The 252,986-nt window shown below is 46.7% G+C and overlaps 5 protein-coding genes and 1 long non-coding RNA gene across 13 annotated transcripts; 2 read left to right on the forward strand and 4 right to left on the reverse strand.

The window, feature by feature from the left end:
- Nucleotides 1-37,186: 37,186 nt before the first annotated feature.
- UTP14A (UTP14A small subunit processome component) lies at nucleotides 37,187-56,160 on the reverse strand. 2 transcript variants are annotated; one of them, XM_033849162.2, is made up of 15 exons: nucleotides 56,036-56,160; nucleotides 54,903-54,981; nucleotides 53,671-53,741; nucleotides 53,115-53,179; nucleotides 50,877-51,019; nucleotides 50,416-50,571; nucleotides 45,118-45,237; nucleotides 44,925-45,019; nucleotides 44,191-44,314; nucleotides 44,031-44,108; nucleotides 43,001-43,391; nucleotides 40,819-41,225; nucleotides 39,858-40,048; nucleotides 39,629-39,728; nucleotides 37,187-37,622 (listed from the first exon to the last, which is right to left on the reverse strand). In XM_033849162.2, exons 1-15 carry the CDS (start codon nucleotides 56,059-56,061, stop codon nucleotides 37,350-37,352), a joined length of 2,319 nt encoding a protein of 772 aa, XP_033705053.1. In that variant the 5' UTR covers nucleotides 56,062-56,160; the 3' UTR covers nucleotides 37,187-37,349. The 2 variants fall into 2 exon arrangements, with proteins under 2 accessions (XP_033705053.1, XP_033705054.1); XM_033849163.2 differs by having other exon boundaries at nucleotides 54,903-54,978; nucleotides 56,036-56,076.
- Nucleotides 56,161-77,826: 21,666 nt separating this feature from the next.
- Nucleotides 77,827-78,472, reverse strand: LOC101318338 (coiled-coil domain-containing protein 169). Its single transcript, XM_019949357.2, is given in 2 exon segments — nucleotides 77,827-78,213; nucleotides 78,215-78,472. Coding segments are annotated over 2 exon segments (645 nt in total).
- A 30,687-nt stretch (nucleotides 78,473-109,159) lies between these two features.
- On the forward strand, nucleotides 109,160-142,711 carry ZDHHC9 (zDHHC palmitoyltransferase 9). Of its 3 annotated transcripts, XM_073799125.1 has the most exons (12): nucleotides 109,160-109,348; nucleotides 109,690-109,757; nucleotides 110,951-111,252; nucleotides 120,958-121,026; nucleotides 122,365-122,525; nucleotides 128,107-128,265; nucleotides 133,088-133,225; nucleotides 134,179-134,225; nucleotides 134,998-135,102; nucleotides 136,549-136,652; nucleotides 137,057-137,153; nucleotides 139,442-142,711. In XM_073799125.1, the coding sequence occupies exons 3-12, from the start codon at nucleotides 111,086-111,088 to the stop codon at nucleotides 139,556-139,558; spliced, it is 1,164 nt and encodes a 387-aa protein (XP_073655226.1). In that variant the 5' UTR covers nucleotides 109,160-109,348; nucleotides 109,690-109,757; nucleotides 110,951-111,085; the 3' UTR covers nucleotides 139,559-142,711. The 3 variants fall into 3 exon arrangements, with proteins under 3 accessions (XP_073655226.1, XP_073655227.1, XP_073655228.1); XM_073799126.1 differs by lacking the exon at nucleotides 109,690-109,757; XM_073799127.1 differs by lacking the exon at nucleotides 120,958-121,026 and having other exon boundaries at nucleotides 109,162-109,348.
- A 7,189-nt stretch (nucleotides 142,712-149,900) lies between these two features.
- Nucleotides 149,901-165,586, reverse strand: SASH3 (SAM and SH3 domain containing 3). 2 transcript variants are annotated; one of them, XM_073799128.1, is made up of 9 exons: nucleotides 165,020-165,586; nucleotides 163,010-163,304; nucleotides 155,532-155,627; nucleotides 154,987-155,133; nucleotides 153,449-153,590; nucleotides 152,076-152,224; nucleotides 151,745-151,954; nucleotides 151,459-151,609; nucleotides 149,901-150,927 (listed from the first exon to the last, which is right to left on the reverse strand). In XM_073799128.1, the coding sequence occupies exons 2-9, from the start codon at nucleotides 163,064-163,066 to the stop codon at nucleotides 150,737-150,739; spliced, it is 1,143 nt and encodes a 380-aa protein (XP_073655229.1). In that variant the 5' UTR covers nucleotides 163,067-163,304; nucleotides 165,020-165,586; the 3' UTR covers nucleotides 149,901-150,736. The 2 variants fall into 2 exon arrangements, with proteins under 2 accessions (XP_073655229.1, XP_019804924.1); XM_019949365.3 differs by lacking the exon at nucleotides 165,020-165,586 and having other exon boundaries at nucleotides 163,010-164,510.
- On the forward strand, nucleotides 160,989-164,876 carry LOC117310253 (uncharacterized). Its single transcript, XR_004524427.2, has 2 exons — nucleotides 160,989-161,743; nucleotides 161,853-164,876. It is a non-coding gene; the product is annotated as an uncharacterized lncRNA (long non-coding RNA).
- Nucleotides 165,587-171,026: 5,440 nt separating the features above from the next.
- On the reverse strand, nucleotides 171,027-197,167 carry XPNPEP2 (X-prolyl aminopeptidase 2). 4 transcript variants are annotated; one of them, XM_033849396.2, is made up of 21 exons: nucleotides 196,862-197,083; nucleotides 194,526-194,596; nucleotides 192,894-193,004; nucleotides 191,875-191,938; nucleotides 190,767-190,871; nucleotides 190,437-190,523; nucleotides 189,278-189,424; nucleotides 185,864-185,965; nucleotides 185,126-185,207; nucleotides 184,647-184,842; nucleotides 183,798-183,887; nucleotides 182,545-182,654; nucleotides 181,779-181,856; nucleotides 180,602-180,673; nucleotides 178,560-178,620; nucleotides 177,232-177,301; nucleotides 176,633-176,737; nucleotides 176,154-176,213; nucleotides 175,590-175,666; nucleotides 173,463-173,552; nucleotides 171,027-173,164 (listed from the first exon to the last, which is right to left on the reverse strand). In XM_033849396.2, the coding sequence occupies exons 1-21, from the start codon at nucleotides 196,908-196,910 to the stop codon at nucleotides 172,970-172,972; spliced, it is 2,022 nt and encodes a 673-aa protein (XP_033705287.1). In that variant the 5' UTR covers nucleotides 196,911-197,083; the 3' UTR covers nucleotides 171,027-172,969. The 4 variants fall into 4 exon arrangements, 3 of the variants coding, with proteins under 3 accessions (XP_033705287.1, XP_073655575.1, XP_073655576.1); XM_073799474.1 differs by lacking the exon at nucleotides 191,875-191,938 and having other exon boundaries at nucleotides 196,862-197,079; XM_073799475.1 differs by lacking the exon at nucleotides 190,437-190,523 and having other exon boundaries at nucleotides 196,862-197,079.
- Nucleotides 197,168-252,986: the final 55,819 nt, after the last annotated feature.

Below are 252,986 nucleotides of genomic sequence, written 5' to 3' on the forward strand. Positions count from 1 at the left end.
GTGTATGCGGGGGGGTGGGGTCTTGCCTGCGGGGGGGGTGCCCCCACCGGACGCCCCGCCCCTCCCCTCCCCCGGCCCCCCACTTCCCTAACCCGGGCGACCTCGGTGCGTGGCTCCGGCACGGGCACCGAGGCCGCCCGCGGGTGCAGCCCCAGCCCCGGCGCCGAAGTGGGACAGGTGCTGGGGAAGGGAAAATGCCGGGGCTCGCTGTCTCGCCTCGCGTCTCCGGGGCGGCCCACCCTTCGTGGCAACGGCCGGGTCTGCAGCCCCCGTGGGCAGAACTCAAAGGGCAGCCCCCGGCCTGGGCGTGGAGGCATCTGGGGGGGGGGCGGGTAGGAGTGAGAGGCCCGAGGGAGGAAGGAGGAGGGGGACGAAAGGTCTGCAAAGGGGGGAGCCTGCACGACTCGGGCCGAAAACCTGGCTCTCTTTCCAAGGCTCCTCAGTCACCAAACTGAACCCCTTGACCCTTACCCTTTACCCTAACGACTCCTCTTCTGGCCAAAGGAATAAATCCTCGTATGTGTTTACATCCCAGGCTATCCCCGGCACTGAAGGGCTGAGAAGCCTGCGGTCCACATTGGAACTCTGATGACTTTACATTAACTCTGAGGAGAGCAGCTTGCGATGGAGCTGAAGCTGCCGGGCGGACTTACTTTCAGTCTTAGGGTGTTTCTTAGCAGCTCCAACCCTGACTTGGTGGTGGGGACTTCAAAGGCATCGCCTCAACCTACAGGGTATTAGGGGAGGTGCCCTGCAGTTCCTGGAGGGTTCAGGGCTTTGTAAACGGAATGTGAAATGAATAGCAGGAATTTGAAAAAAAATCTTTAATGTGCAGATATATTGATATTATTTATTATATATTTATCTATACTAAGGAAGCCAGAGGGTGATGTGGACTGGAAGGAAGCCCTGCAGGATTAATGTCTTCCTCCTCCCCCTCCTCCCCGCCCCCCTCCTTTGTCCTAGGCCCAGAGGTTCCATCTCTAAGCTGTGGGGTGTCTTCTCTCCTCTCCTTTGGAAGGACTTTAGAGATGGCAGTTGAGACTTGCCTGTTATGTCTCCCTCACCTGGTTTGAAGGATGTGTGTGAGTATTGCGGAGGAGGGCAAGCCTCTAAGGCTGCAGTGGCTTTGCTGCTGGATGAGGCCTGGTGTTCTATGACCCCTCTTGCTTGTCCTCACCAGCGTCAAAATCTATTGCCAGCAGTGTGGACATACCGCTTGCCATTTTACTTTGCTTTGGGAACCTCTTCACTAGCTGTTTTACTTGACCACTCCTGCCCTGCCATGCACCCCACACACACCTTAAAAAGTGTTTGGCCTAAGTTGCACCAAGGGAAAGTGGAGATTGGGAAATGATTTGTTTAAGCTAATCAACATATGAACTCGAAATGCATTATTAAGGGGGGAAATTGCCTCTATTGGGCCTGATAATGTAGGCCCCACCACTTCTGCTTTGATTTAAATTGGCTGTCTTCACTGATTTTAATTAATCTGGTAATTACTAAATCTCCACGTCTCTTAAGGCCCTTAGGGCCTTAGGGCTACTTTGCTCCTTGGTTTGAGGCTGAAACAGATTCTGGACACCTCCGTTCCCACTCGTCTGTGTCTCACCATTTGGCTGCATCATTTATCTGGCGAAATAAAGGTTGGGGCAAGATGGCTATTTCCTGGCTGAAGCCCTAGCATTTCTGAGCCTTTTCCTGTTGGGGGGCCACACTTCCTGCCCTACAGGAGATGATGGGAAACCAAGGAGCAGGGTGGGGAGAGCTGTGGGAAACCTTGTAAAGAATGTAGAGTTTAATGATTCTTTTATTTGAGGCTAGAACCACAACATCATCATAATAATACCTTACCTTTGTACAACATCAGAGTGTTTACAAAGCCCTTTCGCTTGTGTTATTTCATTTGTTTCTCACTACAACTCTTGATGTTGTAATTGAGGAAACTGAGTCCATGAGCAGCTATGAGTGGCTTGCTCAAGGTCATATGGCTAGTGAGTGCCTGAGCCAGGATTCAACCCCAGTAGTCCTGTTTCCACATCCGGAGCTCTTTTTAATATGGAATAGCACCTCCATTTCATGTCAAAATATTCATTTTCAGGCAGGGTTGTTTTTCTAATTGTTTCTCCCATCGATAACAGCTGGACTCAGAGAGGCAGCTTGGTGTAATGGAAAGAGGATTGTTTGGAGAGTTCTAAGAATCAGATCCCAGTCCTGTCTTGTCGATAGCTAGCAGTGTGACCTCAAGCAAGCCCTAACATTTAAGTAGTGCCAGCCTGATGCCCGGTACTGTATTTTGGGTCTTCCCCCTGCTCTAAAATATGGAAATCAATGCACCTGTCATACCTCCCTTACAGGGACACCCCTGAGCATCAGATGAGATAATGGATGGGAAAGAATTTTGTACACTGTAAACCACTGGGCTCATGCAAGACTTATTATTATCAGCGTTGGCACCACCAGCCTCCCTAGGTGTAGCTCAGAGACCTAGGGGTGACACTGGCCTGGGGCCTACCTTCCTGAAGCTTACCAGACAAAACAGGGCATTTGGGGGGGGGGGTCCCAGGATAATTTAAGCTCCAAACCAACCTCTGGCTAAATTCATAGGATAATTGCTTTAATTCTCTGCTTTGTTCTGCAATCACAGGCCTTGTCTCTCTGGTAAAGCAGCCCAGCCCTATGACAACAATAACAACAGTAAAATCCTGGTGGTTTAGATCTTTAGAGTGTCAGAATGAAGCACGTTTGAAGCTTCTGGTCATCCCTTCATCCCCTGCACCCCAGTCAGTTGAAGGTGAAGTCACGTTTGGAGCCCAGGGTCTCAAGACTGCTGAAGGGCTCATTCTAAGTCACCCCAGTTGAAAGCAGACCACGGGAGATCGGGGTACAGAAAGAACCTTGCAAACGTGGGAAAAGAGTGGGGCTGGTACTAGGTCAGCAAGACTGACCACAAGTTACAAACACTATGTGCTCTCAAGTGTTTCACTTTAGGCTCTAGGAGGGGCCACAGGGGAAAATTCATTGCCCCCTATTCACGTAAATCTCAAATGCACAAACCCTATTGCAGCAGGTTGTTGCTGGAGAAGCATGCCAGCGGCTCACTGCAGCTAAGGAAGGCCTGGTCTCTGCCCTCTCAGAGCCCGGGGTCTAGATGGGGAGACAGTATGTCTGGTTAAACTTAACTCTGTAAACAACCAACAACGTTTCTGGATTTTATAGCCAAAGGGGGGGAAATGAGGAAGGGGACTAAAATCACCCCAGAGGTCTCTCCGGGTCAAGCCTCCCCCCTTCCCTAAGACTCCTAGGCACTTAACAAGGTTCTTAATCAAACAGACAGTGTTAGAGGTGGAAGGAACTCTAAGAAATCATCTGCCCTCCTGAAAAACTGGCTGTGGCTGCACGCTGCCAACAAAATCAAGTCCATGAGCCTTCACCTAGCTTTCAGGGCCTTCCCCGATCCGATTCCAGCCTCCTTTCCTCCCATGTCGCTCACAGGGCCTCTGTTCTCACCAAACTGGCCCTCTTGCCATTCCTTGGACAAGAGGAGCGCTTCCTTGACTGCTCCCTCAGCTTTGTCTTATGCCCTTCTCAGCAATGTTGAAATGCCACTCAACCATTACTTAAGCCAGCTCTTTCCTGCCACCTTCCCTGATTCCCCACTCCCTGACCCCCACTACCTCCCTACTCCCTCCTTAGTGGTACCCCACAGTACTGAGCTTGTCCCTTTAGTTAGCACTTCTATGCTCTGCCTATTTAGCTCTCCAACCAGATTTTCCCTTTCTTGGATGAAGGAACCCAGAATTTCTCATCGGTGTGTCACAGCTCCGTCCTCTCCTCCAAACATCCCCCACCCTGGCACGGAGTAGGCGCTCTATGAGTGTTTGTTAAGTGAATGAATGAATGGATCATCTAATCCAACCCTCTTATTTTATAGTGGGGAAACTGAGGCCCAGACCTGGCTTCCCTTCTAGCCAGTTATTAAAGACTCAGGGTTTTTTTAAAATTTATTATTATTATTATTTTAAATTTATTTTTGGTTGCGTTGGGCCTTTGTTGCTGCACGCACACTTTCTCTAGTTGTGGCTTGCGGCAAGCAGGGGCTACTCTTCTTTGCGGTGCGCGGGCTTCTCATTGCGGTGGCTTCTCTTGTTACGGAGCACTGGGTCTAGGCGCACAGGCTTCAGTAGTTGTGGCTCGTGGGCTCTAGAGCGCAGGCTCAGTAGTTGTGGCGCATGGGCTTAGTTGCTCCGTGGCATGTGGGATCTTCCTGGACCAGGGCTTGAACCTGTGTCCCCTGCATTGGCAGGCAGATTCTTAACTGCTGTGCCACCAGGGAATTCCCAAAGACTCAGTTTTAAATCTTGGTCCTTTTTAGTCTTTCTCTTCCCATTTAATTCATGCAGTCTCTGAAGTTAGACAGATATGATTTGAATCCTGGCTCCGCCACTTCGTAGCAACATTACCTTGGACACTCGACTTCCTTCTGAGCTTCAGTTTCCTCATTTATAAAATGAGACCTAATAAATACCTCCTGAAAATGTTCTAAGGATCAGATGAGTTCTTGTATGTTAAGTGCTTAGAAAAGGGCCTGGCCCCTAGTAGACACCCCATAGTAGTTTGTTTTTTTTTAAACGTGAGGAGTTTTTAAAGAGTTCAGAACTTCAGAGCACCTGCTTAATTCAAGCCTGGGAATAAAAGCTACAACCTGAACATAAAGAAAAAGAGAGGTGTATTTTTGAAGAGGAGAATGGAATAAAATTTAGAAAGACCTTTGAGTCAGTCGAACTATTACCTCTTCCTCCAAAGAGGCTAAAGAAGATTGAGAATAGCACTCAGTCCAGTGGCCCACATTCAGTGGGAGCTCACCAAATTCCAGTTCCTGGAGCGGTGCATTCCTCTGGCTGTGGTGGTGATTCAGGATGCTGGCACAGGATTGACGTGCCCTGCTGAAGCTACACGTACTATTCTCACCCCTATCTGTGTGCCTATACTTGAGCGCCCCTTCACCTGGCCAAATCCTTCAAGCCCCGCTACCATGAAGCTTTCTCTGAATGCTTCTGCCTCTGAACTCTTGGCCCCATGGCAAGTACTACTTAGCACTTAGTTCTTTTCTGTGCTCTGTGCCTTAGTTCTACCTCCCCATCTGAGGGACTTGTCATAGTCATAGAAGGTGTATCGCCCACAGTTTCTGGGAGCATTCAAGGAGGCAGAACTCCAGGAATACTTTGGGATTGTTTGACAGTAGGTGTTCAGTGGGGGCATGGGACCCTTCAAGTCCGGGCCACACTATTGTCTCCCAACCCCCCGACCCCCCCCCCGCCACTCCTCAAATCAACCACTCCCAGGACACCCCACCCAGCCTTTTCAGTAGCCATCTTCTCTCTTAGAATTTGCAAGTATCTGGAGGGCAAGGGCCATGTTTTACTGTGTCCTCCACACAGCCCAGCATAGTACTTCCAACATTAACAGCCTAGAGTGAGCACATGGTTTTGCTGCTGTAGATAACTTGGTAAAGATACCGTGCTTATTCTGGGCCTGTGTGTTTATATGTGTTCTTGTGTGTCTGTTCTTGCTCATTAAACTTCAAGGGGCTCCAGAGGAAGAACTGTCCATTTTGGGAAGACAGTCGTCACAAGATGATTAAAAAAACAAGTTGAGACCTGGGATTTAGACTTTTTTTTAAAATCCAGGAAGCCAGCATTCTGCCGTCAGTACATACTCACTTTAAATGCTCACACCAGGGCTTCCCTGGTGGCGCAGTGGTTGAGAGTCCGCCTGCCGATGCAGGGGACACGGGTTCGTGCCCCGGTCCGGGAAGATCCCACATGCCGTGGAGCGGCTGCACCCGTGAGCCATGGCCGCTGAGCCTGTGCTTCTGGAGCCTGTGCTCCGCAGCGGGAGAGGCCACAACAGTGAGAGGCCCGCGTACCGTGAAAAAAAAAAATTGCTCACACCAAAATTTCTCAAATTTAATATACACAATAATCACTTGGGGGGAGTGAGGAGCTTGTCAGAATTCAGATTCCAAGACACCCTCCCAACCCAGGGTCTTATTGAATAGGTCTGGGGTGGTGCCTCATACTCTGAATTTCTAACAAGCGCTACCGGGAAGTTGGAACCAGAGGATTTTTAGATGACCCTTTGAAAGACATTGAGCACTTTTTCTATTTTTATCTTCACCAGAGACCCCCAAACTTTTCACTACCAAAGGTTTCATTATTTTCCCCCTCATAGACCCCATTTTAAACACACAGTTATATGTCACTTAGTGTGTGCTAAACACTGTTTTAGGATTTTACAGGGACTTCCCTGGTGGTCCAGTGGTTAAGAATCCGCCTTCCAATGCAGGGGATGCGGGTTTGATCCCTGGTCGGGGAACTAAGATCCCACATGCTGTGGGACAGCTAAGCCTGCGTGCCACAACTACTGAGCTGTGCGCCACAGCTAGAAAGAAGCCCACGCGCTGCAATGGAAGATCCCGCGTGCCACAACCAAGACCAAATGCAGCCAAATAAATAAAAATAAATAAATAAATATTTTTAAAAAGGATTTTACAAATAGTTACTCTTTAAATACTCCTAACAACTCCATAAGGTAAATACTATTCTTTTCCCCTTTTACAGATGAAGAAATTGAAGCCCACAAAGGTTCGGTGACTTGCCCAAAGTCGCCCAGCTAGTAGGTTTTTTTAACTGAGGTCAAATTCACATAAAATAAAGTAATAATTTTATTTTATTTCACTTTTTGGCCGCACCACACAGCATGCGGGATCTTAGTTCCCCAACCAGGGATGGAACCCACACCCTCTGCAGTGGGAGCACGGAGTCTTAACCACTGGACCACCAGGGAAGTCCCTAAATTAACAATTTTAAAGTGTGCAATTTGGGGTGGGGGGAGAGATAAGAGTTTGGGATTAACACATACACACTACTATATGTAAAATAGGTAAACAGCAAGGACCTACTGTATAGCACAGGGAACTATATACTCAATATCTTGTAATAACCTATAATGGAAAAGAATCTGAAAAAGAATATATATATGTGTGTGTATAGAAGATACACTTGCTGTACACTTGAAACTGTCAAAACATTGTAAATTAACTATACTTCAGTAAAAAGAATAAGCAAGTGCTCTATAAAACTATTATGTACAAACTATTATGTATAAAATAAGCTACAAGGATATATTATACAATACAGAGAATATAGCCAATATTTTATTATAACTATAAATGTAGTATAACCTTTAAAAGTTGTGAATCACTATATTGCACACCTGTAACTTATATAATATTCTACATCAACTATACTTCAATTAAAAAATTTTTAAAGTGTTTTGAACTAACAAAATATTCTATAAAAACATTCCATTTCAAAAATTAGAAATCTAGAAAATATTTATCAATGTTTTCATTAAAAATAAATTCAACACTGAAAAAAAATAAAGTGTGCAATTCACTGGCATTTAGTACATTCACAACATTGTGCAACCACCACCTCTAACTAGTTCCAAAATGTTTTCATCACCCCAAAATGAAACTCTGCACCTGTTAAACAGTTGCTCCCCTTTCACTCTCCAGACTCTGGCAACCTCCTATCTGCTTTCTGTTTCTACAGATTTAACTATTCTGAATATTTCATTTAAGTGAAACCATATAATATGTGGCTTTTAGTTTCTGGTCAGTATCAAGTTTTCAAGGTTCCTCTGCATTGTAGCACGTATCTTCATTCCTTTTTATGGCCGAATAATACTCCGTTGTATGGATGTGCCGTAATTTGTTTATCCATTCCCAGCTACTAAGTTTTGTTTTTGTTTTGGTTTTTTTGGGAGGGGTCTGCATTGGGTCTTCATTGCTGCGCGCGAGCTTTCTCTAGTTGTGGCGAGCAGGGGCTACTCTTCTTTGCGGTGCGTGGGCTTCTCATTGCAGTGGCTTCTCTTGTTGCAGAGCACAGGCTCTAGGCGCATGGGCTTCAGTAGTTGCAGCACGTGGGCTCTAGAACGCAGGCTCAGTAGTTGTGGCTCAGGGACTTAGTTGCTCCGCGGCATGTGGGATCTTCCCGGACCAGGGCTCGAGCCCATGTCCCCTGCATTGGCAGGCGGATTCCCAACCACTCCACCACCAAGGAAGTCCCCCAGCTACTAAGTTTTGAAGTCGGTATCTGAATCCAGGCAGTCTGGTTCCAGAGTCTGTGTTCTTAACCCTCTGTACTCAAAATATTTATCTACTTAAACAGGATATATTTTAAAGTAATAATTTTCCATTGAATAATGTATCAGATACATACAAAATTGGGCCAGAACTTCAGATCAGCCCAAGATAGTCACACTGAGGTCATTTAATTCCAGCCAAAGCCAAAAACACTTGCCCTTGTAGTTAACCTCTGCAACCTCATGCTGGTACGTTTCACTAGACTTTATGAAATACCAGCGCAATTCGTTGTTATCTCCCAGGCTTTTATGGGTTCAGGGACCCCAGTTTGGGATCCACTGGTTGCAAATCCCTGCAAGACACCCAGTCAACAGAGAGGTTCTATTGAGTTGCTCATTAAAGTCTACTGACAATCTAGAAAGTGGTCTCATGCACGTGAGAAAGGTTTTCCACACCAAGAAGCTAAACAAGAAAGGAGGTGGAAGTTAACCGTTACTAAATTGGAAAATTCCAAAATCCAGGAAGGCATTCTGTTTGAATGTTCTAGTTAACTAATTAGAGTTTCCCCACCAAGGATGCACATGGCCATGTACTGAGGACCAATAAGACAGCCCTTTAACTACCCCCACCAAAAGGCGACAGCCTAAGCTGTACTTACCAGAGAGGATTTCCAGACCCAGAGCAGAGCATCTGCTCTGACAAAACCCAAGGTGAGAATGCTATTCCAACACAATGCTAATCGCATGATTTTTCTCCTGGTTCTTCAAGGGTGTGGACAAAAAAAAGAAAAAAGAGTCAGGCTTGCATCTCCTCTGGAGGTTTGTGATACTTGCGCCCCATGTCTGAGAGCCCCATTTGATGTTCTGAGCACCGCCCTCTCCAAAGGGGCCCCTTGTTGCCCAATCAGAGACTGAACAACCAGGGCTGGATTCAAAACCATTAGCCCTGGCTTCACTCAGCAGAATAAAATGAACATCAAGGAGAGCCTTGAAGGGGAAAAGATGCTACAAAACATGTCGCTTGAGAGGCGAGAGGTGAATGGTGAGCAATGAAGGCTTCTTCATTTTTGTAGCCCCAGGGTCTAGCAGAAGGCCTGGAACTGATGGGAAAGCACTCAAAACATGTTTGTTGATTGAATGACTGACTGAAAGAGAGCCTTCTTCTTGGTGTGGAGGTCGTTATGGAGGCATTGTAGAGCTGCTCTGTGGGGACAGAGAATGGAGGGAAGTTGGCATGGGTCTGGAGCGCCCTGCCAGGACCTACACAGACCATGTTTTTCTCTGCCTGAAAATTTCTCCCAGGCAAAGTTCTCAGAGCCTGCAAGTCTCAAAAGTAGATTGCTCGGAGCTCACTGTGTGCTTTATTCTACTGAACTCAAGTCACAGAGACTTAACAGTGGCATAGTGTTGTGGGGAGAATCTGATGAGAGCACCTATATAGAAGCATATTGAAAAAGATAGAAGGCCAGGGAATTCGAATTCTTGTTAACTTACCAGTATGGCTCTGCATGGTCTAAATGACTCTTTGTGTTACTTGGCCAAGTAGGTTTCTATCTGTGGGTCTTATCACTGAACATGCACTTGTGCAGACGCCCCCCCAACACACACACACACACACACACACACACACACACACATTTTATAATGTGGTAAACTCCTGTTTGCCAAAATCCAAATAACTACAACCCTCAAAGAGTCGGAATGCTCTTTTTGAGCTGCAATGCAATAATCCCTTACATTTGTATGGGGCTTTGCTGGTCACAAAGTGCTTCCCCATCCATGACCCCATTTGTTTTTTGATTGATGTTCAGAATGGTCCCGAGGCTTTGCAAGAGACTGGAGGGTCTTGTGAAGCTTCAAAGAGCAATGACGTGTGGTGCAAGTGGCCTTGGCTGTGTGCAGGGCCTCCGAACACCAGGCACTTAGTTGTGGCAGAGACATCAGGGGTACAGTGACTGTCACAGACTTGCAGGGACATATCAGCTCTCGGGGGACTGGGCTGGTGCACATGGCTCCTACAGCTGAAGGGAGGAGCTGAGACTCATCTGCACACAGTCAGCACTAGGGCAGCAGAGGAGACAGAAGCGTGGGCACACCCATCGCTCTTTCCTTCCAGCAGCCTTTCCATCAGTCATTCAACGGGCAGACATTGAGCACTTGAGCTCAGAAGGAGCTTGTTCTGGGTGTTGAGGGTGCAGAGACGAACAAGACTTGTCTCCTAGTTCTCCCTGGCCATGTAATCTGTGAGGTCTTCTCCCCTTCAAATGGCTCCTTGTTCATTATAACCCTATCTTTCCAGGGGCAAATGTTGAGGGAAGGGGTTCCACCCAGTCGCTCCCTCCCATTTCCCTCCCTCTGTGTCTCTGGATCTCTTTCTCTCTCACACACTCACATACACACACAGACACACACAGACACACACACACACACACACACACACACACACACACAGACACACTGCTTCACTCAGGGCCTCAAAAGCCTCAAGGCTAACCTGGCTGTGTCATGCTCCTCTATTAAGGAGAGTATTGAATAAACCAGACCCATGGGAGCAAAATGAAAATTCATAATGCATAGCAATAATAATAGTAATCCCTCACATCTGTATAGAACTTACTAGTTTACAAAACACCTCCATCCTTATTTCTTTATTTGATCCTGTGTCCTGTCATCATCTTTCATATTCAGAGGCAATCTTCTGATTGTGATCTCCACGTATGAGTGAAGCAAGACTAAGCCAGGGCTAAGAGTCCGCTCCCCAGGTAATGAACCTGCCCCCCCGTTTGTCTTTTTGCACCTTTTTCTTTTTTGTCTTCCCTCTTTCTCTTGCTGTGCTGTCTGTGGAGCCTGGAGTTGCCTATGACTCAGCTTCCCAGTCTCTTGGGAGCCTGGAAGCCCATGGGAAAAGGCTGTTGATCAGTAGCCCCTCAAACGGGGCCACAAAGCCTTTGGCTCCTGCCAGGATGGATGGCTGGGGTGAGCAGGGGAGACCCTCTTCTTTGGGTAGCCCCCAAATGAGCCCTCAACCACCTCAGCGGATTGGGCAGGCCTGGCCTGGGAGAAGAGGAGCACTTTCAGTTGAACAAGGAAAGGAGGGTGTGATGAAGCTTTTAGTAGGATGTGAAATGGGGCTTTGAAGCTGGGAAGGCAACGGCTGAGTGCGGGCTTTGCAGGGTGCAGACATACTGAAGGAGCCTGGGTCTTGCAGGAAAAGATGTTAGTGAAGGGCAAAGAGGAGCCCCCATTGCATCCACCGGGTTTTTAGGCCGTTTTTTTAAAACCCTAACTAGTTCACTCATCCCCATTCCCTCCCGTACTCCCATATCCCCTTCATTTCTCCAGTCTCTTCACTGAGCCCTCTTCTCCCGCCGTTCCTCTAATGCAGCCCCAATTTGCCGAGCTAAAAATGCTCTCAGTGAAAGTCCACCGCAGATTGTTCTGAAGCCATCACAGCCAAACGTTCTCAAACTCCCCCATCCCTCTCTCTACGTGGTATTTAGCACATGGCTTGGGCCATACCAGCCACACCCTCCACCTGGCCCAGAGCTGGCCCCAGATGGGAATGCCCAAGCAACTAAAGAGGAGTAGGGGGTATAAAGCCACTGTGCTCTGGTGATTTGCAGCAGTAGAGGATCAAAGCTTGTCCTCCCCTGGTAGGAGGGGTCAGGGCCGTCAGTCCTGGCAGTCGCAAGCAGGGGGCCCAAACAGCAGGGAAAAGCTGCTTTTAGCTAGTGGCCAGGTTTAAAAGGGACGATTGTGCCTAGTGGCTGCCATGCTGGGATGGGGACGGAGACCCACGATCTCCTCCCTTCATCCTTGGATGTGACCAGCAGCCAACTGAGGCTTCCAGCGTTGCCCAGCCTTGGAAGCTCCCTTCCTTCAGGAAACGAGCTTCGCTCCAGCGCAGGAGCCCCCGGCCGAGCCCTCTTCCAGCTCCTACCCTGACGTTTGGGGCCGGCCGAGTTAGCACTGTCGCTCCAGCAGTGGCAGCCAGTGCGGGGCGGGAGAGTGTAATTGCAACCACTTCCTGCCCCAGCTTGCCCTAGGGCTGGCCCCGCCCCTGAGGACAGTCGGGGCGGGGCCCAGGTACAGTGAGGGAGTCCGATTGGTGAGGGGCGGGGCTGCCGAGGAGGGCGGCCCTCAAGGGAAATCAGCTGAGACTCATAAAAAGGCGGTGTGGAGCGGCGGGGGGGGGGGGGGGGCACGCCCTCGGTTTGAGCCAGCCGCAAGAAAGAGCTGGGGCCTGGGGCATTCTATTGGCACAATCTGTCCCTGCAAAGAACGATCCAGACAACAGTCCCTCTCGAACTAGTAGACGACTAGTTCCAATATTAGCTTTATTCATGAGCTCTGAGCACTCCGAAGCCCCAGTAGAGAGGGGGAGGGGAGACCCTAGAGATGCTCCCCTCTCTGGCCTTGGCACTGCTCTCCCTGAGCAAGTTAGGACTGAGACAAGCGGGGGGGGGGGGTGCTGCTGAAAAGACTCTGGTGGTACACAACACCCTTGGTCTGCAAGTGCCTCTCCCTTCCTGGAGCTTCCAGGATTCTCTGGCTGGTGGCATCATCGGTCTGTTGTCTACCCAGGCCTCGGAATGCCCATTGTGTGCAGAGCCCGTGCTACATCAGGTACCCTGGAGGTACAAAAGAAGCAGAAAGGCGTCTCCCTCGCTTTGGGGAGCTGGACATCAACTGGGCATTAGGGTGGCAGAGTGGGCAAAACATGCCCTTGATAGTCAAAAATGGAGGTTGTGGCCCTGCCCCATCCTCACGTATTAGCTGTGTGACTTTGGGCAGCTTGCTTATCTTCTCAGCTTCAGTCTCCTGGTGTGTAGGATGAAGCTGCTAATACTTGCCTTATAGGGTTGTGGTAAAGGTAAAATAAAACACGCTTTGAAAGCTATAGAGCACCCTACAAAGGCAAGGAAGGGATGCTCACGTTAAGTGGGGTAGAGGTGGGAGAGAGGACCCTGATGGCGGGAAATGAATGGGCACCAATGATTAGAGTGCGAGCTATCCACGGGAGTGTTAAAGGAGCATGCTGTAAGAGGGCTAGCGGGGCTGGCGGGGGTCGGGGCGTTTAAGTCTGCCTGGACTTCCACTTGGAGGTGGGTCTGAGAGAGGAGATTCCCCTAGGAAAAGGTGGGCAGGCGAGGTGGAGAAAAAGCCGTAATTTCTCTCCTTTTGAGAAGGGCTTGCAATGGTCCTGGTTGCCTTAATCATGCCCATGTGAAGAGAGGCCAGCGGTGGGTAAGGAGTTTTGTCTGGGGGGAGGGGGTTGCCTGTCAGCCCTCGAAGGCAGCAGCTGGAAGCCCGCCGCTTGCTCACATACCACGCCTGCAGCGTGCACACGGCTCGCTGGAATGAGCCCGGAATGTCTCCTCTCCTCGCCCTCTGCAGACCGAGGAGAGCCGAGGGGAGCTGGGCGAGCCAAGCACGTTAATGGCAGCTGCAAACCTGTAGGCTTCTCGGTCCCCTTCGAACTCTGGCAAGGGCTGCCTAGGCCCGGCTGACCCCTGCCTTCCCTTCCTTGCTCAGCAGCCACACGGGGGTGGGGGCGTCCTTGTTTGCTAGGTGGGTGTTGGGGGGAGGGTGTACCCAGGTGTAGTGGTGGCACATGTTTCAGGGATGCACCCACGTCTGTGCATGTCAGCAGCTGTGTCTGCATACTAGCGTGTCATACATGTTCACGCTCCAAGTGGCACGAATGCGGGATTGACATTTCTGCTCCTGTCTGACTTTGGACCTTCTCCTCTGTAAAATGAAGAGACTTGTACCAGAGCATCTCAGAGGGCCCTTTCAGCTCAAATGTTCACTGTTTCCACATGTAGGGCTATGGCTACTTAAAAAGTCAGAGCAGTGGAAAAAAAAATCAGCCAGGGCTTCCCTGGTGGTGCGGTGGTTAAGAATCCGCCTGCCAATGCAGGGGACACGGGTTCGAGTCCTGGTCCAGGAAGATCCCACATACCGCGGAGCAACTAAGCCCATGCGCCACAACCACTGAGCCTGCGCTCTAGAGCCCGTGAGCCACAACTACTGAAGCCTGCACGCCTAGAGCCCGTGCTCTGCAACAAGAGAAGCCACCGCAATGAGAAGCCTGCACGCTGCAACGAAGAGTAGCCCCCGCTCACCGCAACTAGAGAAAGCCCACGTGCAGCAATGAAGACCCAACGCAGCCAAAAATGAATAAATCAAATAAATAAATTTATTTTTTTTAAAAATGAGCCAAACCAGTTGTGACGTTGGTTGTCGACACTTCAGATGTTTAGGTTTGAAGATTCAACTTTCAAAAGGCCAGTTACTTGGCATCATGTAACATCTGTTCGCTTTCCACCCGGACTGTGGCATGATGGTGTTTGTCTATTTGCTGTGTGTTTACATGTATGTAAGTGCAACTATGGGTGCGTGTTTAAATTGCATCACAGAATATTAGAGCTGAACGAGATCCTGGAGGTCATCTAACTGAATCCCTTCCATTTCTGATTCATTTATTCAACAGCCCTTTTGTGAGCCCGGATCTGTGCGGGGGAGCTGCAGAGATAAATAAGACATAGTTTCTGCCCTCCAGGAACTCACCTCTAGCAGGGGGGAGAAACATGTAAACAAACAATTACAATACAATGTGATAATAGAGGTATAAATCCTATGCTATGGGAGCCCAGAGGAAAGGCCAATTAATTCCGCCTGGAGGTGTCTGGGACAGAAACTACAGTGACAGTCTCACAATCATTCTACAGCCAATGAGCTTTCACCTTCACTTTCCTACTTCCAAAATATTCATCCTTGTTCTCCTAACCAGCCTTCTTCTCAGGAAATCTAGGAAGATGCACACTAGGTCTAGGTAACCAGGAGAACCTAGAAACTCCTAGTGAGCTGGGAGTGAGAAGTTCCCGGCTGGGAGTATAAGGCTATGAGAAGAGAACCAGCACCTCTACACAAAGGGCCTGTCTGCACAACCGTAAAAGGATTGGCCAAGTGGCATGCTAGGATCAGCACCACCCACTGGGATCCACCGTGACCCCCACCCCTCTCAGCTCTAGGCCAGGGAGAGCCATAGTTGCAGATAGTTGAGTGAGGTTGCCTGGTGTTGGAGGGATGGAGACTGAGAGGGAGGCCAAGGGAACTGAGACTCCAGTCCTTCTTGCCTGGCCAAAGGGGTGTGTGGATGGAGAGCGCCTTCAACAGGGCGTGCCCTTTGAGTTTTCTGCCCGAGGAACGTGGTTGCGTTAGGCATCCTGTCTCCCTTGCCCCGGCGGCCCTGGTTAACAGCAGTGCACGTTACTGCGATGGTTGCTGATGGGGTAGCCGTAGTCGGTGCGGAGGGCAGATTAGAGCGAAGCTAACTGGCGGAGGGGAGGGGACACAGTAACTCTGGACTCGACACCAGAGGTTCCAACCTCTGTCCTACCTGCCCAAGAGATAGCTGTGGGAGGCTAACTTCCAGCCCTCAACCTCCACCCCACCTAGCGTCCTTCTCCCTCTCCGCGGGCAGAAGACAAACCACCCTCGGGGCCTACCACCACCCACCCACCCGCAGGGCGGGAGCACTCCCTCCCCCTCCCACCCCTCGATCCCTAAAGCCAGGAGATGCTACGGCGAAGGGAACCCTGGGAGTGCGCCTTGAATGACCCCCCAAACACATCTGGATTTTTGGAGTTCGGGCCAGCCCCCGAAACGGACCCCAGGGAAGTCCGCCAGAGGGAGGGGGCGGGGGAAGGGAGCGGCAGAGCCGAGCGAAGGGCCTGCCGTTTAGGACTCCCGGCCCCACGACTAGGACCGTCCCAAACTTCCTGTTTCTTCCGGCCGCTCTGACCCTGGGGCTGCAGCTCCGAGATAGCTCGGGGCCTGGAAGTGCATGCTGGGTAAGCGCAGACGGACAGAGTAGGCGAGCTGCTCGCTGTCGCTGTCGCCGCGGCGCAGGGCCGGTGTGGGCGCGCGCTCGCCTTCCTTCCCCGGCGGTCACGCTTTGCATGTGGGATGGGCAGCGGGCAGGTGGCAGGGAGGCCCCCGCGCCCAGGGCTCTGGGAGGAGCTTAAGCCGGGGCGGGGGCGGAGGGGGAAGGGGAGGAGGTGGCCGAAGGGGCGGGGGTGTGGGCCGGGAGTTTCTGCATTTTAAAGGGAAGCCGAGTCGTCTGCTTCGGAGGCCGAAGTTCGAGCCGACCTCGCCGCGCCGAGTGCAGGAAATCCTGGAGGGGCAGCGCAGCCGGATCGGCCCCGGCCCGGCCCCCGGCTCTCGCGCCGCCCTGAAGCCCTAGGGGGGTCGTTTAGGGCGAGTAAAAGGAAGCCCTTCTTTACTCAGCGAGGAGGAAACTTAACGGAACGGGTGACCCCCTCCCTCCCCAAAGGTGGGCCAGATTTAGGATTAAAAAAAAAAGTGTGGGCAAATACCCGACTCCAGAGAAAAACTAAGGTGATCCCAATCGCGGAGGGGGTGAAGGTAGGAAAGGACAGCCCTTCCCTCAGTGCTTCCGTCCTCAAGATAGACGGCATGGAGTGGGGGGCCTGAAGCAGACGACGCTCGACTGCTATCCTGAGGTGCCTTCTCCCCAGCAGCCCCACTCTCCTCCCCGATGCTGCTACTTAGTTCCCGCTTCAAGACGCCGGGGGAGAGAAGTCGCCGGGGAAAGATAGTTAACTGCGTAACGAGGAGGTTAACCACCCCCCGACCCGCACCTTCCTTTGGGGCCACACCCCCTGAACGCCACCGCATCTCCCACTCCCATCACCTCTCAGTAGTCCCCACTCTCTGGCTTCGCCACGTGTTTGCGTGGCATCTCGATGAAACTGGTAGTTATGCTCTCGACCTGGGGTCGAGGTTGGATATAGGACCAAGCAGGGTGGGAGGTACGGCACACAGGGGCCCACTTCACAGATTATTGCTCCTATTTTGAAGATGAAGAAACTGAGGCAGCCCAGAGAGCTTGGACGTTTGCTGAGCTCACACAGGGAATTAGTAATAGAGGTTAAAACACACCTTGGAGATGGGGTAGGGGTTGATGTTTAAGACTCAGATTAAGCAATCACATCCCCCCACCAAGTCTCTCCAGACTCCATGCCTCCCACTAGCTGGGTGCTACCTTAGCAATCCTCTCTTATCCTCTCTCTGATGGCACAACGCACTTAGGGTTTGTTTTGTTTTTTTTTAAATCACGTTTCTGTCACCCATGCGCTGCTGGACTGTGAGTGCCTCAATGATGGAGACAGGGTCTTGATATTTATTATGTGATCTCAGTACCTAATAAAATGCCTGGCACATAGAAGTCATTCAATAAATGTTTCTTTTTTGAACAATGGAAATCAGGAGTCCAGACTCCCAGCCCTTTTCAAGTCAAAATGCTCTCTTATCCCATAACTAAGACCCGGCACAACCAAATAAATAAATAAATATTTTTCTTTTAAATGCTCTCTTATCTACCCATCCACCTACACACCCGGCTTAGAAGTACCCCTTTAGGCGCAAGATCTTTCTATTGCCACATATCCCTGGTGCTGGACTCTGCAGTTAGAGGGGCTTTCAAAAGTAGACACGGGGGGGGGAGGGGCCGTCTTGGGCTGGCTGGCTAGCTCACCTAGCCAGGGGCAGGCTCAAGCTGCCCAGTTACAAATCTGTTATGTATGTTCTGTACTCTGGTGCCCTTCTCCCGAACCAAAATATAGCAGGCAGTGCAAACATTTATGCAAATGAGCCAAGAGCCCTGCTGCTTTCAAAAATAAATGATGGAGCCCGTATCAGTAGTTGCAGTGTGTCTTGGCAGGGTTTGGAAGGGGCCCTGCCCGCCCCTTGCTAGTTCTCTCGGGAAGCCAGGCACAGTGAGAAGCAGTGTCCCCTACCCCCGTAGTTTCCCCCTCCCTTCCAAAACTACAAACAGCCACAAACCACATGGCCCACAAGCAACCAAGATTTGTGGCCTTTGGAACCTCCCAGGGCAGGGGTCAGTAGGGAGGTCAAAGGGGGTGTAGGCATCACACAGTCCAGAGTCATTACTCTAATGCCCTCTGGGAGAGTTTCAAATCAATGGGCCTATTTGTCCTCCCTCCAGGGAGGACTGGGGGTAGGGCAGTGGGGGTCCATTATCATGCCCACCCCCACCCCCCATAACACTGCCTCCAAAAAGCTCACTGAAGGCCTGGTAGCCTGCAAATCTCCCCACTACCAGAAAAGCAGAAACCGGAAGTGGGATGATTTCTGTGGGGATGGGCAGACAGGACGCGTTCTTTGGATTCTAGGTTCGGAATCTAGGAGTCTGGACTTTCATTTGGGAGTCTGTGGCATTTACAATGCCAGTGGGGTAAGCCAGGGCCACTGTTGACCCCCCACATTTTGGTAGCCAGCCAATTTCCAGCAAGATTGTGCCCTGGCCCATGATTGTCCCTATTCCTTCTGGGAGAGTTTTAGAATCACTCGCTGTGGGAAAGAGGCGAGATAGTATAGTGAGTGGTTGAGGGCCTGGACTTGGGTGTTGGCCAGACCTGGATTCCAAACCCAGCTCTGCCACTAACCAGCTGTGTGACCTCTTCAAGTTACCTTCTCTGAGCCATAGTTTCCTTATCTGTTAAACCGGGATAATAATAGTACCTACCACATGAGACTGTTATTGGATTAAATATGATGTGTACTATGCACTTGGCACTTGCTTACGTGCTCAATAAGTTATAGCTGTGGTGACCATTCTTAATAAGTTTTATTTTTATACATCTTTATTGGAGTATAATTGCTTCACAACTGCAAGTTAAGTATTGTGTTACCTGTTACCTATCAAACCTGGGGCATTTCTCAGCTCAAGTCCCTCCCTAAGATCCTGGAGAGATGGAATTCCTTCCGGCACCCCTCCCCTCCCAGCATTTGGGTAATTGTTATCAGGATTGGCTCGGGATATGCCTAAGGTGCGGCAAGGGTGGCTTTGGCCACAGGCAGTATCCCTTGAGGGAATTTAGCTTTATTGACTAAAATGGTTTTAAGTTGTGGTCAGCGCGGGGGGGGGGGGGGGGGGGGGGGGGGGGCGGGGGCGGGGCTCAGGGAAACTGTCCCTCCGTAAGCTCTAAAACACATGCCCATGGTATCTGGGGCCAGGCTAGTGCCATGGCTCTAGGCACCAGCTAAGCGTGCATTTACAGTGAGGCAGCTTTGAAAATGGTTTGCCTGATTTACTTGATAACTTCCATCTCTAAATGGCCTTTGTTTAAAAATTTACCCTGGTATGGAATGAGAGAGAGTTCACTTTTAATTCCAAATTTTGGAGGCGGGGGTTGGTAGGCCAGGGAGTGGCAGTTCGCTAAGTGCTGGCCAAGATGGGCAGGGAAACACAATCTGGTTCTGCCAGAAGTTCACGAATATGTAGGTCCAGCTCTGCTTTTGCAGGGCACTTTCGGATTCATCCTTTTTTTCATTGAGTTTGTACTGCAAAAGAGAGGGAGACTGAGTGTCTCTCATCAGACTCTGGCTCCCTGAGGTTGGAGTCCTTGTCATCCACCCTCACAGGACCAGGAGTCTTCCGACGGCGGGGTCCTAGTCTCCCCAGTTAGGCTGGCGGTTCCCCAGCCTGGGAACCGAGAGCGTTGCCTCGGTCCTCGGAGCATCTCCCCCCACCGGCGCCCCGTGCATTCCTTGATGTTCGAGGCGCCCGGAGGCTCAGCACCCGCGGCAGAGCGATTGGCGCGAACGGGGAAAGGATGATGCCTCGGGGGCCCTAACTCCCCAGACCTCTGGCTGGGGAGGGGACGGGGGAGCTGCAAGCCGCCCGCGGAGGGAGGGGCCACGTGGTGGGGAGCTGCAGAGGGGTGCCCCCGGAGTCCGTCCGAGCCCTTTTGTCTGTCCCCCGCGCAGAAGCCCCCTCCCCAAAGAGGGCTGGCATCGGGGAAGGAGGGAGGTCCGGGCAAGGGGTGGGGGGGAGAGGGGAGGGAGGGAGAGGAGAGGGAGCGAGCACTATGGGGGCTGGGAGAGGCTGGAGGGGTGGAGGGGCCGGAGGCCGAGCCGAGAGGAGCGGCCGGAGCTGCCCGAGAAGGCGAGGAGGAAAAAACGGAGGAAGGAAACCCATCCTGCCCCCAACACCCGAGTGTCTCCTGTTACCAACCGAAAGGTGCTGCCTCAGGAAGAGGTGATCGGAGCCGTTGAGAGCAGTCGGTCACGTGAACCGAGGGGGGGCGGAGAGAGAGCGAGAGAGAGCGAGAGCAAGAGAGCCAGTGCGAGAGAGAGCCGACAGACAGACCGACCGACAGACAAAGAGCCCAAGAGGGAGGCCGGCGGGGCCCGCGAGAGAAGGAGGAGCCGGAGGGAGGGCAGCGCGGCCCCGGGCCTCCCCCTCCCTTTCCCTCTCCTCCCCAGCCTCAACTCTCAGGTCTCCCACTTGGGGAGACCAGTGATCCAATGAGGGCCGGAGACCCGGTCCTCCCGCAGAAGGAGCCCTTTATTCCCCTCGCTGTCTCACTCTGCCCATGCAGCTAGGCTTGACGCTTCCCCATTCCTGGAACGACAAAATCAGCTGTAATTGGGCCTGGTAAATACTCCTTTCTAGCTTGCAGAATAAGGGCAACTCCCTGTTATCCGCAGGGGGGCTTCCCCAGGGCCCTGGGAATCCGGAATCTTCCAGACCTTAGAGCTACCCCCGTCCCTGCAAGTCCACTGGGAATTGGGACCCCGCGGGGTAGACACTGTTGTCCATTGGGCAACAAGAAATGAGGTTTGGGTGAGGAGTCCACTGTGCCAGGCACTGTGCTGAGTCCGGGGGCTGCTGAGATGGACAGCACAGCTGAAAGGCTGTGACCTCCCTTCTGGGAGCTTCCGCCCTAGGAGAGGCGGTCACAGTCGGACAGTCAGAGTTGACTGTGAAAGGGCTCTACCCAGCACTCGGAAAGAGCTAGAGGGAGTATGGAAGAAGGAGAAATGACCGAGGAACTAACTGCAAGGCTTCTTGGAGGAGCATTGGCCTTGAAGGCTGAGGAGAGCTCTGGAGTCTGGGGGATGTAGGTGCAGGTGGAGAGATTAATCTGAGCAGAAGGTCTGGAGCACAGGCTAGCTCCTTCTAGCAGGAACCTGCACTGGTTCATAATTATAAAGATAAATTTGCTGTTTTAAAACAAATTGGATTGTAAACATTGATATTTTTCTTGATCTAATTGCAGGCCCTACTGCTGGCCCCTCGTTCATGCTGATTACTGGGAATTGGCTATAATTTTACAAAGTGCTACCAGTTCAATGAAAACTTTCCTCAGCCCACTTTTTCCATTGGGGAAGCACGGGCTAGAAGGAAATGAAGTCAGTATCCTGTCCCCTGTCCCCCCTGCCCCACAGGGCTAGGAGGTGACCACCCACTGGTGAGTCTGGGCCAGGGGCACAGAGAGGTTTGCCTTGGTCCTGCCCTCCCCTCTCACTGCCTGCTTGGCCTCACCATTGGGGTCACTGGGCAGGGATTCCGAATCCAGATTCCAGGTCCCTGTGAGCAGGTCAGGTGTTCCTTGGCTATCCCAGGCCTTTCATATTGGCATATTAATCGTGTGAATTCCTTTATCTTTCATCTTTTTTAGTTTGCAAGATACCCGTCAACTCCCTGTTATCCTCAGGGCCTTCCAGGATGCTCTGAAATTCCAGCGTCTCCCTGACCTTAGTTAGACCCCCTCCCAGCTCCAGCCCGCGAGGAGCTGGGGCCTGACAAACACAGGGGTATTTTAGTGGAAGGAAGGACATGGTAGCTACAAGCCTTGGGTGGCAGGCCCAGTACATGGAGTCCCCAAGATTAGGGATATCACTTGAGATATGACTAGCTGGGTTGCTCAGGGCAAGGGGACCCAAGTCTCATAGGAAGGTGTATAGCCCTAAAGGTACCCTTCTCAACATTCTGGTGAAAGAGCCGTCTCTTCCCCAAACACCTTGTAGACACACGGTATCAACATCACCACACTGAACTTTTTACGACCGTTACTCATTTATTCCTTCATTCTTTCCGTTATTCCACAAACATTTATTCAGCATCACTGTGTGCCCGTCTGTGTTCAGGACTGGGGACTGAGTCCCTCCCCACCAGGAACTACTGCTCTACTGAGAAAGAGATCACAAATTCTGAGGAATGGGAGAGAATGCTTCCCTTTGTTCCTAATCCAAGAAGGATTAATTAGTTGAAGAAAGGGACAGTTGGGAAAAGGTAGAAAGCACATGTTCATTGTCAAAAATTTGGAAAATAGAAAAAAGTAGAAACATAATTTTTAATCAATAATTTTTAATTATGTCACTTCTGAGCTGTGTGGATTTTAGCTAGTTAGCCTCTGGGACACTCAATTTTCTCACCTGTAAAGTGGGAGTAATTGCCTCACAGGGTTGTTGTGCAAAGACATGTGATAATCTATCTAAGTAAAATGCCAAGCACAGACCTGATACTTAATAGGTCTTTGATAGTTTGCCTGTACCTAGTATTGTTAAATAACTACCATCCAAAGACAATCAACTGCGGTCAATATTTTGGTGCATTTCCTTCCAGTCTTTTCAGAAATGCATAGTTTTTCCATACAATTTGTGATATACCATCAATGTACCATTTTATAGCTTGCCTTTTTTATTTTTACTTAAAATTATAATAAGAATTTCCTCATGTTATTAAAAAGATCCTTGTAAACATCATTTTAGTGACCATGTAATAGCCCCTTGTGTCGATTCCTGTTGCTTTTTAAAAGCTCCCAGGTTATATGTCAATTATTTCTCAATAAAGCTGGGAAATAGAAAATAAACAAATAAAATAAATGAAAGCTCCCAGTCCTACTGTCTCCTTTATCCTTTACCCATGACCAGCCCGGCAATACCATGTCTTTGCTGAAGACAATTATGGAAGCACCTGTTTCCCACCCGCCACGTTCAGATCTAGTTCTTTTCTGTGACATGGATTGGTCCTTTCACCTGGGCGTTTCCACAAGTGTCTGCCCTTCCATACACTCATTGGCAGCCAGACATTCTCAGGCCGTGTGGTACCATGTTGTAACTCAACACAGTGCCTGCCTCAGAGGACCCTCTCCTCCTCCCCCTCACCACCTTTGCCTCTCCCCACTCCCTAGCCTGCCCCTTAAGCTTGGGCTGCGAGTTCCTTAAGGACTCTCTGGATGCCAACTCCACTTCCACCCTTCCAGCCAGAGATGGCACCTCCACTGCTCTACAACCTCAGTTTCAGTTTTTTTGTTTTCGTTTATGTTTTTTGTGGCCACACCTCACGGCTTGCAGGACCTCAGTTCCCTGACCAGGGATCGAACCCGGGCCACAGCAGTGAAAGCCCAGAATCCCAACCACTAGGCCACCAGGGAACTCCCAACAACCTGTTCTGATGTCACCAAGAAAATAGACCAGGAGGCAAGCACTGTAGCCTCTGGCAGGTCTCAGGAGGGCTATAGATCAAGCTCCTGTGTCTGGGGGAAGCTTAGTAGGTCCTCCTCTCTCCTGGGCGTTGCCACAGATGACAGTGAGAATTACACAGAATAAGGAACCAGTGAGGTGGGTGGAGTGGGAGTGGGTGCTTGTCTTGGGGCATTTCTTTTTTCATTAGGTAAGCACTTCTAACCCCTCTGAGTTTCTCCAAATGGGGGCTGGAATCGTCAAATAGATGTCTTGCTATGGGGAGACCTAAAGTCAGCAGACATGTTTCTTAATGCAGTCCTCCAGCTTAAAGAGAGAGAAGTCCTTAGATATCCAGAGTGTTCAGTGTGAAGCAGGTAGTCTGGGGTTCTAGAACAGGAGACTTCCCTTGGGGAGAGGAGAATGAAAAACCCTCTGGTGTTCTAGGAGAGACAAGGAATTCTAGTCAATGGGACAGTCCCAAGAGCAAAAGCTCATTCGGTGGACAATGTCACGCATTTCAAGTCGGTGGGAAGAGAATGGATTATTTAACAAATGGTTTGTGGATATCTGATTATTTTGGGAAAAAAGTTAGCACCTCATGCCATCTGCCAATGTAAATTCCATAGTTAAATCCTAGTAGCCTGATGAGTCAGGTTCTTGGTTGCAAACCACAGAATCTAATTCGAACTAACTGAAGCAGGAAAGGAGTTTGTTGGGAGGCTATTGGGGATCTCACTGTGACCGTGACTATGTTAAAGAACCAGCCTCAGGAAAAGGGTAGGAAGCAGGGGAGGCAGGCACAGTCAGGATCATGCCAAGGATGGGCTTGCCCGGGATGCTGTGACTGCATGGTCCCCTCCAGAGACTTAACTGCTGCTCTTCTGCATGTCTGGCTGCTGAGATCTCCAGGAATAATTGCTTTTCTCCCCTGCAGTGCTGTACCACTCAAGTTCCAAAGTCCAGAGGGAGAGAGGGCATCTGACTGGCACACCCTGGGCCATATCCCTGCTACCAAGCTGCTGGTGGATAGAGAAAGGGAATATCTGCCTTCGTGTGTGTTGGGATTTGCTTTAAATCATCAGAGTGCTTGAATACTGAGCAACTCAAAATAAAAAATGTCCAAATACAGTTGCTGATGCTTCCTGAGCACTATCAATTTGCTATACATATTCCCCTTGCCCCACTCCCTACCCTGTCCCCTAAGCCTGGGATGGGGGTTCCTTAAGGACTCTCTGGATGCCAGTCCCGTTTCTACCCTTCCAGCCAGAGATGGCACCCTCATTGCTCTACAAATTCTTTACATATATTATTTCATTTAATCCTGAAAACCACCCTGTAAGTTGGAAACTATTATTATCCCCACTTTATAGTGGAGAAAGATGAATATGCCCTTGGTCACAGGGCTAGTAAGTAAGGGGTGGAGCTGATTTTGGTCCCAGCTCCATCTGACTCCAGAGCTAATGCTTGCACTTATACACTCTGCTCCAGAGTGGAAAAGAACAGCGAGCAATAAGACCATAAGCAACCTAGAAGAAAATAGGGGAATATTCCTCTGGTCCTGAGAATAGGGGAAGTCTTTCTAGACATAAAGGTAAACAAAGAAACAATAAAGGACATGAAAATACAGATTTGGCTATGTAAAACTTCTGTATTTAAAAAATAATAGCACCACAAGCAAAATAAGACGGCAAGGAGTATTTACAATATTTGACAAAGTTTAAGTATCTTTGATATATAAAGAAGTCTTACAAATCCACATGAAAAAGACAAACATCTCATTAGAAAACTAGGCAAAGGACATGAATTGGCAATTTGCAAAACAAGAAACACTAACGGCCATTAAAGTAGGAAAATATTCAATATTGCTAAAGAAGTGCAAATACTGAGATATTGACATACAATTTTTTACCCATCAAGTTCACAAACATATATGTATACATTTTAATTTATTTTAATAATAGTTATTTAAATAATACTCTGTTGGTAAGAGTTTAGGGAAGCATGTTTAAAAAATCAGCTTGATTGATGGATACTTTAGCTACAATTAATGTCCATTTAAATGGTGCAATTTAATGAGTTTTGGTATATATATCTACCCGTAAAACCACGGCCACAATCAAGATACAGAACATATCCATCATCCCCAAAACTTTGCTTTTAATAGTCCATATCTTCCCCCATGTCTCTCCCCAGGTAACCATGGACCTGCTTTCTGTCACTATAGTTTTGTTTGTATTTTCTAGAATTTCATATAATGAGATTATACAGTATATAGTATTTTGGTCTAGTTTCTCTCACTCAGCATAAATGTTTTTGAGGTTCATCCACGTTGTTACCTGTATCGGAGTTTATTCCTTTGTATTTCTGAGTGGTATTTCATTGTAATAAATATACTATTAAAAAATTATTTAACCGGTGATAGTTATTTGGGTTGTTTCCAGGTTGCACTGACTGGGTTATTGTGAATAAAGCTGGTATGAACATTCTGGTAGGAGTGTAAACTAGTAAAATATTTGAATAGGTCAATTTGGTTCTGTGTGTCAAAATATTAAAAATACACCTATCAAAATTACATGATGTACACCTATCAAAATTACATGATGTACAAGGTTTGCTTCAAAATAATCCATTGGCAGGAAGAAACAGGTGAAGGTGTAGGTGAAAAAAGATCAGCCATCAGTTGATAATTATTGAAACTAGGAGATGGGTACATGGGGGTCTGTTAAACTATTTTACCTTTGCGTATGTTCCAATCATAACATTTTAATACTCATACCTCTTGATCCAGTTTTTCGTAAAATCACGTATGCACAAAAGACGTCCATAAGAAATTATATTTATAATAATGGAAAAAGCTAAACGATCTAAATACCCAACAAAAGAGTGGGTAAATAAATTACAGCACATTCATTGAACAGAATACTATGAAGTCTTTAAAAATCATGTTTTCAAAAAATATTTAATGACCTTGAAAATTACAATATACATTTTATATAAGAAATGTAGGTTACAGACCAGTTATATACAGCATGATTCCACTTTATTTAAAATATATAGTAAAATACAAAGACTGGAATGTTAATGATGGTAAGCTATGTGGTAGGATTACAAATGTTTTTTATGATCTTCACAGTTTCCTGTATTTTCAAAATTTCTACAAGGAGCATGTGATACTTTTATAATGTTTTTAATGAAAGAAAAATAGTATTTCTTTTTCCTCTGGTCTTTTGCATTCTTTTGAACTCTCTTCCCTTACAGTGTCTTATTTTTAACTCTACAAGATCAGTAGAACAGCTTTTTTTACATTCCCACAGACCCAAAGTAATACATTCTCAAAACTAGATGGAACCTTAGAGACTAAGACTGATCCCATTTTTCAGATGAAGAAACTGAAGATCAAAGAAGGGAAGTGACTTATTTAAGGCCAGCCACACAGAAAATGGGTGTCAGAGTCAAGACTAGAAGTCAAGCCCCCTGAGGCCAACTCTAGGGATGTTTCACTGCCTTCTGGAAGGGATCCCAGGTAACCCAGCTCCTGACAGGGAGCGTGACTGGACATTCTTGAATAGGAGGCCCCAAAGATAAGACACCTGCCCTGACTTCTAATTCTGGTCCTAACCCTGGCTGCAGACTGAACCCAACCCCATTAATCCAGGCCTCAATGGACCCCTCAACTCCACACGCAGACCAATCTCCCCAGCCCTGGCCAGAGGCTGAATTCAGATCTGTGTTGCACAGGGAGCCTTTTCTCCACCCTCACCCTCCATCATACAAATCTGTATGATGGAAAGGCTGACAGGGGCAGAATATAGGTGAATCGATACAACCTCCTCCCTTCAAGGGTCAAGGGCAGCACTTTCCCATAGGCAGGCAGGCAGGCAGGCAGGCACCTCTTAACTAGAAAGACAAAGGCAGGTCCAGGGCTCCAACGGAGGATACTAAGAGCCAGCGTTCTAACTTGGGGAGAGTCTGGCTCCTCTTGAGAACATCTCTCCTATCCGTCCATGTGGCTCTCTGGGGCCCTCAGCCTGCTGGATCAGAAAGATCAGGCCCGGAGGCCTTTCCTGGGGTCCCCGAGTTAGCTGAGGGAAGGGAGCGGCCCAGCGTAGGGCGGTTCTTGAAAGGCCTTTGGGAAACAGGGGCGGGGCGCAGGGGTGGGGAGTGTTGAGAGCTGCTGGAGGGGCGCCAGAAAAGATCGAGGGAAAAGATGCGACACGTGACGCCTGGTTAAAGGAATTGGAGCTACAGGAAGGAATGGACCATCCTCTCTTCACCTTCATTCCCGGAAACTCTGTCAGAACTCCGTCGTGTTGGGAACCCCAGCGGAGGGGACTGGGACTCCCTCAGGGATAAGGAGTTCGCCAAAGTTGAAAAGGAATTTCTCTTCCTGCGAGATAATTGGACCAGTGCCTCAGTTCCCCCTATCTGTACAATGGGGCAGCAATAGCCTTCCTGGCCCTTCTTCCTTGGGGAGATAAGTGAAAATGCATAAGTATCGGGTACAACGTTGTTGAAGCATCTCTGGTTTCAGGCTCAGCTGGAAGGGAGGTACACGTCACACTAAGAGAGTTATAATCCATTTTGGTGCCTTTATTGACAGGCACTGGAAGGCTGGGCATTTAGCTTAGGCCTTTTTAAGGGCTACGCCACAGCTCCTCGCCCCCCCCTCCTTAAATTTCCAGGGGTGGTATTGGGAGGAAGGGAGGGGGCTCAACCCTTGCCTCTCCATCCTCCCTGGCCCAGCAGGGGAAACCTATTCCAACATCACTGCTCAAAGATTAAGGCGACCCCTCAACGTTCAGCATCTTGCCAAGTGGAAAGAATTCCTTTGGGGGCATAAGGTGGCCCCATCTCTGAGTCTGTGGAACACTGTCGTCCAAAACTTCGCTGTTTGGAGTTCCTGAAATCTGGAAAATGAGCTGTCTCTTTCTAGCTGTAATTGTGTGTGTGTGTGTGTGTGTGTGTGTGTGTGTGTGTGTGTGTGTTGGGGCGGTTTGTGGGGGAGAGGGAGGTGAAGTAGGTAAAGGGGAGGGAAATGACAGGTAGTATTGCAGGTATTAACCTGCCCAATAGATTTTGTTTCCCCTCCCACAAATGCTTAGAAAAAAAAAAAAAAAGATCCGCAAAGCCAGAGAGGAGCTTCAGGGTGAATCTTCTGTGGTTTAAGGCTTTTCAGACCCCAGTTAGCCCTCTGCCCACCTGAGCAAATTAAAGATAAGGATGAAAAAGTAAAAAGAAGAGACCAAGGTAAACATGTGACTCTCCTTTTTACCTACATCATGATCTTCATAGAAAAGATGCCAGTGGCAGCAAAGCTACAAACCCAGGTGACAACATGGAGGAAGCAAGGACCATGGGAAGAAAAAGGAAGCTGACCACGTGTCTTTCTTGAAAAACTTTCCTTTATTTCTCTATAGCCCAAACTGTGAGCTCAAGGGGCTTACAGTGTGGGCAAGGAAACAGATTATAAGAAACTAGAGAACAAGGCAAGAGAGCAGAGCATCAAGATTCAGGTTAAAAAAAAATCAGACAGGATGAAAAAGTTGAGAGGTGGTCAGAATCAGGGAAGGTTTCTGGGAGGAGGTGAATCTTGAACCTTGACTTGGAAAATTCAGGTATGGAAAGAGATAGGGAGGGTATCAGACTAGAGGGACACCACGAATCTGAATCCATGTGCGGTGGGGGGTGGTGCCAAAGAACAAAGGCTGCAGAGAGCAAGGTTTGTTCAGGGAGGCAGCATGGCTGAAGAGGAGGGTGCTGTGTTGCAAGGTCATTGTGCAGATCTGAAGAGAATGTACTGTACTGCGGGGGGTCAAGGAAAGACATGTTGTTTCCTTTTGAGAACACTGGGAGCAGGGAGAGACTTTGTCTCCCTTTTGGGAACACTGGTCCCAGGCGATGTGGGAGAGGCTTCCACAATTTCCCCAGCCCTTGGGACACACACAGCGCTCAGCCCTCTGACCCCTTGCACCCCATCTTCCTTCCATGCTTACAGGGCTAAGGGGTGATTTATAAAATAAGAATACTGACCCCACAAAGATCAGTGTAATTATTTTACAATCCTACTGTGAACATGCAGGTTGCTGCATGGGTGTGCATGCGTGTGTGCGTGCACGTGTGTATGCACGCTACAGTGCAAGGACACACACAAAGCATGTCTTGCATTTTGTCAAACTGAAGCAGAGCAGGTGGCAACCTGCTTGGCACTCTTTGAGGCAGGCTGCACAGCATAGCAGAAGAGCACAGGACTTAGATTTGAATCTCAGCTCTGCCACTGTCCATCTGGGGGACCTAGGTAAGTCCCTTCACCTCTCTGAGTCTCGTTTTCTCATCTGCAAAATCAGGATAACAGTACCTCCCCCAATAAGGTGAAGGTGAAATGAGATCAACAGGAAACCACCTGGCTCATAATAGATACTCAAGCATGGACAACTTTTTATATTAATTACCCAACTCCCCCAGGCCCACATCACCCCCCCACCCCGGGAACCTGCTGTGCAAGCCTGAATTCCCACCGTTTCCCACCAAGCCTCAGCTCCTTTGTTGAAAGAGCTGTTCCAGGCAGTGCTAGGCACTGTTTGTGTGGGATGCAGGACACAAACATGAAGCAGAAACAAATGTGGCAAAATCTTGATATTTGTGGAATCTAGGTGATGGGTGTGCGTTGTGTTATCTAGTCCTTTGTGTGGGTTTGAAACCCAAAGTATAAAGTGAAGCAGAAGCCCTCCTCAGCTGCAAAAAAGGTTACATCTATCCCACAGGAGAGCAGCAAGCCAGCAACTAATTTTTATGCCAGGCAGAATGTGCAAGGAGGCCCTCAAAGAGGGACTACTGAGTGCTGCAAACCCAGGCGGGTGGGCGGGAAGATGACTTCACCTGGGGCACTGTGGGCAGCTTCCCAGAGGCAGGGGCAGTTCAGCTGGTCCTTTGAACAAGAGACTTTGATTTGCAGAGAACAGGGTTGGGGGCCTGGTTACAGTGGTCCAGGCTCAGAGAACAGTTGCCAACTGCATAGACTCTGGCACAGACCTGACTGGTGTGCTTTGAGAACTGCAGTCCAGTTGGGTGTGGCCGGAGGGAGAACACATTAACCCCTGAGTGCTCAATAAACAGTTGTGGAGAAGGCTGAATTGATCAGGTTAATCTGTTCTTTGCTAGTGAATGGCAGAGCCAGGAGGGGGCCTATTTCAGAGCTCAGCTGGGAGATGTGGATGAAGGAGCATGGAGCTTGAGGACTGAACTGGTTGCTGGGGTGTGGGGTTACTCCGGGTGTAGAACTGGAGGGGAGAGGGTGAGTGCCTGGGGGCGGGGTGTTGGCTGGGCCTGCTCAGGGCCCAGAGTACAAGGCAGAATTTTCAAGGAGGCAAAACAGAGCAGCATCACGGACAACGAAGGGTGAAAGTTCTCTCCTGCCCATGCCACCTCAGCCTGTTGAAGGCCCAGAAGTCCCCTGCCATCTGTTTGCATTCTTTCCTAGGCACCTTGAGGATTTTTTTTCCAAGTTAAAGAGGCTCCTATGCAACCACAAGACCTGGGGAGGGGGTGGCATGTTAAGCCAGTACTAGCTTAACTCCTTATCTGTGCAGAGAGAATTTTCTAAACCAGTACTTACCAACCTTCCAGACTGAGAGCAACACTCTCTTGAAACAGGAAGGGACAAAGGGAGAGGGGGCATCAGTGGAGCTGGCGAGTGAAGAGGGACACTCCATTTGGCTGAGGACAGACCTCCTTGGCAGGTGACAGGGAGGAGAGCGGGCTTCAAAAGGAGAGGAAGGGTCAAGAAGCAAAGGCCAACAACGTTGTCTAGGTCACAGTTATTTCTCCTGAGCGTCCTGTGGGCCCCTCCCTGCCCCCTTCCTCCTCACTTTGGCCCCTCTCAGTACTGTGGTCCCCACCCGTCTTCACACACAACAGGAAGAAGGCAACTGAGAACAACCCAGAATACTCTCTATAGGATGGGTCTGGTTAGCTGGGGAAGGATGCCCAGGCCACTACCAGGCTGGTCTCCACCTGGGAGAGCCAGCTTAACTCAAGCTTCTTAGGCAGGTGCCAGGACAGAAGGCCCTAGAATCCAGCAACCCTGGAACAGGACAGTGATCCTCATGGGCTAGAGCTAATCCCGGGTTAAAGGGATGGCCTTGAGAAGTTGGAATTAACCAACCAACAGCATCCCTTTGCCAGCTATATTTGGGAGGTTCTGGGGACACCAGGGGTCCATGTTCACCTTTTATGGCTAATATCTAGCAACCAAAAGTCATTTATTTTTCATCTTCATTGCTGCCATTTTTGGAGTGTATACCATGTGCTAGGTACTTTATTATCATCCATAATTGCTAAAAGGCGTGGAACACTTACAGCGTGGCAGGCTCAGAACTTGACTTGTATTATCTCAGTTCATCCCCACAACAGCCCCGTGATGGAGGTACTGTGCTGGTCCCCATGTTACAGAATGAAAACAGAAGTTCAGAGAAATGAAACAACTTGACTCATTGAAGGCCACATAGCGAACAACTGGTAGAGGCAGGATTCAAACTCAGTATGTGGGTCTCCAAAATCCACATACTATGTGCTTCAGCAGCCCGCTCCACAGTCTCCAGCGTGCTTTGCTGCCCTGCTCCTAACTAGCGATGCCTTCTCCCAATTAGTAGATTAGTCATGTGTTGACACTTCTAGTCTCAGTCTAATGGCTTGTTTATTTAACTGATGGATGCTGCTCCCCATTTGAGGCCATTAGCATTTAAACAAAACAAAACTGTTGAGGCTGGCATAGTGACACTGTGTTTACTGTTTTTCTCCCAGTGTTAATTGTATTTTCCAAATATGTATTTTGATGTGCTAACGGTCCCTAAAGAGAACATCGGAACAGTTTAGTAATCTCCTCATGTAGCTCCAGCCCCACTCCCCTTAATCTCCTTAGTGAGGGGGACAAATGGCTTGGGGACCAGCCTTGGCTAGGATGGGGAAGAGGGATGGTGACTGTCCCATTCTGAATAATTAGGGGGCAGAGAGACTGGGGCTGGGCTAGCAACTCTGTCCTTGGAGGCTAAGCCCTGGAGCATCCCCCCTCCACACTTGGGGAGGGAATTTCGTATTTCTTTCCAGGACAATAAGAACATCTGTGCCAAGGCAGAGGAGGAGGCCGGGCGCTCCGAGGCATCTCTGCCCGAGTCTCTTGACACTGTCCGATTGTTACTGTTTCAGTTTCTGCTTGGATCACTGACCGTGTCCATTTAGAGCAGGCTGGCTTGGGTAAAGACAGTGTAGGGCTGAGGAAGGACAGAGAGGACCTGTCCGACTGGGGGTGGGGGTGTGAGTTGGGCAGGGAGCTGGACTGACCCTAAAGTGACCAGGTTACAAATAAACCGCTGCAAAGTACGGGATCAATCTTGCATCCATAAATGGGAGGAAGGAGCACTTCCACTGTCCCTCTTTCCCTGGGGTTGATTGCTGTTGATCGGGTCCAGTTTGTTTGTAGCCTCCTTACTCTGACACAGTGGGGTTCAGCTTGACCTTGGGGTAAATGGATGAGGAGCTTCAGGTTTGATCCTTATATGGGACAGTTTGCTTTACAGGGAGAAAAAAACTGGCTACTTCCTTCCTCCCAGCTCCAGTTGCAAACTGATGGGCGTTAAAGTGGGGAGTTTACGGCTCCCTGCAAACCCATTCCCAGTACTGGAAAGTCACACCACCCAGTGTGTTCTGATGAGTGCAGCCGGTTCTGGCCCTATGAAGTCGGCCTGGGACTGGGAATGAACTAAGGCAGCTCCTTATTTTCTTCCTTACTCAGGACATCCAGCTCTGGAACTGGGAGTTCTGAGGACCAGGAGGAGGTAGGCATCTGCCTCCTGCATAATTAGCTACATCAGACTCAAAAAACATTGACGGCCCATCCCTTTGGGCATCATGCTGTGCCTGGCACGAGCTAGTAATCCCGACCCGGTCCTGGCCCTCCCGAGTTTACAACCTTAAGTCACACGATAATGACACAGATCCCAAAGGCGGGCAGTTAACAAATAAATCCACTTGTCCGCCAATCACAAGGGATCCATTGAGGGAGCCACAGAGACAAACAGGGCCCCCTTCAAAGAGCTTCCAATCTGGTGGGTAAATAGGTAAGACTGAGTGAGGGCTTGGGGGAAGAGGTTCAGGCGAGGAAACGCGGTCAATTTGGGCATCACCGAACAGACTGTTTTAGAAAAAAGTGCCCATTGACCTGTGGCTGGGTTTTCTGTTCACTTGAGCCGCGCCTGCCACCCCGGACTGAGGTTTAATTCCAGTCCTCCACGCGCGTGGGGTGGATACAAAGGGCTAGAGGCAACGTAGCTCTGCGCCCGGGAGGTGGGCAGCCCGGGACTGGGAGGCGGGGGCCGAGGCGATCCGCGTGGGATCGCCCCTTCTCCTTGGGTGGTCGGGGCGTGTCAGTGGCCCTCACCTCTCCGGGCCTCACGGTCCGCATCTAAGTTTCCTCAGGGTATTTTCGGGACAGTCCCCCTCCCACCCCATCCCGCTAGTCGCTAGTCCCTGCTGTGCACTGAGCGCTGGTGGCACAGGTTTGGGGCGGGAGCCGGGAGGAAGCTCTGGGTACAGTCATCCCATGCGGTAGGGTCGCAGCGTGTCCCCAGGGCGCGCCGGCCAGGCCCGGGTTGCGGGAGGCGCCGTGGCCCGCCCGTCCCCCAAACACTTCCGACGGGCGCCTGCGTCCCGGGCGGCCGTCGAGGGCCAGGCGGGGGAGGGGGCGACCCGGCCCAGGTTCGCGCTCCCGGGCCGTGCGCCCGCCCACGAGGTGCTGGTGGCCGGGGGACGCCGGGGCTCCCCCGAGGGCAGGCTGCGCGCCTCGCGGGGCCGGGCCGCCGCAGGGCCTGAGCGGGCGAGCGGGCGAGGCATGTGTGTGTGCGTTTGTGTCTGTGCGGCGGGACTGCGCGGGAGAGCGAGCCGCCGACCCGGGAAGGGGTGGGTCGGGGAGCGGCGGCGGCGGCGGCGGCGGCGGCGGCGGCGGGAGGAGCGAGCCGGGAACCAGGGAGGTCGGCCGGGCTGGCGGGCCCGGAGCCGCGGGGAGGGAGGGCGGAGCGCCGAGGGCGGAGATGGGGCCGCGGGAGGGAGGGGGCCGGCGGGGCGCGGCCAGGGGGCGGGGCGCCGGGACCTGGGGAAGATAAGAGCGTGCTCGCGGGGAGCGAGGGCGGGAGTGAGGGAGGGGCGGGGGACTTAGAGACCAAAGAGGAGACAAAAGGACGGGGTGGGTGGGAGGGGCGTAGACAAGCGGGGGTAGGGGAGGGGCGCCGGGGGACGCCTCGGAGGGAGGGTATGTGTGTACGGTGTGGGGGGGCTGGTGTGGGAGGGACTTAGAGAGGGACGTGAAGGGACAACATAAGAAGGGAGCGCGGGGGTACGGAGAAAGGGGGGTGGGCCGGGAGTGCTCCACCACGCTGGCCACGAAGGGGAGGGGAAGCCGCGAAGGGGAGGCCGCTGGGAGGAAGGGCCACACACAGGGAGGGGGATCCTGGGGATGGACAGTCCGCGAGGAAGGCGGGCCGGGGCTTCGGCGGGCTCGGGAGGGGAAGGGTGAGCAGACGCGGGGAGAGGGAGTGCTGCAAGAACCCGAGGGTGGAGGCGGATGGGCGTGTGTGGAGCGCTGAGGGCAGGGATTTAACGCTGCCGATCGGGATGACCGAAAGACCACGGTGGGGGCCGCACAGACGGGACGGGGCTACCAAGGCAGGACGAAAACTGCCCAGGGGAAAGTGGGACCTACGAGGGCTGCAGAAGGGTGGCGGGGGCGGCCTCGGGCTCGGCAGGAAGGCGCCACCACCGCCCTCTGCCCGTCCCCAGCGTGCCCCGCCCCGTCCGGGGGCCCTAAGGGCAGGGGCCTGGGCCGAGGGGGAGCCGAGCCAGGGCGGTACCATTCGGAACAGAGAGGGGGGCTGGGGGGGAAGGGAGGAGCCAGGGGTCAGAACCCTGTTGGGGGCGGGGGGGGCCACACCCTGGGAAAAAGGCTTGGGCACATCCAGAATGGACCAATCAGCGAGCAAGGCCAGGGTGGCGTCAAGGGGCAGCTCCGGCCAATGGGAAGGGAGAACACTTCGGAGGTTCGGAGGAAGAAAAGAAAAAAAAAAAAGCCCCACGAAACAACAATCGAATCCGTTTGGGGGCTTGGAAGGCTGGGAGTGGGCGTCGTTTATAGCACGTTCCAGCGCCTGCCCTCCCCTTTGAAGGATGGGGTCGTTTGCATCACTCCTGGGCCGCGGGGAGCACACGGAGCTGAAGAGGGTCCCGAGAAAGTAGACGGGGATTGGCCGTTTACAGGGGGCACTTGATTGGGTGCTTCGATTTGGGGGGGTGGTGTGGGTGGGACGGAGGTGGCAGCTTTGTGCTCAAAAGAGTGAAATAGAAGGTTATGGTCTCTTCGAGGGAGGCAGGAGTGGGCAGAGGTCCACCATTCCCCCTCACTGGCTACTGACTTAAAGTGACAACCAGCAAGTGGATCGCGGATAATCTCAAACCAATGGATAACTTAAAAATACCTCTTGAGCTCTGAACACTATCAACATATTCAGTTCCCTTCCCAGCACCGGGCAGGTTCTTGAGAGGATGAGCAGTGGTAGTCCGGGCCCACAGCTGCCACTGGGAATTTTATAGACATTTATGGCGTGGCTTTTGGCTTCGGAGTTAGTCTAGGGTCCCACTGCTTAGTCACTAACTGAAATCTTAAGCCTCTAAAATAAAGGCATTGGGACTAGTTACCTTTGAGGTGGAAGCACTTGGGAACTGATCTGGAGAGTGATGGGCTCAGAAAAGAGGGCCATATTGGTGGGGGCCATTGCAAAAGAATATTCGTGGAGTGGCAGAACTTTTGGCCCAGGGATTCCAAATGTCTGCAAAGCTCCTGAAACTGTATGTAAAATGGTGTAGGTGTTTGTGCATTTTTCTGGGGAGGGTTCATAACTTCAAATTCTCAGAGGGTTCTGTGACACACAATAATTAACCCCCATCTTGGTCTAAAAAGAGTAGGGGGACCCATCTCCAAGGCAGGAGGTGAAGTGCAGTAGTGGCTATGTCCTTTCGGAATCAATGGAGGGGTTTCTCCAATTCCTTGTGAGGACTCTTGGCTGCAGGGGCCCTCTCGATACGTATTGTCATCCAGAGAAAGGCAGGTTCCTCAGAGCCGAGAAGCTGACGTAAACTGCCATGCAGCAAAGTAATGCTTGAATAAACTATAAACAATGGTGAGGAGTTGGCCCTGCTTAGGAAGTAAAGGGAATAGAGCTTTACTTCTGAAAGCTCATCTACCTCATCTGTAAAGTAAGGGTAAAAGTGCTAACTACTCTAGATAGCAACCTGTGTAAGCCGGGAGGCTCACACATGAAAAGAAAACCATAGTGGTTAGACTTAAAGCTGAACCCAGCTTCAGCACCATCCTAGGACCAGCCTCGAGCAGAATCCAATTGAATGATTTGTGCATAATGCTGCTAGGTTCAGAGGTTAAGAATATACAGTATTTAATTACTATCCCTGACTCTTTAAACTGGTTGTTTATGGTTATATCCGACGTGATGGATTTAAGGTTGTAGGCTAGGGTAACTTCCCTCCAGTCCAATTTAGGACAACATAGTCCTTGGTAAGAAAATAAGGTCCCCTGACAAGTGCGACTGGAGAAATGCAATGAGGAGCATCCAAAGGTGTCTTGTCTAACTTGAAGGAAATGGGAAACAACACAGAACACACTCCAGTTAAATAGATTAAAAGGACGCCTTTATTTCTAAAATGTGGCTTAACTACACCCACGGTGTGCTAAGCCAGTTTTGGAACTGATCCTGCAGCTCGGAGTAAAACCGGACCAATGGAGGAGCAGTCAGGGCTCCCAGTTACAGGCACCAAGGTGTCACTACTCCAGCAACTCAATCTACAGAGTTTTTCTTCAGCTGTTTTTTGTGACGTATGGAGAGTCGTTTTGGATTTCTCTGTACGACAGAGAGGTCCGACCTTGAGGAAGACCGGTAGCCCACATCCTCTGCTTTTATAGGCTTAATGATATGGCCTGGCTTGGTGACAACCTTGGGCATAGTCAGCTTTTGGAAGGACCTCTGGGTGTTCCATGTAGATCCTATAGGGGTCTGAATGGTCCTTTCAAATTGCTGATGGTGTGTGAATGGATATGGAAGCATCCGCACCTAGAAAGGAAGGCAGAGTGATGTGGCATGAGCCAGGCCTGTAAACTCTGATGGCACCTGGTCAGGTAGTTTTAGCACATAGGCCATAGTTCTACACAATGGTTGCAGTGAGTGAAGCTTCTGAGAGGCTAAGGTATCCCCATGCCCCCATCCAACCTTAGGAGTGCCAATCTGCTTGATGGCATATGGGAGTAGAGGGGCCTAATTTGGATTAGAACCTCCCTTACCCCAGGCTTACACAACAATCTAGGGATTGAAAAACCATCCCAACAAGGCCCCTGCAGCTATAGGAACACTACAGGAGCTGCAGGTTGCTGGCCCCTAGTGGGTCTCCCTATACAACATTGTGACTGCAAGACACATCTGAGTATTGGTGTATCTCTGTGACTCTCCTACCCTCTTCATGCTCTTAATCCCTTCCTTTCCTCCCCTTGATTCACAGGATTGATGTTTTATGGAACCCAAAGATTTACTCCTGAATCCTGAACTCTACCAGGCTATTACACTTAGCTTCATGCTCTTCCCAAGTCTCATTTCCTTGCCCAGGATTCTTCTTCACTCCACCAAAGCGCTACCTTCAGACATATAAATAATCTTTAAACACCTCCCCAATGGCCAAAGAGGAGCAAAAAGATGTAAGCAGAAAAACGGGTAAGTTACAATCAGTAGTCTCTAGAGATACTCAATGGAAGACTCAAGAGAAGCTGAGTACTGCCGGGCAGTCCTGGTGGTGGTGAAGGACACAGATTCTTTAGGTTAAGGGAGGGTCTTAGTGGGGTTGACAGCTAGATCTGTGCATGTCACCCAGAGCAAAAGAATAGAAAAAAACACCTGCACAAAATATGCAGTCTTGGGAGGTTTTTCCCCCTTTGGCTCAAAGTGCTTTATTCTATTGCATGCTGGGACCTGAAGTATATATAGCTTATTAAAAAGATGAAGAAAATCAAGGGAGATTCTTGGAAAGTTATTTGTCAATTTACTGTGACTGTATTAAAAAACAAATAGTTAAGATTCCTGGAAGGGAAAGGTGATCTTTATTGAGGTCTGTACTCTGCCCTTCGCCTAGAATCCGGGCCCGGTGAAGCACCCCTTTTCTCTCCCTCTTATCCCATAACTGCTTGTTCATTGCCTATTTTCTGGTTATATATCCTCAATTGGGATTACAATTCAATTTATGCAGCAAAATAAGATCAACAGAGTATTACTGAAATGATATTTTCTCCTCTCTTCTGTACCTATTAGATAGCCCTCCCCCACTTCAGAAGGAAAAATACAACTCATTTCAATATTAAACCGGTTGGGGACAGATCACAGGGCCACAGACTTTCAGAACTGAAGGGAACATAAAGGTCACCGAGTCCAGTCTCATTCCCAAGTCCCTTTTACACATGCTTACAACCCCAGAGCAACCCCTTCTCTCTTCTGACCGGCAGAAAGTTTTTCCTTGAACTCTGCCTTTCCTCTAACTTCTGCTTTATGTGACTTCCACACGACAGCCTTCATTATACTGGAAGACCATGATCATGCTCAAATCTGCTCCTCTCTTGGGTAAACATCCCTAGCTCATTATCACATGACACAATTTTAAATCTTTTCATTGTCCTGAACAAGTACTGGTTGATCTTCATTTTTCTTAAGATGCAGCTTAAACCTATAGCCTCTGAACATTACCTGGACTATAAACAAAAGCCTGCAGAATGGCAATTCTTAGTTTGCTGAGACCCATTTGCATCAGCATTATCTGGGGGTACTAGCTGAAAATGCAGATTTGGGGGCCTCACCATTGCTGCAAAGATTATCCTTTAAGTTTTAACTTTCCCAGCCAGTAATTAAAACAGCAGAGTCAGTTTGGAATTATTCATCTCAGAGCCAGTGAAAAGAAAAATAGATCCGATTCTGTGGCCAAGATCACACATCCCTCTTGACCACAGAGCACCAGAACGCTCCTCCCAAGCAGGAGAGCCAGGCAGCAAAGAGGAGGTTGCTAAAGGCTCTCTATCCCTCACCTGATGAGCCACTGCATGGATGTTCCGCTTCTCATTGAGAATCACATTTGGCAAATTCTTGTCTTTCCTTGGAGGACCCTCAGGGGCTTTAACGAGAAACCTGGAAAGCAGAACGGCAGGACGTCTGACTAAGAGCATTAAGGACTTAGTCAAAAGGGCAGAGAGGACACATGAGGGTCCAGTGGGAGAACCTGGTGCCCTTCTAACAGGCTTTCTTCCCTGTTCTTACCGGCGTCTCTTCTTGGCACTGGGCTTCAGGCCCACACCACCCCACTCGCCCCAGCCAGGCAGAGTCAGGTCCACATCCTTCGGCTTACTCGCCTCCACGGCTTCCCTCTTCTCTTTCAAGAAGTCTCTGATGACATCATCCCCAGCAAAAGCTTCCTTTATCATCTGCCTTTGATCTCTCTCTTCATCTTCCTGGGAAGAAATGAACAACAGCTACAGCTTGCCTCCTGAGCCGAGGTTCGTGGCAAGACCGCTCAACTGCTGGGTCGTGACATTTTAGCGCCCCCTAGGGGGAAGTGCGGAACAATGATGGTCTTGCACTACAAACCCATCGGCAGCCAATCAAGCTCCAATCTTCTCTCTAGGGTAAATATCCCTAGCTCATTATCATATGACACAATTTTCAACTTTCAATAAGGACACTGCAGGGTAGAGGAAGGAACGGCCTGTGTTAGGAGGGGGAGCTCCAAGTGGGCCTGGCCAGAATGTGGGGGTCCTCCAGCTTATATCTCTGAAAAGACAGGCACCAGGGCTCCTCACTTGAGCAGTTTCAGTGACTTAATCCGGGAGCCGCTCCCCCGCCCCCCCCCCCCCCATCATTCAAGATCCCACCGAGTAGAGCAAAATATTGTCAACAGCTCACTGACTCACCTTTGAGTTGTCCTGCCTGGCATCTGGTCAGAGCTCTGAGTGACTCCCTCTTTCCTCTGAGGGCTTTAGAGTCACCCCAGGGAGGATTCGGTGGCTCAGAATTTAAGGCGAGGGAGTCTCAGCGGCACTCACAAATTTGCATCTACGAAACTGTCACTGGGACAAGCCGGGCCCATACTACTCCAGACCTCTTAACTGCCGCCATGTGCCCCCAGCACAGAACTTCACTGATTCTATTCCTCGCGGAGGAAGGACACTTTCCACACCAGCTCTGATACCCCCCAATGGCCCACGACCCTGGCTCTGCTCACCAACTCCTCTACTGTCGTGGGAACTGCCAAGGACTTCATGGAAGGAGATTTTGTGGTCAGGAGGTTCTGGAGATCAATCATTTGCTCCTTCCTTTTCTTCTCCTTGGGGACACCAAGATGATTACTTGGGTTCCTCTCCAACTGCTGCCCTTCTACCACAACTCTGGGAAGCTCCTTGTTTTGAAAACATCCTTCTTTGCCCAGCTCCTCCAGTTCATCCAGAGTTCGTGCTCTCTCCGGCCTCTGCAGCAACAGAGGCTCCTCTTCCTCCCCGGCAGGTTCCTCTCTCTGGACCGCCAGAACTGTCCTCGTTGAACTCAGTTCTTGCTTCCTGGACTGATGGCTCTCCCTGTTGAGTTTCTGAGACAGTGCCCTCAATTCAGACAGCACCTCCTGGCTGCTAAGATCTGGGGGAAGAAATGAAAGCTGTTGGAAAAGTAGGGTGGGAGCTGCCTTGTCAACAAGCGTCTACTGACCTCTCGCTGGGCGCTGGGCACCATGGGAGACATGCTAACGGGGACAAACGGGTAAGAGAAGATGCCATTCGCTGGATCTCCTGGCAAGTTCACTAATCATTACCTGTCAAGTCGTGGACAATGGAGTTTAGGAGTTAAAAGCAGCATGTTGGGAAGCAGATGTCCGGGTCCTATTCCCAGCTTTGCCAATGACTCACTGTATAACTGGAGCTGTGGCTTATTTCCCCGTAAACTCTGCTTGGGAAGATCACCCCAAATTCCAAATTTGTATTAAAAGAGCTGTTTTAGCCAGTGGCCTCTAAATTCAACTTCATTGTCATTTATTATTTGTAATTGCTAAAAAACTGTGATTTCTAATTTGTAATTTACACTGTAATTTCCTACTTGTAAAAACTGTATCCAGCATTGTTTTACCTTAAAGCAGCATTTCACAATCTGCTGTGGCAGAGTCAAGTAGCTCACACTTTCCAGCCACGAGCATCATCTGAGCAAATACTGCTAGTCTCTGAGAGCCCCGAGGGAAACACAGCCGTGACATGCTTTTAAACTGTCCCTTGCGTTGACTCAAGTTGCCTCCATTCCCAAGTTCATCCTGCTCTCTAGCTCTGGCTTGAAGCCACTGGAAGAAGCTACTTAGATCTGGCCTGAGGACATGCGTGTTTATTTTCAAGGACTAACTTTCCTTGCTCATTCTGTTTGGGGTCCATGCCTTCCCACTATTTTAGGATACTATTTCCCCAAAGGTTTGGGATCATTCTATTTACCATCCAAGGAAGTCCAAATCCACCTTTCATTCCGCAACCAACTGTTCTACACATTTCACTAGATGGGCAGCTTTTGAGGGGGCTTGGGAGGAACCATCTCGGCCTGCGGTGCTGCTTTCTACAATCCTCTCGGAAGCGACTGCTTGCCAATTATTAATCCCAGAAGTCTTTAGCTGAAAACCCTAAGTAAAGGTCCTCCAATACATTCTAAATGACAGCTCGAAAAACAAACTTTTTTTTTTTTGCCACTTGCTGTCGTGTAAATGCATTCATTATTCCTCTAGGAAATATAATCGGACCCAAGAATCTGTCCAGATTCAGGTGATTTCTGAAGGCAGTTAGTTTCCTAAGCAGGCTTATAAGGCTTTGTCCCCAGAATGGGAACTCTGACCTGCCTCAAGGGTGCTAAGGCTGCTAATTAATATATAACATGCAAATCGAGTCTGAGCATGGCGTAACAATTCTAATTTACCCTGTACCTTGTGAAGTCATTCATTCCTATCAAGAAAATCACACCCCATATCAACATATCGACAGACAACTGCAGCGATGATTTGAAGACACTTCATAATGTCTCAAAATACACCTCTGTGTCTGTGGGTGTGAACAACTTTCAGATTTGCCAGTCCACCACATGTACTTCTCACTGGCTTGTGGGTACCAGTGATGTTAACTCCTGCCCTTCCTTCAAGGATGGTGTACTTCTGTCTTTCTGAAGACTGGACACACACTCTAGAGCCATGCAGATGCCTGCTTATTAAATGCCTTTGAAGGAGAATGGTCATGACAAATCTGTTTTCTCTTCAGGGACCCAGGGCACTCTCTTGAAAGTACCTAGAGCCTAATCACTCTGTGACACAGGTGGGTGGACCCGGCTTCCCTCTCAGTCTGCCAAGAGCACCAGCACTAGGCACTCCTCCCCTCTGGTCCACCACTGCTCACCTTTTGCTTCTTGACTGCCCACGGGCTTGGCGATCTGGTTGAGCCCAGACTTTTGTCTAAGTGATCGCCTTTCCTCAAATTCTTTCAACAGAATTTCTTCCGCCACCACTGGTCCTTCTTCCTCACTTTCAGGAGCCTCCTGGGCTGCAGGCTCTGCAAGTTCTTCAGGGTCCCCCTGGACCTCAGCCTCTTTTGTGTCACCTGAGTGATTCCTGAACATCCAGGGGTTCGGTCTGTCTGCCTTCACCTGCACCTCATTCACCACGTCAGGGACAAAGGGTTCACCCTCTTCCTCCACACCTCCCTCCTCTTCCGCACTCTCGGAGGCCACCTGGATCTTCTGCATCAGCTCTTTGTTCCTGGCCAATTGTTCCTGCATAGCCTGGCGAGCCTGGAGGAAAGGGTCACGGCACGAGCACCTTGTCATTAGTGACCACAGTAACACCTTTCTTGGTCCATTTCTTAGAGCTGCCTCCTCTCAATCTGACTTAAGTATTTCTTACTGGTACCTACTGTTCAAACTGCACATACACCACTGTGTTAACAGCTATGGAATAAAACAGAAGACAAATTCTTTGTCCTCAAGGAATCAACATGTGAAACAAGGTTTTAAAAAAAAAACCACACAACTCCTCTCCCCTTTAACTGGACTTGCCTTCAATGCTGCTTCCCTTTCATCTCTCCCTTTCCACCTTGTTCCCGGTCATTTTCCTCTCTGCCTTAGAGATTTTCTGATGCCTTTTTAGAGTCCTGGTTTTCCAAGCATCCTCATGGCTCTTTCCCAACTCTGCTTCTGCTAGCATCCTTATGGATTTTCCTTTCTTTCCTCCAATTCCATCTCTGATTCTTAAGAGAATGGTATTGTTTTACATATATCAGTAATGTGAACAGAGTGATCCCCCCGGTTATATTAGAGAGTAGCCTCAGAGTCCCCTTGCTGAAGTTGTCTTAAATCAGAATAAAAGTTAAGGCTTTACCTACACAGCTGAACAGCGAGCCTGGATGGTCTCTCACCCTGATGGTCTCTTACCTCCAGGTCGTATTTGGCCATAACTGCCTTTGACTTTGCCCATTTCCCACTGTTCTGGTGCTTAAGGCTCATTCGCTCCTGGAAAGAAAGGGCAGAGTGAGATCCTTATTGCTTTCCGGGGAAAGCTGGTTCAAGGGTTGGAGGCCAGAGGCAGCCTCACCATCATTCTGGCCTTTTCGAGTTTTTCCAGTTCTTCCAATGCTGCAGCAGGATTGACCTTCCGCAGCTTCTCGAACTCTTTTAGGGCTTGCTTGGCCTTTCCTTTCTTCAGAAGTTTGTGATACCTATAGGATGAGAGAGGGGTATGGGGGAAGAGATTTAGCTGAACCACTGGCGCCACACACGAGTGCCCCGCCACACAAGGGGTTTCCCTATGTGGGGGAATGGAAAGGACATCACAGAGCTAGCTGGCTGCAGGGAGCCGGCTCGAGACATGCCACGCCCCGCGGGACTCTCAGTCCCTGCAGCCCCCAAGGGCAGACCTCTGCAGAGCAAAGAGTCCCCTCTGCTTCTAGAACGCAAGGGAAGAGCAGAATAGGATCCAAAGAGGCAAAAAGGCAGGAAGGAAGCCCTACTGGCCTCCACAGCTGTAGAACTCAAGAGCTCATTCGGCAGAACCACTCTGTGATGCCCTGGAAGGGAGAGAAAGTAATTGAACAGTCCTCTTTTTAGCAAAACCAAGACGGAAAGCCAAAGCCACAGGAGCAGGTACTACTGAAGGAGGCAAAACTCTCTGAGGTTGGTTTGAAAAAGAAAGAGGCTAGTCACTACTCTTTGGGACCTCTCCTACATGACCCCAGCCGCCATGGGCAAGGTTCTCTCCTAAGGACTCGTGATTCTTCCTCGTCACTTTCTTCCATGGAACCCAAGGCCGGTACACAGGGGCCTCCTTACTTTTTGCTTTTGATTTTCTTCTCTCTTCGAGCCCTGGCCTCATAGTAGGACTGCAGGGCCCGGGCCCTTTGAAGCTCTGCTCGGCGCATCTTCACCTATAATGAATGACATTTACAGTGACCCCTGGGTTTGATGGCAAATGCTGGGAGAAAGAGAGCATGTCTGGGTGGATCAAAGGGCCTAGCACACTTACCTCTTCCAGGCTCATGGCTTTGAGAGAGGCCTTTTCCATGGGAGTCAGTAAAGGGTCCGTCACTGGCTGCTTGTTCTTATGGAGGAGATTAAAAATCTCCTGCTCCAGGGGAGTTCTTGCCTTAAGGAGGTAACAGAACACTCTAAGTCTTAAATCATGCTCCTAGAGTCTCCCTCTTTACAATCCTATGGCCATATACTCTATGACATTATAATTGGAATCACGAACTGGATAGGACTGACTGTTACAGCAAGAGAAGGGGGTTCCAGGCTCGCTGTTCAGCTGTGTAGATAAAGCCTTAACTTTTATTCTGATTTAAGACAACTTCAGCAAGGGGACTCCGAGGCTACTCTCTAATATTACGGGAGGGGGGGGGGATCACTCTGTGTTCAGATTACCAATGTATGTAAAACAATACCATCCTCTTAAGAATCAAAGCAGGATGCCCTTAAGGTCAATGCTGGCAGGAGAGAGGAACAGCAGTACCAAATTGTCAGTCTTAAGAGTTGCAAAACAAAACGGTCCCTGTATTGTTATGTATATTTGAAGCACAATACTCTTAACATAAAGTTAGGGACCTCAGATCCATATCAGCCTCCTTTTAAGAATACTTCTAGAGAAAAGGGGAGGTTAGGTCTTAAGATGAGCACAAAAAGACACTGCCTTTAACAATAAGACCTTCAGGTAATTAGCCTGCTTCCTGACAGTTCAAATTTAACTCTCATCAGTTTCTAACTTTGGCTCCAACTCCTCAGTTGCCAGTTAACTTTGCATACTAGGTGGTGTCTACGCTGATGAAATGAATGGACTGTGAACCAGTGACTTTACATGTCAACAAAAGACCCCATCTGCTGCTTGACTGATATTGTGAGGATGGCTAAAATAATCAGGCTGATCGTGTCATGGTCCACTTTGGCAAGGCACAAAGACAGCCTGGGGCAAGAGCCAGTTTCAAACCTCATGCACGTATTTTATGTGGTTTTCTTCAACGACCATATACATCACGGTCAGTGTTAAAACTTACAAGTATCTGGACAAATGCATAAACACACATCATCACACGTTACACGGCACTATTGATCTAACCATAAACCTACTGAATAGTAAAGGTGCATGTTCTTCCATTTTTAGTATTTGCAGTAGTAATCAATCACAGGCTACAAAGTGATTTATATTACAATGTTGTAATCTCCCTCCAATTCAATTCAATTTACAAACATTTATTGATTGCAGCTACATTCCAGGCACTTGTGCAGGGTGCTACGAATACACAATTAAGATAGTTCCTGTCCTCATAGAGCTCATAGCCTTTCAGAGGAAAGAGACATATGCACCACTAACAACATAATGGGTTAAATATTAGACCACAGGAGTAATCACAGAGGAAGGAACAATTAATTCTGATTAGGAGGTGGGGCAGCTCGGGGAATGAAGAGACTTTTTTTTTTGCGGTAGGCGGGCCTCTCACTGTTGCGGCCTCTCCGGTTGCGGAGAACAGGCTCCGGACGCGCAGGCTCAGCGGCCATGGCTCACGGGCCCAGCCGCTTTGCGGCATGTGGGATCTTCCCGGACTGGGGCACGAACCCGTGTCCCCTGCATCGGCAGGTGGACTCTCAACCACTGCGCCACCAGGGAAGCCCCAGGAAGAGACTTTTTGAATTAGGCTTTGAGGCATAAGCACAATTCTACAAGGAGGTGGAAAAAGCCAAATGGAGAGATGAGTATAAGCAAAAACACAGACCTAGGGAAAGCAAAGGTATGTCAGGGAACAATGCACTGTCCAGTGTAGCTAAGATGCCGGCACTTCTGTCTCATTCGGTAAGTGTAGAGCCTTTTGAAGGATTTTAAGCAGGAAAGTGATAATCGGTTTTGTGTTTTGGAGACAAAATCCTGGTGATTGTGTAAGGGGTTCTATGGAAGGTGTCAAATGAAAATGAGGAGGAACCAGGGATGTGAGAGTTATTACAGAGACAGAACTACAGGACTAGACCCCCTGCATGGGCTGGGGGTGCTGGCAGTTGAGGGGAGAAGGAGTTATGCCATTGACTGAGTTATAGCATGAAGGTCGTGGTATAGAGCTTCAGGGTCTGGGGAAGGAAAATGCCAGGCTTTCTTTGTTGTTGAGAAGTTTAGGTGCACAGGGGAGAGCCAGGTGAGGCCTGCTAGTCATATGGAACATGGGTCTGGAACTCAGAAGGAGTTGAGAGTGATCTGTACCATGTTTACAGAGCAAGAATAAAAAGGACTAAGGAGAGTCAGATAAAAAGCAAAACAAACAGACAAGAAAACAACAGCAGGACTACGTCACAGAAGCCAAGGGAGAAGTTTTAACCACATGATGTGTTAATAGCGTCAAATAGGCTGAAGACGCAGAGGACTTGGGATCTGGCTACTGGGAGGCCCCTTGCTAACACCTTCTGAGAGAAGTTGCAGGAAGGCAGTAGGGGAAGAAGGTGAGAGAATGGAGACCAGCTCTTCCCAAAGCATGTTCCTCAGCAGCTGACAAGATTTACTTCATTTTTTAAAAGTTTAAAATTCAATGTGTTCGATTTTTAATAAAATCAGCCTGTCCTACCTGGGTTAGAGTAAATCATAGGGGTTTCTTTACTATCTTTTCATAGCCTTTAAAAGGCTAGCGTAGGGGCTTCCCTGGTGGCGCAGTGGTTATGAATCTACCAGCCAGTGCAGGGGACATGGGTTCGAGCCCTGGCCCAGGAAGATCCCACATGCCACGGAGCAACTAAGCCCGTGTGCCACAACTACTGAGCATGTGCTCTAGAGTCCGTGAGCCACAACTACTGAGCCCGCATGACACAACTACTGAAGCCTGCGCGCCTAGAGCCCGTGCTCCACAACGAGAGGCCACCACAATGAGAAGCCCGTGCACTGCAACGAAGAGTAGCCCCTGCTTGCCACAACTAGAGAAAGCTCGTGCGCAGCAACGAAGACACACAACAGCCAAAAATAAAAATAAATAAATAAATTTATTTAAAAAAAAAGTCTAGCATACACCGTGGACCGCCAATCTCCAGTAGGGGCATGTGGCATTTTCTAGCAACGGAACCCTACCAAACACCCCACCCAGTCCCACTCCCAGGGCATACTGAGAAAAGAAGGTTTTGAGGAGAACACTTTGGGAAATGCTAGTGTCGGTTGCCAGTGGAGGGAAGGAGGGAGTGGTGGGAAGTTACCTCACATCATTTCTAGCACTTTACAGTTTACAAATGCTTTCTCACACGTTATCCCCTTTAATTCGTCTCAGCTAGAGTCAAACGGAATTTTAGGAAACTGGACCAAAACTACAAGTGCAGACATTTTGGATTCTTAATTTCCAGAAATACTAGTATATTGCTAGTCCTTGGGCTTTGCCCTCTAAGGCACTGCCAGCCACAAAGGACCCCCTGACTTCTCTGTGCCATGTTGGTGTAATTTCTCAAAGATGAACCTTAGGGCTTCCCTGGTGGTGCAGTGGTTGAGAGCCCGCCTGCCGATGCAGGGGACACGGGTTCGTGCCCCGGTCTGGGAAGACCCCACATGCCGTGGAGCGGCTGGGCCCGTGAGCCATGGCCACTGAGCCATGGCCGCTGAGCCTGCGCGTCCGGAGACGTTGCTCCGCAACGGGAGAGGCCACAACAGTGAGAGGCCCGCGTACCGCAAAAAAAAAAAAAAAAAAAAAAAAAAAAGATGAACCTTAGAATGAATGGTACAGCAGGTTTGTGTACAGCATCTGGGCCCCACTCTGTCTCGCACAGGGAGTTCCTGGAGATCAGAGGCTACGCCATTCTCAGTGCAACCCGCCCCCCCCGCTTCTCATCTTTAATGACCAACTCGGCTTTGACCTGCCATCTCTAAGGTCATACCAGCATCTGGAAAAAGCAAGGTGCAGAACAGCGTGTAGTAGTACTACTACTTTTCTGATTAAAAAAATGAGGTAAACATAAATATATCCATAAAACTCTTAAGTTAACAACAACAAAAAACGTATAAAAAAGTGGTGATCTCTGGGTGAGTATGGAGGTAAAAATGAACAGATGGGGGGACAAGGGTGGGGTCAGACTTTTCTCTATGTATTTTCTATACTTATTTTTGAATCCTGCAAATTGTATTACCTCAATTTTTTCCCCCTAAAGTCTCCCTTCCATCCTGCAGCCACACTTTAAACCTGGTCTCTTTTTCATGTGGAAAAGGAAGAATCCTAGAAAGCGAATGGTGGTGACTTCAACAACAGTATCCGAAACAGAGCTTATCCCCGTAATGAGCAATGACTTGCTCAATTTCTAGCTATGGCGGCAAGCCATGTTTACTTTGATGATCTTTAATTACCTCAACTTCCTGACACATAGGACACCATTTTCGGATTTATAGAAAGCAGAGAAGCCATCTATCCATGGTTTGGGCACTGATGTTTTGGACTATTTTTCTACTAAAGACAGAACACCACATTATAGACTGCATAACCCATGGTGTATTGGAAAAGAAAGGCTAGCTGTTCTGAAGTTGTTCAGACTAAAAATTGAAACTTTAGGGACTGACACAGGATTACTAACTTTTAATTTTGCCAATGGCATAACTACCGTTCCACCCCCAACCCCATCATTTACTACCACCATCATTTTGTAAAGGAAAAGCTATTTCAACACCATTAAAGTGGAAAGAATAACCTCATAATAAAAAAGAGCTGGCAACCTTACACCAGCATACTCACAGTTGTCCTTTTACTTCAGACGGATGAAGCATCTGCCAGAGATCATTGTTTGGGAAACCCAGTGCTAAAATACCTTTTTTATTTTCTGCAGCTCAGTCATAATGAGTTACTTGCTAGACTTCTAGTCATTATCAGCAATCTGCTATATTTTAATATGGTATTCCTTTTCAAGCAAACTTTGGTTCTGCTGCTCATATATTCCTCCTAAGGCATCATTAATGCTGCCAGGTTCCTGATCGTCCCAAGGTCAGAATGTTGGCTTTAAAAGCTTTTTTAAAAAAATCCAGTGTGTGAAAAAGAAAACATCATTATGTTCCTTCTCTATTGGCAATCAGATGTGGTCACACAAACACATGCAAATAACCATGCAGTGGACAATCCAAGCTGAGGAAGCTGAGGAAGGGCGATGACAGAGCTATGGCAACTGGCTACGAATCTTGCTCCCCCGCCCCCTCCCATTTTGACCGCTCAACTAAAATGACTGCAGCTACCATTTCGGCTTAAGGTGTCCAACAAGACCAACTGCAGGCTCTGCAATGTCCACGCGGTGCAATCTCACCTTCCAAGGTGTGCTATCCTCGTGTTGCACTTACCTTCCAGCCACTGACCACATGTTCGATGGGAGCAAAGATGGACTGCTGCTTGCTCAGGGGAAAAACCAGCTGCTCTGCTTGCCGGTTCTTCTGCACGACGGGATCCCATTTGGAGAGGACTTGTGAGGTTTTATTGAATGCCACTTCTCTGTGGATCTGAAACAGGCAAAGCACACAGAAAGAAAGAGCCATGAAATTAAGCATCAAACTCAAAGGACCAGCAGGAAACTAAGAGGCCATGTTTCTTAGTTTAAGAAAGAAATCAGGATGCTAGAGATTAGCTCTTGCTTACTTCTCAGGACTAAGCTTCCCCTGAGATCAGTTTTAATCTTTTCCAGGGTGAGGCAACCACAACTTTCCTTCCTCCCATTTTTCAGGCCATCCCCCCTTCTCTTCTTACGCTATTTTTCCTTGTCAGTTCAATTTCTCCCCCTTAATGGACCACATTTTCTTTGACTCACCCGCTCAATCTCTTCTCTGTGAAGGGGTAACTCCACAGTCTTCTTCGATTTGACTCTATTCAGCTGCTTTTTCACAGCAGCCAATGAGGATGAAGTTTTAACAGGCTCAAGCAGATCTGAAAGGACCAGCTTTTCTCCTGATCCTGCAGAAAGGACAAACTTTCTGGTCAGACTGAGAAGTGAGGCAAAACCTCAACATCACATAGGGAGAGACCTCAGTAGAAAATGCTGGCGGACAGGCAGGTGTGCAGGGAAGCAGGAATAGTCCTCTTACTTCAGTCACTAGCCAGAGTGACGCCACTGCCTTCCTACATTCCCAAACGTGTTGGAAGGTGGAAGACAGAAAACTATTTAAAACAGTCATTTGCTTTTCTCCTGGTCTTTCTGCTTCCAGTCTTGCCCCACTTCAATTCATTCTTCACACAGCAGCCAGAGTGTTTTGAAAATGTAAATCGTAGCACGTCATGATCCTGCTGAAAATCCTCCAATGGCTCCCCATTATACTTTGGTCCCTGTCTGTCTCTCCAACCTCATGTCATCCACAGATGGAGAATGCTCCAGCCGCACTGGCCTTCTTCCTCTTCTTCAAACATGCTGAACGTATATCTTCCTTAGCGCATTTGCGCTAGCTGCCCCCTCGCCTGGAATACTGCTCCCTATCTTTGCATGGTGACTTTTCTTGTTATTCAGATCTCAGCTTAAATTTTGCCTCTTCAGAGGCTTTTCATGCCCAGCCAACCGAAAGCAGCCACTTACATCACTTGACTGCATCATCCTGTTGTAATTCGCTTATTGTCTCCCTGCACTAGAATGTAAGCTCCACGAAGTTGCGACTTATTCCTAACTGTAGTCCCAGAAACTGATATATGGTAGAGGCACGGTAAGTATTTGCTGAATGGATAAGCTTGGAAGAATATATTGTTACCAGTTCTGGGAGGTTATGTTAATGGTTACTAGAAGCACATAAGTCATTCAAGCTGCATAAGCTGTGAATATGGTGGAAAAGATTTGGCATCTAGACTTGTTATCAAGATAAAATCAAGTTAAAACACTGCCACTTACTAGATCATATATTCTCAATCGGGGTGATATCATTCCCCCACCCAGGGGTAAAAACTGGTTCTTCGGTGGGCAGGGGTAAAAAAAAAAAAAAAACACTTAGATACAGCCATCCCTTGGCATCCATGTACAGGGGACTGGTTCCAGGACCCACCAAGAATACAGAAATCCAAGGATGCTCAAGTCCTTTGTATAAAATGGCACAGCACTGATATTTGCACGTAACCCATACACATCTTCCCGTATATTTTAAATCATCTCTAGATTACTTATAATACCTAATACAAAGTAAATTCGATATAAATAGTTGCTGGTATGCGGGATAAACTCAAGTTTTGCTTTTTGGAATATTTTGAATTTTAAAGTTTCAATCCACATTGGTTGAACCCACAGATGTAGAACCCACAGTTACAGAGGGCTGACTGTATTAGTTTTGTGTCCCTCCAAAGCTCAGCCTTACCTAAGAAAATCTTATTCTTGGTGGCAGAGTAGGCGAGGAGGGAGGGAGGAAGTGAGGAAAAGAAATGCCTAAAAAGGCTCCTCAGGGGAGCAATAAAGAAAAAAGTTTGAGAAACACTGTACTGGGTGAAGGTCCTTGAGTAGGTAACTTGACTTCTCTGAGCTCCAGCAGTAGAGGAGAGATTATCTGCCTGTCCGAACTCAATGCACTGTGAGAACTCAAATAAAAATGAAATCAGGGACATGACTAAGCTCGTGAGAGGCAGCTGTCTTCATTCACATCCCTCTATCCTAGAAGTAGCTCATCAAGCTCAGTGGGAGATCCTGACTGTGGCCTTTTGGCTTTCTTCTAGAAATGGAAGAAATTCAAGAGCATCTGACTACCCTTCTTCACCCCCTCGCACGGTAGTGTTTATGGTATGATTCATTAACCACATCAAAAACAGCTGGGGGCTTCCCTGGTGGCGCAGTGGTTGAGAGTCCACCTGCCGATGCAGGGGACACGGGTTCGTGCCCCCGGTCTGGGAGGGTCCCACATGCCGTGGAGCGGCTGGGCCCATGAGCCATGGCCGCTGAGCCTGTGCTCCGCAACGGGAGAGTCCACAACAGTGAGAGGCCTGCATACCACACACACACAAAAAAAACAAACGCTGGAAAGTGACCATTATGCTTTTGGAACTCCACAAATTCCATGCAGATAGTTTCCTTTGGTTAACTTACCTTCAGAACTGACACTGAACTCTGACACCTTCAGACTAGCCTCAGATCTCTCAGCCAATTTCCGCCTGAAATTAAGCAAAACAGAATACAGAAAGAATGGATACATTTTTCTGGGGAACAAACACTTCTCTCTTCAAACAATGCTTTGGTTTCATTTCTATTCTAGAATCAGGTTTTGTCATAAAGCAACCAGGAAATCTGTTCCTAAGCTGGACATGGTAGTCTAACCATCTCTTAATGTAGGCTCAGCCCCTCAAAAACACAAGGCAATGCAAGGTAGGCATAATGAAAAAGGTATTGGACTTGAATTCAAACATATCTGGATTTGAATACTAGATCTGTCACTTATGAGCTGAGTGACTTTGGGACGTGTCAATCTTATTTTCTAGTTGAAGAAACTGACATGCAGAGAGGATAAAAAACTTGCCTACAGTCTCCAAAGTACATGCTCTGACAATTGTATCTTCATTGTCTTAGGCACTCAATAAATGTTAGCTGCAGATAAGTCTCATGGAATCAGCTAGTTATAACCTGTCCAAATCGAAGGGAATGTTACCTATTCTTTCCATCAAGTGAACTGATTGCTTCCAGAAGCTTTTGATGCTTTCTTTCTCCATCACTGTCCCCCTGGAAACAGAAAAGGAAAAACCATCAGAATGATGAGGGGAGGGAAAAGACAGTATGGCAATTGAGGCCCATGTAAAATCTCTCATTCTTTTGGTCAGTGGAGAACTGGTGAATCAGATGAGGTCTGGCGTGCAGGCATTCCAGCTCAAATGGAAAGAAATGCTTCAATAAGCCAAACTCCCTCACTGTAAGGAACATAGAGCCTTAGTAACCAGGAGCTAATGCCATGCCTCTGTCTTAACTTGTTTTGAGAAGAAAAGTGCCATGAGAAAAATGTTTCTGTATAGAATATATAGTGTGATCTGACACAGAAACTGACATAATAAAACCAATTTAAGTAGTTTTGTCAAGAGAATAAAGAGCTGGAATTCCTATAGCAGCTGTTGGAGACCCAGCTTAATTATGCATATGTATATTTCAGTCGGATAATCAAATAACCCTCTATGGAAATCCAAACTTGGGAAATAGGGAAATCATATAATACCATGTGTTTTGGTCTTATATACTCAACTTAAGCAACCTGAGGACAGTGTATCTTATATACGATCTTGGAATTCCCATAGCACTTAATACAATATCATATACATGAAACACTAAATACAGGTATTCTCTGCCTTTTGAAAGTTTGCTTTGCTTTACACCGCTTCACTTTCACAAAAGACCTACATTAGTACCTGCTTTTGCTAACTGAACAAAATCTGAAGAGGATTTTTGCTTTTACAAAAACAAACAAAAAGCCTTAAAATGAAAATAGCGTCTAGCATTTGTTTTGCAGTGAGTTGTTATAGAGGCAGCACATACTCAGAGTGGCACCACCAAGCCCCTTCCCTGGAAACTACACTTAGCATCTCAGCATCAAGCTGCCATAGCTTTGAACTGTCTATGAGCATCTATGCTTTATCTTGATTTATTTTGTGTTTCCATTAGCAAGATGTGTCCTAAGGTAATAGCTTCTTTGCTTTATGCCATTTTAGCTCATGAAAAGTTTCGTAGGAACACTCTAATTTGGGTAGTGGTGGAAACCTGTAACTAATTTATTTGTGAGACCTGAGCAAGTATAAACAATGTTGTCACCCCTTTTCTTTCCAGGAAATGTGGCATCTACCCTAATTTTGAGGCAGAAGGGAAATTGGAGAAGGCGGTTTAGTGGGTGTCACCCACCTCATCTTCACTGGTGCTCAAGGGGTACTCTCTTGGCAAATCCTCTAGTTCCTCCTGTTGGTTTAAAGCCAGAAGGCTGCTAAAGGAGATAAAAGAGAAATATTATCACTTGAAACAATTTTTCTTATGTTGAAATGATCTCTAAAACATAACTGCAGTTCTTAGTACAGAACAGTCCTATCCCCTGGAAGAGGTGCAAACCAAGCAGTGTGAGCATCTTTGGAAATTTGTCAAGACGTAAAATTTAGACTGCATAAGGCAGGCATCACCTGCAAGAGGTGAGCACTGGTTAGTAATACCCATACAGAACTGCATGAAAATGAAAAAGATCTAACACTCTTCAGTGACTGATTGGCACTCCATTTCCCACTGACCTCTGGTAGGCTGTAAAAATGTCAGACCCTAGGTAAGGTGGCAGAAGACGCTGTTGCTAGCCCTTGAGGCAAGGCAATATCACAATCAACATTTCTAAATCCTCCACGTGGAAGATACCTGTAAAGGTGCAAGCTTACTTAAAAGTGACATCTTGATCATTTGTTCTCAGGAATAGGGAAACGGGGAATTGGAAGAAAGCAGCTGGAGCTTGCTTGGCAAAGTAGGTGCTTAACTTAGGAGACTGGTACCCAGAAACAAATTATAGAGTCTACCATTATCTAATGGTATATGTCAAACTCTGCTAGGTACCCATTACTAAACAGATTATATTTAGTTCCCCCGGCGGCAGGCATGAAACGCCACAGAAAATGTTGTGGATGACTCCAATGAGCAAAGGTTTCCAAGATAAGAGGACTTTATAACGCAGTCACTGTCTGCGCAGAGGGTTGAAATGCTCCCCAGCAGCTGCAGAAAAAGGAGTCACGTGATGAGGAAAGTGCAACACGTTAACTTAGCTGGAGAGGGACAGGCCGCATCAGGACCAACAGGGATGAGACTAAAAAGCCGGGAAGTGGAGGGAGCGAATTAAATTAAATTAAAAGGGCTTTAAAGGATGGATCATGGAAATAGTAACGAATGGCGAAGTCTTGGGAGGGGAACAACCGACGCCAGCTAAAAGGCGGACTCCATTTCTCAAAAGCCCGGGAACCCGACCCACAACGAAACCCAGACCCCTCTTCCCCTCCGCTACGCCTCACCTCTCCGCAGCCCGACTCGAGCTCATCTCACCAGCCTGGATCTCACATGGGCCCGGAGCGGAAGCCGAAAGGAAAGCAGTTTCCGTGCCGGCCGCAAAGCAATTTCTGCTTCCGCCAATCACGCGCGACAAGGTGCGTCACTTCCGGCCCGCCCCGAGGCGTGCGAGAAACTGGAGCCGCTTCGGGAGGGTTCCGCTGGGAAGCGGGAGACTGGAGATAAAAGCTTGTCAGCGGACGACGCTTTGCTTACCCCACCCGCCCCTCAGCCCTCTGGCGCGCCAGCGTCCGTCCTCCCGGCCCTCCGGGTTCCCTCGCGGCGCAGGTGGGTGAGCTTAGCGGGAGGGTGCTGCGCTGTTGGCAACCGGGCAGAGCTTCCTGCGTCTGTCCGTGATCGACAGCGTCCTGCGAGCCTGCTGCCAGCCAGCTCGAGGCTTTATTGACCGCCCGGGAAGTGGCCAGCATCGTGCTAGGTCCTTGCGATCCGCCCATGGAGAAAATCCCCTTTCACCCCGCGCCCTTTTGTAATTGCAGCTCTGGGTTCCTACTTCCCTACGTAACAGAGTTTCATCCAAGAATGGGCTGTGTCAGTGGCTGCAACTTCCTCATCTCCCATCAACTTTTAAGAATTTTTTACACAAATGCCCTTTAACTGTTGAGGTAAGAAAATGATTTGCCAGCCTCCATTTAAACATTTGGTGGTAATAGCAAAACTATTTTATAGCTATATTTGAAAAATTACTAGTTGCAAAGGAAATTACTGGACAATCTAAAAGTCATAGCATTGATTTTTCAAATTCTGCAACAATAAACCATGTTTTATTTTCCTGCTTAAAAAGATGAATTTTCCTTTAATTAAAAAAATGTAGAAAAGTAACACACGAAAACATTCTTGGCATTTATTCTTCGAAGCCACTCCCATTTTGCTTTCACCCCACCATTCCACTGAAACTACTCTGGACAAGATCATCAGTGACACCCAAGGTTGCTAAATAAAACGGACACTTCTCAGTCTTTTTCTTCTAAGAACTCTGTGGTATTCGATACTGTTGGTTTGTCTTCTTAGTCATATTCAGGGAATGTCTTTGACCATCTACTATGTGCCAGGCCTCTCGGCAGTGGGGATACATTGGTGAATGAAACAGACATGTTCCATGGCCTTATATAGTCTACTTTCTAGTGCGATTAAAGACAATTTTGTCGTGGTTGAAACTCCATCCTGGGCTTCCATGACACCACTCTCCTGGTATCTTAGCTTTATGACCATCTTCCGACGTCTTCACTGCTGGAGACTTTTGTGCTTACTCCCTAAATGATGATGTTCTTTAGGTTCTGTACTCAGTGCTCTTTGTTTATCCCATGTGCTCTTCCTAAGCCTTTAACACTTGTATCAGAATTCCAAAAATCTATATCTCTAGCCCAGATCTCTTCCTTGAACTCCAGACTAGTATCTCGGATTGCCTTCCGGTGTTCCTTTTTATCCCACTGGCACATCAACTGTGAAGTGGTCAGTGATTCCTATCTTTTCTATCAGAATTCTGTATTTCCCATTTCTGGGACTGGCACCATCAACTACCCAGTTAGTCAAGTCAGAAGTCTGAGTCATCTTAGATTCCTCTCTCCTTTATGCTTTACAGTGATTCCCTCACATTGTCGGTTCTACTTCCTAAATCTCTCTCACGTGTCTCCCTACCTTTCTGTCATTATTGCTGTGGTATCAGACCCTTACAATTTCAAGCCCATGGCATTGCTGTAATCTATTATAGAAAAGGGGAGCATTAAAGCATATTGATGGGGCTTCCCTGGTGGTGCAGTGGTTAAGAATCTGCCTGCCAATGCAGGGGACATGGGTTCGAGCCCTGGTCCAGGAAGATCCCACATGCCGCAGAGCAACAAAGCCCGTGTGCCACAACTACTGAGCCTGCGCTCTAGAGCCCACGAGCCACAACTACTGAGCCCTCGTGCCACAACTACTGAAGCCCAGGCGCCTAGTGCCCGTGCTCTGCAACAAAGAGAAGCCACCTCAATGAGAAGCCCACGCACTGCAATGAAGAGTAGCAACTAGAGAAAGCCCGCGTGCAGCAATGAAGACCCAATGCAACCATAAATAAAATAAATAATTTTTTTAAAAAGCATATTGATGAAGAGCATGGGTTTTGAACTAGACTCTCTGGGTTTGAATCTTACCTCTGCTGCTTACTAGCTTTGTAATTCTTTTTTAAAAAAATTTATTTATTTTTATTTTTGGCTGTCTTGGGTGTTTATTGCTGCCTGCAGGCTTTTCTCTAGTTGTGGTGAGCAGGGGCTACTCTTCGTTGTGGTTCCAGAGCTTCTCATCGGGTGGCTTCTCTTGCTGCAGAGCACGGGCTCTAGGTGCGCGGACTTCAGTAGTTGTGGCACTCAGGCTCAGTAGTTGTGGTTTACGGCCTCTAGAGCGTAGGCTCAGTAGTTGTGGTGCATACGCTTAGTTCCTCCGTGGCATGTGGGATCTGCCTGTACCAGGGCTCGAACCCGTGTCCCCTGCACTGGCAGGTGGATTCTTAACCACTGCGCCACCAGGGAAGTTCCTAGCTTTGTAATTCTTTACTTAACCTCTCTATGCCTTTGTTTCCTCATCTTTAAAATGGGAATTATAATAATACATTGGATAGTTGTGAGGGCTAAATGAATTACTATACATAAAGCACTAGAATAAAGGACAAGCCCTTAGTATAATACCTGTCACATTAAAATGCTCACTCAATAGATATTAGCTCTACTAATTATTTTTTAGGGTTTTCAGTCTTTAGTCTTTCTTCATCCAATCACATAAGTTGGACCATGTCATTCCCCTACTTAATGAAGCAAATAGACCCTAATGACTTTCAAGAAAAAATGAAAAAACTCTTTTGTCCTGTCTACTTCTTCAACCTGTTGGAATTGCTTGCCCCTTCCCCCATGGCAATTCTAATTATATTTTAATGGGCAGATGATGCTCTCTTAATCTTATATAAAGTATGAATAAAAGCATTTTAAGAAAACATTGACGTGTTTTATTGATTTATACTTAATCTAAGTAAAGACAGTGTGTATGCTATGAAAATGCAGCTTTAAGACAAGTCCCCTAGGTACTCCCCCTTCCTAGCTCTAACCAGATTGCTGCCCCATTTCCCTCTTATGCAGAATTATGGAACAGCTGAGACCTAAAGGAGGAGAAGGAGCCAGCACTGGGGGGAACTGGGGATGAATGTTCTGGGCAAAGGACCACCATGCAGCTTGCGGGATCTCAGTTCCCCAACAGGGATTGAACCCGGGCCATGGCAGTGAAAACACTGAACCCCAACCACCAGACCACCAGGGAACTCCCATAAGAATTCTTGATCTTGATTAGAGCTATTAGTGATTATCAGTAAAATAAAAATATATCCCCCCCCACACACAAGTATGTTTATATTTCAACTGGCTTACATTTCACAAAAAGGACCTAGGCTCAAGCCAAAACTTGCAACATGGCAACAATTGTGATTTTATGATAAATTCATGATGTATGCCCTGCAGCATCTAACCTACTCCTTGAATATAGTAGGGGCCCAATAAGTGTTTTTTGAATTAGTGAATGAAGTCATGATAGTCCATGCTATTCATAATCATAAAACTGCATAATTATAATTATTTTACATAACTTATAGAATTTACAGAGTGCTTGCTATGGTCTGAATGCTTGTGTCCCCCCCCAAATTCATATGTTGAAATCCTAATCCCCGATATTATGGTATTTGGAGATGGGACCTTTGGGAGGTGATTAGGTCATGAGGGTGGAGCCCTCATGAATGGGATTAATGCCCTTATAAAAGACACCCCAGAGAGCTCCCTTGCCCCCTTCCACAATGTGAAGACATAGCAATAAGGTGCTGGCCATGAACCAGGAAGAGGGCTCTCACCTAACCATGATGGTACCTTGACCTTGGACTACCAGCTTTCAGAACCACCAGAAATAGATTTCAGTTTTTAATAAGCCACCTAGTCTGTGATCTTTTGTTATAGCAGCCTGAGCAAATTAAGACGGTGCTTTTATATCCATTATGCCATTTTGTTCTTTTTTTTAATTAAACTTTTAATTTTGAGATAACTATAGATTCACATACAATTGTAAGAAATAATACAGAGATCCCGTGTATCCTTTACCCAGTTTACCCTAATGGTAACATCTTGCAAAACTCTAATACAATATTACAGCCAGGATATTGATATTGATATAGTCAAGGTACAGAAAAATTTCATCACCACAAGGACCAGTCATGTTGACCTTTTACAGCGTACCCACCTTCCTCCCACCCCTGCCTCCTCCTTAATGCCTGTCAATCACTAATCTCCCCATTGGTATAATTTTGTCATTTCAAGGATGTTATATAAATAGAATCATACAGGATGCAACTTCTTGGGTTTATATTTTTTCGCTGCCTATTCACTCAGATTATTCTGTATATCAGTAATTCATTTCTTTTTGTTGTTGTTGTTTTTTAAGTGTATAATTCAATGGTTTTTAGTATATTTACACAGTTGTGCAGCCACCATGGCAATACATTTTAGAACATGTTCATCACCCCCAAAACAAACCTTGTACCCTTTAGCCACCATCCCATGGTTGTATAATAGGAACTATATTTGATCTTTGTCCCTGGATCCTGGCACAAAGCTCCCAAAGTCCTTGGAATTTTCTGAGTGATAGGAGTGCCTTTTGCCAATGATTTAATCAATTATACCTATGTAATGAAGTCTCCGTAAAACCCCAAAAGGTCGGGTTTCAGAGAGCTTCTGGGCTGGTGAACACATGGAGATGTGGGCAGAGAGGCACACCCAGAGAGCATGGAAGCTCTGTGCACCTTCTCACGTACCTGGCCCTTTGCATCTCTTCCAATCTGGCTCTTCCTGAGTTACATCCTTTTATAATAAACCAGTAATCTAGTAAGTAAGCCGGTTTTCTTAGTTCTGTGAGTCACTCTAGCAAATGAATCGAACCTGAGGAGGGGGTTGTGGGAACCTTCGCTTTATAGTCAGTGGTCAGAAGCACAGGTAACAATCTGGACTTGGGATTGGCATCTGAAGTGGGGTGGGAACAGTCCTGTGGGACTGAGCCCTTAACCTGCGGGATCTGACGCCCTCTCCATGTAGATAGTGTCAGAATGGAGTTAAATTTGCGGGACACCCTGTCAGAATCCACTGAGAAGTGGAAACTTGCTTGGTGGTGTGGAAAAGAACACACATTTTGGAGCCCCATCCCAATCCCTCTCAGCTGTAGGCATCCACTTAATCTATTTTCTGTCTCTATAGATTTGTCTATTCTGGACATTTCATATGGATGGAACCATACAACATGTGGTATTTTGTGACTGGCTTCTTAGAATAATTTTTCAATGCTCATCCCTGTTACGGCATGTCTCAGTACCTCTTTCCTTTTTAATTTTAGAATAATGTTCCATTGTATAGATATACCACATTTTACTTATCTATTATTTTTTTCTTTTACTTTCTTCTTTTTTTGTTTCTTTTTATTTGTTTCTTTTTTCACTTATCTATTATTAATCAGTTGATGGATATTTGGATTGTTTCCACTTTTGACTATCATGATGTATCATGATGGTATTATTTTTTATATTATATACATGGTGAATATTTGTGTACAGGTTTTTGTGTGGTATTTTCGTTTCTCTTGGATATATACCTAGGAATAAGATTCCTAGGTCATACAGTAATGAACTGCCAACTTGTATTACAATGTGACTGCACAATTCTACATTCCCACCAGCAATGTATGAGTCTTCCAGATTTTCCACATCCTTGTCAAAACTTTGTTGTTGTTTGTCTTTTTTTTTTTTTTTTGCGCTACGCGGGCTCCGGACGCGCAGGCCCAGCGGCCATGGCTCACGGGCCCAACCGCTCCATGGCATGTGGGATCCTCCCAGACAGGGGCACGAACCCGTGTCCCCTGCATCAGCAGGCAGACTCTCAACCACTGCACCACCAGGGAAGCCCTGTTGTTTGTCTTTTTGATTATAGCTATTCTGGTGAGTGTGGAGTAGTAGTATCTCAATGTAGTTTTGATTTGCATTTCCCTAATGAATAATGATGTTGAGCATCTTTTCACATGCTTATTGGTCGCTTGCCTACCTTCTTTGGAGAAATGTCTATTCAGATCCTTTGTCTAATTTTCAGTTGGGTTAATTGTCTTTTTATTATTAAGTTGTAAATTTCTTTATATATTCTGGATACAAATTCCTTATCAGATACATGATTTGCAAATATTTTCTCCCATTCTGTGGGTTCTCTTTTCATTTTATTTGGTGGTGTCCTTTGAAGCACAAAAGTTTTAAATTTTAATGTAATCTAATTTATCTTTTTTTTGGCACTTGTGTTTTTGGTGTTGTATTTAAGAAACCTTGCTGAACCAAGGCCACAAATTACCCCTCTGTTTTATTCTAGGAGTTTTACAGTGCTTGCATTTAGTTCTATGATCCATTCTGAGTTAAATTTGCGTAAGGCATGAGAAGGGGTCCAAATACATTCTGCATGTGAATATCCAGTTGTCTCAGCACCATCTGTCGATTGTTTATCTTTTTTCATCTACTCATGAGGGATATTGGTCTGTGGTTTTCTTATCTTGTAATTTCTTTGTCTGGTTTTGATATCAGGATAATGCCTCATAGAATAAGTTGGGAAGTATTCCTTCCTCTTCAGTTTTTCTGGAAGAGATTGTGCAGAATTGGAATTAGTTCTTCATTAAATATTTAGTAGAATTTATCAGTGAAGCCATCTGAGTTTTCTTTGTGGGATGATTTTTAACTACAAATTCAATTTTCTTTAATAGATAGAGGGCTATTCAGGTTATTTTGTTTTTCTTGAGTGAGCTTTGGTAGTTTGTGTCTTTTAAGGGATTTGTCCATTTAATATAAAATTTCATTTTTATTGGCATGATGTTATTCATAAAAGTTACTTATTATTCTTTTAATATCTGTAAAATCTGAAATGATGTAAACTATCTCATTGGTAATATTGTTATTTGTGTCTTCTCTCCTTTTTTTCCTAATAAGACTGGCTAGAGTTTTATCAATTTTGTTGATTTCTGATTTATTTCATTTCTTGTGCTTATTTTGGGTTTAATTTTCTCTTACTTTTCTAGTTTCTTTAAGTTGAAGCTAAGGTCATTGATTGGAAAATTTTCTTCTTTTCTAATATAGGCATTTAGTACTATATATCCCCCTTCAAGTATTGCTTTCTCAACCTTTCACAAATTTTCATATACTGCTTAAAATTTTTTCAGTTCAAAATTCTTTGTAATTTTCCATTTGACGACTTTTTTTTTTGCGGTACGCGGGCCTCTCACTGTTGTGGCCTCTCCCGTTGCGGAGCACAGGCTCTGGATGCGCAGGCATGGGGCCTAGCTGCTCCGCGGCATGTGGGATCTTCCCGGACCGGGGCACGAACCTGTGTCCCCTGCATCGGCAGGTGGACTCTCAACCACTGCGCCACTAGGGAAGCCTTCATTTGACTTTTTATATTAATGATTCTCATCTGCCAAAAAAGCCACTTTTACTTCCTCCTTCCCAATCTAAATGCTTTTTATTTCTTTTTCCTTTATTGATTGTACTGGCTTAGAATCTCCAGTACAGTGTTTAATACAAGTGACAAGAGTGGATTCCTTGACTTGTTTCTAATCTTAGGGGGAGAGCATTCACTCTTTCACCATTGATGCTGTGATGATGTCATGATGTGAGCTATAGACTTTTCTTACGCCTTTTATCAGTTTGAGAAATTTACCTTCTATTCTGACTTTTTGAGAATTTTAAAGAATTGTGGTAAAATATACATAAGATAGAATTTACCATTTTAACCATTTTTAAGTGTATAGTTCACTGGCATTAAGTACCTTCACATTGTTGTACAATCATCACCACCACCTAACTCTAGGACTTTTTCCTCTTCCCAAACTGAAACTCTGTACCCCTTAAACAATAACTCCCCACTTCCCCTCCCCCAGCCCCTGACAACCACTATTCTAGTTTCTGTCTCTATGACTTTGACTATTCTAGGTCCCTCATGTAAGTGGAATCATATATTTGTCCTTTTGTGACTGGCTTAGCTCACTTAGCATAACGTCTTCAAGGTTACTCCGTATTGTAGCATGTGTCAGGATTTCCTTCCTTTATGAGATTGAATCATATTCCATTGTGTGTATATACCACATTTTGTTTATCCATTCATCTGTTGATGTACACTTGGTTGTTTGCCCCCTGCCAGTCCATTCAGGCTGCTATAAGAACATACCACAGACTAGGTAGCTTATAAACGACAGAAATTTATTTCTCATAAATTCTCTAAAATTATTTCTGGCCTCTTGGAGGCTAGAGGGCCAAGATCAAGGGGCCAGTATGTTCAGGTGAAGGCCCTCTTCCTGGTTGATAGCTGACACCTTTTCTCTGGGTCCTCACATGGTGGAAGGGGCTAAGGGGCACTGTTGGATCTCTTTTATAAAAGCACTGATGCCATTCATGAGGGCTCCACCCTCATGAACTAATCAGCTCCCAAAGACCCACCTACTAATAAATTGGTGGGACCCATCACCTTTGGGAATTAGGATTTCAACATATGGATGTGATTGGTGGGGGCTGGGGGGGAACGGCACAGACATTCAGACCATAGCACCACCTTTTGGCTATTGTGAATAATGCTGCTATGAACATGGGTGTACAAATATCTGCTGGAGTCCCTGCTTTCATTTCATTTGGGTATATACACAGAGGTGGAATTGCTGGACTTTATGGTAATTCTATGTCTAATTTTTTGAGGAACTGCCATCATTTTCCACAGCAGCTGCACCAGTTTACATTCCCAGCAGCAATGCACACAGGTTCCAATTTCTCCACATCCTTGCCAACACTCTATTTTCTTTTCCTCCCTCCCTCCCTCCCTTCCTTCCTTCCCTTCTTCTCCCTCCCCTTCTCCTCCTTCTCCTTCTCCCTCCTCTTCCTCTTCCTCTCCTTCTCCTTCTTCTTCTTCCTCTTCTCCCTCTCCTCCTTCTCCTTCTTCTTTTCTTCTTCTTCTTCCTCTTCTTCCTCCTCCTCCTCTTCTTCTTCTTCTTCCTCTTCTTCCTCCTCCTCCTCTTCTTCTTCTTCTTCTTCTTCTTCTTCTTCTTCTCCTCCTCCTCCTCCTCCTTCTTCTCTCCTTCCTTCCTTCCTTTCTTTCTTTTTTTTCTTTCTCTTTCTTCCTTTCTTTTTTCTTCCTTTCTTCCTTCCTTTCTTTCTTTCTTTTTCTTTTTTCTTCCTTCCTTCCTTCCTTTCTTTCTCTTTCTTCCTTCCTCTTTCTTTCTTTCTTTCTTTCTTTCTTTCTTTCTTTCTTTCTTTCTTTCTTTCTTTCTTTCTTTCCTTCTTTCCTTTCTTTCCTTTCTTTCCTTCCCATCCCAATCAGTATCACATTGTTCTGTGCCTGGGTCTTAATTTATAAAGGTGACTGAATGGCAACATGGAGAGAAAAATGCCATTGAAGGAAAAGTTTAATATTACTTACAGTTCCCCTAGAAACAAGAGGCAATATTCCTCGGCCTTAATCATGCCAGGGCCAGGTACCAGGCAACTAGAGACCACCCCTATAGTTTAGAACCTGCCGAAATTATTCAAACTAGCCAATCCGAAACTGTTTACCCTGCCCTGTCTTGCCTTTCCATTGGCAATCCCACTAAAGTCTCTGGCCTGAGTCTATCCCTCACTCATCACTCAGTCACCTTTATAAATTAAGACCTGGGCATAGAACAATAGGCGCAGTATGCAAGGTGACTCAGCTTTTGATGGAGGGAGCTTGCCTCTAGACTGCTCTTGGCCTACTAACTGGACTTACCAAACAGCGAGTAGTGCCCAGGAAGACATGGCTGACCATTGGCACACTGGCACTCTGGCTGCACTGCTTCATGCTGTATCTGCTATACACTGCCATGGTCCTCCAATTAAATCTAAGAGGACCTCAAAGGCACTTGCGTCTATGGTACTCCTCATTTAGTTTCAGGTGCTAAAGTCTCCATTCATGGTTGCTGTAATTCCATAGTTGGCATCTTACCTTGGACAGCTGGGTCAACTGGGCCAAACCTGATTTTCCTGGTTCGATGCACCTAGGTTCCGGGCAGTGACCTCTAGATCCTGGGCAGTGACACTGGAGGTGATTAGGATCACTGGCTAATTTACAAGATAAAGCTCCCTGCCCAAGGGATTGAAGAGAGGCTTCCTCTGATGAGAGCATGTTGGATGTGAGTCTGATCCATCGACCCAACAGGGCTGAAGTTAGCAGTGGACACTCAGGCTCCTGCGGGAGTTTCCCCTCCCAATAAGCAATTAAGACATGGCCTGCTCTTCTAGAGGGAGTCCCTGGGGAAGAGTCTTGGCGTTGGTCCCTGGTGAGCTCTACAGATCTGCTGGTGATGCAACTCAGGGTGCCTTTTCACAGCAAACCCAAACACTAAAGTTTGTTTCAAAGGCAAATCCTTTTGTTGCTTGCTTTACTGCGGTCACATTTTTCCTTTGATCAAGTGGGATGTAAGGGATCCATCCTTGGAGACCCGTGGCTCAATGTTTAAATAAAAAAGAGGATGTGGAGAAGAAGGGGAACTTTAATCCCACTCCCCCTAAAACACCTGAGTAGGTCTCTCAGCTCACTTGAGATTATAAATCTCCAGGTCCCTGTGCTTGGGCACTCTCAAATGCTGCTGCCTATGCATATGCTAAAGTCTCATGTTTAAAACAAAATTATCACAAAACAAAAAATGTAAAAGATAAAGCTGAGGCCACCATTGCTCTCCTAGATGTCACCCCTCTGAGGTTGATTGGGGTACCCTAGAAATAGAGGCCACTGCTCAGAGCAGAGGCTACTGGGGATCACCAGGAGCTTATCAGGTAAACACCCAAAAGAAAAAAAATGAGGGGGAGAAGTTTAGCCGCCTATAAATATTACAGACCATTCTAGAAACGTGTTTAATAGGGACAGCGTTGGTCCCAGGGAGAGGTTGCTTAGAGGCAAGAGGTCCCTTTTTTCTCCCCTCTTTCCCTCTTCTCATCTGGACACAAAAACTAGACTGTGGCTTTAGTTAGGTAGCTACAAGCCAAAAACAGAAGAAAAAGGAAAAAAAAGATAAAGATAAAAGACTGCCACTTTTGGTGGCTACAAGCCCAAGGGAAAATAAAGAGGAACTTTAAACCATATGTACTGAGCAAATGCCAGTTCTAACAAGCATAATGCTAGCCCTAGATTACTTATTGATTTTGAAACAAACCCTAGCTAGATACAGGAGGAGAAAATAGAAGGTAATTAAATTATGTAAACATGTATAATATTTTCATATAAATATATAATAGGTGAATTGTGAGTATATATAAAATATATAGCTAAATTAAAACAAAATCCCCCAATTTGATCCAATTGGAAATTTGGAATTTATATATTAAAGAATTTATATAACAAAATGATTAAAAAAAATGCTGATTGGCTTTTGTGCCTCTACAGGCTTGGTTCTAAATTAACTTTAATACTTGCTAAAATACATCACTTGACAAGAACTTTATGGACTTAATCAAGATGGGGCTTAAATTGCAGTTGTGTCTGGGGATCCCAGTAAATTTAAACATCATGTCCCCTAAAATCTAAAGAAGGTAACTAAATATAAAATGAAGAAAAAATGGGTATACCTCACTCTAATTGTAGCCTTGCCTAAATATCCAAAGACATAATACCTATTGCCCTAAACTATTCTATATTGGGCATAGATGCTCTGACACAATATAATAAATTAAGACTAAAGTAAGTCTTTGAGACTTACAAATTGGCTTAATAAAATGGGACCCCATGGACCTGCAGTTAAAATAACCTGGTTCAGTATAAGTTAAAACATGGAGCTCAAGGATTAAAACTTATTACAGAAAACCTAATTAATAAAGGAGTGATTATCTGCATTTCTTCTCCATTTGATAGCCCAATGTTGCCTGTTCTTAAGTCTAAAAAAAAAAAAAGGATGAAAAGAAAAATGGTGTGTGTGAGGGTACTCCTCATGATGGATTATTACTACCTTTATGCTGTGGTCCCATTCACCAAGGCCCCCATACCAGATATCCAATATTATCAAAATCAATGATTCTATTCAGTCAACAACTGGGAAATATTTTTCTTTTATAGATCTGGCTACTGTTTTCTGTCCAGTGCCCATTTCAACAGCCTCTCAGCTGCAATTTGCCTTTACCCCTGAAGGGCCACAATACATCTTCTCCAGCCTACCCATGGGGCACCTCAGCAGCTTTGCCATCGCACTCAGTCCTTACAGACAAGATCTTAACTACATCCACCTTCCTCCAGGAGCACACGTATGACATTCCATTGATAACATCCTCCTCCAAGGAAATTCATTAGACACACTCATTAAGGACATACAAATCCAAACACAAATTTAGCTCTTCTTGGGTTCTAATGACAACATATTTCTCATTTACCAATTTTACTCCCAAATGAAAATCAACAGGCACTCTTGTTAATACCTGCTCCAAACTCCTTCACTAAAGAGACTTTGGCAACCTCTTCTCATACCTCCCAGCGTCTCTGGACCACTCCTGATGGCCGTAGGTTGCCCAAGGGTTTCTGGTGCAATAAACTGCCCTTACAAAAAATGCCTGGCTACCTACTTGACCTTCCTAAAGATAGAGGTTCTCACAGATCTTGAGCCTGTGACCCTTCATAGCCAGCTGCCCATTATGCTTTGAGTCATAGAAACAGCACCCCACCAACTTGGCACAGCTACTGAGGCCTTCTTTTTTTTTTTTTTTTTTTTTTGCGGTACGCAGGCCTCTCCCTGTTGTGGCCTCTCCCATTGCGGAGCACAGGCTCCGGACGCGCAGGCTCAGCGGCCATGGCTCACAGGCCCAGCCGCTCCGCGCGCATGTGGGATCCTCCCGGACCGGGGCACGAATCTGCATCCCCTTCATCGGCAGGCAGACTCTCAACCAGTGCGCCACCAGGGAAGCCCAACTGAGGCCTTCTTAATCAGCACGCAACCAAACCTGGGCCTTCTGACATGTTCTACTTGCAGGAGGGGATGGCTTCCCCTGTCCTTAGTCCCTTGCCAGATTCCAGGGTGCTGGAGGAAGTTACCGCTCCCCCAGACCCTTGGCTACCTGGGAAACCCCCTGGGATTAACTGTGCTAACAGCAGTAGATTATGCAAATGGCCCTGCTAAACATCATACATGATGGAGCTCAGTGGAATGTTGCTGTTTTGCATCCCTTAGCTAGGATGTCCCTAATATAAACGACAGGACACCAAAAACCACACACTTGGCCAAACTTCAGGCAGTTATCTTAACACTGGATGCCCTGACCAACAAATGGTCACATCTTCACGTTTATTATAAACTGGTGGGCATTGCCTAAAAATCATCTCTGCCAGGTTAAAGAACTCTGGAAACTCTTGCCTCACAGATACCCAAAATATAAAATTACACATGTCTTTCTATACATTAGGGTCACAATATAAGGCCTTGCCAAGGGTTCATTACTCATTATAAACACTATTAATAGTAACCAAGGCACACATTTCATTACTCAAAATACACAATGCTGGGCTCTTGGAAAAAACACTCAATAGAACTTTCATGTCACTAATAGGTCTCAAATAGCCCTTTTAACTAAGAGACACAATGGTCTCCTTAAACAATTCCTTTTCAAGTTCCAGTCTAAACAAATCCCTAAATGACTCTCTATCTTGCCCCAGGTGTTAACCTATCTTTATACATTTTCGATCTTGTCCTATTCCATAAGGGCTGGAGGCCAGATCGATGGTGCATATTCTCCTGGGACCTCTTAACCGTAGATTGTCCCATAGGCCAGGCAGCTGCTCATCTGATACAGGACCCATTTGAAACTAAACTTCCACCAAAAACCTGTCAAGTGCAACTGCACACTATTCTGGTGACCATGGTCTTACTACCACTGGTCTGGATGCTTTCATTGTTTACAATCTGGAGGCCCAACCCTTCAAGTAAGCCACTGTTTCAACCAAACATGGCAAATGCTAAGACCCACAGCAACTCGAGTGGGTATCCCCTTAGAAATGATACTCCTAGTCCCACATCCTAGATTACATCATCTTGACTCAGAAGCTTACCGCTGGAGATGGCATCGCCTCTGATGACATCACCCCAGCCCAAGACCTCACCATTGGAGATGACTTCATTCCCCGTGCTGGAAACAACTTTCTCCCAGATGCTAAGACCTTTCATAGTCTCATAATAAAAGGTTTCTATGCTGTTTGGATTAACTTAAGCCCTAATACTGAAGGTCTTTATTATCACCACCCCAAAGTTTCCTAATATGATGTCAAAAAATCAAAGGAGTAATTGTATTAATCATGCTTTCAATTTGTTTTTGTATATTATGATGCTTTGACATTCTAAAAAAAATCTTCCTGGCTGGGGAGAGACTACCCCTCCCAGAGCTAACCAATTCTTAGAGTAGCAAAGGACTCAGCCTTTGATATGCAAACTAACCAATCCAGAGCCATACCTCCTCCATCTGGCCAGTGTACCCCAAGAGGCAATATTCCTATGCCTTAGTCATCCCTGGGCCACGTACCAGGCAACTAAAGACCACCCTTAAGATATTTGAATGTTAAACCAACTGGGCATTCCTGGGAAAAATCCCATTTAGTCATGGTGTAAAATAGTCCTTATATGTTGCTAGATTTGATTTGATTAATTTTAAAAGGAGTTTTCATCTCTATTCACGAGGGATATTGATGTGTAGTTTTCTTTTCTGATGATGTCTTTGTCTGGCTTTGGTGTCACATAATATTGGCCTTGTAGAGAGAGTTGGGAAGTGTTCTTTCCTTCTTTACTTTCTGGAACATTGTTATCATTTATTCTTTAAATGTTTGATAGAATTCACTAGTGAACTCATCTGGGTCTGGGTTTTTTTGTGTGTGGAAAGAATTTAAATTATGAATTGAATTCCTTTACCTCTTATAATCTTTCAGATTTTCTATTTCTTCTAGAGTCAGTTTTGGTCAATTATGTCTTTCTAGAAATTTGTCCATTTCATCTAAGTTATCTAATTTGCTGGTATAAAGTAGTTAATAACATTCTCTTATAAACAGTTTAATTACTGTAGAGTCAGTTGTGTTGTCCCCTTTTTGGTAAATTAATTAATTAATTAATTAATTTTTGGCTGTGTTGGGTCTTCGTTGCTGCACACGGGCTTTCTCTAGTTGCGGCGAGTGGGGGCTACTCTTCATTGCGGTGCATGGGCTTCTCATCGCGGTGGCTTCTCTTGTTGCGGAGCACGGGCTCTAGGCGTGCGGGCTCAGTAGTTGTGGCCCACGGGCTCTAGAGTGCAGACTCAGTAGCTGTGGCACACGGGCTTAGTTGCTCCGTGGCATGTGGGAATCTTCCTGGGCCAGGGATGGAACCCATGTCCCCTGCATTGGCAGGCGGATTCTTAACCACTGCACCACCAGGGAAGCCTCCCTTTTCCACTCTTGATTTTAGTAATTTAAGTCTTTTTTTTTCATTGTCGGTCTAGATAAAGGTTTGTCAATTTTGTTGATCTTTTCAAAGAACTAACTTTTGTTTTCATTAATTTTTCTCTATTGTTTTTCTGTTTTCTATTTTATTAATTTCTGCTGTAATTTTATTATTTCTATCTTATGCTTGCCTTGTATTTAGTTTGCTCTACTTTCTCTAGATTCTTAAGGTGAAAAATTAGATTATTTATTTGTGATCTTTCTTCTCTTCTCACATAGTCATTACAAGCTATAATTTTTTCCTTTAAGCACTGCTTTAGCTGAATCCTATACATTTTAACATGTTGTGTTTTAGTTTTCATCCAGTTCAAATTTCTTTCCAACTCCCCTTGTGATTTCTTTTACCTATAGGTTATTAGAAATAGATTGTTTAATTTGCAAATATTTCTGGATTTTCTAAATTTCTTCCTGTTGCTGATTTCTAATTCAATACCATTGTGGTCAGATATATACATTGTATAATTTCTATCTTTTAAAATTTACTGTGGCTTGTTTTATGACCTAGCATAAACCATAACCATGAACAATATAGAATGTTCCATGTGCACTTGAAAAGACTGTGTATTCTGCTGTTATTGGATGGAATGTCCTATAGAAATAATTTAGGTCAAATTGTATGATAGTGTTGTCCAGGTCTTCTTTATCCTTACTGATTTTCTTCTCTAGTTGTTCGATTAATTGTTGAGAGTAAGATATTGGAGACTATTTTCCCTTCACTTCTGTCAGTTTTTGTATCACTTTTTTGGGGCCCCTTTGTTAGGTGTGTTTTTACAGTTGTTATGTCTTCCTGATGAATTGAAACTTTATCACTATAAAATGTCTTTTTTCCCTCTAATAACACTTTTTTTGTGTTAAAGTGTGTTTTAGCTGATATTAGTTGTGGTAGGCAGAATTCTAAAGATGGCTCTACAAGATTCCTGTTTCCTTCTTATTCAATCAAATACTATGTGATTAACACAAAGTGATTAATTTTCCAGATATGAAGTCCCAAGACAGTTAACCTTACTATACAAAGATTATCTGGTAGGCCTGACCCAATCAGGTGACCCCTTTAAATACAGAGAGTTTTCATCAGCTGGTGCTAGAAGAGGTGATCAGAAATTCAAAGCACAAGAAGGATTTGATGCTCTATTGTTTGCTTGAAGGTAGTTGGGACCATGTATCAAGGAAATGGGGACCTCAGTTTCACAGCTACAAGGAATAGCTGTTGAATTGCTGCCAACAACCCAAACTTGGAAGTAGATTCTTTGAATGTGGAAGCAGATGCTTTTTTTGTTGGAAGCAGACTTTTTCCTAGAGCTTCCATATAAGAGGCCAGCCTGTCCACACCTTGATTTTGGCTTCTTGAGACAAAGCAGAGAACGTGCCTTGTCTTATGACCTACTGAACTGTGGGCTAATAAATTGGTATTGTTTTTTTGTCTGTTTTTTATTTGTTAAAGAAAAATAACAAATAATCTACATTTTTATTAGATAGTATAAATTTCCTTAATAACAAGTAGATAAAATAATCCACAACGGGTTACATATTCCCAGATGTTAACATCTCTCTGTATACTTCATGTGTTTAATGAAAGGTTGTAAAATTTGAGGAAGACAAAAATAAAAGTTTTTAAAACTCAAGATACATAATAAATAAATTGGAACAACTAGAGATGACTAAAAACAAAATGTATTATATTGATCCACCCACAACATAACCTGATATCAGGGACTTTAAGATATTTATACAGTAAACTTCAAAAGTATTTGCATTTAAATTTTTAATGTAATTTTACTTATTTATTTATTTTTTCCTTTTTTTAACATCTTTATTGGAGTATAATTGCTTTACAGTGGTGTGTTAGTTTCTGCTTTATAACAAAGTGAATCAGCTATACATATACATATAGCCCCATATCTCTTCCCTCTTGCATGGTATTGTTTTAAGGTGCTAAATTTGTGGTCATTTGCTACAAAGCAGTAGAAAACTAATGCATTGGTACAGCCACTCCAGCTCTCTTATGGTTGCTGATTGCATAGTATATCATTTTTTATCCTTTCAACTTATTTGCGTTGTAAATCTAAAGTGTGTCTCTTCTAGACAGCATGCAGTTGGATCCTGTTCTTTAATCTAGTCTGATAATGTATTTTTATTGTAGTGCTTATTTCATTTACATTTAATATAATTATTGATTATGATATAAATATAATTATTTATAACTGCCATTTTCCTATTTTCTATATGTCTCATGTATTTTTTCCCTCTATTTCTCCTTTACTGTCTTCTTTTTCATTAGATATTTTCTAGTGTGCCAGTTTAGTTCCCATTATTTACTCTATTTGTTGAATTATTCTTTTAGTCATTGCTCTGAGGATTAAAATATATATCTTAACTTAAAACAATATACTTCACATTAATGCTAATTTATTTATGGTAGTGTATTGAAACTTTGCTCTCATATTGCTCCCTTTCCTCCTCCCTCCTTTGTGCTATTATTATCATATATACTACATCTTATATATTCTAAACTTAACAATATTTTAATAATATTGTTTTATGCAGATGTCCTTTAAATCAGTTGTGAGGATAGAAAAATATATTTATATTGTATTTTATGTTTTCCTATGTAATTAACATTATTGGTGCTCCCTTCCTTCCTTCCTCCCTCCCTCCCTCCATACCTACCTACTTTTTCTTTTTCTTTCTTTCTTTCTTTCTTTCTTTCTTTCTTTCTTTCTTTCTTTCTTTCCTTCTTTCTCTCTCTCTCCCTCTCTCTCTCTTCCTTCCTTCCTTCCTTTCTTTCTTTTCACCAGATCTTAGTTGTGGCTCGCAGGCTCCTTAGTTAAGGCTTGCCAGCTCCTTAGTTGTGGCTTGTGCGTTCCTTAGTTGCGACTCGCCAGCTCCTTAGTTGCAGCACACAGACTCCTTAGTTGTGGCATGTGAACTCTTAGTTGTGACATGTATGTGGGATCTAGTTCCCTGACCAGGGTTCAAACCCAGGCCCCCTGCATTGGGAGCATGGAGTCTTATCCACTGCACCACCAGGGAAGTCCCACTGGTGCTCTATTTCTTTGTGCGGATCTGAGTTACAATTTCTCTTCAGCCTGATGAACTTCCTTTTTAAAATTTCGTATAAAGCAAGTCTGATAGCAATTTGTTTTCTTAGGCTATTTTTTCTGAGACTGTCTTTGTTTGTGGGGCTTTCATTTTTTAAGGGTTATTTTTCTATATATAGAATTATTATTTTTTTTAGAATTAGTTTTTTAATAACAGAATTAGAGATATAAATCATATAACATGATTAACCCATTTAAAGTATATAGTTCAATGGTTTTTAGTAGTATATACACAGAGTTGTGCAATCATCACTACAATCAATTTTAGAAATTTTCATCATCCAAATAAAAGCGCTGTACCCTTTGCAGTCACTCCCCATCCTCTACCTTTTTCCATCATCCCTAGGCCTCTACTAATCTCCTTTGTGTCTGTATAGATTTGCCTCTTCTGGACATTTTATATAAATGGAATTATGCAACGTGTGGTATTTTGTGACTGGCTTCTTTCACTTAGGGTATTACTGTCAAGGTTTGTCCATGTCATAGCATATACCAGTGCTTCATTTCCTTTTGTTGCTGAATAATATTCCATTGTTTGACTATACTACATTCTGTTTATCCATTCATTAGTTGGTAGACATTTGGTTGTTTCCACTTTTTGGCTATTACGCTGCTATAAACATTTGTGGACAAGTTTTTATGTGGTCACAGGTTTTCTCCTGGCTACATATATAGTAGTGGAATTTCTGGGCCATATGATGTTTCTCTGTCAGTTTTGAAGAACTGACAGACTGTTTTCCAAAAAGGCTGTACCATTTTCCATCCCCACCAGCAATGTATGAGGGCTCCCATTTCTCCACATCCTCACCAACACTCGCTATTATCTGTCTTTCTGATTATAGCAGCATTTGTTTTATAAATGGTATTTCTTTATATTTTGTAATACATTTAGACATTTTAAAATTTGAAATATGTTAAATATTGTTTACTGCTGTTTTGCTTTATGAATTCTCAACTTAAATACTAATGTTAATACATATTTCAGTATTAAACAAAAAAAGGACCCCAAATCTTCATTTTTTCCTCTGATTATTATTATTTATTTATATTTTTGGCTGTGCTGGGTCTTCATTGCTGTGCGCGGGCTTTTCTCTAGTTGTGGTGGGCAGGGGTTACTTTTTGTTGTGGTGTGTGGGCTTCTCATTGCAGTGGCTTCTCTTGTTGCGGAGCACAGTTTCTAGGCGTGCAGGCTTCAGTAGTTGTGGCTCGTGGGCTCTAGATCGCAAGCTCAGCAGTTGTGGCGCACGGGCTTAGTTGCTCTGTGGCATGTGGGATCTTCCTGGACCAGGGACTGAACCGTGTCCCTTGCATTGGCAGGAGGATTCTTAACCATGTGCCACCAGGGAAGTCCCTCACTGCATTACATTTTAAAGTCCTATAAAAGAATTATTTGGCTATATGAAATTTATGCATTCTTCCTTAAAGAAAGGAACGTCTATAGAGATACAGAAGTGCATTTGGTATTCATTACTGGTGATTCTGAATAAAAAGAATTTAGGTTTTGGGATATAAGGTGAGAACAACATTACCTAGAAACTATACTAACCAATGGATGGTTTCTGGAAATTTAAAGGCTAACAGTTTCACTTATTAAGTTGGGGAAATAAATCATATGTATATTGTACACCAATGTGACAGTTGCAAAAACAGTCTAAACATGAATAAGAGAATTTGATACATTTTCTAAATGCCTTAAAAGAACCTTTCTCCTACCCTCATTCAATGTCCATTTCTAGACTTGACTTGAGTATTGTGAACACTTACAAAGTTTGCTCCAAAAAACTAGGCCATCACTGTGAATTAATAAACATCACAAAATGACTTAAATCACCATGTACTAAGTGGCAGGTCCTTGTAGTAGTTGAATGAGTATTGGTTTTCTAGAATGGTAAGAAGGCTGAGAAGTTGCATAGTTTGCCTCATTTATCTTACAGGTGTGGAAAATAAAGATGAGGTGAAGAGACTTTCTCAAGTTCTCATAAATTTACAGCAGAGAGGGACTATAACCAAGCTGATTCCTGATTGGAGGCTATTTCTGCAATACCATGATGCTTTAAGTCAAAGTTTAAAATGCATTTGATTTGCCCCTTTGTTTAAACCTTTAAAAAAATGAGCATGATATAGCCTAAAATAGCAAGCAGTTTTGATGAACTCACATTTTTAGCTATCAGCCAACTAGAAACCAAATATAATAGCAATGTTAATATCAGAGTAGATAATGGATATATTATTAAAAGCAAGTGTAATGATGACAGCCTTCCTGTTTCCTAGGCTATTTTAAGAATCATAAGTTCTCTAAGTGCCCATCATCGGATGAATGGATAAAGAAGATGTGGCACATATATACAATGGAATATTACTCAGCCATAAAAAGAAACGAAATTGAGCTATTTGTAATGAGGTGGATAGACCTAGAGTCTGTCATACAGAGTGAAGTAAGTCAGAAAGAGAAAGACAAATACCGTATGCTAACACATATATATGGAATTTAAGAAAAAAAATGTCATGAAGAACCTAGGGGTAAGACAGGATTAAAGACGCAGACCTACTAGAGAACGGACTTGAGGATATGGGGAGGGGGAAGGGTGAGCTGTGACAAAGCGAGAGAGAGGCATGGACATATATACACTACCAAACATAAGGTAGATAGCTAGTGGGAAGAAGCCGCATAGCACAGGGAGATCAGCTCGGTGCTTTGTGACCGCCTGGAGGGGTGGGATAGGGAGGGTGGGAGGGAGGGAGACGCAAGAGGGAAGAGATATGGGAACATATGTATATGTATAACTGATTCACTTTGTTATAAAGCAGAAACTAACACACCATTGTAAAGCAATTATACCCCAATAAAGATGTTAAAAAAAAAGAATCATTAAGTTCTGCTAGTACATATTTTAGGGTCACTAAAATTACTTTCTAAAATAATTTTTGAAACTAGACTAAATTACTAAGAAAATTACTTTCAGGTGACAAAGGAACACACTTCTGGAAGAGGAGCTAAAGAGGTTTAATAGCTCTTTCTTATCTATCTCATCACCTGAAAAATGTGTCGAGCAGTAACTTCACAATTTGAATATTACAAATGAAAAAGGGGAAGAAATAGAAATCCACCCAGTTCTGGAATTATGGATTGAGTTTTGGAAGATGATTTGATCTTGTAATCTTTTTTGCTGGTCCTCTCTTGGCATTTACCATTTTCTGATTAGCTGGATTATATCTTTCTGTTTTCACTGGATTCTCTTTCATTGTATGCAGTTGATTCATTGGTTGTCTTTTAGAAACTTGGTGTGAGCCAGAGACCTGAGACATTTTAGCTAGGTATATACGACGTTCATCATTGATCTTGTGGTAAGCCTTTGATTCTCGTTCCAGTCTAAGTACATAGTCTTTCACTTGATTTTCAAGGCTCCTTTTTTCTTTTGCTGGCTGTTTAAGTAATGTACTTAAGGATTCCACTGGCATCCGCTCATAGACACGAATAGAAGATAGTCTATGTGAAGGATTTCCACGGAATTTTTTCCATTTTCTCTCTGAGACTAACAACTTACTTTTCTAGTTGATCATTCTGTTCAAGTTGTGTCTCATAACAGGTTTTCCACTCACTGCCTTTGTTGTCAGTACTGAGTTTGGCTTCCAGTTCCACTACCTTTTGTCTTATTTCAAGTATTGAGATTTGTACTAAGTCTTTCATATGGATTTCTTCCAATAACTCCAGTTTAAGGAGGTCAGTGCTCATGCCTTAGAAGGTGTCACTTCTTTCATCCCCCATAGTGTCAGGTCAGAGATCTCCCACACCCTTCCCCTCAGCACAGCTTGGAGCAGAAGACCTGAAGGGACATCCAGAAGCTGGGGATGAGAAAGTGCTGTCATGAGCTGTTGGTATGGTGAACTGACTCAGAATTCCTGGTTGAGCTTCTTTCCCCCAGCACTTTGAATATGTCATAATACTGACTTCTTGTCTCCACTGTTTCTGATGAGAAGTCAGATGTTAATTTTATTGTGGTTCCTTTGTATATGACGCATAATTTTCTTCTCACTATTTTCAAGTTTCTCTCTTTGGCTTTGGCTTTCAACAGTTTGACTATGATCTCTCTAGCTGTGAATATCTTTGAGTTTGTGCTATTTAGAATTCATTGAGCTTCTTGGATGTGTAGATTAATCTTTTTTAAATGAAATTTGAGAAGTTTTCACCCACTATTTCTTCAAATACTTTTTATGTCCCTTTTTTCTCCACTTCTCTTCTGGAACTCCCATTATGCATACGTGGTGTGTTTGATGGTGTCTCACTGGCCTGTGAGGTTCTTCAGTTTTCTTCGTTCTTTTTACGGTCTGTTCCTTAGACTAGATAATCTCTATTGATCTACCTTTTTTTTAATTTTAATTTTTAATTGAAGTATAGTTGATTTACAATGTTTCAGATGATCTACTTTCTATTATCAACTCAAATCTGCTGTTGAGCCCCTTGAGTGAATTGTTCATTTCGGTTGTTGTACCTTTTAATTCCAGAATTTTCATTCATTTCTTTTTTATAATTTGTATGTCTTTATTTATATTCTCTATATGAAGAGGCATTGTCATCATATATTCCTTTAATTCTTCAAACGTGGCTTCTTTTAGTTCTTTGAACATATTTATAATAGCTTATTTGAAGTCTTCATGTATTAAATCTATCACCTAGACCCTCCCAGAGACAATTTATATAAGCTGCTTTTTTTTCTGTGTATGGGCTGCACCTTCTTTCTTTGTTTCTTAATTTTAATTTTTTATTTTTGTCTAGTGATGTGCTTGGACTAATTATGTAGTGTCTATTTCCCCTGTAGAGTGTGAGAACTGGAATCTCTTCTCAGTTGTTTTTTTAAAATTCTTTTAAAAAAACTTTTTATTTTATATTGGAGTATAGCTGATTAACAATGTTGTGATAGTTTTAGGAACACAGCAAAGGGACTCAGCCATACATATACATGTATCCATTCTCTCCCAAACTCCCCTCCCATCCAGGCTGCCACATAACATTGAGCAGAGTTCCCTGTAGGAAAAGGAACAGTAGGTCCTTGTTGGTTATCCATTTTATTTATTTTTGACAAAATAATACATTTATTACCTATGATCAGCAGATATATTGCTCATTTATTCTCTCCATGTTTAAAAAGAATTTCAAAATAACAAAATAATTATATACACCGTACAATTCAGGGTAAGGTTGGGCTCAGGGGACCACTTCATTGTTCACAGGGTGGACAGAAACCTCTGTCTCCAAACATTTTTTGAGCTAGTTTAACTTTCAGCTCTGAGTCTGGTCCCAGTCTTGAAATCACAGAAGGTTAGGGCCTGGAATTTTCTCAGCCATAGGGATGAGGTTCTAGTTCAGACAGGAGGAAAGGGCTTCCTGGAAGGGACCAATAAAGCCTCTGAGGCAGAAACATGAGGAGGCAAGAGCAGAGGGCACTGGGGCTGAACCAGAGGGGCCTGGCATGGGGGGAGGGGAGGAGCCCACTCCCGATCCAGCATTTCCTTGTGCTCACTCCTGCGTCTCCACTCAGTAGAACAGGGGCTGCCTTAGAGCACCAGCAACTGGTAAATCTGATGGAGGAACTTTCTCCTTGTAGCTTCCAGAACCTGAAGACAGGACCCAGTAGGAACTTTGACTGGATTCATGAGATCCCAGGATGCCGGGGAGTTACATACCCTTGATTATTGAGATGGCCCTGCCAATGCGCCCAGTTCCTGGAAGGCACGGTCAGGTAGTTTTGAGAAATATTGTATGATATCCCTTATATGCGGAATCTAAAAAGAAATGATACATATGAACTTATTTGCAAAACAGAAACAGACTCACAGACTTAGAGAACGAACTTTCTCTTTCTCTGATTTACTTCACTCAGTATGACAATCTCTAGGTCCATCCATGTTGCTGCAAATGGCATTTTTTCATTCTTTTTTATGGCTGAGTAATATTCCATTGTATATAGGTACCACATCTTCTTTATCCATTCCTCTGTCAATGGACATTTAGGTTGCTTCTATGTCTTGGCTATTGTAAACAGTGCTGCAATGAACATTGGGGTGCATATATCTTTTCAAATTATGTTTTTCTCCAGATATATGCCCAGGAGTGGGATTGCAGGGTCATATAGTAGCTCTATCTTTAGTTTTTTAAGGAACCTCCATACTGTTCTCCATAGTTACTGTACCAATTTACATTCCCACCAACAGTGTAGAAGGGTTCCCTTCTTTCCACACCCTCTCCAGCATTTATCGTTTGTGGATTTTTTGATTATGGCCATTCTGACTGGTGTGAGGTGATACCTCATTGTAGTTTTGATTTGCATTTCTCTAATAATTAGCACTGTTGAACATCTTTTCATGTGTCTCTTGGCCATCTGTATGTCTTCTTTGGAGAAATGTCTATTTAGGTCTTCTTCCCATTCTTTGATTGGGTTGTTTGTTTTGATGATATTAAGCCTCATGAGCTGTTTGTAAGTTTTGGAGACTAACCCCTTGTCAGTCACATCATTTGCAAATATTTTCTCCCAATTTGTGGGTTGTCTTTTTGTTTTATTTATGGTTTCCTTTGCTGTGCAAAAGCTTTTGAGTTTAATTAGGTCCCATTTGTTTAATTTTGGTTTTATTTTCATTATTCTGGGAGACGGATCAAAAAAGATATTGCTGTGATTTATGTCAGAGAGTGTTCTGCCTATGTTTTCCTCTAGGAGTTTTATAGTGTCGGGTCTCACATTTAGGTCTTTAATCCATTTTGATCTTATTTTTGTGTATGGTGTTAAAGAATGATCTTGCCCTTATTTTTTCTTTCTTTTTTCCCTCATTCTCATTTTTAAGCCTAGCTACCTAGAGTTAACCCTTGGGTCATCATAGTTTAGTGGTCAGCCAGTTATTGGTCCAAGATTTTGCTTAAACACTTTAGCCTGTAAGGCTTTCCATCCTTTTTCCTAGGGAATCTATTTATGTGTTGGTACACTCATTCTAAGTTCAGGCAGTTAAAAAATCTCTGATTTTCACTTTCTGCTTATACACGGCCTCAAAGTCAGCCATGAGTGAATAGATAACTGGGGCCATCTCTGGTCTCCCCTGAGCATGTGTGCAGCCCTGTGTGTGTATTGATACATAACCTTCCAGATCCCCTGGAATAAATGAGGGCTTATCAAAGCACCTTATGGTTGGTCTCATTTTCCAGATCTCCTTTTAAAATTTCGGACTGGTCTGTTGCTTGCTCTAACCAGTATCATAGCCTTAGGCAGCTGTGACACTGACCTTCCCTGATTATTTTCCCCTAAGATCATTATTGGGCATGAGACTTTCTGTAGAGCTTCAGATTGGGTCAGCCCTTTCAGCTACCATGAGACTGCCAGTTCTCTGGTCCTCAAGGTCACTGCACCTTGGAAGTAGGGACATGGGAGCAGCCCCAAGTCAAAATACTACAGATTCTGCTGTTCTTGCTGCCGTTCAGCAGCTTTTCTTGTACAAACACTTTTCAATGTGTTGTATGCTTTTCGTTAATTTCCAGGGTTCTGAAATGGTTGATTTTGACAATTTGTCCAGTTTTATCATTATTTTGGGGTGACAGGTTTGGAAAGGTCCTCACTGGGCCATTCTGGAAGTCCCACGATGTCTATTCATTTTTTAAAACAACTTTTGGAGGTGTAATTCATAAACCATACATTCCACTCATTTAAACTGTACAATTCAATATTTTTAGTATATTCATAAGATTGTTCAATCATCACCACAATCTAATTTTAGAACACACCTAGTAATTTTTGATTGGATACCAAACATTGTGCATTTTACCTTGTTGAGTGCTATATATTTTTGTATTCTTATAAATATTCTTAAATTATGTTTTGGGATGCAGTTAAATTACTTGGACACAGGTTGATCCTTTTGGGTCTTGCATTTAGGATTTGTTATGTGGGACCAGAGTAGTGCTTAGTCTAGTGCTAATTATTCCCCACTGTGAGGCAAGACCCTTCTGTGTACTCTACCCAATGATCCATGAATCTCGAGCTCTTCAATCTAGCTGGTGAGAACAGGCAACTTTCCTGGTCTTGTTAAGAGTACCAGCCACTGTTACCTCTAATCCTTTTGGATGGTTCTTTCCCCAGCCTTGGGTAGTTTCCTCATACACATGTGCTGGTCCATCTGGTCAGTACTCAGATGGATCCTTGAGGAGGACCCTCTGAAGATTTCTGAAATTCTCTTTCTATGCAGCTTTCTTCTCTCTGGTCCTCTATTCTGACAACTTTAGCCACCATATTGTCTCTAGACTCTCAGCTCCATCTCAACTTTGGGAATCTGCTGCCATCAACCTGGCTTCCTCCTTCGTGTGCCACAGCCTAGAATCTCTCTCCAGGCAGTAAGATGGACAAATTGTAAGGCTACCCTCATTTGTTCCCCACCTATCAGAGATCATTGTACTTTGTTATCTGATGTCCAGTGTCTTGACAACCATTTCATATATATTGTCTAGTTTCTTTGGTTGTTTCAGATGGGAGGGTAAATCCGGTATCTGTTAATCTTTCCTGTCTAGAAGCAGAAACAATCATTTGGGGGATTTTCTAGGTATCTTATTACTGATTTCTAATTTAATTACTTTGTTGTTAGAGAATATACACTCTAAGATTTTAAGTCTTTTAACTTTATTGACATATTTTATGGCCCAGCATATAGTCTATCTTGGTTAATGTTCCATGTGTTCTAGAGAAGAGTATGCATTCTGCAGGTGCTGGGTATAGCATTCTAGAAATATAAATCAGTTAGGTCAAATTAGTTGATAATGTTCAAATCTTCCATAGCTTTACTGATTTTTTTGTATACTTGTATCAATACCCATGGAGGGATATTAAAATCTTTGCCTGTGATTATGGATTTGTCTATCTTCATAATTCTGTCCATTTTTGCTCATGTATTTTAAAGCTCTGTTATTAACTTCATTCATATTTTGGATTGTTATGTCTTCTTGATGAATTGACTCTTCTGTCATTATGAAATGATACTCATTATTTCTGATCTCTGGTAATACTCATTGTCTCGAAGTGCATTGCGCCTTGCCTTATATTAATGGAGGTGTACCATCTTTGTTTTTTTGTTTTTAATAAATTTATTTATTTATTTATTTTTGGCTGCGTTGGGTCTTCGTTGCTGCATTCCAGCTTTCTCTAGTTGCGGTGAGTGAGGGCTACTCTTCGTTGCGGTGCGCAAGCTTCTCATTGCAGTGGCTTCTCTTGTTGCAGAGCATGGGCTCTAGGCGCATGGGCTTCAGTAGTTGTGGTGTGTGGGCTCACTAGCTGTGGCACGCGGGATCTAGAGCTCAGGCTCAGTAGATGTGGCCCACGGGCTTAGTTGCCCCATGGCATGTGGGATCTTCCCGGACCAGTACTCGAACCCGTGTCCCCTGCATTGGCAGGTGGATTCTTAACCACTGTACCACCAGGGAAGTACCCCATCTTTGTTATACATAGTGTTTGCATGGGGTATTTTTTTCCATCATTTTACTTTCAACCTATCTTCCTTTCTATTTAAAGTATATTTCTTGTAAGCGTCATATAGTTGAGTCATACTTTTTTCAGATACAGCCTGACAATCTTTGCCTTTTAATTGGTATTTATAGTTAATATAATTATTGATACAGTTGACTTTTAGACTAGCATCTTGTTCTTTGTTTTCTATTTATCCCCTCTGTTTTTATTTCTTTTTTCCTCCTTTCTTATCTTCTTTTGGATTGATTAATATATTTTAGTATTCCATTATACTTGGCTTTAGCTGTAACTAGTAATATAATATAATACATATAATATAAATATTTGGCTCTAGCTATAACTCTTTGTATAATTTTTTTAGTGGTTCCTGTAGGGATTATAATAGGTATCCTTAATTTATCACAGATTACCTGAATTAAACTTGTACAATTGCACATATTATATAACAATGTTACAACTACATAAGTCTATTTTCACTTCTTCTTGTCCTTTGTGTTACTGTTGTCATATATCTGACTTCTTCCTGTATTATAAACCTCACAATTCATGGTTTTTTTTTGCTTTAAACAATTAGTTGGCTTTTAAAGAATTAAGGAAAGAAAAATAGATTTTTAAAATATTTACTTTATGTATTTTCATTTTCAGTAGTCTTTCTTTCTGAATATCTAAATTTCTATCTGGTATTATTTCTTTTCCACCTGAAGAACTCACTTTAGCATTTCTCACAGTATGGGTCTCTTTCTGATGAATTCTCTCACCTATCTTTAATCTGAAAATGTCTTTAACCTTTCTTTTCCTTCTATTGGACATATCTTGCACCTCTCTTCATATATGTCTGCCCACTTTTTTATTCCAGTTGTTGCTGAGGCATCCAGCTGTGTACAGGTGTAAAATGACAGTAGTTCACCTCATCTGGAGTACTTATTTTTTGCTTTTGGTTCTAGGGTTACTCTGGGGCCACATTTTGGGATGCTTGCTAGAATTCACTTAGCTGTTATGATGCATATGTAATTTGGAAGTGGAAGGGTATTAACTCCCCATAGGACAACTCTCTCCCTTGGAGGTGAGTCTGTGGATAAATTCTTCTCTCTTCTGTTCCTTCCATGGACAATTCTGTTATGTTCCACATGTTTCCTCACAGGTTCCCTGGTGAGATCGAACCCCACTTGGCCATGGTGGTGATCAGATTGGTAACCTCGTACCCTTGGGTTAGCTTTCCCTTCTTCCCTTTTCCACCCATCCAAGTCCCCCACTCCTATTCCTTGATATCACTTTCCAAAATAAACTATCTGCATTCAAAGTCTTAAGTGAGGTTCTTTCATGGGGAACTGTGGCTAAAACACTGCTTTTCTAGTATTTGCCTTTCATGTTTTAAATTTCCTCACTGTTTTAAGAGGATCCCATAAATTTTTGTATGACTTACCTTTTCATTATTGTTTATTTCTCCTTTGATCCCTGAGTTATTTGGAAATGTATTATATAATCTTCAAATAAAGATTTTCCTATATTTTTGTTATTGATTCCTAGCTTAATTCTACTGTGGTCAGACAAAATACTCTATATGATTTCAGTCCTTTGAAATTAAAAAAAATATATTTATTTTCTCTATTATTTTTTGGCTGCATCGGGTCTTAGTTGTGGCACGTGGGGTCTTCATCGAGGCGTGTGGGATCTTCCGTTGTGGTGCAGGCTCTTCATTGTGGCACGCAGGCTCTTCGTTTTGGCGCACAGGCTTCTCTCTAGCTGTGGCGTGCGGGTTTTCTCTCTTTAGTTGTGGTGCGCGGGCTCCAGAGCGCGTGGGCTCTGTAGTTTGCTGCATGCGCGCTCTCTCGTTGAGGCGCTCAAGCTTAGTTGCCCCATGGCATGTGGGATCTTAGTTCCCTGACCAGGGATTGAACCCACGTCCCCTAAATTGGAAGGCGAATTCTTTACCACTGGACCACCAGGGAAGTCCCTGAAATTTGTTAAGACTTGCTTTATGGCCCATAGTATGGTCAATTTTGATGAATGTTTCATTTACACTTGAATAGAATACGTATTCTTTAGTTGTTGGGTATAGTGTTTTGTATTTGTCAGGTCAAGTTGGTTGATCATGTTGTTCAACTCTTCTATATGCTTAATGGTTTTTTATCTGCATTTTTTGCCAATTACTGGGGGAGATGTGTATGAATCTCCTAATTTGATTGTGAATTTAAAAAATTTCTTCTCTTAGTTCTGTCACTTCTTATATATTTTCTGACTGTGTTATTAGGTATATACAAGTTTAAGATTGTTATCATTTCCTGTTGAATCAAATCTTTTGTCATTATGAAAAGACCCTCTGTATCTCTATAATGCCAGTTCCTTTAAAGTCTATTCTGTCTGATTTTCATATAGTTATCCTGATTCACTGCTTGCATGATATGTTGTTTTGCTATTTGTTTATTTTTGACCATTTTGTATCCTGACATTTAAAATGTGTTTCCTGGGACTTCCCTGGTGGTCCAGTGGTTAGACTCCGTGCTTCCAGGGAGATCAGCTCGGTGCTTTGTGACCACCTAGAGGAGTGGGATAGGGAGGGTGGGAGGGAGACGCAAGAGGGAGGGGATATGGGGATATATGTATATGTATTGCTGATTCACTTTGTTATACAGCAGCAACTAACACAACAATGTAAAGCAATTATACTCCAGTAAAGATGTTAAAAAAAAAAAAAAACCTGATGCAGCCAAATAAATAAATATTAAAAAAAAAGAAAAAGACTCCGTGCTTCCACTGCAGGGGACATGGATTCGATCCCTGGTAGAGGAACTAATATCCTGCATGCCACGTGGCCAAAAATACTTATATAACTAAAAAATAAAAAGTGTAAACTGTGAACATCCAAACATTAAAAAATGTGTTTCTTGCAAATAAAATAAAAATAAAATAAAATGTGTTTCTTGCAAGCAGCATGTAGTTGATTTTTTCATAGAATTGGACCGTATCTTTAATTGGAATATTAATCCAATTACTATATTTAATGTAATTTTTGACACATTTAAGTTTATGTCTGCCATCCTCTGTTTGTTTCCTATCTGTCATATCTGTTGTTTCCTCTTTTCCCTTTCTTGTCTACTTTTGGATTTATGAAGTTTGTTTTAAATAAACTTTAAATTTTGGAATAATTTTAGATTTACAGAAAAGTGGCAAAGATAATACAGAAAGTTCCTATATACTCCTCACTCAGTTTCAGATTCCCCTAATGTTATCATTTGTTGAAATAAAAAAATATAGATTATTAACTAAACTTCAGATTTTGTTTGAATTTCACTAGTTTTTCTTTTGATGTTCTTCAGGATCCTGCTTCAGGATCCAATCATCACTACCACATTGCATCTACTTGTCATGTCTTCTTTTTTTTTTTTTTTTTTTTGCGGTATGCGGGCCTCTCACTGCTATGGCCTCTCCCGTTGCGGAGCACAGGCTCCGGACGCGCAGGCTCAGCGGCCATGGCTCACGGGCCCAGCCGCTCCACGGCATGTGGGATCTTCCCGGACCAGGGCACGAACCCGTGTCCCCTGCATCGGCAGCCAGACTCTCAACCACTGTGCCACCAGGGGAGCCCCCCCATTGTATATTCTTGCCTCCTATGTTGTAGATTAGTTGCCCATATAAGTGTGGGTTCTTTTCTGGGTGCTCTATTCTGTTCCATTGATCTATGTGTCTGTTTTTGTGCCAGTACCAACCACACTGTTGTTTTTTTTGCCCTACATGTAGGCCTTTTATTTCTTTTTTTTAAATTTAATTTAATTAATTTTTTTATACAGCAGGTTCTTATTAGTCATCCATTTTATACACATCAGTGTATACACATCAATCCCAATCTTCCAATTCATCACACACACCCCACCCACCGCTTTCCCCACTTGGTGTCCATACGTTTTTTCTCTACTTCTGTATCTCTGTTTCTGCCTTGCACACTGGTTCATCTGTACCGTTTTCTAGGTTCCACATATATGCATTAATATACAATATTTGTTTTTCTCTTTCTGACTTACTTGACTCTGTATGACAGTCTCTAGATGCATCCACGTCTCTACAAATGACCCAATTTCATTCCTTTTTATGGCTGAGTAATATTCCATTGTATATATATGTACCACATCTTCTTTATCCATTCGTCTCTCGATAGGCATTCAGGTTGCTTCCATGACCTGGCTATTGTAAATAGAGCTGCAATAAACATTGGGGTGCATGTGTCTTTTTGAATTATGGTTTTCTCTGGGTATATGCCCAGGAGTGGGATTGCTGGGTCATATGGTAATTCTATTTTTAGTTTTTTAAGGAACCTCCATACTGTTCTCCATAATGGCTGTATCAATTTACATTCCCACCAACAGTGCAAGAAGGTACCCTTTTCTCCACACTCTTTCTAGCATTTGTTGTTGTTAGATTTTCTGATGATGCCCATTCAAACTGGTGTGAGGTGATACCTCATTGTAGTCTTGATTTGCATTTCTCTAATAATTAGTGATGTTGAGCAGATTTTCATGTGCTTCTTCGTCATCTGTATTTCTTTGGAGAAATGTCTATTTAGGTCTTCAGCCCATTTTTGGATTGGGTTGTTTGTTTCTTTAATATTGAGCTGCATGAGCTGTTTATATATTTTGAAGATTAATCCTTTGTCCGATGCTTCGTTTGCAAATATTTCTCCCATTCTGAGGGTTGTATTTTCGTCTTGTTTATGGTTTCCTTTTCTGTGCAAAAGCTTTTAAGTTTCATTAGGTCCCATTTGTTTATTTTTGTTTTTATTTCCATTACTCTAGGAGGTGGATCAAAAAATATCTTGCTGTGATTTATGTCAAGAGTGTTCTTCCTATGTTTTCCTCTAAGAGTTTTATAGTGCCTGGTCTTACATTTAGGTTTTTAATCCATTTTGAGTTTATTTTTGTGTATGGTGTTAGGGAGTGTTCTAATTTCATTCTTTTACATGTAGCTGTCCAGTTTTCCCAGCACCACTTATAGAAGAGACTGTCTTTTCTCCATTGTATATCCTTGCCTCCTTTGTCATAGATTAGTTGACCATAGGTGCGTGGGTTTATCTCTGGGCTTTCTATCCTGTTCCATTGATCTATATTTCTGTTTTTGTGCCAGTACCATATTGTCTTGATTACTGTAGCTTTGTAGTATAGCCTGAAGTCAGGGAGTCTGATTCCTCCAGCTCCGTTTTTTTCCCTCAAGACTGCTTTGGCTATTCAGGGTCTTTTGTGTCTCCATACAAATTTTAAGATTTTTTGTTCTAGTTCTGTAAAAAATGTCATTGGTAATTTGATAGGGACTGCATTGAATCTGTAGATTGCTTTGGGTAGTATAGTCATTTTCACAGTATTGATTCTTCCAATCCAAGAACATGGTATATCTCTCCATCTGTTGGTGTCATCTTTAATTTCTTTCATCAGTGTCTTATAGTTTTCTGCATACAGGTCTTTTGTCTCCCTAGGTAGGTTTATTCCTGGGTATTTTATTCTTTTTGTTGCAGTGGTAAATGGGAGTGTTTCCTTAATTTCTCTTTCAGATTTTTCATCATTAGTGTATAGGAATGCAAGTTAGTGTATTAGTGTATAGGAATGTGCATTAATTTTGTATCCTGCAACTTTACCAAATTCATTGATTAGCTCTAGTAGTTTTCTGGTGGCATCTTTAGGATTCTCTATGTATAGTATCATGTCATCTGCAAACAGTGACAGTTTTACTTCTTCTTTTCCAATTTGTATTCCTTTTATTTCTTTTTCTTCTCTGATTCCCATAGCTAGGACTTCCAAAACTATGTTGAATAATAGTGGTGAGAGTGGACATCCTTGTCTTGTTCCTGATCTTAGAGGAAATGCTTTCAGTTTTTCACCATTGAGAATAATGTTTGCTGTGGGTTTGTCATATAAGGCTTTTATTATGTTGAAGTAGTTTCCCTCTATGCCCTCTATATGACTATTGAGATGATCATATAGTTTTTATCCTTCAGTTGTTAATATGGTGTATCATATTGATTGATTTGTGTATATTGAAGAATCCTGGCATCTCTGGGATAAATCCCACTTGATCATGGTATATGATCCTTTTAGTGTGTTGTTGGATTCTGTTTGCTAGTATTTTGTTGAGGATTTTTGCATCTATATTCATCAGTGATATTGGTCTGTAATTTTCTTTTTTTGTAGGATCTTTGTCTGGTTTTGGTATCACGGTGATGGTGGCCTCATAGAATGAGTTTGGGAGTGTTCCTTCCTCTGCAATTTTTTGTAAGAGTTTGAGAAGGATGGGTGTTAGCTCTTCTCTAAATGTTTGATAGAATTCACCTGTGAAGCCATCTGGTCCTGGACTTTTGTTTGCTGGAAGATTTTTAATCACAGTTTCAATTTCGTTACTTGTGATTGGCCTGTTCATATTTTCTATTTCTTCCTGGATCAGTCTTGGAAGGTGATACCTTTCTAAGAATTTGTCCATTTCTTCCAGGTTGTCCATTTTATTGGCATAGAGTTGCTTGTAGTAGTCTCTTAGGATGCTTTGTATTTCTGCGGTGTCTGTTGTAACTTCTCCTTTTTCATTTCTAATTTTATTGATTTGAGTCCTCTCCCTCTTTTTCTTGATGAGTCTGGCTAATGGTTTATCAATTTTGTTTATCTTCTCAGAGAACCAGCTTTTAGTTTTATTGATCTTTGCTATTGTTTTCTTTGTTTCTATTTCATTTATTTCTGCTCTGATCTTGATGATTTCTTTCCTTCTACTAACTTTGTTCTTCTTTCTCTAGTTCCTTTAGGTGTAACGTTAGATTGCTTATTTGAGATTTTTCTTGTTTCTTGATGTAGGCTTGTATAGCTATAAACTTCCTTCTTAGAACTGTTTTGCTGCATCCCATAGGTTTTGGATCATCGTGTTTTCATTGTCATTTGTCTCTAGGTATTTTTTGATTTCCTCTGTGATTTCTTCAATGATCTCTTTGTTATTTAGTAACATGTTGTTTAGCCTCCATGTGTTTGTGTTTTTTACGTTTTTTTCCCCTGAAATTGATTTCTAGTCTCATAGCATTGTCATCAGAAAAGATGTTTGATATTATTTCAATTTTCTTAATTTACCGAGGCTTGATTTGTGACCCAAGATATGATCTGTCCTGGAGAATGTTCCGTGCACACTTGAGAAGAAAGTATTATCTGCTGTTTTTGGATGGAATGTCCTATAAATATCAATTAAATCTCTCGGGTCTATTGTGTCATTTAAAGCTTGTGTTTCCTTATTAATTTTCTGTCTGGATGATCTGTCCATTGGTGTAAGTGAGGTATTAAAGTCCCCCGCTATTATTGTGTTACTGTCGATTTCCTCTTTTGGAGCTGTTAGCAGTTGTCTTATGTATTGAGGGGCTCCTATCTTGGGTGTATATGTATTTATAATTGTTATATCTTCTTCTTGGATTGATCCCTTGATCATTATGTAGTGTCCTTCCTTGTGTCTTGTAACATTTTTTATTTTAAAGTCTATTTTATCTGATATGAGTATTGCTACTCCAGCTTTCTTTTGATTTCCATTTGCATGGGATATCTTTTTCCATCCCCTCACTTGCAGTCTGTATGTGTCCCTAGGTCTGAAGTGGGTCTCTTGTAGACAGCATATATATGGGTCTTGTTTTTGTATCCATCCAGAAAGCCTGTGTCTTTTGGTTGGAGCATTTCATCCATTCACGTTTAAGACAATTATCGATATGTATGTTCCTATTACCATTTTCTTAATTGTTTTGGGTTTGTTTTTGTAGGTCCTTTTCTTCTCTTGTGTTTCCCACTTAGAGAAGTTCCTTTAGCATTTGTTGTAGAGCTGGTTTGGTGGTGCTGAATTCTCTTAGCTTTTGCTTGTCTGTAAAGCTTTTGATTTCTCCATCGAATTTGAATGAGATCCTTCTGCATTCTTGACTAAAACCTACCTGCAATTAGTACTTGTATTACTGCTTAATGTAAGGACCTTTCAACACTTTAACTCACTTTATTCCCTTTTGAGTTGTTGTCATGTGCTGTTAACGTCATGAATTTTAATTCATCGTGGTTTTTTTTAACCCACAAGACATTTTTTTTTAAAAAACTTTGAAACAATCTCAAACCTACAGAAAATTTTAAGTACACTACAAAAAAGGTTTTTCTCCGAACCTTTTATGTGTAAGTCACTGACATGATGTTCTATCACTTCAAAATATTTCCACGTGGGGCTTCCCTGGTGGCGCAGTGGTTGAGAGTCTGGCTGCCGATTCAGGGGACACGGGTTCGTGCCCTGGTCCGGGAAGATCCCACATGCCGCGGAGTGGCTGGGCCCGTGAGCCATGGCCGCTGAGCCTGTGCATCCGGAGCCTGTGCTCCACAACGGGAGAGGCCACAACAGTGAGAGGCCTGCGTACAGAAAAAAAAAAAAAAAAAAAAAAATTTCCATGTGTATTTCCTAGAAAGCAAAGACCATTCTCTTTCAAAACTAAATATAACCATCAAATAAGAAAATTAACACTGATACATCACTATTATCCAGTACTCAAATCCCATTCAAGTTTTGCCAATTTTGCCAATAATATCCTTTATAGCCAAAGAATCCAATTCAGACCCAAGCATTGCATTTGGTTGGCATGTCTATTTAGTGTTCTTCAATCTGCAACGGTTCCTCTCTCTTTCCTTGACTTCCATGACCTTGACACTTGAGGATTATTATTTTGTAAATGTCCCAGTTATTTCATAAAATGTCCCACAACTTGGGTTTATCTCATGTTTCCTCATGATCATATTCAGTTTATAATTTTTTGGCAGGAATATCACTGAAGTGATGCTTTGATCTTTTATTACATTAAGGTGGTATCTTCCAGGCTATATACATATATATCTCCCCAGTTCCTAATCAAACTACTTATTCATTCATTCATTCATATCAGTATGGACTCATGACTTCTTACTTTATTCAATGGGTTTTAATCTAATACTATCATTATTTACTGTGATTTTCAGATTAGCCAGTGGGAGCCCTTTTAGGCTGCCTCCTGTGTCCTTTTGACATTTCCCCATCATTCTCTGAGCACTTCTTTACTTTTAGGGACAAAAATAAGTTTCAAGCTGCTCATTCTTTCTGTGCCCCAGTTATAGAATTAGCTTTTTCTCCAAGAAGCCTGGTTCTTTTTTAACGGAGAATGGTATTTAGAAACCAAGATCTAGGAGCTAGGCCTTTTCATTCTTGTTAGGGTTGTTATGGACTGAATGTGTCCCTACAAAATTCATATGTTAAAGCCCTAATCCCCAATGTGATAGTATTTGGAGATGAGGCCTTTGAGAGATAATTAGGTTTAGATGAGGTCATGAGGATGGGGCCCCCATGGTGAGATTGGTCCCCTTACAAGAAGAGGAAGATACCAGAGCTCTCTCCACCATGTGAGGATACAGTGAGAAGGTGGGAATTAGGAAGAGGTCTGCAAACCAGGAAGAGGCCCATCACTAGAACCCAACCCTGCTGGCCCCCTGATCTCAGATTCACAGCCTCCAGACCTATAAGAAATTAATTTCTGTTGCTTAAGCCACTCAGTCTATGGCATTTTGTTATAGCAACCTGACTAAGATAAGGGTGTTGTTGCTCCCAGGCCCTCTCAGTGGATTAATAGTGAGAAATATGGTACCTATTTTCTTATTATAATCCTCCTATATGTAATCAATCTTCTGCAGCTATAATTCTCCATATGTCATTTAATTTCATGAGTGTATTAATTATAATTATTTTCAAGCCTGTGTCTGAGAACTCTAATATCTGGATCTTCTGTGGGTCTGTATCTATTGCCTATTTTCTCTTGATTTTTCAGTCTCTTGATTTTTTAACATGCTTCATTATTAGTGATTAAATGTTGGACACAACATAAAAAGTTGAAGAGATAATTTGAGGTGATGGATGGCTGATGCTATCTTACTCCAGAGGGGATTTATTTAGTTTTATTAAAAAAATTTTGTTGTTGGTAAGACTCTATTTTTTAAGGGGACTTTTAGGTTCATAGCGATATTGAGGGGAACATACAGAGATTTCCCATATACTCCTGCTCCCACACATGCACTGCCTCCTGCATTATTAACCTCTCACACCAGAGTGGTCCATTTGTCACAGTTGATGAACCTACATTGACACATCATAATCACTGTTAGTCCATAGTTTACCCTGGGCTTCACTCTTGATGTTGTACACAGGGGATTTATTTTTTCACTCTGGCAAGCACTCAAGGTAGGGATAGATCATCTTAATCTGATCAGAGATTAAGACTGGGCTTCAGTCTTTATGAGTGCTGATCTGTTTCCCATTCCCTTTTACCCTAGGTAATGGCTGTTTGGTGGATTCAGCTGAAATTCTGTGGTGTTTATCAGGGCTCCTCCTCCTTCATGGGCACTCAACTCCATTTTACCACTTTCAGCTCCATGAGACTTCTGAAATCTCTGCTCAGCTTCTCAGATTCCCAGCCACTATTTTCTGCACTGTTTTCTCCTTGGGTTCTTAGCTTCTCAATTCACAGCTTTCAGACTGGCAAATGCCTTAAAAGCAAAAATTCAGCCAGATGTCTGGCTCATTTCTCTCTCTCTCTTTCTAGATTCTCTAGAATCTTGGCCTCTCAAGTCCTTGCTGCCTTGAGGACCCTTCAACGTGACCAAAATATGTCTTTTCATGTGTTGATCAGCGATTATAGTTGTTCTCAGTGGGATGGTTAGTCTGAAACAAGTTAGTCCACCACTGACAGAAGCAGAAATTGCTTTAGACTCACGAAAGATAACTCTGGCTATTGTGTGGAGAGTTAAGAGGGGGCAAGAATGGAAATAAGGATACCAGGTAGGAGGCTTGATAAGATGATGGCTTGGACAAGTGTGAAAATAGAGGCGTATGGAAATGGACATAGGTTGAGAGATAGGGGCGAGAAGTAGAGAGAAATATAGGAGACTTATCTCTTCATCTTACAAAGAGGGGGGAAATACCTCTGGTTGGGTTGAACAGGAAACATAAGTTTAAGCATACTATTTAAAGTAAAAAAGATAACCATTAGAGGAAATAATGCTAATGTGAAAATTATATTGGAAGGGATGGATGGGAGGTGCGAGTGCTCGAAGTGAGCTTAATCCTCGTCTCTCATCACATTATTTAATAGGTAATGTCAAAGAAGAAAGAGGAGGGGACAAATTTGAAGAATTTTTAGGAGGTAAAATTTTCAGGGCTTGGTGACTGATTTAATTTAGTGAGTAAGGGAGAGGGGGAAGGCAAAGGTAATTTACAGATTTCTAGCTTGAGTGGTTGGATGCATGTGGCATTACAATGGAGATAAAGAAAATAGAGGAGTATCTAGTTCAAGAGAGAAAATGATAAACTCAGTTTTAGTCGTATGTGGTGCATTGTGGTTGAGAATGTATAGTAGGTAAACATACACACGTGGGCAAAAGTTCTTACCACAATAAAATTAAAAAAGATAAATTAACAATAAAACCATAGCAAAAAAATATCTGGCCACTTAGAAATTTTAAATGACTTTGTCTAAAAACTCTTGGGTTAAAGTGGAAAAGAAACAAATTACAAATTGTTTATAAATACATGATAAAGCAAAAAAGAGAAGAAGCCATGCTACTATTGTTATAGATAAATATCTTTGCTTTGTAGACCTCTGCTGTAGACTGAATGTTCGTGTCTGCCAAAAATGCATATGTTGAAACCGAACCCCCAAGGTGATGATATTAGGAGATGGGACCTTTGGGAGGTGCTTAGGTCATCAGGGTGGAGCCCTCATGAATAAGATTAGTGCCCTAGGGAATTCCCTGGCGGTCCAGTGGTTAGGACTTTGTGCTTTCACTGTCATGGCCTGGGTTCCATCCCTGTTTGACTGCTGGTCAGGGAGCTAAGATCCCGCAAGCCGCACGGTGAGACCAAAAAAAACCACAGAAGTATTAGTGCCCTTATGAAAGACACCCCAGAAAGCTCCCTTGCCCCTTCCACCATGTGAGAACACAGTGAAAAGACGTCAGCTGTCTAGGAAGCAGTTTCTCACCAGACACCGGATATGCTGCCTCCCTATCTTGAACTTCCCAGCCTCCAGAACTATGAGAAATAAGTGTTTGTTGTTTATAAGCCCCTCAGTTTATGGTATTTTGTTATAGCAATACCAATGGACCAACACGACCTCACTGTTAACTACAGTCGGAATTCTGTACACAGAGTGGGCAGATGAGATGAGCCTCATCCCTTCTGTGATGCTAAGTGAAGCCCGTGTTTGCCTGGCAGTGCCATACATTTCATCTTGTCTTGCATTCATTTATAACCCTCAGCAGCAACTCCTCTCCTGAGGATAACCTTGATATAAATTGGCTTCATACTCTAATAGAACTTGGGAATGTTGATATGCTCAAACTATGGTATCCCAATGTTTCCATAGTAACTAATGCACACCCGGGGGAAAAGATGGAAAATAAATGAGAATAGCGTTTTAACAAAATAAGTGAGGGGCGAAGAGGCTTTAGACATGTGATTACTTCTTATTTAGGAATATGAAGATATTCATCTCCTTGATAATGGGGTTATAAAAGTTGTTACAATGAAACATGTCAGTAGCCATTTATATTCCATTTTTCTTATAATCATCACCATTGAAAACATTTAAATGTGTTTTTTTGCCCAATAATACTGTAGAAACTGAGTTAAAAGGACATAGTTGCTGTTCTCCTGTGAGCCTGCAATCAGGATGGGACAGGTTAGGCCAATGTTCATAGTCCAGCCTGCCAGACAGAGCTTTGCCCCAGTGAATATTGGGAGGAGTAAGGAATCAAAGCAGCTTATTCAATCCTGTGGAATTTGTTTGCTTTGATGCAAGACTTTGCTAGCAACTCAACACTCTCCTGGTTAAAGACTGCCAGTATAGGTTGCTGCTGCTCCTCCTTTCTTATTCCACCAGCTGATTTTTCCCATTCCTCCCTAACATCCTTATTCTTCCTTCCCCAAATGCATTCTATGCACCATCTCTACCAATTTCAAAACAATTTGTTCACTTTGCCTCTTGCCTGGTTCTAATGTTCTCTGTTTGTATATAGGTAGGTAGCTACATACTCCCTATATATATCTCTGATAAACTGATAATTTACTAAAATATAAAACAATCTGTTTTAGTGTTAAACCAGTTGTTAAGGACTGAATTGTGTCCCTCCCCCTCAATTCACATATTGAAGCCTTAACCCCCAACGTGACTGTATTTGGAGATAGAGCTTATAAGGAAGCAATAAAGGTTAAGTGAGGTCATAAGGGTGGGGCCCTAATCTAATAAGACTGGTGTCCTTATAAGAAGAGGAAGAAAGACCAGATCTCTCTCCCTCACCCCCACCTCCATTTTTTTCTCTTTCTGCATGCCAGAGAGGAAAAGGCCACGTAAGGACACAGCAAGAAGACAGCCGTCTGCAAGTCAGGAAGAGAGCTCTCACCAGGAACCTAATCAAGCTGGTACCTTGATCTGGGACTTCTAGACTCTAGAATTGTGAGAAAATAAATTTCTGTGTTTAAACGACCCAGTCTATGTATTTTGTTATGGCAGAGCGAGCAGACGAACATATCAGAGTTACATGCACAACCAATTAAGCTGTTATCAGATAGGAGCAGACTTTGTAAGAGCGAAGAGATACCTTTTTTATTTTAGAATAACAGAGATCAAATTTCTACAGAGAAATATAATAACTAATGGGATATTATTTAACCCGGAACAGAAACACAGAGAGTAGAAGGGCAAAGATATACTGAATAGCTCCAGGTAGTTAGATAGCCCGGTTTAGCTGATTCAGCTTAGCCAGCTTCCTTCCGCATTTAGAAGAGAAGTTAAGAAGCACATTCTTTTTGTTTTAACATATTCATATCACCTTTTGAAAATTAGTCTTCAGCTTACCTTCTATGCAAATGAATTCAGAGATTAGAAGCAAGATGTGATGAGAGGTGCCAGTAGGGTGAGGTTCCTTAATGGGAATTAAAGTCAATTTCGTGGAGTTTCCAGGGAAAGATACATCAGACTAGTGACCGTTTACCTTGGATGGCCAGAGACCTGGTAGACATTCTCAAGTTCATATAAAAAAGGAGTATATCTTCATAAGAGAGGCTCAGTTTGGACAAGGGACATTTCTATGTTGTTTTGTTTGTTTTTAACTTGCGACATTCGGTTTTACAGTCACTGGGTAACGTGGAAATTTTCAGGAAATGAAGGTCTCAATAAAGCATTCTCTCATGCCAAGGGATTTGGTCTCTATCATCATTACATCCAAATTAAAACAAGGCAGAGACTATTTATTCCTGGATAGAATGGTCTTCTTTTGTCACCTATAACACAGAGTGCTAAAAGCTCCTGGTCAATCAATTATATATCATATTAAAATGTAATTAAAATTTTGTCCCTGCGTTTTCTCAGACCTCTAAATGTCCTTAAAATTAGTGCTTTAGTGAGGTAGATGGACATTATAGTTTACTATAGACAATTTTCTTCTGTCTATTTCAGCACAATTCAAAGAAAATCACATCAACAAGGAACATATCTTCACAAACATTAATTTCTCTTTAGTTTTTTCTCGGTGTGGGATTCAGTCTAACAGATTGTCTGAATATATATTTAATACTTTAGTTCTGAATATAAGAAATGGGATAATTTTGTATCCATTTGTAGCTGGGTAGAGGTTTGGCTTGAGATCCAAATACTGTAGTTTTGTACAGTACATTGATATAGAAATTAATTAAAATTTCTGTATAGCTAATATATGCACATGGAGCAAAATTCCAAAGCTATAAAAGAGTGTACACTGAAAATTAGCTTTCTCTCCCACCCTTATATCCAAGTTCTCCAGTTTCCACCTCTGAAGGCAAGCACTACTACCAGTCTCTTGTGTTTCCTTCTACAGATCTTCCACAGTGCGTTGATGGTGGAACTAGATCTTTCCCTTCCCTTGTTGGCACTCAGTACCTGGCAGCATGAAAATGCTGCTCTTTGAGGTGAAAACTAATGCTATAAGCAGTAGCAAGGAACAGTGACTGCCCTTGCTCGTTCTCACATCCCTCCTTGGAAACCATATACCCAAAGCAGATCACAAGACATTTGTCTAAACCACTTCTAACTGGACATAACACTAACACAGATTCATTTATCAGGAATACACAGCAACAGAAACACCTAACAGATCCATACATTAAATATTTACTTAGTTGTGTATGTGAAAAAGTAGATTCTTTTTCTAGTTGTTGAGCAGGAAGGGGTTCTGTTTTTACGCAGTATGGACTCAGTGAGCAATTGTTCACTCTTTTCCAAGGAGTTGGAGAAGGTTTCATCAGAAAGGTGTTGTGTAAATAACAGAAGGGAGAAACCTTGGCCTCGAAGGTGCGGAAGAGGCATTCCAGCATGCGTTGTGGTCTGGGGGAAATCTTCAATTTGGAGTTTGGGATAAAAGAAAGAAGGGAGTGTCGAATGTTGATTTGTGAAGAGCCAAGGGGATGAATTGGACTGGCAGGAAGAGGCAGTGCAGTGAAAGTGAGGTAATATGGGATGAATGGCCATTTGCGTTTGTGTGTAGTGAAGTTTTGTATAAGGATCTATAGACAGAGGTCAGTCAGTCCCTCTATGCCTTCCATGTTCCTAGTACTTCCATCAGTCCAGAATTTTTCTCTAACAGAGGCACCAAAGAATGGATTGTAGGATAGTATGGTACTTCTCCTCCATGATGTTCTTCTCAGAGGTTAATTCTATTTACTCAACAGCCATAACTTTCCTTAGTAACTTGTTATGGAGCTATCATCCACACATTTATGTAAAACAGTTTCTCAGTCTGACCACTCTTGACATTCTGGGTCGAATAATTCTTTTGTGAGGCACTGTCTTGTGCATTGTAAGGTATTTAGCAACGTCCCAGGCCTCGGCCCACTTGATGTCAGTAGCACTCCACCCCCAGTTGTGACAACCAAAAAACGTCCAGACGTTGCCAATGTCCTCTGGTGCAAAATCGTCCCCAGGTGAACTTACGTAGTTTTTTGTTGTTGTTCTGTAAAACCCCCTTTTAAAAATGAACACTTATAAATGTTTATCAAAGTGATACATTCATGTGATTAAAAATGAAATAGTGCCAAAGGGCTTCCTTACAATAAAAAGCAACTATCTCCTGCCCCACTCCTCCCCACCTGTGGTCCCATTCCCTGAGGGTTACCACTTTTAACTATTTCTGGTTTGGGTTTTTCTAATGTTCCTGTAGTATCTATCAACCTGTTTATCCATTCACTCAAACCACATATTTATTGAGCACTGTGTTAGTTTGCTAGGGCTGGCATAACAAAATACCACAGGTTGGGAGGCTTAAACAGCAGAAATTTATTCTCTCACAGTTGTGGAGCCTGGAGGTCCAGGATCAAGGTTCCAGAAAGCTTGGTTTCCTCTGAGGGCCATTTGGGAAGGATCCGTTCCAGGCCTCTCTCCTTGGCTTAAAAATGGCCACCCTCTTGCTGCGTCTTCGCGTGATTGTTCCTCTGTGCATGTGCACCCCTGGTGTCTCTTCCTCTTCTTATAAGGATACCAGTCATCCTGGATTATGACCCCTTCCCAACGGCCTCATTTTAATTTAATCACGTCTTTAAAGACCTTATTTCCAAATACCGTTACATTCTGAAGTACTGGAGGTTGAGACTTCAACATATAAATTTTGGGAGCATGCAATTCAGCCCATAACAAGCACCTACTGTGTGCTAGTCACTGTTCTCAGCACTGGGGATAGAGCAGTGAACAAAACACAAAAATCCGTGCTCTTATTGAGTTTACATCCCGGTAGGGGAGAGCAACAATAAGTAAGATAAATAATTAAAATATATAGTATGTTAAAAGACAGTAAGTGCTATGGAGAAAAAGCAGAAGAAGGAGATAGGGAGTTCTTGGGGGCGGGGGCCTGCAATTTCAAATAGTGTAGCCAAGGAAAATCTCTCTGAGAAGGGGAGATTCTGAGTAAGGACCTGAAGGAGGTGATAGAGCAATCCATGCAAATACCTGGGGGAAAGAGAATTCTAGGCAGACAGAACAGCTGGTGCAAAATGGTCCTGTGATAGAACATGTCCAGTTTGCTCAAGGAACAGCAAGGAGGCCACTGGGGCTGACGCAGAGTGAGCAAGGGGGAGTAGCAGGAGATGCAGGGCTTGGGAGATGCTGAGGCAGATGACTGGCTGAGGTCTAGTAAGCCATTGTAATGACTTTGGCTTTTGTTCCGAATGAGATGGTGAATTAGAAACATCTTGTTTTTCCTTCCTGTGTTTCTCCTTTACTCTCACACAACTGCCATACTCACAGCACTTCTGACGCCAGTTGTGTATGTGGGTTTCCCTAAAACAGACAATACTCGGTGCCACCAGCTGGGAGTCCTACACTTTAACTCAATTCTGATACTTTCTACCTGGAGAGAGCATCAGATTGCACAGGTTAAGGGCTCAGTCCCACAAGACTACTGCCTCCCCCGCAACTTCAGATGCCAATGGTGAGTTCAGGTTGCCACCTCTACTTCCGACTGATGGGCTGTAAATCTGAGGTTCCCATGACCCCCTCCTCGGGTTCAATTAATTTGCTGGAGCAGCTCACAGAACTCAGGGAAACACTTACTTATGTTTACCAGTTTATTATAAAAGGATACAGATGAACAGCCAGATGAAGAGATACATAGGACGAGGTCTGGGAGGGTCCTGAGCACAGGAGCTTCTGCCCCCTTGGAGTTGGGGTGCATCACCCTCCCAGTATATGGATGTGTTCACCAACCTGGAAGCTCTGAACCCAGACTTTTGGGAGCTTTATGGAGGCCTCATCACGTAGGCATGATTGATTATTAACTCCATTTCCAGCCCTTCTCCTTTCTCAAGAGAATGGGGGGTGGGACCGAAAGCTCCAAGCTACTAATCATGGTTCTGTCTTTCTGGTGACCAGCCTTCATCCAGGAGCCAGCCAGGAGCCCACCCAGCACTGCCTCATTAGAACAAAAGACACTCCTATCACCCAGGAAATGACAAGGGTTTTAGGAGCTCTTTGCCAGGAACTGGGGGGCAGAGACCAATAAAAATTTTTTCTATAATTTCACAGATGGGAAGCCATTGGGTGGCAAGGTCTGAGTTAACTTTTAAAAGAATCTCTCTAGTTGCTGTGTTTATAATAGATCAAAAGGGGGCAAGCGTGGAAGCAGAGAGACCAGTGAGGGGAGTGTTGTAATAATCCATTTTCTCTAAATGATACGTCCTTCCTTGGTTGACCAGGTCTAGACATCGTCCATCTAGTGACTTCCTGCTCTAATAAATGGAGATTTAGCTCACTTACACTGCAGCAACCACTTCTCTCTTCCTCCTAATACATCACTCCTTTTAGTTCCTCTATTTAATTCCCTTCCCAACAGACAACCATTTTAATGTGTATCCTTTTGTTTGCATGTCTTTTTTGGTTATCTTCGTGCCTTTATATAAGACACATAAATCTCTATTTCTTGTTCCATCATCTATAGATCGAATCTCTTGAGTCTATACTTTCTAAAATTAGAATATTAGTGCCTCTACACATCCTTCCACCCCCCCTAACTTCATCTACCTTTCAATTTCTGTACCCTATGTTGCTTCATTGTTTGTTAACATTTACTTTATACTTTGTAATCATAATTAAGTTTCCGGTGATTGTCTCTAGGTTGGATTCCAAAGGTTAAAAACCAAAAAAGATAGTGTTTGTCTTATTACAGTTGTAGAGTTTTCAGTGTAAAGCCAAGAAATGGGCCTTGATTACATTTTCATGTTACAACTTCCATCAATTATTCTATATCACTCCATGTTCTAGTTGTCTTCATTATTGGAAAGTGGTATTTTTGAACAGTTTTGTATTTTCCTTGAATTTTTTTTTAGCCTAGAACAAAACTTTATTTAAAATTTGACTTCCTATGTAGGTCCTTCCTTAACAATTATGATTCGTGATAAGTAGAATTTAATGAGTAAAATTATGGTTTTTAACATGTCAGACTTCAGATTTTTCAAATGCTGAGTAGAACTTCCCAAATAAATAGAAGCTGTTTGTTTTCAGTCCCATCGAAAACTACCTTAATGATGAATTGTGTATGAATGTCTTTTTTGAGCTAAAAATGGAAAATAAACTACCTCCAAATCATTAGGTAAAACTATAGAAGAAAAATGTTGTTGATTTGGGGTAGGAAAGGCCTTCTTAAATAAAAATTGCAAATATAAAGTAAGAAATTGCAAATATAAAAAAAATTTAGCAAACTTGACTAAAACAAAATTTAAAAATTTTACACAAGATATCTTAAAGATAAGTGATAAAATAGAAAAAAATGCAATATGTGTCAAAGAACTGATTCAAAATTTACAGCAAACTCCAATAAGTCAGCAAAAATGACACCAAAAGGTAAAAAAAATTTTAAATGAGAAACAGATATATATAAGAAATTTTTAAAACAGGAAATAAAAATGGTCAAAAGACACATGAAAAGATGCTCTACCTCACCAATACCTGGAGCAATTAAAATGAGATACAATTTCTTAACCATCAGACTAACAAACAGCAAGTGTAGCTGCAGGGAGGAAATGCCTCTTGTATCAGTTGCTGGCAGGTGAATATTCAGCAGGCTTTGTATTTTCCTTGAGTTTTTGATTGCCTTTTTTTTTTTTTTTTTTTGCTGTGGGTCGATTAAACATATGCTGTCTTTACCATATCTCTGCTATTTCCCAGCTTTCTCATTTTGTCTAGTGCTCAGAATAAATTCTATTTGTCTAGAAGCCCACTTCCTGTGTTAATTCTATCCAATTCTTTGCATTTTCACATTTGATCCATGGACTTCTTGTACAGATTTTGTTTTTCTTGATGTTTCTTCATTGCCTCTTTTTGGATTATTTCTTGCATTCTGTGCCTTTATTGTATCCTCAGTTTTCCTAGCTCTTAAGCATACCATCTCTTTTGCCAACTTCCCTTTTTCCTGGATGACTCTTTTTATGTTCTGTACAGTGTTTTTCTGGGCTGGTTGTTTCCAGAATCAGCCTTAGTTTTTGTGTGTTCAGTCAATACCGTTTCCTCCAATTTCTGTCTTCCAGACATTTGTGAAATATACTGTCATCTAATGCCCCTCTTCTCTTCTTTGTTATGAGCTTATGCCTTTTTAATCCCTTTACTATAATTCTAATGATGTCTTAGGAGAGAGTGGATATAAATGCATGTGGTCATTCTGCCATATTGAAAGAGAGGTATACAGCCTTATAATAATTTTTTAAATCTTTCTAAGTCCTAAAATTAATAATACTCCTTACAACTAATTCAGACATGAAAGAAGTGTATAAAGTAAAACTTAAAAGTTTGTTCATCACTCTCACTCCTCAGAGGTAACCACTGTTCAGTAAATATCCTTCCAGACTTTTAAAATAAAATATATGTACATAAAATCATACACTTACACACACAAAATGGTTTTTAAATTTTATAAAGTTTGGATTTTATAAAAGTTTAGTTACTTGGTTTTTAAACTTAGTATATATTGGGCATACTTACATGTCAGCAGATAGATACTTAATTTTTTAATGTAAAATCTTTATTGAAATATATATACATACATACAGGAAGGTGATAGTCTACCCTTTCCTGTGTATACAGTTAAAGAACTTTTTGTTTGCTAACTTTTGCAATGACAAACAATGTTATAGTGAACATCTTTGTACATATGTTTTTGAACATATGTGCTAGTGTTTCTCAATAGAAGTAGGATTGTTGGGTCAACGGTTATATAATGTAAAAATATTAAGAGATACTACTGAATAGCCTTACTGAAAGATTTTTCCAATTTCCTCTTCTATCAACAGTATTTGAGAGGGTACACCCTTCTGAGGCAAGCTCTCCTTAAAAGGTTGGAGACTCTGCTGTGCGTGGTTGAGAATTGGACTCAATTGCCCTGTTTCATGTTTATCTTTAATGACTTCACATGAGCTGGTCTTTTTTTGCTTAGAATATTTGAAGTTCCTTAGAGCCTGGGATCATGTTATTTACTTCTTTGGTATTTCCCATAGTGCCTAGTACAGGCTGGGCAAACTGTGGGTGCTTGACACATACTTAACTGACCGATAAACCAGCTTATAGTTTTGGGCTACACAATCCCTTGAGGTCAGCTCCTGGAATGAGAAGGCTGGGCAGAGTGGGAGGCTAGGGCTGTGCTGGGTCAGTATCAGATGCTCTCACTTAGACATTGAGTTTAGACCATAATCTAGGAACCTAAGCTGTGAGGACCTAGCACAATCCCTGGCTCGGAGGAGGTCCTTAATAAATGGTCTCTCTTGATGTTATTATGACTCCTGTTTAGTGAGAGGGTAGTCTTAGGACTAGTGTTGAGGGGTCTGACACAGCATCTAAAATCATTCCTGGTGGAGTCAGAAATCCACAATCTAGAGATGAAATAAAATTCAGAACCAGCGAGAGCAGACAGGCATCAGAGGCAGAAGCAGAGGCTGGGTTTGAGCAATTTAGTTGCATTGTGATAGCACCTTCCCTGTCACCCCAGGCAGTTTTTATTGGACTTCTTGTATGTTTGGCTTTCACACGGTGGCGTCTTTAAGGTGCTTCTCAGTCTCTGACAGGAGCCAACAATCCCAGCACAGTGATGTGAACACAGAAGTTGTGTAATGAAAGAGATGCCGTTGATCTCTCACCTGTTGAAACAAATAATGTGGAGGCCGTATTGAGGATTCACTTGAGGTGATGGTGCTACGTAACAGCCATTCTACTAGACCAAGATTACAGCCCAAGCTTTTCCCAAGCAGCAGTAGGGTTCCCCGGGGATTGAGAAACTAAGTGGCCAGTCAGATAAGGATTAATTTCAGTGACGGATTTAGAGGGTCTGTAAACATGCGGCACATGGATGACAAGGGTTCGACAGAGTGAAGAATGGGTCTCCTTCTTCTTACCTTTCTCCCCCAAGTCAGCAGTGCAGGTCAAGGAGGGAGGTGGGAAACGACAGTTACCACAGACGTCATTAGAACATACAACATTGATTGTGTTTCTCCTATATGCCAGACATTTAGCACACACACATTACCTTCAATCCCCTTTATCACTCTATGAAGTGGGCATTAGCTGTATTTTACAGATGAGGAAATTGGCTCAGAAAGGAGAAATTACTTGCTGTAGTTTACATAAACTACTAAGTAGCAGAGCCAGGATTTGAACCTGGGTCCTTCTGGCTGTAAAGCTTTGGAGCTTTCGACTATGCACACCATCCTGTCTCTTCTGCGTCAGTGATAGCAGCCCAGGCCTCAGGAAAACAGCTGTTGCTTAAGAACACTAGTTGGTCATGTGTGGACAGGGTGTCCGTGGTTCTCTCCTTTGTTCATCAATTCATTCTACAAATATATGTTTATTTATAGCCAGAAAGTAAAGAGAGGAGAGCAGGCCAGGTAGGTGAGGTGGGAAGGGACACTTGTGTGGGTAGGAGAGCAAGGGGGCATGGAAGGGTTGAGGCTAAAGTAAACAGAGAGGAAGAAAAGGGCCAACAAGAGTTGACCGCAGGATGCGGACTAAGTTTTGGGGTCTGTTCTTGGATACAGTACTGAAGGGGTCTCTGGGTGTTTACAGAAGAGATGTCTGAAGCAACACTAACAGGCAAGCTGCAACCCAGTGGCGGCACTCAGGATCTGAGGTTGTTCAGACAGCACTTTACACCTACACACCATGAACACACACTCACACAGGAACCATCAATATGGAGACAGGTGCTTTTAAACAAGCACACCAGAATATATGTGACCACACAGTGGAAACCTGGACCTTTATTCCATGCTGTTTCGAGCGCTCACCATGTGACTGTAACTCCCCTTCAAAGAGGCCAAAACCGATTTGGACGCATGAAGTCTAGAGATTTGTGGAAGAGCAAACAGAAAAAAGAAAGAGAAAAGAAAAGAAAAGAAAAAAACGATCTTAGTTTATAGTCACAGTGTAGTTGGGTGTGTGTATTAAGACTTTCGGGATTATATAAAACGATGTAATGACATAGAAGGAATCGGTATGGAATGTTTGTCCATATACATTTTCCTTATTTTTCTTTTAGAGGTGAGTACAAATAATAATAGATTGTAATAAAGCAAACCTGACCTACACAGCCACTTAATCCCAGAGGGAATGTGACCCAGAGGAGGGAGGGGCAGAGCTCAGGAATGCGTTGCCGTGACACATTGATTCCAGGACGCCCCGGGCTTCATCTGCACCTGAGATATGGACAAAGTATGTTTGGATGCTGTGGAGGTTTCTTTTTGTCCGCTCCCCAGTTAGGAGGATGGCAGCTGGGGTGACTGTGCCACTCCCAAGGGCACCTGGTGTACACAGGCTTGGGAATCCAGGGGCCTGATGGGGCTGAGGGACGTTCCTCTCCCTTCCATACCAAGTGTGTGCAATACCAGCAGCCTCCAGGATTTAAAGGGGAGAACTGGAGGCAATGATACTGATCATAAGGTTCATAAAGACTAAACCGATGATTATAATCAGCATGAGTGCTGGGGAACAATAGAACCTTTATAAAGACATACTTTCCCCTACATATTAATTATAACACATCTCTCTCATAAGAGAATTACCTAGTGATTTTTTAATCCTTTAAAATTTTTGATTGAAGGGTGCCATGAAAGTGTCAAATGTAACTATCATTAGGTAGCATTTTGCTTCATATCATGTGGGACCCAAATCCTGTAAAAGGAGAAATAGTTCTTGACCATGCACGTGGTCCTTCAACTAACACAAAAAACTGCTTTGGGAAGAGCGTTGGCAGTCTCTTTTGTATTCATTGCAAATACCTTCACCCTAGAGAAACTTTATTCAAGCTCAGGAAAATAGCTGACAATCTGGGCACTCTCCCTAACCGCGTGACAGGTAAGGAAAGGCCACCTTTAGCCCTCTCTCTTATTTCCCTTTATATTTGGAAGCCAAGAGCCATCCTAGTGGAAACAGACCTAGTGTCTTTTAAAGTCTACTGTATAATATTGATACTCTGGTTCTCAACTGTTTTCCCCACTCCAATCTTACTCTAAAGGATGCCACTTGCTCAGATCAGTAGCAGTGGCTCATCATGGTAATAACTGCCCTGCTGAGGAAGGCGACAGAAGGAAAGAATCAATGTGGTTGGTGGGTGGAAATTCTGCCTTGGATTCCCGCTCCCCGCTCTCCCCGCCCCGCCCGCCGCCTCATTTTCACAAGCTCTTCAAATCTAATACGAATTTACAAGCATTTTGGAGCAATCTTTACTTCATTATCTACCTGAAAGAATTTACGTCCTGTAAGTAGAGTTTCTCTAAACTCATCACTGTCAATTTTTTTGTTTACGATACTGCAAAATTATTCTATTCTTGGGGACAGTTATTCCTTTCAAGTTCCTTTTTACGTTTGTTTGTTTTGTTCTGAAAGCCTTAGAGCTGCAGGCCAGGGTGACTGGGACAGAGGTGGGGTCCCTACCTAGTGAATAGGACTTGGGAGGCAGAGGACTTGTTTTTACGCCGGTAAAGAGTAAAATCCCGAGTCGCAGTTGATTTCATGCAAGCAGGGCTGGAGAGGCCCAGGGAGGACCTAGTTTGGGGTGAGCACCGGGATCTGTGAGCCAGTGTTGCTTCAGCGTCTCACAGTACGTGTGGGGGGAGGCAGGTCCCCTGTCCCTCCTGGTCCCATTGGCACTACCCTTCACCCCAGTCTCTTTGGAACTATATTAATAGAAGGCGACACTTCACATTGGCGCTCAGACCCCAAAGGGAGTCTGGCAATGGCTTGGCAGGTGGGCAAGAAGCCGGGAGATGGGTGGGAGAGTGGGGCGGAGGCATCGTCGAGCGGCGTTTGGCTCAGCCAATGGTAGTTCGGGGCAGGGGTGGCAGAGGCGGAGGCACAGAGGAGGATCAGCCAATGGAGGGCGAGCAACTACTGGAACGACCTGGTGACGTGAGGAGCGTTCCATTCGCCCAGTGGTGGGCGGCTGCCACAGCTGGTTTAGGGCCCCGACCATTGGGGCCCCTTGTCAGGAGGAGGCAGCCTCCGGGCTGGGGAGAAGCCGCTGCCACCTCGGGCGGCCGACGCGGTCCCCTGGGACAGTGCACTTCCTGGCCTCGGTTCCCGGCCGAGTTCTGTCTCCGGGGTTCAGGTAACAAGGGGTGGGGGTGGGGGTCTCCGGGGTTCGGCCGCGTGGTCTACCGCTCCCGCGGCTGCTCCGGGACGCGCGGACCCTGGCTCTCCCCTTCTCGGCTAGGCAACTTCCGAGCCCCTGGCCGGGGGTGACTACACGTGGCGGGGCGTGTGTGAGTGTGTACGAGCGTGCGGAGGTGGCGCACGTCCCAACCTGCCCGGGGCGGTGGTCGGCGGCGTGGCCGAGGCAGGGCGGGCCTCCCGAGGCCGCGCCCGCCGCCCGCCTGGGACTCCGGCCTCGGCCCCGTGCCGTTGGGCCGGTCGCTGGTTCTTGACGGATTTTGATCTTTGTTCTCCCAGGCCCGGCTCCCCTTCCTGGTCTCTCTTCTCTCGCTGGGCCGGTTTATCAGGAGAAGATTGTTTTCCAGGTTAGTTTTACACAAAGGAAGTGTTCTCTGTACCTCTGGTGCCCCCTCCCCTTTCCCAAGCCTTCCACCTTCTCCTTTTCCTGCTCAGTTCCTCGTCTCTCTTGGGACCCTTACCCTCTCCAGCCCAGGAATGATTTCGAGTTGGTTGTTTCTCATCAGTCAGTTGGGCTGCAGGCTTCCGCCTCATTCTTGCCAGCGCGGGGCATGTGGTATCAGTAAATAGAGGCCACAGCACCCGACCTGAGAGGAGGAGAAGGGTGGCAGTGGCAGAGAAAGGCTGGGCCTGGGGATTCAGGATGCTAAGTGGAGATGGTACTTCTGAAATGTCCCAGAAAGCACCTTTATGACTTTTCTTGACTGCTGCCGTCCCCCCCCCCCCGCCCCTCCTCCCCCCAGCCATATCAGAACCTCTCCTGCTTAAGTCAGCCTTTCACCTACAGGTCTGTGATGTGGTTTCATTAAGATTCCCACCAATGTTAGGCTAGACCAGCAAGGTTGGTTCATTTCCCGGACTCAGGAAGTTAGGAGGGTTTGATTAGGGGAAATCTGTTTTGAGTAAATACAACCTGGGTTTGTGTACAGAGTGTCCACAACCTCCTAGCTCTGCCAGAGGATGACTTGTTCCCTGGTGTGATTCACATTTGAGTGGCTAATTGAAGAAAGAAGGCGAAGAACTGGAGGAGGGGTGGGAATGGCTCCTTAAGGGCAGAAACTCTACTATTATTTTTAGAGTCCTCTTTGTGATGATTATAGAAAAATATGGTATAGTGGAAAGTTCCCTGGACTGAAAGTCAGCAGACCTGTTTTCTTGGCTTCGCTTCATGGCTTTGTGACCCTGGAGAAGTTATCTCCCCTCTTCGGTCTTCACTTTACTCATTTCCAAAACAAAGTAATTGGGCCTATCAACTACAAAATCCCTTCTAGTTCCAAGGTTCTATGATAATCACATCATCAGTATTATATTGGAAGTAAAGGGGTATATTTAAGAAGATATGCTAGCCCCCTTCTCTTTTTGAGAACCTTTAACCTTTTCTTCTTTTAGGGGACAAAAACAGATTGGAAATAAACTCTCCCATTTCCTCACCCCCATCCCTTCAAGCAGTGCTCATCTTTCTGCCTCTGGGAAAGGAAGATTGAACTGCATTTTCTTGTTCCTGTCTCATTTGTGTGTGTGTGTGTGTGCTTTTTCTTAGGGCTAGAAATTGGACTTCTGATGATGTTTGACCCAGCGGCAGCAATAGCAGGCAACGTGATTTCAAAGCTGGGCTCAGCTTTTGTTTCTTCCCTCTTGTAATCACAAAACCCATTTTGGACCAGGAATTCCAATCATGTCTGTGATGGTGGTGAGAAAGAAGGTGACACGGAAATGGGAGAAACTCCCAGGCAGGAACACCTTCTGTTGTGATGGCCGCGTGATGATGGCCCGGCAAAAGGGCATCTTCTATTTGACCCTCTTCCTCATCCTGGGGACGTGTACACTCTTCTTCGCCTTCGAGTGAGTTTCCATTGAGTACAGTTGCCTGATTATGGTTACCTTGGGTCCAGGGGAAGAACCTTCTTTCTGGGGAGTTTGTGGCTAGTCCTTGGATGGCTGTCATTGTCCTCTTGGGCAATGTCTATAGATCATGCCAACTGAATTCATTGCTTTGAGCTTATAGCAGAGTATGTGCCTCCTAGAAACACCAAGACCCTTGATACCAATTTTATAGCACTGATTTGGGGCCACCCTTGGAACACTTGGGAAATAAAAGAGTTTGTCTTTATTACTCACCTCCCCTTTTCAGTGGTCTCCTTAGGTGCTTAGTGACAGACTGCCTCTTCCCTACCCCTCCCGAGCCTAGGGGCACGCCCCGTGGTCATAACTCCACCCCATAATACTCACTTATTCTGTTATTCTGGGTCCTATTTCCTTAGGGCTCCGCTCTCAGTTAGCTGTTAAATTGAAAAGCCAACTGAATTGGGAACCTGCAGATTGGTTCCAGCCTCAGCTGTGCCACAATCTAGCTGTGTGTGTGGCACATATGTGCTTATTAAATGTGAGTTGCTCTTTCTTTCACTCAGAATCGCTCAACATAAACAACTCTCTATTCTGTGTGTGCCTGATACCAGCCTTGGAGTTATTTTTTCTGTGATGTAATAGCTAGTACTAGAGCCACTGTTTGAAGTCCGTGTAGGTCACTGCTCAAGGGAAGTGGCCAGTTGGATTCTAGGGTACTGTGGCATGACTCCTGGGTATGCTGAGAATGCTGTACACTCTAGGGCTGGGAGTAATGCTGATCGGTTTGGGATTACAGTATTATGAGGAAGGCCTTGAGGAGCCAAGAGGTGTGTTTGTGGACTGTGAACCACACCTAATAGGAGCCTGCTACAGTTCCTGTGCCCCGTGACCTGGAAATGGAGCTCCCATGAGGGGGTGTGGCCATGGGACGGAGGACAGGGCTTCTTGGCCAGACTTCGTGGGTAATTAAAATGAGCTCTGGTCTCTTGGGGCTCATTTTTGTCTTTCTTCTATAAGGGCTTCAGGCTTACCCAGTGCATCAAGAGTGATTTTTTTTTGGGCTGCTTTACCGGACTTTTTTTTTTTTTTTTTTTTTTGCGGTACGCGGGCCTCTCACTGCTGTGGCCTCTCCCGTTGCGGAGCACAGGCTCCAGACGCGCAGGCTCAGTGGCCATGGCTCACGGGCCCAGCTGCTCCGCGGCACGTGGATCTTCCCGGACCAGGGCACGAACCCGTGTCCCCTGCGTCGGCAGGCGGACTCTCAACCACTGCGCCACCAGGGAAGCCCTTTACCGGACTTTTTGATGTTTGCAGCTGGCTTGAGTAACAGCAGAGGAAGGAGGGGGACGTAGTTTATAACAGGGCTAGGAAAGTAAGGTCAGAGGACCTCTTTGTCAAAGGCACTTCTGTTGCTGCTATTGCTGCTGACTTTGTAAAGTATTTGGCAAAGTCAGACAGTTTGATGTTGGCTTCTTAGCTGCTTTCCAGTCTGAGTTTCATGGCTGAGTGTGTGTGTGTGTGTGTGTGTGTGTACTTGTGTGTGTGTGTACCTATGTGTGGTACAAGTGAGTGTGTGCAGGTGGGCAGGCATATGCATAACATTAAAAAAAATGTTTCCCCACTCGTCACCCTTCTCCAAGTTTTCTTTGTTTTATTCCTGCCTTGCTTCTTTTTGGAAGTGCAGAGATGAACTCTGCTTTCTATCATTCTCACTCCTTCCTCTGCTGAATCACTAGCTCTTTTGCCACCCTCCCTGCCCCGCCCAGGGTTAAAGTTTTGTGGTTGGAACCATTCAAAACAGAGATGAGATTTGTTCCTAGACCCTGAGTGAGCTGGTAATTCTGGGCCCAGGAAACCTCTGGTTTGACTGGCCAAGGGAACTTGAAATTTGGAGCTACTGGCATTTGACCCTTTTTGTATCTGGGAGCCAGACAGAGTCTGATACGGATCTGTTCCACTTCGGCCCTGAAGGCCTCTGAAGAAAACTGCCTGTGGGATGAAGCTTGTAATTAGCCAAGTTACTGTTTGACAGAGGCAGGTTGGGTTTTCTACCAAGATGACTTTTTCCCCCAAGTTATTTCTTGCGCTTTGCCCTCAGATATGAAGGGCGAGGTTGTTTGTAAACTGCCCTGGGTTCCAGCTGTCTGTGGGGTAAATATTTTTGAGGGTAGGGCTTGGGGGAGGGAGTAAGGAGGCCGGAGGGGAGAAGGAAGTAAACGTGTTAGCTGAGCAGTGGAGTGGGGAAGGCTACATCTGACCAAAGGGGAGAGGACCCTGGCAATGAATGCTTTTTTTACTGAGAATGGTAGAATCTGTGTTTGTGAGTGTGCATGCATCTGTCTGTCATATGCAGACACACAGGCACTCTAGGTGGCAGCTGCCTTGAGCCTAACCAATGACAGGCTGTACAGAGGATACCAGCATGCCTCTGAGGAATGACATTTCTTTCTGGTTGACCTTTTTCTTTGGGGTCTGTAATTTACTACCCACCACGTGGTGGTGGATAGGGTTTGGGGGCAGAATATGGGCTCCTTCACTAGTATGAGAACTTAGGGAGACCTCAAGAAATCAGCTGGGGGCTTCCCTGGTGGCGCAGTGGTTGAGAGTCCGCCTGCTGATGCAGGGGACACGGGTTCGTGCCCCGGTCCGGGGAAGATCCCACATGCCGCGGAGCGGCTGGGCGCATGAGCCATGACTGCTGAGCCTGCGCGTCCGGAGCCTGTGCTCCGCAACGGGAGAGGCCACAACAGTGAGAGGCCCCCATACCGCGCATAAAAAAAAAATCAGCTGATCTAGCCCCCTGCCTTCAGGCAGTTGAGGGTGTCTGAACCACCAGTGACAAAGGGCTGTCTCTTTTCATCTTTAAACTGTCTAGGAGCGTAGACTATATGTCCCCTGGCTGCTGCATTTTGGCCTTGAGGAAGAAAGTTCAGATCTTGAGGCACATCTGGACCTGCATTTAGTAACAGCGTCCTGCTTGCAGCAGGTGCATAGGAACGAGTGCGAGGTGATTTATAACCACCCGTGGCACAGCCCTGGGTCAGCCAGATGGCTTGAGAAATCTGGTCAGGCATGTGGGCGCCCCTTGATGAAAAACATGCAGTGTTAGTAGTGCCAGTGGACATCTTTTTATTTTTGGATTTTGCCTTTACACGTTTAGATTTCTCAAAGGAGGGACCTGTAATTTTCAGTGGACAGACAGTAGGTTGAATACGTAAAATGAGCAAAGGTGGTCCATCCAGGAGCGAGTTAGCTCTGTATTGTTAGAAGTGTTTCCAAAGAAACTGGGTAGCCATCTCTCAGGGCTGCTGTCACAGAGTGGATTCCTGCCTAGGATGGGAAATTGGGCTAGATTATCACTAGGCCTCTTGCAACTCTGAGAGTCTGAAATTCTATATAACTCTTGTGTCTGTCTGGAAAATTCAAATACACACACAGAAAAGGAGGGGATAGAAGATTACCAGTAGGTAGCTGTATTTTAAATGTAATTGTATCTGTAGTAAAAATGTCTTTGAATTTTGAAGCAGAGTGTAAATTGTACAGTACTTAAAAAAAAAATTTCCTTGCAAGTAGAGATTATCATACTAAGTGAAGTAAGTCAGAAAGAGAAAGATGAATACCATATGATATCACTTATATATGGACTCTAAAATGTGACACAAATGAACCTATCTATGAAACAGAAACAGACTCAGGGACGTAGAGAACAGACTTGTGGTTGCCGGCGGGGGTGGGGTGGGGTGGGGAAGGGATGGAGTGGGAGGTTTGGGTGAGCAGATGTAAGCTTTTATATATAGAATGGATAAACAACAAGGTCCTACTGTACAGCACAGAGAACTATATTCAGTATCTTATGATAAACCATAATGGAAAAGAATATAAAAAAAAGAATGTATATATAACTGAACCAGTTTGCTATACACCAGAAATTAACACAACATTGTAAATCAACTATACTTCAAAAAAATACTTTAGTTAAAAAAAAAAAAACTTCCTAATGTATTCTTAGGATGAGGTATTTAGGAAGTGTGAGCTTTGAGCACATGAACCATTCTCAGTCCTTTTTGCCCAAACCCTGTCCAGCTTGTGTGATGAACACATAGCAAACAGCTTGGCCGGGAATGTTAGGACACTATAGCAGAATGACACTGACAACCTGTGAGCTGTCCAGCTACTGAAAGGCTATTGTGGTATTTAGTCAAATTCAACTTCCTCATAAAGCTTGGGGAAAGGACCAAGTGCACTGTGTTCTGGAAGTGGCTTCCTAGCTGTCTCTTTTAACATTGTGACCAGATCACTAGTGGGGTCAAGGTCCTGAGACTTCTGTTGTGGCAAGAATGATTGTGTGACTCTTGAGCCCTGAAGTAGAAGTAGTTTGCTGCTATGATCAGTGCTTATGCCTCACTGTGCTATATCTAGAGGAAACCGTATCAAGGCACTATCAAACCCTGTTGGACTGACCCTCCTGGGTGCTCCTGATGTACAGAGGAGTCGTTGAATTGGATGAACTGAAAGAAGTTTTGTAGCACTGCTTAGTAATTGTCCCACTTCTAGCCTATTCATATTCTACCTCTTTTTCAAGTCCCTTCTTGAGTCTTCCTTCCTTCATGAAATTTTTCTAGTAATTTCTGCATTCTCAGGACTAATTGTACATACCAGTCATTTAATATGTAATTGACATTTTTTATATTTCTGAATTCTGTGGTGATTACACTTCGAGCTCTTTCAATGTCAGGGACCATCTTCTGTGTCTATGTGGCCCCCACAGTGCCCTCTGCCAGGCCTTTCATAGAGTAGGTGATCAATAAATGTTACTGAATTGATACATTCTGGATGCACTTAAAATGTAACAGTCTTGACTCACAGAATCATAGAGTGATAGAGCCGGAGGGGGCCTTGGAGACTATCCCTATCCTTTTGCAGGTGACAAAACCAAGTCTACAGAAATGGGGTTATTTCATCAAGATCGATCGGCCAGCCAGTGCCTTTATATGACACTACTTTTTTTTTTTTTTTTTGCGGTACACGGGCCTCTCACTGTCGTGGCCTCTCCCGTCGCAGAGCACAGGCTCCAGACACGCAGGCTCAGCGGCCATGGCTCACGGGCCCAGCCGCTCTGCGGCATGTGGGATCCTCCCGGACCGGGGCACGAACCTGTGTCCCCTGCATCGGCAGGCGGACTCTCAACCACTGTGCCACCAGGGAAGCCCTATATGACACTACTTTTCATCTCATTGTTACCTTTTGAATACGGAATCGTGAAGACGTGCAGATTACTGAAGATGTGCATGGTGCTGAGTGCTGGACACGCATATTCTGGGGTCTTGCTAGCTAGTGTTTGTGTTACCTTAGTGGACTCCAGGTTATTTTGGCCTCCCTAGCCCATGCTCCTAGAAAACGAAGGCATCTTTGTGGAAAACTGACAGCGTTCCAGCATGGCATTCTGGTAGCCTTGCAGGGACAAGGGAGCCCATGTCTAAGTGTGAACTTAGCAAGTACGCTTTGTGTGTTACAAGAGGTTATCACTGCTGTCGCTGCCCCTAGTCCCTGCTGCCGGGATGAGGACAGCTCAGAGAAAAATTAAGCAGTGTGTGCTCCCTACCATGTTACCCTGTGGGTGATGGTGATGAAAGGGACACCGTGTCCCCATGGACAGGAGGAAGAGAAGAGGCAATCTGATAACAAACTTAGCAGGTTTGAGGAGACACAGGGCTGGGTAGACCAGAGCCAGACTCTGACATGGCAGAATATCTGTGCCTACAGTGACAAGGTCCAGGTTCCTGAATTCCTTAGGTGAGATTAGGAAGAGGAAAAAGTGACTTTATCATGATCTCTAACCAAGAGAGTATTCTCTGCAGAGCTGCTCTATGGAGGTTCAGTCTTGTGCTTATCCTGCCCAAGATTCTGTCTGTGACTTGGTCAACCAAAGACAGTTTTAGAAAGGCATAGTTGCCTCTTTGATATCAATCTGTTAACAGTACTTAGCTAAACTCAACTTCCTGATAAAGCATGTCCCCTGAAGAAGGATTGGGTCATGTCTCCTGAACAGTGTGCTTTCCGTTAACAATTCTTTACGGTTCTGTCATTCAGAATTCATCTGTATATTTTCAGCCTCTACTACCTTTTGTGGTAATGAGTTTCACACTGTCAGTCTCCACTGAATGAGTCTCCCATCTTTTGAGAATGAGTCTTAATTGAGTATAGTGATCGTCTATTTTAGGAAAAGTGAGCACAAAGAACAGGGATGTCCCTAGCATGCCTACATCAGTTGAGATGTTTATTGAGGGAGAGGAGTCCTAAATCTTCCTCCTCAGAGATGCCAGAGGTGGTATTGTGTTTAAGAACAAAAAAAGGCATCTTATGCCTCTTGCAATAACAAGAGGCTAGTGAATTCAGGGTAATGAGGGAGATGTGTCTGGAATGGAGCAAGGAGGAAGCAAGAACCTTATGATAATGATTAGATAAGGCCAGTTCAAGGAGGGCCTCGGAATACTGGCCTGAGGAGTGGGGGGCTTAATATAATAGGCAGCAGGGAACTATTCTAAGTTCTTGATCAGGAGGATATTATAATTGAAATTTTTTATATTATAATTGAAATGTGAAATTTATTATTATAACTGAAATTTGGCAACTACTTAGCAGGTTTGCCTGGATAGAGATTTTGGCCTTCCTCAGTGAGAGGATGGCTCATTGCCTCACAATTGAAAAGGTCCCTGTTTGGTTAATTTTCCCCACTGCTCCTGGAGCAAAACAGGGTTATGCATTTTCCTTTGACTTTCACATAGCAGTAAATCTGGAGGGTGATATTAAATTATGTTTTTAGTGTCCAAGGAAACTTTTTCCCTCGTAGCAGACTCTGAGTGTCATCAGAAGAATGTTGAACCAGTCTTATGGGTGGTTGTACGTGTTTACTGTGCTCTAGAGGTAGGTCATATGTAAAAGGACAGACAGCCATCCATATCAGGGAGGACTTATAGCAAAGGCTTATTTCTATTATCTGGGATCAAGGGCCATTATGGGGCTCCAATCCTTGGGTCATTCCTGCCGTTCCAAGCACAGCTCTTCCTTAAAGCCAACCTTAATGGCTGCTATGGGAGCAGTTTCAAGCAGCCATCAGCTTCCCAAGAGAGCTCTTCTCTGACCACTTACAGTCCTTAGAGTCTGACTCACCATGTGAACACTTGATTATTGGTCTTATCTTATTTAGCTGTTTCATATGTTAGTTATGTTTTCCTCAACAAAATTAACTCCCATTTCTCTTGCTGTTCATTTGTTAGACCCATAAATACTTGTTGGCTGATTGATTGCATTGATAAAAGGACAACAACAAAAAGCATAGCAAGAAAGCTATTAGGGAGACTTTGAAGCAGAGTATAGAACAGTAGTCCACACTGCCAGTCTGTGAGGCAGCCCTGCCATGGAATCTGTCTGGTTTCTTACCAGCTCCCCTCATGAATCTCTTTTGAGTTTTTTTGTGTGACTTGAAGTCTGTGTCATTATCATTGTCCCTCCAATGAACGCTAGTGTGCTAGGGATGGGGGATGGGACATGACACACCAGCTCAGCCTGGCACTGCTGGTTACTGCTGGTCAGTACCACCATGTGGGAGTCCTGTCGTCTAGTCCAGCTATGGAAGCCTGAGGCCAATCGAGAGGTTGGTAGAGGATGGCTTAAAATGATGATGTCTCTTCAGGTGGCAGAAATGAAGACTTAGTGGGCACATGGTTGCATTTATAAGATTCACAAGGGAGAAAAGCAACTTCTAACCCCGTGGTACTCTGAAGACAAAGGAGAGTTCTGTGTCAAGAAGTGTATGGATATCATTATTCGTATCGATATAGATGGAAACTACTACGGGGTTTCAAAAACAGCTTATATTTGTGGATGACAGATCCGTGTTTCACTAGGACAAATTAGTGATGTTTGAGGGTACTCCTGACTTTTGAGGTCGATACTGGGAATTACCCCCAAATCTTCACATAGCTTATTCCTATACAAGACAGATCTCTAGCTTACTGCAATTATGGGACTGACCTAGGTGGGTATTAAAGACAGACAGATGGGTTGTAGTTCACAGTGGTCTTAGCCGCTGGCTCTCTTATTTCTTCTTATTCGGGGTAGAAAGGCCTGCTGGTCCCACATCTGCCTTGCCAGCCACACCCACTCACTAGTGACAACTGGCTGCCAGTATCCTTGTCTCTGGAGAACAATACAATGGGCCTGTTGTGTACTTGTTGACATACAGAGTGGATTGTTTTAGCAGGTGCAGATGATAGTCTGTGTGGAGATTACAGAGACCTTTATCCTTAATGGCATAGTGTAATTGAAATCTAAGTTGTTCTTTGTCTGGTCAACAAGCAGGTGTTGAAATGGGACTTAGTTAAGCTTGGGTCTTCTGTGCATGGGGGCGACATTAGTATGTGTGTGTGTGGGGTGTGTGTGGGTGTGTGTGTGTTCTACCTTCTCTGTATCTTTTCCCTCTAATAAAACAGTTTAAACTCCCTTAGGTGGCCAATCAGATGGCTCTGATTTTTCTAAGGGTTTTCATTGGAGACTATACACCCAGGGCAGTTTGAATCCTGGAGACGTCACTTCTTTGTTTTCAAGAGTGATTTTAGAGATGGGCAGTGATGAGGAAGATGGCTGTTTTCTGTCAGCATGGTAATTTCATTTGGCTTGTTTGTGAAACGGAGCCTCGTGATTCTCCTGTGTCCTTTTGGGTCCCTGGTAAGTGGAGGTGACTTTTCTGAATTCACTTCTTTTTTTGTTTGTTTGTTTGTTTGTTTGTTTTGTGGTACGCGGGCGTCTCACTGCTGTGGCCCCTCCCGTTGCGGAGCACAGGCTCCGGACGCGCAGGCTCAGCGGCCATGGCTCACGGGCCCAGCCGCTCCGCGGCATGTGGGATCTTCCCAGACCAGGGCTCGAACCCGCGTCCCCTGCATCGTCAGGCGGACTCTCAACCACTGCGCCACCAGGGAAGCCCTTATAAATTTTGTTTTTATTTTTAATTTTTGTTTTATTTTTGCGGTACGTGGGCCTCTTACTGTTGTGGCCTCTCCCGTTGCGGAGCACAGGCTCCGGACGCGCAGGCTCAGCGGCCATGGCTCACGGGCCCAGCCACTCCGCGGCATGCGGGATCTTCCCGGACCTGGCACGAACTCGTGTCCCCTGCATCGGCAGGCGGACTCGCAACCACTGCGCCACCAGGGAAGCCCCACTTCTTAATTATCTGTACCAGTGAAGGGGAATAGTGGAAAAGAGGGTAATCCACAAGCGAGTGATATGGAAGGACCTTCATTACCCTGAACTCAGTTAGCCAGATCCTACCCTTGGCTTTTAGGAGAAGGAAAAAAATCTTACAAAAGCAAGCTAAGACCAAGGATTTTATTAAAAAACAAACGAGCAGGCAAGCAAACAAAAAGCCACAGAAATCATTTTGCAAGTTCACTCCGTATGTTCACCTTCATGGCAAACTGCTCAGTACAGTTGGTTTGAACTCCCCATGCAGTCGTGTGTGTGGCACGGAGGCAGGAGGAGGATCTCATGGGGATTGTTCCAAACCTGCAGCGAAGGTACAACCCAGGGTTAAACGTTTACTCTGAGTGGACAGCAGCTTGCTTAATCCCTGTGCAGATGAGATAAGCCTTTTTCCTTAGCTTACTTTCTTCACTCTGCCTCTGGTCCTTGCTCATCCACTTATAGTCTGCCTCCAAGAGAAGATGTCTATGTTGAAGGAGAAAATATGCCTCAGGAGGAGGAGAGTAAAAATAGGTCAGTGGTAACTCTAATTACGTATTCCCATTTATTTGGTTTGATACTCAGTTCAACTCGACAAGTATTTGTTGATAGCCTCTTTGTTCTCATACTTGTATTAGGCTCTGGGAGATAGAGAACCGTGATGATAATGTTAATAACTGACGTTTACTTAGCGTTTACTATGTGTCAAGGGCAGTTCTAAGCACTTTATTTCTATTCATGCATTTGAACCACGCAACCACCCTATGAAATACTGTCATTATCATCCTCATTTCACAGATAAGGAGACTGAAGTTAACTCAGTTACCCAACTAGGAGCTGGTAGAGCCAGAATTCAAACCCAGGCATTCCCACTCCTAAAAGACAAGGTTCTTGCTCTTATGAAGTTCAGTTGGGGGAGATGAGGTCAACATAGTGAAAAACAGTGCAGTTTAGGATAGGCCTTTGGAAGAGCCAAGACCTCGCTAAATCCCAGATTCTTCAGCTATTATAGATGTAGTGTGAGAAGTGGATGCTGTAATGTGCCTAAAGAGCTTAGTGCATCTGGTGTGTTCTCAATAAATTGTGGCTGTGTTGATGACAGTGACGGCATTGATGGCTTTGGATCTGAAAGAAGAGTAGAGCTGGGATATCCAGAGAGAAAGAGGAATGGCCTTCCAGGTGAATTATGGAAAGAGGGTAACAAACATGATGTTGAGAAGGGGTGCTAAGGAGATACAATTTTCTTATTCCCTTGCTTATGGTCACTAATCATCTATTGGCTCAGCTCTTTGAGGAAGGAAGAGGAGTGAGTGGATGTTGCAGAGTCAGTCAGCAGCCCTGAAGCTTTTCACTGGCCTTCAAGCATGCTGGACATACCGTCTGTCTGACACTGGGACTCTGCTTCATGACTGGTCCTCATCTTTTCTTCCCCCTCCTTGAGCTCAGGCCTAACGCCAGATGAGTGGATATGAAAAGCTCTAGACATTCCCAGAGTGAGAGCAACCTATGGTGCTTACAATCCAGGTTCAGTTGGGTCCCTGACCTGAACAGGTATGAGCCTTTGCTGAGGTACAGAGGAAATGTGACCCCCAGCAGGCTGATGGGAGGGACTGGGCTTGAGGGTAACGGAGGTTCCTTAGGCTATCTTCTGTATGTTATAGGTGGCATCGATCAGTTAAGTATTTGTTGAGCGCCTAGTATGTGCAGAACCAAATGTTAGGACTTTTCAGTAATTCGAGAGAAGTAAAAAATATGGTCCCTGCCCTTGAGGTACTGTAATTTTGTTGTGGAGATCAGATTGACATACTGGTAACAATTCCAGGTCAGTATAGGGTAGGAATAACTAGATGCTCAACTGCTTGCTTTCTTCAGATGCCGCTACCTGGCTGTCCAGCTGTCACCTGCCATCCCTGTGTTTGCTGCCATGCTCTTCCTTTTCTCCATGGCTACACTGTTGAGGACCAGCTTCAGTGATCCTGGAGTGATCCCTCGGGCCCTACCAGATGAAGCAGCTTTCATAGAAATGGAGATAGGTGAGTTTTCTAACCAGCTGGCAAGATATTGTACAGTGGGTGGCTTTGATTAGTAAGAGAATGGAATCATAATTGTAGTTGCAGACTAATAATCACTTCTAGCCTTTTCCCTCTGAGATCCTGAATCTGAGATCATTACTACCCTGTGAAGAATATGAACTTCATTCTTCCCTGTTCTGTGTTGCATTTGAGGAGGGATATCTTGCCAAGGTCGTGCTGCACTGTTCCCAAGAGGATTTTTTAAAAAACTTTTTGGGGGTCGTCAACTCATTTGATTTTTTTTTGTATTTATTTAATTTATTTATTAATTTGGCTGTGTTGGGTGTTCGTTGCTGCTCTCAGGCTTTTCTCTAGTTGTGGTGAGCGGGGGCTACACTTCGTTGTGGTGCATAGGCTTCTCATTGCGGTGGCTTCTCTTGTTGCGGAGCACAGGCTCTAGGCGTGTGGGCTTCAGTAGTGTGGCACGTGGGCTCAGTAGTTGTGGCTCACGGGCTCTAGAGTGCATGCTCAGTAGTTGTGGCACGCAGACTTAGTTGCTCTGCGCCATGTAGGATCTTCCCGGACCAGGGCTTGAACCCGTGTTCCCTGCATTGGCAGGCAGATTCTTAACCACTGTACCACCAGGGAAGCCCAATTCATTTGATTTTTTTCAAATTTATTTATTTATTTATTTATATTTTTGGCTGTGTCGGGTCTTAGTTGCAGCACGCGGGATCTTTCGTTGCAGTCTGTGGGCTTCTTTCTAGTTGTGGCTCGTAGGTTTCTCTCTGGTTGTGGCACGCGGGCTTCTCTCTAGTTGTGGCATGTGGGCTCCAGAGCGTGTGGGCTCTGTAGTGTGGCACACAGGCTCCAGAGTGCACGGGCTCAGTAGTTGCAGCACGCGGGCTTAGTTGCCCCGCAGATGTGGGATCTTAGTTCCCCGACCAGGGATCAAACTTGCGTCCCCTTCATTGGACGGTGGATTCTTGACCACTGGACCACCAGGGAAGTCCCTCATTTGATTTTCTTGATGAAAACTATAAACCTCTTCATAAAAATATTCTTATATGCATCACATACATACAATTTTGGATATAATTTCAGGGATTCATAGATCTTTTGAAGCACATGAGTGGGTTTCTAACCAAGGATTCCTGCTTTAGGGGAACACACAAGATGAGAGGGGACAGGAACCACTGGGAATTATAGGAATGGTAAAGGAAGTAGTTACAGGCTAATCACAGTACAGTCTGCAGCTCAGGGTAGGGCTCTTTGGGACAGAAATGAAGAGCTACACTAACCAGGAGCCAGGGTGCCTTCATGAATTGAAGCAGAACTTCCCAGGAAGCTCCTGGGAGACTCCTGGGAGCTCACACTCCTGGGAGACTCCTGGAGCTCACACTGGGAAAGAAGGCTCTGATGCCAGTACTAGGAGGGACTGGAGCCCACCAGATCCAACAGTGGTGCCTACCTAAATTGTTCTCAAATCTGGTACCCAAGTAGCTAGAGTCAGCATCCAAGCCACGTAGAGTAGAAGAAAGGGACCCAGGACTTGTAAGACTAAAAGCTGTACCATTGGTGTACCAATCTGTGGTTAGCCTTTAGTTCTTTCAGGTGCTTTGTTGTTGTTGTTTGTTTGTTGGGATTTTAATATTTTATTGAATTAAAAAGACAGACACATTGGGGTTCTAATAGGTATTATATTTATATATTATTTTTGAGAGAATTTACACTTATATAATTATTATGTATAATTATCCCCAAGAAGATAGTACATCTTTCTGTATTTTTAGACTGAATTTTGTGCCCTTTAATAGAATTTTTATAGTTTTTTTTAACATAGTTTCTATACTTCTCATATTGAGTTTATTCCTGTTTATATGCATGCTATTGTCAAGGAAATATTTTCTCCCAGTTCTAGTTGGTTTCTTTTTTTTCCCCACAGTTTTATTGAGATATAATTGGCATATGACTTTGTGTAAGTTTAAGGTGTACAACGTTTTGATTTGATACTTTTTTAGGTTGCTTTGAAGGCTTCCAGCTTTTGTATTTCTTTTGTTTATTTAGCTGTGTTTATTTAGCTTCTTAGTGGATTTCTTTTTGAAAAATTTCAGCCTATTTTAGTTGCGGTAAGGGGACATAGATTTGTGCACATCTGAGCTCAAACTACTTAGGGGTGGGGAGAAGGTGGGAATTGTGGGAAGGAAACAGAGGCGAGGTGTGTTGGCGCAGCTGGAGTTGGGGGAGACCTCGACTAGTTAGGAGCAAGATAGGAAGGGACAGTTGTGAGTGTAGTCTTTTCTCTCTCTGGGTTAGTCTTTTGTCCTCCTCTTTCCATCACGTATAGAGAAACTGAAGGTCAAGGCAGTGCCTTGGCTTGATCTTGCCTCTCACAGCAGGCTGTTAGCAAGGTTAGCTCTGTTTTGCCAGATTGCTGGGCCCGGGGCCCAGGCTTAAGCTGTCAGGTTGTTACCTCTGCATTTAGCATGTTTCTCTCAATAGTAGAGTGCGTTCTTGAGTTCATACATATGTTTATGTTAGCAAGTTTTTGTCAACTTACATTCAGCCCTGTACTGGGTATGCTGTGGGTAGGGTCTGGGTGGGGGAGAGAAGAAGACATGTGGTTGGTTCCCTTGCATCATAGCGCACCTCATGGGATGGGAGAGCCTTGAACTCTCTCCCAGGTGCCCTCATGTAAAGTACATGCAGAGGAATGTGAGGGTGGCATGCTGGTACTTATATCATCCTCTAATGAATAGCTATCCCCATTCTTTAAGACTTGTGTCACACTGTTATTGTTTGATTTCACAGCATCCACCCCACTCCGCTAAAAAAGGAAAAAAGTTCCATATGGCAGATATTTTTAAAATCAAAGTGAATTGAAAAAATATTCTGTTTTTAGAATTATCCTGCACAGCAAGGGTGCAATGAGACAGGCACTCTCATATGCTGCAGATGGGCGGGCATGCAAATTGATACAATCTGTCTGGGAAGCAGTTTCCCAATAAGTGATATGGGCTTTAAGGGTTCATACCCTTTGAGCCAGTAATTTCACTTCTCTCAGGATTAGCTAAAGGAAATAATCAGAGATTTACACAAATACTTGTAGAAGGATTTTTAATGCATCATTTTTTCTTTTTCCTAGCTATTTTAATGCCAGCAACTTCATATATTACTGCTCAGACTTCAACATGCTTTTCTTTTTTTCTTTATGTTTTAGAAATTAATTTTAACACATGAACATATTCTTGAGGAAGGGAGGAGGGGGTTGGGATTAGGGTGGAGATCAAAGGGGACTTAAGCTTTGTCTGTAATGTTTTAAGTTTTTGCATGCAGCATCATTTAAATAGCAAAATACCAGAGGCAACTTAAATGCCCAATAACATGAATTGGTTAAATAAATTACAGTACATGCATATGATAGAAAATTGTATTGCCAATAATGATGTTTTCAGAAAAAAATTAACAACCATGGAAAAATGCTTACTGTATAACGTTAAGTGAAAAATACAGGGTATAAAATTGTATCTAAAATATAATCTCAAATTTAAAAAATCATGAATGTTTATTTATTTGTTAAGAGTAGAAGGAAAGGGACTTCTCTGGTGGCACAGTGGTTAAGAATCCGCCTGCCAATGCAGGGGACACGGGTTCGAGCCCTGGTCCGGGAAGATCCCGCATGCCGTGGAGCAACAAAGCCCGTGCGCCACAACTACTGAGCCTGCGCTCTAGAGCCCGTGAGCCACAACTACTGAAGCCCACCCGACTAGAGCCTGTGCTCTGCAACAAGAGAGGCCACTGCAATGAGAAGCCCACACGCTGCAACGAAGAGTAGCCCCTGCTCGCCGCAACTAGAGAAAGCCTGTGTGTAGCAATGAAGACCCAATGCAGCCAAAAATAAATAAATAAATAAGTTAAAATTTATTTAAAATAAAAAAGAGTAGAAGGAAATATACCAAAATGCATAAATATCCCTGAGTTGAGAGACCATCAGTGATTTTTTTGTCTTCTATTCATATTTTCTGTTTTTTCCAAATTTTTTACAATAAGCATGTATTACTCTTATTTTTAAATAATTGTTTTTCTGATTCTAAATATTACCAGTCTTTTTTCATGCATATATTTTACTTTTGCAAGGTAAAATGCTTCTTTTTAGTGTACAGTTTCATTTTTCAGTATGTTGTGAATATTTAAAATGTGTACATCATTTGAAATGGCTGCATAATATTCCATCCCATGCACGTATCATAATGTACTTAACCAACCTTCTATTATAATATTAAGTTTATTTTCAGTCTTTCACTATTAAAAGGGACTTCTGTGACAAATACCCTGTGTTACCATCTTTTGTACATCTCTTTGTAATTTTGATAAGTTCCTAGAAGTAGAATGGCTGGGTCAAAAGTATACACATTTAGGAGCTTCCCTGGTGGCGCAGTGGTTAAGGATCTGCCTGCCAATGCAGGGGACACGGGTTCGAGCCCTGGTCTGGGAAGATCCCACATGCTGCGGAGCAACTAAGCCCATGCGCCACAACTACTGAGCCTGTGCTCTAGAACCCGCGAGCCACAACTACTGAGCCCATGTGCCACAACTACTGAAACCTGCGCACCTAGCCCATGTTCCGCAACAAGAGAGGCCATCACAATGAGAAGCCCACACACTGCAATGAAGAGTGGCCTCCGCTTGCCGCCACTAGAGAAAGCCCGTGCGCAGCAACGAAGACCCAATTCAGCCAAAAATAAATAAATAAATTAATTTTTTTAAAAAGTAAGCACATTTAAAATTTTGGTAGTCACTGCCATATTGCTTACTGGTAATGTATAAAAATACCTTCTCCCTATCCTTGCCAACACTGGGTATTTTTATTCTTTTTTTTAACATCTTTATTGGAGTATAATTGCTTTACAATGATGTGTTAGTTTCTGCTTTATAACAAAGTGAATCAGCTATACATATACATCTATCCCCATATCTCCTCCCTCTTGCGTCTCCCTCCCTCCCACCCTCCCTATCCCACCCCTCTGGGTGGTCACAAAGCACCGAGCTGATCTCCCCGTGTTATGCGGCTGCTTCCCACTAGCTATCTATTTTACATTTGGTAGTGTATATATGTCCATGCCACTGTCTCACTTCGTCCCAGCTTACCCTTCCCCCTCCCCATGTCCTCAAGTCCATTCTCTATGTCTGCGTCTTTATTCCTGTCCTGCCCCTAGGTTCTTCTTTTTAATACTTGTTAATATAGAAGGTGGAAATGGTATCTTTATGTTAATTTCTTTGATTATCAGTAAAGTTATATGTTTTCATTTCATATGTTTTTTAGCCATTTTTATTTCTTCTATTATGAATGTTTTTCTTTGTAATCAGCCAAAAAGCTTGAAGAAACACTTTTTTACGTGTACACAAAATAATTGCATGGCACTCAGTGGAATTTGGGGAGGATACTCTGTGGTGTTGAGAGTCTAGTCTGGAAATGCCAGCCTGGCGGGGACAGTGGGCCTAGGGAACATTTGATTACTCCCATTGCTCTTGGAGAGGTGGTAAGGCTTTTGGTCTCAAATAATGGCTAGCAGTGGTGTTAACTGTCTTTACTGATCTACAGAAGCTACCAATGGTGCAGTACCCCAAGGCCAGCGACCACCCCCTCGTATCAAGAATTTCCAGATAAACAACCAGATTGTGAAGCTGAAATACTGTTATACATGCAAGATCTTCCGGCCTCCCCGGGCCTCTCATTGCAGCATCTGTGACAACTGTGTGGGTGAGTAAAACCAAAGAGATGTTGCCTGGGGAAAGGCTGAGTTGAAGAAGAGGGTCAAGGTGATTTTTCTCAGGAAAAATCAGTGGGGGTGGGAAGATAGATTTAGATAGGAAACAAGCTAGATTTTTAGTTAAGAAACTTAAGATGGGAAACAAGCTTCCGAACAATTGCAAATCAGCTGTACTTCTGTAGATCAAATCATAATTTAAATATCCTCTAGTTTAAAAAAAAAACCTCTTTGGTAAATAAAGAAAGAAACTTTACCTGTTTTTCAAATCTAGATTTTCTTCTACTGGATCTGTTTCAAGTGGAACCCACCTTACGTAGGGGGAGGAGAATCCTAGTCCACTGGAGGGCAGCATCGGGGAAGGAAGGGCTAAATAAGAAGTGGTGTTCCCAGGAAGAAAAAAATTGCTAGCATTTATTGAATTCCTAATATATACTAGGCACTTGCTAAGTGCTTTCCCTTTCTCTCATTTAAGACTCATAAGAACCCCATAAGATAGGTATTATCCTCATTTTACAGATGAAGAAATAGATGAAGCACCTTTGTGTAGGTTCATATAATTAAATTAGTATGAGATGAAGCTGGAACAGCTCTGATTCCAAAACGCTCATTTGTTCTTTCTCTGCTTCTGCTGCAAGGGTGGGGGGTGTATGTGTGCATAATACAGAGATCTGTGCTTCTAGCTGCATATATGTGACTTAGTTGTAATCACTGCCTAGTGTATGCCGAGCCCTGGGAAAGATCAAAAACAGGCAGTAAATATGTCTGTTGATAGGCAGATATGTGCAATTCCTTATATTATCAATAGGCATACTTCCAGCATTCTTTATATATGCCATGGAGCATGCCTGAGTACATTGCTTTCCTCTCATTAGCCAATTCTTTTTAGGTTAAGGTTGGGAAGATATATCTTACTTTATATGGTAAAAGCTATATGTAGATAGGATTTTTATAAATTGAAACTCATTTTAAATGAGCCAGGAAACTTGATATTTCAAGGAAGTGTGATGTGAAGGTTTTCAAAAAGTATTCCCTCTCCTTATTAATATTCTTAAACATAAAGAACTCATGCAAATTGATTTTTTAAAAAAGAAGCAATAACATTTCAGTAGAAATATGGACAGCAGATAAAACAGGAAATGCAATTACTTAGTTCACATGAAAAAAAGGTTCATCTCTACTAAAAAGCAAAGAAATAAAAATTAAAACAAGATCTTAAACCTAGAAATTTAGCAAGGAAAACCTGATAACGCTTAGCCCTACACTGGTAGGAGTGTAAATTGGAACAAACTTTTTGGAAGGCAACCTAATAAAATTCATGAAAACCTTAAAACATGTATACCCTTTGGTGCCAGTGACTTGCCTTCTAGGGATCTAACCCAAGAAAATAATTAGAGATGTGGTAAAGATTTAGATATGGACATATTTACCTCCAGATTATTATAGTAATGAAAAATTGAAAAGAAACTAATTGTCCATCAGTAGATAAATGGTCAAATAAATTGTGGGACATAACATACAGTGGACTTCTATGGGTAAAGCTCATACCAGAAAGCTAAATGAAATAAAATAGAAGGTAGGCTACATTTATAGTGTGATCTCAGTTACACATTTAAAAAAATATAAGTATGTATAAAGAATTATGCAAGGAAGTACTCTAGAACGTTTATTGTCTATTATCTATAGGTTGTGGGGTAATAAGGGATTTTGTTTCCTTCATTAGAAAAAAATTATTTTCAAGTTTTCTACAATGAGCATGTATTACTTGTATCAATATTATCAGAAAAAAGTGTGATTTATAATATATTGATGGTAAAAATATTGAATATATCTGTATAAATCTGCATTCTTCAGTGTTTTTTATGTGGCAGGTTTGCTTAAAGTAAGGCTATATCTTCCTTCCCTTTTCTGAAAAGATATAGGCCTTTAACTAGGAGATGCACCTGTTTTTACAGCCTTATTTTTTGACTGGTACACAGCTCACTGCGCTTTAAAAATGATATATTTTATTCTTTGTGCTTTTTTCATTCATTAAAATAATACATGTTGGGCTTCCCTGGTGGCGCAGTGGTTGGGAGTCCGCCTGCCGATGCAGGGGGCACGGGTTCGTGCCCCGGTTCGGGAGGATCCCACGTGCCGCGGAGCGGCTGGGCCCGTGAGCCATGGCCGCTGAGCCTGCGCGTCCGGAGCCTGTGCTCCGCAACGGGAGAGGCCACAGCAGTGAGAGGCCCGCGTACCGCAAAAAAATAAAATAATAAAATAATAATAATACATGTTCATTGTAGAAAATATGGGAAGTACAGGTATTAATAAAACTTAATCCCAAACTCACTCTCCATTTTGCTGTATTTCCTTCTAGTCTTTCTCTTGTTTGTGAAATTGGATCATACTAGAGTTTTTAGTCCTGCCTTTGTCACTTACCATTATATCCTGAGCATTTTTCTACACCTTTAATAAATGTTTTTTGAATATATTATTTTAATGACTGCATAAGCCATCATATGGCTATATTCTACTTTATTTAGGTGGTCTCCTATCAGTAGATATTATTCACGATCCTGTTTTATTCATTATTATAAAACTGCAATCAAAATTATTAAATTTAAAAAAATTAAGTTTAAGGATGTGGCGAAATTGGAACCTTCATACATTGCTGGTGGGAATGTAAAATGGTGCAGCTGCTGTGGAGAACATTTTGGCAGTTCTTCAGAACGTTAACATAGAATTATATGACCCAGCAATTCCACTCTTGGGTATATACCTATATTACCCAGTGTGCTCGGGCTGCCAACAAAATACCACAGACTGAGTAGCTTAAATAACAGAAGTTGAATTTCTCATAGTGCTGGAGGTTAGAAGTCCAAAATCACAGTGCCGACTGTGTTGATTTCTGGTGAGGCTTGCAGGTGGCCACCTTCTTGCCGTGTCCTCACATGGCCTTTTCTCTGTGCTCGTGCGCTTCTGGTATCTCTTCCTTTTCTTCTTATAAGGATACCAGTTGTATTGGATTAGGGCCCCACCCTTATGACCTTATTTAACTTTAGTTACCCCCTTAGAGGCCCTGTCTACAAATGCAGTCACACTGGGGTTAGGGCTTCAATGTATGAATTTTAGGGGGACACAGTTCTGTCCATAACAATACCAAAAAAGAACTGAAAACAGGAGCTCAAACGTACTTGTACATCAGTGTTCACATCAGCACTGTTCATGAAAGCCAAAAGATGGAGACAATCCAAGCGGTGGTTTGGGGGTGATGAAAATTTTGGGAAATAGGTAGTTGTGATGGTTGTACAACATTGTGAATGTAATTAATGCCAGTGAATTTTACACTTAAAACTGGTTAAAATGGCAAATTGTATGTTTTATATATTTTACCACAATAAAAAAATTAATAAAAAAGTATTGAACTTAAATTTCTGTGCACATCTCTATTTCCTTATGAGAAATTATTAAAAATGGATTTATTCTGCCGAAGGGGTGTGAGCATTATTAAGGCTCTTGATACATACGGGCAAATTGCTTTCCAGAAAGGTTCTCTCAATTTGTACTTCCACAAACAGTATATTAGAGTGTACGTTTTACCGTGTTCTCGCTAGTACTGAATATTATTTTTTATATTCTTATTTTGATAGGCAGAAAAGTATCTTATTGTTGTATTAGTATTGCGATGAGTTAGTGAATCTGAAAACGTTTAAATATATGTTTATATGGTATTTATTAACTGTTTTGCTTTTTGACTATTTTTGAAGGAGTATTTGTATTTTGTTATTGATTTGTAAGGACTTTTCATAGACTAAGTTACAAAATTCACATACTTTCTCGGGGTTTTTTTTCCTCTTTAATTTTCTTTATAGTATTTTTAACATCTATGAAATATTGTTTAAAGTGTATGGAGTCAAATCTATTTTTCTTTGTCATCTGTGGTTTTTTTCCATTACTTTTATGCTTAGAAAGTCCTTCTCCATACAGGAGACAAATGTTCACCTATTCTTTATGGTTATTTTAAGGTTTCACTTTGTTTTTACATTTAACTCTTTAATTCATCTGGAATTAATTTTGGTAAATAGTGTGAGGGAAAAAGATCTAACCTTATTTTCAACCAAGTAACCAATTGTCTCTGAGTTGTTGATGGAATGATACTTCCTTTCTCTACTGGTTTTGAAGCACTACCATTCTCAGACAGTAAATTTTTATATATTCTGTTTCTGAGTGATTTCCATTCCATTGAGCTATGCCACACCATTCCAGGTATGTAGGTTTATAATTTTTTACTAACTGGAGTTTAAGAAAAACCACGCTACTCATTTTTCAAAAGTCCCTTGGCTATTTACACCTATTTATTCTTCCTGTGCTTAGTAGACACACTTACTAAGACTTTTCTTTGGAAAAGCAAGGTCTCTGCTGTTAACTGACAGTGAGACAGATCACTTAACCCCTCAGTGTCTCAGTTTTCTCATCTGTAAAATGGAGAAAAGAATATCTTCTTTTGCCCAACTTCCAGGACGATTGTGGGGATCAAATGAGATGGCTGTGAAAACACTGTGAAAAATAAAAACCAGTGTTTTTTTTTAAATTTATTTTGGAAGGAAATAGGTGTTTTTGGTTTTATTTATTTATTTGAATTTTATTTATTTTTTTATACAGCAGGTTCTTATTAGTCATCCATTTTATACACATCAGTGTATACAAAACCAGTGTTTTTTACAGTTGAAATAGGCAGCGATCCTAGGGGTCTTGGACTTAGGTATTAAGTGGATGGCAGGGTTGTGCTTAGTTTTGGAGGTTTTGGCACTGGACTCTCTCTTTCTCCCACAGAGCGCTTCGACCATCACTGCCCCTGGGTGGGGAATTGTGTTGGAAAGAGGAACTACCGCTACTTCTACCTCTTCATCCTTTCTCTGTCCCTCCTCACGATCTATGTCTTTGCCTTCAACATCGTCTACGTGGCCCTCAGTGAGTATACAGGGCAGTGTATGTTGCTGGAGGGGTGGGTGGTGGGAGAAGACTTGAGGACAGCTTAGGAGAGTGGTTCCGTATCCTGGCGGGACTTTACCATTGCGAAGCCACCTTAGGACCAGTTAGAAGTGTGCACTACTATCTGCTCCTGAACAGAGCTCCAAACCTCAGCTCACATCAATTAGGATTTACCGAGTGTGTTGGTCTTCTCAGTGGCCCTCTGCTGGAGACCAGCACCATAATTACTGGTCTGTACCTAGAGTACTGGGCATTTCTGAGGTGATCCCAAAGGTTGGGGATGTATTTTTGCCTGTATGTGTCACCTCTTTTGCCTCATAAGACCTGCCCTTGTGTCAGGTGGTAGAAGGGGTTACACCAGAGAAATGTCTTTTAGTGGCTCATGGTCTACTTTGGGAGATAGAAAATATACACCTGTGCGTGTGTGTGTGTGCGCGCGCGCGTGTGCACATGCACACATACACACACATAAAACAGCCCAAGGGCAGATGGGATGAGGAGTTAAAGGAGTGGTCTTAATCCAGGCAGCTTCCTGGGGAGAGATGAGTCCTGAGCTGGATTTTGAGCAGTGAAGAGATATGGATTGATGAAGAGAGAGGATTTTTCTTGGATATTTCTGATTTCTTTCATCTATGAATGAATTTCCCGCTCCATGGCCATAGCTGGAGGCTAGGGAAAAGGGAGGGGAGCCAGATGCTTGGCTTGTGGCCGACTCTCTAGTCCAGTGTTGGGTCCTGTATTGAGAAGGTGGACCCTTTAGTCAAGAGAGTACCAGCTTGGAGGTGTGAGTCCCTTGCCTGAATGAGGGCTTATCTCTTGCCGGCTTGTAACAAGGGATAGGGAGGGAAGAAAGTGAGTAGGCACTAGGGTATGTGTGTATTTTTTACTAAAGTTACTAATCTTTCTCTCTACTCCTCCTCCCAATTTCACAGAATCCTTGAAAATTGGCTTCCTGGAGACATTGAAAGAAACTCCTGGAACATATCCTCCCCTGGCAGGATGTCCCCGTGAAGCCCTCTTAAACTACTTTTCAGCATGCTTTCTGTCTGCAGTTCTCCACCATCTCATTTTTCAGACATCAGAGAGTGCCAACGTCTAAAATTTTTAAATGTAGCCTTAGTGGTAGCAACTAGAATGGAGGATGGCCAGGGCTTAAAGGGAGGTCTTTCCTTCAACTTTGTCTCCACTGCCTCCCTCCCAAGTCCTTCTGATCCCAGGCTCAGCCCTGCATTCTCTAGTGGGCTATACTTTGCTCTCAATAGACCTCTTGCATCACTTACTAGAAGTCCCACCTTCCTGTTACAGCTAAGCTTATTTTGTACAGAAGTTACATTTCTGAAAAGGAGATTCAGATGGGATTTCTAGAAATCACATTCTGGTTTCTTTCCCACCAGTTGTTTCATCTATAAAGTTTATTTTTTGATGTGTTTTCCATTGGCAGTGATGGCCAACGTTGTTTAGCTTTGGACCCCTCCTAAATGTCCCCTTCGAAGAGCCAATGATGAATAAACAGACAAACACCTAAATAGACTAGATCTGTTAGAGAGCTACTTGTAGTGGATAAACAGGCATCCTTTACCTTTCATGAGGGATATAGCCAGCAAGTTTAGAATTCACCCATTGTTATGTATGGATATATATTTGTGGTATATGTTCCAAGGGGTAAAGATGGTGTGACTGGTGTCATGAGTATGGGCTGCGGCATCAAGTTCCGTGGTGTGGCTTCTTCAATATTCCTTAACCAACACCTCACTGTTCTAGAAGTACTCATTTGCTTCTTCACACTCTGGTCCGTCGTGGGACTGACTGGATTCCACACTTTCCTTGTGGCTCTCAACCAGACAACCAATGAAGATGTGAGTCAACTTTTCCTCTCCTCATTACATATTCTTCTACCAAAAGCCTATTCTCTAATTACCTGCTGGAGAACTGAGTCTCCAGGGCCTGGGAGGTTGAGGCAGGCAGAAAGCCAGGTGTGGGAGATTGTTAAACCAGGTGTGTAGAAGAAAAAGCAGACTGCTTTGTTTGGAGCTGAATGCCTGTAGGGAATTAGGAAGAAGAGATTGAATATGGTTGGGTGAGCACAAGGTCTTTAGCTGTTCATAGGTCCTTAAAAGCTAACTGGTGCCTCTGGGTTTGGAATGGAGAGAGACAGTTGCATTGAATAAGTCCTTGCTTTTAAAAAGTTACCGATTGGGACGTCCCTGGTGGCGCAGTGGTTAAGAATCCGCCTGCCAATGCAGGGGACACCGGTTCGAGCCCTGGTCTGGGAAGATCCCACATGCTGCAGAGCAACGAAGCCCGTGCGCCACAACAACTGAGCCTGCGCTCTAGAGCCCGTGAGCCACAACTACTGAGCCTGCGTGCCGCAGCTACTGAAGCCTGCACGCCTAGAGCCCGTGCTCCGCAACAAGAGAAGCCACTGCAATGAGAAGCCCGCGCACCGCAACAGAGTGGCCCCCGCTCGCCGCAACTAGAGAAAGCCCGCGTGCAGCAACGAAGACCCAGTGTAGCCTAAAATAAATAAATTAATGAATTAAAAACAAAAATTTACCGATTAATCCATATTCATTGTAGAAAATCAGGAAGTACAGATGAGTAAAAAATAGCAAATAAGTCCCTGTAATTTTACCTCCTAGGCATCACCATTGTTAATGGTATGATCTATAGTCTTCTAGACTTGTCTAGACTTGTTCTCACGTTTGTTTATGTGAATATATTATGTATTTTTAAATGGAAATAATACATAACGCTCAGGTATCTGCTTTTTTACTCTATTGTGAATATTTTTCCGTGGCTATGCATGTATTTCTCTTTTTTTTTCTGTTGTGGTAAAAGACACATAAAATGCACCATCTTTTTTTTTTTTTTTGGCTGCGCTGAGTCTTCGTTGCTGCGCACAGGCTTTCTCTAGTTGCGGTGAGCAGGGGCTGCTCTTCGTTGCAGTGCGTGGGCTTCTCATTGCGGTGGCTTCTCTTATTGCGGAGCACGGGCACTAGGCGCGTGGGCTCAGTATCTGTGGCACAGGGGCTTAGTTGCTTCGTGGCATGTGGGATCTTCCTGGACTAGGGCTCGAACCCGTGTCCCCTGCAGTGGCAGGCGGATTCTTAACCACTGGACCACCAGGGAAGTCCTTACAATGTACCATCTTAAACCATTTTTTAAGTTTACAATTCAGTGGTATTAGTACATTCACATTGTTGTGCAACCATCACCACCATCCATCTCCAGAACTTTTTCATCTTCCTGTGCTGCATGTATTTCTTCAACATAATGTTTAAGCCTTGGCTTTTATCTTGCAGATCAAAGGCTCATGGACAGGGAAGAATCGTGTCCAGAATCCCTATAGCCATGGCAATATTGTGAAGAACTGCTGTGAAGTGCTATGTGGCCCCTTGCCCCCCAGGTACTCAGAGGACTAGAAGATCCTGGAACTCTTGGGACAAGCAGTTTGACCTGATCCTGTCACCTGGTGTGATGCATTCTTCTGAACATGGCCTCTTCGTGTCAAAAGAGGTCTTCCCAGGGATTGTCCCTTGGTGCCATATCTACATGGACCATAGGCCATGGGCTGGTTGTTTTGAAGGGATGACCTTTCATTCTTATTTTATCTGTTTGTTCCCTTGTTAATGTGGTATTCCCTGGTTTGTGGAAGAAAAAGTGAATGGAAGGTAGGAGATGTGTGCTAGGATCAGACTAGACTGCCAAAGGGCAGGTTTATATTTTCCAGCACACACAGGAAGATTCAGTGGGGTGGGTGGGTGGAGAGGTGGATGCAAAGTGCTTTGTTAACTCTCCTGTCTCCTTCAGTGTGCTGGATCGAAGGGGTATTTTGCCACTGGAGGAAAGTGGAAGTCGACCTCCCAGTACTCAAGAGGCCAGTACCAGCCTCTTGCCTCAGAGCCCAGTAAGTGTTCCTGACTTTTTAAGGCTTTTAGACTTTAAGACTGAGTTGGGGGTAGAGGGTGTAGACTAAATTTACACCTTAGAGATATAATTAGGCAATTTTGTGTCCAGTCACTCCAGCTTCCCTGTCTCTGCTTCTGCCCTGACATTGCCTTAAGATCTTTGTGCCCTTGACATAGATTGAGATCTAGTCATTTCTTCAACATTCTGTGCCAGCCAATGTGCTAGGTGCTAGGGATACACCAGTGAACAAGTCACATAATGCATCTGCTCTTATGGAGCTCATTGTCTAGTGGGGACGACAGAAAACAGGTTATTAGTCCGTGTAGTGAAAAGTGCCTTGATGAGGGAAGCATAAAATGCTATAGGAGCAATGACAGGGGTCAGGAGGGTGGGTTGGAGTTAGTGGTGTGGTTACCTTGGTAGAAGGAGGCTTCCTCACTGGAATATGCAGATGTGGAAACTCTCCGAGCTATACTGATCACATATGCTTTAATAAAGTATGTTCCTAAAATTATTAGTTGAACTTTCTTTTTTTTGTAATAGCTCTGTTGAGATATAATTCAGATACCATAAAATACCTGTTTAAAATGTAGGAGTCACTGCTTTGTAATATGTTCACAGAACTGTGCTATCATCACAACAATCCATTTTAAAACATTTTCATTGCCCCCCAAAAACCCCTGTACCCATTAGCAGTCACTCTCCCTTTCCCCCCAGTTCCCTCAGCCCCATCCCTAGGGAACTATTAATCTACTTTCTTTTGCTGTAGGCTTCTTCTGTACATTTCATAAAAATAGAATCATATTATATGTGGTCTTTTGTGACTGGCTTCTTTGATTTAGCCTTGTATTTTCAAGGTTCATCTATGTTGTAGCATGTAGCAGTACTTCTTTCCTTTATACGGTTGAATAATATTCTGTTATATAGATAGACTACATTTTATTTATCCATTCATCAATTGGTAGACATTTAGGTTGTTTCCACCTTTTGGTTATTATGAATAATGCTGTAATGAACATGTGTATGCAAGTTTTTTTTTTTTTGACACAACTCAATTCAGATTTTTTTTAGCAGATATTCATTTTTAATTATTTATTTATTTTTGGCTGTGTTGGGTCTTCGTTTCTGTGCGAGGGCTTTCTCCAGTTGTGGCAAGCGGGGGCCACTCTTCATCGCGGTGCGCGGGCCTCTCACTATCGTGGCCACTCTTGTTGCGGAGCACAGGCTCCAGACGCACAGGCTCAGTGGCCATGGCTCACAGGCCCAGCCGCTCCACGGCATGTGGGATCTTCCCGGACCGGGGCACGAACCCGTGTCCCCTGCATCGGCAGGCGGACTCTCAGCCATTGCGCCACCAGGGAAGCCCAGTTGGTTTTTTTGTATATTGATTCTGTATCCTGAAACCTTGCTAAACTTCTTTTATTAGTTCTAATAGATTTTTAGTAGACTTGAACTTTCTTTTAAAATCAAATTCTCCTGGAATTCCCTGGCGGTCCAGTGGTGAGGACTTAGCACTTTCACTGCCATGGGCCGGGGTTCAATCCCTGGTTGGGGAACTAAGATCCCACAAGCCACGCAGCGCGGCCAAAAAAAAGAAATCGAATCCTACTCTTAGATGAATGCTATTTGTAAGTTAGATAATTGTTCTCTACTTTGCCTTTCTTAAATTTTTAATTTTCTTTTTTGAAGTATAGCAAACTCATGTTTATATATCATTATCATCATTTTGAATATTGTTTTTCTGATGAGTCTGATCTTAAATCATTACAGTACAGGTTAGTGATTCTCAGTTGAATGTGGGGAAGGGTGGTATTTTAGAATCACTCAGGAGGCATTTTCAAACCAGATACACCATCTGAAGATTCTACCACCCCACCCTCTTTGGTTTAGAAGCACTGTTCTAGGGAGGTATGTGTTAGGGCCGAAAGAAGATTGAGAACCACCATGTCAGGCCTTGTTAGACAAGTATGTTATATAACATTGTGTTGTGAAGGAGGGAAGGTGGTCTGTGTAATTATTTGTGATCCCTTTTATTATTATCATGCATAGTAATAGAAATATCTGTCCACAACAGACAGTTAAGAATAGAACTCAAATAAACTTCAATTGCCTTCTACTGAGAAGACGACAGTCTAGTCTTGGTTCTGAGTTTGGTGTTGGTGGCGGCATATCTGTAGCGTCAGTGTGGTTGATGGGTTCAGAGGAAGAGTTCAGTGTCTATGGGTTATCTCCATTTGTATTTTGAGGGAGAGCTTTGTATTGAATTTGATATCTTTTCCTTCTCAGGCTCCAACAGACCATCTAAGCTCCGATGAGATGCCGGAGGACACCAGCACTCCTGAAGAGATGCCACCCCCAGAGCCCCCAGAGCCCTCACAGGAGGCCACTGAAGCTGAGAAGTAGCCTATCTATGGAAGAGACTTTTGTTGTGTCTGATTAGGGCTGTGAGAGATTTAATGGGAGAAGATAACCTGAGACAGAGAGCAAGTAAGCTGTTCCTATTACTGTTTTTCTTTGGTCTTTATTCACCCAGTTGTAAACTGGCATTTTCTTGCTGCAAGCTTTTTTAAATTTCTGGACTCCAAGCAGTTGCAGAAGATGTCAGTCACCTCTGGTAACTGGACAAATGGGTCCCTTGGGCCCTGGCACTGGTTTTCCATGGCCTCAGCCACAGAGGCCCCTTGGACTCCCCTCTCTTCCCAGATCCCAGCTCTCCTGCTTGGGGTCACTGGCCCAATTCTGGGGTAAAGGTTCCTGAGACTGACTCAGATCCTCTCAAGCTGCTGTGCATCATGAGTCCAGGGGCAGTCAGAGAGAACTCTGGCCAGGGAATTCTAACTGGATTCTTGAGGCCTTCAGAATGGAGGGGGATGGAGAGTGGGCTTGGAAGATTCTCCTGGCTACAAAGTGCCAACATTGCCAGCAAATCCTTTCAGGAATGGGGTAGGCAGTTTCCACTTGTTGTATTTATTCGTGCAGCTTCTCCTTTGTCCCCTGTCCACTCTCTAACACCCAAGCCCCACGCTTTTCCAGTGAGATATATGTAAGTAATTGCAGTATAGATAACAATTCACATTTCTCGTAGACTACCCAGAAACTTTTTAATACCTGTGCCGTTCTCAATAAGAACTTATGAGATGCCAACGGCACGGCCCCTCGCACTCTCTGTCTCATGTCTCTTCCTCTCTCATTAGCCCCTTTTAATTTGTTTTCCTTTTGACTCTTGTTCCCGTTGGGAGCAGGAACGGCAGTAATAAAAGTCTGCACTTTGGTGGTTCCTTTTCCTCAGAGGAAGCCCGAGTGCTCACTTAAACACTACCCCCTCAGACTCCCTGTGTGAGGCCTGCAGAGGCCCTGTATGCACAAATGGGGAAACTAAGGCACAGAGAGGCTCTCCTCTCCTCTCCCCCTATGTCCCCTCAAAAAAGAAAAAAAAAAAGAAAAAAAAGGATAACCAGTACTTCCATTAGGCCTCAGCTGAGTGAGGAGGGAAAGCCCCGCACTGCTGCCCTCCTGGGGGACCCACTCCAAGGCCTTGGCCCACCGCGGGCTTGGTAACCACACCGGGGGCTTCCTCCAGGCCCCGCTCTTCCAGCACTTCCACCGGCAGAGTCCCAGAGCCGCTTCACCCTGGGGGTGGGCTGTGGCCCCCAGTCAGCTCTACTCAGGACCTGCTCTATTTCAGGGAAGAAGATTTATGTATTATATGTGGCTATATTTCCTAGAGCACCTGTGTTTTTCTAAGCCAGGGTCCTGTCTGGATGACTTCCGGGGAGGGGGGGAGTGTAAAGCAGAACTTTTAATCTATTTGAAGGCGATTAAACTGTGTCTAATGCAAACTGCCTGCCTCCTCCTTCCCCCTTCCATTTCAAGAACCACCATGGGGGTGTGAATATCTTTGGGGGGTGGGGTGGGGGTGGGGGTTGAAGGGGGTGCCTGTTACTACACATACTTCCATTTTCCAGGGGGCCCTTGGGTTGGAGAGGTAGCTCCCAAACTCTCCATTGACCTATACTACATTCTGGGTTGAAGTTTACCGTATTCTTGACTATGAAAAGAGGCCTTTCAAGGCCATGAACAGTGTTAGAAAGATTGGGAAGGTCAGGGGTTATATTAAATTAAGAGAACAAGTTCTTTAATAGGATATTGTTTTTATGCAGATGGATGCTGTTAATTGCAAATGAGTCTTGGTTATTAAAGCAGGCTCCTCAGGGCCTCCCCTTGGAAATATTTTGTTAGTGATCTTTTACAAGTGATGGTATATATTTCTTTTTAAATGGTCTGTAATCAAGATTCCTTACCAGTTCTTGTCTCGCTCTTCCCAGTTAATCAGAAGTAATGAAAAAAAAAAAAGAAGTAATGAAATTCGGCCGCTCCTAGCTTTTTCTCTATGTCTTCCTATTTTCTTGTAGCAGGATTTGAGTTTAGCAATCCTTAGAGAGACAGAGAGACAGACTGGGACTCTGACTGACTCAGATTCCGGTCCTATCTGCCTCTACTTTCTCATTCTTTTTCTGGCTCTCTCAGTTTTGTCCTTGTAGTTAGATTTTAGTTAGTTCAAAATAAGGCCAAGCCTGGAGAGTTGGGAAGATACTAGGTTTTTCCAGTTAACCTGCCACTCAGATGAACCCATTTTTAGTCAGTTCTCAACCCATCCTGTCTTAGCCCATCTCCTCTCTCCTCCCTCAACTTACCTCAGCCACTCTTCTGTTGACCCTTGTGTGAGTTAGAGAAGCTTTCTTTTTCTGAGGTCAAGGGTCAGAATGGAAACCCCTTATCATTAGTGTGAAATGATCTTTTTTTTTAAAAGCTTCTGCTTTTCCCTACTCCCTACCCTTGTTCTTTTCCTATATAAATCTTCTGCATTTAAGACCTTGGCCTGAAGATCTGTCCCGTTCATACCATGCACCGGCTGGGACTGTTCCTAGTCTGAGTTCTGATCAGAGGGGAGATTGAAGAATTGGTCCCTCCCAGGGGAATAGGCTTTAAATTGTTTGCTCTTTTCAATGACTGACATTCTTTCCACCTCTCCCCTTCCTCCCCATTCCTTAAGTTTCCTATGCACCCCACTTCCCCAGACCAGGATGGTTGGCACGGATCCAAAACCTCTGCGGATTGGTGGAATTTGGCTCTTTGAGGCCTCTTTTTTTTCTTTCATGTCCCTTTGGCCCTGGGGCCCTGCTTGCCACAGTGGAGAACACCATCTCCCCCTTTGCTTTTTTCACCAGTGGCGGCAGTGGGTTCTAATTCTATAGCAGCTAAACTCCATTCTTCCTGCCCTGCCCTTCCTGCGTTTACCCTTAAGGCCCCTTTTCCTACTGACCAAATCTCTTTACCTTGTTGGGGGAAAAAGAAGTATTTTGTTTTTAAATCTATTTTCTAACTTAAATGCAATTTAATATGTAAATCTCTGCACTTTTGTGTGAGCCTACAAATGTGTATGTGTGCTGGGTTTTTCACTCTGGTGTTTCGTAATAAAGAAATCCTTCTTTTCGGGGGGAAGCCAATTAATGAAGGAGACTTGAATGGTTTTAGAAATACAGGGATGTCTGTTTCTTTGTGCTTCTGCCTCATTTCTTTACTTGTGCCTAGCGTGCGTGACCGGACCCCTCCCCCACCTTTTGACCCCCTTCTTTTGAGAGGGCCTTCAGCCTAGTGGGGCAGAGAGAGGGACCTGAACTGTGTGTCTGGTACCCCTCTGAGACCACTTGGATTGGCTCAAGTGGTAACCTAGCAACCTAGCCCTCCTCCCTCTCCCCATAGCCTAGGCCCGTTAGTCCTTTTCTTCTAGCTCAGTTCATTTTGTACTCCTTGAGGCTTGGGGCCAGGCTAGGGAAAATCACCAAGGGATCACAGTAAATTTTTTTTTAATGATAATTTGCTCTTGTGCCTTGGTGATACTAAAGAAGACCAGTACTTCCAATAATTCAAAGAGCATTTGTGTCAGTTTTGAGAATACATTCTAGGAATTGCTTGCTGTTCTTGAGCAGTGCGTTTTAGAAACTGTATCAAAGGCTAGAACTGCAAATATCGTTAGTTTTAAAGGATGCAAGCCCAACTCACAAAAAAGGGAGTCATTGTGGATTTCATGTTTTGGATAAATATGAAAGGGGAATGGGAACTAACATATTTTTATAGTTTTAATATCATACACTGAATTTCCAGTAATGCAACAATTGTGTAAATTGAGTGAAGATGGTACTTTATTTTATTCAGAAGTTTACCAAGAGTTGTGATCTTTGAAAATCATGTCGCCAGTAGCAATGCCATTCATGGATTTTTAAGTTGCCAATACTTAGTCTTCCTCTGTAGCAGCTGCATTCGCAGTGAATCTACATATATAAGTGGAAGCATCTGACTGTTAATCTTTTAGTATAGTCTTGTGCAGGCATTTGTGTACTGAAATATCTATTATCTGATTATAAATGACTTTCCTTTTATTTCTCCTTTATACTATAGTTAGTGTATTATATTGCTATTCTGGAAATTACGTGTATAAGCAGTTTATATTAACTATGAGATTCATTTCAGGGTGGCGAAGGGTACGCTGCAAAATATTGTATATACCAACGGAGGGCTGGGGCTGATAGGGTTGAGAACTGTTGGACTAGATTATCTCAAAGGTCCCTTTCTACCTCTAAATATTTGGAAAATTTAGAAAATCAACAAACACCGCCCCATCCCCTTATACCTTTAACGTGCTTTTTAAATTTTAAAAGTAACACATGTTCATCAAATTTAAAAGTAGCACATGTTGAAAATTTTGAAAGTACAGGAAAGTAAGAAGATTGAAAAATCACTCATAAACACATCACCAAATATAATAATCACTGTTTATGTTTTGGTGTATTTCTTTGTGGTCTTTTTTCTGTACATATATATTTTTGAACATAACTGGAATTCAACTATAAATATAGTTTTGTAATCTTGCTTTTTTTACTTAGCGTTTTCCATATCATTAGAAATTATTTGAAAATACTTCTTAATGACTCCATAATACGTGCATAACCTTTTCCCTATTGTCAGACATTTAGGTGTCTCCAATTTTTCATTATTATGAATATTGCTGTGATGAACTTCCTGATATATGGGCATATCTTATTTCCTTAGGATAGATTCCTAGAGGTGGAATTACTGAGTCAAAGGGAGCACTCTTTTAAAGGCTCTTGATAAATATGGCCAAATTGCTTTACAGAAAGGCTGTTCCAGTTTGTCCTACCAGCTTTGTATCAGGGAGCCTCCTTCAACACACCTCAGTTAAACATTTGGTAATTTAGTAGCTAGCTGTAAACTGGTATCTTGACGCCTTCATTTCTTAATTTCTATTTCTTCCGTTAATAATGAGGTTAAACATTTTCCACACCTCCCCCTGCTTTATGTTTCTTGCTTTTTGTATTCTGCGAATTGGCCTTCCAAGTCCTTTATCTTTCTTCTGGTATTAGGGGGTTTTCTACTCAATTAATAAATGAAAGCTTGGAGCTCACCCTCCACCATGGGCCAGGAAGTGAAGGGGCCTTGATTTAGAAGTTGTTTTACAACTCTGGAGCATGGCATAGAATTACCTCCCTAAAGTTCCATGTCCCTTCGCTCTCTTCAAGCTCCCCTCCCACTGCCTTTTCTGCCAGCCACTGCCCATCTTCAGCTTCTGACTGTTCCAACTTGGCCAAGTGGGTGATAGTTTTGTGCCCCAAATTAGAGACATGATTGTCATAAAACCTGGCCTCTGTCCATGACACCCCTGAAAGGAAAACACTGATCATGTAGAGTCCACGTTGCTTGTGCTCACTCTTGCTGCCTCTCTCTCTCATCAGAAAATTAAGTACTGTGACTTATCTAAGGTCACATGGACAGTTACTGGTAAAGCAGAGACCATAATCCAGATGTCCTCACTCCCAGTCCAGAGAGTTTTCTGGCATAACCCCCTGCCCCTCAGTCGAGCAGGTGTAGACAGAGAAAGGAGTTTGAATAATTCCAAGTGTCACTTGAATGAAATGAGCCTTTCCTTTCCTTCATTTAACATTCAATAAATACTTGTTGAAAACTGACCATGTGCTAGGGTTAACTTTAAGAGAAATGGCATTGCTGACCCCATTCTCTTGTGAGTTGAGAAACAGCAATAATTTTAGGATTTTTTTGCCATTTTGGATGAATTTTACCAATGATCTCTCCCTTTTGGGCATGCAGAGGGCTGACTATATATAGTCAGACTGATATGGGGGTAGTTGTTGGGTTTTTGTTTTGGACTTAAATCTCTTAAATCTCTCTGCAGACCCCTGCACTTAGATTGAACTGGTGGTGGGGTTTCTTTAGCACAGAAAGTCAGGAAGTTGCCTTGCCGAGTTCCCACAGTCAAATCGCCTGTCCCTTTGTGAGGGCCATTGCCCTAGGCTCTCTCTGACGCTATCCCTGGCAGGTCCCAGAGGCAATGGTATACAAATGCTGTATTGGTAACTGTGAAGTTCTAGGAAAAGGTGAAGCCTACATATCAAGTGCTATAGAATTCCGTTTATTTAGGACCTTCCTGGAGGAGGAATGTTGGCTGGGTCTAGAGGAGAGGCAGTTCCTTCCCACTTGATTGTGTTGTTGGCTGAATAATATAGAATGTGGCCCACGTTGTATGAGAAGCCAAGGTAGCCTCTATTGTGAAGGAGAGGTGGGACAGCCACTTCTTTTCCCCAGCTGGGAAACCTCATACCTCATCCTGAATTTCCTGACTTGGGAGGGGGGAAGGTGTTGAACCTCACTGAGACTACCGTGATCAGTGCCCATTTTCCCCTTACAAACCTCTTTTAGCTTTTGTTTTAATGCTCTTGGTCTCTAGTGGCCCCGCTGAGGCCTCCACTTCTGTGAGAAGCCTGGGCGGGGTTTCTATGAGTGAGAGGCAGACCATGCTGCTTGAGAGTCTGGGCGGGAGCAGGAGAGGGAATTTGTGGAGGCGATAGCCATTTTTGTTGGGGGGAGGGGGGAGCTGATCAGGACCTACCTGGGGAAATAAAGTCAAGGAGTGACAGGCAGGGGTGATGGTTTAGCTAGAATGTGCTGATACCCCCAGCTGCTTCCCCTGATGGGCTGGGGCGGTATCTCTAATCCTGAACTGGAGAGGAGCTGGCTGGACTCTATCTACACTTTTTCTTTTTGAATCTGGCCTTTATCCTCTTCTTTCTAGCAGCCCATGGATGTCCAGCGGAATTGCCTAAAATAAGTCTGATACCCAGGGCTGATCATCGTACTGTAGGCTGGGCAGAGCTAGGGCTGTCCCAGGCTCTCAGGTGGGCTTTCTCCCCATCACCGGCCTCTCGGGACACCAGAGCTGGCACCCTCTACCCTGAATCCTAGCACCCTCTGGGAGCTTTGATATAGCATGTCTCTGAGCTACAGCAGTTAGTCTGCAGACAAGCACATGTCAGAGTGGCCTTTGTGCCCATTCTTGAGCTCAGTACCTTGGAGGTTACAAAAAAGTTCAAAAATCCCCAGCATTTATTGTCACTATGTGCCAGAAACTTTATACGCTATCTCATTTATTTCTCTGATAACCCCAAGAGGTAGGTATTATTAGCTCATTATTCTTTTTTGTTTAATTTAATTTTTATTTATTTTAAATTATTTTTAAATTGAGATATAATTAACATATAACATTGTGTAAGTTTAAGGTGTGCAATGTGTTCACTTGATATATTTATATATCGCAATATAGATCATTGTTCTTATTTTACAGAAAAGAAATATATGTGTATGTAATTACCTCAAATTCTGTAACTAACTAGTAAGCAGTGGAGCCAGGATTTGAAGACACTTTAGAATGCCAAAGCCTTTGCTCTGGGTCACTACACTAGCTAGGGGTCCAAGGTGAGACTAGCCTTGAAGGGAATGAAATGGAGGTTGCAGGGTGGTGACTTGTTATCATTCACTGAGCGTGAATTTTGTGCTTGACACTGTGCTAAGTATTCTACATACACTAGTTCATTCAATCTGTGTAACAACCCCATGAGGCTAGTACTATTATCCCCACTGTACTGATGTGGAAAGTGAGGCTCAGGGAGGTTAAGCGGCTTGTCCGAAGTGACCCAGCTAGTGAGTGACAGGGCCAAGACTTGAACTCAGGTTGGCCAGAGCTCCTAACTGCTAGTCTTCACCTTCCTGCTCTAGAGGAGCCTCCACTTACTGGAAAGGCCCAAGGGCACAGGAAGAGCCCCATTGCCCTCTTGGACCAGCCCTCCCCCACCTTCCAAGGGGAGCTAGAGGCTACGGCTCCCTGGGCCTCTGACATCCGAGGCTGGGGTGGGGGTATAGGGTCTCCAGCTGTGAAGACTCAGCCTCATGGACACCAGCCCTTGGTTTGCTGGGCTCAGGGTGCCACTTGGCATCTTCTAGATGTCCGTGGGGCTGGATAGGAGCTTCCAGCAGCCCTGCCTGGATAAGGGGCTGCAGGCTTTGCACTGCAGACCTACAGAGGCACTGCTTTCCTCGCCCTCAGGCCCTGGCCTGTAGTCTACATTTCCTCATTGCCCCTCTTCACTGGCCCCTCCCTAAGTCTGGTGATCATTGGAGCCCTTGCACAACTACCTACTTTCAGCCTGTATTCAGCCTACAGACCAAACTGAAGCCCTGTAGCTCTGAGACACCCCCCCCCACACACACCCAGGGCAGGGGAGGATTTTAAAACATCATTTTCTCAGTCATTCCTCTTTTTCTGAAATTTTCCTTTCCCCAGCTTGGAGCTAATAGATAGGTATTACCCAGGGGGTTCAAAAGATTTAGGAATCTCCTCTGATAGGCTCCCCTTGGTGTATGTGGATTTTAAGCACTTTGGGTCTTATTCACCCCCACTCCCCATCTTTCCAAAAGCCTCCATCAAAAGGCAGCAGGATCATGACTTTGCTGCTACCGTAAATTGGAGGCTTAGGCCTATTTATTTATTTCGTTTCATTGTTTTCAAATTTTAAAATATTGTTCCTTTTTATAGATATAAAAATAATACTTTTGAAATTCAAATAAGACAAGAATGTATTAAGTGAACACTTCCCTTCCTCGCTCCCCTAATCCCACCCACCCCCTCACAAGATCACTGGTAACCATTTGGTGCAGATTTTTCTGGTCTTTATTCTTGTGTATGTTTCCTTTTCTTAAATAAAAATGGAATCACCCTATAAATAAAGTTTATTACTCACTTTTCCCCCATGATATTGCACAGACTTCTTTTACAAGAACGTTTGTACGTTATTTGTATAATTTTAAAATTTCAATTTAAACAATAAAAAAATCACAAAGATTTTCCCCGTGTCGTTAAATATTTTTCTACAACGTCATGTTTAATGGTACTGTATGAATGAACCATAAGGTATCTAACTAATTCCCCATTTGCGTTGTTTCCAATTTCTTACACAAAGCTGTCGTGAATATCTTTGTCCATATATTTGTGGCCACTCGTGTGGCTCTTTGTAGGGATGGAATCCTGGGAAGGGAATGGCTGGGTCAGAGGGTGTCAGAGGCACATCACAGGAGTGATAGTTTGCCCTCCGGAAGGCTGGCGGGGCTCTGAAAGCTCGTTGGGCTTCCCACTCAACATCTTCAACCTGTCTGAGCTTGTTTCCTCCTCTGTAAATTGGGAAGATGATGGTACTACCTCAGTGGGAGGGGGATAGCATGAGGATCACAGGAGAGATACATGCAAAGCGCGTGGAGCCCAGCACACATGTCGCTGCTTACGAAATGACAGCAACTATTCAGTACCACTACGGCGGTGAGGCCATTTGGGCTGCCCGAAGCCACTAAGGGTAGTGGGACGAGTGCAGCTGAGAACAAAGCTCACACTCCAGTTTGCCCTCCCTAGTGCAGTTAATGCCGGAGAACCAAAGGAAGCCAGGAGTCTGCAGCCCACCTCCCAGGAGATGGTGTAGCTTCAGTGGGCACGCGGTGGGACCCAGGAAGAGGTGACCTCAGAGGGAAGGTCCTGCTCACTGCAGATCTCCCTCTCTTGGACAGCCCTCGGAGCAGGCCCTTTGTCGTGGGGTGCGGGGGGCAGGGTGGGCAATGAATAGTTCTAGGAAGAGGGGAATAGCTACCCCCCACCCTCAGACCCCAGCAAGCTGGTGGCCACGGGAGCCAGTGCTCTGAGGAGGGCTGGTTAGTGGTCAGCAGGGTCAAGGGCATTGAGCATCTTTGGGGAAGGGACAGACGGCCCTGACAGTGGAGAACATTTTGCTGAGTCCAGCTTTGAAGGAGACTGGTCTGTTCCACCCGCCCGCCCAACGCTCTCTCCATAGGAAAGATAACCGGAGACGGTAATTTAGTTCTACCTGTTTATTGCTACCAACCCATCTCCCTTCACCCCCCTCATATTTACACCCAAACCGCTCCCCCAAGATGGCTTCTACCAGAGTTCCTGGGACTAGGTCCAAAAGTGTCCACTAAACAGGCAGTCCAAGACATGGCGGGCACTGTTTGCCCTCAGGCCAGTTGGGCCCCAGGAAAGGGTTACTCTGGGAATTCTGGGCATGGACTTGGCACTGGGGTCAAGTACCAGGATCCTTGACTCTCCCTCCCCTTCTGGAGCTCAAGGTCCATCAAAACCTTTAGCAGAGTAAAGGTGGGACAGTGGACTCCCCAGTATCAAGCTTTGTGCTTTCTTTGCTTGTAAGGACCCACAGGAGAGGCCAAGTCTTGCTTCTGAGGGGCCGGTCTGCCCTTGGAAGTCAGGTCGGGCCATCTGCCATTGGCCTTGGGGGAAGTGTCATTTAAGGGGCTGGGAGTGGAAGGGGAGGGCGCTTGTTGTCTGAGGTGTGGGCATTGTTTTAAGCTGGGGGAGTTGCAGCTTGGCTTGAGTTACGTGGGGAAGTATGGAACGGATGAGCAGGAGATGTTTCACTTGGGAGCCCAAGGCCCCTCCAGCCCCCTTAGTAAGCCCCACTGGTGTCCTGGGCCACAGGTAACGGGACAGCAGACGTTTAATATCACAGAATGTCAGAGTTGGCCCTCAGCAACTATCCATTCTTATTCTGACCTGTCCTAGACCCAGATTGAGGAAGGCACGCAGTTCAAGTGGCACAGTGATTTAGTGGCTAAACCTGTAAGAGAATTAAGGTGAAGGAAAGTAGGAAAGATACATGTACATGTGGCTTCAAACCTTATTTAGAGAATCTGGATTCACCTGTGATCAATTAGAGTCCTTTTCGATGACCAGGTTTCCCTAGGGTATTGAGATTGACCTGAACCACCGACTCGGCCCCCTTTTCAGGAGCAGCGCAACAGGGGAAGGTTGTGTGGAGGCAAGGAGGGTTTGGAGGCCTTGGTGGTGAGGGGCATGGGCCCGGTGCCCCCTCAGTGCCCCCCTGCTCTGGCCGCAGCTGGAAGGGCTGTGCTGTCAAGTAGCTGGTGGAGGGAGGCGGCCCGGCTTCGGCGGCTCAGCTTGTCGTGCACTCCAGCCGCGCCTGTAGGGCTCGGCTGGCCTCTGCTGACCTAGGCACCCCTGGGGGAGCGGGGCCGGGCTCGGTGCCAGTCCTCCGGCCCGGGGCCACCGCGGAAGGCTGGGTCCAGCCCCGCGGCCTGGGCTGCTCAGGCCCAGCCTCGGCCCACACTGCTGCCTCAAGGTGCCCCGGCCAGGGAGAGGCCGTGTAGCTGCTCCTCGGCACCCGCCAGCTCTGCTTCGTCGCGCCCGCTCTCTGAGCCCTCGAAGCAGCCCGAGTCACGCGGGATGTCCACCTTGGGCTCTGCCACCGTGTGCGCCACTGGCTCCTGGCCGCTCTCGGCGCCCTCTTCCGCCTCCTCGCTGCCGGCTGCCAGGGGCCAGGGAGGGAGAGGAATGTGGGGGGCTTGGCCCTTAGCTGGGAGGGGCTTCAGAAACCCTGGGGGCCCCATGTGGGTGGAGGGACCCTGGGAAGCCCGCTGGAGGCCGTCTCTTCTTCTGGTCACCCACCACCAAGCACCCCTGCCCTTTCTCGGCCCTTCTGGTGGGAGTGGTTTCCAGGCCAGCTCTCCCGCCCAGGAGCTCAAGCTTCTTCAGCACTGAGCTAGTAGCCAGGACACCTGCTCTTGAATCGTGGCTCTGTCATTACCCAACGTGAAGGCCTCGAGTCCATGCCGTATCTTCTCCGGCCCTAAGTCTCCCGTTTGATCCCAAAGGGGGTTGAGCCCGATCGTTCCTAAAACCCCTTCTCATCACAAGCTCTGCCCGAGACTGGAATTCAAGTGTGGAAAGTGCCTGCGCACTGCAGAGGGCTGCTGGGGCAGGACCCGGGCAGGCCTCCCTGCCTAACATGCCCAACTCCAGCGCTCACGCCCCCTCCCCCGCTCCTAAGGCCACTCACTGTCGTAGTCCAGCAGCAGCTCAGCAGCCGTGAGCAGCTTGGCCCGATGCTGTGGGTCCATGATATTCAGCTCATTGAGGTGTGTTTCCCGCAGCTCTTTGAAGTCCTCCAGCGTCTGGTAGCCATTGAGCAGCAGGGTGGACGTGTGCTCCTGTGGGCAGAAGCAGGCCACCAGCGCGGCCGCTTACAAGCTGCCCCCACCTACGACCTGTCTCTCCCCGCAGAGCTGACCTGCCCTGGCCCCCATCCCTTGCTCCTAGACACTAGACTAGGTCCCAGCTCAAACCTCAAGGCCGATGCGCTCCAGCAGCTCATGCAGAGTCTTGGGCTTGGGCCTCTTGCCCTTGCTCTGTCGGCGGCTGGGGCGGGCAGGTCCCACAGCCTCCTCGGGCAGCACGTCCACGTAGATGAACTTGAAAGAGCCCAGCCTGCCATTGAGCAGGCCCAGCCACGTGCCCACAGGCGGCTTTTCGATGATCTGGATCACATCTCCCTTCTGTGGGAGGAGAGCAGAGCAGAACAGAGTGGGGGCAAGGTGGCCCCTTGGCCTCCTGTACCCTCTACCTGTATGGGGTACAGCCTGCCAGGCTCAGCAGGGGCCTGGATGCCAACCTTACCTGCAGTTTCAGTGAGTCATGGTCATACGGGCTGGGAGTGAAGTCGGTGTGGACTCGTGCCCGGCCACAGAAGGGCCCTGTGTACTGGGGGGCAGGTGGTTCCTCCCCGAAGCTGCCAGAGCCTGGGCTGGGGCTGCAGAGCTCACTGCCTGCAGGAAATGGGGCAGGGAGGAAGGTCACCTTTGTCCCCGGACAGCTGCGGCAGTGCCCAGCAGGTACCTTCCACGGGGTCTGGCTAGAAATCCCAAGGATACATGCTGGGGAAGAAAACTGAGCTCTAGTAAGTCTCACACTGCAGAAGGGATTCTGACCCAACCCCTCTGCCACCCCGAAGGAGCATAGCTTCCCTCCTGGCATCCCAGGCATGAAAATAGTTGACCATAGAAGGAGGAATGGCTCACAGATCAAAGACTGGGCAAATGGGGAGGGTCTCTAGAGAACAACTGGGCCAACACCCCAATGAACAGATGAGGAAAACTGAGGCCAGACAGGCCAAGTGACCTGCCCAAGGCCTCTCACCTTATAATTGGCAGCACTGGGTCTGTTAGACTCCAGGCTTCCTGACTCCCACTCCAGTGCTCCTGGAAGCCACCTTCCACCCAGGAAGCCACATCGTGCATCAATATTTTACTTTCTCTACTCAATAAGACTCTGTGTCAAGTTACAACATCACACGGAAACTCAAGACTTTCTCTCTGGGAAGGGCAGGATGAGGGCCTAAGTGGCTTTCAATGGGGATAGGGAGGTGTCTTTGGAGCCAGAGAAAGATCAGAGGACTTGGAACTAATCCGAAGGGAGAGAACGACAATGCCTCTGTAGGTCTGCAGCGCAAAGCCTGCAGCCCCTTGTCCAGGCAGGGCTGCTGGAAGCTCCTGTCCAGTCCCACGGACATCTAGAAGATGCCAAGTGGCACCCTGAGCCCAGCAAACCAAGGGCTGGTGTCCATGAGGCTGAGTCTTCACAGCTGGAGACCCTATTCCCTCACCCGAGCCTCGGATGTCAGAGGCCCAGGGAGCCGTAGCCTCTAGCTCCCCTTGGAAGGTGGGGGGAGGGCTGGTCCAAGAGGGCAATGGGGTTCTTCCTGTGCCCTTGGGGCCCTCCAGCAAGTGGAGGCTCCTCTAGGGCAGAACTAAGTTCAAGCCTGGGTCACCTTGGGCAAGTCACTTAACCTCCCTGAGCCTCAGTTTTCACATCAATAAAGTGGGGATAATAATAGTACCGGCCCCATGAGATTGTTGTGAAGATTTAACGTGAAGAGGGCTGGGAAAGGTCCCAGCAGGCTGACAGTAAAGGTTCATTTCTCTTTACCACCCCCTCCCAGACCCCGCCCTTTCCTCTAGACTCAGCAGGTGTGCCCCTCCTCCCCTCCTCACCTGTGGATGCCTGGCGGCTGAGTGCTGGGAGCTGCGTCTCCTCTTGCTCAGAAAAGGCCAGCGCCATCTTCTCAGGGCCGGGGCTGTCCAGGCTGCAGTCCGGAGACGTCGGGGAGGCTGAGCCCTCCTCCAGAGTATCTCCCTGGAGGGGAGGAGAGGCAGCAAGCCCTGAGCAGCCCCGGGTGCAGAGGAAATGGGTCTGGGCTCCAGGGAGAACTGGGGCCTGGCTGGAGCCCCAGCTCTGCCTCTTGCGGGCTGCATGGCGTCCTCTGGGCCCTAGTTTCCTCTTTCGTGAAGTGGGACTGACAGTCCTTGCCCTGCCCACGTCATGGAATGAGGCTCAACGGGGGTGCTGTGTGAATGCACTTTGTCAGCTCAAAGTGCCAACTTACACACAGAAAAGGCCTCAGTGCCAGAACTGAGACTCAGAGCTGTTACTAGGGCGTAGCCAGGCAGACCACGGCGCTGGAGAGTCACTACTTTTGACTGTGCTCCTATGTGCCAGACAGAGGATTTCATTTAATCCTCACTTGAGGATATGTGCTCCATCGTCCCAAGTTTACAGATGAGCAGTAATGGAGGAACGTTCCCGAGGCCACGCAGGAGCCCACAGACAAGTCGGTCTGACACTAGGGCTCCTGGGCCTCCCCACACCTCAGTGCGGTGGTAACTTTCACAGATGACTCAGTGGCAATAAAAGCCCTGATCTGTAGAAGTTGCCAGCTCCTGTACTGTAAATATTCCTCACCGTGGCCAACAGAGAGCTACCACTCTGGTGTCACTGAATGAGTAGCATCATCGGCTATTTCCACCCCCCAAAGACTGTAGATGCCAGTAACCTCAAGGGCACAGAGGACAGTGAAAGGTAGTACAAGAATTAGGAAATGAGTTTTGAAGACTGACTTTAGTCTTTTTATTTTTAAAATATAGATTTAATCCTAAGTTGGTAGAAGTTAATTTTCAGTAATGGTTGTATCTCACACCTGGCTCACAAAATTCCCGAAAATTTGACCAACTGCTATCCAGAGCTGGCATGAGCCAGTTAGCACACTGCTGCCAGGGCACCTCCTCCAAGAACCAGGAGCAAACCAGACTCGCTGTGTCACTTTAGCAACTTGGACGTGCCTGCCCCACAGCTGTGTGTTCTGCCCTCCCTCCCTGGGCCAAAGCCAGCCTTCTCGATTTTCTTTCATAGGGCCTCTTTGAATCAAGCCTTCCCAATCACGGGGGCTGGTTCCAAGCAAAAGTTTGCGGTGGATGAATTTGCGCTATGTGATCTCATCTCCTCAGACCTGCCTGCCCAGGAAGCTCCTGTTACCCAGAACTTCATCCCTCCTCAGACCCCACTACTGCTCCCTCAGGACCATACCTTCCTGCCATGTCCATGGCTGAGGGAGCTCCCTTCCCAAGGTGACCTTCCTGCTTGTATGGGGCCAGGCATCGTTACCTGAGCGTGGCTGTCACAGTGGCCGTGCTCAAAGCCTACCAGAGCGGTGCCTGTCCTCCCTGTCCCCTCTCCCATGGGTCCCAGGCCTCACCATCTCCTCCGACAGGGCCTTCACCATCATCTTGCCCATCTTCCTGTTCATGGTTCGGGAAATCACGGCCCTCCACTTCTTCCCCAGCTTTTTGCTGCTCTTTCCAGCATCCTCTGGGGGCGGAACACCTGAGTCATCTTCTGGAATCTGTGACAATAAATGTGCAGGTCCAGGAACCCTGGTGACCATGTCTGGGTCCACGACTTGGGAGCAGAAGGCGGCTTTTGGGTCCTGGCAGATGCTGGAGGGGTGGGAAAGAGAGCTCCCCATCCCTTCCCTTTTAGCCCCAGACCTGTCCTAGGTCCTATTCGTTTGTATTTAAATTGGCCCTATTCATTTGCATTTAAATTGACAATTAATTTGCAATCGAAAAGAATGCAGGTGAGGTTTTAGGGCCCAGAATTTTGCTGGGTGAGAGATGTGGGCCCATTGTATTTAAAAAGACTTTGCCTCAACAATCCTAAAAGGGTCTTCCCCCCACCTCCCCACCATTACCCCACCCAGGGCCGGCAACCAGATCCCCCCAAGGAGGCTCTGAAACTCACATTATCATCCAGATTAAATTCCTTCTCGCTCACCACTGGGGAGCTGGGTTTGGATTTGGCAAAATCTTTGAAGCTGCTGGAGCGCTGAAGCGAGAGCTGGAAGAAGCAGAGGTGTTGCCATCAGTGGCACTAAAAATGGTGGCCGAGTAAGGAGCAAAAAGCTGTCCCTGCTCCCAACACACCGCATGTACCCCAGGGCTGGACAGGGCCACGGGGCTAAGGAGGTGAAGCTACACGACGCCCTGCTGGCTACCGGGCTTCATCCTGTTCTTTAGCTGTGAGCGGCCCCTAAAGCAGGCCGCAGAGCAAGCTCCTCGCCTCAGGAGGCTCCACCCCGGTCAGGCCTCAGACTAAGCCCGGCTTTCCACCAGTACCTGAAGTCTGGTCCCCAGAACCCTGTGGTGAAAGACTAAATGAGTCTGAGTAAACGCGTATCTCCTACTGGAGACATATCTCAGCACGAACCGCAGCATCACCTTTATTTATATAACAGGGCAAACCCTCCCAAACCCCGCAGCCTGGCCTCCAGACTCTGTCTTCCCCAAGCATGGTTTCCTGTGATGGTGATCGTGGCAAACACACTGGGGCCTCCAGGCTGATGCATCTGTGTCCCAAGAAGAGGAAGACAATCCCCCCAGGGGCCAGTAAGACCTGGCATTACGCGTTCTGGAAAGCCACAGGACAGACTGATTCAGAGAAGGTTTCCCCGCAGATTTGAGACACAAATGATTGGGTTGAATATCGTAAAAGAAAGCTGCCATTTTCTCTGTCTTCATCTCTGCTTTTAACTTAACTTAGCTGCTAATGCGACGAGCTGGCTACACTAGACGTGTGCCAGTGTTCACAGACTTGTAGGCCCGACCTATTGTTTGTGCTGTGAATGAAAAATGCTGCCGGCCATATCAGCAAACAAAGGATGCTGCGGCCAGCAAGCCATCGACCACTACTGCTGCCCAGATGGTGAGCCCCGAGGGAACTCAGGATGGAGACACACGGGCTGCCCTCTGTGAAGCCCCCAGTGGTGCACCCTGAGGAGACACAGGGTGGGAAAGATACTAGCCCTTATCTTTGCATAGCAAAGGAATGATTTCAATAAGCCCCGACTCTTGCATCTTCCCATACACAGAAAAGTGCTAAATTCAACTACTTGGGATATCTGGTTTCCTTGAACTAACAGTAATCTTTTGATGTTCCCACTACCTGGTCTTTGCTGCAAAAACCCCTGTATATCCTGGCTTCTCCCTTACCTCTAGAGAGCAGTCCCTCAGAGCTCTCTGAGAGGCCGCCTCCGGGGCTTGAAGTCCTCAGAAAGTCTGCCGAATAAAGCATAATTCTCACCTTTTAGGTTATGCATTTTTTTTCAGTCGACAGTGCTGACAAGCCTGTTTTCAGGAAATGAGCTTTTCTTAACTGTACGTGCCACGCACATGGCAGAATACCAGGAGAAACCCGGGCCAGGTGAGGAGGGCCGACTTTAGACACAAGAGGTGGAGGCTGAGCCCAAATCAAGAGCAACAGTCAAGACCAGAGATACACACAGGAACCAGAGTTCACAGATGGCCAGACAGATAGAGCGGGTCGGCGGCAGACACCAGAGATAAGGGCTTGAGGAACTGAAGCCCCAAACCCGCTCAAAGCTGAAAGTTTCACATCCTCTTTCCTACAAAAGGGGGGTCCAGTGACAATCCCCCAGGGCAGGGGCAGTGTCACCTGCCCCCTCAGCATACACACAACTAGCCCCGGCTCCTGGGGACTGCAGCGGAACACTTCAGTTCTCTTGGTGGGTCTTGACCAAAAGCAAGTCGGCAGTCAGGGACAGCGGCCACACCTTCCTAGAGGTCACAGCAAGCTAGATGACCAGAAACTAGGTCAGTGGTCAGGCCAAGCAGACACCACCACCATGAAGGCCTCCTGGGTGAGGCACTTGCAGCCTCAGGGAGAAAGCCTCTTCCGCAGGATGCTGGGGAGCTGGGAAAGGGGGCTGAGGGGTTACAGGGAGGGGAAAGCACGGCGGTGGGGTGACCGCTCCTGTTCCCTGCATCTCCTCCATCCTCCTTCCCTGGTTTTCCCTGCCCGCTATTCTTTCCTCTTTTTCTTCCTTGCTTTCCCCTTCTCTCCTCCACCTTCCATTCATTTCCTCCTCTTGTATGGCTAAGAGGCAGCTGCCTGGATAACTTCCTCCTTTTATTGCCTGGAAAAGAGGGAAGAGAGAGAGGATGGGCACCAGGCTGGCCTGGGCCCAAGGAGGGCAGGCTGGGGTGCTATTTTTAGGCCGATGGGGCCTATTGTGGCCTCCCCTCCACCCGTCCCAATCCCAGGAGTCTCCCCTGAAGCCCCAGGGACCAGTGATCCTGGAAAGCCAGCAGGAGGGCAGGCGTGGGGCTGGAGGTGGGCTTTGCTGAGGAAGAGTGGACTCACCGCCAGGCTGCCCTCTAATTGCAGTTCTTGCCTTTTTCTGTCATTAAGCTCAGTCGGGGTTGGGGGTGGCTGGGAAAGTGATTTTTGGCTCCTGGGACCTTGTGTCGGGGCCCCTCTGTCCCAGCTTTAGCTCAAAATGGGAGAAAACCACCTAAAAGGACCATGTGGGTGGCGCCGGGACATGGGCCTGGCAGGCCACTCCTCAGCCCAGGGACGGGGAAAGAACTAGACAAGTTCTTTGGGTGACTAAGGGTGAGGGCTGTTTGCCCTGGGGGGCCTCTTGCCCCGCCCACCTCTAAACTCAGGGGCGGCCTCAAATATCCTGAATGCCTTTCGGTGAACCTGAAGTGACCCCCCCCCCCCAGCCAGGTGTGAGTGGACATCCTTGGGCCCTTTTGGATTTTCTGCCTGGCCTCCCTTTAGGGTGAGACCTGGGGGTCCTGGGTGGGAGGTTGTACCGTACACGTCGGCCACTTTTTCATATCTAAGGGGAGGATATGGGCCTCTTGGAAAGAACTACTTTTTTGGCGTCACACATTGCTGAGTTCAGCTCTGGGATGTGTGGCCTTCGGTGAGTTATTTGACCTCCCCGAACATCAGTCTCTTCACCTGGTGTCGGCTAGCGAGAGTTCACATCTTGCTTCTGCCATTGACGAGCTGTGTAAAGCTGGGTCAATTCCTCAACTTCCCTGGGCTTCCGTTTCCTCATGGGTGAAATGAAGACCGGAGCACACACCTCACTGGGTTGTTGTGCGGATGACAGGGGTGAGCATGGGATGCAGCAGCCCCGCGAGGCACGTTCAGGGAGGCTTACTTAGCCTTTCCAACAGCCCACCTCCAGGCTCTTAGCCCTTGCATTCCCCACCTGGAACACTCTGCCCTTCTCTGTGTCAACCATAGTTTTTCCCATCCTTCAGAATCCAGTTTAACTGGAAACAACTCAAATGCTCAGCAGCTGTAGAGTGGATTTGCAAATTGTGGCCGAGTCCCATGAGGGAAGAGCACATGGCAATGAGCTTCGTGCAACTCTCCCCAACAATACGGTGACTCTCACGGCTACACCGCTGGGCAGAAGGGACCCACCACCAGAGTATATTATATGGTTCCCCGTACAGAAAGTTCAAAACCCGGCAAAACTAATCCATGGAGGTCAGAAGAGTGGTGGCCTTTGGGCAGGGGCATGAGGGAAGCTTCTAGAGTGTTGGAAGTGTTCTGTTTGATCTGGGTGCTGCCTACATGGGGATGTTCACTGAATGGAACTCCACTGAGTGCTACATTTATGATTTATGCACTTTTTCTACGGATATTATACTTCAATAAAAAAGGTTTTTCAAATCCGGTTTTAAAGGCACTGCCCCCTGCAGGAAGCCTTCCCTGATCACCCCCTCAGAGCCTCACCCTGCCCCCACTGGCATCTTCTTCCCCTGCTTCCTAAGACCGAGCGCCCTCTGGGCACTGGGCACAGGCCTGTGCATGTGTGGGAATCCGGTAACGAGGGGTCAAACACCGCCCCTGTTCCCAGTGCCCTGCCAAGCACTTTGTGTGTGTCCACTCACTTCAGCTTCACTGCAGCCCTGTCTTTACATCACGCTTCCCATCTGGGCACACAGAATCGGAGAAATGACGCATCCTAGGTGGAGTGGCACAGCTGACAGTGGGAGGAACAGGGCTTTGAACCCATGTCTGTGACTCTGGAAGCCCGTGCTTGTTCCTGTGCTCAGAGCTCAAGAAGTTGCCCCCTAGTATAGAAGTGGATTAAGGGCAATGGCGACTGCAAGCGTTGTTTGGAGGAAGCTACCAGGAGAGCAGGTGGGGGCATGGAGGAAGAAGGGCTCCGGAGGGCTTCGCGGAGAAGGAGGCACATTTGAGCTGGGCTGTAGCAGGGGAGCCAGGATTTCTCCAGGTGGAGTTGAGAAGGGTTTGTCAAGAGTGGGAGTTAGGGATGTTCCAAGCGTGGCGATGGAATGGTGGGTACGCCAGTGCTTGGGGTGGGCAGCGGAGCATAAAAGGCCACAGAAGGCCCTTGCCAGCCATGGCATCAGCCTGTGGGCAATGAGGAGCCACTGGAAATATGAATTGCATGCTGGTGTGGAGGGGGATGCCAGATGTGTGCTGTAGGAAGGGAGCCTGGGGGAAGTAGTGTGCTGGGATTGGGGAACAGAGGAGCAGGGAGAGACTGGAAGGACGGGACAGCTGCACACTCGAATGGGAGCCTTGATTCCTCTCCATTTCTCCTGGTGAGAGGTCTGGGATGTAGCGAAAAGTAGGGGTGTGATGGGGTAGGACCATCCTTAGGGGAGGTAGGTCCCAGGACAAACCCCTGTCGACTACCTACACTCCAACAGACCAAAGAGAGTGCAGAGAGACACTTGATGGAGGCAAAAGTCTCCAAAAGGCAGCCAAGGGGTATTGCTCCCCCCATCCCGGGCGTCTCCCCAATCCTTCATGATGCATAGCAGGTGACACATCCTGACCCCACCATCCTAGAGGGCCTGTTCCGACTCTGCTCTGCTGCTTTGAAGGTCACTCATCCCCTGGCCATCTGGACCTGCCCTGCAGAGCTCTCCTGCCGATAGGCTGAGTCTTTTATGCTCATCAGACTCTACCAGTGCTTTTGAGATCAGTAGGGAGACAAGAGAGTAGAGGGAGAAGGGGTCAAGACCCTGGACACCAACAAATCTTGGCTTAGATCCCTGCTCTGCAGTTTACTAGCTGTGTGACCTCGGGTAAGTCACTTCACCTCCCTGAGCCTCAGGCATAAAATGAAGACAATGCCTGCCCTACTTCACAAGGTTGTCGTGAAGAGCCAACGGGCTAAGGGATGGGTGGAGTGCACAGCACAGCACCTGGCACCTGCTGAGCTGTTAGGTGTTGTTTTCTCCACTTCAGGGCTGGGACCGAAGCTCGGTCCTTGCAGCGGGTTCCCCACCCCCACCCACGCCTGTAGCGTACACCCTCTCGTGGACACATGTACACATGTGACACAGTGCACTCACACGTATTGTTCCAGGCAATCCACACCCTCCTGAGGTGGGCAGATCAGGAACTATCTCCCTTTTCCGAGGTGACGAAACTTAGGCCCAAGAAAGGTCAGTGAACTGTCCAGGGTCCTACAGCTGGAACCTGGTAGATTCCAACTCTGCTTTCTTGTCCTCTGCCCAGCACATTCTCCACTTGGTAGGCCCGAAAGGAGGAGAGGGACAGGAAAGGGAGGCCTCTCTTGCCTTTGTGCTTTCCCTCCACCACGTCACCTTGGCCTCTGAGGGAAAGGGACTTGCCCGAGTCACAGTGCTGGAGCCGCGCCGCTGCCTCCGGGCCTGGGGAAGATGCCGTCTCCACCTTCTGGAAAGTCGGCTTTTCTAAGGGCACTCCCATGGGATGGGCCTTGGAGAGTGGCTCTGGAGGCTGGCCCAGGCTCTGCAGGGGCGAGGTAGGCTTTGCCTGGACGATGCTGCCCTAGAGGACATGGTCCTCAGAGTGCCACAATGGCCTTGACTCTCCGGGGAGAGGCCTGTGGGAAATCCCAGAGGCCCAGTCACCAAATACAGAATCTGGATAATGGAAGTGGGGAAAGAAGACGGGACTTCTGGCTTCTGTGAGCCTCTGGGCACTTCCACCTGAGGCGGCACAGCGTGCCAGCGTTGCAGTGTTAGCTCTTTCTCAGACTCTTTCCTCCAGCTCAGCTCCCCTGTGGTTTGGGGCCCAGCAGTGTGTAGGGCGGTCTCTGCTTCCCACCCCCATCAGCCGGACAGCAAGGGGAAGTGGACCCACTCACTGAGCAGTGACAGCCAGTGGTAAGTCTGCCGGGGGCTGGCGCCGTGTGGGGCTTGGACAGGGGTGACAGAGCCTGTGAGAAGATTCATGAATCTCTTTCCCACCCGCCCACCTCCACTGCAACCTTAGAGAAGCAGTTGGAGTGGGGAGAGTACAGCTGGAAGTGGCAGCCACCCCAGGACCTGAGATGGGGCAGGATGTACACCCCAGTGCCCTGATGCTCGGCTTCTCAGCTGGTTCAGTCTCCGTCTGGAAGCTACTCCCCTGACAAAGGGGCTCCCCCACGGAGCACCTGAGCTGGGCTCCAGGGGAAACCAGTGGGGTGCAGTGAGGGCCTGGAGGCCCTGGACCTTGGCCTGTGGCTACGCCTGGCCTCTTGGACCTGGTTCAGGCCTGCTTTGGGATGGTCCTAGGCTCCTGCTGGATGTGCGGAACGTACTTGCTGATTGCCCGGGAGGATCTGACGATCGAGTCAAAAAATTAAGTCTAGAAATCCTCAGATCCAACTAGAGAAACCTAAATGTGGCAGAGCCTTCAAGGAATCTTCTAGTCTGGCCTCAAGACTCCAGGAAGATGAGCACCTCAGAATTTTTTCCTCCTCAGCCCTCCCTCCTACTCATCGTCTCAGCACCTTCATTTCTCATTCTTCACAAATAATTTCTCTCCACCTGGGAAGAACCTGTATGCCCCCAGCATCCCACTGCAGGTTTGGAGGCCCTTTCCTTAAATCTGGAAATCACGCTGGGCCCCATCTTCAGGTGGGCCCCCTCTCCTTTGGGCCCCGGGATCTACAACAGAGCTGAACCAAGTGAGCAGAGCCTGGGCTCTGGCCAAAGGGCGGGGGCCCTGGGAGCATCATGGCTCCTGGCTGGGCGGCCCAGAGGGGCCCTCTGAGTGAGATGGCTCCTGGGGGCGGGCCTGGTGTAGGGAACAGAGAATTAAGTACGGTCTTAGGGTTCAACGTGAGAATTGTATTTTATAATTCTCGAATTCTAGTCTAGGATTCTAGTCCCCAATTTTAAGTCTCTATCTTACCATCGTAGGGTTGAATCCTACAAGTTTTAGACTTCTAAGAATGCATTCTGTAACTCCGTTTCTCTAGAATCTGTCTCTTCTGTACTTCTGTTACTCTAGTTACCTTTGGGCCCACGTCCCATGCCCTTGGGAGTATGGCCCTCACCTACAGACTCAACAGAAGGCCTTCGGCTCTTCCCACTTCCGTGAGTCCCGGAGAGGCTGGGTTGAGAGAGGGAAGGAAGCAGTGAGCTCCCAAAGATGCTCCTCACCTTTTTCTTCTGCGTGGGCTCCTTCTCGCTGGCGTTGGAGGGCTTACGGCGCAACATGGTCCTCTACCCTGGTGATGCTCCGCCCCTGCGCTCGTAGGTATCGAGATGCGGAGGCCTCTTGCTCAGCCTCGCCGGCACCGTCCAGGGGGCACGGCATGGACTGAGCCTCCGGCTGCCACTCTGACTGCTGCACTGGCAGCTTGGGGGTGCGGGCCATGGACACCCGGCGGCAGCAGCATACAGGAAGCCCCGTCACGTGACCTGCTCTTACAGCAATCGCAGCCCCTGCCGGCCCCTAGGGAGGAAGGAAGTCCCAGCTTCAGTCTCCAGAGATTCTGATGCAGACGGCTCTTGGGTTGAACAAGCAGAGAAAAGTCCCTACCCTGCCATCTCATGGCAACCATTGCCAGTCCTTCGGCCAGTCAACCTGACATACGGCCTACTCAAGCCCTTTATCTCACTGACCAGAGTCCCGAAACCGGAAGTGGGACCATCTCTCTGCCTGTGGGGCCAATGCTCCCAGTCACCTTGCATCGCCAAGGTCATCACTGCTATCAGTCCCTCTCCTATCACCCCATAGCCATCACTCCTATCTACAGCCATCAGCCCTGAAGTCATCTCCACTGCTACTGGCACACCTACAGCCACCACTGCTAGAAAAACCATCCCTACAGCCATCACCCCTATAGTCATCACTGCTGCTATCACTGTCACAACCATCATCCTCTCGGCTGTTATCCTTACGGACATTACAGCCAGTCACTCCCATGACACTCTTACCCCACGACCATCATCCCTACAGCCATCACCCCTACAACCATCACCACACCCCTGCAGCCAACACCTTTCAGCTATCATCCCTGCAGTCATTCCCACTGCCATTAGCACCACTACAGCCATCACTGCTAAAACAACCACCCCTGTAGTCAACACCCCTCGGCCATCTGTCTCTATCTGCCTCACCACTGCCACTATCACCGGTACGGTGATCATCCTCATAGCTATCACCCTTACAGACACTATCACTATAGCCAGTCATGCCCACTGATGCCCTCACCCCTACAACCGTAACTCCTAGAGCCATCTCTCCTCCACCATCACCCTGCAGCAGTCATCTCCACTGTCACCGGCACACCTGCAGCCGTTCTCACCAGAGCACTCACACCTAGAGTCAACATCCCTTGGCCATCACCACTTATATTTATCACCACCACAGCCATCAACATGAATAAAAAAGCAATTGCAAGCAACTCCACACCACCAGCAAATGTCCCTTTCAGCAGGCATTTCTCGAATGTCTATGTGCTAAGTTTAGAATGTTCGCTTTGTGGGTTATCTGTGGCAGATATTTTAATAACCTTAATTACTTTTTCTTATTACAAAAGCAATTCATATGCGTCATATACGATTTAGAAAACAAGGATAAACAAAATTCAAAAATTCTCCGAAATTATCTTCCATACTATTTGCATGAATATTTTTCTGTTTTTGAGCATTTAACCTCTCTCTCTCTCCACCCCCCGTGTGTGTGTGTGTGTGTGTGTGTGTGTGTGTGTGTGTGTGTGTGTGTCTCTCTCTCTCTCTCTCTCTCTGTCTCTCTCTCTGCAGCATGATTTGCACAGAGAGCAGATCAGTGGTTTGGGGGGATGGGGAGGGGAGGGAGAGATCAGGAGGGGCACAAGGACCCTTTTGGGGGTGATGGGTAGTTCACAATCTTGGTTGTGGTGATGGTTTCATCGGTGTATACATATGTAAAAACTCAACAAATCGTATACTTTTAAAATGTGCAGCTTATTGTAGTTAAATTATACCTAAATAAAGCTGTTTTTAAATTTTTAAAAATTAAAGTCCCTCTTCACACACTGCATCTGCTTGTCAAACTGAGCACAGGCTCAAGATTTTCTCCTGATATGAAATGTTCTTCTACGACGTGATTTGTAATGGCCGCCGAGCAGCCCATTGTACGAATGCACCACGATTATTTCACCAGGCCCCTACAGATGAACTTACGTTGCCTTGATATTTTTACTCTTAATTGTACATCCTTAAAGTAAATATTCGTGTATAGCCACGAATTTGTTCTTAGGATAGATTTCCAGAAGGGGAATCCTTGGGTTAAAAGAAAGGTGTGCATCTTTTTAAGGCTTCCCATTCTGGGACGCTTGTGAAATCTGAGCTGTTCCCAAGATGTTCTGGCGACTTCCTCGCCCCTACTCTCCAGCCTGCTCTACGCCGTCCCAGCAGCCATCCGTGGGGATGAGCTCAGGAAAGACGAGGTCCTTCTCCCCCAAGCTGAAACCATACTTCTTTGGCTGCGTCCTACTCAGCCTGCCGGGTAGACTCGCGAAAAGCCCACGCTCTCCCGTCCCCTGCCCCCACGCCGGGCCTGCGCTTTCCAGACTGAAAGTCCCTCCCCTGCCGCCCCAGGCGCGGGCGCGGGAACGGCTGAGGCTGCGCGGCGCGGTGTCGGGGACCCGGCGGGCCTTGGGTGGCGGGCGCGATCGGGGGCGCCGGGTGGGGGACGTGGCTGCAGGGCTCGGGGCTCCTGGGGGTCCGGCGGCCGGAGCGGCCGGCGAGGGAGCCTTCAGGCAGAACCTTCCCGGCCTGCGCCGCGACGGCGCGTCCCGGCCCCGCGCAGGATGTGCCGGCTTCCTGTTTGCTCAGTCCCGGCAGCGAGCCGAGCTCACACACTAACCGCAGAGCCTTCAAAGGCAGCCAGCCACCTAACCCCAGCGCTGGGCGGCCCCGACCGCCTCGCCGAGGCCTGGGAAAAGGCGGCGGGGTGGGGGCGGGGTGAGGGGCACCTCGAGAGAAGTACAGAGAGGCGACCAGCCCCCGGGACAGAAGGGAACGGGTGTTTTCAGCCTTTCCCTTCTGGCTTCTTTTCAGATCTGTCGCTTCTGGTAAGAAGTCTCCACTCCGGGGGTCCTGGGCTCCCTCATCCGGACTTGCCTTCCCGGAATTTTCTCTCCCAGCAGATTGCCTTGGCCCCAGTTCCGTTAGGTCAGGCCCCAGCTGACTAATGGGCCCTAAACACTTTTTTAATAGGTTTCCCTTCCAGGCAACACATCTGCATTTTATAGGTTCTGATCCAGGTACATAAAGCCCTCAACTAAAGAAGCGATCCGGGTCAGTAGTTCAGTGAACAAGGCCACCTCAAACTTGATAATGGGCTGGCAAACAGGACCTAGGAGCTAGCTCTGGGTCCTCGTGCCAGGTACTCAGAGGAGATGCAAGATAAATAGCTGTCGAGGTCCCTTGCACCCGGGAGCTTACATCCTAGGTGGGGCGGCAAGCTTACATTGCCCAGCACTTTCTTTGACAAGCACTGCATCAGGCACTTCAAAAACGTTATTTAATCCCGGCACAGGCTCCCCACCCCACCCGGGTAAGTAGCTTAAATTGGGATTATTATGGCAAAGATGTGTCCAGTATAAACGTGGGGCAGGAGAGCCTTGATTTAACGGCAATATTGCGGGTGTGTGTGTGTGTGTGTGTGTGTGTGTGTGGTGGGGTAGGGAGGTGTTCCACCAATAGTGAGACTCGTCTGAACCTTCGGAGGGTGGATACCGGGCTTCCAGAGATACAAAGGTCATTGTAGGCATTCACATAGAGCAGCCCCCCACCTGCACCTCCCTGCAAGAGATTCTAATTTGGTAGACGATCATGAGTGGAATATTTGGGCAGATGGGACCCAGACATGTATGAAAGCATCCCTCACTCTGCGAATGGGTACAATCCTGCGTTGAGAGACTAAGAGTTCGGATAAGCGATATCTACGTTTGGAAAACTTGCTGAATAATTCTTATTCTCACCTCCCCCTGCCACCCACACATATCCAGTCGAAAGTAAGAACACTAAGTGGCAGGCGGTGGGCTTTACAACAACCCTATGAAGCAGGCACTGCTGTCATCCTCATTTTCCAGGGAGGAAGCCGAGAATCAGAGGGGTTCAGCAAACTGTGTAAGACCACACAGCTAGGAAGTGACGGGAGCTGAGTTTTGAGCACAGGCTTGGTCTAGGTTCAGGGCCCGTGCTATTAACCACTAGGCTCAAGTGCCTCTGATGCAGAGTTCCTGAACAAGGACGTGAGAGAATCGACACCCTACGCTGATTGGGGTGCCACAGGGCCACCTTGAAGCAGAGGGGAGTGAAGAGGATGGGGGGAGCATCTGGAAGCGGCATCATATACACAACAGATGGAGAGTTAGGGTTGATCAAGTGGGGGCGATCTGCAGGGGAGCCCTTGTCAGCCTGGGGAGTACTCAACATCTGTACTATCTGGCTTAGAGGGTTGGCGTTGGGAAGCAAGTTGACTTCAAACAGCTGTCGTGTAGAGGAGGGGGATGTATTCTGGGTGGCCAGGAATGACGGGGAAGAGGTAAATGGAGTTTGGGTTCATTTCAAGGAAGACATTTTTGATATTCAGATGGTACTAGCTCAGCCCTGGTAAGTAGTGATCTCCCCGTCTCTAGAAATGTTCAAACAGAGACCACATAGTCCCTTGGAAATACCTGGGCATTTCCAAGGTGAAGTCCATCGTGGTAGCCTGAGCCCTTATCAGACTTCATGGTGGTCATTTTAGGCAGGGAGGGCAAGGAGAGCAGAAGTGCAGGTGGGAGGAGGGCAGAGGAGAGCAAGGGGCCTGGGCAGGAGGCAGCCATTCCCACGCACACAGACAGTACACACGAGCTGGCAGCTCTGGGAACACTAGGGAGTCCCCGGCAGCAGGGGCTCATGGGAGGGAAAGACAGTCATCTCTGAATCTCTGAATTCATGATAAGGTCTTGGTTTAAAAACAAATAAAAACTAACACCTGCAGGCAGCTGTGGCAATTAGCATCAGAAGAGGAGGCTGGGCTTTGGTGCTTGATTAAAAACACACTCGGGACTCACCGGAGGGCCTATCTATGGGAGACTGGGAGGGACTGGAGACAGCTGTCTAGGACTCTAGGAGAGGAGGAGCAGGATAACATCTCCAATAAATGGAGTCAGGTAGAACTGGATTCAAATTCATCACCACACATCACCTACTGACTGCATGACCTTGGGCAAGTGACTTTGGGCAATGAGCTCTAGATAATGACAATGATAATGTGGGCCTTGCTTCGGGGGGAGGGGGGAGGAGTGGTGTGTGTGTGTGTGTGTGTGTGTGTGTGTAAGTGTAACCAGCATTACCCAGATGGCACGTATGGAGAGAGTGCTCTTGGCCCGGTGCCCAGTGCATGGAATGTTTGGTCCCTGGTGGGGGACTCCACTTATGTTCACTCCAGCCTCCAGTCCTGCCTTGGCACCTGCTTCTACATCTCATCTGGGCCCCAGCTGAATCTCTGCTCCGTGACCTGGTGGCCCATATCCTGTGTGTCTCCACCTTATCGGGGCAGGGTCCCTCAGCCCAAGCTATTCTAGAACACAGGAGGTGTGACAAGCAAGAGGGCCTAGGACTACGCAGGACCACTGGGAGGGAAATTAGCGTTTCAGCTTCAGGGCCTTGCCATGGACCACTGGGGCTTTCTCACCCTCCCAGCCTACCTCACTTGAGCTGATTGCTCAGTTCCTGTTTCACAAAGGAACTAGGAAGTGAGGAGATGGGCCAGCCTTAGGGCAAGGGTTGGCTGGGCAGGGCTGGCGCTGGGGAGTGCCTCCCACTCCCAGCTGAGAGAACCCTGGAGGACAGAGATGGACAGAGAGGAAACAGTTGCTCCTGACTCTTTCATATTCCTATTTTTTGGCACCAAGAGTGCCCACCCACTGAGGAAGTGCCCCGTGAGTTGGTAAACTTCACTGCTGACGTGCTTTAGCTGGTGAAGGGTAGCGAGCCCCGCCCCTTCTGTGGTCCTAGCCCGTGAACAGCTGGAGCAGCTGGCGGGCAAATGAGAGACAACTGACAGTTATCATTTTTTTTTTTTCCAGTATGCGGGCCTCTCGCTGTTGCGGCCTCTCCCGTTGCGGAGCACAGGCTCCAGACGCGCAGGCTCAGCGGCCATGGCTCATGGGCCCAGCCACTCCGCGGCATGTAGGATCCTCCCGGACCGGGGCACGAACCCGTGTCCCCTGCATCGGCAGGCAGACTCTCAACCACTGCGCCACCAGGGAAGCCCTGAGAGTTATCATTTTGAAAGTGAACCATTTAGACTCTTTGTGTACGTATGCAGGTATGTATGTATGTGTCATCTTACCCACGCTCTTTCCTATTCCAAACAGGATTAAAAGGGTCAAAAGTGTAGCTCAATCCCATCATCACCACTGCTGTCACAGCTGTGTGACATCAAACTGGTCTCCATGGGCCTCACTTTGCTCATCAGCGCCAGTAAGGGAGTGACAGAGGCGCACACTGAGAGGCACAGGGGAGCCAGCACAGAGCTGAGTCAGGAATGCTGGGGACTTCATCCCAGCTCCTGGGCAAAGGGCAGTGTCACCTTGGGCAAGTCCCTTCCTTTCTCTGGGCTGCTGTTGCAGTTTCCCCGTCTGGACACTGAAGGGACCAAACCTGGTTTTTGTTTGTTTATTTGGTCCTGGAGCTCCTAGTCAGGACGGCCTATGGCATTTGTGGGGCCCGGTGCAAAATGAAAGTGCGGGAGCCCTTGTTAAAAAAATTCTTAAAGATTTCAAGATGGTGACAGCAGAGCCCATCAAGAGTGGGGCCCTTCTAAGAACAAGGCCTTGCGCGACTGCACAGGTCAGTCACCCAGGAGGTGGCCCTGCAATTGCTTCCAGTACAACTTTATGGGAAGTCCATCCAGCTGCTTATTTTTTTTAATTGAAGTATAGTTAATTGACAACATTGCATCATTTTCAGGTGTACTGGGGCTCTGCTTTGCCTTGTGGCATTTCTGAGGAGCCTTGAGCTCTGGGAAGCATAGCTGGGAAAACAGATTAGATACTTGCTCAAAAACCTGTCTGGTTTTGACAATTTGTATGTAAAATTTTGGTCCCAAACGTTTTCCTTACCTCCCTCCAAAGGTGGGCAGATAATAGCATTTTCATCTCTTGTCTGTGCGGCTTCCTGGCTTACAGAGCGCTGTCACATCTGGATCTTACGGGCTTCTCACCTCATGAGGAAGGCGGTCCAGGTAGTTTACAGAAGGGATAACTGAACACCAGAAAGGTGCAGTGACTTGAGCAAGGCCACACAGCTGGTACAAGGACCCTAGAATCCTAACGCCTAGGAAAAGGGAGTTTTCCACGTGGCCTGCTCCACAGCGGGAATCAGCAGGCGAGGAGGGGTTTGGTAAGCTCTATTCTCCAGCAGAAAAAGCAAGGACCGGAGCCCAAGGGGACATTTATTTATCTTCGGTTCCTAATGATGTCTCAAGTGCCCTGCACGTGTTAGGAGCCCCGCTGTGTGTGCCCTGAACGTTTCCCTGCCTGATCCGGAGGGAAGCCCTTGAAGCAGGATGCTCCGTGTGCCGGGCATCTGAGGCCCTGGAGGGGAGGCGCTCGGGTGGCTGTGGCCCCCTCTGCAGCCAGGCTTCTGAATCCAAAAATGGTGGATTAGAAGAGGCAGTTTAACTGTGGGGAGGAGATGAGGCGCAGCCCTGGGTCTTGCACTAAAGGGAGGAAAGGGGGGCATGTGAGCTGCCCTGGGCTGAACGGCCTGCGAGTGGGTCTTGGCCAGGCACCCAGGCCCTCCTGCTGCCCAGGAACCCCAGGATCAAGTGTCAGGGGTCAAAGGTAAAGGCCTGGGCGGGAAGGCTCTGGGGAAGCAGGATCGTGTGGAGAACATGAGCTAAGTCCTACTCACCAGCCATGTGATCCTGGTTGAGTCTGTTTTCTCATCTGTAAAATAGTGAAATCCAGATCCCTTGCCCTTTTTTGAGAGAATGGGTCCTGGAGTCATTTGCCTGGTTTGATTCCTGCTTTTTTCATATCCTTGACGAGTGACCTTGAGCGACTTGGATAATCTCTATGAGCCTCGCTCTGTTCTCTCACTTGTAAAATGGGAACAATAAAAGTACTTTCTCAGAGGTTGTGGGGATGAAATGGGAAAATGCGATAACGTATGGTATGCTTAAAAATTTCAGAGGGTAGATCTCATGTTTAATGTTCTTACCACAATAAAAATAAAAACATGTAAAAGAGTGCATGTAAAGCACAGTGCCTGGAACATAGTAAACACTCAGTGGATGGTACCTCTGATGATGATGATGATGATGGTGGCGACGATGGCCACTAATTTTATTATGAGCAGCTGTCTTTGTGGGGTGAGCCTGTGGGGGAACAAATGACTCAGCAAACAGAGGCCCGCTGTTGGGTGTTACAGGCTCTCAGTGAGGATGGCTCAGAGCTGTGGCCTTTGGGTGCAAGTATCGGTGGTGATAACTGTCACAGGTCACCCTCACGCTCGGCAAGCTAGGCCTGGTGGTCCCGTCTGGGGGACTCCTCGGCCTGGTGCCTTCGCCCAGCACTCTGCCCCAGAGACTTGCTTCTCTCCTCCCTTGACTCTGCTCCACTTCTGCTGGCCCCAACTTTCTGTGACCACCTTTGCCAAGTCCTCCAGCATGGGGCTCCCCTCATCCGGTCCACGAGGCTACCCGTCCTTTAGCACAGGAGGTGGTTGGCTGGGCGTGGCATTCATGCGAATCCACGTACGCGCACGCATGCTCACTTGCACATTCTCAAACACATGTGCTCCCCAACTGAGCTTCTGGGAGCCTCACATCCCCGCCGCCACCGCAACTCCTCCCCTTCCTCTCCCACCACAAAAGCCACAGGTAACAGCAGTCCCCGGCTGCAGAGCAGACAATGCAAAACCCAGAGGCAGGCTTCCTTGCCAGGCTGTTTTAAGCATTCAGCAGGATGTGAGCCCAGGTGGCTAACGGCTGGGCTGGCCAGAGACAGCTCTCCCCCACCCTCCCCCTGCCCCAGCTTGGCGAACTTGGAAGGGGCTGGGAGGTAGGCTAAGGGATTCTGCATGGTGCCAAAGAGCAAAAGAGCTGGACTGCTGACCCACTCTGGCCCCGCCACGTTCCCACCAAACACGGTGTGTCGCTGGGCAGGTCCCACCCCATCTGGAGTTCAGTTCTCTTATCTGTAAAATGGGGAAACCAGATTCTGCCCACACAGGTTAAAGGTCATCCAAGAGTGTGGAGGATTTAACAGCCTTGTCCCAGTGGCTGCACTTTGGAAAGCTCAAAGGGTGACACACGTGCCGGGAAGTCTGGGAGAGTGATTGGGCACTGTGCCTTAGGTTGTTCTCCGCGTCCTCTCCTACCCCATGGCCAGATTGCTACGGCTTAACTCCCTATGCTGTCAACTGGCATGGAGTCTGCCTAGGGTTTAGGAGTGATGGGCTCACACATGGGTGGGTGGGGCACTGGTGTATGTGCCCCTCACCTGGCTGGTCTCCCTGACCCTGGGGTGGCGGTAACACAGCCAGAGGACTCAGCCACCACCCCCTCCTCTCCCTCTACAGGCACAATAGGGAGCCTGGAGGCAGCAATTGTTCCTTCAGCCTGTGGCTGCAGCCAGGAGGCCACTGCAGGGCCAGGGACAGTGGGGGTGACCAGAGGTGGCCTCAAGGATGCGGGAAGACCAACAAGTCAGGAGCCGGTGTGCGTCTGGCTCTCTCCAGCGGGTGCTGGCAAGGTGGGGCTCTCCTAGGGCCACGGAGCCCCTGCGGGCTAGGGCAGTGTCCTATATTGGTCTTTTGGGGGTGGAGCCGACAACAGCCTCTGCCAGGTTACAGCCTAGGCCTACCGGGTTCATGGGAGGAAAGGGACTAGCTGGCTCCTGTATCCTGGGGCTGGGGGTTTGGGGGTTGGGAGCTGAGGGTGAAATGTCGAAGCCCAGGTGTGGGGGGGAGCTGGGGGTGGCGAAGGTGTGACCCAGAAGCCCTGCACCCCTAGGGCTTGGCCCTGCAGAAGGAGGCTAAGGGCAATGGGTCAGCAGGGGCTCTTGGGGCACGGGTGGGGGGGTGAGGGGAGCTGAGTGAGAGGGTCAGGAGGGGAGTCTCGAGCTGCTAGACACTCCAGCTGAGGATGGTGAGAGCAGAGACTGTCATCAGAGGGGCCAAGGAGGCGGTGGGCGCTGCCCTGGAGGCCAGGGGCTCCGTGTGCCGCTGTAGCCAGGAGAACTCCTTCAGCAGCTGGCGCCGCTGGAGCTCGGGGCCCACCTTTTCGCGGATGGTCTGGTAGTAGCGGTTCAGGTACTGGAGCTGCAAAAGGTAGGAGGGGTAAGGGCCTCCCCAGGCCAAGCTGTCAAGGTGTGGGAGCTTGGTACCATCCAGGTCCCCACAGGTCCCCACAGGTCCCCAGCCATCATCAGGTGAGCAGGGGAGGGATGCCCCAGTGCGTGCCTGTACGTGCCATCAGTGTGGACCCTCCCAAGGGAGGGGAAGGGGCAGAGGGTCTTCGCTTAGGGGAAGCAGGGGTGAGAGAGGCCCAGGGCTGGGGAGAAGGCACTTAGTGGCTCGAGGGCTGAAGGGGAAACAGCGCCGAGGGGCGCTCGCTCACCTGCTCGGGGGACAGCAGGCTGACGTCGATGAGGTTCCGGTCATAGGGCACCAACGACACCACTTCAAAAGTCAGGTAGGTCCCTGGGTACTGGGGCGGGGGCACAGGTAAGGTAGGAAGGCAGGAAGTGAGCGAGGGGGAGGAGCTAGGCTGAAGGGGTGGAGGGAACACTCCACCCAGAAGCCCTGGGCATGGGGAACTGACCTTGTCAAGCCTGAACCCTCCACAGTGCCCTTGGCCACCCCCGTGTCTACCACTTAGGCACCCGCCTTTGGTGCTTCCCTTGGTTAATTAAATAAATAAATTATCATAAAATGATAATTTATTTAACCAATGAAGGATATTTAGTCTGCTTCCATTTTTTTAAACTATTACCATCACTGCTGCAATCAACATCATCGTATAAACATCTTTATACGAAGTGACGTTTTGCGACTATATCCAGAAGGGATACATCTGGCAGTGGGAATGCTGAGACAAAAGGTATAGGCATTTTCAATATGTATTTTGATAGATATTACCAAACTGCCCTCCCAAAAGGTTGTACCAATTTGTACTTCCCCCAGCAGTGTATGAGAGTGTTCTTTCCCCCACAAACTCACAAGCACTGGGTGTCATCAAAGTCTTTCGCTTTTGTCAATCAAATGGTATTCTACTGTCACTTTGATTTGTATTTCTTTAAGAATAAAGTTGAGCATCTTTTCACATTTATGGACCATTTGTGTTGATCTTAGTGAATTGTCTCTTTACGTCTTTTGCCCATTTTTTCCCTTTTCCTTATTTCTGTCTTACTCGATTTTTAAAAGCTTGTGGTAAAAGAAGGACATTCCCCCTTTCTCTGACACACGTGCTATACTCATCATACATCTTTTGAGTTTGTATGTGGTATTGTTCCCATATAGATGTTTTTTATTTAATTGGGTCAGAGTTATCAATCTCTTTCTTCATGACTTCTGAGTCTTACATCGAAAGGCCCCTTTCCTCCCTGGGATTATAAATGAATTCAGATAGGTTTCCTTCTAGATCTTTTATGGTTTCACCTTTAAACCTCGATCCATTTGGAATTTTATTTTAGTGTAACAGTGAGGTTCTTCAGTTTAATTCCCCCCATTTATTAAACAATCTTCCTCTTCTTTACTGTTTTGAAGCACCAGCTTTATAGTAAACTAAATTCCCATCTTGTTTATGGAAATTAGAGGGTCCATTTCTGGACTATTCTGTTCCACTGTTCCGTCTTTCCCATCTCTGGTGTCTTACTGTTTTAGTGATGGCTGCTTCGTAGTGTGGGCTAATATCTGCAAAGGCTAGTTTCCCTTATTGTTCTTTTCCAGAATCCTCCTAGCTATCTAGCTATCTTTGCATGTTTATTTTTACAAATAAACTCTACTATCATTTTGTGAAGTGTTGAAATTGAGGTTGCCTTGAATTTATAGATTAACTTAGGGAGAAATGACATCTTCATAATATTGAGGCTTATTTCCAGAGACCGCCATTTACTTAAATCTTTTTTATGTCCCTCAGTAGAGATTTTCTCCGTGTAAGTCTTTTAAAGTTTATATCTAGGTATTTTATCTTGTTGGTTGTTATTATACAGAATCTTTATACCTAACAGGCTCCCCTGGTGATTATTATGTGCATTGAGAACCAATGATTTAGGGCAAGGATACTGATTCATTTGGTTTGGAGTGGGACCTGGGCATTAGCATTAAAAAAATCTCCACGGGCTTCCCTGGTGGCGCAGTGGTTGGGAGTCCCCCTGCCGATGCGGGGGACACGGGTTCATGCCCCGGTCCAGGAGGATCCCACATGCCGCGGAGCGGCTGGGCCCGTGGGCCATGGCTGCTGGGCCTGCACGTCCGGAGCCTGTGCTCCGCAACGGGAGAGGCCACAACAGTGAGAGGCCCGCGTACAGCAAAAAAAAAAAAAAAAATCTCCAGGTGATTCTAATATTCTAATGTGCAAACAGGTTTGAGAAACTGATTTATGGAGTTATTCTGACACTAAGGAAGACTCCAAATAAATTCATGACCCTACATTAAATTCTCCTTTGACCTTCCTTACCCCCCATGCAGCCCAGAGTCACTGCCACGCTGTCCACACCTCCAGCCCGCCTCAGTGGCACTTTACCTTGGTCTTTGCTTCTACCACAAGGGCCACATCTTCAAGACGGATCCCAAATTCTCCATCCTGATAGTAACCAGGTTCTGGGAGGCACAAGAGATGCTGGTGACATTAAGTAGGGGAGGGGACCCAAGCCCAGGTTTCCTATGCTGACTGAGGAGTGGCTGGAGGGCCCGGCTGCCCCCAGCACCTGTTAGATGCTCCGTGGCTACTCGGAGGCCACTGCCAGACTTCAGATTCCCCACCCTCCCTTGTGACCCAGCGGGGAAGACTTAAGAGCCCACTTGGGTCCTGGAGGCGCTCCCCTCTCCCTGTGTGCCACTGTCCTGTTACCCTGGCACTTGAATGGAGACTCTGGAGTTTGGATGTACAGCTGGAAACCAACTCCCATGGGCAAAGTGAGGGTACGGGCTGAAGGGGCTTGGGGTTAGAGTGACAACCCATTCGGGGCTGGGAGTGGGGAGGTGAGGGAGTGCAGCGGTGGAGCCGGGGCGGGCCTGTGTGGGGCTGTGCTCCTTGAAGGCTGGCGTTCCCTAGACTGCGGTCCTGGAGGAGCCCCGAGAGCCGTACCGATGGAAGTGAACATGCCCTTGGCCATGGCAATGTTGCCAGACTGGAATCCCACTGGCCCTGGAAAGGGAGAGTCAGGGACAGTGTCAGCCCTCCTGCACTCACCAGCTTGGAAACTAGCAGGTTCCAGGGAAGAGCAGGTAGCTGGGATCCCTAGCAGCGTGTGTCCACCGCATCACCGTCTACCTGTGACTGGTACAGACCAGACTGGTTCTGGCTTATATTTCTCTGGGGTCTATGCCAGTCAGCCACTGGACCTTGACCTGCCTCTTCTCTCTCTGAGGCCGTCCTAAATGCCAGCGGAACAGCCAGCTGCCAGCATTTCTCACTTACCCTGTGGAGCACCAACTCCCCACCAGCTGGGTAACCTTGCATGGGTCACTGCACCTCTGTGGGTCCTGGTCATTTCCACACCTGTGAAACGCTCCACCTCTTTCATAAGAGGGGGAACTCCAGGGGAGTGCTGAGGAGATACCTACATTCGTGCACACACAGGAAGTTGCCAATGCCGTGGCCTGTCCCATGACCATAATTGAGGCCAACATCCCACAGGGCTCTGCGGGCAAAGGCCTCCACCATTCGCCCTGGAAGAGAGATGACCTCTGGTCAGCTGGCTGGACCCCAGACTATTGGCTTTGCCCCTTCCTGCTCTCTTTTTCCAGACCAACCACCAGGATGGTGCCTGAGGAGAGGGCCCCCTGAGAGGCAGGTAACCATGCCCTATCTCCAGTATACTGTACGTTGTACCCACTACCTGGACCTCCCCATCTGTGAAGACACCCGCTTCCTCCAGGAATCCTCCCATGACCGCTGCAGCCCACACTGACCGCCCCCACCTCTGAGCTCCGGCTCCAGCTCCTGAGTTGGACTAGGAGACAGGAGGCCTGGGCTCAAGGCCTGGCTCTCCCACTAACCCTCTGTGTGACCTTGGGCAAGTCACTTTCTCTCTCTGGGCTGGATTTTATCTATACAGTGGATGGGATGATGATATAATCCCTGCCCCACTAGCCTCCCAGGGTCTGAGTGCAGTGAAATCAGGGCCTGAGGTTCTGGGTCCAGCCTGGTTTGCAAAACCCACCTGATGTAGCAGCTGGGAAGACGAGTCTGGAGAGATCAATATTTCCTATCAACACGCGGGTGTACGCCTCCTGATGGGGAGAGGGCGAGGGAATGCGGTGTGTGGGCCCAGGCCTGGGTTGGGGGATGTTTGGGGGAAGTGCATGCTCATGTGTGGTCACCCAGGTTCTGGAGGATGGCCGGAGGAGACCGAGGGGGACCTGCTCAAAGCTGGGGCTTGGTCCATGCGGTTCCCTTTGGCTGGTCCACAGGGATGCTTGTAGGTGGGGGTGAGCTGAGGCCACAACAGTAGGGATTGGGGAGGCAAACTCCCTGGGCTGGAATCCTGACGTGGCCACTCACAAATTTGACCTTGGGCAAGTGATTTTAACCGCTCTGTGCCTCAGTTTCCTGGTCTGTAATGGAACGGTCATAGTACCAGCTCATAAGGTTGCTGGGAGGACTAGGTAGACTCGTGCATGTTGGGTGCTCCCAACAGACTAGATGCTCAAATAGAGGTCAGCACCCTTCATTGCCATGATCACGATCACCATTTAGTTTTCTTAAGGCCTTATGGTTGGGTTGAGGCCTGATAATTGGCAGGTCGGCCTTGCTCTGTCAGGGCTGTTACCTTGTGGTAAGAGGGAGGGAGGTGGGCTGACAGTGGCCTCTTCTCCTGGTCACTCCCTGTGGCGACCTGGTGAGTCCCCTTCACCGCCCCCCCCCCCACAGGCTTGTCATCTTGAGCATGATAGCCTGGGGCATTGGATCTAACAGCTAAACTGAGCTCCTTGAGGCCTGACCAGTGTTTGTTTTCTCTCTCTCTCTGTCTCTGGCACAATGTCTGAGCCACAGTCCACTTGCTGAATGCACAAATGTGGCCCCCTGCTCTCCAGCCCCCCAGAGGCCCCCAGAGGCACACAGACCATGTCCCTGCCTCGACCCCAAGTGGACCAGCCCTCGCTGCTTTCTGAAAACCTCCAGCTCCTTTCCACCTCTGAGACTTTGCTGGTGCCTTTCTCTCCCCCTGGAATGGAATGCCTGTCTTCCTCTTTTCTGTTCAGCACAGTGCTAGGCTCACAGATAGCACTAAGAAAATATTTGTTCATTGAGTTACTGAAATGGGATGATGATAAGCTTGGGGCCCTGTTGGGGGCCTGAAATATCTCTGGGGAAGTAGTTGGGGGCACTGGGTTTTCTGGTACTAATTTGCTGTGTGACCTTGGGCAAACTACTTAACCTCCCTGGGCTTCAGTTTCAGCCTCTGTACAATCAAATGGCTCTTGGCGGAGTGGTTGCTTGGGTGTCCGTTGGGTGAGTGTGGGTAGGGAAATGTGGTCCAATGCCTACCTTTTGGAAAGCAGAAGGGGTGCCCCAGTGGACTGTTCTGGTGATGTCTGTTGTCCCGTCCCTGTGGAAAAGGACAATCAACATGTCCAACTCTTCTGAACACCTTGGGGTAGGGATCGTGGCCACGTGCTTCCCGAGTGCTTTCCACTGGGGTTTGAGTGGCAGGGCTGGGATGGGGGTCGGGAGGGAGGTGAAAGGAAGAGGATGGCTGCCATCATGCAATTCCCAAACTCAGCATCTATGCATGAAGGGGCTCTACAAAGCTATCACATTCAAAATCACTATGTTTTCTGAGAGTCCCAATTCCCCACATACATCTTCTACCCCCATACCAGCCATTTTGGTTGTTTTGTAAATCTGGGTTTCCTTGGGCCAGGCTCGCTCTAAAAGCAAGGCTTCCTCCAGGCTTCCTAGGAGGTAGGAAGGGATGGTCCCATTCTTGCAGATGGGGAAACTGAGGTCCAGAGAGATCATAGCACTCTCACACATTCATATACTTATTTGCCATTTATAGAAGGGAGGGAGGCAGAGCAGACGTCATTATCTCCATTTCACAGGTGAGGCAATTGAGGCCATGAAGCTATCTCCCTCCCTGAGCCTCAGTGAGGCCAGGTCTGGCGCAAGCACTGACTCCACACAGTTCTCTCCATTGTAAACATGGATCTGCCCCAGGGATTTGCTCAGAGTCTCAGTGAACCAAAGCTGCCAGAAGCCAAATAGTCTGACTCCCAACCACCAGCTGCAGCCGTTCCCTCAGGATGCCTGCTGTGGCCACCCCCCGGGGGTGGGGGCAGTGAGGAATGATCCCAGGGCCCTAGGGACTCCTCCGTGGGAGCAGGTCACAGGGCGTGGCCGACTTCTTCAGAAGGAGAGAAGAGGAAGTGAGATGGCCATTTACCCGGCCTCACCCTGCTGAAGCATGCCCCAATCCAGCAACGCCCCAAGAATTCACTTCCCCTTCGCACACTGGCCATCTCAAGTATACACAGCGCCACACCGGTGACTGCGAAGGCTGCTAGGCTGAGCGCCTGCCAGGCTGGCTCCCAGAGCCCCGTTAAGGCTAAGTGTAGGGCTTTTATCATTAGCACATTCACCGCAGGATAGAGGATGGGAAACTATTCCTTGCTCCTCCATCAGTTCAGCGTGCCCCTTTCTATCCCCCACTCTAAGTTTCCCACAGTCCACCTGCTTCCTAGATGAGAAGGGAAAATCTTCCAACCCACCTCAGCTCAGCTCCCATGTGAATGAATGGGCCTAGTCTATTCTGCATGGCTGTCATGTCCAGGTGTTCAGGTTGTGCACTGCACAAAGGTACCACATCTAAAGAAATGCCATTCACTGAATGGGTATATACTAATTTCAATGAGAGCACACAAGTGGACACACAGATTGTGGCGTCCTGGAGCACGGGACAGTGCCCCCCCACCGCATAACCCTATCTGTGGTTGTGCTCACACTCAGAAGAACACGCACGTGTCTACTCGCAGACACATCCGCAAGCTGATGGGTGTGCCCTGTCCCAACTGTGCTGCAGGTGTCCCCTGAGGTTGCTTCACTCACCTGCCTACTGCTCTTGAAGGCCTGATCCTGCCCCCACTCCCCATGACATGGTCACCTCACCGTACAATGAGGGAAGAGGTGGTGAGGACAATGCATCATGCTGGTGGCGTGCGGGACGTGTCCAGGGTGTGCATGAGTCGGTGAGAATATGGGCGCTGTGTTTGTGCAGCCAGGCGGGGCTGCTGAGCGTGGCTGTTCGGACTGTGTAATAATGTTCGGGCTTAAAAAACATTTAACTTTCACAAGGGGAGTCTTCCTGATTCTCACAGGGCAGCACCTGTGGGCATCCCCACTGTTTTGGCCTCTGTCTGTTGCCCACCGGGCAGGGACCCCCACGTGTGAAAATGGGAAGGATACTCAGGCACATTCAGTCCAGGCCTCTCCTTTCTCAGATGAAGGATCCATGCCCAGGAAGGAAAAGCTTTGGCTGGCTCTTGGCTGAGCTGAGACGGCCGGGCCAGGGCTGGGTGGGGAGTACATACCAGTATTGTCCCCCGGAATCCAGCAGGTACATCTCATCTGAGGACAGCTTGCGGTGCAGCTCCTTGGTGGGGCTGGGAAGGGGAGAGACGCTGAGAAAGGAGCAGCCTAACCCTGAGCTGGGTGAGGTGGGGGTCCTGAGTTGAAGCAGAGGAACCTCCTCCCCCCTGGGGGCCGGCCTTCTAGCTAGCTCCTTTGGGGAAGCGATCATCCCCCAAAGGGCCCTGGGAGACTACTGAGCTTCTGCTGCTAATGTCCTCAGAGCACATCTGTTCATCCTGCACCTCCCCGAGCAAGGCCCTGGTCCCCAGGGAGGGGAGAAAGGAAAGAGCCCCGAGTGTGGGAGACGGGAGAACTTTAATGAGCACCCAGCTGAGCTATCTCTTTTTACATCAGGAGAAACAGGTTTGCAGAGCAAGGGCTTACAGAAGGCCCCGAGGGAAAGCTGTGAGGGAGCTGGGCCTGAACCCAGATGCTGAGTCTAGGGCTTTCTCTAACTACTTGCCACCTCTGGGAGCAGAGGGCCCCAAGAAGCCAGGGCACAGGAAGGGAGGGTACCCGAGGGTGGAGGTGGAGAGCAGGAGTTGGTAGGGCTGAGGAGTTCCTACCCTGTTACTCTCTAGTAGGGAGAAGGGGCTGGACTAAGGCAGCTGAAGGCTTGGGGACACTGGAGGAGGGAATTCTGGGATGGGTCAGGCCAGCCACTGGAGGGTGTCTGCCCTCTCCCTGCTTTGTCCTTGCCAGGCTGAGGCCTCTGGCTGGCTCGACTCCCCACCCCCAAATTGCATCAGGCAGGCCTGCAGGTGTTTGTTTTGTACAGAGCCAAACATCTGGCCAGCCTACATCTTGGGCCCACCTTGGCTGGTTCAGGCAGAGTGAATGGGCCCTTCTCCCCATGTGCTTGTGAGCTTTAAGAATTAAATAACTCACAGGAAGCCAAGGAAACACATCCAGCAGCAGCCCCACCATCTCCCTTCCAGATCCTTCTGCCCAGAGTGCTCACAAAGTCCCAGCCTCTCGAGCAGGGAGATTATCAAGTCTTTTAATTCAAAGGAGACTCTCAACGCCTGACTGGGCTCCATTCCGCACCTCCAGCCTCCACAATGCTAAAGGCCTCAGAGCTTAAATGTGGACTGAGGTCCTCCACAGAGCCCCAGAAAATTCTTTCTTCTGAAGTACCTGTAGTGGGCCAGGGCAGCATTCAGGCCACTAGCAGAGATGGTTTCAAAACTGGATCCGGAGAAGAACTCTTCTTCTCTGGAAAGGACAAGGCAGGAATGATCAATGAATGGGCTCAGGGACTAGGCTGGGCCCAGGATGTCCAACAAGGGCAAGTGAAGGTGACGGCTGCCTCTACCTCAGCCAGGCTCCATTTGGCCTTCCCAGTCCCACCTCCTGTCACTTCCCAAGCCCTGACCTGTCACTCATAGACCACTCAAGGTCAGAGAAGCAGAGATTGTAGAGGCCAATTTTTCCTCCTCTACCTCCATTTTATAGATGGGGAAACCAAGGCCTGTGTCCCAAAGTGAGTTCCTAGTAAAGCAAGAGTGAAGAAACCTAGCTCCCTGTATCTGAAAACTCCCTCAACTCCGGAACAGCATCCTGGGCTAAGTGTGCCCTCAGGGAACCTCCCTCCCCAACCTTGATATTCTCAAGTGGTCCAAGGTCCTACCTGGCCTGAGCTGGCCTGAAGCAGACACTAGGGGGCGCTGTTGGGTTGTGGCCCTTCAAGTTGTCCCACTTTCTGCAGAGCTGGGGAATGTCATCCAACACCTCTGCCCTGCTTCCTGACCACGACCACCCAAGAACCTGTCACTCCTTGTTCCAGTGGGGCCCTCAGATACTAGGAGGGTCTTCCTTCCCCCATAAGGAGACCAATCCCCCCTCCCTGCCCCCACCCCCACGTTAAGACAGTCAGCCGAAAAGGATGGCTGTGGTCCTTCACCCTCGGAACTTCTCCAGCAGCTCTGCCCCTGAGAACTCATCCACGGTGCCTTTGGGCACGTTCTCCTCCAGCCAGACCAAGTATCGGATCACAGCCACAGCATCCCGCACCTGGAGCAGGGCAGGCAGAGAGGCGGGCTGAGGAATGGTCTCAGCCGGGGCTCAGGGACGAAGGAGATGGGGGGACTGCTCTGGGAGCTGAGCTTTAAAAACACGAGGGTCTTCCTCGCTATTCGATGATATTAAGGGATTCTTATTAATGTTTATATATATGATCAGAGTGTGGTCATGTTTTGAAAAGAGTTCTTGTCAGAGATACTGAAATGTTGATAGAAGAAACGATATGATAGATGGGATTTGCTTTAAAATCGTCCAGCAGCCGAGGACACGGGGGAGTGGAGATAATGAATGTAGGGTTGTAGAGGAAATGAGATTGGCCTTGAGTTGATGATTATTGAAGCTGGGTGATGGTGATGGAGATCATTATGCTACTTCCTCTACTTTTGTATATGCTTAAAATTTTCCACAAGAAAAGTTTTCAAAAATGAGGCAATGTATCCTAATTTTAACAGGAATATCCAAAGGGGCAAGCCATCCTCTCCCTGGGGTGAAGGAATTATTATAAGTAACACTTATTTAAGACCTGGAATGTGCCAGGCAGTGCTCAAAGCAATATATTAAAAATATATAATTACATAATTATACTTATACATATAGAACTATATAATCATTATATAAGTATCATATATTTATGTAATTATTATATATTTATATGTACATATTAGATATATAAATGCACATATGTACACTATATATATTTATATTATGTATTACAATGAATATATTTAAACATGCATTATTTATTATATATTATTTATACTATACAATGTAGATATATATCTTTAATCCTCACAACAACCCTCTGCTATGGGTTACAGTTATGATCCTCATTTTACAGAGGAGGTAACTGAGGCCCAGAGAGGTGAAGTGACTTACCTAAGGTCACCCAGCTAGGAGGTGGGTAGAGGAACTAGGATTTGAACTCAGATACCATAGCTCCGGGGCCCAGGCTCTAAACCACTGAACCACCCTGGGAACAACAGGGTGGAGCACAAGTGGGTGCCCAGGAGTTTGGCGTCCACATCTCTGATTCACTGAGGGCCTTCTTCAGGCTCCTCCAGCAGGGTCTCCTTTCTAACCCATCAGACCGGGAGCTCCCCAGAGGCTCGTGTGTCTGCCTGCCCATGGACTTACATGGCTGGCCCTGAGGAGAGTCTGCTCCTTGCTGTTTTTCACCGCCTTGGTTACCATCACTGGGGAGTAGGTGTCTGCTATGAGTTTCTCCTGTGAGGGGCAGAGAGGAAGCGGTCTGGGAGCCCTCTCTAGGGCACGGTGGTGTTTGAAAAGGATTGGCAGGAAATTCCAGCTCAGATGAGACTTGCCGTCTCCTGGAGTGGCAATGCCCTTCCCGCGTGTGCTTTCTGACTACGCAGGGCTTTCCTAGTCTTCCCTTCCAGCCTAACCTTCCCTCTCTCCCTCCCTCCCTCCCTCCCTTCCTCCTCCCTCCCTGGTCCTGGATCCCAGCAGCACTCTGGGATGGATCCGAGCCTGGCCCCTGCCAGCCACGGGCTGTTCTGACACTGTGTTTCCTGCACATCTCATATCATGACAGCTACCACTTATTGAGCGCCTGCCATGCGTTAGGCACCGGGCTTTACATGCACTTTCTCCTTTAAATCTCCTCAGAGTGACTCTTCTGAGGTTGTGACTCTTAGTGCCATTTTATAGGTGAGGAAACGGAGGCCGGATTGACTAAGTCACTTGTCCAGGGTCACGGCACAGCCAGTTCTCAGTCTCAGGTTTGGTGACCTCAAAGCCTCTGCTCTACCAGCCTGTACTCCCCCAGCCTCCTTGACAATCTCTGAGCTCTCTGTGGACAGATGTTCTGTCTCTTCCCGGGAAACCCTAGAAAGGGGACTCAGTGCACCACTGCTGACTGGCCAACTGCCAGAATGGCCCAGGGGCTGTCCACCCCCCCCCCCGTTAGGTTGAGACTTATCAGGGCTGTTGGGGGGTGGGGAGGACGGTGCATGGCAAACCCACCTTGGGTATCACTTCATAGAGCCCATACGAGGTGTAGCTGGTCCCGATCCAGATCTTCACGGCTCCTGAGGTGTAAGCCTGGACGCTGTCACGGACTTGGCCGTAATCTTCGAGTTGCACACACATGGAATCCGTGCAGCTAGAGTTCAGGTACTGCAGGGTCTTGGAGCTAAAGCGACTCTTGTTTGCAAATAACCTAGGTGGAGAGGGAACACCAGGAGGGTCCAGACAGAATCTAAGGACAGTGCAAAAGACCAGCGGCCCTTTGTTCCTGGAGGTCAGAGGGCGCCTGCGCCAGGCAGCTGAGCAGACCAGATTTGGAGTACGTGGGAACAGAGGTCAAGTGGGTCAGGAAAAGCTGATTGGAGGCTTCCTCGAGGGTCCTGCTGGGGCAGGCACCCCGCTTCTGGGAAGACTGCATGTTGGGGCAGTGAGGAGTTAGAGGAAGTCCGTTACCGCAAGCCAAGGACAAGCCCTACCTGATGGAGGAGTCAGTAAGCAGCGTGTAGGAATAGAAGAAGGGGTTATAAGGGATGTCACTGCTGCGAAGGTTGAAGAGCCCTGGGGAAGAGAATTGATGGGGACTATTTGAGGCTGACCTGCCCGACGCAAGTACACATGACACCTTTGCTCTACTGTTGGCTTTGGCCGCACGCCGGCATCCTCTGCCCCTGAATGTTTCTCAGTCTTTCCGGAGTGGGGGAGGGCCTTTGAAGCACTAATGAGCGCTAGGGGCACTTTCTCCCAGAGAAAGGCAGATACCCAGCCAGTAGTCTGCACACGGTGTCGGTGGGCTCCCAGAATACCTGAAGCCCAGAGCTGGGGTCAGGTGAGAAACGCTGAGCCACGATGGGATAGAACAGGGCTGCACGGGGTGCTAAAGCCGGGAAGCTGAGTGCCCTGGGCTCGTGGCCAGGAGGTTGGGAGGTGTTTGCTGGGCCTCCTCCCCTTCATGAGACAGAAGCCTTGCTGCTGTGGTTTCCTGGTCCTCTGATGGCCCGGGGGCTGGCCCCAGATTGCATGGGGCTTCCTGGTTTCCTTAGTGAGCAGACGTGAGCTCCTGCCCTCACCTTAGTTCCCGCAGGCCATGACCACGGAGCTCTCAGAACCCATGGGTCAGTGGTCGTTGGGGGAGGAGTCCTGTGCTGCAGAGCCCAGGAGGCTTGGGGGTTGGGGGGAACCCAGGCACCCCCCTGCATCCACAAATCTCTACTCACAGGCCGTCTCATCAAGTGCGGACAGAAGCACGGCAGTTGGGGCCTCACGATGCTTCTTCATCTGGCTTCGGATGCCAGATACTTTCTCCTGCCAGCTGCTTCCTAGAAGCAAAAGAGCCAGAAGCAAGCAGGAGTGATCTACCTTCTCTTTGGCACTCCGTTCCTGAGGGGGCTCCCTTAGGGCAATGGTTCTCCATTCCTTTAGAAGCAGTAGAACCCTTTCTTTAACCAAACTCTTACTTGTGTAATCATTAAGGACATGGGCTCTTGACCCAGACTGTCTGGGTTTAAATCCTACCTCTGTCATTACTTGCTGGCTGACCTTGCGAAAATTAGCCCCTCTGTGTCCTATCTTGCACATCTGTAAAATGGGGATGGATTATAATAATAGTGTCTACCTCAATAGAGTTGTTATGAGGTCTGAATTAACTAATATTTGTAATGTATGTAGAATTGTGTCTTGGTGTATAGAAAATCTGGTATAACTTTCTGATTAACAAATAAGCATGCAAAACAGAGATCAGGAGAGCAGCCCTAGTTGAAGGGCGAAGGGATAGGGCTGGGCCATGTTTAATCCTCTTCCTCGCAGTAACCCCAGCACTTACTAAAGCCACTTGGGTCTGGGCTAAGCACTTTGTGTACATTGTTTTAATCCTTACTTGACCCATTTTACAGATAAGGAAATTGAGCCTTTGGAGAGGTAAAGTGACTTATCTATGGTTTTCATAGCTGGCAAGGGGCGGAACTGAGACTTGAACACAGGTCTGTTTGACTACATGGCTCACACTCTTAATCGGTATAGACATTGGACTATCTTGCTAACCTTGTTAGTCTCCAACCTTGTCCTTCAACTCTGCGTCACAGAGCTGTCCTTTCTGGGATGCTTGTATCCTGGTTCTAGGACTTTGGTTTTCATCCCCCCCCCCCCCCCCCCCCCCCCCCGCGGCTCCCTGTAATCACTCTACAGAGTCTGCCCCTAGGCAGGGCTAGGAATTTGCTGGCAGAAGATCATAAGCATTAAGGGTCCTAGTTGGGCTGACAGATTAGCATAAACAACATAATTCAATTTAAAAAATCTTTATGCAAACAGGTGAAACTGCTCATCAAGAACCAAAGCTTTGGGTGCGATACTTCTTCTAGGTTTATTTTATTGTGGTAAAATACACATACCATAAAGTGTTATCATTTTAACCATTTTAAAGTGCACAATTCAGTGCCTTTAAGAACATTCACAGGGCTTCCCTGGTGGCGCAGTGGTTAAGAATCCACCCGCCAATGCAGGAGACACGGGTTCGAGCCCTGGTCTGGGAAGATCCCACAGGCCATGGAGCAACTAAGCCCGTGCGCCACAACTACTGAGCCTGTGCTCTAGAGCCCGCGAGTCACAACTACTGAGCCTGTGTGCCACAACTACTGAAGCCCGTGCGGCTAGAGCCCGTGCTCTGCAACAAGAGAAGCCACCGCAATGAGAAGCCTGTGCACCACAATGAAAAGTAGCCCCTGGGCTTCCCTGGTGGCCCAGTGGTTGGGAGTTCGCCTGCCGATGCAGGGGACGTGGGTTCGTGACCCGGTTTGGGAAGATCCCACATGCCGCGGAGCGGCTGGGCCCATGAGCCATGGCCGCTGGGCCTGCGCGTCTGGAGCCTGTGCTCCATGGCGGGAGGGGCCGCGGCAGTGAGAGGCCCGCGTACCGCAAAAAAAAAAAAAAAAAGAGTAGCCCCTGCTCGCCGCATCCAGAGGAAAAGCTCGCGTGCAGCAACGAAGACACAACACAGCCAAAAATAAAATAAATTAAACAAAATAAATAAATTTTTTTAAAAAAAGAGCATTCACAAAATTGTGCAACTACCACCACTATCTAATTCCAGAAACATTTCCATCATCCCGAAAGGAAACCCTGTAGCAATTAGGCAGTCTCTCCCCATTTGCCTCTCTCCCCAGCCCCCCGCCCCCGGCCACCACTAATCCTCTTTCTGTCTCCATGGATTTGCCTACGCTGGATGTTTCACACAAATGGAATTCTACAATATGGGGCCTTCACTGACTTCTTTCACTTAGAATTATGTTTTCAAGGTTCATGGATGTGATACATTTTTGAGACAACAAACGAAAGCCAATTTAAATTGTCTGATACACACAGGTGTCTTTGAACTTTTCACGTTCTTCCCTTTGCTCTTTGCCCCCTTTAAAACCTGTGAGTGGCTGGAGAGAAAGTCTCTCTTGTCTCTGTGAGCTTAGAGACTCTGTTCTTGGGCTTCCAGGCCCAGTTCTGGCTCTGGATGGCTTTTCCTTGAAGACTAGCAGCCTGTGATGGCTTGGCTTCCTCTCACTTGTGGGAAGTGATAAAACCCATGTGAATTCTCTCCCAGTCCCTGGAAGGTTTTCCCCTTTATCCACTCCTCTTCCTGACATAACTGCACCCTTCTTTAACTGAATGGAATGAGTTTTATTTATGATGGAAATGTCTTGGATAGCAAGTTTCTTTAAAAACTGCGTCAAGATGCAGAAAGTTTCTGCAAGTTACATCAGAATGGATAAAGAAAATTGGACACAATTTTGACTTGTTTCATCAGACTCGCTATTTTGAAATTTCTCTCCTGTTTTTGGGATTCCTTTCCAAACAAGAAGTGTGCATAGACCTGTGTGTGGAAAGGGACCTCTCAGATTGCCCAATATTTCTAGGAATCCAAGTCTATGGGCTTGTTCAGAATTCCTAGGGAGGTAGAAGCTGGTGGTGGCCAAGACATTGATTCATACTCAGTAGCCTGGGTCCAGTCAGTTTAGTTACCACTTACAAGAATTACAGAGCACACTGTTCTTTTATGACATATTTAGATGGTGTCAACGGGGTCAAGATTATCGATGTTAGAATTTTGAGGGCCAGTTAATTTTCCTTTGCGGTCCGGCCAACACTTGAACCCTAATCTGTGCCACAGACTGAGCTTGACTTAGTTTTTGCTTCCTTTGTCCATGCCAGCCCATCTGGCCCCAGCCATCTTACATCTAAATTCCTCATCACTGCAGGACCCGAAGTCAAGGTCTGAATGATTCAATACAAACCAGTCTTCACTACCAGACAAGCAGCCCATATCATGTTTTTTTCTCTCTTCAAAGGGGTAGGTTTTTTTCATCTTTTTCTGACTCCCTTGTTTCCCCCCTTCCTGTTCCCTCTTGCTTCAAATCCTGACACTCTTTATTCCAGCATTTTCTAAATATGCTTCGAGGAACTTCCGATTCAGACTCTCTGAGGGGATGGGGCCTAGAAACCTGTGTTTTAAGAAAGCATCCCAATCTATTCAGGTACACATGGAACCATTGCTTTGGGACCTCTTAGGATGAATTTTTCAGCCAAAGGAGCAGCAGCGGGGGCCTGTGTTGCTCCAAGGTGGGAAAGAGAACGGGCGTAGGAATCACCTGTGAATGCCTCCTGCAGGGCATAGATGGGCTCACTTGGCACCGGAGGCCTCTCTGACCCCCACAGCAGGTCCACAAGGTTGACGGTGATGGACACCAGCTCTCTGTCAGAGTCTCGGAGGGCCACGTTATAACTCTCCCAGGAATCTGCAGAGGCAGGAAGGAGTCACTTGTCCCTTGCCTGTGTATGCCTCCGGGAAAATTGTGACGCAGGCAAAGCTCGTTCTTGTCCCCTCTGCCTCCTGTTCCGCTCAAGCAGCCTGGGCTGTGCACTCTCACCTTCCTCCTTCAGCTTGCCCTGAGCCCGCCCCAGTACTGCCCATGGTCAATTAGCTAAGCTCGTCCTTTTAAGTGCCAAGGGTTGCGGGGCCCTCATTTTGGTCCTGTCTGTTCGACTGAACTTCAATGCCACAGCCCAAAGGAATGGTGAGGTTCAGGCCACTGGAAAGGCTGGCAAAGAAGCCAGATCTGAAGTGGGAGCCTTTCAGTGCATATTCACGAGGACGGCACCCTTGGGGGCAGGCTGGCCAGCTGGCAGGGGCACTGGGAGCTCAGGGAGCTGTGTTCCTGGATGGGAGGGGAGGGGACTGTGCTTATTTTTGTAAAAAAAATTGTTTGGCCACACCATGTGTGCCATGAGGGATCTTAGTTCCCTGACCAGGGATCAAACCCACGCCCCCTGCAGTGGGAGTGCAGAGTCTCAACCACTGGACCACCAGGGAAGTCCCAGGGACTGTGCTTCTTTACTCAGAAACCCTCTTGACTCCTTCGACCCTTCCAAGCTGCCCTATAGAAGAGGGCTACCAAGTGATTCTACTGCCGATTGTTAGAGTTCCAGGGCACAGAGGATGGTTCTAGGTTTAAGAACATCCCGGCCTACCCACTGGCTAGGTCTTAACGATTCCCTGAGTCTTCTAGGTTGGGTCTCTGCACTCCTGACTTAAAAAAAATAATCTATGTTTATTCTTTTAAATGTATTTTCATTACACAATCCAGGAATACACCCTTGTTGCAAAATATTTTGCAACTACAAGTTCAAACACTCTATCTTTAGAGTCACCCTGCACCTCCTTCTACCAAGATGTGCTTCTTTACATCCTGAGGGCCTGAATCTCCCTCGTTGGTGTGGACAAACACGGGGACTGAGGGCAGAACATACTGATGGAGAAGAGGAAGGGGTCGAAGCCCACACGCCCTCCAACAGGAATCTCGGTGAGGAGCCAGGTGACAACAGGAGTAGTGCCAACTGCGAGAAAGACAGGAAGGGACACCGAGGTTACCCCAGGCCTTCCAGCCGGGCTTCTGTCTGTGACAGTCCTTCCACATCTGTCCTCCTTGATATCCGCCTCAAAGATTAGGGATGGCTCCAAATTTCTTGAGCTTCCCACAGGGGCCCAGCATGGCCTTCCATGCACCCCCCTCACCTGTACCTTCCCAAACCCAGTCTGGGTTCCAGGGCTTGGGGAACAAACCCATGCCGTCCTCTTACCTTCCTTATGGAGCTCCCAGTTGCAGTCCATCTGCCGCTCAGCCTGGGTCCAGTAGCGGCTGTCGGTCCAGAGAGCGGCTTTCCCCATGGTCACCACGGCGATTCCTGGGGCAGAACAGAGAAACTTGGAGGGGGGGTGAAGGTGTAGAGCGTGGCTTTGGTTGGCACTTTAGCAATGCGGTGCTGGCTCTGACATTGTCACAAGGGGTCTCTGGAAAGAGTTGCTCTCCTCGCTTGGAAGGGAGTGCGGCAGGAGATGTTAAAGAGAGTGTTGGGGGGAAGGTAGCTGGAAGTGTGTCCTGAGTTGGGCACCTCTGCTTTGCCTTGAGGCCCTTCCCTAAGGGGGCATTTAGCAGGACAAGTGGGGTCTGCTTTTGGCCATCCCCAAAAGTCGATGCTACATGTAGGTGCTCTCAGCAAAGATGGTGTGGCAGTCAGTATGAAGATGCAGTGGCTGATGGGAACACTAAGCCAGGGGCTTAGCTGAGGACAGGCAGAGAGGCCAAACCCAGCGACTTCTGCAAAGAGAAGAAGGGCCCGTGATGGGCAAGCCAGGCAGCTTGAAGCCCAGGGGAGGGATGTTTAAGGATCAGCAAGGGAAGCTTAGGTTTCATTCAAGGGGCCAGGATCAAGGTGGGAGGCCGATTCCAAAACTGGGACCCCATAAATGGCCTCTATGTTTGTGTCTCATTTGGCCACGTGAGGTGATGTTATCCGTAAAAGGACCAGCAAAGTAAAACTTTGTCCCCAAACGAGCCATTGTGTGAAGGGAATCAGTGGGCTCCTAGTGGCTAGATATAGAGGTAGCAACTGTCCCAGAAATGGAGCCCAGGGAGCGCCGTCTGGGCCTGGCTGTGGCTGAGGCAGCGAGCACAGGAAAGAAGTCAGGAGGGCCATCTGCCTCACGCAGAAGCGTGGCTGCTGGGCTATGAGATGTGTGCCCTGGTGACCCCTTTCGGAGTGGTGAAGGGGGAGGCAGAGAGAGGAGCAGGGGCCTCTGGACACTCGCTCCTGGGCTCCTGGCTGCTGAGAACTAGCCACACCAGGGCCTCTCTGACCACTCTGGGTCTCCCACCAGAAACAATGAGGGCCGGGTAATGGCTGTCACCTGCAGACCCTGTAAAGCCTGTAATCCACGCACGCCTCTTGTCATAGTCGCCGATGTACTCGCTCTAGGAAATCAACAACGCCGTCATTAGCCTTCTTCATGGAGTCACACCCCATATGGAAGGGCCCCAACCACATCCCGGTTCTTTCTGTCTAGTCAGTTTCAACCAGTCCTACAAGCCCAATGGGTACATCATAAATAACTTGTGCAGAGAGCTTTACACATTATTGGGTTTGGGTTCTCATAATCCTTGGAGACAGATCTCATTATTCCCATTTCGCAGTAGACGAAACTGAGGCTCAGAGAAGTTCAGACACTTACCTACCCAAGCTTCTTAGCCCTTTTCGGCAGGTGGGGAAATGAATTCAAGTAATCGTATTGACACTGAAAATGCCTTCTCTTCCAACTGGGCTGTTGCTGGGAAGGTGGATGCGGTGGAGGTGGAGCCAGGGTGGGAAAGGGTGGGATGGGTGGGCAGGGGTGCTGCTTTGGGAAAAGCAGTTCTGGCTCAGACCATCTTCTTTCCTGTCTGTTCCCCTCTCCCAGCCTACACCCCAAACTTGTGGAATCTTGGATGCTGGATCGTTTCAGCGCTCCATCCATCAGCTGACGGGAAGGGCTGAGCCAGAAGGGAGCTCAGGGTTCTTCTAATTCAGTTCCCATCCCACATTCTAACCTCCTAGGGCAGGGGTATCCTAAACATTCATTCTGGATCCACCATCTAGGAATTGATCAAAATCGTTCTGAAGCTGTTTATAGTTTCATTGCCTGAGGTCAAGGAGATTTGGCAATGTCTTCTCTCCTCTGTAGAGGAATACATTCTTTCAGTTGCCCTAAAACGCCCGTGTCCAAGCTCCCCACTTCCTTCCCTTTGCCTGTCAAATCCTTTTTCTGTCTTCCATCTTCCGATTCTTAACAGCATCCTGTTTGTGGCCTGTTCTCTTAGGCCAGACCCAGCCCGGGGCGGGGAGCGGGGGGGGGGGGGGGGGGGGGGGTTGGTGGGAGGAGCCATCCCTCACCATGTGAGCATCCGTGTCCGGGACGATGTAGGCAGAGACATTCTGGGTGTGCATCTGCTGGCGGAGGGCTGTGAGCTGCGCTGTGGTATTGACCACAGTAACTGGAAGGTACTGACAGGTGACAGGAAGACACCAAGACACACACACAGACACAGACACACATTGCTTAGAGAAAATGTCGCCGGGGCCCCCATCCTCTCCTTAGGCAGGGATTGATTGGGGTTGGGTAGGCTGGGCCAGCCTGGAGAGGGATGGTGCAGAAGCTGATGTTATGGATTAGTCTAGATTACGGTGCCTGGGCTGAGTGGAGATGGAGGTGTTTAAGAGCTTGGAGAGAGACTTTTTGTGACAGTAATGGGACCTGAGTCTGGGATGGGGTAGGGGGTGGGTAAGAACTGCAGGGTTCTGAGCCCTGCCACTGGGCCAGGCCAGGGGATGGCCCCTCTTTGGATACCTTGGGGTAGAGTTGCCAGTTTAGCAAATCAAAATACAGCATGCTCACCCAGTCACATTTGAATTTCAGGTAAACAATGAATAATGTTTTAGTGTAAGTGCGTCCCAAGTACTATTTGGGGCATACTTATATTAAACACATTATTCATTATCTGAAATTCAGATGTAACTGGGCGTCCTGTGTTTCACCTGGCAGTCCTACCTTGGGGACTTTTTTCAAGTTTCCACTCACTGGTCCCAAATGGCAGAGGAGAGTGAATGAGTACCCCCAGCAGTTTGGGACATTGTCCAGAAAGATCGTCTCCAAGCCAGACATTTTGTTAAAGGTTATTTTATCTTAAAAATAAAAAGTGTGGGCTCTTTGTTTTGTTTTGCCTTCTACTCCAGGATACATCCATGTTTATTTTAACATAAAAATAATGTGGTTTGCCCACCTACCTGCCTGCCCCAGTGGTCTCATAAAGTGGACGAGGCAAGCGGATGTATCCCATTTGTCCCGAGACTTTAGTGACCTGCTGGCAGGCCCATGAGCCCTCACCTTCCCATGAGCCCTCACCTTCCCATGAGCCCTCACCTTCCCATGAGCCCTCACCTTCTGGCCTGCTCCTGTCTGGAGAAGCTCTTTCACACTCTCATCTAGTTGTGGAAAGAACCCCTCTGGTCTCCATAGGGAGCTGATGACCTTCCAGCTCCAATATGCTGGGCCTTCTCACAGTCTTCACACCCGAGGCCTCCCCCTCTTGACCTTGCGCTGGCTCTTCTAGCCCTCTGTCTTCCGCCCTCCTCCCGGTTCCTCTAGAATTGTTGTTTTCTTTCCTCCCATCCTCTTCCTGGCCTCTGCCTAGCTATCCTCAGCGAAAGGCTGGCTAGGGGCCTCCTCCCTCCTTGTTGCCCCTCCTCCCTCCGGCTCGCAGGGGCTGCCTGGGCTCAGGCCTGGAGGGAAGGAGATGACCTGCCGTGGGAATGGCTGGGAGGGAGGGATGGGGGCGGATGTCAGACACCTGAGAATGCGCCGCCCGCCCTGAGGGAGGTTAATCAGAAACAGTGGCCCCAGAGTCCGGAAATCAGGAGGAAGGCTGGTAGAGGGTGAGGCTAGCAGCTGGGCCCATGGGGGATGGGGAGGAAGGTGGGAGCTGTGGGTCCGGGCGGGGCGGGGGCGGGGCGGAGGCAGGGCCTCACCGGAGGGCTGATTGAACAGTTTCTCACATCCTCTCTCAGGTCCAGTGACTTTGGGCGGCCCCAGGCACAAGCTAGAAACCGGAGAAAAGTCCAGGGTTACTTGGAGACTGGATAGGTCCTAGAGAGCACGGGAACGTGTTCCCCCAACCCCCCTCCTGGTCCTCGCAGGGCCTCCATCCTTTGAAGCAGGAGATGCTGTCCAACTCTACTTGAGGATAAAAATAATTACATTTCATAGGAAATCAGGCTGAATTGGTTGGCACCCTGGGTCACAATCAAAGAAACCTGTTTCATCGACAAGTGATTGCCACTTTTGGATGGGTTTTAGTGCTCATTAAATCATTTTTTTCCTTCCAATCTAATTGGGTCTTTTCAGGATCTACCGAACTGGAAAAGTTGTGTGTAAATTAAATTTTTGTAATCAGATCTTCTCTTAAATGCTCTAGAGGATCTCGCTAAATAATAACCCCACCTTCGTTTTACCCTTCTATAAATCTAATTTTATATATATTGGGTTTACTTAAATTCAAGGCCCACTTCTACCATTTCTTACAGTCCAAGTATCTGCCTCTCATTCCAGGCTACAGAAGCCAGCAATCCCAGGCTGACATCGTCCCCTGGTGGGGAAAGGTGGGTTAGCATCTACAGAGCTCCTACTATGTGCTAGACACCGAACCCCGCAATTTACCTATAGTACCTCTTTTGATACTTGCAACAACCCTGGGAGATGGGGATTATTGTCTGCTTTCTACAGAAGAGGAAGCTGAGGCCCAGGTACGTTTAGTTACTCGCCCAAGTTTTACCACAGTGAGTCCGTGGCAGAGCAGGAATTTGAATCCAGGCCATCTGAGTACAAAAAAGCCAACCATGGAAGGGTGGTGCCCCAGAAGAGACAGAATGTATAGGGACAGTTTCCAGTTGGGACTCTGCCCCAAATTTGGTGTATCCCAAGAAGAGTCGCCCAGTATTCATTGAGCAAACATTTCCTAAGCCCCTGCTCTGCGCCACGCACTGGGCTAAGTCCTGCAGGCTCTGGGTCTTCACACCCTGAAAGTCCAGGGGTCTCTGATAGGCCTTCCTTCCAGCACCCCACCTTTTGGGGGGGAATCTCCCCAGAGGTAATGGGGGTCTGAGTTTGGGGAGACACTCTACTTTTCCTTTCTGAGTGGGTTGAGCTACAGATGGAAGGAGTACCGCTGGGTTCTAACACCGTGAATGCCCTGCCTCACTGTCTCTCCCGGTCACATAAACTCAAGGGAGAGATGAGACCCACCCTGTTGATTTAAGAAAATGAACGCTCATTTCTGTAGGAACAGATATCTGGCAAAATGGTGGCGCTAAAACAACAACATAAGAAGCAAGACACAGCCAACCCATGTCCCTCTAGACACCCCAATTGCTGTTTTCTGAGGTCAGGGCTGTGGCTCCCAAGGTCAGGCTCTGCAGCCGAACCACTCTGTGGTCCCTGGCATGGGGCCTGTCACTGAGAAGGTGTCAGGAACTGGGTACTGAATGAATGAGTAGGGTCCTGCTGCCACAGAGCAAAGGGAAGGAGGCCTCCCTAGGGCCAGGGTGGAGTGGATGTGGAAGGTGCTGAGCTGGGCACTTAGCTGTGACTAAAGAGTACAAACAGGACACCATAGGGTGACGAAGACCAAACTTTAGCTAGACTCCACCAAGCCCTCTTCTCCATTAGGCCTTGACTTCCAAGTCCATCCTGTCCTTACTGGGCCTGCATCGCCCAGTCTTAGCAAGAATCCTGCTAAGTCAGTTTAGAGAGAATTCCCCACCCTTAGTATCTCATCAACCTTGATATCTGATCAAATTCCTCATCTCCCATCCTTGATATTTGATCACCCTGCCTTCAGCAAGATCCTATTAAGTCAGTTTAGCAAGAATCTCCTCACCCTTGATGTCTCCTCTTGGCAATTTTCCATCCACTGACCCCCTCACTCTGCTCATGGACAAGAAGTCCTCAGCCATCTTTGCTGTATTCGGAGTTGAGCCTGATCGTTCTCCCCTACTGCAGCGCCCCTATTACAATAGTCTTGAATAAAATCTTCCTTCCTCTTTTAACAAGAGCCAGAATCATTTTTTCTTTAACAGGTGGGAATGGAAACAGGCCAAATCAGACTTGAGGTGAGCCTTGAGGGTCCCCAGGACTGGCCCTGGGGTTCCTCTTCCTTAAGACAGAGAGAGGGACCAAGAAAAAAAGAGACAACCTAGGCCCAGACTTCACTCCAACCCTTTCTGAGCCCACAGGGGAGAGGCCAGAACTGCTCTCCAGCTGGACCTGCCCTCCCAGCGTGGGAGGGAGAGACGGGGGATGCACATACCACAGAGGAGGACAAGCCAGGGGCAGCATCCCCAGGGAGCCCGGGCCATGGGGTCTTCAGATGCCGGTGCTGGGTGGATGGAGGGTCAAGGGAGAGTGGGCAGGGCTGTTTCCTTGGCCTCTTCCTCCAGGCCTTTCCGGGGCAGGAGCAGCCGGGGGGCGGGGGGGGGGTGGCTGGCAATGGGGAGGAGGTGTCCAGCTGGTGGATGGAGAGTCTTCTGGTCTTTGGTTTCTGAGGGTTCCAGGAGTCAGGCTGGGTGGAGAAGGCTCGACTGCCCCAGGCAACATCTGCTGGCTCCCTGTCACCCAGAATAGGGTGTGAGCCTGCCCCGGGCAGAGTCCAAAGATCTCTGAGACAGAGGAGGAGCAGCTGGTCTCAATCAGCCTGCTTCTCCCAGCCCCCTCTCCAGCAGCCAGCCTCGGCCATTCCCGAATTCTGTCCCCCTCCCTCCAGCAAGCTGTTTCCTATTAGCTGCCTCACCCCAGGCTCTGGCTACAGCCTCACTTTTGCTTTGAGATGGATGTTTATCCTTCCGCCTCTTCTGAGCTGGCCTGACTCAGAAAAAGCCAGTGTCCTCTCTGCCCAGTGCCTGTGAAGCCCCACTGCACCCCTCGGAGAAGTTAATTACAGCCGGAGACTGACTTTCCTGAACTGAGGGCTGGGTCCCCTCAGGAGAGTCCCTTCTGTAAAAGTGGCGGCAGTCACTGGCAGAGGGCAAGACTGCCCTTCTCTTGGGATGGTGGGGATGGTGGAGTCCATGCAGCTGTTAGTGCCATACACACCTGAGGGAATGAAAGCCCAAATGCCCATCTGGAGGGATCGGGGGATGACATTGAAGAGGGAAGAAGACCCAGAAAGGAGGTTTGGGGGCTCCCAGAAGACAAATTTGGTTAACTGGACATGCCCTTTCTACCATAGCTTCTAGAAGAGGCCTTTGTCCCCCTGTGGTGTGGGTCACTCCCAAAGGGCATGACTCCCTCTGGGGGAAGTGGGCAAACTGAGGCCGGCCCTGTGTCCACCCACTACATCAGAGGGCAGCTCACTGCACCAGCGCCAAAGCAGCCCCCAGTCAGAGCCATCTACACCCCTAGACCAGAAAGGAGTACTTCCCAGAGACAAACAGACCCAATGGACAGGCGCTCCACCTAGCCTGGAGGGCCCCAGAGGCAAACCACCCATTCCTTTTGATCTTATTTTTAACGTATTTACACTCGGGTTACATCCATAGCAAGTTTAAGGCAGCTTTCAAGTAATCCATCCAAGGATCATAAAATAGATCATTTTGAAGAGGGAAGGGGGGCCTTCGTGGGACTCCCTGAAGGAAGGGTGTCTAAATGAGCGAGGAGGTTCAGGGAGCTCCACCTCCAGGAATAAAAGTAGAGGCAGAGCCCAGAGCCTCAGAGGACAGCCCAGGACTGGGGATGAAGTTATGCCCAGAGACCAAAGGACTGGGGAAATGTTCCCTCAAAGGCCTTTCCCTCCCCTGTGCACTGTATTAGCCATCCGCAACCGCAAGCAGGTAGACTTGATGGGGTCACGCAGGGGAGGGACCCGGAAGACAGCCTTCTAGGACAAACAGCCCTGCCTTGACCAGTGACCTGGGAGCCAGACTGCCAGGGCTTCAATCCCAGCTCCGTCACCCACTAAACTCACAGTCTTGGGCACATTGAAACAGGAGGGAAGGGGGCAGGACACAACCTTTAAAAGAATGACATAGCCATAGGACATGACAAAAACTGGTTAGAGCCAGCTAGGTTCAAGATGGACCTTGAGCCTCATTATAAGCTCATTGTTATACATTAGCATAAGCGAAGTGACACACCCACAGGTGCCATGACAGTTCCGAGGCTGACCATCAAAGATCAAAAAGTGGGCGATAGCCCAGTTCCTGGAAATCTCTGCCCCTTCCCCAAAATACTTGGAATAATCCTCTCGCTCATTAGTCTATGAAGTTACCCAGCCGGTAAAAACTAACCACGCCATATTTCAAGGCCTCTCGCCTTCTGAGAGGGCCCACACTCTTTCTGGGGAGTGTGTTTCTCTCTAAATAAATCCACTTCTTACCTATCATTTTGTCTCTCACTGAATTCTTTCTGCAATGAGACATCAAGAACCTGAGCTTCATTAAGTCCTGAGACCAGGTGTGTGAGCTCAGTTAAAAGACCATGGGTTCAAGTCCCGATCTGAGTTGCACAGTTTCAAAATGATGTCACTTCTCTGAGCCCACAATTTCCTCACCTGTGAAATGGGTAATAATTGTAGTAACTTCTTAGGAATGTGATGAGGGTTAAATGCATTCATGTTTGTGAAGCTCTCAGAACGTGCTTGCCACAAGGAGTAAAGGCTGCGTGAGTTTGTTAAATCAAATGCATAACTAGAACTCAAGCCATTCTCATCTGTACCTGGTTCTTTCTGCCCCGGCATCCAACACTGCTGAAATGACAGTTAATGTTTTAGCAAAGATCAGCTGGGCTGAAGTGTGCCAACCTTGGAAAAAAATAACCAGAGCAGGCATCCCTCCCCTATCTGCTGGACTCTGCCCTGGGATGGTCTCGGAGGCTGCACACAGGACTCAGCCCTCTGGTTCTGTCCCCAGGGTCCCTGTCTTGGCCCTGGTGGCGATGATGACCTCACCTCCCTTCACCCTCAGCTCCTCTCTTATCTCAAAACCAATGTCTTTACTCATCACTCTGGGGGACTTGAACCCAGGTTGGTAACAGGCCTGATGTGGAAAGGAGTGATTCAGTGCGGGAAGGGTGGATGGCCAAGAGTCCTTGTGTCAACGTTGTTTCGATGAACTGTCGCTCACTGGAGTCTGGCCGTGGTGGTGCAGGCAGCCCATGTCTCCAAGGCCAGCCAAAAGGCCAAATTCTGAAACTGGAGAATTTGTTCTTCAGGGCCACTGCTGTTCCTGCCTCTTTTTTGGCACCCTGATCCCATCTTAGGCTTGCCATCCTGCCTTCTAACCTAGGTCTGTCCACTCTGGGTACCCAGGACTGCCCGACTTCATCAGAATGCACCTACCTAACTTGCATTTTCTCCCACTTGGTGAAAACGGATGTCCTGAGTCACCGTGCCGATCACAATCACAGCCCATCTCGTGTGTATGAGAGAAAATGCATGTAAAGCGACCAGCATGCCAGGAGCTCTAGCACCAGGGCCACAGGCAGCCCTGCTGTGGGACCCTCTGGAAGAGTAGAAGCCAAGGATGGCCTGAGAGCGAAGTGGGAGCCAGCAGGCCAGAGCCGCAGAGGGCATCCTGACAGCCTCGGGGAGTAGCATTGGGGCGAACATTGGCAGGAGAGGCACAGAAGTGGCACTGCAGGCAGTGGTCATGGGGTGGGTTGGGGGCAGATTGGTGGCGTTGACATAAACAGAAGCCTGAGAGAGCACGGGCAGGTGGCACCGTGGCCTGGAGCAGTGTGTGGCAGCAGGAAATTTGGATACCCAAGCGTGCTCCGAGCGTTGTGAAATACCCCACTGGGGATGTCCCAAGATACTAAGGATGAAACCTCAAAAGGGAGCCTGTGGTCCTGCTGTTCTGCAGGTGGGAGGGGACTTCGGATCTAGCTGTTGATGTGACCTCAAAGGCTGAGAGACCAGCTCCCCCTTGCCATGTGGGCAGAGCACATGTCTGCTGCTTCCAAAGCCCCTTTCTACCCTTCCATCAGGTTAGTCAACCACCCTGGGAGACAGGCGGTCCTCACCTGCAGAAGAGGAGGCAGGCTGGAGAAGAATAGTGGCGTGGCCCAGGTCCAAGCTGATCAGTGGCAGAACTGGGACTCAAACCTGGTTTTGGGGGCTTCAAAGCCCCTGCTCCCTCCATTGGGCTCACTGTCGCCCCACCTGAAGTTCCTCCACGGCTCCCATTGTCCTCAGGATAGAATTCAATCTCTATAGCTCAGCGGTCAAGGCCTTCCTCCCTGATATTTCCCATCACCCATCTCTTCCTGTCCACATTCTCTCCAACCATCAGAGTCTAGTTCAAAAGTGACCTTGTCCACCAAGCCCTGACCCCCATCTCAAATTCGTCCCTCCACTTTGGAGGCTTCCATAGCATTTTGTTTGAGCTTCTATATTAAAAGCTTGCCTTGACCCTTTGCTTTCCTGACTCTCCCCTCCTAGGTCACCCATCCCTGAGAGCAGGAGTTTGCTATTATAAATGGCTGTATGCACCACAAAATCCAAGACAGAGCCCAGCAAAGAGTGGGCTCAATACAAGCTTGGTGAATTGACACTAAACCCCAACAATGTGGGGACTAGCCCCCCATCCCTAATCCAGAAGGAATGCCCTTGATGGGGGGGGGGCAATTGTCTAGTCCCCAGACGGCTGCTGTGGTGCTTTTGGGTGCTCCTTCTATCACATCTGCCCCACTTTGACAAAAAGCCAGCCCTGCCTCATTTGTGTGTGTGTGTGTGCGCATGCCTGCATGTGTAGGGTTGGCCACAGGGCTGGAGGTAAGAGTTTGTTTCATAGAAGCTGGTCTTTAGGGCTTCCCTGGTGGTGCAGTGGTTGAGAATCCACCTGCCAGTGCAGGGAACACGGGTTCAATCCTTGGTCCAGGAAGATCCCACATGCCACAGAACAACTAAGCCCGTGCGCCACAACTACTGAGTCTGTGTTCTAAAGCCTGCGAGCCACACCTACTGAGTGTTTATTCCTGGATATTTTATTCTTTTTGTTGCAATGGTAAATGGGAGCGTTTCCTTAATTTCTCTTTCAGATTTTTCATCATTAGTGTATAGGAATGCAAGAGATTTCTGTGCATTAATTTTGTATCCTGCTACTTTACCAAGTTCATTGATTAGCTCTAGCAGTTTTCTGGTAGCATCCTTAGGGTTCTCTATGTATAGTATCATGTCACTTGCAAACAGTGACAGTCTTACTTCTTTTCAGATTTGGATTCCTTTTATTTCTTTTTCTTCTCTGATTGCTGTGGCTAAAACTTCCAAAACTACGTTGAATAATAGTGGTGAGAGCAGCAACCTTGTCTTGTTCCTGACCTTAGTGGAAACGGTTTCAGTTTTTCACCATTGAAAACGATGTTGGGACTTCCCTCATGGCCCAGTGTTTAAGAATCCACCTGCCAATGCAGGGGACATGGGTTCGAGCCCTGGTCCGGGAAGAACCCACATGCTGTGGAGTAACTAAGCTCATGCGTCACAACTACTGAGCCTTCGCTCTAGAGCCTGCGAGCCACAACTACTGAAGCCCATGCACCTAGAGCCCGCGCTCCGCAACAAGAGAAGCCACCACAATAAGAAGCCCGTGCACCACAATGAAGAGTAGCCCCCGCTCAACACAACTAGAGAAAGCCTGTGCGCAGCAATGAAGACCCAATGCAGCCATAAATAAATAAATAAATAAAATGATGTTGGCTGTGGGTTTGTCATATATGGCCTTTATTATGTTGAGGTAAGTTCACTCTGTGCCTACTTTCTGGAGGGTTTTTATCATAAATGGGTGTTGAATTCTGTCAAAAGCATTTTCTGCATCTATTGAGATGATCATATGGTTTTCCTCCTTCCAATTGTTAATATGGTGTATCACATTGATTGTTTTGTGTATACTGAAGAATCCTTGCATTCCTGGGATAAACCCCACTTGATCATGGTGTATGATCCTTTTAATGTGCTGTTGGATTCTGTTTGCTAGTATTTTGTTGAGGATTTTGGTGTCTATGTTCATCAGTGATATTGGCATGTAGTTTTCTTTTTTTGTGACATCTTTGTCTGGTTTTGATGTCAGGGTGATGGTGGCCTCGTAGAATGAGTTTGGGAGGGTTCCTCCCTCTGCTATGTTTTGGAAGAGTCTGAGAAGGATAGGTCTTAGCTCTTCTCTAAATGTTTGATAGAATTCGCCTGTGAATCCATCTAGTCCTGGGCTTTTGTTTGTTGGAAGATTTTTAGTCACAGTTTCAATTTCAGTGCTTGTGATTGGTCTGTTTATATTTTCTATTTCTTCCTGGTTCAGTCTCGGAAGGTTGTGCTTTCCTAAGAATTTGTCCATTTCTTCCAGGTTGTCCATCTTATCGGCATAGAGTTGCTTGTAGTAATCTGTCATGATCCTTTGTATTTCTGCAGTGTCAGTTGTTATTTCTCCTTTTTCAATTCTATTCTATTGATTTGAGTCTTCTCCCTTTTTTTCTTGATGAGTCTGGCTAGTGGTTTATAAATTTTGTTTATCTTCTCAAAGAACCAGCTTTTAGTTTTACTGATCTTTGCTATCATTTCCTTCATTTCTTTTTATTTATTTCTGATCTGATCTTTATGATTTCTTTCCTTCTGCTAACTTTGGGGTTTTTCATTCGTCTTTCTCTAATTGCTTTAGGTGTAAAGTTAGGTTGTTTATTTGAGATGTTTCTTGTTTCTTGAAGTAGGATTGTATTGCTATAAACTTCCCTCTTAGTACTGCTTTTGCTGCATCCCATAGGTTTTGGATCGTCGTGTTTTCATTGTCATTTGTCTCTAGGTATTTTTTGATTTCCTCTTTGATTTCTTCAGTGATCTCTTGGTTATTTAGTAGCGTGTTGTTTAGCCTCCATGTGTTTGTATTTTTTACAGACTTTTTCCTGTAATTGATATCTAGTCTCATAGCATTGCGGTTGGAAAAGGTACTTGATACAATTTCAATGTTCTTAAATTTACCAAGGCTTGATTTGTGACCAGAGTGACTTCTTTTAAGCATAGCAATAGATAACCAGAACAGCCTTCTAATGACAAAATTTAAAGGACCATTTTAAGGGTAATGACCTCTTTGTGGTAGTTGATCTAGTAGAACCATTCCCTCCTCTTGAAACTTTCCCTTTCTTTGACATCCTTGACAATTTTTCCTAGTTTTCCATGGTTGCTTTTTAGTCCTCTACCTACACTCCTTTATATTCTTTGCCTTAAATTTTGATGCTCTGGCCTCAGCCTTCTTCTTTTTCTCTTGCAGCTCACTCTCCCTGGAATATCTCAGCCATCTACCAAGTTGATGCTAGTCCAGACTTCTTTCCTGAGCTTGAGGTTCATAAAACAAATTGCTCACTGACAATCTCCACTTGGATCTCTCACACTCACCATTTCCAAAATGGACCTCTGCATTTCTCCTGTACCCCAACATGTTCCTCATCCAATGATCTCCAAAGTTCCCAACTCCATGATTGGCATCCCTAGCCACCCAGTTGCCCCAGCCACAATGCTGACAGTCATTTCAGACCATTCCCTCCTCACTGCCCTCACATTCAATCGGTCACCATATTTTGTCAAACCCACCTCCTAAATACATCTAAAGATCTTTGTGGTTGTCTTCTGCAACATCTCCACTCTCCCCTAATCAAAACCGGTGCTCATACAGTCTTCCGTATTCAGACCTGACATACCCAAGCTACAGCTGCTGTGGTCCATGAGCTTGGAGCTGTTTCCTTCAGTGATGAAGGTGAACTGCTGGAGCAGCTCCAAAGTCTGTGTTCTCAACCACTGGCCGTGGTGTGGAGGCTAGTTTGGAGGGAAGAGAGTAGAGGCAGACAAACCAGTTAGGGTCTATGGCAATTTTCACGTCTCTGCCACTCCCTGGCTCTGTGACCTTAGGCAAGACATTCACTTCTCTGAGTCTCAAGTTTCTTCATCTATAAAATGGAGACAATAATAATTTTACCTACTTACAAGGTCGTTGCCAGGATTCATTAAGATAATGCACGTGCAACATTTAGCACAGTGCCCTGCACACAGCAAATGCTCATGCTCAATAAATGATTGTGGAGTGTTCAAGAAGGAGGAGCAGATGGGAACTTGGCTGGCTCTAGCTGCTTGCCTTCTTTGCTGAAGACAACAGCTCCAAACTCATGGACCACACCAGCTGTGCCTTGGGATCATCTTCGGGTCTGCATAGGAAAGACTATGTGTGCATTTGTGTTGATTAGGGTTGAGTGCAAATGTTGCAGAATACATCTGCGTTGTGTTCCTGAAGTCAGGGTGGCAGCTAGGGGCTGGAGAAACTGACTTAACCTGCCCAACTGTAGCCAGCATGTCTGGAGCCAGACAGCAGAGGGCAGCAGAGGTTGATTCTATTGCAGTTCCCCGAATTGGAGTGGGGGTGGGGAAGAGAAACCTAAAGGAAGGACTTGTGGTCCTAATTCCAGATTCCGGTGGACTGGGGAAGCTGTTCAGAGAAGAGACATGCTCTTGGGATCACTCTCCCTTAGGGTCTGGGGTGAAGATGATTAAGGAAGTAAGACAGCTTGCGAGGGGCCAAAAGGGCTAGAATTTAAGGGTGGGATCTGAGTGAGTGAGTTGGGATGTTTACAAAGTATATTAAAGAAATGTATATATCCTAGTCGTGTCTCTATTTGGGCCTTCTAACTTTTCTTGGAGTCCCAGTGGTCCTTCTAAGGGCAGAATTATCAACTGGGGACCCTAGAGGGTGGAGATACCCTTATGTGTGTTCAATGATGAATTCGTAGTACAGGTAGGGACCCCATTCCTAAAGTATAGATGAAAAGAAGCCTCAGGCTCACAAGAGGGAAAACCAAAGCCCAGAGAGGGGAAATGACTTGCCTACGGTCATATAGCTAAGATTCAATGTCAGAGTCAACACTCACTGAGACTCTAGAGGTACTGCTGAACACACTACACACGTTACCTCACTTCACCCTCACGGTAACCTTATGAGGCAGAATCAGATGTTTTATTATCACATTTTACAGATCAAGAAACTGAAGCTCAGAAAGGCTAAGCCATTTGCCCAAGGTACAGCCAGGATGTAAACCCAGGCCGCCTGATTCTAGGGCCTGTGCTATTAACCACCTCACTCTACTACTTGCCTAGACCAAAGGTTAGGTCTCCAGACTCCTAAGTCAGGGCTTTTACCATTATTCGACATTGTCTTGGATGGAAATCCAATTTTAGTAAGTCAGATCCTGGTCTTAAGTATAATAACAAGGCAGTTTGCTTCTTTAAGTGGATTTTCAGTTAGTTCTTTTGTAAGGTAAATACCCCATTAAAAAAAATCTCTCATCTATAATTCACCTGCTCTGTGGTGTTCCTATGTTGTGCGAACTGTCTGGGGAATGTGCTATTTGGTACGCTTCCTACGGAGCATTAACGCCAATATGTGTTCTGCTTTAAATGTCTTCTTTCTCAGCCTGCTCTGGCTCTCTCCTGGGATACCTTCCTACATCAGACTGTCAGTGTAGGTCCAGGGACAGTGAAAGCTAGTTAAAGCAATGGAATTTTTTGGATGATCATCTATTTTGTTTTCCTTGTAGTATTGCTTATTGTTGGCCAAGCAAACATTCTTATGCTTATTCAGTATTTGTGTGGAGGCATGCATGAATGCATTCATTCAATACTTGCTGAGCACCTACTATGTGCCAAACACTATGCTAGATCCTGGGGGTACAGTGATGAGTAAGGTGAGCACGGTCCCCATCCTTATGGAATTTTGAGTCTAGATGGGCAGCACGTGCCCCTCACTGGATTTGGGCATCGCCCGTCTTCTCCACCCTCACTGCCTCAGTTTGAGCTCTCGCCATCTGTCTCTTCCTTGGGTCACTGCATCTATCTGGTCTACCATCTCTGCTTCCTCCCAACCCCCCACCCCAGCCTGCACAGAGCAGACAGCAGCAGACAGACTCCACCTTGGAAAACATCCCTTTCAACATGTCACATCCTTCCCCTGCTCAACCTGCTCAAAATCTTTCAGTGACTCCCCATTTCCTGTCAAATGGGATCCAAATTCCTTCACCATCTGGCCAGAGTCAAGCAATTCCATGAGCCCATCCTGCCCCATCCCCCACTCCTTATTTTCTACCTGTTCCTCTGTGAGTAGGGAGGGTCTTCTCACCGTCCCTATGCACTGCCATCTCATTCCTCAGCCGTACTGCACTTCCATCTCTGAGAATCCCACCCGTCCTTCAGAGGTACCACTGCCCGCAGGAAGCTTTCCCTAAAGCACCCCCCCCATTTTCTGCTCTCCCTTCTCTGTGATTTCTGGGTCCAAGTCCTGGCTGGTGTGAGAATCAGATGAGAACCATTGTGGGCAAATGCTTTGTATTGCCTAATGTTAGGCAGTCTTCATATTGGTTCTCATAGCTAGCATTTATTGAGCATGTGTTCTCTGCCAGATAGTGGGGCTCAGTGGTTTACAGACTTCATCTCACTAAATTCTCTATGAAATAGATAATATTTATTAAACCCATCATTTAGATGAGGAAACTGAGGCTCAGAGAAGTTAGAGATCTGGCCCAAGATCACACTTAGAGATTGGTCCATCTGGGGATCCTGTGCTCTTTCAGGAGATGGTCCATTGGACTGAGCTGGGTTGAATCTCAACTTTGCTCTTTTTAGCTCCCTTAGTTGAACACCATATGGCCTTGAGGGTTTTTTACACTTGGTTTTTTAAAAATTCTATTGATATTTCCCCTGGTCCTGACTCTCTGTTTCTATTTTATCATTATTTTATTGTTGTAAGTCATCTAAAGTCTTTGGGAAACAAGGCGTAAGTAATCGAATTCGAAGCAAATAAACTGCATTTCTCCCGTCTCCACTCCCGGTGTCCAGGAGAGAGGTGGGTGCCGGTGTTATGGGTGAGCACTGTCTCGCTCTGTGCTCTGTGGGCCCTTGAGGAAAAGGCAATACAAGTCAGAAGCCAAAGGTCAGTTCCTTCTGTGAAATAAAAGGGCACACGGTCTGTGCCAGGTCCTCTAGCAAAATGCCAAACTGTGGCATGAACTCTATTTCCTTCCATGGTTTTATTTTTAAGGAGCCATCAGGTGGTGATGGATGATTCATGCTTTACTTACTCTTCTTGTTTATTTCCCTTCCTCGACCTTCAGATTTTTTTCGCCTTAATGTTTGTTCCGGGTTTTGACAAAGCACTGAGGTACTTGACTTGCGTTGGTAACTTTTTTTCCCTAATGTCTTCTCAGGAAAAAAAAATGAAAGGAAGTGACAGTATTCCAAAACTATCTTTTATTCCATCAGTGGATGGATTGCACCTGCTACTCCTAAGGTCACTCTCCTCTTGTTTCCTTTTACAGTAAAACCTCATTAGAAGACACTCCATGAGTACCAGATGGGGATGGCTTGGGCCCTACCTGACCTTACTTTGCCCACTCTCAGCAGAAAGAGTCATCTGAATAAATGGGCTCCATGCACTGAGTTTCCCTACTTCAAGGCAGCAAACTTTGTCACTCCTTTGGCAGCACTATTTGTGTACAAATGACTGATGCTGGGGAATCTTTTCATGCAGGCAAGTCTCCTAAGACCTCGATTAGGCTACAATTTGTTAGCCTACTTGGAGTTACTGTGAATTATTCAAAGCTATAAAGCTTCGTTTCTTTACAAGTAACCTACAATACAAATGGTTCACTAATTTGAAGGGCTACCTCCAATTAGTGTAAGTGAAGTTGGACTGCATTCAGGAGCAATTTATTGATTTCTCTCATCGTAGAAATCACCCTCTCTAAGCAAGAACACTTTCTAACAGTCCCAGCACTGTGGGAAGTCTGGAAGAGTGGGCTCCCCCTAGAGACAAAGATGTGCTGGCCACTCACTTGTCCTTGAGCTGGAACCTTAGTAATAGGGATCCCTTTGAACTGATACATCCATATACTTGTAATCTTATACTTTATGGCTAAAAACATGGTCTGAAATTCACGGTCAGTATATGGCTGGGATGGAGAACTGGTTGTGTGTGATATTGGTCAAGTTCCTCTACCTCTTTAGGTTCGAGTTACCTCATTCTGTGACTGTATACTTAGCCTGTGAGTATGATTAAGGACCGTCAGTGGCCAGGGTTAGGGCTCAGCCTGTGGATGAAGAACGAAGCAAAGGGGCCTTCCTTTCCCAATTCTTACAGCCTGCTCATAGGTAGCCCAGTGCTCTACCCCACTGAGCTAAGATACAAGACACTAGACAGCTAGAGGAGACTGGAATTGCAGGACAAAGACATTTAGGAAGGTGGGGAAAGATAGTGGATAATTTATATTCCCTGTAAAGAAGGCAAGAAGAAGAGGGTCACTTCTGCAGTCACTGGTGTAGCAAGGCATTCTCAGATTCCAAATAAGTATTTGAAATGGGTGATTTTGCTTTGAATTTCTCCCTGGGAGACTTTGGCCATGGGATGCTGCTGGAGTATGTTTCAGCGAAGCTGTCTTTTCTCTGTCTGTAGTAAGGGTGGGGAGGAAAGGAGATGGGCTGGGCCACCTTGGCCATATTTGAGCTACCAGATGACAATAGAATTCCTGCTCAGAATGCTAGGGAAATGGGTTTCTCTGATCTCCTGGGAGGAATTGTAATCACCAAGTGTTGAAAAGCCTAGGGAATCTGTAACTGAAGGCTGACTTTCATTTGGGACAGGAAGAGACAGACACGGAGGGTGAGACTGATAAGTGCAAGGGCGTGAAGCACCGTTTCCCTGGCAGGATGCTGGGGCTGGCCTGGAGAAGAGGAGGTGGTGGTGGTGATGGGGGAACCTACCCTCTTTGACCTAAATGCTCACAACCACCTTATGAGGTCATTACCATTATTATCCCCACTTTACAGATCAGGAAACTGAGGCACAGAGAGAAACAGAGGTCACACAGCTGGTGAGTTACAGAGCTGTAACTTGAATGGAGGGCTGACTCCAGAGCCTCCAGTTGTGGTTATTGGGAAGAGCAAGTTCTCCTGGGACAACAGGGTGACATGGAGAAGAAAGGATGGTGAGGGTTATGGTAACATGGCGCCTCAAAGGCCCTGAGGTGGCCTCCATGCCAAGAGGTAGTATAGTGTAGCGGGGAAGAACGCACATCAGTGATCCAACAGTCTCCGTCAACAGTCTGGGTTCAAAGCCCAGATCTACTGCTTCCTGGCTTGTGACCTTGGGCAAGTTTACTTGACCTCTCCATACCTCAGCTGCTTCATCTGTGAGATAGGGATGTCAGGGTAATCATAGTACCCGCTTCCTGGGATTGAATGAATCAATACAGGATTGAATGAATCAATGCCTGACACCCCTTGAGGACCACCTAGCTATTTAGCAACTTGTGCAGCAATGAAGTGCACAAGGGCTAGGGCTGTGGTTGGCTGGGAGCCCTTTGAGCCCCAGTTCCTCCATGCAGCCCACTTTAGGGTTCCTGTGAGAGGCAAATGAGGCAGCGCAGAAAGAGAACTGCACACAGTGATCCCCGCAGCTGTTTTGCATGATTACATCAGCCTCTTGCAACTAACGCTAGAGTCCACATTCTCCTGCTGGCCTGGATCTGGGAGTTCACACATTAAATGAGTGGGTCACTGGCAAGGGATGGGGAACAGCTTTTGCTGTGCAAAGAATTTCATTTTTTTAAATGAATTTTTATTGGGCTATAGTTGATTTACAGTGTTGTGTGAGTTTCAGGTGTACAGCAAAGTGAATCAGTTATACATATACATATACCCACTCTTTTTTAGATTCTTTTCCCATATAGGCCATGACAGAGTATTGAGTAGAGTTCCCTGTGCTATACAGTAGGTCCTTGTCAGTTATCTATTTTATGTATAGCAGTGTGTATATGTCAGTCCCAATCTCCCAATTTATCCCTCCTCCCCCCTTTACCCCCTGGTAACTATAAGTTTGTTAAGAATTTCGTTTTTAATGCAAGCGACTTTAGGTCCTGCTGACAGACAGTGAAGAAGGAAAGAGGCCACGGCCTCAGGTACCTCTGGGCTCAGATCCAGAGCCCCAAGAATCCAAAACCTGCAAGGCGGTAGAAGAAGAACTCAGCTTCCAGAGCCAGACCCACTCTAGCGCAGACTGAGTGGCCTGGGGCAAGTAACTTCACCTCTCTGCCTCAGTTTCCCCATCTGGAAAATGGAGATAGGATTTATACCTCACAGGGCTGTTGTAAGGGTTTACTGCATGAACACGTGTAGAGAGCTTAGAGCAGTGCCTGGCACGTAGTATAATTATTGTTGATTTATTTCCTGAGAAACCAGGGAGATGAGTGAGAAATGAAGGAAGACGGGCACTCCCCCCCACCCTTTCCCCTTCCCCCCGGCTGGAAGGTGCTCCTGGCCAAGTGCGACATTGACGCCTAAATAGCACAATAAAGGAAAGGAAGCCTCTCAGGGAGCAGATGGGCTCCCACTGCCGCCTCCCAAGGAATGTGCTGACTCTTCAGAACAGGCCTTGGGCTGTCACTTAACACAATCACGGAGCAAAGGGAAATGATCAGGTTTGTCACCAGGGTCAGTGCCAATTTATTTAAGGAAGTGGTGAGCCTGAAAAGGAGGATGTGGGTAACGGGAGGTCCCATACATTCCTGGAGCCAGTTTGCAAAACCTTCGGGGTAGCAATCCCAGGTGAATGGGGAACCACCCCTCCACACATGCCATTCCAAAGTTCCCAAGTGAGCAACCTTGACCAGAGGCTGGGATTGGAGATTCTGAGCCAAGCCTGAGAGGGGGGTTGGTGGCCTGTGTGGGCTGCGTCCAGCTGAGGCTCTCATGCTTTTTTTATTCTATTCAGCAAACTTGTATCAGGTGTCCAGTCTGTGCCGGGCACTGGACCAGGAGCCACGGGAGATGCTGGGAAGAATGATGCAGGTAAGGTCCTTGCCCTGGAAGAATTCACAGAGGGTAGAGCCTATGCTCATTACACCCCGGGAAAGCGTCTGAGAAACACTGAGGGGTCAGGGACCAAATGGCCACCCCTTTTCCAGGGAGTTTACCTGGAAAAAAAAGAATGTCTGGCAAGGATAATGCTTAACACGGAATAACCTCTCTTGGTGGAATGAGCGGGAGAGTTATTTTCCGGGGGGGGGGGGGGTGAAGGGGCTACAGCAGACTATAAACTCATTCAAGGAAAGGCTTATGCCTTTGTCACTCCCTTCACCAGTGACTAGCATGGCTTTAAACCTATAGAGACTCATAGGCAGAGCATTTAGAATTCGATGCCACCAGCTTTGAGTGCCTGCTATGTGCCAGGCACAAGGCCAGGTGCTCTCCCATGCTTGGATATTCTACAACATCTGAGTTGGATTAATGTAAATACTGAATGATTGGGCATGAATCATAGAAAGGAGCATGGGTATAATATAGCCCAGTGGTTCTCAAAGTGTGGCCCCTGGACCAGTAACATCAGCATCATCTGAGAACTTGTTCGAAAGGCAAATTCTCGGCCCCACCCCATAGGTACTGAATCAGAAACTCAGGTGTCGGGCCCAACAAGCTGTATTTTAACAAACCTCCCAGGGGTGCTGACACATACTCCAGTCTGGAGACCACTGCTCTAACCCAGGGATCTTTAAAAGGGGATTCCGGCTGCCATGGAGGTTCTGGGGGAAACTCTGGGGAGGGGAGGGGGGCTGGAGCAGCCCTATTTTCTTCTTCTTCTTCTTCTTCTTTTTCTTTGACCTCACCACGCGGCTTGTGGGATCTTAGTTCCCTGACAAGGGATCAAACTCGTGCCACTGCAGTGGAAGTGCGGAGTCTTAACCACTGGACCGCCAGGGAAGTCCTGGAGTGGCCCTATTTTCATCTGCTTTACATGTTGAGCTGCTACATCAGACTTTGCTTAAAGAAAGTGTTTTAAACTGAAGAAGTTTGAAAGCTGTGACTCTATCCTGCCTCATCATCTGTACAGATGGAAACACTGAAGCCCAGAAAGGGAAGGCTCTGGGAAGCAGGAATGTACTAGCAGCCAGGCCTCCCAACTTTCAGCCCAGGGTGCTTACCAGCATCTCAGGCAACCCCCTCATGACAGAGGAAAGAGGAAGACTAGCTTTTGGGGCTGTCTATTAGTAAGATCCTGGGGCCTGTCTGCTTCTCTTTCTGGTTATGCCAGGAAAGGCCAGGGGCTTCCAGGGTTCTTGCAGGAAGCCCTCTGGTTTCGTCTTTCTTCCTGTGGCCCAGGGTCTGTAGCCCCAGACTCCCTCCCAGCCAGCCTGACTCTCCCGCCCCCCACCCCAACATTCATCTCAAGGCAGAACATCATGGAGGTCTGCCTGAGCTTCCAGCCTCTCCCTCTATTCCCCATCCCGCCCTCTTAGGCCCACCTGACGTCTGAGACCCTGCCCAAGTCTGCATTTCCCTGCCCTCCATTCCTTGCCCACCCCAATCCAGGCAATGCTCCATCATTGGCATCATACTATGAACTGGGGTCACTGTGAGCTCCTCCTGGGAGGTCACTGCATTCTGTACCATGGCTCCTCCCTCCCCAGCCCCCAACACTGCCAGGCCTATGGTCCCAGCAGGCAGCTCACAGGGCTTGGTAAATGGGCAGGGGAGGGCTTCCCTGGTGGCGCAGTGGTTGAGAGTCCGCCTGCCGATGCAAGGGACACGGGTTCGTGCCCCGGTCCGGGAAGATCCCACATGCCGCGGAGCGGCTGGGCCTGCGCGTCCAGAGCCTGTGCTCCACAACGGGAGAGGCCACAACGGTGAGAGGCCCGCGTACCGCAAAAAAAAAAAAAAAAGGGCAGGGGAGATGCTGGTGGGGTTGGGGTCTGCACCACCAGCTGCTGGCTCCTCCCAAGGCCCAAAGACCCAGCTGGCAGGACCTCCCCACCGCTGCCTGTGCCCTTTCAGGGCATCACCTTTGACTTAGGACTTGAGCTTTTGCCAACCTCTATGGCTTTCTCCAGGGCCAGGGCACTGAGTGCAGCCGTGTCCACAGCACAGGGGAGTACGCAGCGGCTCCTCTGGGTGCCAGCTGAGGACAGCGACCAGGCTGGGGCAGGAGTCTCGAGCCACTGAGCCTACGTGGACAAAGTCGAGGCCCCTTCAGTGTGGCGTGTGAGTCAGCTGCTTGGCTCTTCCCTTCTGGCTGTGTGGGTATGTGCGGGGGGTGCACTCTGGAGGAGGGAGAGAATGAAGAGAAATTGGAAACATGACCACCGAAAGGCGGTCATGAATGTTAATTCATAGACCAAACCAGCTCATCTCCCCTGCCAAAGGGTGTTTGAAACCCTAGCCAGGCCCGCCCCTGTCCGAACCCTTGCCCTCTGTGGACTGCCTTATAGCAGGAATTTCACAGCTGATGGAAGCTGGGCAGTGGGAGGGAAATAGCCCGGGTTCTGGAGTCAGATGGACGGACATTCAAACCTGGGCTCAGCCCCTCACTAGATGATCAGACATGTGAGGGAATCCACCTCCTTGAACTTTGGTTTCCTCAGCTCCCAAAAAAGGATGGTAATATTAGGTTGAACCATACGAAAATGCTATTTTGTAGTCTTTCTTATCAATGTACAGAGCAAATCTCTCCTAATTACTTTTTCTCCCAGAACCTTGAGTTATCTGGGCCACTAATGCCATCCCACTTAAAAGAGCATTTTCTTTTTTTTTTTTTGCAGTACGCGGACCCCTCACTCTTGTGGCCTCTCCCATTGCGGAGCACAGGCTCCGGACGCGCAGGCTCAGTGGCCATGGTGCACGGGCCCAGCCGCTCTGCGGCACGTGGGATCTTCCCGGACCGGGGCACGAACCTGTGTCCCCTGCATCGGCAGGCGGACTCTCAACCACTGCGCCACCAGGGAAGCCCCAAAGAGCATTTTCTTAATGACGCTGTGATAAGCTGGTCACTCTTTGTGGTAAAGCCACTGTCCACTGAAGGCTTCCATTTAAGTCACAAAAGGGGAACAGATTCAACCATTGACTCATCAATTCATTCATTCTTTCAACAGTTGGATCGAGAGACTATTGTGTGCCAGGTACTGTGCTGAGTGCTGGGTTGAAGGAGCTATGGTCCCTGCCCTGGAGGAATTTGCAATTTGGACGGGAGAAAACCCCAGGAGAGGTACTGACAGTCCACTGTTGACAAGCATCCTAGTCATAAAAATTGTGTCCCAAGACTCGCGGGAGTACTGAGGAGGGATCATCAAACTCTGTCTGGAGGTCTGGGAAGGCTACACAGAAACAAGTGACATGCCAGATGGACCTTGAAAGATAGGTAGGAATTCCTTGGATGGAGAAGGCGCAGCACTAGAAGGACATTTCAAGCAGGGGAAACCTAACATGTAGAGAAACGAAATTACAAAGGAGAGTGATTGGTCTGAAGTTCAGTGATAGGGATTGATTCAAAGTTCAGTGTGTCTGGAGCATGGGGTAGGGAACGGAGTATCAGGGGCCGAGACTGAAGGGGCAGGTTAGGGCTGAGTGAGGAAATGTATCATATGCCAACCTAAAAGGCTTCGATGTGATTCTGTGGGCAATTGAGAACCAACAGATAAGGGTTTCCCAGAGTGTGCAGACAGAAAACAATCTGATTTTGTCTGGAGTAGGTCCTGGGAATCTGAGATAGAAGAGTTTTTTAATTGTTAGTAATTATTCTCAACTTTATTGAGGCATAATTTATATACGATAAAAGGCACCCATTCGTTTAAGTGTACAGTTCAGTGAGTTTTGACAAATATACACCCATGTAACCAGTACCACCTTAGTCCTGGGCAAATGGGGGTCCTGCTCCATGCCCTGCATCTCAAGGGTGGGGAACTGTGTTTTGCAGCACCTTCCTTACAATTTTCAAAGGTCCCCTTTAGTGCCTAGGAATGGCCAGGGTCAGCAATATCATCAGGGTGGGCTGCCCATAGTACAGAATAAGGTTGGTGGGAGACCAGATCCATGTTTTTCCCCTTCAAGAGACACTTTGAACCTCTAGACCCTTACCACCCCTTCATGCTTGGGGCCCACCAGATACCCCAAGGAACTTCAGGATTCTTACCTATGGGATCATCTATGGGACTCTCATGCTTGGGACCTGGTTCCAGGAGGGCAGCATGGCAAGTGGATTGATCCACTAGCCAATGCAGTATTTCTTTGACACAACTGCATGAAACTGGGCGATCAGAATGGTACCGACACACTGGTTTTGGATGATTCAAATAGTGTCTCTAGACAGGGGCCATGCAAAATGTATTTACCTAGGCTCTGAGCTCCCTAGGAGTGGCCACTGTAAAACCACCACTGCAATCAGGATTTACAACATTTTCCTCCTGGTAAAAAAATTTTCTTGAAGACCTTTGCAATGAATCTCACTCCCACTGTCCATCCCTGATACCACTGTCTTGCTTTCCGTCACTACAGGTTAGTTTTTCCTATTCTAGGATTTCAAATAAATGGAATCATACACTGTTTAGCCTTTTGTGTCTGGCTTCTTTCAGTTAGCATAATACTTTTGAGGTTTTCCATGTTGTAGCACATATCAGTAGTTTGTTCCTTTTTATTGCTGACTATCCATTGTATCGATATACCATTGGTCCATTGTATAGATATACCACAATTTATCTATTTACCTGTTGCTGGGCACCTGGGCTGTTTCTAGTTCAGGTTTTTATTTTTTATTTTTTTGATAAATAAAGCTACTTTGAACAAGGCTTTTTGTGGGCATATATTTTAATTTCTCTTGGACAAATACCTAGGAATGGAATTACTGGGCCAAAGGATTGGCTTATGTTTAATTTTATGAGAGACTACTGAATTGATTTCCACCATGGTTGTACCATTTTATACTCAATCAGCAATGTAAGAGAGTTCCCATTGCTTCCACTTGCTATTGTTATTTTTTAAAAAAATTTCAGCCATTCTAATGGGTGTGTATTAGTATCTCATGGTGGCTTTAATTTGCATGTCACTGATAACTAATGATGTTGAGCATCTTTTCATGTGTTTATTGGTCATTTGTATATCATCCTTTGTGAAGTGTCTGTTCTTTAGGTATAATGCACAGACAATAAAATTCACCCATTAAAAGTGTGCAATTCAATGAGTTTTGACAAATGAATACAACCACATAACTAGTACTACCTATCTAGAAGTTTATCAATAGTACTGATCTTTTCAAAGCACCAGCTTTTGGTTTCATTGATTTTCTCTGGGTTTTTTTTTGGCTATTTCATTGATTTCTGCACTTACCTTTATTATTTCCTTCCTTCTACTTACTTTGGGCTTAATTTTCTCTTCGTTTTCTAGCTTCTTAAATTTGAAGCTGAGGTCATTGATGTGAGGCTTTTTCCTTTCTAATATAGGTATCGAGTACTATAAACATCCCGCTAAGTACTGCTTTAGCGGCGTCTCACAAATTTTTATATGTTATTTTCATTTCTTTCATTTAAAAATACCTTTCAATTCCCTTTTGATTTATACTTTGACCCATGGATTACTTAGAAGTGTGTCATCTAATTGCCAAATAGTTAAGGATTTTCTGACATCTTTTTGTTATTGATTTCTAATTTAATTATGTTGAGGTCAGAGAACATGTTCTCTTTGATTTCAATCCTTTAAAATTTATTGAGACTCATTTCATGGCCCAGCATGTGGTCTAGTCTAGATAATGTTCCATGTGTGCTTGGAGAGGAATGTGGGTGAAGAAGGCAGATGTTGGGTGTAGTTTTCCATTCATGTCTATTAGGTCAATTTGATTGATAGATAGTGTTGTTCAAGTCTTTTACATCGTCATTGGTTTTCTGTTTACTTGTTTTATCAGTTACTGAGAGAGAACTGTTGGACTCTCCAACTATAATTATGATTTTATATATTGTTTCAGTTCTTCAGTTTTGGATTCATGTATTTTGAAACTTGTTATTAGGTACTTACACATTTAAGATTGTTGTACTGTCCTGATGAGGTGACCCTTTTATCATTATAAATGTCTTTATTCTTGGTAATATTCTGTGTCTTGAAGCTTACTTTGAAATTAATATAGCCATCATTAATATATCTTTATTCATCATTTTAGTTTTTTTTAATAAATTTATTTATTTATTTATTTCTGGCTCCATTGGGTCTTCATTGTTGGGTCTTCGTTGCTGTGTGTGGGCTTTCTCTAGTTGTGGTGAGCGGGGCTACTCTTCGTTGTGGTGCCTGAGCTTCTCATTGCGGTGGCTTCTCTTGTTGCAGAACTTGGGCTCTAGGCGTGTGGGCTTCAGTAGCTGTGGCACACGGGCTCAGTAGTTGTGGCTCACGGGCTCTAGAGTGCAGGCTCAATAGTTGTGGTGCACGGGCTTAGTTGCTCTGTGTGCATGTGGGATCTTCCTGGACCAGGGCTCAAACCCGTGTCCCCTGCATCGGCCAACCACTGTGCCACCAGGGAATTCCCCATCATTTTAGTTTTAACCTGTGTCTTTATACTTAAAAGATGTTTCTTATAGACAGCAAGAAAAAGGCCAATTTTATTTTTAATACAGTAGAATGATCTCTGACTTTTAATTGTCTTGCTTAGAGTACATTTACATTTAATGTAGTTGTTGATATCGCTGGGTTTAGGTCATCCATTTCTCTAATTGTTTTCTATTCTTCCCAACAACTTCATCAACTTTTCCCTTTTTTTCTGCCCTGTTTTGGATTGAGTATTTTCTTTATTTTCAAGTAATTTTAGATTTACAGAAGAGTTGCAAAGATAGTACAGAGTGTTCCTGAATACTTTTTATCCAACCTTCTTTACTGTTAACATCTTGCATGAACATGGTAGTGTATTTATCAAAACTAAGAAATTCACATTGGTACAGTATGATAAACTAGACTACAGACTTTATTTGGATTTTTCCATTAATGCTTTTTCTGTTCCAGGATCCCATCCAGATACCACATTTCAGTTAGTCATCATGTCTCCTTAGGTTCCTCCTGGCTGTGGCAGTTTCTTAGACTTTTCTGGGGTTTGATGACCTGGACAATTTTTAAGAGTACTGGTCAGGTATTTTGTAGACTGCCCCTCAATTTGGGTTTGTCTGATGTTTTCTCTTGATTAGTCTGTGGTTATGGATCTTGGGGAAGAATACCATTGAGGTGGTGTGCCCTTGTTATCCCATTATATCAGGGGGTATGTGACATCAACATGACTTACTGGTGGTGTTAACTTTGATTACTTGGTTTAGGTGGTATTTGTCAGATTTCTCAACTATAAAGCTACTGCTTTTCCCTTTTCAAATTTTATTCATTATATGCAAGTCACTAATTTCAGCCTACACCCAAAGGGAGGGGAGTTAAGCTCCACCTCCTGGAGGGACAAGTATCTAGGAATAATTGAAACCTTTTATATTCTGTGTTATCTACACCATGGGCTGATTAGCTATAGCTGTATTTTTTGCTTTGTTTTTGTTTTGTTTTGTTTGCAGTTGCTCTAGGGTTTAAAGCAAACATTTTTATCTGAAAAAAACCCCAAAATAATAATTCAAAAAGACACATGCACCCCAATGTTCATAGCAGCATTACTTACAATTGCTAAGATATGGAAGCAACCTAAGTGTCCATCAAGAAATGAATGGATAAAGAAGATGTGGTGTATATATATACAATGGAATACTACTCAGCCATAAAAAATGAAATTTTGCCATTTGCAGCAACATGGGTGCACTTGGAGGGCATCATGCTAAGTGAAATGAGTCAAAGACAAATACTGTATGATATCACATATGTGGAATCTAAAAAATACAACTAAAAAAATACAACTAACCAGTGAATATAACAAAAAAGAAGCAGACTCACAGATATAGAAAAAAAAACTAGTGGTTACCAGTGGGGAGAGAGAAGGAGGCAGGGGCAATACAGGGGTAGGGAAGTAAGAGGTGCAAATTATTAAGTGTAGAATAAGCTACAAGGATATATTGTATAACATGGGGAATATAGCTAATATTTCATAATAACTATAAGTGGAACATAACCTTTAAAAATTGTGAATCACTATATTGTACAGTTGTAACTTATATAATATTGTACAACTATACTTCGACCAAAAAATAAAATAAAATAAAACAAGCATTTTTTGCTGGAGAGGGTGTGGAGAAAAGAAAACTCTCTTGCCCTGTTGGTGGGAATGTAAATTGATACAGCCACTATGGAGAGCAGTATGAAGGTTCCTTAAAAAACTAAAAATAGAGCTACCATACGACCTGGCAATCCCACTACTGGGCATATACCCTGAGAAAACCATAATTCAAAAAGAGTCATGTACCACAATGTTCATTGAAGCACTGTTTACAATAGCCAGGACATGGAAGCAACCTAAGTGTCCATCAACAGATGAATGGATAAAGAAGATGTGGTACATATATACAATGGAATATTCCTCAGCCATAAAAAGGAACGAAATTGAGTTATTTGTAGTAAGGTGGATGGACCTAGAGACTGTCTTACAGAGTGAAGTAAGTCAGAAAGAGAAAAACAAATACCATCTGCTAACACATATATATGGAATCTAAAAAAAAGAAAAAAAATGATCGGAAGAACCTAGGGGCAAAACGGGAATAAAGGTGCACACCTACTAGAGAATGGACTTGAGGATACGGGGTGGGGGAACGGTAAGCTGGGACAAAGTGAGACAGTAGCATGGACATATATACACTACTAAATGTAAAATAGATAGCTAAGTGGGAAGCAGCCGCATAGCACAGGGAGATCAGCTCAGTGCTTTGTGACCACCTAGAGGGGTGGGATGAGGAGGGTGGGAGGGAGGGAGATGCAAGAGGGAAGAGATATGGGGACATATGTATATGTATAGCTGATTCACTTTGTTGCGGAGCAGAAACTAACACACCATTGTAAAGCAATTATACTCCAATGAAGATGTTAAAAAAACAAAACCAAACCAAAAAATAAGCATTTTTAACTTACCACAATCTATCTTCAAATTGCATTATATGACTTTATGTACAAGTAAGAACCTTAAAACAGCATACTTTGATTTCTCCTATCCTTTGTAGTATTGTTGTAATACATTTTGCTTCTACATGTATTATAAGCCTCCAAATCCATTATTATTTTTGCTTTAAATAGTCATTTATCTTTTTCAAAATAATTTATTCAGGTGAAATTCACAGAACATAAGATTAACCATTTTAAAGTGAACAATTCAGTAGCATTTAGCAATTATCTTTTTTTTAAATTAATTTATCTATTTATTTTGGCTGCGTTGGGTCTTCATTGCTGCGCGCGGGCTTTCTCTAGTTGCGGCAAGCGGGGGCTACTCTTCGTTGTGGTGCGGGGGCTTCTCATTGCGGTGGCTTCTCTTGTTGCAGAGCACGGGCTCTAGGAGCGCAGGCTTCAGTAGTTGTGGCATGCGAGCTCAGTAGTTGTGGCTCGCAGGCTCTAGAGCGCAGGTTTCAGTAGTTGTGGTGCACAGGCTTAGTTGCTCCGCGGCATGTGGGATCTTCCTGGACCTGGGCTCGAACCACGTCCCTTGCGTTGGTAGGTGGATTCTTAACCCCTGCGCCACCAGGGAAGTCCTTTTTTCCTTTTTTTAAAGGAGTATATTGTTTGGCGGCTGGGTAGAGTGGAGTTGCTGAGTTCAGTTGTGGACATGTGGACCTTGACTTGTCTGTGAGCTGTCCTACTGTAAAGGGCACTTGGATACGTAAACCTGGGGTTCAGAGGAGAGCTGGTGGCTGAAAAAATAAATGTGGAGTTTATGGCATATACATGGTAAGTAAGGCCATGGGAATGGGTGAGACTGTCCGGGAAGAGTGTGTCCTAAGGGAGAAGAAGGCAGCCCCAGACAGAGTGAACATCCTCATTTCCAGCAGAGAGGTTGGTACTGAGAGAATGGGCCACAGTTCAGGGAAGTCATGATGGGGGAAGAGATAGCAGAGAGTGGGAGCCCTGTTTGTCCTGTCCATGGCAGATAAGCCCTGGGAGGGACTGCCTGGAGGCTCAGGCCCCAGGGATAGGAGTAGGGGGTGCTAGGAGAGAAGTCACCAAGCCCCAGGGCACATTCTGCTGACTTCACTGTTCTTTTGGCTTCTGCCCTGCCCTGCCTGTCTCACCTCCGGGCACTACCACTACCACTAGTACAAAAAAAAGGCAAACTAGGGCAAGCAAAGGCCTAATTGAAATAGAAATCGTTTCTAAACCCCAAAGTAGGAGAAAACCTCAACTGGTATTTTGGAGGCGACAGGCAGCAGTTGCCCCTCCGTCTCTGCAGGCCAGCGCTGTCAACTTGGCCCTGCACCCTGCCACTGGGCCCTGCAGGCTGGCCACACTCCAACCAGCCCACACATCTTCACCCCCCGCCTCTGGCACTGGGAACCATGCCAGTGCCTCCCCAGGCGGCCAACCATGTGGCCAAGCCTAGGGAGCAGAGTAGGAGGACTCCGAAGCAACTGGGACATGCAAGGAGAGTCAGGAAGGGGACGACTCTGTGTGGTGGTGCAGGGGATGCCTGAGCCCAGTCCTGGGTGCCCACACTCAGTGGCCTCCCTGACTCTTCTTGCCTAACCTCACTCGTGCTTCTCAGAACTAGTGAACTAGCAATGGTGTCACCACCCAACTATTACCCGAATCCATTCTCTGGGGCCTATTGTTCTTCCATTGGCTCCTGTCTGTCTCCTCAATGGGCTCTCCCAGGCCAGGGACGTGCTGCAGTCACTGTTTGCTTGGCTTCTCCCCAGTCAACCCATCTTGGGAAAATGCCCCGGGGTACGTTGAAGGGGACCCTTCATCAGCTTTACTGTCAACTTTGCTGTCTACTCAGATACACAGCGTGCTGACTGACTTTTTTTTTTTTTTTTTTTTTTTGCGGTACGCGGGCCTCTCACTGCTGTGGCCTCTCCCATTGCGGAGCACAGGCTCCGGACGCGCAGGCTCAGTGGCCATGGCTCACGGGCCCAGCTGCTCCGTGGCATGTGGGATCCTCCCGGACTGGGGCACGGACCCGTGTCCCCTGCATCGGCAGGCGAACCCCCAACCACTGCGCCACCAGGGAAGCCCCTGACTGACTTTCGATGTACTGCTGAGTTCTTTTTAACTGGGAGCCTCTTGGGGCATATAAAGTAGGCTCTGGTTCCCCCCAGTGTCGTTTGCATTCAACTTCTCAAGGACACAGCTTTTGGGTAGAGTGAGGTAAAGCTGGATTTCTTTTTTTGAATTAAGATGAATAGCTGGGAGTCCTTCCAGACCATCAGCAATGAGCCCATGCTCAGCCCCTCCCCCAGACTTTCTGGGCTTCAGGGGACATGTACATCTCTTAGGTTACTCATCTTGACCCACTGGACCTTTGCCTTCTGTCAGTGGGGGTCCTCTGAGAAGCAGACATCACGATGAGGTTAGGGACTTCCCTGGTGGCACAGTGGTTAAGAATCCACCTGCCAATGCAGGGTACACGGGTTCGAGCCCTGGTCTGGGAAGATGCCACATGCCACAGAGTAACGAAGTCCGTGCGCCACAACTACTGAGCCTGATCTCTAGAGCCCATGAGCCACAACTACTGAAGCCCGCGCGCCTCGAGCCCATGCTCCACAACAAGAGAAGCCACCACAATGAGAAGCCCGTGCACCGCAACGAAGAGTAGCCCCCGCATGCTGCAACTAGAGAAAGCCTGCGTGCAGCAACAAAGACCCAATGTAGCCAAAAATAAATAAAGAAAGATCTTCGTGAAAATGAAAAATGTTTCTAAAAAAAATAAAGATGAAATTAAATGTACAAGCGATGTATTGGGAGAGACACCTGTGAAGGATGCAGGGAAAGAAGTAAAAGCAGGCAGGGAGTATCTTCCCACTGCAGTGTAGGACTGACACCTGAGAAAGGAGAGGAGGAAGGAAGGAGGCGTGGGTGGGAAATGTCTCAGATCACAGCACAGTTCTGAGAAAATCTAGATTGACGGGAAATCCCTGAGCAGGGTTTGCCTGTTGGAGGAGTCCCATGTCCCAGGGATGGGCTGGGATTGGTGTCCTTGCTGGACTTAGTCCTTGGCTGGGAGTAGCCTGGGGGAAACATGGCCTTGATGTGAACACCACCCATGGATCCCAAAGTGGAGCCCCTTGGGCTGTCGGTGAACGCTGCTCCCTGCAGCAGGTTCTCTCGAAGGGAGCTCTGAGCTGTGCAGTGCATCTCCACGCCCGCCACACCCTCCCTGCAGTCTCCTGGCTTCCCTGCTCTGCCACCTTGCCTGGGACGAGTCCTCACTGGTTTGTTCCCAAGGCAATCATTTCTCCCCTTCCAGCCGAACTCCAGGCCAGACAATCTGCCTGGGCCTCGTAAGGCTCCGCAGCAGGGCCCAGGTCCCCGACCCCTGCCTCGCTGGAGTGCCGCTTGGAGCAGGCTGGGAGTGGGGGCCGCTGGGGAGGGGCTGCGCACTTTGATTCACTCACCGGCCAGGTGGTCAGTGCAGGTGGCAGAGACGTTAACAACAGCTCCCAAAGGAAGGCTGCTGCTGCTTCTCTCCTACCTCTGGAAGGGTAGCCACAATGCCGGCCTGGCTGGTGGTTCCTCCTGGCCCAAGCACCAGGTCTGCTTTGGTGGTGTGCCTCCACGACCTGGTCTAAAGCCTGGGACACAGTGGGTGCCCAATATCTGTTGGTGGAACAAGTGCCTTCTCCTGGTTTTCGCTCCCAGTGATCCCCTTTGCCCTCCACTAGAATCTCAGGTTCATGAGGGCAGGAACTTTGTTTTGTTCCCTGCAATATCCTAGTTCAGAGCCTGCACTCAGCAAAGAGCATCCATTGGGTGCCACAGTCCTATTCCCAGGAGCACAAGAAGGAGGAAAGTGTAGGCCTGGCCCATGAGAGCTCACAGCCTTCTGGGGAAACGCAGCCCCTTAGGCAGCAGATGCGAAGCCAGGATTTACTCTGAAATAGCTAGACATAAGGACCGATTGAAAAGAAAGCTCTAAGCAAGAACATAGGTGACCACAGCTGGTTGGAGAAGACTTTGGCATGGAGGGGGACACTGGAATGACTGAGGTGACAAGAGCTGGCTGGAGACAGCTGCTGCACGTTTCCTTTCTAGGCTTCTTGTTTATGGGGAACACATGTTCTGACTCAGAACTCTGGACACATGGTGTGACCAGGGGCCTGGATGTGGGAAAGTGGGATTGGCCTGGAAAATCCAACAGGACACTTCCTAGTCTCATGCTGGAACTGCTCATGGTAAGGAACAGCCCAGATGGAGGCCAGTCTCTCTGCTGGGAGCGGGGCCAAGTTCCCAGGCAGTGGGTCTTACCAGTAGGCCTATCTTTGGCTCTCTTGCTGGAGGTTGGCAAAAGCCAAGTGTATCGAGGAAGGAGAAAGACTTCTTGGACGCATGAGAGAGCAGCAGTACACTCTGTGTGCCCAGCTCAGCCTGGCACCCCCAGAGGCACATCCTCGCCATGGCAGCATACCCCTCCAGGTCCTCGAGTCTTGGTCCAACGAGAGAGAACACCTTTACCCATTCATGCATTGCCTTTGGACTCCTAGCCATCCTCACTGCCAGCTTAAGAGTGTAAGTGCTCAGAGGCGGGTTCCAAGAACCTATCATTCTTTGGGGGAGATTATTCTGTGCAACTTCAGATTTATTGAAGGCTCATAATTGAGAGAGAAGGAATCAATACACAAAAGCTATTCCCCTGAGACGTCTTCAGGGTGTTCTCCCCACTCGAGGAATGTGATTGGCCTGAGCCTTTCACATTCCATCTTAAGAAGGCAGACTAGGGTTGGGGTTCAGGTTGAGGCCAGGGTTATTGTTCAATTAGGGCTTAGTCCATGGCTAGGGCTAGAATAAAAGAAAGTGGTCTGCACCGGGGTGAAATCCACAGTCTTGGCCCCCAATGGATCCAATCAACCAAAGTTAACCAGCCCAGACATTTAGATATTGTCTGTTGCTCATAAATGACGCACTAGGACCTGCTTTACAAATCTTTGAGGAAAAGCTCAAAGTTCAAAATTTTAGTTGGAACTAAAGGTATAGCGGTCTCCATGCATGCAAGAGTTATGGGTGGACAGGATTCAGCCATGACTGGCCATGAACGTGGCAGTGGTAATTCTTTCAGGAACTGAGGCTTGGCAGAGAGCAATGTTTGGAGAGACTAGTTACTTTTAAGCTGAGGAAAGAATGGGTTGGTCTGGAGACCCCTAGGGGGTAGGTTCTGAGGGGAACGGATGTGTAGGGACACCATGGTGAGGGTTCCAGCAGACAGTCTTTGGTTTCCTCCTCCTCTTCCTGTTGGCTGACACTGTGTGCTAATTGTGCTTATTCCTTCACAAGCATTATCTTATTTTGTCCACAGGACACCGTACAAAGAAAGTCTGATATCATCCCATTTTACAGATGAGGAAACTGAGGCTGAAGAATGTTAGATAACTAGTCTACAAGTTCAGAATGGCGTAGGAGTGGGACCCAGGTCTGTCTGACTCCAGAGACTGTATTACTGCCATCTTCTGCTGACTCAAGTTTCTCCTGGGGTCCAGGCTTGCTGTGGGTGCCCAGGGGACAGGTGGGCACCCGAGATCTTGATTCTCCTAATGCAAAACTGCCCCAAGCATGACTCATTCATAACACCCTTCTGTCCAGTGCCCCTACAGCTCTGCTCCCCTGGAACCCTTTGGTTCTCCTGGACCTCCTCGGAATTCTGCCAGGCCCGCGTGGGCAGGAGCTCGCTCCTTGGGGCATGTGCTGTCTCTACAGACTCACCCCCAAATGACTGGGGTGAGGCCATCCCCCAAGCCCAGCCGCTTCCCGCCCCTCTGCCTCCCTCAGCCCTACTGTTCTCTGCAGCCTTCCTGCCTCCTGATAACTGTGGGAGGATCTGCAGCTTGTGTAGAGGTTAGCTGGCCCCTGTCCAGGCTGAGTTTCACTTGGTTATTTCCTAGCCATATTCCTAACCTCGCAGGCCCTCTAGAGACTCGATCTCAGTCTTGGCTCACTCTGAGCGGTCAGTTTTTAGCTTATCTGTGGATTTCATTAGTGTGCTGTTTATCGGCATCTTACAAAGTTTCTAATGAAGGTGTTCCTGGAGACTGAGCCTGGGGTTGGTCACTCGGGGTGGTCAGAGTTTGGTGTTAATGAGGCCGAGCACGTGGGTCCAGGCTGCATCAAGCCCAGTAAGCCACAGGCTGGGGCTGATCCCAGACCCCGTTTCAGATTCAGGTTGAGTCCTACCCACAGGCCGGCTCTGGGGGTCTGAACTCGGGGTGGCAGTGGGCATGGAAAGTCATACGAATAAATAAGCCAAGGTACTTGCAGAGACGCTGGCTTAGAAGTTTGTCCCAGGTGTCTACCTCCTCCCTCACCTCCCTGACATCCTCAGCACAGGCTTTAACTCAGACCTGTGCCCTCCTGCACTGGGAAGATGGGGTAGTAATGGCGTGCGGAAGGGAGCTGGCCCGGACCCCCCTCCCCACCCTTGCACTGGCCCGGGCCTGGACACAGTGTCATGGTGTCTCATTGCAGGTGGTGCAGGTGAGGGGTGCAGGCAGGCCTGCATGGGGGCTTTCTTCTCTGCACCTCCTTCTCCTCATCCCACCTGAACTGACCCAAACTGGTCCCTCGAGGAGTACAGATGGCCAACCTGTTGTGTCGCTGGCTCCTCTGGTTGGAAAGGGTCACGTTTGCCTCATATCCAAGACGGCACAGGAAAGAGGGACTGAAACCAGGTGACTGTGTTGCCCCGTGGGCCCAGCCATCTCTGCTCCAGTGGTGGAAATGGCTGCGCCGGCACTGAGGGGCCACAAACCCTCTCCTGGACCCTCTGGGCTGATTTACAAGGCCCTGAAGGGTGAAGCCTGTGGCTGGAAAACAGTGACAAGCACCCGGGCTGCTGGAGGGCTGGGTCCACACTGTTGCCCTCGTTAGCCTGGGGTTCTCTGCTAACTAATCAAAGGGACCCTGCATTCTGGGATGGTAACTCTATTTTGCAGCCTCTGCAAGTGTGTAGACTATGCCTTCTATTCTGCTGATGATTTTTCTATTATTTTTCCTCTCTGCCTCCTCCCTCTGCCCATAGCAGGGGCTGAGTATAAGGGAGACAGATACCAGAGGCCGAAGGCCACTCCACCAAGGGCCGGTCAGTCTCGCCTTTGCCTCATCTGTGCTGCCAGGCTGCTGCATCACAGGTGGGGGTAGTGCCTATGTGCAGCATGATGAGTGCTATGGACTGCATGTTTGTGTCCCCTTGAAATTCATACGTTAAAACTCTAATCCCCAGTGTGATGTTATTAGGAGGTGGGGCCTTTTGGTGATGATTAGGTCATGCGGATGAAGCCCTCATGAATGGGATTAGTGCCCTTATAAGAGACAGAAGGGAGCTTGCTTCTTGTTTCTCTCTCTGCTCTCTGCTATGCGAGGGTACAGCGAGAAGACAGCCAACTGCAAACTAGGGACGAGACCTTCACCAAGAACTAGACCATGATGGCGCCGTGACCTTGATTTCCAGCCTCCAGAACTGTGAGGAAAAAATATTGTTGTTTAAGCCACCCAGCCTCTGGTGTTCTGTAATAGTAGCCTGTACTGATTAAACTAGAAGTCTTCACAAAGGAAGTGATTCCTGGCCAGGGGTTGAAGGGCCAATAGTTTTTCCAGATGGGCAAAAGGAGGAGGGCGATGCTGGGGGATGCATGAAGAGCACGAGGAGAGGCGCAAAAGCAAGAGTAGCTGAATGGGCTTGGGAACCTGCAGCTATTTCAGCATAGCTGTTTGACTTTTGCCTCGCAGTGCCTGGCACCTGGCTGGTGCTCAGGAGACGTTAGGTGAATGAATCCACCTCCATGACCCTGGGGTACCATATGCATCTGTAGGACTTCTGGTCCTGTGTCCCCTGCTAGACTGCAAGCTGGTTGAGGGTGGGTCTGTGAGAGAAAAGTGAACGCTCAGGGTGATGCAGAGGGTTGAGCAATGAATTGGTCTAGAACCCAGCCCTCCTGACCCCCAGCTCACTGCTCTTTTCACTCCACCTACTTCCCTCTCAGTCAACACCCATCTCTCCCTTCCGCAGCCCCTTCAGCGCTTTCAGGCAGAGCCATGCACTCTCACATGACTCCTCACCTCTCTTGTCTTGCACATGAGCTGTTTCTAGTGTGTTCCACCTGTCTCTCTTCTTTTCTGTGTTCTCTACTGCGAGCTACATATTTCCCAAGCCACACTCTTTCCTCTTTCCCCAAGAGCTTTGTGGGCTCATTTTTCAAGGGCTGGCTGACCCGAACTTAGGAGTTCCTTAACTTTCCATGTACACACCTGTGGCCCTGTCCATGCCATGTGCAGGGAAATCACCATAGTAAAGAACCTCCACCATCCCCTCCTTTGGGAAGTTTGCAGCCGGGTCAGGGAGGGAAAATGGCCCCAAACATAGTATAAAGGTGGATCTCTGTTATTTTGTTAGTGTGTTCCTAAAATGTGCGTGGGAGTGGAATACCCCATTTGACGCACTGGGAAAAAATCACTAGTTGAGGAAGCCTGATGGTGAAATTTTTTAAACTAATGACATTGAATTTATTTATTTCATTTCTCCATGGCATCTTTTGCTTATTAGGGTCTGAGTCTATTCACTTACCAATTATCTAAGAAAAATCCGTCCATCCTAATGAATCCGTACATCTAAGTGAATTCCAATATGGAGAAAAGTAAATACACACTAATTTATAAAAAGGGATACATGTATTTTATTTGCAGTAACTTCTTTTTCAAAATGAAAGACTCACACCCTAACAAACCCAATGTGTTATACTAGGACTAGAAGCTGAATACGATTAAAGGAAGTTCTTACAGTTCTCGTCCAACAGATGGTTATGGAAGTGTGTTTAGATTTGTATTTAAATGTCATTGGGGCCCACCACCTAATTTCTCCAATGGAATCCATCCATAGGGTGCAGGGAATCAGATAGGCTGTCTTTTGAATCCACTTCTTCTTCTTACTGAGTGACCTCAGGCAAGTGACCTAGCTTCTCTTTTCTTTTTTTTTTTTTTAATATTTATTTATTGATTGATTGGCTGTGCTGGGTCTTAGTCACGGCATGCGGGATCTTCGTTGCCGAGTATGGGATCTTTAGTTGTGGCATGTGGAATCTAGTTCCCTGACCAGGGATCAAACCTGGGCCCCCTGCATTGGGAGCACAGAGTCTTAGCCACTGGACCACCAGGGAAGTCCCAGTGACCTAGCTTTTCTGGTCCTCAATTTCCTTAGCTATAAAATGGGGACAATCAAAGCAAGTGCCTTGTAGGGTTGTGATTCAGATGAAATGTGATGAACATCAAGAGTGTGGATCATCTGAACTAGGTGAAGGAAGGGACTGTGAGAGAGGGAAGCAGCTCCCTCCTAAGGTGACCCTGAAGCATAAATCCATTACGCTAAGGGCGAGTTCTCCCCACCATGCACCCACAGTGGAAATGATTTTACCATTCCGAGGCAGGGTGGGGGTGGGGAGCCAGCAAGGCACATGTGGGTTTCAGCAGGTCATCGACAGATTCTCCCATGACACCTCTATGGGCAAGGTGTCCATTGGGGCTGGATGATAAGCATAATCATAAGTATTAGCAAGAGCTTGCTTGAGGAGCTCATGCACTTAAGGTAGATGGGACTCCCCTGGTCACGCAGTGGTTAAGAATCCGCCTGCCAATGCAGGGGACATGGGTTTGATCCCTGGGCCAGGAAGATCCCACGTGTCGCGGAGCAACTAAGCCTGTGCGCCACAACTTCTGAGCCCGCGTGCCACGACTACTGAGCCTGCGTGCCACAGCTGCTGGGGCCCGCGCACCTAGAGCCCGTGCTCCGCAACAAGAGACACCACCAAAGTGAGAAGCCCGTGCACCGCAACGAAGAGTAGCCCCCGCTCGCCGCAACTAGAGAAAGCCCACACACAGCAATGAAGACCCAATGCAGCCAAAAAAAAAAAAAAAAAAAAAGGAATGGTAAAGACACAGATGACATTCAAACCTGGAAGGCTTCTGGAGTAGATGATGATGACCTCCCTCCTTTCCCCATCCCGGCCTAGCTGAGGTCACCTGCAGCTGTACCGGAAGGTTCTTTCCAACGTGCCCGGCTTCCGACTTCCAGCGCCTGAATCTTCTCTGCTGGAGGGAGGGAGGGCTTTTCTCCAGCACCGGGGCACTTGCCCAGCCCTGACACTGGAACCTGACCCCAGGGCAACCTTCAAATGATGGGGAATGTGAATTGGTGGGAAAATGCTCTAGCCGCCCCCCCATCCCAGCTATCCAGTGGGACAGTTCTGAGGAGTGTCCCCACCCTTTCTCAGCCAGTCCCCAGCAGGATGGAGCCCTGGTTATGCCTGGGACCACCTGCTGTTTAATGCCCTCTTCATGGCTTCTCGTCCTTTCCTTACTTTCCCTATTTCTGCATGAGTTCTTCTCGTGACCACCTCTCCAGTAAACTCCCTAAGCCCCAGTACTTGTCTCTGGGTCTGCTTTTGAGGGAAGCCCAAACTAAAACACTTTTTCTATCTTCTACAGTTCACAAGAGAGCCAGGTGGGCAGGGAGACAGGAGCGTGAGAAAAGCTCACTACAAAAGAAATAGAATAAGCCTACCGGACATTTGTTTTCCAAGCACTTTCTTTCACCTACATCCTTGTTATTCAAAGCACAGAGGAGCGGCCAAGGCATCACCTGGGAGCTCTGGAGAAATGCAGACCCACCCCAGGCTGGCTGAATCCGAATCTGCATTTTAACGAGATCCCCAGGTGGTTTGTGTGCCCAGTATAGTTTGAGAAGCCGTGTACATTATCTTCCTCGACTCTCATGAAGACCCTATGACAAAGTGTTACCATTTGTAGTAAGTTCAATAGTGTCCCCCAAAATTCATGTCCACCCAGAACTTTAGAATGTGATCTTATTTGGACTTAGGGTCTTTGCAGATGTAATTAGTTAAGATGAGGTCATACTAGAGCAGGTGGACCCTGAATTCGATGACTGGTGTCCACATAAGTAGAGGAAAGGACGCACAGAGACACACACTCAGAAGAAGGGCAAGTGGCAGAGATTGGAGTTTCGCTGCCAGAAGCTAAGGAACACCAGGAGCTACTGGGAGCTGGAAGAGGCAAGGAAGGATCGTCACTAGAGCCTCTGGAGGGAGTTGTCTGCCCAGCAGACAACTCGATTTTGAACTTCTAGCCTCCAGAGCTGTAAGAGAATACGTTTCTGTTATTTTAAGCCACCAAGTTTATGGTACGTCATTACAGCAGCCCTAGGAAACCAATAGAATATTATTCCCGATTTCACAGCCACGAAAGTGGCTGAGTCAGGACTTGACCTAGGCACAGTTTGTGTTGCTGCTTCAACGCCCCGCGGTGGGTGCCGGGCCTGGGGGGACTCCGGGAGCATTTCCAGGGCCCTGTTCTTAGCCCTGCCCTATGTTGGTATCCAGGACTTGGAAGCAGGCACGGGGACACGTGGCTCAGGTGTGCAGGTGACACGAGGCTGGGAGAGATGGCTGAATGGGGACTCAGGAAGATTTAGACAGGTTTAGAACAAGGGCCCCGACACCAGATGATGGAACCCCACCGGGTTGAGAGGAAAGCTCAACGCTTAGGGTACAAAGAACAACCGTACAGAAACAGGATGGGGAGAGCTAACTTGACAGATGTTCTGATGGAAACAAAAATTAGGGCAGGCGTGTGGGTGGTTTAAGTGACCTCAAGCTCAGTTGGAGCTGAGAGTGTGATGCACTTAGTGGAGCAGGACCATGGCCTTCGGCTGCATCAATAGAAGTGGGATGCCTTCCCTTCCCCCAACGAGCAGGGACAGCATCTTCTGCTTCTGCTTTGTGCTGCTCTCACCACCCCTGGAGGACTGGGTCAAGGCAGGGGTAACCACTTTTTTTTTTTTGCGGTACGCGGGCCTCTCACGGCTGTGGCCTCTCCCACTGTGGAGCACAGGCTCTGGACGTGCAGGCTCAGTGGCCATGGCTCACGGGTCCAGCCGCTCCGCGGCATGTGGGATCTTCCCGGACCGGGGCACGAACCCGTGTCCCCTGCATCGGCAGGCGGACTCTCAACCACTGCGCCACCAGGGAAGCCCAGGGGTATCACTTTTTAAAGAGGACTTCAAACTAGAGAGTGTTTGTGGGGCAACCAGAATGGTGGAGATTCAAAAATAAAACGGTGATAAGAGCTGCCATATATTGAATGCTCCCTATGTGCCAGACACTGGGCTAGGTGAGTAAGACAGACACTATCCCTGCCCCGGGGAAGCTTACAGCCTGCTGGCCAATAAACCCGGATAAATACATGTATTTATTTAGAAACCTACACATGCTGCAGAGGAGTGTGGGGTGCTCTGGGACCACTAACCCAGAGAACCTGACCCAGACTGGGGATCCGGGTTTTCATCCTTGGACCAATATATGAAGACTGACTAAGTGTTACCCAGGGGACCATGATACCTTTGAAATAGAGCACAGCAGCTTCAAAGACCCTGGAGCATATTTGAAGAATAGGGAGAAGGGACGTGACTTGCTTAGGTGAGGGTCTTGGAAACATCATTTTGGCTGCATTGTGAGGAACGGATTGGAGAGAGGCAAGAGTGGAGACCAGCCAGGAGAGGGTTGGGGCCAGCCTGTGTTAGTTTCCTATTGCCGCTGTAACAAATCACCACAAACTTAGTGGCTTACAGCAACACAAATGTCTCCTCTTACAGTTCTGGAGGCCAGAAGTCTGAAATGGGTCTCACTGGGCTAAAATCAAGGTGTCAGCAGGGCTGTGTTCTTCCGGAGGTTCCAGGGAGAATCCGTTTCCTGTGCCTTTTCTTGCTTCTAGAGGCTCATGATGCTTTTCCATCTTCTAAGTCAGCAATGGCCGATCGAGACTTTCTTATGTCCCATCAATTCTGAATCTAACTCTTCTGCCTCCCTCTTTCACTTCTAAGGATCCTCATTATAGGACCATCCACATAATCTGGGATAATTCTCTAACCTCCCTGTTTTTTTTTTAACATCTTTATTGGAGTATAATTGCTTTCCAATGTTGTGTTAGTTTCTGTTGTATAACAAAGTGAATCAGCTATACATATACATACATCCCCATATCCCCTCCCTCTTGTGTTTCCCTCCCTCTCACCCTCCTTATCCCACCCCTCTAGGTGGTCGCAAAGTAGCGAGCTGATCTCCCCGTGCTATGCGGCTGCTTCCCACTAGCTATCTACTTTACATTTGGTAGTGTATATATGTCCATGCCTCTCTCTCACTTCGTACCAGCTTACCCTTCCCCCTCCCCATGTCCTCAAGTTCATTCTCTACGTCTGTGTCTTTATACCTGTCCTGCCCCTAGTTTCATTAGAACCGCTATTTTTTTTTTTTAGATTCCATATATATGTGTTAGCATACGTTATTTGTTTTTCTTTTTCTGACTTACTTCACTCTGTATGACAGACTCTAGGTCCATCCACCTCACTACAAATGACTCAATTTTGTTTATTTTTATGGCTGAGTAATATTCCATTGTATATATGTGCCACATCTTCTTTATCCATTCATCTGTTGATGGACACTTAGGTTGCTTCCATGTCCTGGCTATTGTAAATAGAGCTGCAATGAACATTTTGGTACATGACTCTTTTTGAATTTTGGTTTTCTCAGGGTATATGCCTAGTAGTGGGATTGCTGGGTCATATGGTAGTTCTATCTGTAGTTTTTTAAGAAACCTCCATACTGTTCTCCATAGTGGCTGTACCAATTCACATTCCCGCCAGCAGTGCAAGAGTGTTCCCTTTTCTCCACACCCTCTCCAGCATTCATCGTTTCTAGATTTTTTGATGATGGCCCTACTGACCAGTGTGAGATGATATCTCATTGTAGTTTTGATTAGCATTTCTCTAATGATTAGTGATGTTGAGTATTCTTTCATGTGTTTGTTGGCAGTCTGTATATCTTCTTTGGAGAAATGTCTATTTAGGTCTTCTGCCCATTTGTGGATTGGGTTGTTTGTTTTTTTGATATTGAGCTGCATGAGCTGCTTGTATATTTTGGAGATTAATCCTTTGTCAGTTGCTTTGTTTGCAAATATTTTCTCCCATTCTGAGGGTTGTCTTTTTGTTTATGGTTTCCTTTGCTGTGCAAAAGCTTTTAAATTTCATTAGGTCCCATTTGTTTATTTTTGTTTTTATTTCCATGTTTCTAGGAGGTGGGTCAAAAAGGATCTTGCTGTGATTTATGTCATAGAGTGTTCTGCCTATGTTTTCCTCTAAGAACTTGTCTTGTTTAACATACAGTATATACAGTTTTGAAGCATATTTTAAATTAATAATTACATTGTGAGTTTTTATTTCTATTATGAATTATTGGAAGTCTCAAGCCACTTATTTAATGCTTAGATATACATTGTAATTCCTTGAGGCAGTAAACAGTCAATGATCTTAATTTTTATTATGTAACATTTTACCTACAACTTATAAGATAGAATTTGGACTCAATTTTCAATCAAAATAAACTTATAAAATGTTTCTCTTTAATAGTTTCAGGATCTAAGACATTGATAAATGTTACGGACTAGGTCTAAGACCTACCTCCAAATTACTACTGTATTATCTGGCCACACACTTTAGGTTCAGCCCTCAAATTATTTATCAAAAGCTCCTTCTCAGTTTTATTGATCACTTTTCTAGGTTTTGGTTTCTTACATATGACTTTCGTGGATATAGAGCCACCTAGTTTCTTTGGTGGCAGACTCTTTTCTCTACCATCCCTCTGTGCCATGCTTCCCAATAAAGTGTCCTTTCTAATTTATTGGCTTCTAGAAGCTTGGGAAGGTTCAGTGGAACTCTCATTTGACTGAGACTCAAAAGTTTTCTCTGGGACTCTTGGATTTTTAAAATGTGTCTGGAGCTACTGCCCAGGGTGATAACCTCCCTGTTTTAAAGTCAGCTGATTAGCAACTGTAATTCCCCCTTGCCACATGACATAACACATTCACAGGTTCTGGGGATGAGGGTGTGGATACCTTCAGGGGGCCATTATTCTGCCGACCACACATCCTGATTTACATATATCACCTCATTCATCCCCCATGCCCCCTCCTGTGAGGTTGGTACTATCAGTCCCTTTTTATGGACAGGACACTGAAGCTCACAGAGGTGATCTGCGTAAAGTCACACAGCTGGGAAGTGGCAGAGTCCAGAGTCAGATTCCAGGCTGATACTGCAGATCCTGTGATCTTAGCCCCTGCGCCGTGTTGCCTGTCCATGTGGAGGGCACAGGGGAGCCGACTTCCAGTGTGTAATGGACTGGCTCTTACTGCGACACAGAGCCAAGTTCTGGGTGACTCTGGAATGCAGAACCAGATCAATAGTTACAAGGAGGTAAGTTCTAAGTTTTAGTGACTCAGAATGTTCGAACTGGAGGGGACCTGAAAGGTCATGGTGTCCATTTTCTTCTAAGGAAACCAAAGCCCAGAGAAGGGAAGTAATCCACCCAAGGCCACACAGCTAATTAGTTGCCTAATAAGGAACTTTCTATCACAGTTCTCCCAGCAGTGGTATGGGCTGCAGTATTAAGTGAGGGGATCCTTGTCACCAGAGGGGGCTGAGCCTCTGACGGGGGCCCTGTGCTGGGCACAGGCATTGCTGGCTATTGTGAAGCATGTGAGAGTAATTGGTTAACCACAAAATGCAAAGGTTTGTGAATAATTTACTCCTTTTAATAAGTTAGAGCAGTTCTTCCTACAAGAGTATCAGTCTCACCCATTTGTCCTCTGGTATAAGGTTTATTAAAAGTTGGGCTTTTATTTTTTTTCTTTTTGCGGTACGTGGGCCTCTCACTGTTGTGGCTTCTCCCGCTGCGGAGCACAGGCTCCGGTCGCGCAGGCTCAGCGGCCATGGCTCATGGGCCCAGCCACTCCGCGGCATGTGGGATCTTCCCGGACGAGGGCACGAACCCGCGTCCCCTGCATCGGCAGGCAGACTCTCAACCACTGCGCCACCAGGGAAACCCTAAAAGTTGGGCTTATCAAGGCACAATCTACATACATTAAGAGTCACCCTTTTAAGAGTATCACTCAATGAGTTTTAGCAAATATATACAACACCACAGCATTCCACATAGGAAAGGTTTCCATCACCTCAAGAAGTCCAAATGTTTCTGTGCCTCCCCTTTCGTTTTTCTCCACTTTGTTCTTTATCTTTTTTTTTTAATTGAAGTATAGTGGATTTACAATGTTGTGTTAGTTTCAGGTGTACAGCAAAGTGATTCATATATATATATATATACACATTCTTTTTCAGATTCTTTTCCCTTATAGGTTATTACAAAATATTGAGTATAGGTCCTTGTACTATACAGTAGCCCTTGTTGGTTATGTTTTATATGCCTCCCCTTTCTTGTTTATTTTCAAATAAACAAAGTTATTTTCAAACAATCGCAGACTCACAAGAAGTTGCAAAAACAGGACATGTATCCTTCACGCAGCTGTCCCCAGCGACAACATCTTACATAACCATAGCACAACATCAAGTCCAGGGAAATGATATCAGTACAACATCATCAGCTGGACTGCAGACCTAACTCAGATTTCAGGAGTGTTTCCATGCACGCATTTGTGTGTGCATGTTTTTGTGTATAGTTCGATTCAGTTTTATCACCTGTATAGTTTTGCATAACCACCACCAGAAAGGAGCTGCCTGGTGCCACTTCCTCAGAGTCGTATGCAACCCCTGCCCCTGGCGATCATGAATCGGTTTCTGTGCCCCTTTTCATAAGCTTTTTGTTAAATTGCATTTTTCATTAGAAATGAAATTGGCAAATGAATTCACATTGGAAAAGTCCAAACTCTGCAGGTATTGTGGAAGATCTCCTTGAGACTTCCTTTTCATACCAGACCCTTTCTGGACGGTAAGCACTCTTAGGGTTTTGGGTATCCTAAGCTTTCGTCTCTGCAGTTGCACACCATGATGGTTAATTTCACGTGTCAACTGGACTGGGCCACTGGGTGCCCAGATTAAATATGATTTCTGAGTGTGTCTGTGAGGGTGTCTCAGGATAAGATTGGCATTTGAATCGATGGACTCAATAAAGCAGATCACACTCCCCAGTGTGGATGGGCACCACCAAATCTGTAGAAGACCTGAATAGAACAAAAAGCAGAGGAAGAGACAATTTGTCCTCTTCCTGCCTGCCCGCTTGAGCTGGGACATTGTTTTTCTTCTGTCCTGGGACTTGGACTTAGGCCATCAGCTCCCCTAGTTCCTCAGGTCTTCTAGCTCGGCCTGGAATTACACCACTAGCTTTCCTGGGCCCCCAGCTTGCAGATGGCAGGTCGCGGGGCTTCTCGGCCTCTGTGATTGTATGAGCCAATTCCTCACAAGAAACATATATCTACATCCAGATAGGTAGATAGATAGATAGGTAGGTATCTACTATTGGTTCTATTTCTCTGGAAAACGCTAACACACGTGCAGAATACACATTACATGCACATGTACTATACCATAAAAATATAGAGTTGTATGTGTGTGTTTAACCTATATATTGCATCATACACGTTGTATGAAAAATATATATTGTATGAAAAAAACCCACAGCTGGGTGTTTTCACTTTAACTATATATCTTGGGTTACTTTCTATATCCACACATTTTTAAGGCCTACTGCATTAAAAGAAAAATCTCTGCATAGCATTCTGTACTCTGGTGTCCCATTACTGATTTAACCAATCCCCCACTGGTGGGCATTTAGATTGCTTTTGGTGTTTGCCTATTACAAACAATGTTGCAATGACCAGCCTCTGTGCACACGTGCAAGTCCTTCTCATAAGCTGAGAGAAGTGATATGCTTTCTAGAGTGGAAGACGATAAAGTTCCAGCTGACAGAGAATTGCCCCAAACCCTGGAGTGGCAGTGGGTCCCCCGTGTGAAAGGCATCCGGGACAGTTCATTTTGGAGGCTGACGACGGCTGGGCTGGAGGATTTGGGCAGTGCCTTTTAGCTCCAAGCGTTTGAGGTTCTCTGGCTGAGCCATCTCATGGCCAGAATTGCCTCTCTGGTCTGCTAACTCCTGGGCCCACACTCTACCTAAGCCAGCTCTTAGGTCCCATGAGGTGAAGGAGCCTAGGGGGGCCCCCTTTATTTGGGGGAAACCATGTATTGTTTTGATGAAGGCTGTTCCAACTTAATACTTCCCAGCCCCAGAGAGACCACAAGCCACCCCTGGCCAAAAGATATGATGGAGCCAACAAATAACCAAGCTCTTCTCCAGCAGCAGGGGTGGTGATAGGTTCATTTTCTTCTAAGGAAACTAAGGCCCAGAGAGGGCAAGTAATTCACCCAAGGCCACACAGCTCAATTAGTAGCCTAACAAAGAACTTTCTAACTAGAGGGTGTAGGGAGTACCTCTTTCCAGACCGTGTATGCGCCATAGGAGGTGTGTTGGAGCAGCTCTGTGTCTAACCCTTTGCTCAGCCTCCACTCCTATCCAAGATGAGCCGTTCAGAAACTGAGGAATGGTCATATTGCAAAGCCCCGCCTGCCTGAATCCCACCATGTGTGCCTAGGGAAAGGCTGCTTGCCAATACCGCCTCCATAACCATTCACCCACCAACTTACCCGTTCCCCGGGGCCTACCTGCTGGTGAGGAAGGAAGTGGTAGCTGAGAGAAGAAACAAATATAAGAATTGTTAGCATTTCACGAGCATTTTCTGCTCTCAGAGGGTCTTCCCATCTCCTTATCTGCTCATCACGCAGGTAGGAAGGGCAAGCTCTAGGTCTCATATTGCTCAAGTGGGGAAACTGAGGCCTGCTGAGAGAGTGAAGGCTTTGTGTCAGGTCACGCATGCATCAAATTGGCCAGAGAGCTGGTGCAAGGACCCTGGTTTCCTGATTCCCAACCGAAGGCTCTTGTTGACACAGTTTACTTCCACCCCCTTGCCTGACACCAAGGCCTCGTGCTCAGAGCCGGGTCAGCTCCTGCGCTCATCTCAGAAGAGACGCTGCACTGTGATAACGGCTCCGTCTGCCCTGCCCTTTCTGGCCGGATGCCATGTGAATGTGAACCTGAGGCTCTGTGACCCTGGAAGAATGAGGACAGTTCAGCCAACAGAATCCAGATGCCTAGGGCTCGCATGTGGTAAGCATGTAAGCGTCTGTATCCTTTGGATGGGGGAAACTGCTGCTCGTGGGGCTCCTGGGGCTCTTTAGGGAACTTTAAGGAAGGGGCTGGAGAAGAGAGGAGGGCGCCCTGGGCAGGGGCCTGGGGCATCCAAAGTACAAAAGCACGACGGCAGAAAGCTTGTCTGAAGGGCTTGGAGGAGCCCTGCTGGCTGAAGTGGAAGGTTCATGTGAGGGAAAAGTGGGAAGAAAGACTGAGGTGGCAGGCAGTATTTTCCAAAGATGGCTGCAAAAATATCTCCTGTCCCGCATGTGCTTCTACCTTTGACACTGGCCTCATGGAGATGTAGGGGCTATCTATGGTCCTTCCCCCCAAAGCTGGGCAGACTTGTGACCATGGTAGAGGTGAAGCTAGGTGACTTTGGAGGCTAGGTCATAAAAGGAGATATGGCTTCCACCGTGCTTGCTGGAACACTCACTCTTGAAGACCTGAGCTACCCTGTGATTTGCTCAACCGCCACCATACTGTGAGGAAGTCCTAAATAACTCACATGGAGAGATCACATGAAGAGTCTCGGAGACTACGTGAAGAGAGGGATGTCTGGCCTGTCCGCAGTTGCTCTGTCATCTACCGTTCCAGCTCCAGTCACTTTCTAACTGCAGCCTTAAGAGGGACCCTGAGCCGCCCAGCTGATCCCTTCCAAATTCCTGACCCACAGAAACTATAACACACAGTAAGATAACGGCTGTTGTCTTAAGCCACCACGGTTTGGGGTGATCTGTACACAGCAACAGACAAATGAGGTTGGTTAAAGCAGAGTAGTGTTGTGCAAAGAGCGCTAATTTGGGAGTCAGGAGACATGGCTTCCTGGGTCTAGCCTTGCTAGTAACTTGCCGTGTGGCCTTGGCCAGGAAGTTCTCTCTGGGCCTCAATTTCATTATTTGTAAAAACAAGAGGTTAGAATAAAATGATTTAGAAAACCGTTTTAGTTCTAAAATTTCCTTTGTGGTGATAAGCCTCAGAGAAGTTGGAAGTTGATCCTTTAGCGATGGGGAATCATTGAGCAGAAGACATGCTGAGAGAGTGTTCTAGAGATAAGAATGTGTGGATGAAGACAGAGCTGGGAAATCCTCCCTCCTCTTTCTCAGCCCAGTGGAAGGTGGGCACTGAGGTGATGAGAAACCCCCAAGCAGATACCCGACGGGAGGACGAGGGAGGGGGAGGCTGGGTAAGTCAGAGGCAGGCAGTCTACTGGCCAGATTCAGAGCCAAAACCTGCAAGGGTGCCCAGGAGTCCCCTCCCATTTGGGGAAAGGACCCCTCCAGTCCTTTCCACCTCAGACCTATCCATCTCCATCTGTCTGAAGGAGCATCTAGTTATGAAATCTCTCTCTCCTCCGAGTGGGATATTTTATGCTTTCCCACTTCTGGAACAAACCCACAAGGCTCATCACTTTGCTCAAATGGAGCTGAGATTAGACTCTAGCCTTGTGTCCACTGCTCGGATGTCAGGGCCTCTAGCAGTAATCACCACAGGTAGCTCAGTGCAGGGGAAGAGCCCGGCCAAATGTTTTCAGTGACTTCCTTTAGGCCCTTTTGGGGTCTGTGCAAGAACACCTGCCCCTGGGCCCTGTTCTAGGGTCTTGAGCTGTGGGGAATTGGGGTTCTATGACGCTCCCACTGCAATGGTCTCTCCAGGCTGCCATTTCCGTAAGGCAGAGGTAGCCCTCGCTCTTGGCCTGGGATGGTCTCTTGGGAAAACAATGGGCAGGCTGGTGCCAGTGGGGATGGGGAAGGTTTGCTTCTTAGCAACAAAGGGAGCATTTGAATGGAAGAGAAGCCCGGGGGCCCTCTGGGACTGTCTCAGTTGGTTATTTCTCTCTGCTCCTAGACGACTTCAGGCAGCTTGGGGACCTGGACTCCCTTTGCCTGTAGCCTGTGGCTAACACCTCCCCCAGAGTGAAGGGGGGGGACCGCATTTCTGCAGCCCTCTGGTGGAGGAGCTGGCCTTTTCCACACCAGCACTGCCAAAGGCTCACAGGTTATTAAGAGAGTTGCACAAACTGGAAGGTCGCAGCTGGGGAGGGGTCGGAAGAAGAGTGTTGGGAGAGCAGAGCTGTCTGAAACAGGCTCTGCTGCTGGCCGGGGGCAGGGCTGAACGCTGTCTCGTCTGGAGGGAGGTCAAGGACACAGCTGGAGCCTATTTGTAGCCCCCTCCCTCTTACAGCCCCCTGATAATAGCTCCAACACTTGCTGAGCCCTTAGTACTGAGTCAGATACTGTTCTCAGCCTTTCCCATGGATCATCTCATTTAATCCTTCACAACAGTCCTATGAGGTAGGTCTATTATTATCTCTATTTTAGAGATTAAATAATAATAATTTTAAAACACCCTGAGGCACACAGAGGTTAAGTAAGCTAGTAGTGGCTCAGCCGGGATTATGAACTCAGACAGTTTAGCTCAGGAGGGCGAAACTGACCGCTGGGCCTTGCTGCCTGTCACGTGACAGGCCGGCTACACGGTCGCACCCTCTGGGGCAGCCCTCTGAGGTGTCCTTTCAAGGCTGGCCCTCTTGGGGCCTTCCTCATGCTCTCAACATTACCATAGCCACAGCGTACTGAGCGCTCACGTGCACCACGGATTGTGCTAAGCACTTTACACGGCTTATGTTTATAATGCTCACAACGACCCTGTGCAATAGGTGTTAGCTGCTGTCTCCATTCTACAAGGTGTGGAAACCCAGGCTCCAGAAGGTTTACTAACTTGTTCAAGGTCAAGTTAGGATATAGCAGAACCAGGATTTAAATTTGAACCGAAGTCTGTCTGACTCCACAGCTCTAAGACACATTTTATTCATTCATCTATTCAACCAACCAACATTTTATAGACCGTCTGCCATGCGCCTGGTACTGTGCTTGGCGCAGGTGGGTATACACAGGGACAATATTTCTGTATGTCTTACTCTATCTCTCCAGCTTAGACTGCTCTCTAGAACTGCAGACTCGTGAATCCTACTGGCCGTGTGACATGTACTCTCTGAGACTAATGTGTTCAAAACAGGACTCTTGACCCTTCCTCCAAAGTCGCTCGCCCAAAGCCTTCCTCAGTTCTGCAAATAGCATCACCTCCCATGCAGTCGCTCAAGCCAGGGCTTGAAAGTTGAGAGGCCATCTTTTTTTCTTTTTTTAAATAAATTTATTGATTTTATTTATTTATTTTTGGCTGTGTTGGGTCTTCGTTCCTGCGTGCAGGCTTTCTCTAGTTGCAGCGAGCGGGGGCTACTCTTTGTTGCGGTGTGCGGGCTTCTCATTGTGGTGGCTTCTCTTGTTGCAGAGCACGGGCTCTAGGCACGTGAGCTTCAGCAGTTGTGGCACGCGGGCTCAGTTGTTGTGGCTCACGGGCTCTAAAGCGCGGGCTCAGTAGTTGTGGCACACAGGCTTAGTTGCTCCGCAGCATGTGGGATCTTCCCAGACCAAGGCTTGAACCCGTGTTCCCTGCATTGGCAGGCGGATTCCTAACTACTGCACCACCAGGGAAGTCCCGAGAGGGGAATCTTTGAATCCTCTCTTTCCCTGATCCCCTACATTTAATCTATGTGTCTGGTTGACTTTATCTCAAACTTTTCACTTTTCTCCCTCCCCCCTCCCCGCCCCCCATCAATCCATTGTCCAGACGGAAGTCAGCATGATCTTAAAACATCAATCACATCATTTCCTTCCCCACTTCAAACACTCCAGAGGATTGCCAGGTGCTCTGACCTACAAGGCCCTGCCCGAACTGGCCCCTATGCTGCCACCCTCGTCCCCTGCCCTCTCCCTACATCCTCCCCTAACGTGCCAAGCTCCTTCCCACCTTTGCCTTTGCTCACATACCACCCTCTGCCTGGAATGTTCTCCCCCCAGGTCTCAATTTAAATGTCACCTCCTCAGAGAGGCCTTCCCCACCCAGCTTGTAAAAAGTAGCCACTCTTTTCTCTCTGCATGGCTCTTATTACTGAAGAATATTTTCCTTATAAAAAATTGTCCTCCTTGCCTGTCTCCCTCAGCCACTAGAATAAAAGCTCCTCATTTTACTATCAGCATCTAAAACAGTATGCGGCACGTAGCAGGTGCTCACTAAGTAAAGTGGCAGAAGTTGGGGGGTACAGCGGGGGGGGGTTGTCACACAGAGCGGTGGACAATCCTTGGGAAATGGCAAAGGAACAGTGGCCTGGAAGCAGCAGAAGGGAGTAAAGAACATGCTGACCCTTCTGTGAGCCTGGGCCAGGGGGCTGGGAGGCATGAGGCTTCTAAGCTCCTGCTCTGCCACTCACTAGCCAAGACACTGCGTGTTCTGAGCCAGAGTTCCCTCATTTGACAATGGGAGTGCTGTTGCGGGCGGAAGGGCGGGAACCTGCTCAAACCCTCCAATGGCTTCCCAGCTCGCTCTGGGAAAAAGCCAAGGTCACGGCAATGGCCTCCGCAGTCCTGCACGATCTGACCCCCGTCCTCCACTTCCCCTCTGCCCTCATCGCCCACTACTTCCTCTCACTCCTCTCCTCCAGCCAGACAGGCTTCCTCCACTTTCCAGCCTCAGGGGCTTTGCCTGGATGTCCTCTCTGCCCAGAATGCTCTTCCTCCAAATACCTGCAGAGGCTCACCCCTCACTCCCTCCAGGTCTAGTTTCAAAGGTCCACCTCTTCAGTCAGACGGTCCGTGGTCACCCCGTTTGACACTGTACCCTCTCCGTCTTCTCTGCGTTATTTTCATCCATAGCATTTCCCACGGGCTGGCACACTGTATCGTTTACTTATGTACTTCGTATAACCATTTGTCCTCCCCACTAGAGCGAAAGCTTCATGAGAGCAGGGAGTTTAGCTGTCTTACTGACTGCATCCCAACAGCCCCTGGCACAGTGCCTGGCACCCAGTAAATTTGGACTGAATGGATGAATGAAGTGCTGGCATGGTGTCTGGCATATAAAAAACGTTTGCTAGGTGGTAGTTATTACTAACGGCTCTATCTTTGTGGCCCCTCTTCCTGTGCCCAGGGCTTAGCACAGAGTCCTGAATTCGGCTGACGCGAGTTGAAAGAGGAACCCTACTTGAGGTGGAAAGTCTTCTACCTGTCACAAGAGAAAACCAAAAGACATGGGCTCTAAGAGTGCAGAGGAGGGAAGGCAGGACCGCAGGTGGTTTCTAAACACCCGATCTCCAGCCCCATCCCTGCCCCTGAAAAAGAGACCTCCAGTGAGGGGACTTCAAGCAAAGGGCGATTTCCACAGAGGACCACCAGGAAGGCTACGTGGGTCCTTAACCTGGATCCCTGGTCTTTTAAGGTCTGTGGCTAGAGTTCAGAGGGCTCATGAACATGGATGGGGAAAATTGCATCTTTATTCCTGCTCTCTCTTAACTACCTTTTAGCACTTCCTTCAATCCTGACTGCAGGCAACAACCCGCCATGATCTTAGAGGGCCTGTGACTCGGTCACCAACAGGAACCACACATATTTTCATATCATGTTGAGTGAATCTTAAAATATGAGTATGCTCATCACTACTGTGAAATTTTGATAGTTATAAGCCTGGCCGCTAGATCTTATTATTTAATGTGCTGAAAATGAGGCACATATATCACACATTTAAAAACTACATTGATGGCTGTATTTCAGTATAATTGATTTCCATTATAATCCTCTGTATTTTACGCATTTAAAAACATTATTCTGTGAAGGGGGCCTTAGGCTTCACTAGACTGCTAAGGGGTCTGTGGCACACAAACAAGGCCAAGAGCCCCAGGTGAGAGCGTGCACGTCTGACTGCAATCGGCCCCAGCTCTCTTGGTGACTTCTTCCAAGGGGGACCTACACACTTGCACGTGCTGAGTCGGTCACCATTCCCGGTACACAGAGCACCCAGGTCTGAATTTTAATCTGCAGCACAGAAGCCTGCCTTCCGCGTACTCACCGAAGAGCTCAGCCTTGACCCCACCTGCCCAGCGTCTGGCTGCCAACGCCAATCTTTGGGGAGGACTTAGTCACCTTGGTAATAAAGGGACAGGCCATAGACTCTAGGCTGTATAGTGAGGAAGTGAAGAAAGCAGAGGGCTGATAAAGTGGGGAAAATAGAAGGGTCAGTGGACTGGACAGCCCAAAGAGGTCGAAGAACAGTTCTCATGGGAATAAACAAGCAAACTGGAAGATGTGGAGGTAGCCAAGAGGCGAGGCTTGAAAGAGTGATTTTTATTTTTTAAAATTTTTATTGGAGTGTAGTTGATTTGCAATGGTGTGTTAGTTTCTGCTGTACGGCAAAGTGAATCAGTTATACATATACATATATCCACTCTTTTTTAGATTCTTTTCCCATATAGGTCATTACAGAGTATTGAGAAGAGGTCCCTGTGCTATACAGTAAGTCCCTATTAGTTATCTATTTTATATAGAGTAGTGTACATATGTCAGTCCCAGTCTCCCAATATATCCCTCCCTGCCCCATCCCCAGGTAACCATAAGTTTGTTTTCTACATCCATGACTCTATTTCTGTTTTGTAAATAGGTTCATTTGTATCATTTTTTTAGATTCCACATATAAGTGATATCATATGATATTTGTCTTTCTCTGTCTGACTTACTTCACTCAGTATGACAATCTCTAGGTCCACATTGCTGCAAATGGCATTATTTCATTCTTTTCTATGGCTGAGTAATATTCCATTGTATATATGTACCACATCTTGAAAGAGTGACTTTTAAAGTGGTACAGTTGAGAGTGACGTCAAGGCCCAAGGTGTGACTGTGTAAGTGTAGCTTGAGGGGGAGTGCAGAAGAGGTAAAGGTGAGGAAGTTAAGGAACGCAGAGGCCGAGGTGTTGGAAGCCATGTCCGTATGAACACAAGTCATCCATGATAGTGGGGGTGCTTCTGGAAGAGAAGAAAATCGTGGACTGTTTTCCCCAAAGTCTTTAATGAATGGGGGCGGGGAAGGTGACAGCGATTAGGAAGGGGAAACGTCAGTACAGCCCTATAGTATGGACCTTGGGAAAGCGAGCCATTCAACGTTGGAGTTCTTCAAGGTCCCTCCTAGTTCTTGTCTCGCCATTCTCCGATCTTTCCCCCAGTGACCAATTACCTTCAAATACCTATCCCGATGGCTCCCAAATGAATATCTCTAGCTCTGATCTCTCTTCTGAGCTTCAGACACCGTATCCAACTGCACACTTGATAGCTCCACTTGGACCAAACTTATGACCTTCCTTCCAAATGTGGTCCTGTTCCAGTCTTCTCTATCTCCATGCTACCAACGTCAACTGTCTAAGTCAGAAACTTGGAAATTTTCTATCAAATCCTTGACAGTTCCTCCCCGCCCCTGCCTCTCTATTTCCCATGTCCAATCGATTATTCAGTCCTGCTGATTTCACCTCCAAGGTGGCCCTTGAGTTCATCCACTCCTTTCCACCACCACCGTCGCCCCAGTTACTGTCATCTCTCACCTGGTCTAATGCATTACTTCTCCACACATCTGCCTCCCTCCCATCTGTTCACTCTGCAGCCAGACTGTTTTAAAATGCAAATCTGATCATGTCACCTGTCTGCTTAAACATGTCAATGCCTTCCCATGCTGCTTCTTCTTTTTTTATATAAATTTATTTATTTATTTTTGGCTGCGTTGGGTCTTCGTTGCCGTATGAGCTTTCTCTAGTTGTGGCGAGTGGGGGCTACTCTTCGTTGCGGTGCGTGGGCTTCTCATTGCGGTGGTTTCTCTTGTTGCGGAGCACGGACTCTAGGTGCGTGGGCTTCAGTAGTTGTGGCACACAGGCTCAGTAGTTGTGGCGCACGGGCTTCGTTGCTCTGTGGCGTGTGGGATCTTCCAGGACCAGGGCTTGAACCCATGTCCCCTGCATTGGCAGGCGGATTCTTAACCACTGCACCACCAGGGGAGTCCCTCCCATGTTTTTTTTTTAATTTAATTTATTTATTTTTATATAGCAGGTTCTTATTAGTTATCTATTTTATACATATTAGTGTATATATGTCATTCCCAATCTCTCCCTCCTATGCTTCTTAAGATAAAGGTCGAAAGCTTTAATGTGGGTCCACGTCAAATGATTCTCATCCTTGACTCAACATTACAGTCACCTGTGGAGACTTTAAGCAAATGATGCCCAGGTCCAACCCCAGACCACTAAATCTGGACTTTGGGATCGGAAGCCAATCTTGGGTATACTTATTGAAGTTCACTGGGGATTTTAATTCTCAGCCAGGACTTGGAACCTCTGCTCTACATATATACACCCCTACCCCTCCAGATTCATCTGGCACACAGGGCCACCTCGACTCTGCACTCCGGCCACACTGCCCAGCTGTCAGTCTCTCGGCCTGGAACGTTTTTCCTTTCATCCAGCCCACCCCCTTTCACCTAGAGAGTGACAATTCATCCTTCCGATTACAGGTAACTAATTGTCACTTTCCTGCCCCCTTCCCACGTACACTTTAAATCAGATTCTCCCTAGCAGTCATCCAATCGTACATTTGCATTTATTTCAGTGGTTATTTGATTACTGTCCATATTCACCACTAAACTGTCAGCTCCGTGTCTGTCATTCACTGCTGAATCCTTACTAGCTAGCACAGTGCCCAGCACAATTTAATGGCTCAAGAAATATTTGATGATTGAATGAATGGGAGGTAAGATGAGGTATATGAAACCATATGAACTAATTATGTCCTTTGATCACAATCTGAATTCCTAATCTAGGTCATGGACGGAACCCTACAGTTGGGCCCAGTATGGAATCAATATCCTTGACTACAGCCTAAGTCCCTCTTCGCAGCTACTTCCACAAGTGGCTCTCAGTCCCGGCTACCCAGAGAGAGAGAATAGAAAATAATGATCACATATTTAACAAATATGAAAAAATACAACAAAAAAAATCCTGGCTGCCCATTATAATCACTGGAGAAACTTAATTCAAAAAAAAAAAAAAAGGCTGGCCTCACCCCAGACCATTTAAATCAGAATATCTAGGGGTGGGGCCTGGCCTAATTTGTTTTTTTCCCCCAGCTTTATTGAGGTATGATTGACACCTTAAAATTGTGTATAGTTTGGTTGTACAATATGATGTTTTCTTAAAGGTGTGCATCACAATGATTTGATATATGTATACATTGCAAAATGATTACACAATGGAGTTGACAAATCCATCGCTTCACATAGTTACCTTTTTTTGCGTGGCGAGAACACTTACGATTCCTCTCTTCGCAAACTTCAAGCGTTTTGGGCTCCTCAGGTGATTTTAATGTGCAGCTGCAGTTGAGAGCAATGCTGTACCCCTTGCTCCCCCCGGTGTGGTCCAGGGCAGCAGCTGCATCACCCCGGAGCTTGTTAGGAATGCAGAACCTCAGGCCCCACCCAGCTTTTCTAGATCAGAATCTGCACTTTAACGAGGACCCCAAGTGATATGTCCAAGTGATAATGTCTGCAAAGCAATGTCAAGGAGCCAGGCAGGACAGTGTGGGCTTCCGGATGCCCCCAGTTTCCAGGGGAATGTGTGGCTGTTTGGGTGGCAGCACATCTCCACTCCTCCACAAGTCCACTTAATGGCTGCCTGAGCGTTTTGCCGGGCTGCTGGGTCGACATCCTAGTGTAATACTGTAAATAAGGTCTTAGCATGGACAAAAAACCCATCCTGGATAACGACGGCAAAGCAGAGCTCTCCATTTCGTGGGGAAAGCTGGGACTAGCAGACTACGTTTGCTAGGAGCCCTTTCTGATGAGTGGGAACAATAGAATAAAGGACCATCCCTCCCGGTCCCGTCACGTCCCTGCACCCAACTAACTGCGGGGCTGGGCCTAGCGACGACTGCTAGCGTTGCTTGCGCGGGGGAATGGCTCTCGAAGAGACAGCTGCCTGCAACCCTCCCCCAGCCCCCGCCCCGCCCCAAAGCGATCAAATGGGTTCTGAATGTCCGCTCTGTTTTGGCCAGGAGCCCCGATTCTCGGGATGGGCCGGGTGGGTGGAGCCGGGACCCCCTCGTCGCGGGGCTCCGGGCTTCGGGCGTCGGGGGCGGGACCCAGGGTCACGCTGCCCACGCCCACGCCCCCGCCCGGCGTGGGAGACTTGGGCCCGGAGCTCCGGCTGCAGCGCGGGGAACCGATCCCCGGCCCGGCGCGCCACGAGGGGAGGCTGCAGGCCCGAGGGCGCCGGCGGGCGCTGCACTGGCCCCCGGGGACGGAGCGCGTGGCTTCCCCGGGCTGGCTGGCACTGCTTGCGCCGCCGCCACCCGCCCGCCTGTCCGGGTGCCCAGCCAGGAAATGTCTTCTTACTGGAAAGACCGCTGCTGTCTGCTGCAGCGGGTGGCAGAGTCTGCAACCAATTTACACATGCACCTGGTGACAAAAAACTTTGCGTTCGTTTTGGGGAGTGTTCCGCTAGAACCAGCGTTTAAAAAAGCCACCTGTCGGGTCCCTGTTCGTAAATGAGCCCCCCCCCCCAACCTCACCGGAGGAGGATGAGAGTGGAGGAAGCATGTTCACGGTGAGGCTTAAACATCACTGGAGGCGCCGAGTCTCAGCGCCCAGGACGCAGCCCCTCCAAAGCCAGCTGTTTGCTGTGTAACTCAGAGCCCGAGTCCTCTGAGTACACTGGGGCCATTGGGTAAACACTCTGCTTGTCTCTCCAGCAGCTGGGGGAAGCCAGGGCACCCAGCTGTTGCCCAGCCAAAGAGCCAAGGTGCCTCCTTCCAAAAGCCACAGGCACTGGGTCCTTTCCTGGAGGACACATAGCTTCTGAGAAAAGCAGACTGTGGCCCCTTTAGGGGGAAAACATATGGATAAAATCCTGTGCCTGGGTGCTCAACACTGGCTTTGGGGCCTGTACCCACCCGCCTCCATCTTGGCAGTGGTTCCCTGGGCACGGGCATGGTCTCCACTGAGAAACTGGCTCTCTTGTCAGCCCACTCCCACCCTCTGCCATTCATAAAAGGTCACATAGTATACGATTCCATTTATATGAAATGTATGGAAGAGGCAAATCCATAGAGATGTAAGTAGATTAGTGGTTGCCAGGGGATGGAGGCAGGGGTGAACTGACTGCTTATATTGTTTTGGGAGAAAAGTTCGTTCGCGTTTTTCTGTAACATCTTACGGAGATGTTAAGATGTTACAGAAAAACCCGAACGAACTTTTCGCCCAACCCAATAGATACGGAGTTTCTTTTTAGGGTGGTGGAAATGTTCTGGAATTAGATAGTGGTGATGGTTGCACAACTTAGTGAATGTACTAACAATCACTGAGTTGTACACTGTAAAATGGTGAATTTTACGTATGTGAATTATATCCCAGTTTTTATTAAAAAAACTTTTTTTTAAGTTATTTTTTTGGCCAGGCCGTGCAGCTTGCAGGATCTTAATTACCCGACCAGGGATTGAACCTGGACCCCGGCAGTGAAAGCGCAGAGTCCTAACCAATGGACCACCAGGGAATTCCCTATCCCAATTTTTAAAATGGAATAGATTTGAATAGATATTTCTACAAAGAAGATGTATAAAAGGTCAGTCAATAAGCACATTAAAAGATGCTCATTATCAGTAGTCATTAGGGAGGTCAAATCAAAAGCACAATGAGATATCACTTTACATCGCTAGGATGGCTCAAATAAAAAACGACGTAGAATAAGATGGCAAGATGAGGAAAAGTAGGAGCGCCGTGCCCTGCTGGTGGGTTTGTACAATGGGACAGGTGCTTTGGAAAATAGTTTGGTAGTTCCTCAAAAGGTTAAATATAGTTACCGTATGAAGGTAGAAGCTCATAGGCATACCCAGAGAATTGAAGACATACATATATGCAAAAATTTGTACATGAGTGTTCATAGCAGCATTTTTCACAATAGCCAGAAAGCAGAAACAACCTACTGATACACATGACACTATTAATGCATACAACAACATGAGTGAATCTCAGAATAATTCTGCCGAGTGAAAGAAACCAGCAAAAAAAAATGCAGACTGTGTTATTCCATTTATATAAAATTCTAGAAAATGCAAACTATACGGTAACAGAAAGCAGTTCAGTGGTTGCCTGGGGACGGGGGACTGGGGAGGGGATGGAGTGAGCAGTTACAGTGGGGCAGAATGAAGTTTTAGGGAGTGATGGAAACATGAGAGTGGTGATGGCTTCATGGAGGTATATGTATGTCAAAACAGCAAATTGCACACTTTTTGTATGGCATGCAAATGTGCAGGTTACTGTATGTCGATTATATCTCAAAAAAGCTATAAACAAAAAAAGAAGCAGGTTTTTGAACAGATGAACTGCAAGGTCCTTTCCAGCTCTGGTTCTGTGACACCTATTAGAGGGATTTATCCCAAAGCCTTGTACCAAAATGGTGCTTTGTAATAGGATACCCGAATCATTGAGATAAAACAGGATTTTGCCTGAATTATTGAGAGACAGGCCTTGTTCTTTACCTTTCTGGGACTGTGTAGACAGAGCCTCAAAGCCCAGCGGAACGACGGGGCAGGGAAGCGCACCATCCAGCCAGTGGGAAGACATCCAGGTCAGAGGAGGAAACTGGGGAAACGACAGCCTAATGAGCTCTGCTCTTTCCAATTTCTTTAAGTCTATGATTCAGAGGATCGGCTCGCCATGGACATTCCAGACCAGTGAGGCATCTCAGGGCCATGAATGCATAGACATCCCAGGGGAAGAAACAATGGAAGACAAGATGGAAATGAGAAATGGCCTTTTTAGGTCTCTTGACCCAAATGCAAAGAGCTGAGAGGATATGGAGGAAGAGGTGGAAGTGTCCCTTCCCTGCAGGAAAGGAGATTATGACTTGACAGGGTCTGGGGAAATCAAATGCAAGACACCGAAGAGCTGGAATGTTAGGCCTCCAGGGATGCCTTCTAGATGGACGTGCCAGAGGAGGAGGAGGAAGGAGGTGATCCCCTCCCCGCCTGTTGGCAGTGAAAGCCAAGAAGGCAAGGAAGGGAAAGAATGAAAAGCTAAGAGGCACGCTTCAAAGTCATTCGTCAGCTGGTCAGCGCCTTAAGCCAGTGCCATGGCTGATGGATCACCTCGTGGAAAGCACCTGCGGAGATGGACCCAGCCCAGAAGGCTGTCACCTTCTCCTCAGCCTGCACCTGGAGCAGATGCTTTAAAAGAAGACAAACAAAACCCTAAGTGCCCTGGGTGACTTGGGGCAATATTTATACTTGAGGAGAGTGGCATTTTCTTTTGATCCAGAGGGTGATAAGTTAGGAGCTTCAAGTCTGAAGCAGAGGAATTGAGTGTGCTTGTAATCTTATCCTACACAGCAGAGTTCCTACAGGAGTTTCTTATCCGGAGGAATGTTGACCTCAAGGATCCTTTCTCACCTCCACCCTTGCTTCTCCTGCTGCCCCAGGCCCTCGGCAGTGTACTTTCCTGGCTCCCAAAAGGCTGATGACATCGATCAGTATCATCATGATTCCTTAAATTAGTAAGCCATCTCATGGTTTA

The sequence above is a fragment of the Tursiops truncatus genome, chromosome X (genome assembly GCF_011762595.2).
Source record: "Tursiops truncatus isolate mTurTru1 chromosome X, mTurTru1.mat.Y, whole genome shotgun sequence".
In the NCBI taxonomy this organism is placed as follows: domain Eukaryota; kingdom Metazoa; phylum Chordata; class Mammalia; order Artiodactyla; family Delphinidae; genus Tursiops; species Tursiops truncatus.

What these genes read in the sequence shown, in the direction of transcription:
- UTP14A (XM_033849162.2), bottom strand. Translation starts at nt 56,061, where the DNA reads ATGAGCTCGAGTCGGGCTGCGGAGAG. An exon ending in GTTCAGTGTCAGTTCTGAAG is followed by an intron (nt 51,020 to 53,114) that starts GTAAGTTAACCA and finishes TCCTTTCTGCAG; the next exon opens with GATCAGGAGAAAAGCTGGTC. An exon ending in ATGTGGTCAGTGGCTGGAAG is followed by an intron (nt 45,238 to 50,415) that starts GTAAGTGCAACA and finishes TACCTCCTTAAG; the next exon opens with GCAAGAACTCCCCTGGAGCA.
- ZDHHC9 (XM_073799125.1), top strand. Translation starts at nt 111,086, where the DNA reads ATGTCTGTGATGGTGGTGAGAAAGAAGGTGACACGGAAATGGGAGAAA. An exon ending in ACCAGACAACCAATGAAGAT is followed by an intron (nt 135,103 to 136,548) that starts GTGAGTCAACTT and finishes TTTATCTTGCAG; the next exon opens with ATCAAAGGCTCATGGACAGG. An exon ending in GCCTCTTGCCTCAGAGCCCA is followed by an intron (nt 137,154 to 139,441) that starts GTAAGTGTTCCT and finishes TTTCCTTCTCAG; the next exon opens with GCTCCAACAGACCATCTAAG.
- SASH3 (XM_073799128.1), bottom strand. Translation starts at nt 163,066, where the DNA reads ATGTTGCGCCGTAAGCCCTCCAACGCCAGCGAGAAGGAGCCCACGCAG. An exon ending in AATTTAATCTGGATGATAAT is followed by an intron (nt 155,134 to 155,531) that starts GTGAGTTTCAGA and finishes TTATTGTCACAG; the next exon opens with ATTCCAGAAGATGACTCAGG. An exon ending in AGGCCCTGTCGGAGGAGATG is followed by an intron (nt 153,591 to 154,986) that starts GTGAGGCCTGGG and finishes CCTCCCCTCCAG; the next exon opens with GGAGATACTCTGGAGGAGGG.
- XPNPEP2 (XM_033849396.2), bottom strand. Translation starts at nt 196,910, where the DNA reads ATGGCCCGGGCTCCCTGGGGATGCTGCCCCTGGCTTGTCCTCCTCTGT. An exon ending in CGCACTTGATGAGACGGCCT is followed by an intron (nt 185,208 to 185,863) that starts GTGAGTAGAGAT and finishes TCTCTTCCCCAG; the next exon opens with GGCTCTTCAACCTTCGCAGC. An exon ending in GATTCCGGGGGACAATACTG is followed by an intron (nt 178,621 to 180,601) that starts GTATGTACTCCC and finishes CCTTTTCCACAG; the next exon opens with GGACGGGACAACAGACATCA.